Below are 265,153 nucleotides of genomic sequence, written 5' to 3' on the forward strand. Positions count from 1 at the left end.
GGGGCCGGCACTGTGGCATATGGGGTGAACATGGCACCTGTAGTGCCGGTGTCCCATATGGGCACCAGTTCAAGTCCAGGCTGCTCCACTTCCAATCTAGCTTTCTGCTATGGCCTGAGAAAGCAGTGGAAGATGGCCCAGTTATTGGGCTCCTGAATCTGCGTGGGAAACCCAGAAGAAGCTCCTGGCTCCTGGCTTTGGATCAGTGCAATTCCAGCCATCATGGCCATATAGGGAGTGAACCAGCAGATGGAAGATCTCTCTCTCTCTCTGTCTCTCTCTCTTTGCCTCTCCTTCTCTATCTGTGTAACTCTGACTTTCAAATAAATAAATAAATCTTTTTAAAAAATTAATGAGGCCGGCACCGTGGCTTAACAGGTTAATCCTCCGCCTTGTGGCGCCGGCACACTGGGTTCTAGTCCCGGTTGGGGCGCCGGATTCTAACCCGGTTGCCCCTCTTCCAGGCCAGCTCTCTGCTGTGGCCCGGGAAGGCAGTGGAGGATGGCCCAAGTCCTTGGGCCCTACACCCGCATGGGAGACCAGGAGACACACCTGGCTCCTGGCTTCGGATCAGCGAGATGCGCTGGCCACAGTGGCCATTGGAGGGTGAACCAATGGCAAAAAGGAAGACCTTTCTCTCTGTCTCTCTCTCTCTCTCACTGTCCACTCTTCCTGTCAAAAAAAAAAAAAAATTAATGAAAGAGGTGCCAGCACTGTGGCATAGTGGGTAATCCTACCGCCTGCAGTGCCAGCATCCCATATGGGTGCCGGTTCAAGTCCCAGCTGCTCCACTTCTGATCCAGCTCCCTGCTATTGCACGTTGGAAAGCAGTAGGTGGCCCGAGTGCTAGGGCCCCTGCACCCACGTGGGAGAACCAGAAAAGGCTCCTGGCTCCTGGCTTTGGCCTGGCCCAGCTCCAGCCATTGCGGCCATCTGGAGTGAACCAGCGGATAGAAGGTCTCTTTCTGTATCTCTGTTTTTCAAATAAATAGATCAATCAAAAAAAGAAAAGTTTTTTAGAGAAAAAGAGGAAAAAACCCAGATGCTCACAGTGCATCAGTTGCAAGAACTCTAAAATTCTCTTATCAGTAATCGCTTGCTGTTCCTTTTCAGCGATGCATTTGGGAGAGTTCAGAGCCACTTGACTTACAGAACATTTCCCATTCTGGATGCAGTTCTTTGCTTCCTTGTGACATATTTAGCTTCCTGCCTGGTTTCATGTTTCCTGTGCATCAATAAAGCCAGGGTCAAGGTCTTCTGGCCAGCATGCCTCAGGGGTGGGTGTGTGCCGTGAGCCTCCGTGCCCTCCCTCCAGGGGCCCACCATGTCTTGTTTGCCTCCAGTGACGCTAACATGGACAAGCAATGAATGACATCTTAAAAATATCTTTTTTGCAATACAACTTCTACACCATAAAATCCCATCCATTTTAAGCCCAAGTTCAATATACCATTCAATGGCTTTTAGTATATTTACGGAGTGGTACACCAACACCACAATCCAGCCTTGGGATACTTCCAACATACTAAAATGAAACTTTGTCCCAATGCACAATCAGTACCCAGCCTGCTCCCAGCCCGAGGCAACCAATAATCTTTTTTTTTTTTTCCACAGGCAGAATGTATAGTGAGAGAGAGAGACAGAGAGAAAGGTCTTCCTTTTTGCCGTTGGTTCACCCTCCAATGGCCACTGCGGCCGGCGCATCTCGCTGATCCGAAGGCAGGAGCCAGGTGCTTCTCCTGGTCTCCCATGCGGGTGCAGGGCCCAAGGACCTGGGCCATCCTCCACTGCACTCTGGCCACAGCAGAGAGCTGGCCTGGAAGAGGGGCAACCAGGACAGAATCCGGCACCCCGACTCGGACTAGAACCCGGTGTGCCGGCACCGCAAGGCAGAGGATTAGCCTGTTGAGCCACGGCGCCGGCCTCTAATCTATTTTCTTTTTTCTTTCTTTTTTTTTAATTTTTTTTTTATTTTTGACAGGCAGAGTGGACAGTGAGAGAGACAGAGAGAAAGGTCTTCCTTTTGCCGTTGGTTCACCCTCCAACGGCCGCCACGGTAGTGCACCACGCTGATCCGATGGCAGGAGCCAGGTGCTTATCCTGGTCTCCCATGGGGTGCAAGGCCCAAGCACTTGGGCCATCCTCCACTGCACTCCCTGGCCACAGCAGAGAGCTGGCCTGGAAGAGGGGCAACCGGGACAGGATCCGTGCCCCGACCGGGACTAGAACCCGGTGTGCCGGCGCCGCAAGGTGGAGGATTAGCCTAGTGAGCCGCGGCGCCGGCCTCTCTAATCTATTTTCTATCTCATTTTCCTTTCACAGAAGCGAGTCTTCTGCAGGCCTCACTGGTCTGGCTTCTCTGTTGGCCCTTGGTGCGCTCCTGCACTCCCTGCAGACGTGTTAGCTTCTCAGAGGCTTCCTGGGTTTTTTTTGCTCCCATTTCTCTCTCCTTCAGTTGTTAACTGTGATCCAGTTCTAAGAGCTGTGTCTGTCTTGTGCGTAGCCTTTCTTGCTTTGTGCATTCTGTGCAGTCTCGTATTTCTTTTTTTTTTTTTTAAAGATTTATTTATTTGAAAGTCAGAGTTAGAGAGAGAGAGAGAGAGAGAGAGATAGAGGTCTTCCATCCATTGGTTCACTCTCCAAATGGCTGCAACAGCCAGAGCGAAGCCAGAAGCCAGGAGCTTCTTCGGGATCTTCCCACGTGGGTGCAATGGCCCAAGGGCTTGGGCCATCTTCTACTGCTTTTCCAGGCCATAGTAGAGAGCTGGATCAGAAGAGGAGCATCTGGTGCTTATGTGGGATACGAGCACTGCAGGCGGTGGCTTTACCAACTATGTCACAGTGCTGGCCCCGGGCAGTTCTCTGCTACCTGGAGATGGATTATCAGGGTCCTGCTGGCCCATGGGAAATTTTTGTGAGACTCCTAATACAGCTGCCCTGAGGGCCAGCTGCGTGGCCATCCCTGTCTGAATTGGAAACGATGGCCCCGGGGCTCGCCTTGCGCCAAGAAGCAGGGGAAGCCACTGCCTGCGACAGTGCCATCTTGTATGGGTGCCGGCTCCTGTACGGGCCGTTCCACTTCCGATCCAGCTCACTGCTAAAGCACCTGGGAAAATGGCCCAAGTATTTGGGCCCCTGCACCCATGTGGGGGACCCAGAAGTAGCTCCTGGCTCCTGGCTTCGGCCTGGCCCAGCCCTGGCAAATGTGGCCATTTGGGGACTGAACCAGCAGATGGAAGATCTCTGTTTCTGTCTCGCCTTCTCTCTCTGTAACTCTGACTGTCAGATAAATACATATTTAAAAAGAGAAGAAACGGAAAGGAAAGGAAAGGAAAGGAAAGGAAAGGAGAGGAGAGGAGAGGAGAGGAGAGGGGAGGGGAGGGGAGGGGAGGGGAGGGGAGGGGAGGGGAGGGAGTGGCCTTTCAGGTAGACAAAGAGGGGGGCCAGGCCTGTGTCCTGGAGGAGAGAGTGCGAGTGAGACTTGAGCTCCTGAGAAGGGGACTGGGCTGCACGTGGCCCAGGAGCAGGACTGTCAGCGAGACTCGACGCCCAGCTCTCCTTCACAGCGGTCACTCCTGCGATGCTACCGATCCCAGCTCAAGGCAGGGACACAGTTTCTGCCCCCGGGCAGCTGCTCTCAGAGGCATTCCATTCACGTGCTCTCCTTGTCAGCCTGTCCCCACGGCCCAGGTCCACACGTGGGCCTTGATGGGGACTACGGCCATGCCTGCCCACGCCACAGCTTCACATGCAAGCAAAATCAAATGAAGGAAAACGATGAGTACTTGGGGACTGACTCATCCAACAAGGATCTTTCTCAGTAATCGGTGCTTCTTTACATGCTTTTAAAAAAAATACTTATTTATTTGCGAGGCAGAGAGACAAAGAGACACAGAGACAGAGCTCTTGCCCACTGGTTTACTCCTCAAATGCCCACAATGACAGAGGGACCAAAAATGGGCACTGGGCCCTGAACCCAGGTCTCCCTCAAGGTGACAGGAGCCCAGTTGCTCGAGCCATCTCCACTGCCTTCCAGGATGCTCAGCGCTAGGAAGCTGGAGTCAAAAGGTGGAGCCAGGAATTGAAACTAGGGACTCTGGGGCTGGCACCGTGGCTCAACAGGCTAATCCTCCACCTAGCGGCGCCGGCACACTGGGTTCTAGTCCCGGTCTGGGCGCCGGATTCTGTCCCAGTTGCCCCTCTTCCAGGCCAGCTCTCTGCTATGGCCCGGAAAGGCAGTGGAGGATGGCCCAAGTGCTTGGGTCCTGCACCCGCATGGGAGACCAGGAGAAGCACCTGGCTCCTGGCTTTGGATCAGCGAGATGCGCCGGCTGGGGCCGCAGTGGCCATTGGAGGGTGAACCAAAGGCAAAGGAAGACCTTTCTCTCTCTCTCTCTTTCTCTCTGTCCACTCTGCCTGTCAAAAATAAAATAAAAAAAAAAAAAAAAAAAAGAAACTAGGGACTCTGGTGTGGGACTTGACTGCCAGGCCAGCACCTGCCCTGACTGTCATACATTTTAGTGGTTCCTTTGAACACTATGGAGTATCGATGCAGATTGCCAGAATGGCCACGGTCTCTCAGTCTCCCTCGATCTAAATCCATTTGCAATATGTATCTGCAGCTCCTACCATCCAGAGATGGCATTCACTCCCTCACTCCCTGAATCCAGGCCACCCTTTCACTTCCTTTGATCAGTAGACTACAGTGCCATTTAATGTCCCAGGCCTAGGCCTTAAGAGGCCCTGTGTGATTCCACCTGCTCTCTTGGAATCCTGCCAATCACAAGAGCCAAGCTACACTGCTTGAGGATGGGAGACTACATGAAGCAGAAATAGAATATCCCAGCTTGTGGCCGGCGCTGTGGCATAGCAGGTAAAGCTGCTGCCTGCAGTGCCGATATTCCATATGGGCGCTGGTTCAAGTCCCGGCTGCTCCACTTCCGATCAAGCTCTCTGCCACGGCCTGGGAAAGCAGTAGAAGGCCCAAGTGCTTGGGCCTCTGCACCCATGTGGGAAGATTCCAAAGAAGCTCCTGGCTCCGGATCAGCACAGCTCTGGCCATTGCGGTCATTTGGGGAGTGAACCAGCAGATGGAAGACCTTTCTCCCTCCCTCTCCTTTTCTCTCTGTGTATCGCTGACTTTCAAGTAAATAAATAAAAAAAAAATCTCAGCTCAGGGTTATTCAAGACCAGCCACCTCCAGCCAGCTAACAGCTGACAAAGGCAGAAGAACCGCCTAACTGAAACCAATCCAATTTGCTGACCTGCAGAATAAGAGACAATTGTTATTTCAAGCCACTGAGGATTGGCATGGTTAATTCTGCAGAAAAATATAACTGATACAGTAACTCTCTGACGTCTTTAGGGTTATTACCACCCACCACTCCTACTTGGCTTTGGATGACCGCTAGCCCATCTAGCCTGTTTTTTTCATATTTTTGTTCAAAGTATATACCATGGCTCTTTCACCTTTGCTTCCAAGATGACAAAGAAGGAACAATGGACAGATGGAGTTCCAGGCTCCTGGCTTCAGCCTGGCCCAACCCTGGCTGTTGCGGACATTTGGGGAGTAAACCAGCAGATGGAAACTTGAGCTCTCTCTCTCTGTCTCTGTCTCTGTCTCTGTCTCTGTCTCTCTCTCTCTCTCTCTGTGTGTGTGAGTATAATTCTGCCTTTCAAATAATAATATTAATAATAAATCTTTAAAAACAAGAAATTTAGGGGCGGGCACTGTGGCGTAGTGTGTAAGGCTGCCACCTGCAGAGCTGGCATCCCACATGGGTGCCAGTTAGAGTTCTGGCTGCTCCGCTTCTGATCCAGCTCTCTGCTATGGCCTGGGAAAGCAGTAGAAGATGGCCCAAGTCCTTGGGCCCCTGCATCCATGTGGGAGACCCAGAAGAAGCTCCTGGCTCCTGGCTTCAGATCGGCGCAGCTCTGGCCGTTGCAGCCATCTGGGGAGTGAACCAGCAGATGGAAGACCTCTCTCTCTCTCTCTCTCTCTCTCTCTCTCTCTCTCTGCCTCTCTGTAACTCTGCCTTTCAAATAATAAATAAATAAACCTTAAAAAAAAAAAGCCAAAAACAAACAAGAAAAAAAAAAAAAAAAACAAGAAGTTTAGAGGCCAGAGCTGTGGCACAGCGGGTGAAGCTGTAGCCTGTGGCGCTGGCATCCCAGATGGATGTCAGTTCAGGTTCCAGCTGCCCACTTCTGATCCAGCTCTCTGCTAATGTGTCTGGGAGGACAACAGAGGGTGTCCCAAATGCTTGGTCCCTTGCACTCATGTGGGAGACCTGGAGGAAGCTCCTGGCTCCTGGCTTCGGCCTGGCCCAGCCCCAATCGCTATGGCCATTTGGGGAGTGTGACAGCAGATGGAGGATCCCCTCTTTATAACTCTGCCTTTCAAACAAAAAGCAAAAATGCAAACAGAAAGTTTGTCATTGGAAACGCAGTGGAAGCCGCAGCCGACAGGGACATCTCCAAGGCAAGCGTCTTCCACGCGCATGCTGTAGGTGAAGCTCTGTTATTCTGTGAGTTGTCCCACTCACAGCAAGGTCATCAGAAATGGATTTCATGAAGCCCGGAAGGACCCAGCACCACCATCCTGATCTTGACCTGCAGTGATGCCCCGTGGTCTCCACCAAGGCCCAGGCCCAGAGCTTAGCCTGTAAGGATGGAAGAAAAATTAACCACTGCAAAAATAAAACTGAAATTAATACTTAAAATTATATATATTATAATTATATATTAAATATATATTGAAATTATATATTATATATATATATCTCCCCTGGTATCTACTGTGCAGCACTCAGGGATGGGTGTTAGAAATACAACCATGGGGATGTGAGGGCAATCTGGCTGCGACATCTGTCACCCCATTGATCGCCAGGGTTGATTCGGCTGATCTGGCTGGCTAGGTGGGTGTCCCCTTCCTCCCTCACCGCTCCATGTGCGTCCCTCCCGAAGCTGCGCGCTCGGTCGAAGAGGACGACCTTCCCCGCTAGAGGAGGACCGGTCTTCGGTCAAGGGTATACGAGTAGCTGCGCTCCCCTGCTAGAACCTCCAAACAAGCTCTCAAGAAATACAACCATGGGGGCCAGCATTGTGGCACAGCCGGTTAACCTGCCACTTGGGAGGATGCTGGCATCCCACACCTGGAGCACGAATTGGACTTCTGGCTGCATTGCTTCTGATCCAGCTTGCTCCTAACATGCATGGGAAAACAATGAAGATGGCGCAAGTGCTCGGGCCCCTGCTCCCATGTGGGAGACCTGGATGGAGTTTTAGGCTCCTGGCTCCTCTGTCATTCTGTCTTTCAAATAATTGAATCAATTTTTTGAAAGATTTATTTATTTATTTGGAAGGCAGGGATACACAGAAAGGAGAGAGAGAGAGAGCGAGTGTGAGCCTTCCTTTGTCCCTTTCCTCCAGTGTTGGAGAAGGTTTGGATCTGGACAACCCTCAGCTGTTTCTCTGGGGTAGTTTACTGCCATGGACACCCCCCTCAGAGCGTCCACCACCCCAGAAGGAAGGCACACATGTCCTGCAGTCTTTTCAAAGCCTCAGGAGACATCAGGAAGTTGCTTTGGGAGGGGGCAATGGGCGTGGCTGTTAGAATGCTGCTTAGAGGCCAGCGCTGTGGCTCACTAGGCTAATCCTCCGCCTATGGCGCCGGCACACCGGGTTCTAGTCCCGGTCGGGGCGCCGGATTCTGTCCTGGTTACTCCTCTTCCAGGCCAGCTCTCTGTTGTGGCCCGGGAGTGCAGTGGAGGATGGCCCATGTCCTTGGGCCCTGCACCCGCATGGGAGACCAGGAGAAGCACCTGGCTCCAGGCTTCAGATTAGCGTGATGCACCGGCCAAAGTGGCCATTGGAGGGTGAACCAATGGCAAAGGAAGACCTTTCTCTCTGTCTCTCTCACTGTCCACTCTGCCTGTCAAAAAAAAAAAAAAAAAAAAGGAATGCTGCTTAGAGCACCCACATCCCACCTTGGGGTGCCACGGTTCTAACCTCACTACTCTGCTTTAGATCAGCTTCCTGCTAATGTGCTCCTGGGGATGCAACAGGTGCTGTCTCAAGTGTCTGTGCCCCTAAACTCACATGGGAGACACGGATGTAGTGCTGGGCTCCCGGCTTCGGCCTGGCTCAGCCCCGGGTGTTGCAGACATCTGGGGAGTGAACCAGCAGATGGAAAATCTCTCTGTTAGTCAGTCTGTCTGTCTCTCTCTTTCTGCCTTTTTTTTTTGTTAAGGTTTATTTTATTTATTTGAAGGGCAGAGAGAGAGAGAGCGAGCTTCCATCTGCTGGTTCACTCCCCAAATGGTTGCGATGGCCAGAGTTGGGCCAGGCTGAAGCTAGGAGCCAGAAGCTTCTTCAGGGTCTCCCACGTATATGCTTGGGCCACCTCCTGCTGCTTTCCCAGGCACATTAGCAGGGAGCTGAATTGGAAGTGGAGCAGCCGGGACTCAAACAAACCAATGCCAGTATGGTATGCCAGCATCATACGTTGCCACTTAACCATCAATGCCACAGTGCTGGCCCCCAAATTAATCAATTTTTGAAAGGGAAAGAAAGAGTGAGATAGAGAGGTTTCCCATCTGTGGTTCACTCCCCAAATGGCTGTGAACACCAGAGCTATGCCAGGCCAAAGCCAGGAGCCCTGAGCTTCTTCCGGGTCTCCCATGTGGCCATCTTTGCTGGCTTCCCAGGCACATTAACAGGGAGCTGGATTGGAAGTGGAGCAGCCAGGACTCAAGTTGGCACCCATATGGGATACTGGCTTTGCAGGTGACAGCTTTACATGCTACATCAGAAAGCTGGCCCCTAAATTTGTTTTGTCTTCTTTTTTAAAGATTTATTTATTTATTTGAAGGGCAGAGTTAAAGAGAGACAGAGACAGAGACAGAGAGATCTTCCATCCTCTGGTTCACTCTCCAAATGGCTGCAACGACCAGAGGGAAGCCAGGAGCCAGGACTTCTTCAGGATCTTCCCACTCAGGTGCAGGGACCCAAGCACTTGGATCATCTTCTACTGCTTTCCCAGGCCATAGCAGAGAGCTGAATTGGAGCCAGGACTCGAACTGGTGCCCACAGGGGACGCCGGCACTGCAGGCGGCGGCTTTGTCTGCTATGCCAGCGCGCCGACCCCTAAACTTGTTTTCTTGCTGATAAAGTTAGCCTCAGGTACTTCTTTTTAGTAACAAAAAGCAAATGCACTGCCTTCTCAGTGGCAGAAAAGCGGGCTGTGCACAGGTGGCGCAGCACACGGCAGGAGGCAGGGGCACAGGCTCTGATCATGTCTGTGCGGTTTGTCCCCGGCCTCAGAGAGCCCCCAGGACTCAATCACACGGGCCGCACCCCGAAGAGCTGGTGCAATCCCGTCTCCTTCCAAAGGCCTCACTTTGATTATTATTTATTTATTTTTATTTTATTAAAAAAAAAAAAAGCACAGAGGGGCCGGTGCTGTGGAGCAGCAGGTTAAACTGCTGTCTGGGATGCCAGCATCCCATATGGGCAGATTCGAGTCCCGGCTGTTCCACTCGTAGTCCAGCTCCCTGCTAATGCACCTGGGAAAGCAATGGAAGATGGCCACGTCCTTGGGCCCCTGCACCCACGTGGGAGACCCAGAACAGCTCCTGGCTTTGGATCAGCTCAGCTTCAGCCGTTGTGGCCATTTGGGGAGTGAACCAGCAGATGGACGATCTCTCGCCCTCCCTCTCTCTCTGTAACTCTACATTTCAAATAATAATCTTTTTTAAAAATGAAAAAAGCAGAGAAATAGAGAGAGCCCTTTCCTTCACTGTTGATCCCCAAAATGCCTAAAAGAGCCAGGGCTGGGCCACGCTGAATCCAGACACCCAGAACTCAGTGTGGATCCCCCATGGAGATGGCAGGGACACAAGTACTTGAGCCATTATGATCTGCTGCAGCCCATGATGCACATAAGCAGGAAACTGGATCAGTGGGGTGGGGGGAGCAGTACTGTGGCACAGCGGATAAAGCCGCTGTCTGTGATGCCCACGTCCCATGTATGCAGCTGGTTCATGTCCCGGCTGCTCCACTTCAGATCCCACCCCTTGCCAATGGCCTTGGAAAAGCAGCAGAAGATGGCGCAAGTGCTTGGTTCCCTGCCACCCATGTGAGAGACCTGGATGAAGCTCCTGCCTCCTGGCTTCAGCCTAGCTCCGTGCTGGCTGTTGTAGCCATCTGAGGAGTGAACCAGCGGATAGAAGACTGTGTGTGTGTGTCCCTCTCCCTATTTTAAATAATCTTTAAATAATTTTAAGGACTCATTTAGTTATTTATTTGAGAGATAGGGTTACAGAGCAGGGGAGAGACTGGGAGAAAGTCTCCTATCTGCTGGTTCACCCCCCAAACGGCCACAAAGGCCAATCCAAAGCAAGAAGCCAGGAGCTTCTTCTGGGTCTCTCATGTGGGTGCAAATGCCCAAGGACTTGGACCATCTTCCACTGCTTTCCTAAGCCACAGCAGAGAGCAGGATTGGAAGTGGAGCAGCCGGGACTCGAACCGGTATGCATATGCCGACAGTGCTGGAGGTGACTTCACCCACTATGCCACAGCGCCAGCCCCTGGAAAAAGCACCCGCGTGAGAAGACCTTTCTTTGTCTCTCCCTCTCACTGTAACTTTGTCAAATAAATAAAAATCTTTTTAAAATTACTTATTTATTTACTTGAGAGGTAGTTACAGAGAGAGGTCCTCTAGCTGCTGGTTCACTCCCCAAATGGAAGCAAAGGCTGGAGCTGGGCTGATCCGAAACCAGGAGCTACAAGCTTTTCCCAGGTCTTCCGCACAGGTGCAGGGGCCCAAGGACTTGGGCCATCCTCCACTGCTCTCCCAGGCCATAGCAGAGAGCTGGATTGGAAGAGGAGCAGCTGGGACTCGAACCGGTGCCCATATGGGATGCCGGCACTGCAGATGGTAACCTTACCCTCCACATCAGAGTGCTAGCTCCTAATTTTTTGTTTTTCACGTGGGAGTGGGAGTGGTGCCTTTATTGGGGGCTACTTGAGGGGGATGAAGCGGGAGGAGTGGGTGGCGCCAATGCCCGGCCGGCCGTGCTTCACGGGCTTGTAGGTGATGGAGAACTCACCCAGGTAGTGGCCCGATCATCTCGGGCTTGATAAAGATCATCAAGAGCTCTGCATGGCTTTGCAGGGAGTTTAGGTAGCTGCTGTGGAAAGAATCTAACCTAAAATTCTGAGCTGCAGAAAGCTCACAAGAGCTGCAAAGTGGAGGGTGGACTGGAGGGGCGAGAACTAGAGGCAAGGCCAGGTAGGCGGCTGCTGAGGTCCTCCAGATGCAAGATGCTGGCCGCGTGCACTGAGCTGACAGTGGGGGGTGGGGTGGGGTGGAGAAGTGCACTGATTATGGATGAGCAGGAGTCGGGACTTGATATGGTGACGAATGAGGGCAGTAAAAGGTGATACCCAGCTTTGAGAGCTGGCCAATTGATAAGCGACATTGAGATAAGGAACCTGGGTGAGGAACAGCCAGGAAAAGGGAAGGTGACAGCAGGCCTTGTGACGTGTGTGAAGCCCCCGCGTGGGACACATGAGTCCCACATTGAAGTGCCTGGGTCAGGGCCCAGCTTCCAACCCCACTTCCTGCTCATGTGCCTGGGCAGCCGTGGATGATGGCTCTAGTACTTGGGTTCCTGCCACACACGTGAGAGACCCTGATGGAGTTCCTGGCTCCTGGATTCAGCCTGGCCCAGCCCCTGCTATTAAGGTCATTTGGGGCATATACTAGCAGAAGGAACAATTCTGTCAATCTGACTTTCAAAATAATTTTTTTTAAAAAATTATTTTTTATGTATTTAAAAACCTGATTTACAGAGAGGAGAGAAAGAGATCTTCCACCTGCTGGTTCACTCTCCAAATAGCCTCACTGGCCAGAGCTGGACCAGGCCCAAGCCAGGACCCCAGAATTTTTTCCAGGTCTTCTGCGTAGTTGCAGTGGCCAAGCACTTGGGCCATCTTCTTCTGCTTTCCCGGGTGCATTAGCAGGGAGCTGGATTGGAGCCAGGTCTTGAAATGGTACCCACATGAGATGCCAGTGTTGTAAGCAGAGGATTAATCTGCTTTGCCACAACGCTGGTGCTAAATAATTTTTTTAAGGATCAGGTCAGGAATAGTTGCTAGATTTATCAAATAAAAACATGGGATATCCATGGGGCAGGCGTTTGGTGCAGCAGTTAAGATGTGCTGCAGCATTGCCACCCCAAATGGGTGCCCGCTCAGGTCCCGGCTGCATCTCTTCCAATCCAGCTCTCTGCTACGGTCTGAGAAAGCAGGAGATGATGACCCAGACTCTTGGGATCCTGAACCCATGTGGGAGACCCAGAGGAAACTCCTGGCTCCTGGCTTCAGATAGGCTCAGCTCTGGCCTAAGGAGTGAACCAGCAGATGGAAGACCTCTCTCTCTCTCTCTCTCTGTGTGTAACTCTTTCAAATATAAAATAAATCTTTAAAAAAATTTTTTATTTTTTTATTTGAGAGGTAGAGTTATAGACAGTAAAAGAGAGAGACAGAGAGAAAGGTCTTCCTTCCGCTGGTTCACTCCCCAATTGGCCGCAATGGCCGGCGCTGCCCAGATCGAAGCCACAAGCAGGTGCTTCTTCTGGTCTCCCACGTGGGCACAGGGGCCCAAGCACCTGGACCATCTTCTACTGCTTTCCCAGGCCATAGCAGAGAGCTGGATTGGAAGAGGGGCAGCCAGGACTAGAACCGGCACCCATATGGGATGCCAGTACCGCAGGCGGAGGATTAACTTACTGCGCCACAGAGCCGGCCCCACATATGTATATTAAAAAAAAAAAAAAAAAAGATGCTGCTTGGGATGCCCACTTTTCCTATCAGAATGCCTGCGTTCAAGTCTCAGCTCCACTTCCCATCCACCTTCCTGCCAAGGCGTAGCCTGTGGGCAGCAGGTGATAGCTTGAGAAACTGAGCCACTGCCATCTGTGTGGGAGACCCGGATGGAATTTCTAGATCCTGGCTTCAGCTTGGTCCAGTCTTGGACGTTGTGGGCATTTGGAGAGTGAATCACCAGATGGAAAATCTGTCTTTCAAATAAATTAGATTTTAAAAAACAAGACAAAACCCCAGGATAGCCAGTTAAATTTCAATTTCACGTACTGCGTGAGTCATGCTTACATACTTACACAGCATACTTACAACAGAATTATTCACTGGTTCCTTAAGGTGCCCAGACATCTCGCTGACTCCGCAAAGCTTTAGCCTCAGGTGGCCCTAACAACCTGCCGGCTGGTGAACTACTCAGCCACCCAGTTCACATCTCTTGTATCGGCCAGACTCTGCTTCATGCTGTAGCTACTAAACTTTAAAGCTTAGGGCCGGCACTGTGGCCCAGCGGGTTAAAGCCCCAGCCTGCAATGCCAGCATCCCTCCCAAATGGGTGCCGGTTCAAGTCCCTGTTAGGCTGTCACAAAACACACCAAATACCGGAGTAAGAGAAAGGGTTTATTGGGGGAAATGCAGCAGATTGGAGGGAAGGGGCGAAGAAGGAAGAGGAGAGAGGGGAGTGAGAGAGAAGAGGAGGCTAAAGAGAGCCACGTGTTCAGGAACAGGTCCTTTTAAAACTTTGCCAGAGGGTGGGCAGGGAAGCAGGAGCAGCGAATCCCATTAGGATGGGGGTGGAGCTTGACAACAGCGGTTGGGCCACGTGGCCACCTGGCTTTCAGCAATGGGGTGGGGGCTAGAGCCTAGGATGTAAATCAGGGTGTAGATGGCGCCACAGATAAAACTGCGCCAGTTTCCTAACAGTCCCAGCTGCTCCACTTCTGATCCAGCTCTCTGCTGTGGCCTGGGAAAGCAGTATAAGATGGCCCAAGTCCTTGGGCCCCTGCACCCACATGGGAGACCCGGAAGAAGCTCCTGGCTCCTGGCTTCAGGTGAGCACAGCTCTTGCTATTGCGGTCATTTGCAGCGTGAACCAGTGGATGGAAGAGCTCGCTCTCTCTCTCTCTCTCTCCCTCTCTCTACCTCTCTGTAACTCTTTCAAACAAATAAAAATAAATCTTAAAAAAATAAATTAAAAAAAAGACTTTTAAGCTTGCAACAGCTGTTTATTTCTTGCTACTAAACCAGTCCCTGTGCTGGAGAGGCCATGTGGTTTTTGAGGGCTGGAGAGGATGAAGGCTGCCCTAGGTGTCATCTCCCTTCCAGCCATAAAGAAGAAAAAGGCACGGAGAACCCTCGGGGGAATTTCTACCAGCCTGGTCCCAGTAGTGCCTGCACTTCTGCACACAGGCCTTCGGCTGCCACTCAGTCACATGGTTGTGTGCAAGAGCAAGGGATGCTGGGAAATGTAGTTGCGTGGTATGGACAGAAAGGAGAGATCAGGGGTTTGGGTAAGCACTCTCTGCCCCACCCACTCTGTCTGTCGAGGATGCCCTAGCGGTGAAAAGCTTCTGGATGAATAAGCTTTGTTGAAGAAAATCCTAATTGCTCCTGGAAATGTGATCAATAACAATTAAATAATATCACATTCATTCCTTTTTTTCTGGGAAAAACTGGAACTTACTAAAATTGGTCTCACCAGAAGGAAAAGTCCCTTCTGTTGTTCCAAATTCTAGCTGCTAGCCCAGCAAGCTGGTGTTTTATGTTTCCCCTATGATGAAATTTACCACAAGTCATTCCAAACAACAAATGTTTTCCCTCAGTTCTTGCTATGTAAATGCCAGTTACCATGACAACAAAAAAGACTGCCCTTGATCTTATGGCTTGCTAAGGAACAAGAAGCTAAAAGCTGGTCCAGACATAAACCTAATCCCACAGGCATGCCTAGCAAGGGAAGCGAGAAACCGGGACACATTTTTATCCAGAAGAAAAAGTGAAAGTAGAGAAAACATTTGATTCTAGAAGGAGGAAAAAATGTGGCTAAAGAAGATCTAGCTTTTTCCTTTGTGCGTGTTTTATCTTAAGGCTCTGGATGGGTATGGACCCCAGATTCAGGCCAACTCTACTGCAAACTCACTCTGACATGAGGACGCGTTCACGCCCTAACAGCTAGGCACAGAGACAACTTACGAGGCCCCTGTCTGGCGGCTGCTGCCTTGAGTAGCTGCCATTGGGGTATGTAATACCAAAAGGACTAAATGATAGCAAAGAAGTGATGACTGTGAATAGTGTTTGGCACACAGTAGGGTACTTCCATTACAATAGCATTCTAGAACAGAATAATTTGGACATTATCTTTTTTTTTTTTTTACAAGATTTATTTATTTGAAAGGCAGAGTTACAGAAACAGACAGAAGGAAAACCAGAGAGAGATCCTCCATCCACTAGCTTACTCCCCAAATGGCTGCAAAGGCCAGAGCTGGGCCAGTCCAGAGCCTGGAGCTTCCCCTGGGTCTCCCACATGGATGCAGGGGCCCAACCATTTGGGCCATCTTCCACTGCTCTCCCAGGCCCATTAGAAGGTAGCTGGATTGGAAGTAGAGCAGCCGGGACTTGAACTGGTACCCACATGGGATGCTGGTGTTGCAGGAGGTGGCTTTTCCCGCTATGCCACAATACTGGCCTCTGGATTTAAACGTGACATCTTTGATAATGGGTCTCATTCAGCCTGACAGTGTGGCTCAAGCTAAACACTCCGGGTGAGCATTTTGCACAGCAGTTGAGACACTGCTGGAGGGTCCGGTGCTGTGGCACAGTGGGTTAAGCTGCCACTTCAGAGGTCAGCATCCCTTACGTGAGTGCTGGTTCGAGTTCTGGCTGCTCTGTTCTGACCCAGCTTCCTGTCAATATGCATGTGAAGATGGCCCAAGTGCGTGGACGCCTGTCACTCAAGTGAAGGGAATTCCTGAATCCTGGCTGTTGTTGGCATTTGGGGAGTGGAACAGCAGATGGAAGATCCACGTCTGTTCTCTCACTCTGCCTTTCAAATAAATCTTAAAATAAAATAAAGGCCGGCGCCGTGGCTCAACAGGCTAATCCTCCGCCTTGCGGTGCCGGCACACCAGGTTCTAGTCCCGGTCGGGGCACCGATCCTGTCCCGGTTGCCCCTCTTCCAGGCCAGCTCTCTGCTGTGGCCAGGGAGTGCAGTGGAGGATGGCCCAAGTCCTTGGGCCCTGCACCCCATGGGAGACCAGGATAAGCACCTGGCTCCTGCCATCGGAACAGCGCGGTTTGCCGGCCGCAGCGCGCCAACCGCGGCGGCCATTGGAGGGTGACCCAACGGCAAAAGGAAGACCTTTCTCTCTGTCTCTCTCTCACTGTCCACTCTGCCTGTCAATAAATAAATAAATAAATAAAATAAAATAAAAGGATGCGACTTGCAATCCTGCATTCCATATGAGAGCTCCTGGGTTCAAGTCTTAGCTCCACCTCCCTACTGGTGCACATCCTGGGAGATGCCGGCACAAAGTACTAAGTTTCCTGCCACCCAAGGGCAGGACCTTGGCTTTGTCCTGGCCTAGCCCTGCCTAGTATGGGTATTTCAGGACTGAACCAGCAGATGGATCTCCTTTTTCAAATAAAAATGAATTAACTTTAATCTACAAACGCAAGTGGCTAGCGTTGTGGTGTAGTGGGTTAGGCTGCTGCTTGTAGTGGCTGAATCCCAGGAGAGCACCGATTCAAGTCCTGGCTGCTGCACTCCGACCCAGCTCCCCGTCAATGCACCTGGGAAAGCAGCAGCAGAGGTCTTAAGTCCTGGGGCCCCTCCTCCCCGTGGGAGACTCGGGTGAAGCTCCTGGCTTTGGCCTAGCCCAGCCCTGGCTGTTCTGGCCATTTGGGGGAGTGAACCAGAGAATGGAAGATCTCTGTCTTTCTCTCTTCTCTACTCTGCCTTTCAAATAAATAAACCTTTTTTAAAAAATTAAAGCTTGGGGGCTGGCAATGTGGCACAGCGGGTTAATGCCCTGGCCTGAAGCGCTGGCATTCCACATGGGCACCGGTTCGAGACCCAGCTGCTCCATTTCCAATCCAGCTCTCTGCTATGGCCTGGGAAAGCAGTGGAAGATGGCCCAAGTCCTTGGCCCCTGCACTCATGTGCGAGACCGGAAGAAGCTCCTGGCTCCTGGTTCCTGGCTTCGGATTGGCCAACTGGGGAGCGAACCATTGGATGAAGACCTCTCTCTCTCTCTCTGTAACTCTTCTTTCAAACAAGTAAATTTAAAAAATTTTTAAAAATTAAAGCTAAATACTAAAAACTAAGATCCAACTAGGGAATTACTTTGTGTGAACACAGCTTCCCTCTAGATCAGGTCACCTCTCTTTTTGTAGGGAAGGGAAAGGAACACAGTCCTGGGAAGCGCCCAGACTCCGCAGACTGGGCTTTGAAAAGCACGCCACGCTTCTGCGACAGCAAGACCTTCCTACACGGGCTTTACGCTGAGCAACACTACAATGAACCAGGTCTTCGAGCAGACACAAGACCAGGGATGCTGGGAAAAGCAGCGGAGTTAACTGGCTGGGTCCATATTCCCCAGCACCACATCTGCTGAGGAAAACATGATTCATTCAACAACCATTTCCTGTCCGCTGGGAGCCAGGCTCTGCGGATGCAGTGACAGGGTTCGGAGGCTGCTCCTGCCTCGCTGGAGTGGAATCCTAACTCAGTGGAGGAGCTGGGAGGAATCACACACATGCCATCTGAGAGGAGCACTGGGACTCAGGGGTTCAGGGAAGGCACCTCGGAGGGACACGTAAGCCACAATGAGCAAGATGAGCTGGTGGGGGAGAGCAGCAGAGGTCCTACCATGGGAGAAGCTTGCCAGAATCAGAGAACAAGACTGCTGAAGGGAGCCAGGGTAGCTGTGTCGGCCATGCTGCGGATGGACTGTACCCTAGGACCGCGCGAGGAAACTATGAAAGGCTTTTTAGCAGGGGAGCGCCCTGATCGAGCCCACCTTGGGGGAAGTGGATGACCAGGACTTAGTCCGTGGGTGACGTGCTGGCTGCCTGGATGGCAGTGGGAGGTACAAAAATGTGACACGGGTACAGCTACGGTGGTGCAGGTGTGCAGGGGTTAAGTCGTCACCTGGGGCACCTGCGTCTCCTAGGAGAGTGCCATTTCAAGTCCTCGCTGCTCGGCTCCCAATTCAGCTTCCTGATGGGAGGCAGCAGACGGCCCGCGTGGGCAACCTGGATGGAGATAGCTCCTGGCTTCGGTCTGCCTGCTGTTGCGGGCCTTTGGGGAATGAACCAATGGGTGCAAGATCTCTGTGTTGCTCTGCCTTTCGAGTAGATGAAAATCAACGTTAAAAGAATGTTTGCAGGTGGGGCTGACACGTTGTGGTGAGCTAGACATGGGGGAGGCGTGTAGAACCGGCGGCCAACCACGATGCCAGGCACAGCGGGTCTTCACTGCCATGTGCATGACACAGGAGAAATACAAACCACACTGGTTCCTGCCAGTGATGCTCCAAGCCTGCTCAAATGCTTACTCTGAAGTCATCAGAGGCCCAGTGGCGGTTAAAGATACGAGTTTTCTTTCTTTTTAAAACAGAGATTTTCCACTTGCTGAATAACTCCTTAACTAGGAACCCAAGTTCTTTGGGCCTGCTGCCTCCTTAGGGTACATTAGCAGGAAGCTGGAATTGGAAGCAGACAAAACTTGAACCCACGTACTCCAACATGGGCAGGTACACAAAGCTGAATCTTCGCCACTACCAACTGCCTGCCCCAGATAGAATCCTTGCCATTCTTTCTACAATTTTTTTATTTGGGGCAGGCACTGTGGTTAATCCTCTGGCTGTGGTGCTGGCATCCCACATGGGCACCGGTTCTGGTCCAGGCTGCTTCTCTTCCAATCCAGCTCTTTGCTTTTGGCCTGGGAAAGCAGAAGATGGCCCACGTGATTGGGCCCCTGCACCTGCATGGGAGACCAGGAAGGTGCTCTCAGCTCCTGGCCTCGTATCCACCCAGCTCTGGCCGTTGCGTCCATTTGGGGAGTGAACCAGTAGATCAAAGACCTTTCTGTCTGTCTCTCTCACTGAAACCCTGTCAAATAAATAAAAATCTTTAAAAAATATTTATTTACTTGAGAGGTAGTTACTGACAGAGAGAGGGAAAGACAACAAGAGAGGTCTTCTAGCCACTGGTTCACTCCCCAAGTGGAAGCAAAGGCCGGAGCTGGACTGATCCGAAGCCAGGAGCCAGGAGCTTCATCCAGATCTCCCGCACAGGTGCAGGGGCCCAAGGACTTGGGCCATCTTCTACTACTTTCCCAGGCCATAGCAGAGCTGGATTGGAAGTGGAGCAGCTGGGACTAGAACCGGTGCCTAAATGGGATGCTGGCACCACAGGCAGATGCTTAGCCCACTATGCCACAGGGCCGGGCCCCTCCTTCTACATTCTTAGCATGCTTAGATCTGTGATTTGGGCCAGGTGTTGTACAGAGGGTTAAGCCACTGCTTGGAACACTGGCATCCCACGTCAGAACACCTGTGACCGAGTCCTGTCTGCTTCTGACCCAGCTTCCTGCTCACGTGCGTCCTCAGAGAGAGCAGACAGTGGCTGCCCCTGCCGCTCACATGGGCATCTGGGGAAGGAAAGAGCATATGGAACACCCATCTCTTTTGCTTTGCCTTCCAAATAAATAAATAAAAATACCATAGTTTGTTTAAAATTCTTAAGCTGGGCTGGCGCACTGTGCCGGCCATAGTGGCCATTTGGGGCCATTTGGAACTCTACCTGTCAAAAATAAATAAAAAATCTTAAAAAAAAACTATTAAAAAATAAAATAAGGCCGGCGCCGTGGCTCAACAGGCTAATCCTCCGCCTTGCGGCGCCGGCACACCGGGTTCTTGTCCCGGTCGGGGCACCGATCCTGTCCCGGTTGCCCCTCTTCCAGGCCAGCTCTCTGCTGTGGCCAGGGAGTGCAGCGCGCTACCGCGGCGGCCATTGGAGGGTAAACCATCGGCAAAAGGAAGACCTTTCTCTCTGTCTCTCTCTCACTGTCCACTCTGCCTGTCAAAAATAAAAAAATAAATAAATAAATAATTAAAAATAAAATAAAATTCTTAAGCTGCTGAAGCACTCTTTCAGCCCCAACAGGTAAAGTGCCACAAAATACGGAGTTGAAATTTTTTTTTGACAGGCAGAGTTAGACAGTGAGAGCGAGCGAGCGAGACAGAAAGGTCTTCCTTCCGTTGGTTCACCCCCCAAATGGCCGCTACGGCCGGCGCTGTGCCAATCCGAAGCCAGGAGCCAGGTGCTTCCCCCCAGTCTCCCATGCAGGTGCAGGGCCCAAGCACTTGGGCCATCCTCCACTGCCTCCCCGGGCCACAGCAGAGAGCTGGACTGGAAGAGGAGCAACAGGGACAGAACTAGCATCCCGACCAGGACTAGAACCCAGAGTGCTGGTGCTGCAGGCAGAGGATTAGCCTAGTGAGCCGCGGCGCTGGCTGTAGAACTCTCTTTTGATGATGACAAAACACTTCATGTTTCAAGTAGCTTCTTTCTCTGGCACTGAGGTTTATCTTCCAATTCATGTGATACTATCTCAATACAACTGGTTCTAAATTGATGGAGTCCAGGTTGCTGTAAGCCCACTGTAGGGCAATGTCTGAACACTGTGTTAACATCTGCCCAGGCAGTCAAGGCTTGCACAGAGCGCCCAGCTGCGGGAGCTTGGGCACCAGTGGAGGCCTGGGAGAAGTGTAAAGCAGCACCCAGGCAGTAGAGACATGCGCACAAAGGCCAGAGCGACTCAAGCAGCTCAGCCTCGGCCACACACAACCCTAGGCTAGCCCAGAGGCGTCCAGCAGTATTACTGCACCCTACCTACACAGCACCACCTTCACTCTCCTCTCCGCAGGCGGCTCCCCAGCACCAAGGCGCCAGCTGCAGCCCATATGAGACTTCACTTCGGGGCTCTACTTTCCCAGCTCCTTTGCTGCTGGGCAGAACCTTGCAGTAGCCACGACCCCCTTGGAAGGAAGCTAGGGACTCCTTTTCCCAAAGAGGACATGGAGCGTCCTGAAGAAATGTACCTCCATGGGTTTAATACACTCAGGCAACTCTCCTTTTCCACCTAGAAAGCTACAATGTCTAAAACCCCCAGCCTGAAGCAGCACAGAAAAGCTCAACCCACCCCAGCTTGCCTGTCTAGTCAACACTGAAGTGCCCACTTTGCTAGGATTCAATACAGGTCTGAAATCCAAGTACATCAGGATGACCACAGACACAGAATGTCCCTTTGGACAATAGCCATCTGGGTGTGCACGCACCTTGCGTTCACTTCCCCCTACATCCCTGCAGCAGCTCCAGCATGGCTCTTACTGCCCTACCTCGTCTTCTGCACGAGAGTGGCAAGAGAGCGCCGCCTTCTTCGCTTCCCGCTCCTAACTATTTTCGTATTTTCTTTGGAGGCGCCCTCCACAGACACTTCATCTGAAGGTGAAGATCACAAAATCTCAGCTTGGAACATGGAATAACCACCTCAGACTTACACAGGAACCAACATTAAAATCTCGCTAGAACACGATTTTGGCAGTTTGCTTTCTAAAAGATTCATTTATTTGGCACACCGGGTTCTAGTCCCGGTCGCCCCTCTTCCAGGCCAGCTCTCTGCTGTGGCCAGGGAGTGCAGTGGAGGATGGCCCAAGCCCTTGGGCCCTACACCCCATGGGAGACCAGGATAAGCACCTGGCTCCTGCCATCGGAACAGCGCGGTGCGCCGGCCGCAGCGCGCTACCGCGGCGGCCATTGGAGGGTGAACCAACGGCAAAGGAAGACCTTTCTCTCTGTCTCTCTCTCTCTCTCACTGTCCACTCTGCCTGTCAAAAAAAAAAAAAAAAAAAAAAGATTCATTTATTTGAAAGGCAGGCAAGACAGAGAGAGGAGAGAGATCATCCATCTGCTGGTTCACTCCCCAAAAGGCTGCGACAGCCAGGGCTGGGCCAGGCCGGAGCCAGGAGCCAGGAGCTTCCTCCCAGTCTCCTACATGGACTCAGGGGCCCAAGTACCCAGACCATCCTCCACTGATTTCCCAGACGCATGAGCAGGGAGCTGGATGGGAAGTAGAGCAGCCAGGACGTGAACCAGTGCCTACACGGGATGGCAGTACCACAGGCAGAGGCCCAATCCCCTATGCCACAGCACTGGCAGTTTATTTTGACATTTCTGTCCATTTTAAGGTAGTTGAGAGAGAGAGAGAGAGAGACAGAGAGAATCATCCATCTCCTCACTGTTTCACTCCCCAAATGCCCACAACAGCTGCAGTTGGGCCAGGCTGAAGTGACAAGCCAGGAATGTAATCTGAGTCTCCCGTGGGGGCTGTAGGAACCCAAGTACTTGAGCCATCACCTGCTGCCTCCCAGGGCATCAGCTGTAAGCTGGACTGAAAGCAGAGGTGGGACCTGAACCCCAGCACTCTGAAATGAGACAGAAGCGTAACTCGATGCACCACAGCCACCCTAGCAGTTAATTCTTTATTGATAAATCCGTTGAGATGCACTTAAATCATCTTGTTGTTAAGCTTGCATATGGCAAAGTTGGATCCCTTAAGAGTAATTTCCTTCGTGTAACTCTGAATTGACATAGTGATGGCCAGAGAGTCCAAAGCAGAATACTGTGGAAGTAACTGGCAGAACTTGTTCCTTTCGGGAATACATATTCAAACACTAGTGTGTACGTCTCTCTATAAGCATTGGGCTAGCACAACGAGAACATACAGTGATGTTTAATCCATTTTTTATTTCACATTTCCTATGCTATCTATCTGAGCAAGTACTCCCTACATGAAAATGGAGAAATCACACTGGCTGCCTATGCTAGCATCTGAAGACCTGCTGTGTAACATGCCCCTACCTCGTCCTCCTTGTGTCAATACCACCTAGACCCACTTCTGCGTAAGTCTGATATTATCTGTCCCCACTACTCCAGCTTCCAGACCTTCAGGATTCTTCTTATGCTTCTCCCAAATCAGTGTTTCATGACGTCTGGAGACCCTATAAAATATTACCAACGATTAATCCCATCTTTTTTTTTTTTTTTTTGACAGGCAGAGTGGATAGTGAGAGAGAGAGACAGAGAGAAAGGTCTTCCTTTTGCCGTTGGTTCACCCTCCAATGGCCGCCACAGCAGCGCGCTGCGGCTGGCGCACCGTGCTGTTCCGATGGCAGGAGCCAGGTGCTTATCCTGGTCTCCCATGGGGTGCAGGGCCCAAGCACTTGGGCCATCCTCCACTGCACTCCCTAGCCACAGCAGAGAGCTGGCCTGGAAGAGGGGCAACGGGGACAGGATCGGTGCCCCAACCGGGACTAGAACCCGGTGTGCCGGCGCCGCAAGGCGGAGGATTAGCCTAGTGAGCCGCGGCGCCGGCCGATTAATCCCATCTTCAATGCGCATCCACAGGCTGTGTATAGTCGTTTCTCCATCTGATTATATGACTGCTCACAGGCTGTTGAGCGCACAAACCGTCTAGTCCCTAGGCATGAAGTGTCAGCTCTTTGGCGAAAAATATTCAAAGATTACTTTCTCCAAAAGATCACCAAGCCAAGCATTTGGCCATATTTTTATTTACTACATATACTATAAACATATACAATACATGCTACAAAAAAAAACTTTTTAAAATTTAACTGTCAAGAAAGTGTATAGTGTTATAATACAATGGCACATGTTCATATTTTATTTCAAATTGGTTTGCTTGTCACCCATTTCAAACCATTAATAGTGAAATATTACTTGTGGATAATTAAAAATTATCTATTTGCATTATTAACAATAAACAATCCCAACAAATTAATAAGAATTAACCATGTCAAATATTAGTATCCAAAAAAAAATGGGCTTTTGCAGAAATGATTATATAAAATATAGCAGCCAATTTCAGTTCACTTTGCTCTGTGGCAATGTACATATGCACTGGAACAGGAGTCTAGCATCTGCTTTTGGGGGAAGATACTAAGAAGAAGTCCTTTGATTTCTCGAGGTCCAATAACCACCACACACAGCCAAATCGAACCCAACAGTTCATGTAATGGCTCCGTACAACTGATCATTGAGAAAGTCTCATGATGTGGGTAGAGTTGCGTGTCCCACTAATATCACATACGATGAGAAGGATATTACAGGCCAATACCAAAGACAAAAGAAAATACAAACATTCAAATCAGTTGTGACAAAGTTTTTCTACACATATTTTAGATGCCATGTTTTCAGGAAAACAAGACAATGTGTGTTTAGATTTTACAGTATTTATGCTCTAAATGAAAATTTAACGCAGCAGTCAGATGGAATTACGTCTAGTGTTGCAAATCTGTTCCTTCGACATCACTGAGCACCCGCCGTGTGCACAGCACTGTGCTAACACTTTAACAGTCGAATATGAATGTCTTTATCAAGCATTACCTTAGTGTGAGGTAAAAATAAATTAGCGTCATCTCATTAGTTTCCTTGTGGTACTGTGTGTGATCCTGTGCCCGCTGGCTTCCCTGTGCCATGTAATGAGCTTCGCATCCCCTTCATGCACTCACACCAACATCTGACACTGGCTGTGTTCCAGACAATGTGCTGGCCACTGGGTCACCATCATTCTGTGTTTGTTCAAAAAATGCAAATTCATCATACTAACCTACACAGGACAATTAGAAAGGTACATGATTTTTCTAAAATGAGGTCCAAAGCAAAGTATAAGGTGTTTCTACTGGTCACATCACACCACAGACCAGGAAGTGCCTTTACAGACTGGGAACTAACTTTTAAAGTTTCATGTGGCAGTCTAAGTAGCCTAAATCATTTTTGGTCTCATAGTCTGTTCTTTGGAACATCTGACCCCATTAAACCATTCCATATTTAAAAGTCTATAAACCAAACCTGAACATAAACAAAAAGAATAGACAATGAAGGCAGTTTATAATGTGACGTATTTCAAGAAGTCTTCTGGCCATGTGAAATGAATAATACATAAGTAATTCATGATTGGTTCAAACATTTTTCAAAGCGCTAACCCTACCCCCAAATTCATGTAGCTCTAACTTCATGTTTATATAAGCTGCACATAATGCAGAGGGCAGAATTTGGCCCCCAAACTTTCCATGGAATATTCTAAGTAATTGGTCCTTCCACTCCAAGCAGAACTTGAGAGTTGCAATCTGAATAGAATACTGCCACTCAGGATGAACGGCCCTGCTTTCCACCAGCCGGGAGCCTATGTAGCTGCTGCAGCAGGGTGAGCACACCAGGAGCCCTTGGGGAAGGCAGAGGGCCAGGAGCCCGGCTGTGCGCTCGGTGAGTCCAATGCTGGCTTACAGCTATGCGCCGCATCGAGTGCTCTGCGCACCCTGCTTCTCCTTGGGAAGGAAAACGCACACTCATGTTGAGAATTAACCTATCTGTAGTTGGAGAAAAAGAATGACAGGAGTTGAAAGAATCCCAAGAAAAAGTATGAAGCATTGACTAGGAAGGAAGACAAATGCCTCCAGTAGTGTTCTCAGAGTTCTCAGGATCTGAAATGTCAGAATGAGTCACACATGGTCACGGTCCATGAATGAAAAAGCAATCCCACTGGGCACTATTCACACGGTGCGTGATTACTTCATGGGGGTGGAAGGCAACAGGCGCCTGCCGTTTGACAGTGTGGGTTCAGAATGAGCACAGGCTGCTGAGTAGACCAGGGTAAGCAGTGTGTAACACTCCTCTCTGTCCATCATGTTCCACAGGTTGATCTGCGCTGCCTGAGAGAAAGGAGGCGATACCCCTATCCCTTCCAACACACACAGGCATGGATGGCTGCTACCACCTACAATTGCCAATTCAGAAGTTAACACATGAGCCCTCCAGTTTCGTACCCTGAATATGGTAAATAGGCTAGGAATGGAGTAGTTCAATCTAAGAAAGATCACAGGTAATAACAGAATGCTTATATAAACTAGACTGCTTTTGACACCTGTAACAAAATTGTATAGATGGCAGTTGGAAAAAAAAAAGATTGTTCCCATCTGTCAGCAAAACTGTTGCGCTATACTCAGCTGAAGTCCTCATCAGGATTCTGTTGATCCAGCAGACGGACATGTGTGAATGGGAAGTGACCTCGTTTGCCATTACACTCCCCTTCCCACTGACCACTCACATTAATCTTCGTAACCTTTACCAGCTCACCGACCTGCAGGAGGAGAATAAGGAGAGCACTTTATTTCCAGTAAAGAAGCAAGCTAAACAACTCCATTCTCTGGCTAGGCACACCCTGCCCACACGAGTGCACCAGGGCTGCTGCTGCAGAAACAGCCACTCCCTACCTCCCAGCCCCCGCCCCCAGGCTGATTACTTGTGGTTAATGTAGGCAGAAGGAAGAGGTGTTTGAAGCAGTGCAGGAAAACACAGAGAATTACAGAAAGTAGACAGGATCCCAGAAAATTATACTCTTCAGAAATCTCAAGTGCCTCTGGATGAGCAATACCAGCGTAATGAGCTAACATTCCTTTTCTCTGTAGCCACTACCCTCAGCTTCTTAGAGCAGCTTTGTCCCCTCCCTGGCACGGAGCGGCAGCACCATCTGCCAGCCCACTCTCTCACGCCCAGCCTGGCCTGCTAGGGCTCCTTCAGTAGAAGGAGATCATGGCCAACCCACTTGACTTGGCCCCAGAAATGAAGTGTTCCTACTGTCCTCCAACCAAGACAAGTCCCTTCCCAATCCCATCAGAGCCCTACAGATCTCACTCCTCCTTATAAAAAAGCTACTTGATAGGCCACTGCCTCCTAACTCCTGCCCCATTCCACCATCCACTGGCAGGACTTGCTGCTCCCTCAAGGTCACCTGACATCTGCTCAGTATCCAATGAGAGGACAAAAAAACAAACACCAAAAAACAAATGAACAAAAAACCCAACTATTGTATTTTTGCCTCAGTTTATAAAAGGTCTCTTGTTGCCACATCAAATATAAAATATAAATATAGCTTCCTGCTAGGAAACTGAAAACATGGTTAGTCCCTTAGGGAAAACAATGAACCCTGATGAGATAAGGCCCAGCCATCACTGGCCTGAGAATGCCATGACCACTCCCTGATTATCAACCTGTTGAGCTGTGGGCACAGAAGTGCCTTCTAAGCATTAACTGCTCACATAATTAAATTAATAACTACTTGTCAAACTATTATTACATAGTACAACAGAAGACACTGGATATAAATTATTTTCTAATCCTCATCATAACCTTGAGAGAATCGTTTGAATTTTAGATGAGAAACACAGGCTCAGAGCACTAACATGATATACTGAGGCTACAGTCAGCGAGGGCTGGGATTGGAGCCCAAAACGATGGCTCCAAAGCCTACTCCCGTTCTTCTTACCATACCAGCAACTTTCCAATTATGATCAGAGGGCCCTGGTGGGTCTCTAAGCATGTCTCCAAGCCAACTACTAGCCAAAGCCAACTCAAGTCCGGGCCCAGGACCTCCTCTAGAACCAGTTTTTTGTTTTGTTTTGTTTTTTAAAAATTTATTTTATTTATTTCAAAGGCAGAGTTATGGGGCCAGTGTTGTGGCACAGCGAGTAAAGCTATCACCTGTGAGGTCGGCATCCCATATGGGTGCTGGTTTGGGTTCTGACTGTTCCACTTTCAATCCAGCTCCCTGCTTTTCAAATAAATAAATCGTTATAAAAATTAATTTTAAAAAGGGAGGGTTATAGATAGAGGGAGGGAGGGAGGGAAAGGGAGAGAGAGAGAGGGAGGGAGGGGGAGGGAGGGGGAGAGAGAGAGATCTTCCATCTGCTGGTTCATTCCCTAAATGGCTACAATGGCTGGGGGCTGGTCCAAGATGAAGCCATGAGCCAGGAGCTTCCTCCAGGTCTCCCACATAGGTGCAAGGACCCAAGCACTTGGGTCATCTTCCACTGTTTTCCCGGGCACACTATCAGGGAGCTGGATCAGAAGTGGAGCAGCTGGCACTTGAATGGGCACCCATATGGATGCCAGGCAATCGGGTCAGAGGCTCAACCTTCTATGCCACAGCACCAGCCACACAAACTTGTTTTTTGATTTAAGTAAACCAGTTGGAAAAACACGTTTGAGAGTCACATAAAATTAGACAGGGACTGAATATTAGATGATATTAAGAAATAAATGTTGGGGACTAGCTCTGTGGCACAGCAGGCTGAGCCACAGTCTGCAGTGCAGGCATCCCATTTGGGTGCCGGTTTGAGCTGGTTGCTCCACTTGCAGCACCCATGTGCGATGCCAAAGTTGCAGGCAGCAGCTTAACCTGTTAAGCCACAGTGCTGGCCCCAAGAACCAGTTTGATCTCACTCACAGAGGAAGCAGCCTACTGCTGGCTTGTCTGCAGTTTCCTAAAGAATGATCTGAAAACCACAGAGGCCTCAAGTGCTTACAGGACCACAGGGTGCTGAGAAAAGGGGTCTACCACACAGAAATAAGGGAAAATGGAGAAACAAGAAATAAAATAAGAGGATGAGATAGAGCAGCAGCTTGCAGAGAGGAGAGGGAAGGCTATGCGCATGCTCACTCTGGCAAGCAGGCCTCCAGCAGCAGGGTTCCATTCATTCCCAGCAAGTTTCCAAATCAAAGCTCCTGACACCCAAGCAGGGAAGTATGACAAAGACATCAAAGTAAAGTTTTGCTTATTAACAAAGATAATCTAAAAGATTTACTCCTTTACCTCCAACCCTTGTTTGCAGGCTTTATCTCACTAACTCCCTTTTAAAAAATCTTAGTGTTGCAAAAAGCTAGGTTTAATAACAGTCCCTGTAAGGATACTTTAGTGAGTTTCTTTGTTAAGGACCTCTGACACTCCATCCTTCTCTCTCGCACACACACCCATTGTGCATGATATCTGGTAACTGCATTCAAGTCTCCAACCTTCATTAGAGAAAAGGGGCTGGCGCTGCAGTGTAGCAGGTTAAGTGGGGCCCACAGTGCCAGCATCCCATATGGGCACTGGTTTGAGTCCCAGGCACTCCACCTCCAATCCAGTTTCCTGCTAATGTGCCTGGGAAAGCAGCAGCAGATGGCCCAAGTCCCTGGGCCTCTGTACCCATGTGGGAGACAATGAAGAAGCTCCTGGCTCCAGCCTGGCACAGCCCTTGGCCATTGCAGCCATTTGGGCGGTGAGCCAGTGGATGGTCAATCTCTCTCTATGTAACTCTTTCAAAAAACTAAATCAATTTTTTAAAAAAAGAGAGAGAAAAAAAAATATTTGAGAGCAACTGTTTGCTCCTATCAAAATCTAAACTGCCACTTAGGCTCCTTCTAGATTTCTCTGAAGTTCATCTGACAACTTCAGTCCTTAACATCCTCTGTGTCTGCCATACTTCAATTCCATTATTTCATCCATACGAAAATACACACAAGGGACATGAGGGAACATTCTGGAGTGCCAGAAATGTCCTATTCTCTCATCTGGATGGTTGTCACTGTGACAGGTATACATCCATATAAACTCACTGAACTGTATTTTTAATAATAGGACAGATGGGGGCCGGCACTGTGGCATAGCAGGTAAAGCTGCTGCCTGCAGTGCCAGCATTCCATATGGGCACTGGTTTGAGTCCCGGCTGCTCCACTTCCAATCCAGCTCTCTGCTATGGCCTGGGAAAGCAGTAGAAGATGGACCTAGTCCTTGGGTCTCTGCATCCACATGGGAGACCAGGAAGAAGCTCCTGGCTCCTGGCTTTGGATCAGCACAGCTCCGGCCGCCAGCGGAAGCTCTCTCTCTGCCTCTCCTTCTCACTCTGTGTAACTCTTTCAAAACAAAAACAAAAACTGTGGTGATAAATTCAGTGTTAAAAAAAATACTAGTATACTTTGCCAAAGGACTCTGTTCCTCAATTAAAAGGTGAAAAGGATGTCTGGCCTAGCAGTTAAGACACCCGTATCCCATATGATAGTACTGACTTTGATTCCTAGCCTTGGCTCTTGACTCCAGCTCCCTATTAACGCAGACCCTGGGAAGCAGCATGGATAGCTCAAGTGATTCGTGCCTGCCATTAACATGGGAGGTCTGGATTAAATCCCTGGCTTCCGGCTTCAGTCCTAGTCCAGTCTCAACTGTTGCAGGCATTTGGGGAGTGAACCTGTAGGTGGGAGCTTATTCTAAGTTGTTATTTTTTATTTTTTTAAAGATTTATTTATTTATTTGAAAGTCAGAGTTACACAGAGAAAGAAGAAGAGGCAGAGAGAGAGAGAGAGAAAGGTCTTCCATCCACTGGGTCACTCCCCAGTTGGCTGCAATGGCCGGAGCTGTGCTGATCTAGAGCCAGGAGCCTTTTCCGGGTCTCCCATGTGAGTGCAGGGGCCCAAGAACTGGGGCCATCTTCTACTGCTTTCCTAGGCCATAGCAGAGAGCCGGATCAGAAGTGGAGCAGCCGGGACTCGAACTGGCACCCATATGGTATGCTAGCACTACAGATGGTGGCTTTACCTGCTATGCCACAGTGCCGGTCCCATCTAAGTTTTTTAAAAAACTTATAAAAAAGGGGGAGAGGGATGGCACTGGCTCCAAGGCAGGCAAGGATGGGGAAGAGCCAGTCCCTAGTTATCAGGCCAACACCACAGGCTTGGGAATCATGTTTACTGAAAAAGTAAAAAGCATTACCAAAAAAAAAAAAAGAAAAGAAAAGAAAAGAAAAAGGAAGGAAGGGGCCAGCACTGTGGCCTAGCATGCAAAGTCGCCACCTGCAACATCAACATTCCATACAGGCGCCAGTTCAAGTCCTGGCTGCTCCACTTCTAATCCAGCTCTCTGTGAATGCACCATGGAAGGCAGCAGAAGCTCTTAATCAGCTCAGCTTCAACCATCGTGGGCGTCTGGGGGAGTGAATCAGCAGATAAAAGATCTGTTTCCCTCTCCCTTTGTAACTTTCAAATAAACAAATAAAATGTTTTTAAAAAATAAAGTGAAAAGGAAAGGATGTGTTTTTTTATTTTACTTAGCTTCTCTAAGTGTTCCATAGATGATTCCTTAGGACAAGTCTTTTATCTACCTGATTGCAAAATCAAACTTTATTTTTTAAAGATTCATTTTATTCATTTGAAGAGTTACAGAGAGAGAGGTAGAGACAGAGAGAGATCTTCCATATATGCCACAAATGGCTACAACAGCTGGGGCTGGGCCAGGCCTATGCCAGGAGCTTCTTCCAGGTCTCCCACATGGGTGCTGGGACCCAAGGACTTGGGCCATCTTCTACTGCTTTCCCAGGCCATAGCAGAGAGCTGGATCAGAAGTGGAGCAGCTGGGACAACAACCAGCATGCATGAGATGCCAGCTCCGGCCATTGCAGCCAACTGGCGAGTGACCCAGTGGATGGAAGACCTCTCTCTCTCTCTCTCTCTCTCTGCCTCTTCTTCTTTCTCTGTGTAACTCTGACTTTCAAATAAATAAATAAATCTTTAAAAAAATAAAAAAATAACAACTTAGAATAAGCTCCCACCTACAGGTTCACTCCCCAAATGCCTGCAACAGTTGAGACTGGACTAGGACTGAAGCCGGAAGCCAGGGATTTAATCCAGACCTCCCATGTTAATGGCAGGTGGCTTTACCTGCGATGCCACCATGCTGGCCCCAAAAATAAAATTTTAAACCTCTTTTGTCTCCATGTTATTTGTATTCTTGAGTAGTCACAGTGCAGTCTCCGACAGCACCCCCACAGAGCTGGAAGGGCAGGCTGCAATGTGGACCACCCAGCCTTTGTCCTTCCCAGCACCACAGAACCTCAGCTGCTTCTCAAGAAGCAAGAGAAACTGCTCATCCGCCCCCAGTCCTTCTCCCCTTCAGATTCTAAAGGAGAAATAGGCAGAGCTCAGATGGAAAGGAATTACAAGTAAATTAAAACACTGGACAACTTAGAGCTCAGCAGAACTATTTCACATTCTGAAATACAAAGCTTTTTTTTTTGAAAGGCAGTTATAGTGTTGGGGACAGAGAGAGTTCTTCCATTCATTGGTTCATTCCCTAAATGGCTGCAAAGGCTGGAGCCAAGAGCCAGGAGCTTCTTCTGGGTTTCCCTCATGGGTGCAGGGGCACAAGCACTTGTGCCATCTTTAGCTGCTTTCCCAGGCACATTATAGCTGTATCAGAAGTGGAGCTTGAACCAGCACCCTTATGGGATGCCGGTACAACAGGCAGCGGCTTTACCCACTACGCCACAGCACCAGCCCCAGCTTTTCTTTTTTTAAAAACTTTTAAAATAACTGTTTAGGTTCTTGGTAGAGAGGTCCAAAAGTCAGAAAGGCTATGCCACCAAAGTGTATTACATGAAAGACCTCTGTGGGTAGGACCCCAGTGGAAAGAAGTGGTCATTGAAGAAGGATGTACTTTTCTCTCAAGGGAGAACTTTCACTTTGCTTACGGCCTTGTCTAAATACTGAAGGAGTATGTGGATTCACAAGGCTTCTACAGCCTAGGCAGCTCATGTCAAGAGCCTTGGGTGACCACTGACGTCATACCTAAGAGTGTTAATTGTTAGATTAACAACAGGAGTCACTGTGCACTGAATTCCCCTGTCTTCAAAGAGTTGGATTATGAGAGTTAATAGTAAAACCTGTCCTCAAAGATTTACTTTGTTTTAGTGTATTAAGTGGAGGATATTCTTATATCTCATAAGCTATAGCTATGTCTAAGTGCTTGCAAAAGACATATCACTCTTGGGTTCTTCTTCAAAGTTAACTAAGTTTCTCCAAAACAAAAAATATATATATATATAAATTAAACCTCATATATATATATATATATATATATATATATATATATATATATATAAATATAGGGCCGGCGCCGCAGCTCACTAGGCTAATCCTCCGCTTTGCGGCGTCGGCACACCGGGTTCTAGTCCCGGTCAGGGCACCGATCCTGTCCCGGTTGCCCCTCTTCCAGGCCACCTCTCTGCTGTGGCCAGGGGGTGCAGTGGAGGATGGCCCAAGTCCTTGGGCCCTGCACCCCATGGGAGACCAGGAGAAGCACCTGGCTCCTGCCATCGGATCAGCGCGGTGCGCTGGCCGCAGCGCGCCTACCGCGGCGGCCATTGGAGGGTGAACCAACGGCAAAAGGAAGACCTTTCTCTCTGTCTCTCTCTCACTGTCCACTCTGCCTGTCAAAATGAAAAAAAAAAAAAATAAATAAAAAAAATATATATAAATTAAACCTCAAAAAGGTTTACTTTTATTTAATTAAAAAGTATGTTTTCTGGGGCCGGTGCTGTGGCATAGCGGGTAAAGCTGCCGCCTGTAGCACTGGAATCCCATATGGGCGCCAGTTCGAGACCTGGCTGCTCTACTTCTGATCCAGCTCTCTGCTATGGCCTGGGAAAGCAGTAGAAGATGGCCCAAGTCCTTGGGCCCCTGCACCTATGTGCGAGACCCGGAAGAAGCTCCTGGCTCCTGACTCAGGATTGGCACAGCTCTGGCCGCTGTGGCCAATTGGGGAGTGAACCAGCGGATGGAAGACCTCACTTTCTCTCTGCCTTTCCTTCTCTCTGTGTAACTCTTTCAAATAAATAAATAAATCTTTAAAAAAAAGCTCTAATTACTAAACTCGTATATACTTCTTTAAAAAAAGTATGTTTCCTTATTGCAAAAATAATAAATAAAAAAGAAATGGACATGACTATGATTGTTAAATGCATAAAATAAATAAGCAGACAATTGGGCTAACTACCCTGCTCAAGTGGCCTTGAAGTACAAATACTTCAAGGAAGGCTTTATTAAAATTAAACAATCCTCAGATAAGGTATTTAGTACAGAGATTACGATACTGCACGGGACACCCGCATCCCAGTTCAGAGTGCCTGGATCTGAGTCCCACATCTACTTCCAATTCCAGCTCCCTGCTATTATGCACACTGGGAGGCAGCAGGTAATGGCTCCAGGGCTTGGGCCACCCGTGTGGGAGACCCAGATTTTCCTCAGGGCTCCTGGCTTTAGACTGGTCTAGCTCTGACTGTTGCAAGCATTTAAGGAGTAAACCAGTGAATTGAAGATCTCTGCCTGCCTCTGTTTCTCTTCTTCTGCCTTTCATATAAACAAAAATAAATAAATAAATAATATTTCTAAATTAAATAAGCTAGGGCCAACATTGTGCTGTAGTGGGCTAAGCCTCCGCCTATGGCACCAGCATCCCATATGGGCGCCAGTTCGAGTCCCAGCTGCTCCTCTTCTGATCCAGCTCTCTGTTATGGCCTGGGAGAGCAGTGGAAGATGGTTCAAGTGCTTGGGCCCCTGCACCTGCATGGGACATCCTGAAGAGGCTCCTGGTTCCTGACTTCAGATCAGCTCAGCTCTGACCATTGCAGCCATCTGGTGAGTGAACCAGCAGATAGAAGATCTTTCTGTCTCTTCATCTCTCTGTAACTCTGCCTCTCAAATAAATAAAATCTTTCAAAAAAAATTAAATAATCCCATATAGTGAACCCCTATGGGTCTTTCTCCTGAAACGTTGAAAGCACACGGTGACTCCCGGAGTCAGGAACAAACATCTCCCAAAGGCTGCACGACCAGACGCGGGGACCGGGCTGATGCGGCAGGATGCTCGCTAGCCTTCACTGCCTGCAACAAAGGGTGGCTGTCAGCTCTTGGAGGAGGAGGAGTGGAAGAGAGCGGAGGAAACAGGGCAGTCTAAGAACAGCTTGCTCCACTAAGCAAAGTGCCGTTCTCGAATTTAGAAACAAAGACAGAATTAGTGCTCCTTCTCCTGCTAGGCAACAAGTAACTGCAGAGCAATCCTTAAGCCCAGACCGCAGAGGTAAGCAGGATCTATCTCGACGGGAAACCTGGTGTACTTCAACGACAGAAAAAGCAAAGCTGAATGCTTGCCCCAGAAAAGACAAGCTTTAGAGACAAGGGAGTGTACCAATTACAGAATGAGTGCCAATAGCAGTGCTCAACACCACTGATTTGAAAATCCACCTTGAAAGCAGGACAGGAAAATCCTCCTGTGCAGTGAACAACAAAGACTTCACAGAGGACTGACAGTACCACCAGGTGGTTAAGGTTCCTTTTATGAGGCAGACCTCACCACTACCCCGCAAAGAGACTGACGGGCAACTACTTTGGTGTCGCGTGTGGTCCTCGGCCTCCCACTCCAGTAACACACCCTTGGGAGCAAGGCTGCGCAGGAATCACGGAGTCACGGCGACTCAGTGAGGTTCCTCCGGCTTCTCTGCTCCCAGGAACTTAATGAGCACTGACTTATTCCCTCGCTCAGCGTAGTTCCAAGCTCAGTCATGACCCTGTACGGATGTAATCCAATCTAGAATTACTTCAGGAGCAAAACTTACCAGCTGATCTTCACCACTGACTTCCAAGGATATTGAGAAAGAAAGCGGAAGGCAAATGGCAGCAAGTTTTGGAATTCATGACACAAGCCCACGGGACGGTGGCACTCCTTTGCTGGTTAGCCCCGGGTGACTGCTCTTCTAGTGTCTGTCCCTTCTGACAGGAAAGACATCAGCCACTGCCAGCACTCCTGTGACCCAGCCTTGCTGCGGGATTCCAGCGGGCTCAGAGCGGGAGGCACACACCACTGCGTGCAAGTACAGCCAGGCCAAAGCAAGGCCGGAGAAGCAGTACAAGGGTTTTGTCTCTAAACATTTTCCAAACCACTTAGCAAATACTTCAGGATTTGCCTGCGGGAAGGAAAAGTGAAGGAAACAGCAGCAATCTAAGACAAGGGTCACCAGACCACGGCCCGTGAGCCAACCTAGCTTGCTGTTTTGGCAAATAGTTTTATTGGAACATAGCACACTCATTTGTTGTTTTGTCTCAAATGACCTTCTTGGTACCACAGCAGCGTTGAGTGACTGTGACAGACACCATATGGCCTTGAAAGGCCTTTACAAAGAAGTCTGCAGACCTCTGACCTAAGAAATGGGTAATATTTAGGTGCCATCTACATTTTGTTTTTAATTTATTTATTTGAAAGACAATTATAGAAAGAGATTTTTCCAGCTGCTGGGTCACTCCCCAAATGGTCCCAAGCCAGGAGCCTGGAACTCCATTAGGGTCTCCACTATGGGTGGCAAGGACCCAAGTACTCAGACTATCTTCTGCTTTCCCAGGCACATTAACAGGGAGCTGGATTGAAAGTGAAGCAGCAGGAACTTGACCTAATGTGTATATGAGATGCCAGTACTGCAAGTAGCGCCTGAACCTGCTATACCACAAAGCTGGCCCCCACCTACAGACTTTAAATGGTAACAAGAGAGAGTAATTCAGCCTTAGTGATTAATTTTAGAGACAGACTGAAATAGACACAGTTTGTAATGGTAAAATGCTACAGGGTGTGTGTGTATGTGTGTGAGTGGCCAGCACCGTGGCACAGCGGATTAAGCCTCCACTGCGGTGAAGGCATCCCATATGGGTGCCAGTTCTAGTCTCAGTTGCTCTTCTTCCTATCCAGCTCTCTGCTATGGCCTGGCAAGATGGGCCAAGTGCTTGGGCCCCTGCACCCGTGTGGGAGACCCAGAAGCAGCCCTGGCTCCTGGCTTTGGATCAGCTCAGCTCCGGCTGTTGTGGTCATTTGGGGAGTGAAACAGAGGATGGAGACCTTTCTCTCTGTCTCTGCCTCTCTCTCTCTCTCTATGTAACTCTACTTCTCAAATAAATAAATAAAATCGTAAAAAACAAAAAATGCTATGGGGGTAGGCTTGGGTAGTGGTTAAGACATCGCTTGGTATGCCCATATCCCATATCAAAGTGTCTAGGTTTGAGTCCTGGCTCCACCTCCAATCCCAGCTTCCTGCTAATGCAAACTCTGGGAAGCAGCAGGAGATGGCTCAAGTACTTGGGTCTCTGCCACCCAAAGGGGAGACCAGATGGAGTTCCTGGCTTCTGGTTTCACCTCAGCTCAGTCTGGGTACCACCAGCAGATGGGAAATTTCCTTTTCTGCCTTTCAAACAAATAAAATGAATTTTTAAAAATTAAAAGAAAAAAGAAAGCTATAGAAATTTGAGATTTAACTGGTAGGTTTTCGGGTGAACAGAAAAAGCATCCCACAGTATCCTGGAAAAGGGATGACATGGTGGTACAGAGTTAAGCTACTGCTTACAACATGAGCATCCCATAAAAGAGCACTGGTTTAAGTCCCACTGCTCTACTTCCAATATAGCTCCCTACTAACATGTTTGGGAAGGCACTGGAAATGGCCCAAGTATTTGGACCCCATCCACCATGACCAAGATGGAGTTTCTGGCTCCTGACTTGAGCCTGGTCCAGACCTGGCTGTTGCAGCCATCTGGAGAAACAACAGATGAAAGATCTCTGTCTCTCTGTTACTCTTAATTAATTAAATCTTTTTTTTTTTTTTCCCCACAGGCAGAGTGGATAGTGAGAGAGAGGGACAGAGAGAAAGGTCTTCCTTTGCCGTTGGTTCACCCTCCAATGGCCGCCGCGGCCGGCGCGCTGCAGCTGGCACACCACGCTGATCCGATGGCAGGAGCCAGGTGCTTCTCCTGGTCTCCCATGCAGGTGCAGGGCCCAAGGACTTGGACCATCCTCCACTGCCTTCCCGGGCCATAGCAGAGAGCTGGCCTGGAAGAGGGGCAACCGGGATAGAATCCGGCACCCCAACGGGGACTAGAACCCGGTGTGCCGGCGCTGCAAGGCGGAAGATTAGCCTGTTAAGCCACGGTGCCAGCCAATTAATTAAATCTTTAAAAAAAAAAAAAAGAAAATGAGTAGCAATGTTCAATACAATCCCAAGGTGTGAGAAACCAATAGTATCTAACAGAGGTACACATCTCATTAGTTATTACAATCATTAAACATTGAAGTAAATTACATTTATTGAAGTTATTAGGATATAGATACACAAATCGTACCATTTTAATAAATGGAATTGTTGGGGCCAGCGCTGTGGTGTAGCAGGTTAAGCCACCGCCTGCAATGCTGGCATTCCCTATGGGTGCCAGTTCAAGTCCTGGCTGCTCCACTTCCAATCCAGCTTCTTGATAATGCACCTGGAAAGGCAGCGGAAGATGGCCCAGGTCCTTGGGCCCTTGCACCCATGTGGGAGATCCAGAACAAACTCCTGGCTCCTGGTTTCAGTCTGGCCCAGCCCTACCCACTTGCAGCTATTTGGGAAGTGAACCAGAAGATTAAATCTCTCTTTCTTTCCCCCTCTCTAATTGTACCTTCCAAATTAAAAAATTCTTAAAATAAAATAAAAAATCACCTGTGGGAGCGGGCCTTGTGGAGTAGAGTTAGGCCATCACTTCGAACATCCACAGTTCATACTGGAGTGTAGTCTTGAGTCCTGGCTACTCTGCTTCTGATCCAGCTCTCTGCCAATATGCCTGTGAAGCAGCAGATGATGGCTAACGTACTTAAGTCCCTGCCACACATATGGAGGAACAGGATAGAATCCTGGCTCCTGGTTTCCTCTTGGCCCAGCCCTTACTGATGCAACTACTTGGAGCATGAACCAGCACAAAGAACGTCTCTCTCTCTCTCCCTTTCTTGGTCACTCTGCTTTTCAAGTAGATGAAAATAAATCAATAAACATACATTTAAACAACAAGTCATCTGTGAAGATGCCAAAGGGCTTTCCTTCAACATTTGAAAGCTAACTCTGTTTTTTTTTTTTTTTTAAGATTTTATTTTAGAGGTAGAGTTACAGACAGTGAGAGGGAGAGACAGAGAGAAAGGTCTTCCTTCCACTGGTTCACTCTCCAAAATGGCTACAATAGCTGGAGCTGCGCCAATCTGAAGCCAGGAACCAGGAGCTTCCTGGTCTTCCACGCGGGTGCAGGGGCCCAAGCACTTGAGCCATCTTCTACTGCTTTCCCAGGCCACAGCAGAGAGCTGGATTGGAAGAGGAGTGGCCGGGACTAGAACCGGCGCCCTGTTACTTCCACAGTTCCTCCCCACTGAGATTCATGCTGTGCAATGAAGATGTCCAAAGGGAACAGAACAAAGAGGGGAAGCAGTCAGCTGTCTCAATGAACGGTATAAAAATCTACAGCTACAATTCCAGAAAAAGATAAACAGGATATATCAAGGACTTGTGGCTCACATTCTCTTGTTTTTCAATCTCATTCTCCCCCCTCTTTAACAAAAGGCCAAACCGTTGGTGCTGTGGTGCAGAGGGTTAACGCCCTGGCCTGAAGCGCCAGCATACCATACGGGTGGCTCCACTTCTGATCTAGCTCTCTGCTGTGGCCTGGGAAAGCAGTGGAAGATGGCCCAACTGAGAGACCTAGAAGAAGCTCCTGGCTCCTGGCTTCGGATTGGCACAGCTCCAGCCGTTGCGTCCAAATGGGGAATGAACCATCGGATGGAAGACCTCTCTCTCTGTAACTCTGTCAAATAAATAATTTTTTTTTTTTTTAAAAAAGGCCAAACCTTAGATTTCAAAGAGTTCCACATGGTGAATGTGGAGTTGATGTCATCATTGTTGTGTATCACCAAGGACCCAAAGCAGGTTCACGTCATCCCTATGTGTAACATGAAGAACAGGCCTAGGCTCAAGAATATTCAAGATGTTCCCAGGTTACTCTCAACTCTTATCTATCAAAGGCAAAATGCCAGGATGAATTAGCACAACTAATGAAAAGGTGAATGGACAGTTTATAGAGGTATAAAATTAATTTAACACCTGCATATACAAGATTTATCCTGGGGCCAGAGCTGTGGAGCAGTGGTGGCCTAAGGCACCAGCATCCCATGAGCAATGGTTAGAGTCCTGGCTGCTCTTCTTCTGATCCAGCTCCCTGCTAATGCATCTGGAAAGCAGCAGAAGATGGCCCCATGACTCAGGCCTCTGCCACCCATGTGGGAGACCTGGATGGAGATCCTGGCCCCTGGCTTCAGCCAGATAAAGATCTCTCTCTCTCTCTCCCCCATCTCTGTAACTCTGCCTTTCAAATAAGTAAAATCAATCTATAAAACAATTTATGATGATACTCGCTCCTAAGGAGCCATAAAACAAATAGAATCTAAGATCAAACTATGAAAAATGCCTCTGCATCTTTAAAGATTTTTCCTTTGAAACACTAGACTATCTGCACTTATTTCACGTCTGTCTTCATCAGGAGACACCAGGATGGAACAGATGGTGTGTGTCCCATTCACTATTCTATCCCTCAGAATACGGCTGACCCATCATCAACCCTATGAACTACGGTGGCAGAGGAAGGCCCAGGCTTTGCTGGTTAAGTTAGTACCTTCTTTCCACATTCTTCAACTCTCTGGAGAAACCTAGTGCATGGGAAGAGAAAAATTATTTACTAACTTATATTCCAGGTGGCTGTTCTGGAACAGCGGGTTAGGCTGCAGCTCCGGACCCCACATCCCATAGTAGAGGTGCTGGTTTAGTCCTGTCTCTGCTTCCAACCCTAGCTTCCCAATAATGCACATCCTGGGAGCAGCAGGTGATGGCTCAAATAGTTAGGCTTCTGTCACCCAACATGGGATCCAGATGAAGCTCCTGGCTCTGGCCTTGCACGGCCCCAGCTGTTGGGATCATTTACAATGAACCTGTAGGAAGAAGTCTTTGTCTCGTTCTCTGTCTCTCTGCCTTTTGAATAACAAACACAACATGCAGGAAACACCTGTCTGTAAGATGAATGCAGGAAGCTCTTGAATACTATTTTAAAATTTTATTTAAAGTTTTTCTTCAAAGAAAAAACTTCTTTAAGAAACCTTTCTCATTTGAATTTTAAAAAAAGATTTATTTATTTATTTATTTGAAAGTCAGAGTTACAGAGAGGGAGAGACAGAAAGAGAGGTTTTCCATTCGCTGGTTTACTCCCAACATGGCTGCAATGGCCAGAGCTGGGCCGATCCGAAGCCAGGAGCCAAGAGCTTCTTCCAGGTCTCCCACGTGGATTCAGGGGGCTCAAGCACTTGGACCTTCTTCCTGCTTTCCCAGGCACATTAGCAGGGAGCTGGGTCAGAAGAGGAGCAACTTGGACTCGAACCGGCACTAATATGGGATGCCGGTGCCTGAGGTGGAGGCTTAACCTACCAAGCCACAGCAGCGGCCCCCCAATGAAAATCTTATCGAGACCCCAATACGTATCACAGTTAAAACAGAGTTGCTTCAGTTAAAGCAAGAGAGGATAACGCAGAGCCTCACATTTCGTGCTTCTTCCTTCCCTAGGTACCTCCTGGGAACTTGGAGGCTGGCCCGAATATAACACCAAATGACTTAAATTTATCAATTTAAAGTAGATCTTGCTTTATGGCAGGTCAAATGCTTCATATATATGAAACATATACATAGACTGATGGAGTGATTAATCTATTGATCAATCTCAATGCATGCATTTTGTATCACAAGGCTAAGGTCAGTCTTTTTCATCTTTTTTTTTTTTTTAAGATTTATTTTTTTATTTGAAAGTCAGAGTTGGAGAGAGAGACAGAGATCTTCTATCTGCTGGTTCATTTCCCAAGTGGGCTGCAATGGCCATGGGCGAGCTAGGCTGAAGCAAGGAGCCAGCAGCTTCATCCGGGTCTCCCATGTGGGTGACAGGGGCCAAGCACTTGGACCATCTTCCACGGCTTTTCCCAGGCTATCAGCAGGGAGCTGGATCAGAAACAGAGCAGCAGGGAATCAAACTGACGTCCATGTGGGATGCTGGCACCCCAGGCAGCAGCTGGGATGCCACAACACTGGTCCCCAGTGTCTTTAATCTTATCTCCCAATGTCATCACAATAAGGAATAGACATCTACTCCTATAAAAAACCAGAGATGGGAGAGAACCCTGTTTACTAGACACAGCTGAGGCTCCGCTGGCGCTGAAAGCACACAACACCTGCAGTGAGGAGGGCAGCAGCACTGTCATGAAGGAGAAGGAACAAACACTGGATCTGGGGACGCTAAACCGTGCCAGGGCAGATCTGGGCCTATCACATCGCCACCTCGACCAGCCTGAGCAACTTACTTGATTCATCTAAACATTAGTCAGTTTTCCTCAATTTCTAGCTCTAGAATTTTACAGTGCTAAACTAATACCATTTTTTTTCAAGTGCCCAAGAAAAGGTGTCTTAAGCTATTATTTGGACTATTACTTGAAAGAGGCTATCTTCAGGAATACACATATGCAGTTTAAAACCAATATCCAAATCAAAACAGAAAACTTACTGAAATCATACACTAGCCTTTTACTGTAGTCTTTAATTTTACAAGGTTTATGTTTCACAGCAGATAGAGTAGCTCAACCATTTAGCCTGTAATCAAGGCCAGCATCATTAACAGTAACTCCCTTTGAGAATGGAAATGCAAATGGAAGCAGCACCAGTGTGATAACCATTCTCTCCGGGCTACTGGCGGCCTGTTCCAGGAAGCTGCTTTCCAGCTCCAGGCAGTGCTAACAAGGTCTGTAATACAGGTGCTCTGCACAGCACTGTGATGGATGTTACCATCAGCTGAACTTCACTGAAAACACAAGGCTAGAAACTTGTTTCCATAGGCCCCAAACTCTTAAGTGGGAGTAAGAAGCAGGGTGACCCAGACAACACATGATTCATTGCACATCAAAGCAGAGACATGATACGTTGAAGCTGTAACATGATCTGAAAAAACCACAGACTTCAAAAAATACCCATGTCAGTCAAACCTAAAAAACGTAACTAATCCTTTGTATCTGCTGGATCAGGATCTAAACATTTCAGATTCACTAATGTCAGACTGGTTCAAATACATCCTAGCTCATTCTGTGGACTACTGCTTCCACTTAGAAGGCAGTGCCTACTCCTCAGTGTATGAAAGTGACCCAAAGAAAACAAACACACAGAGATTACAGTTTACAGTAATACACTTTTACCTTTCTCTGCTAATCTGTGCTCACATAACTGCAGCCTGAGTTTATGAAACGTAACTATCTGTTTAGAGTCACGTCATCGTATTAATAAGTTCTCAAAATGGAATAGCATGCCACCTCTGGACTAGTCTTTGTGCCCAACCACTAGCTCTGCATAACTCCGAAGAGGAGGGAAGAAAGGAGGAGGGAAGAGACAAAGCGGAGTGTTGAAGAAAGGAATAAAGAAATAAATTAACACAATGTAACAGTTAGTTAGAAAAATAAGGGCTACCAAGAATAACTATTCACCAGTAAAAGGCAAAAACTAGCCTCTCAGGAAGAACTGGCTTCTTGCCTGTAAAATGCATTGAACAGAACCCGTGCCCCTTAGAACTGACACTTCTTGGTACAGGTCTCTTCACAACTGTGCTGTGACTCTCTTCTCTAATTCCTACTCCATGCACACAGTTAATGGTAAGGAGCTTCCTGGCCCCTGAAGTAAAACATCATGTTTTAAATGCGTTGAGAGAGACCACTTATTACACTCAAACATGTGAACCCACCCTCTTTTAAAACAATAGTAAACAGAAAGCAAGAAACAGATTAGGACATGGATGAGAAAAACTAATTCAGGTTAATTCCTATGAATTCAGGTGGTGTTATTAAAGTAGTCAAAGTATGTTTAGTAGATCAATCAAAACATTCAGTTATACAGTTTTAAAGCTTACTCATTGCAAAACAGGTTTTCTACAAAAAAATAGAAAACCCAACATTAAACAGCAAAATCAGTACTTAATGTTCAACATCTACAACATTACAATGCTGGTTCTTGTATTCAGCATTCCTACAAAGCTCTAAGAGGTCTGAAAGGGAGACCCTGCAGCAGATCTCTTCTTTCTACATTTCGCACATTATGTACCTCCAAAGCCAAGGCTGTCTTGTCGTAGGCATTAGGGACTCGCTTCTGGATTACCCTGGCATAAATGGGCCCATTCTGGAGGTTAGGGAGCGGAGTGTTGACGCTGGGTTGGGCATAGGGCCCAGGCTCCGGCCCACCCAGTGGCTGTGGGTGGGAACCCTCCTGGTTACCTCCAATCAGAGCCGATACTGAGGCGGAGGCAGGTCTATACTTCTCGACGTAAGGGACTGGAATCATCCCCCTCTTGCCTTCGCTGTCCTCTGCATTCCACCACTGCTCTTCAGGCTTATCCCGGATTCTCAGGATGTCTCCTTTCTTAAAGGGGAGATCTTCTTCATCATTCCCATTAAAGTCAAAGAGGGCTCGCACATACTCTGCCTCCTCTTGCCTGAGAATCACTCCACTACCCTGCCTGGGTCTGGAAACTGGTTCTATCAATGTTGTAGTGTCCAAATAGTGTATTTTGTAGAATTCCAGTAAAGCAGGCAATGAATCAAACTCTTGATCTCCTATTCGGAGTCTGGAGGGGCTCACCCCTGGAAAAAACAGAGCAGGGTGTTAAAGACGTACTGTATTAAAAATGAAACAGATTTCAAGCAATTCCCACACATATTTAATATTTAACCAGCAAAAAATCTAGAGAAAAACACCCCTTCCCTTCTTAGCAAACCAACATCAAACTTTGAAGATGAAACATCCCCTAGGAAGAAAGATGCCCATAAATCACTATCAGCCTGTGAAGGAAAAGGCAGTGGCAAAACCAGGCCAGTCACCGCACGCTCTCACACTATACCAAAGCAGTACAACACAGGGGCTTTTTGGGTTTCTTTTCATTCATCGGCTCCGAATGTTGTTACTACCCATTCACAAAGTAGCATAAGATTTTAAGTTTGTTTGTTTTTTAAAGATTTATTTATTTGAAAGTCAGAGTTTCACAGAGAGAGGAGAGGCAGAGACAGAGAGATCTTCCATCCAATGGTTCACTCCACAATTGGCCTCAACGGCCATAGCTGGGCTGATCTGGAGCCAGGAGCCAGGAGCCAGGAGCTTCTTCTGGGTCTCCCACGTGGGTATAGGGGCCCAAGGACTTGGGCCATCTTCTACTGCTTTCCCAGGCCATAGCAGAGAGCTGGATTAGAAGTGGAGCAGCAGGGACTCAAATCGGCGACCATATGGGATGCTTGCACTGCAGGTGGCGGCTTAACCCGTTACACCACAGCACTGATCCCTTGGTTTTAAGTTTTTTTAATCTTTCTTTTTAAAGGTTTATTAATAATTTATTTGAATCACAGAGTCAGAGAGAGATCCATCCACTGGTTCAGTACCCAAATGCCCACAACAGCTAGGGGTTAGCCAGGCCAGACATGAGCCAGACACTCCATCTAGGTCCAGGCACTCAGAGGACTTCATCTCCTACTTTCCAGCTTCCCTTTCCTTTTCCCAGGCACATCAGCAGGGAGCTGAATTGAAAGCAGAGCAGCCTAGACTCGAACAAGACATTCCCATATGGGATGTGAACATCTCAATCAGTGGCTTAACCCACTGCACCACACCACCTGTCCCAGCAAGACCTCTTTAATACACAGGTCTCCATGACTGCTGGGGGACAGGGGGTGGAGTGGCAATTCACATTTAATTCATATGTCTATGTTCTTCATATCTAGAATGTATAGAATGTACAACTTCAAAGAAGAAAAACATTTTAAATTTTTTTTAATTACTTGAAAAGCAGAAAGAGAAAAACAAATCTTCCATCTGCTGGTTCCTTCCTCAAATGCCCACAATAGTCAGGGTGAGGTCAGGCTGAAGCCGTAAGCATGGAAATCAATCTGGGTATGCATGTGGGTAGCAGGGAACCAAATATTGCAGCCCTCACCTGCTGCTTCCCAGGCTGTGCATTAACAGGAAGCTCAAACAGAAGTGGAGCCAGGACTCAAACCCACGCACTACAATATAGGAAGCAGGTACCCCAAGCAATATTTTAACCACTGTGTTGGAGCTGGCACTGTGGCATAGTGGGTAAACTGCCACCTGCAGTACTGGCATCTCATATGGGCAATGGTTCAAGTCCTCGCTGCTCCACTTCGATGCAGCTCTCTGCTATAGCCTGGGAAAGCAGTAGAAGATGGCCCAAGTCCTTAGGCCCCTACCTCCATGTTGGAGTCCTGGAAGAATTTCCTGGCCCCTGGCTTCAGAATGGCACAGCTCCAGCCATTGTAGCCAACTGGGGAGTAAACCAGCGGATGGAAGACCTCTCTCTGCCTCTCCTCTCTCTGTTTAACTCTTCCAAATAAATAAATCTTTAAAAAATAAAAAGTGTCAAATGCCCAGCCCAGAAAAACATTTTAAAATTTTTATTTTTTCAAGAGACAGAAACAGACACACAAAGCTACTAGCCCTGCTAACTCCTTTCCCAAATGCCTGCAAGCACCTGTGCTAGGCCAGGCTAAAGCCTAGAATCCCATCAGGGTCTCCCACGGAGATGGCAAGGACCCAATCAAGGATCAGCACTGTAGTGCAGCCAGGTTAAGCTGCTGCTTGCAATGCTAGCATCCCGAACCGGAGTACCAGTGAGTCCCAGCTGCTCTGCTTCTACTCTGGCTCTCTGCTAATGCACCTGGCAAGGCAGCAGACAAGAGCCAAAGTACTTGGGCCCCTGCCACTCATATGGGAGACCAGGATGGAGTTCCTGTCTTTAGCCCGCCCCACCTGGGCAGTTGTGGCCATTTGGGGGACTGAACGAGCAAATGGAAGATCTCTGTTTTTGCTTTTCCTGCTGTCACTTTGCCTTTCAATAAATATATTTTAAAAAAGAAAAAAAGGGGGAGGGCAGAATTCAACCTTTTGAGCCATCACCTGCTAACTCCCAAGGTCGGCACCAGCACAAAACTGGAATCAGAAACCAGAACCAGGCATTGAACTCAGGTACTTCAATATGGGATGTGGTTTTCTCATGCTAACTGCTATGCTAAATGCCCACCCATCTATATTAATTAATTTTTTTATTTTTATTTTTTGACAGGCAGAGTGGACAGTGAGAGAGAGAGAGAAAGGTCTTCTTTTGCCGTTGGTTCACCCTCCAATGGCCGCTGCTGCTGGCGCGCTGCAGCCGGTGCACCATGCTGATCTGATGGCAGGAGCCAGGTGCTTCTCCTGGTCTCCCATGGGGTGCAGGGCCCAAGGACTTGGGCCATCCTCCACTGCACTCCCTGGCCACAGCAGAGAGCTGGCCTGGAAGAGGGGCAACCGGGACAGAATCTGGAGCCCCGACCGGGACTAGAACCTGGTGTGCCGGCGCCACAAGGCGGAGGATTAGCTTATTGAGCCGTGGCGCCGGCCAATTAATTAATTAATTTTTGAAAAGCAGAAGATGAGAGAGGTATCTTCAATCTGTTGGTCCCCTACGTGCAGGTATCTCAAGTATCATCTTTAAAAAAATTTTTTTTACTTTATCTGAAAGGCAAAGTTAGGGAAAGGAGAGCAAGCCAGTGAGATCTTCCATTTGCTGGTTCACTCCCCAAATGTCTGCAACAGCCAGGGCTGAGCCAGGCCAAACACAGGAGCTTCATCCAGGTCTCTCATATGGATTCAAGGGCGCAAAGACTTGCAACATCTTCCACTGCTTTCCCAGGTGGATTAGCAGGGAGCTGGATGGGAAGTGGATCAGCTGGGACTCAAACTGTTGCCCACATGGGATGTCAACATTGCAGGCAGCAAGTTAACCCATTACAACACATTGCCAGGCCCCCAAAGCAGCATCTTAACCTCTGCACCAGATGCCTGCTTCTACCTTTTCTACGACTGTCAATCTCAATTTCATCTGAAAAAGTTTTTCAACTGAAAAAGTTTAATCAGACAAATGAACAAAGGAGCCAAAAAAAGAGAAATGAAAAAGCAACTGCTTAAGAAACAATCCCTAAGGTCTTTACTTAAAACATGGAAACCAGGTTGTTCCCTATATAAAGCAAACCGGTCATTTAAAAAAAAAAAAAAAGGCTGGCGCCGCGGCTCACTAGGCTAATCCTCCACCTGTGGCGCTGGCACACCGGGTTCTAGTCCCGGCTGGGACACCGGATTCTGTCCCAGTTACTCCTCTTCCAGTCCAGCCCTCTGCTGTGGCCCAGGAAGGCAGTGGAGGATGGCCCAAGTGCTTGGGCCCTGCACCCGCATGGGAGACCAGGAGGAAGCACCTGGTTCCTGGCTTCGGATCAGCACAGCGAGCCGACCATGGCAGCCATTTGGGGGGTGAACCATCAGAAGGAAGACCTTTCTCTGTCTCTCTCTCACTAACTCTGCCTGTCAAAAAAAAATATATATATATAAACAAGATGCTTGGGAAAATAAAGCAGTGTTAAAATATTCAACCTCTGATAACACATTAAAGGACCCAAGAGAAAGGGCCTATTAGGAGTGCTTAAAATTTCTTAAGTCACAAATACACGGCATACTTCAGATTGTATTCCCTCTCTATCCCGAGATTCTAGAAGTCAAAATTAGTAATAAACATCAGTTGAAATAAGAAGCAATCTCCAATGAGGAGTGCAAATCCTTAACTTCTACTGAGCTAAGCACCCAAAATTCATCTTCCTTAGTGAGACTTTTGTTTCCCAAGTAAAGCAACAGCTCTGCAGAAAATGTGGGTTTTGGGGCCAGCAGAAATATTCACTGGGTTATTAAGTCGCCACCTCAATGCCCGGATCCTATACGGGTGCTGGTTAGAGTTGCAGTTGCTCTACTTCTGATTCAGCTCCCTGCTAATGCACTTGGGAAAGCAGATGGCCCAAGTCCTGGGTCCCCTGAACCCACACGGGAGACCCAGAAGTAGCTCCTGGCTCTGGCTTGGCCCAGCCCTGACTCTTGCAGCCATTTGGGAAGTGAACCAACAGATGGAAGATCTAGCTTTGCTTCCTAACTCTCTTTCAAACTGAATAAAATTTTTTAAAAAAGAAAATTGGTGTTTGTGGGAGTTTTATTAATCCATGTTAACCCTGCCACAGAACGCCTCTTACCATGCATCTTGGGTTATAATCTACCAGTTTTTGTCCTCTCATTTGCTTCCTTTTTGAGAGAACCCTTCCACACTGGTTTACTCCTCTAAATACCTGCAATGGCCTGGGCTGGGCTCTGGATGAGCCTGGAGCCAGGAATACTATCCACCTCTCTCCTATGGGTGGCAGGAACCCCAACTACTTGAGCCACCACCACTGTACCCCTGCATTAGCAAAGCCAGATATCACATCCAGGTACTGATTTGGAACATGGATCATCTTAAGCAGTGTCTAAACTCTAGGCTAAAAGCCCATTCCATGAGATTTCTACCAAAATACACATGTATCAGCTGGCACTGTGGTGCACTGGGATCCGAGCATCCCATACTGGTCAAGTCCTGGCTACTCTGTTTCCAATACAGCTCCCTGCTAATGCACCTGGGAAAGCAGTGGAAGATGGCCTAGGTACTTTGGCCCCAGCACCTCTGTGGGAAGACCCAGATGGACTTTCTAGCTCCTGACTTTGGCCAGTTCCAGCTTTGTAGCCATTTGGGGAGTGAACTAGTGGATCAAAAAAATCTGTCACTATGCCTTTCAAATAAATTATTTATTTACTTATTTATTTTTAACAGACAGTGAGAGAGAGAGACAGAGAAAAAGGTCTTCCTTCCGTTGGTTCACCCCCCAAATGGCCGCCATGGCCAGAACTACGCTGATCCGAAGGCAGGAGCCAGGTGCTTCCTCCTGGTCTCCCACGCGGGTGCAGGTGCCCCAAGCACTTGGGCCATCCTCCACTGCCTTCCCGGGCCACAGCAGAGAGCTGGACTGGAAGAGGTGCAACCGGGACCAGAACCCTGCACCCATATGGGATGCCAGCACTACAGGCGAAGGATGAACCAAGTGAACCACGGCGCCAGCCCCGAAAGATAGAGTTACAGAGAGAGGTAGAGACAGAGAGAGGTCTTCCATCCACTGATTCACTCCCTAGATGGCCGCAACAGCCGGAGCTGCACTGATCCGAAACCAGGAGCCAGTAGCTTCTTCTGGATCTCCCACGTGGGTGCAGGGACCCAAGGACTTGGGCCATCTTCTACTGCTATTCCAGGCCATAGCAGAGAGCTGGATCAGAAGAAGAGCAGCTGGGACTAGAACCGGAGCCCATGGGATGCCAGCGCTTCAGGTCAGGGCATTAACCTGATACTCCACAGTGCCAGCCCCAAGAATATAACTTTTAATGGCTATAAAGTAGTCCTACTTCTCATTATTACAAACAATGTTGCTATGAGTGCTTCAGTTCTCATGTTAATTTTTTTTTTTTTTTTATTTCACAGGTAGAGTTACAGACAGTGAAAGAGACAGAGAGAAAGGTCTTCCTTCCGTTGGTTCACTCCCCAAATGGCCGCTACAGCCAGTACACTGCGCCAGATCCGAAGCCAGGAGCCAGGTGCTTCCTCCTGGTCTCCCACGCGGGTGCAGGGCCCAAGCACTTGGGCCATCCTCCACTGCCTTCCCGGGCCACAGCAGAGAGCTGGACTGGAAGAGGAGCAACCGGGAATAGAACCCAGTGCCCACATGGGATCTCGGTGCCACAGGCAAAGGATTAACCAAGTGAGCCAAGGTGCCTTAGGATAAACTTGAAATACAATTATCAGATCAAGGTTTAAGGACCTTAAGGCTTATGTTGCAAAACTGTCCCCTAAAAAGTTTGTATAGGTTTTCACTCTGATCAGCGGCTTTTGAGTTATTAACCCTCATACACTTGCCAAAACTATTTTTATTGTTATTTATTTATTTAGCCAGGCAGAGTTAGACATAGAGACAGAGAGAGAGTTATAGACAGTGAGAGAGAGAGAGACAGAAAGAAAGGTCTTCCTTCCATTGGTTCACTTTCCCAGTGGCCGCCACGACTGGTGCTGGGCCGATCTGAAGTGAGGAGCCAGGTACTTACCCCCGGTCTCCCATGTGGGTGCAGGGGCCCAAGCACTTGGGCCATCCTCGTTACCGTCCTGGGCCACAGCACAGAGCTGGACTGAAAGAGGAGCAACCGGGACTAGAACCCAGGGTGCCAGCGCCGCAGGTGGAGGATTAGCCAAGTGAGCCACGGCGCCAGCCCCAAAACAATATTTTAAAAGCCATCGCCGGCCGGCGCCATGGCTCAACAGGCTAATCCTCTGCCTAGCGGTGCCGGCACACCGGTTCTAGTCCCGGTTGGGGCACCGGATTCTGTCCCGGTTGCCCCTCTTCCAGGCCAGCTCTCTGCTATGGCCCGGGAGTGCAGTGGAGGATGGCCCAAGTGCTTGGGCCCTGCACCCCATGGGAGACCAGAAGCAGCACCTGGCTCCTGCCTTGGGATCAGTGTAGTGCGCCGGCCGCGGCAGCCATTGGAGGGTGAACCAACAGCAAAGGAAGACCTTTCTCTCTGTCTCTCTCTGTCTACTCTGTCAAAAAAAAAAAAAAAAAAAAAAAAAAGCCATCGCCAACTTAAAAACATGACATGGTATCTCTTTAATTATCAGTTTTTATCATTTGGTGTTTTTCATATTTAATGATTTGTACTTCTTTGAAAGTTACTTGTTGACGTCCTCTGTTAAAGGAAAATGGCCAATATCCATTCCTAATAACTGTATTCCTATCAGCAAGATGACTTTGTTATACCCAGCTAAAGCCATGGCAATGAATGCTATTAAAAGGAACATGGCACTGTGGCGTAGTAGGCTAAGCCTCTGCCTGTGGTGCTGGCATCCCATACGGGCACCAGTTCGAGTTCCGCCTGCTCCTCTTCTGATCCAGCTCTGCTGTGTCCTGGAAAAGTAGCAGAAGATGGTTCAAGTGCTTGGTTCCCTGCACCCAGAGGAAGCTCCTGGCTCCTGACTTCAGATCAGCCCAGCTCCGGCCGTTGTGCCATTAGGACAGAGAACCAGCAGACGGAAGATCTTTCTGTCTCTCCCTCTCTAATTCTACCTCTCAAATAAATAAAATCTTCAATTAAAAAAAAAAAATACTGGAACACAAGGGTAGCCCAGTCTAACTTGGCACTCTGAGAAAAAACCAGAGAGACAATTATTCTATTCGTTACTGCATAAACAGCTCTTCCAGAATGATCAGAAAATGTATTTAAAGTCCAGACCACTGGGGCCAGCATTGTAGCAGAGTGGGATAAACGGCTGTCCACGAGGCCGGCATCCCACATGAGCACTGGTTTTAGTCCCAGCCGTTACACTCCCAATCCAACTCCCGGATAATGCTTCTGGGGATAAGGAGACCCAGGAGTTCCTGCTCCCTGGATTCAGTCTATCCCAGTCCTCAATGCAGAATGAGTCCTGACTGCCTTCTCTTTTCACCCCCCATCAAATAAATTGAGACTAAGACATAACTGAAGGACAAATATGTGTGTATGTACATATATAAAAGTATGTAATGCAAAAAGACCATCTGTGGAACTCAACGCTGTACACTGAAACAAGTTAACTGTCCAGACTCAGAAATGCTGATGGTCTCACAATTTAAGGCACTGAAAGAGCTGCCCAGACTCAGGGCTGTCCATCGATGGCAAATCCTGCATGGACACAGCACGACGTGACTGTAACAGTTCCAAGTGCAGGACTGCACTGGTGATTTGTTTATAACCGCACCAGAGCATGGCAGTGCAATATTCTAGCGTTCCTCTTCACTGAGAAGGATGGAGGATTATTCCTACTCAAGTCGATGGACAAGGAGACTTTTCTATCATAGCTAGGCTCATTCAAATTCAGGATGTTCCTGCAGGTTGTGGAGCAACTATGTAAAGAACAGGGTCAGTGGCAGCTGAGACCCACTTAGCCCTGTCTGGAAGAAAGCTGCTGGGAGGATGGTGGGATGACCAGCCCACACCAGCAGAGCACACAGGCTTAGAAAATGGCCCTGATCGCAACGAGGAGAAAAGCTCCCTTGCTTAGTCTGCCCAACTACATGCCAAGGTATAATAGCCAAAATGGTTTTTATTAATGGCCTTCTATGTGGTAGTGGCCAAATCATAGTAGTTGTACAGTGCTAGATACTCTTTTGAAAGAACATTCTTTAAAGATTAATCTATTTTGACAGAGGGAGAGGGAGAAACAGAGACCTTCCATGCACTGGCTCACTCCCCAGATAGCTGCAACAGCCAGCACTGAGCCAGACCAAAGCCAAGAGCTTCAGCCGGGTCTCCCACGTGGATGGCGGAAAACCAAACACTTAGGCCATCTTGCACTGCTTTTCCCAGACCATTAGCAGGGAGCTAGCTTGGAAGTGGAGCAGCTGAGACATTAACCAGTGTCCATATGAGATGCAGGTGGTGACTACCTGGCAGGCCACAATGCCAACAGCTCCCCCCTGCCAAATTATTATTATTATTTTTTTAAGATTTATTCATCTGAGGGGCCAGTGCTGTGGTGTAGTAAGCTAAGCCCCGGTCTACGGCACCAGGATCCCATATGGGCATTGGTGTGTGTCCTGGCTACTCCTCTTAAATTCAGCTCTCAGCTTAATGTCCTGGCTCCTGGCTTCAGATGGGCTCACCTCCAGCTGTTGTGGTCATCTGGGGAGTGAACCAGCAGATGGAAGACCTTTCTCTCTGTAACTGTACCTCTCAAATAAATAAAGTCTTTTTTAAAAAGTTTAATTATTTGAAAGGCAAAGGGAGAGACACAGAAATCCTCACTTGTTGCTTCCTCCCCAGATGTTCCCAATAACAACCCAAGTTCCTGTCTTATTACTGCTGCATCCCAGGGTGCACATTAACAAAAACTGGAATTCCAAGTGGAGCTGAGATTCCCACCTATGTGCTCTGATATGGGGTACACACATCCCAAGTGGCATGTTAACCTCTGCTCCAGATGCCTGCTCCTAGATATTATACTTAAAGAATATAAGCCTGAAGTGAGGCAAAGAAGCTACATGAAAATCTGTTCCCAGCTCTGAGAAGCTCACAGTACAGTTAGAGTCCGAGGCACCCAAGATGTGGCTGGTGAGCAAGGAGCAAACTGGCATGTCAGGCCAGCGCCGCGGCTCAATAGGCTAATCCTCCGCCTTGCGGCGCCAGCACACCGGGTTCTAGTTCCGGTTGCCCCTCTTCCAGGCCAGCTCTCTGCTATGGCCCGGGAGTGCAGTGGAGGATGGCCCAGGTGCTTGGGCCCTGCACCCCATGGGAGACCAGGATAAACACCTGGCTCCTGCCTTCGGATCAGCGCAGTGCGCCGGCCGCGGAGGCCATTGGAGGGTGAACCAACGGCAAAAGGAAGACCTTTCTCTCTGTCTCTCTCTTTCACTGTCCACTCTGTCAAAAAAAAACAAACAAACTAGCATGTCAGAAAGACATATGGACACATAAAGACACTGGAGGCATATTCCTACAAAAAACAGTAACTAAACTGTGTCTCGAGATACAAAAAATCATAGTAACAAAGCAATTCTGACTATCCCCCGGACCTTATTATTATTATTTTTTTGACAGGCAGAGTGGACAGTGAGAGTCAGAGAGAAAGGTCTTCCTTTGCTGTTGGTTCACCCTCCAATGGCCGCCGCGGCCGGTACGCTGTGGCCGTCGCACCGCGCTGATCCGAAGGCAGGAGCCAGGTGCTTCTCCTGGTCTCCCATGGGGTGCAGGGCCCAAGCACTTGGGCCATCCTCCACTGCACTCCCTGGCCACAGCAGAGAGCTGGCCTGGAAGAGGGGCAACCGGGACAGAACCCAGTGTGCCAGCGCCGCAGGCGGAGGATTAGCCTATTGAGCCGCGGCACTGGCCCGGACCTTATTTTTTTAAGATCTGTTTATTTTGAAAGTCAGAGATACAGAAAGAGGGAGAGACAGAAAGGTATCTCCATTCGCTGGTTCACTCCCAGATGGCCGCAATGGCCAGGACTGGGCCAGGCCAAGCCAGGAGCCAGAAGTTTCATCCGGGTCTTTCCCATACAGGACAGGGGCCCGAGCACTTGGGTCATCTTTTGCTGGTTTTCCCCAGCCATTAGGGAGCTGGGTGGGAAGTAGAGCAGCCTGGACTCAAACAGGCACCCACATAGGGTGCTGGTGTTGCAAGCTGCAGCTTTACTAGCTTTGCCAAAATGCCGGCCCCTGAACATATCCAAGGTACTCTTTTCCCTCTAAGAAGGAAAGCAACCACTCCCTGTCATCCATTGTTCTGGTTCCTTTATTACTGTGCTAGCCAAGTGAAGTGGTTTTTGTTTTTCTGTGGGGAGGGGGGAAGGGGCTAGAGGAACACGACTACTAACTTAGGTCACCTCCAAAGATCAGTGTAAGAAAACTGGCAGCTCATCTGGCACAAGGGTGGGCAGTGACTTAACCATTTCTTGTCCGAATGCCCATGATGTGAACTGGGCTATGACTCTTTGGGGGCGAGGGGGCGCCCGGCAATCCCCACAGACAACAGAACACAAGCAAAGCACTAAGAAAACCTCTAAGTTATTCTTCTATTCTACTGCCACTATAATAATTCCAGGGAAGAAATTTTTTTTTTTTTTTTTTTGGACAGGCAGAGTTAGACAGTGAGAGAGAGACAGAGAGAAAGGTCTTCCTTCCGTAGGTTCACCCCCCAAATGGCCACTACGGCCGGCACTGCACCGATCCAAAGCCAGGAGCCAGGCACTTCCTCCTGGTATCCCGTGCAGGTGCAAGGCCCAAGCACTTGGGCATCCTCCATTGCACTCCCGGGCCACAGCAGAGAGCTGGACTGGAAGAGGAGCAGCCAGGACAGAATCCGGTGTCCCAACCAGGACTAGAACCTGGGGTGCTGGCGCCGCAGGCAGAGGATTAGCCAAGTGAGCCATGGTGCTGGCCAGGGAAGAATCTTTTGATATGTACTGCTGGGCAGTTAGCTGCACGGGGCAACCAAGCTTCACTGAGCCAAACTCCAGAAGGCAAGAGAGGGGAACAGAACAGACATAAGTCCCAGATAAACCCAAACCTCACCATAGCTACATGTTCCTTTCCCTGCTTCGTCTCCTTCCAACCACAAACACCCAACGGCAGGAAACAGAAGGGCGGAAAGGAAGGAGATATAGTCATGCCATCCAGAGAACAGAACCAACAACAGAATTCTCACAGCCATCTGGAAGTTGGAAAAACTCAACTTGTTCCAACATCAAACCCGTGCTGGGTTCTGAATGGCAGTTTTGAATGAACACATTCAGAAATCAAAGTCAACAGCAGCGCTCGGCTACTCCTTTGGCTCTCTGGACCTGCTCAGCCCAGTTTCAGCCCGCAGGTTACATCAACTTTTGCATGCCACTCCGCGAAGATTTCATTAAGACACCTGAGGGCTTTGTGGGCTGAAACAGGCCAGGTCACTGCCGGCTCCATCATCGGTCTCTCCTTGATCTCACAGTACTTCCTCTTTCCCCCATCTGCATCCCGACCTTCTGTCTTCCTCTCCCTCTGCCGAAACTATTTACAGGGGTTGCTTAGGTAAACATCTGACTTGGCCAGTACAAAGGGCTCAGCAGGCCACGACTTCTACCTGAGAAGATAACCTAAGACAAGAGTCCTGTTCAGACTGAGCTCTAGCAGTCATTAATCGGCTGAAGGAGCTGTTACCCAATTCCTCTGGGCCTCAGCCCCTCACTCTGTAAAGTGGGGCCAAAGGCCCAACTAGTGAAGATCCTCAAAGTGGCTGGTACATCATAGTGTTCAATTAAAACACAAAAAGCCCTTCTCAACCATCTGAATTCCTTCAGACTTTTTTTATTTTTTTATTTATTTTTTTTTGGACAGGCAGAGTGGATAGTGAGAGAGAGAGAGGCAGAGAGAAAGGTCTTCCTTTTTGCTGTTGGTTCACCCTCCAATGGCCGCTGCGGCCGGCGCATCGCGCTGATCCGAAGCCAGGAGCCAGGTGCTTCTCCTGGTCTCCCATGTGGGTGCAGGGCCCAAACACTTGGGCCATCCTCCACTGCCTTCCCGGGCCATAGCAGAGAGCTGGCCTGGAAGAGGGGCAACCGGGATAGAATCCGGCGCCCTGACCGGGACTAGAACCTGGTATGCCGGCGCCGCAAGGTGGAGGATTAGCCTGTTAAGCCACGGCGCTGGCTCAGACATTTTAATTTATGCCAAAACCCAGATTCCACCGCACTGCTTGCAGCAGAGATCACACAGAAGCTCCAGAAGCTTCTCAAAAGTTCTGGAGTCAAACATGTCTGAAAACCCAGGGCCCTCACCTGGAAGGTTGTCATTCACATGACTATAAGAAAGGCCTGCAGGAAATAAGCCCACCTCCGTTTCCCAAGAGATTCTGATTTACTGACTTATTTTTGGTATAAAACCTCCAAGTAACTCACTGAAGATCTTCTCCTGAACCTGGGATGCAGAAGCACTCTAACACTGAACGAGATGAGAACCAGGTGCACGAACTGCAAAAGTGAAATAAGCACATCAAAGACAGAAACTACAGGTGAAGGGGCCGGCGCCGCAGCATGTAAAGCCGCTGCCTGCGGTGCCAGCATCCCATATGAGCACCGGTTCAAGTCCCAGCTGCTCCACTTCCTGTCCAGCTCTCTGCTATGGCCTGGGAAAGATGGAAGATGGCCCAAGTCATTGGGCCTCTGCACCCATGTGGGAGACCCAAAAGAGGCTCCTGTCTCCTGGCTTCAGACTGGCGCAGCTCCAACCACTGCAGCCATCTGGGGAATGAACCAGCGGATGGAAAATCTCTTTCTCTCTGCCTCTGCTCTTCTGTAGCTCTGCCTTTCAAATAAATGAATAAATCTTAAAATAAATAAATAAATAAACTACTACAGGTGAATTACTTGGCATGAACAATGATCAGCCCTACAGTATCTGAAGAAAAGGGGCTTAACCCAGCACTACCTCACAGAGGCGTCACGGGGGCTGGCAAGGTGGGCCCCTGCTCACATCACTGGCACCCTGCATGCCTTTGCTGGCCAACTACTCACTGCTCTGCTTGCGATCCAGCTCCCTGCTAACGTGCCTGGGAAGGCAGTGGGAAGACCGCCCAAGAGCTTGGGCCCTGCACCCACCCGCCGTGGGAGAGCAGGAGGAGGTTCCTCACTCCGGCTTCGGCCTACTCCAGCTCTGGGGAATGCAGCAGCAGATGAGCTCTCTTTGTCTCTCCTGTCACTTTTTTAAAGTTTAAAATTTTTTTTTAAAGAGAGGCATCACAATTACCACACTAGCTTCTATTCCCCACTTCCAAAACGAGGCAAGCTTTTATGCTTCCCTCATCTGCTAGGGCAACAGGTGGGAGGCTTTGGGTTGAGATTAGAGCTGACCACCCTACTGCCGTGTACTGACCCAAGGCCCTCACAGCTCCTGATGCACCCCAGCCCCTACTCCTCAGGACACACTGTCATCAGCGCTCCCCAGCCCACGCCACCCAGGCCTGCGGGCCTCTCAGAGCTGACAGTGAGTTCCCACTCTGCTTCAACTCCCCCACAGCTCGCAGTGTGGTCCACGAGACCAATGTATGTAATACTCGCTGGGCATTTATTCCTAAGTATCGCATACACTTAAACTCATTTCATCTTCCTTCTTTCACAGAGGAGGAAACTGATACAGAAGTTGCGTAAGTCTCCAAACCACACAAGCGGCAGGTAAGTAAGATTCCAACCCAGACTCCAGAGCCCAGGCCTGCGCGGGCTCCCCTCGCTGCCACGCACATGGCAAGGTCTGGCCGTCCCGCAGTGTTTCCAGAGGCAGGCTCCACTGCAGCCCAGCAGGCATGGCAGTCTTCCCAAGAGGGCCATCCTGAAACAGCCCTGACAGAGGTGACAAGTCCACTGACCAGCCCTTCCCTAGGGCCCCAGGGCACACCAGGGCATTCCTGGGCCATGACAGCACAGGAAGCCTGCGGGGACTGAACACCTAAGGGAAGTTAAAAATGGGCTCCCTGGAGAAGGCTGAGCATCCTGGCCAGGCTACGCCACCCACAGGGTACCCGTGTATCACACACACAACACACTGCGTGGTCCTAGGCAAAAAGCTGTCCACATCCGAGTGCACGGAAAGTCCTCGCCGGCCTCCTGCTCGTGGACCCACGCAGCAGTCTACCGCCTGAATGCTGAAGCCAGGCTTCTTCTTGTGCCCTTTCCTTCTGGTTTTTAAACAGAACTCAGGGCCCAGGGCAGACAGAACGGTGAGGCGGCGGGGATTCCAGAAGGAAGCTTAGACAGAAAGGGCCGTGTCAAGGGTCAGCTCTGAGCTGCAAAGCCTGCCTCAGCCATTCACCAGCTGAGTGACCTCAATCTAGTCACACTTTCCTCCTCCATAAAGTGGAGCTGTTTTTACAAACGGAGATCAGAGGCCGGCGCCGCGGCTCACTAGGCTAATCCTCCGCCTTGCGGCGCCGGCACACCGGGTTCTAGTCCCGGTCGGGGCACCGATCCTGTCCCGGTTGCCCCTCTTCCAGGCCAGCTCTCTGCTGTGGCCAGGGAGTGCAGTGGAGGGGTCCTGCACCCCATGGGAGACCAGGAGAAGCACCTGGCTCCTGCCATCGGATCAGCGCGGTGCGCCGGCCGCAGCGCGCTACCGCGGCGGCCATTGAAGGGTGAACCAACGGCAAAAGGAAGACCTTTCTCTCTGTCTCTCTCTCACTGTCCACTCTGCCTGTCAAAAATTAAAAAAAAAAGTAAAACAAACGGAGATCAGAATACTTATCTCCCTAGATTGTCAGACAGGAAATGAGAGAAAGCACATCAAGCGCTCAGCAAAGTACCTGGCAGCCAATAACCAGTCAATAAACATTAGCTAGTAATACCGTCGGGGCCACTCTAAATCCAAGAAACCCCTGAGTGGCTTCAAAAGAAAAAACAAGCCTGATGGAGAGGGAGAACAGAGATTCAGTCTTCCAAATCAGCACCTGACTCAACTGCCCTAAGCGGAAAATGGGATCTGAGGGGTGAGCACAACGCCCTTGAACTTCCACACCCCATTCACAAACGCTAGCAGTCTTCACCTTCTCTCCGGGCTCAAAGATCTCAACTCTTATCTGTTTGGAAAAGGTGGCGCTCTACAAGGTAAACGTAAAGATAGAACCAAGGCGTGAAGAAACACCAAACTAACCTGCCTGCTGCCATCTGCAAGTTCTGCAGCAGACAAAATGTATACAGAAGGAACAAGGGGGAGAAGGGAATTTCAATGACAATTTGCCATGTCACTGCATGTGTCACTGCACAACCCTAGGCACCAGGCAGACACCATGGGAGCAGACAGAGGGGCAAAGCCCTCCCACCAGTATTCCCGCACATGTTCTAAGGCTAGCAACCGCCAGATGGGGAAAGGATACTTTGTGCCCTCTTAGAGACACAGCCTCCTTTTTCTTTGGAACTGGTAGGTGTTAAGGACAAAAAGACTGCCTATCCATCTCCCCATTTCTGGTCACGGTGAGTCAATCCGAATGAGGATATCCTAAAACGGCAAGGCTCTGAGGGCTGCCTGGGAGCCTCCTCGTTCATCAGGCTGACCTGGGGAACTGGGAGAAGGTACGGGGACTCTCGGTGCTGCTACACACACACTGTCAGCCTCGGCATCTCCCTGGCCCTCACCGATCCCAGGTACAAGTGCCTACGTTGTCTTCCGCTCCCCGAACAATTCCAATGGAGTAAGGAAGACCATCACACCTCAATAGAAAGACTCCCTGCAAGTAACTTATGCTCTTGGAAGACCTGCCCCCAGTATCCGGAAGATGCCGGCCCATCCCAAACCACCGAGCAAGGGGAGGTCCTGACGCACAAGCCTGACAATATTTAGGTCCAAGAAAAATGCCTCACTTTCGGGGAGGCAATCGTCTACACTGCTTATTTCTGGTCTGCTTTTTGGGATGGGGGAAAAAGAAAAATCTTCCCTCCGCTACCGCTAAACACTTTGAAAACTAGAAGGCCCTAACTGCGGAGAAGCCCTCTACACACTGGACCTCCCGGTCAAGGCCAGCCAGGCACGGACTTATCCTGGGCTGGCCCTGGAAGGCTTGCTTCCCCACCTTCGTCCTCTGTAAGGGAAGAGGCCGGTAAAAGTATTTTGGAAAAATGCCCAAGAAAGGAAAAAGCTGGTCGGCTTCCTGAGGGTGTCTCCATCCCTCCCAGTCGGCGTGCGGTGACTTCCTACCAAAGGCCACCAGGGGAGTCCGGCCAAACCCCGCTCTGCAGCGCTGCAGGAAATGGCTCAAGCCGAAAAGCCACTTGTAGGATTATCGGATTCATTCTGGCCGCCGCTGCCAAGGGATGCCCCCGCAGTGCCAACAGCCCCCCTCAGCTCTTTGTCCCTGCCCTGCCCTTGCGCCTGGCCCGGGCGCCGGCCCCACCCTGGGGCCGCAGCAGTTCCCCTTCCCCTGGGCTGTCCTCCCACGGCACACCCAGAGGCCTCGCTCGCTCAGTCGCTCGCCTCCCCCACGCACTCCCGGCTCGCCGGCGGGAACGACCCCGGGGGCGGCAGGCTCTGCCCCCCCTGCCCTGATCACCCCGGCCCGCTGCCCACATCGCTTGTCCGGGGGCAGCCTGCGAGAGGGGCAGCCGGCCCTGCTGGGAGCCCCGCGGCCCTCACCCCCCGCCCGGGGCCTCCCCGTCCCGTCTGTCCCTCACCGGGCGGAGGCTGGGCGGGCGACGGTGGCACCGGCGGGCGCGGGCCGCTGCTGTTGATGATGTAGTGGGAGACGCGCGAGTTCTCGGAGACGCTGAGCACATAGTCCCCGGGGCTGGTGCTCGAGTCCCGCACCAGGAACACCCCGTGCCGCTGGCCCTGCAACAGCGTCACCGCCTCCTGCCGGCTCAGCCGCCCCCAGTACCAGCTACTCCGCTCCTCCGAGTCGAAGTTGCCTGCCATGGCCGCCTCCGCGCCTACACGCTGGGCCGCCGCCGCCGCGCGCGCCCCTCCAGCCCCGGCGCCCGCCGCCCAGCGGACCGGCTAAGGTCTCAGCCTCACAGCAGCGCCCGAAATGGCGGCGGCTGCCGCGGGCCTTCCCCACCGGAAATGACGCGCTCCAGCCCGAGGGAGGCTGCCGGGAAGGCGACAAGCGCCCGCCATTGGGAGAAGGGCAAGGGAGCCCACGCGCGCGCACTGCGCATGCGGCTTCTTGGGCGTCGCCGCCTGGCCCCGACCCCGACTGCGGAGGTTGGAGAGGCGGGGTCTAGGGCTGAGGGGCGGGGCGTCGCCCAGCGCTCCGCAGAGTTTTGAGTTTGCGCCGTGGACTCCGGGTTCCCGGCACCAGGCTTCAGGTTCTCGGAAGGCCCAGGACTTTGTAGACAGCGACTCGCATCCAGAACTGAAGCAGAGGGGCCCGGCGTTGTGGCGTAGCGGGTAGAGCCTGCGACACTGGAATAACGGCGCCGGTTCAAATCCCGGCTGCTCCATCTCTGATCCAGCTCCATGCTAAATGCCTAGGGAAATGAGCACCCACGTACCTGGGAGACCCGGATGAAGCTCTTGGCGTTGGCCTGGCCTAGCCCTGGAGTAGAAAAGATGGATGCGGTCCCTGACAAGACCCCCTACCTAACATGTTGGTCTTTTTCTGCGAGTTAGCCCAGCTTCCCCACAGGCCCACTAAATTCTCAGTTTTCACTGATTCATTCAACAACCTCTGATACCACACGAGGTGACCAGGCTGGGCCTTACTCTCACAGAATTCACAGGCCAAGTAGGAGGAACCAGGAGACGGCCCCTGGCAAAGGTGTGAGGAAAATGACAAAGACCCAGAGCAGTCTCCTTAGCCAGACTATGAGGGAATCCAAGAGGGCTTCCCAGAAGAGGGGACTTGGGCTAAAGGGTGAGCGCCCGGCAGGGGCACAGGGGTTAAAGCGCCCACATCTCATACCGTAGTGCTGGGTTCGAGTCCCGGCTCCACTCCTGATTCCAGCTCCCTGCTAACACCCACACCAGGAGGCAGCAGATGATGGTTCTAGTGCTTGGGTCCCTGGCACCCACATAAGAGATTCAGACTGAGTTCTGAGCTCCTGGCTTTGGCCTGACCCACACCCAGCTGTTTGGAGCATTTGGGGAGTGAAAAAACGCATGGAAGATCTGTCTGTCTGGGTCCCTCTGCTTTTCAGATAAATATTTTTTTTTAAAGAAGTATGGGGCTCTTCTCTCTATTGAGGCACCCAGGCCACCTGCTGGGGCTCCTCCCGACCCTCAGTCGCGGCCACTGCCTGTGTGGTGGCCTCTTGGCCGCGTCCCCGTGAGCAGCCTGTTCTCCCTCCAGCACTCCTGAGTCCAGCTGCCCCTCCCTGCACAGCTCCCAGCGTCCAGGGAGAGTTTGCTGTTGCTGCCCTCCAGTCTTCGGGTGGTAAAACGCTCAGTTTAGAGGCGGGCAGCGTAGACCACAGCTGTGTCCTTATTATTCCCATGACAGCGATTACTCGTTGTACTGTAATTTTTCCTTTAGGGCTCGTGCGGGAATTCCTCGAAGGTCAAACACCTAGTCCAGGAGGTACCCATTCGTGTCCCATGATAACAGCTCAGATAACCGAGGGATTACTGCTTGCCAGGCATGGTGCCAACCGCCTTTACATGGGCATCTCATTTCATCCCCTCAACAACCTTGTGGGCCGGTATTTCACAAGAGTCCCTTTTGTAGATAAGGAAACCGAAACTCAGAGGGTTTAAGAAACTTGTCTGGAGATACGCAGCTGCTGAATGAGGAAGAAGGATCCAAACCCTGGAATGAGAGAGGTGTGGTCATTCTGTCACAGACGCTGATTTCTGACTTGGGGTAGATGCATCCTGTAGCTCAGCATCTTCCCCCAAGTCCCCGCCCCACTGGCTCCCAATTCCAGTTCCTGCTGTTGCCCACCATGCATGCGGCAGCTGGAAACTCAAGGGGTTGGATCCCTGCCACCGTCATGGCAGACCCGAACTGATTCTGAGCGCCTGGCTTCTGCCTGACCAAGCCCTGGCTGATTCAGGCGTTTGGGGAGTGAACCAGTAGATGGGAAATATTGCTTTCTCTCCTCTCTCTCTCTCTCTCTCTCTCTCTCTGCCTTTCAAATAAAAATTAATTTAAATTTTTAAAGATTTATTTGGGGGCCCGCATTGTGGCATAGGCAATAAGGCCGCCACTTGCAGTGCTGGCATCTGCAGTGGGTCCTGGTTTGTGTCCCAGCTGCTGTACTTCTGATCCAGCTCCCTGCAAATGCCCTAGGGAAAGCAGCCGAAGATGGCCCAAGTGCTTGGGCTCCTGCTACCTTCTTGGGAGGCCTAGAAGAAGCTCTTGGCTCCTGCCTTTGATGTGGTCCAGTGCTGGCCGTTGCAATCATTTGGGGCGTGAACCAGCAGATTGAAGATAGCCCTCTGTCTCTCTCTGTAACTCTTTTAAATAAATTAATTAAAATATGTAAAGATTTATTTATTTGAAAAGCCAATTAGAGAGACAGAGAGAAAAATTTGCATCTCTTGGTTCACCCCCAAATGGCTGCAATGGCTAAGACTGGGCCAGACTGAAGCAAGGAGACAGGAGCTTCTTTCAAGTCTCTCATGTGGGTGCGGGAGCTCAAGGACTTGGGCCATCTTCCGCCGTTTTCCCAGGTGCAATCGCTGGGAGCTGGATAGGAAGTGGAGCAGCTGGGACACAAACTGGCACCCATACTGGATGCCTGGATCTCAGGGGGCAGATTAACTCGCTAAGCCACAACATTGGCCCTAATTACAATTTTTTACAAAGGCAATCAGCCCTGGATTGTGAAGGAGACAGGATCCACCTCACTTGCCCCAGGACTGTTCTGGGAGGAGTGGGACAAGGGCACCTTCCCGGCTAGGGGTGACTCACTGTGACCCTGGCTTAGTCACAGCATGTCACTGGGCGCCAGCAGCAGAAGCCATCCCAGTGAGTTCTGGCCCTGTGGGAGAGAGGAATGCCTGCTCTTCCTTAACCAGGGTGGCTGGGCTGACAGAGCCAGGATCGCACGCAGACACTGCCTGCAAGGGGCCACAGCTGGACCTCCATGCCCTCTTCCTGGGGTACATGGCTATGGGAAGGAAGTTTGCTTTATTTTGTTTTTAGGAATTATTTATTTGGGGGCCAGTGCTGTGGCAAAGTGGGCAAGCAGTGCTGGCATCTCATATGTGTGCTGGTTCAAGTCCCAGATGTTCCACTTCCTATCCAGCTCCCTGCTAATGGCCTGGGAAAGCAGCAAAAGATAGCTCAAGTGTTTGGGTCCCTACACCCATTTGGGAGACCTGGAGGAAGCTCCTGGCTTCTGGCTTTGGCCTGGCCCAGCCCCCACATTGCTGCTATTTGGGAAGTGAACGAGCAGATGGAAGATCTCTCTCTCTTTCCTTCTCTCTGTAACTCTGCCTTTCAAATGAACAAACTCCTTTTTAAAAAATTAGTGAAAAAGTAGCCAGTCCAGGGGCTGGCGTTGTGGCATAGCTGGTAAAGCTGCCTCCTGCAACACCAGCATTCCATGTGGGCACCGGTTGGAGTCCTGGCTGCTCTACTTCCAATCCAGCTCCCTGCTAATGGGCGTGGGAAAGCAGCCGAAGATGGCCCAAGTGCTTAGGTCGCTGCACCCACATGGGAGACCCGGAAGAAGCTTCTGTCTCCTGACTGGCCCAGCTTCAGCCATTGCGGCCATTTGGGGAGTGAACCAGCAGTTGGAAGCACTCTCTGTTTTCTCTCTCTCTCTCTTTCTGTCTCTATATATAACTCTGCCTTTCAATAAGAATTTGAAGATTTTTCCATCTGCTGGTTACTCCCCAAATGGCTGCAACAACTAGGGCTGAGCCAAGCCGAAGCCAGGAGCCAGAAACTCCATCTGAGTCTCCCACATGGGTGACAGGGGCCCAAGCACTTGGGTTATCTCCCGCTGCCTTCCTAGGTGCATTAGCTGGGAGCTGGATTGGGAGTGGAGCAGCCGGAACTCAAATTGGTACCCATACGGGATGCCGGCACTGCAGGCAGGCAACAACCTAACCCACTGTGCCACAACTCCGACCCCAAATAACACTTTTTTTTTCTTTTTCTTTTTCTTTTTCTTTTTCTTTTCCTTTTTCTTTCTTTCTTTCTTTCTTTATTTATTTATTTTTTTGACAGGCAGAGTGGACAGTGAGAGAGAGAGAGAGACAGAGAGAAAGGTCTTCCTTTACCGTTGGCTCACTCTCCAATGGCCGCTGCGGCCGGCGCGCTGCGGCCGGCGCACCGCGCTGATCCAAAGCCAGGAGCCAGGTGCTTCTCCTGGTCTCCCTTGCGTGTACAGGGCCCAAACACTTGGGCCATCCTCCACTGCCCTCCCGGGCTACAGCAGAGAGCTGGCCTGGAAGAGGGGCAACCGGGACAGAATCTGGCACCCCGACCGGGACTAGAACCCGGTGTGCCAGCGCCGCAAGGCAGAGGATTAGCCAAGTGAGCCACGGCGCTGGCCCCAAATAACACTTTTTAAAAATAGCAAATGGTCTCTCAGATCCTGGTGTGTGTAGGGGCGGGGGCAGGGAGGGAGTGGAGGGGGCTCCGTGAAGGAGAAGCAGCGTGGATGTGGAAGGCTGCCCCCGTCCGGAAGACAAACACACCACGGCCGCCACTCACCGCTCTCCCGGCCAAGGGCCAGCGGTGCTTATTTTAGCAGTGGGGGAGAAGCCGCAGCCAGCCACCTGCCCGCTCGCCTGGTCTGTCTCGTAAACTGACTGCGCTGCATGTTAGATGCAAATAGAATGCTCTGGAGTTGGGCTACTTATTCCTACTTACCCTTCTATTTATTGTAAAATTTACTTACTCTCATTTTACTTGAAAGGCAGAGAGAGAGAGAGATCTTCCAGCCCTAGTTCACTCCCCAAATGCCAGCAACAGCCAGGGCTCAGCCAGGCCAAAGCCAGGAGCCTGGCCTCCCACCTGGTGGCAGGGATCCAAGGACGTGAGCCATCAGCTGCTCCCTCCAGGGTGTGCCCTAGCAGGAAGCTGAAGCGGAATAGCCAGGACCCTTCACCACTGTGCCACACAACGTTCACTTTTCATTTCTATTTTAAACATTTATTTATTTGAAAGTCAGAGTTACAGAGAAAGAGAGAGAGAGAGAGAGGTCTTCCATCCGCTGGTTCACTCCCTAAATGGCTGCAATGGCCGGAGCTGGGCCACTGTGAAGCCAGGAGCCTGGAACTTCTTCCAGATCTCTCACAGGGGTGCAGGGGCCCAAGAACTTGGGCCATCTTCCACTTCTTTCCTAGGCCTACTAGCAGGGAGCTGAATTGGAAGTGGAGCAGCCGGGACTTGAACCGGTGCCCATACAGGACGCAGGCACCGCAGGCAGGAGTTTTGCCCACTACGCCACAGCATCTGCCCCAACCTTCACGTTTGAAAACAGAGCAGGCAGTGGGGCTGGTTTTGTGGTAAAGTGGGTTAAGTGCTGGCCTGTGACTCCTAGTTCTGAGTCCAAGCCACTCTGCTGAGGCCATTCTAACTCTGCCTTTCCAATAAATAAATAAATCTTTAGAAAAAAAGAAAAGTTTGGAGGCAGACACTCACTGGGGGTGAGCTCTGGAGGACATGTGAGGGGACTCCAAGGCCATCTTGAGGTGCAGAGAGGGTGGGGAGGGCAGTCAGGAGCCTGGGCCTTCCCAGGAGAGTCAGTGAGCTGTGCCCACAGTGGCGGGGCGGCTAACAATGGGGTGGTCACCTCGCTGCAGTGCAAAGCCCCCGTGCGGCCCCCTCCTGGGGGAAGCCACACGTGCCAGTTCCAATGCCTTCTCTCTCTCTCTCTCTCTTTTTTTTTTTTTTTTTTTTTTGGACAGGCAGAGCAGACAGTGAGAGAGAGAGAGACAGAAAGGTCTTCCTTTACCATTGGTTCACCCTCCAATGTCCACCGTGGCCGGCATGCTGTGGCCAGCGCACCACACTGATCCGAAGCCAGGAGCCAGGTGCTTCTCCTGGTCTCCCATGCGGGTGCAGGGCCCAAGCACTTGGGCCATCCTCCACTGCACTCCTGGGCCACAGCAGAGAGCTGGACTGGAAGAGGGGCAACCGGGACAGAATCCAGCGCCCCGACCTGGACTAGAACCCGGAGTGCCGGCACCACAGGTGGAGGATTAGCCTACTGAGCCGCAGCGCCGGCCGCCAATGCCTTCTAATCCCTTGCTCCCATCCTCACCGGAGCTGGAGACATCAGGAGCACCTGAAGCGGGGGCCCTCGCACCTCCCTTCCCTTTCCTCTGGCTCCACGACCTGACCTCCATGTCCTCCAAGCCCTCCCCCCACTCCTCAAAGGCTGTGCACGCGCTGTTCCTCTGCCTGTGCCGTTGGTGCTCCAGAGACCCCTGTGTGCCCTCTCCCGCTGCAGGTCACCTCCTCCCTGAGGCCTTCCTTGCCTAGCCTATTCAAACCCAAGCTCTATACCATTGCTCCCTCTCCCTTTCTCTGCTTTATTTTCCTAGTACTTAGCTCCTTCTAAAAACACTTTTTTAAAATTTTTATTTGAAAGGCAGTGAGACTGAGAGGGACAAGAGATATTGCCCATCTACTGGCTCACTCCCCAAATGCCTGCAACACCTAAGACTGGGCCAGGCTGAAGCTCAGGGCCAGGAACTCCATCCAAGTCTCTCCTGTGGGTGGCAGGACCCAAGCACTTGGGCCACCTTCTGCTGCTTTCCCAGGCACATCAGCAGGGAACTGGATCAGAAGCAGAGCAGCCGGGACTTCAACTGACGCTCATATGGGATGCCGGGATTGCAAGTGGCAGCTTAACCACTGGGCCACCACGCCAACCCCTGTGTCTCCCTCTGATACTTGCATATTATATCGTTTGTGGATTGATTTTATGTGTTGTCTCTGTTCTCCTATATGGTGTAAGCTCCAGGACAGCACAGCTTCTGGTCTTTTTTGCTCTTTCTGCCATACCCCACGTGCCTAGCAGAGAGCACACAGCAGCGAGCCGCGAGGGAATGAATGGATGGGAAAGCCTGGCAGGAGCTCTCCCCCACAGCCTGCAATCTGGGGTCTCCCCTGGAGACTGGGAGCCGAGGGTGCAAACCGTTCTTGGCCACCTCTCAGAGAGTCCTGGGCTAACGTGAGTTACAGCTGTGACGTTGGTATGGTTACAAAGCTGGTAATAGCACCTGACCCAGTGTCTATCTTATCTACCCGCTACTGATAGTGTGGAAAAAATGATTGTGGCGCTTTCATTGCCCTGATTACCGGCGGAGGGATGAGAACTGGGCCGTGCCCTCAGGCTGGGATCAAGCCCAGGGTGCTCATACACTGAGTGGCAATTGTGTCCCCAAGGTGACAGCTCTGGAGGCCTCGGAGGGTAGCCTGGCCAACTCTGAAACCCTGAGCGCCTGCTGGGGGGGCTCTGTGGCTGGTGCTTGCCCTGCTCCCCTCTTTGTTCTGGGGAAGATGCTCTGGCTTCCGGGGGAGGGGCTCGGTGCAGTGGCTGGGATGCCTGCAGTCCCAGGGTGTCTTGACTCTTCTCTCTTCTGTTTTTTTTTTATTTTTTTATTTTTAGATTTATTTATAAAGATTCATTTATTTGAAAGTCAGAGTTACATGCAGAGAGAAGGAGAGGCAGAAAGAGGTCTTCCATTTCACTGGTTCACTTTCCAATTGCTTGCAAAGGTCAGAGCTGCGCCGGAACAGAAGCCAGGAGCCAGGAGCCTCTTCCAGGTCTCCCACATGGGTGCAGGGGCCCAAGGACTTGGGCCATCTTCTACTGCTTTCCCAAGGCATAGCAGAGAGATGGATTGGAAGTGGAGCAGCCGGGACTCGAACCAGTGCCCCTGTGGGATGCCAGCACTACAGGCGGTGGCTTTACCCGCTATGCCACAGAGCCAGCCACTCTTTTGCTTCTGATTCCAGCCCCCTGCTAGATTCGAACCCTGGGGGGCAGCAGATGATGGCTTAAGTAGTTGGGTGGCTGCCGTCTAAATGGGAGACCCAGACCGAGTTCCTGGCTCTTGGCTCTGGCCTGGCCCAAATCCAGCTGTTGTGGGCATTTGGGGAACGGACTACTAGAGAGATCTTTCCCTGTCTTCCAAATTAAAAAAAAACAAAAAAACAAAAAAACAAAAAACAAAAAAAACATGAAAAATGACCACACTCTGCCTTTCTTTTGGGGGAAGAACCCATGGCTCCTGGCAAACGTGGTTCCATGGCTGCTGTCTGCAGGGCAGGCAGCCCGCCCAGGCCTAAGCGATCAGAACGTGCCGCTTCTCCCAGCTGCCAGGACCCAGTCAGGGCACAGCACCTCGCCCGGGCTGGGACACTGGGAGACACTCCGAGACTTTCAGATTACTGGGAAGGAGCATTTTCCAGAATGTGGGCCTGGAACTGCGGGCGGTTGTTGCTGTCACCTCCCCACAAGGGAAAAAACCCGTTTCTGAAAGAAACCACTGCAGTGAAGGCGGAGCCGAGGTGGTTCCAGCGTCCTCCCCCTGGCGCTATGGGCACTAAGTGCCCCTTCCCGCCCAAGCCATTCTGGAGCGGGTCCGTCCCTTACGAAGGGATCGCATTCGGACCGGGGAAGATCCTTTTGAGACCCACCTCGAATGTCAGCCTCTGCACCCTTGGCGCCTGCACACCCCACCCTGGGCAGAGAACTGCGAGGCAGGGGTGTGTGTGATGCTTCCTGGCCCCCAGTCCTCAGGCTGAGCACCCCCCCTGGGGGGGGGTTGGTCAGTGAAGGTGCAAGTCCCTAGTGCAGCTCCCAGCCACTCCTGCAGGGAGCCCTGGTGGGGACAAGGCAAAGATTATAGCGCAACTGCTCTCTGGAGCCCCTCTTCCTGTCCAAACATCGCAGAGACCGCACTGGCAAACACAGATCGCTTTATTTAGTGTTTCTCTGGACTGCAGATGTGTCAGCAGTGGGCTAAGGACCCCAGGAGCCGACAGAGGCAGCGAGGCGGCCCCCAGGCCCTCCAGGGTGGAGGGGAAGCGGCAGAAAAAGGTGAGGCCCCTGCAGCCCCTCCCCGTGTTCCCAGGCCAGCCAAGCTCAGAGAGCAGTAAGGGCCCCGCATCCTTGAACTGGGCCCCTGTGTGTAGGTGGGGTGTGTGTCATCCTAAGGCACAGACTCGGGCAGAAGTGCTGCTCCAGCGGTGGCCCCAGAGTGACTGCTGGTCGGGGAGCCAGGTGTGCTGGGGCTCCCCGTCTGGAAGCGGCAGTGTGGTTTCCTGAGGACAGGGCTGCAGGCCGGGCTTGGCCCCAGTGCTCACTGCGACTTTGGGCAGGTCCCTTCCTCTCCTGGTTCCCGCCCCCTGCTGTGTCACGCCAGGGCACCAGACCGCTCCCCGCATCCTCCACGGTCTCTGATCTGACATTCGCCCTCCGGCCGGGATGCTGATATTGGAAGGGAGGAGGCAGGAGAGGAAGGCCTCAGCCCCCAGGTGGTCAGAGTGGGCTAGAAAAGGTGTAGGTGCATGGGCGGGTGGGCAGACAGACAGACAGACAAGGTGCCAAGGGCATGTGGTGGAGAGGGTGGCCCGGCCAGGGAAGAGGGCCCCAGGGCCTGCCCACTGACCTCTCACCTACATTCCTTGCCCCGTTTGAGTCAGGGAAAACACATCCAGTGTGTCTTGGGGTGAGAAAATGGCTTTTTTAAAAAATAGTTTCCTATAAAGCATTAAAATATCTTAGAGAAAACCTCAGCAAAAATTCCCTTCTCTCAAATATTTGGCATCAGCAGTGGGGCTGGCACGGCACGCTCTGGCCCCGCTGTTCCTATTGCTGTGGCCCGGCCTGGCCCACTCCTGGGGTTGCTGCCTGGCTCCTGCTGCTCCCGCAAGCGAGGGCTGAGCGGGAGGCAGGAGTCTGCAGGTGGGCTCTGAGGTGTCCCTGGGTCCCTGCCTGGAAGCTCGAGTCTTTGGTAACTGGGAAGGGGAGGAGGGGGAAGCAAAGCGCTGGGAGTTAGGAGGGGTCCAGCGGGCACCTTCATCACCGGGAGTTCAGCCGTGGGGCTACCTGTGAGGTCAGGGGAGAAGCCCAGTGGTGAGTGGGGGGCAGACGCAAGGTGCTCCTCGGGTGGGTCAGGTACAGGCAGTTGCACACGAGGGGTCCAGCAGCCTCAGCCCTGGAGGCTCTGGCCTTCCTCCTCCTCCTCCCCCTGCAGGGTGCCTCCCACAACCCTGGCTCGTCCCATGGGCCCTGAGCACTGTGGGGCTCAAATGGCCCCGCTCACCACAGCCAGGTGGCCGTTCTTGGCCTTGGTGATGAGCAGCTCTGAGCCCGGTGTGAAGTCGATGATGCCGTCCCTGCCGGGGCCCCCGGCAAAGGTGATGCTGGAGGGAAGGGAGCGCGTGAGGCCCTCTTCCCGGGGCTAGCCCCCGGCATCCACCGCGGCCCACTCAGCAGCCCTCCCCGCCTCACCTGCCCTGGTTGATGTTGACATGGTTCACGCGGTCGGCGCTGAGGGCTGTCTTGGTCAGTGTCTCAATCACGTGGTCACTCTGCAGCACCACATCCCCCTGGGGGCCCACACGGCAGGGAGCTCAGGCCCCGCCCACAGCTAGAGGCCCCGCCCAGCGCCCAATCCCTGAGGGGCACCTTCTGCTTATTGTCTTCCCGCTGCACGTGGAGCACAAACAGGCTGTCACTCAGGCTGCTGACGGAGATGCCTGAGGGGGAGGGGCCGGGGTCAGGGAGCACAGGTCAGAGCAGGGGCCCTCCCCGCACAGCCCTGGACTCTGGCTGACCGGTCAGGTTGGCGTAATCAATCCTCTGCTTGACTTTGGCGTCTTCCACGATGACCACGGCACTGGGCGTGAGCAGCAGCTGCCTGGAGCGCGGCTTGTAGCCCTTGCGGTCGTATTTGATGACAGGCACGGCATACTGGGGGCAGAGGGCAGGGCGAGGGGCAGTGGGGGCGCTGAGGAGCTCCAGGGCTCACACCCTCAGCCTCTGCCATGCCCGGCCTCGCCCCCACCCAGCTCTGGGGACGCAGGCCGCCTCTCACCTGGATGGGCTCCGAGCCCAGGGCTTGCAGCACTTTGGGGCTGATCTCATCTGCACCTGCAACCCGGATGGGGAGAGGAGGTCAGAGCCGGGGAGAGGGCAACAGGAGGGCAGGGCTGGAGCACCACAAGCCAGGGGCTCACCCAGCCGCGTGCTGATGAAGAGCCTGGGGACGCTCTGAGGGTAATTGTCCTTCTTGCCCTTGAAGATCTCGCTGGCCACGGCCTTCTGCTGCAGCTGAGACAAGCAGGGCGAGTGTCCAAAGCGGGGTGACCACCAAGGGGAGCCGGCACTAGGCAGCCTCCCTCACCTACTCTCCGGTCCCAGCACCAGGAGGCTGAACCCTGCCACCATCGCTCCCATCAGCCCCTCCCCTTCATGCCCCTGTGGCCAAGACAGAGAGCTCCCCAGAGGTGCCAGCCCCGACTCTGGGAACATGATTCCCCATCCTGCTGGGCCCTGGGGACCCTGAGACACAGCATCAGCATGGGATCCTGTAGGCGGCTGTGCATCTGTGCTGGGAGAGCCCTGAGCACCATCCACCACAGATTTGGCAAAGAAAAGGCGCGTCAACCACCCGCGTCTGTGTCCGTGACCGTAGCAGACACGGCCAGCCGATGGGAGTGAAGCTGCAGCCTCTTAGCCTGGGGCTCCGGGGAGCCTCCACCAGCCAAGCAGAGAGGGCCAGCAGGGGCTGGGCTCCGTGAGGCTGCAGCCGGGGGGAGACGCTGCCCCAGGCCAGCACCGTTCCTGCCTGCTGAGCTCCGAACCTGCTGCTTCCACTCAGGGCTGATACTCCGGCAGTACTTCCACACCATGTTCTTCATGCACAGCTCCCGGAGCAGCTCTGAGGCCTGCAGGGAGAGCGGGGTTGGAGCACACGTGCACAACCCGGCTCCCTTCCCTCTGAAGCCCCAGCCCTGGCATACAGGCAACACGGCTCAGCCCGGAAGGCCCTTGCTCTGGTCGATGCCCACTGCTGGTCCCCCCGCCCCGCAAGCCCTCCCTGCCTGCTCACTGGGCTGTAAGACAATCAGACTGCTCTGCCAAGGGCTTTGAGGACCCTAACTCAGCAGAGAGAGCCCACAGACCTCACGCAGGGCAGGTGGGGGTGTGGGCCAGGAGGTGTCCAGGACATTCCGTGGCAGCTGCCGCCGCAGGTTAAGCAGAAAGGAGGTGCGCACGTGGTCCAGGAAGAAGGCGTTCTCGGGACAACGGGGGGCGTGGCGCAAGATGAAGCCACGGATGAGCCTGCGGGCAGGGTCGCGTAAGGCTGGAGGTGAGGAACCTGGCACTGGGCCTCTGCAGCCCTGCCAAGGCCCCCCGTGCTCACCGGCGGATGGTCTGTGCCGCCCACTTCCTCTTGGCCGCCTTCCTCCGGCCCAGCGTCCCACGCCACCACGACTGGATGCAGATGGCTGTGGGGATCACAGCTGGCTGATCTCTACCTCCACTCTTCGCTGCGCCCTCTAACCCCAGACACCGTCCCTCCTCAGGACCCTGGGCCCCCTGCCCACAGCCCCAGACCTGAACGCTTCACTCGGAGGAATTTCTGTCGCCAGTGAAAGCCCCGCCAGGCAGCCTGGATCTTCGTGGCTGTGGTCGGGAGGAAAGTCGGTCAGTCGGAGCTCGGGGGCCTGGCTCTCTCGGAGCAGGCTGAGGGGTGCGGACGAGGACACGGGAGCTAGGGCAGGGTGAATGGACAGGGCAGGTAGACAGAGGGCACGGGGGCCACAGCGGGCAGGAGGCTGTGGGTGGGGGGAGCTCCTGGAGAGGCAGCCCAAACGCAAGGACTCCCCAGAGCAGACCCCAGTGGGACAGAAGGGGCGGGTGTCACTCACCCAGGCTCTGCCGCCGGACCTCCAGGGCATCCTCTGTAGCAAAAAGGGTCTTGGGGAAGCGGATGAAGATCTTGGTCCTGGGAGGGCAGCAGCAATTAGCCCCTGACTGCCCCCACCGGGACAGGTAGAAGTTAGACATGAGCCTATGTGTGTGAGAAGGCTGCGGAACACAAACGGGAATTCTGGGAGGTGGGATGGGGGCAGAGGCTGGGAAGCAGACAGCACTTGCGCATGCAAAGTCTTGCTCCTTAGGTGGCTTTCAGCCCTCCCCCAGGAGGACCTCAGGGGGATCGTCTGTCCCTAGCCGGGGTTTAGGTCCAATAACACCTAGAAAGCTCTCTGCCCAGCAGTGTCCCAGAAGCGGGGGAGGGCGGCAGGAATGGTGGGTCCACGTCTACAAAACAGACCCCACTGTGCACACAGCCCAAGTTCTCAGTTCTTGGCTGAGATGTCCGCCTGGCCTCTTAGGGGTCATCTCTTCATTAAACTCTGCTACCTGGCTCGCTGCTGCGCTCTGTCTCCCGTCTGAAATTCTTTTCTGACGTCAAGACCAGACACCAGGCATGGACATCACTCACCTGCCCATCTTGTACTCTTCCGGCTTGTAGCCCAGGTGTCTGACCAGCACCGCCACCCCGTCCTGGGGCCGTCCTGCCCACATGGGCCACGTCTCTGGGCACAGTGACTTGTACCTGGTGGCAGGAGTGGCAGGATTGTACCCGGCCTCCACTTATCCAGCCCGCTCCGCTCTAGAGCCCCAACCTACTCTCTCTGCGCACCTGCCGGGCGCCCCAGCTGACTGGTTCGAAGCTCACAGAAGGCCCACGAAGTTGTCCTGTTACTGCCGTCACTTTAAAGACAATCTTATCTGCCTAAGCCCAGAGACTGGAGAGTGAGAGGCATGGAATTCACACGCTGCATGACTCACCAGGCCCCAACTCTGAATCCCCACACAGTTGCTCTGTCCTCCCTGAGCTCCTGGGAAGCCCTGTCCTCCTGCCTCCTGAGGGCCCGGCACCATCTGCCACTGGTGATGGGCAGGTGCATGCTCGCCTCTTGCATCCTAGCCCAGTGCTCCAGGAGGGCAGGACCTAGGAGCAGCCTGGGGTTCTTTCTACTAGGGCTGGCCTTAGGCCTGCAGCATGGTCAGGTCCCTAGTGTAGGCCCCATGGCAGCTCAGGGCCCAAGAACACCCGTTCTCCCTCCTCTGGTTTAAGAGGCTCCCGCCACACCACCCCTTCCTGGCAGTGAGCTGAGCCCCACCGCACCTCTGCAGGAAAACCTCGTATTTGCGACGGTAGGCAAAGCCGGCTCTGCGCACGCGCAGGTTCTCCATCAGCCCCAGGTACTTCACCTGGTGCCGGATCAGCACCTCGTCAAAGCGACCTGGGGGAGGGATAGCGGGGTGGTCACTGGGCTCGCGCTGACCGATGGCCAGTCCCCCAGGCCACAGGCTGGGAGGGGCCTACCGGGCTGTTTGGCATCATTGGGCTTGATGCAGCGGACGTAGGCAGGCTCCTTGGACTTCAGGATCTCCACCAGCTGCAGGAGGCTCAGCTTGAACTGGGTGGCGACCTGGGCAGCCAAGGGCCAGTGGAAGGTTGGCGGGGCTGAGGCCCCACGCTGCAGCGGCCCTTCCCTCCGCCCCCCGCTGCTCTGTGGCAACAGAGGAAGGTGCCAGTCTCTGCCCCTGCAACCCTCTGGCTTGGCCAGAGGTCTCAGCTTAGAAAAGCCTGAAAATCCTGCTCGGGGCTCCTGGAGCCTTGATCCTACAACTCCTTTAGCAATCACTCTTTCTCCAGGGCCATGGTCCTCAACACGGGCCCTGCACCTGTGCATCCAACCAAGCTCTCTGGGCACCGCCCTGCAGGGCTGCTGAGCATCTCTGTGGGAGAGGCGGATGCCTCAGCAACGGTCTGCAATCCCTCGGGGTCCATTACTAAGAGGGCTGCATGCCTGGAGGTCCGGGGTGCACGCAGAGGGGACGCGCATTAGGGTTGTCAGGACAGCGACCCCTGGGTGAGACTTGAAGATAAGAAGACAGCTGGACAGCAGAGAGGACAGGCTGAGGGACATCCTGAGCAAAGGCTTGATGTACTGATGTACACAGGGAGCTACAAGCAGTGCAAGGATCCAGGTTGGGGGGCTGTCAGAGAGGCAGCACCAAGGGACAGTCCCGCTAGGGAGACCGGGTGTCCTCTTCCAGTGAGGAATTTGGAGGGAGGGAGAGGGAGAGACTTGCACTTCGGAACACATCTGTGGCGCAAATGTGCAGGGTGGGGAGGTAGAGGCAGGTGGGAAGCCAGGAAACCAGGCAGGCAGCTGGCTCCGGGGAGAGTGAGTGGGCGGACCTGGGGCAGTGGCTCCGGGGACGGTGCTGGTGGGAGGGAATGGAGGAGTACTTGGGCAAGGTCCAGGGGACAGATGATGGAGACGGGGGAAAGTAAAAAGCCAGGGAGCAGACCCAGTCCTGGCTTGGGGGGGTGGTGGTGGAGGGTGATCCCTGCCCTGGATCAGGGATGCAGAAGGAGTGAGCTTGGAGAGCCAAGGGCCCACTCGTTAGGGACCGGCAGAGTCGGAGAGGGGTCTGGAAGCCAGGGGTAGGTGTACAGGTACCCTCGGCAGGAACATCTCAAGCCAGGGGGACGAGGGTTCTGTGGAACGGCTAGGGTAGATAGCAGGGGAAGCCGGGGCCCAGCAAAGCCAGACACTGGGCAACACAGTGCGACCGTGCCCTCCCTGGCAGGCATGTCCCAACCTGCAATGCTCTGGCTTCCACACCTTACTAACTGCCCACTGGCCAGGGGCCAGCCCGAGCCCCTTGGGAGAAGCCCGACAGCCACACCTCTGCCCACACCTCTGCCCCAGCTCGCCAGAGCTCTCCCTGCCCTGGCACCACACCCCTTTCCTAGCCGCTCTCCTCAACGACAGTGCTCTCCTACTGACCTCCTGGCCTGGTGGGCCCTCCTGCTGCCTACAGCACCCTCCCATAGGTCCAAGTTATGTCAAACACTTCCTCCTCCGGGGAGACCCTCTCACCCCTTCCACTCCCTGGCTCCTTCCTCTTTTAAGTCCCCAAAGCACACTGTGCCTTTTTCGATGAGAGCACCTGTTCCCTTTTGTATCCGCAGGGCTCAGCGATGTGGATTACCAACGGCTGCCGAGTGGGTGACCACACGCAAGTGCCGGCACACACAGTAGGGACGGGCACACGCAGCACACAGGCGGCCCCCTCGTGCTCACGGGCACTTGGCCACGCCCACGCCCACGCCCACGCCCACTGGGGTCCCACAGCCTCCACACCGTCTCTGGGCGCTTCTTGTCACTGAGCTCATTCCTGTCGAAGCACTGGCTCATGATGGGATTCTTCGAGCTGCACATGGTCTGTGAGGGCAGAGCAGGGGTCAGGGTGGCCGCTACCCGGGCAGAGGTGTGGATGGAGCCTCACACCTAAGCCCCGCTGCGTCCTTACCTCCTTCAGGTTCCGGAAGAGAAGGTCATTGTTTTTATCCAGAAACCCTGGCAGGCGAGGACAGACGTGAGGTGAGGGAGAGCCCCCCTCCCTGCCTCCTACGGGGACACAGTCTCAGGACCCTCACCGGTCACGCTGTAGGTCACCTCCCCGGCGTAGTGCAGCAGGCGGAACTCCCCGCGGCCCAGGGATTTCCTGGTCCGCTGGTCGGCCAGCTTGTGCCTGGGGGTGACAAAGAGAGCAAACCGTGGGTTCTCCTGCTGGAGAACAGGAGCCAGCCACTTGAAGCAGCACGTGTGGCCCAGGGCTGTCCCACAGCCCACAGACTGCGTGGCAGGCAGGGCTATCAGCTCCCCGTGCAGGGATCACACACCCAGGATCGCACAGGGCCGGCTCTGGTATGTGGGCAGGCACAGAGGACGGGGCTTCTTTCCCTGCCTTGGGAACTGCGGGGTTCTGCTGAGGCTGGTCACCACCCCACTACATTTTCAGAATGGATTCTTTGTCTGCTGTCATGGCGCAGTTAGGTAAAGCTGTGGCCTGCGACACCGGCATCCCCTATGGGCACTGGTTCAAGTCCCGGCTACTCCACTTTTGATCGAGCTCCCTGCTAATGTGCCTGGGAAAGCAGGGGAAGATGGCCCAAGTGCTGAGACCCCTGTACCCACATAGGAGACCCGGATGAAGCTCCTGGCTCCTGGCCTGCCCCAGCCCAGGCCATTGCAGCCATTTGGGGGAGTGAACCAGCAGATGGAAGACTGCTCTCTAACTATGCCTTTCAAGGGAAATAAATAAGTCCCCCCTCTTTAAAGAACAATGGAATCTGCCCTTAGAGACTGCTCAAGTGTGAAGCGTGTTTGAACGCTTTCTCCTGTTTTCTCTCTCTCTCTCTTTTTTTTTTTTTTTTTTGACAGGCAGAGTGGATAGTGAGAGAGAGGGACAGAGAGAAAGGTCTTCCTTTTTGCCATTGGTTCACCCTCCAATGGCCGCTGCAGCCGGCGCATTGTGCTGATCCGAAACCAGGAGCCAGGTGCTTCTCCTGGTCTCCCATGCGGGTGCAGGGCCCAAGCACTTGGGCCATCCTCCGCTGCCTTCCCGGGCCAGAGAAGAGAGCTGGCCTGGAAGAGGGGCAACCGGGATAGAATCTGGTGCCCCAACCGGGACTAGAACCCGGTGTGCCAGCGCCGCAAGGCGGAGGATTAGCCTGTTAAGCCACGGCGCCAGCCTCCTGTTTTCTCTTTTTGAGACCCATTCCCAGCACTACCCGGAGACACAGGCAGAGACTGGATCCCCGAGGTGCCTGGGGCAGCGTCGTCCCTCAGCAGGGACCTGGGAGCTGGCCACGGCCCCCCAGGCTAGGGGAGGGCAGTGGCCTATCTGTGGGTCAGATCCACTGCAGGAAGTGTTTTGAGGAAATTTTTCTGTTTGATGATACAGGAAAATACTCAGGATATAAGACCATCCCGAGCCTCATACACAATGAGTGCTCGACTGTGGGGAAAAAAAGGTATAGAAGAAGGCAGGAAGGAAATGCCTCAAATTGTTAACAGCAATGACCTCTGGGTTTCGGGCTTGTAAATGCCTTTTGCACAATTCCAGCCTTTCTCTAATGAGCAGAGTGACTTTTACGATCAGCAACAAGTTTTTAATGTACTATCAAGCTGAAAATGCCCAGGGCTTCGGTGTTCGGCAGCGCTGGGACCCGGTCCCCGCTTCGGCACCTGAAGTCGGAGGACCTTGGGCAACGGTTTCATGACGCCGAGTCTCAGGGCAACAGAGAAAACACCAAGAGGAGCTCTTTCAAGGGTCACCACAGGGCAGCACACGACCTGCCGCCAACACGCAGGACCCAGCTGGGCAGGAGGGGCTTGTTTCTGTATTGCCCCCCCCCACACCGCTTAGGGGAGTCCTTCAATAAAAAGCACTTTCCAAATAAGGAAGCTAGAGACGGTCTCTGCGAGTTTCATTCTCAGGGAAGAGTGGAGAGGAAGCCACGCCACTCGCGCCCGCCACTCCCGGTGCCCGCGAGCTGCGGCTCCAGGCTGCTATCCTCGGCGCAGCCCGCCCCGGCCACTGCGGGGCACAGGGACCCCAGCCCCCTCGCCCTGCTCACGTCAGGAAGTGTGGGTGTTGCTTGACCGTGTCCTCCAGCTTCTCCAGGAAGGTCAGGTCCGTGGCCTCCCCAGGGCGCAGACACTCCTCATCCTAGGGGGCGGGGGAGAGGCTGCGGCACTCAGAAGACTCCAGGGAGGCACAGCGCAAGGGAAAGGAACCTCACCGTGCACATGCAGCCCTGCCCGTCCCTGCCCAGCCCCCAACTCAGCCCTCAGCGGAGCTGCCTGCCCAGAACAGGGAAGGCGGAACGGGCTTTTGGTGTAGTGGTTAAGTTACTGCTTCGGATGACCGCACCCCATATCGGAACGCCCCCACTTGAGTCCTGGCTACTCTGCCTCTGCTCTAGCCTCCTGCTAATGTACTCGCCGGGAGGCGGCAGGTGACGGCAGGTTCCTGCCACTCACATGGGAGAGCCGAACTCAGTTTTGGACTCCTGGCTTTGGCCTGGCCCAGCCCTGGCTGTTGTGGGCATTTGGGGAGTGAAACAGAAGGTGGAAGATCTCTTTGCTTTTCAAATAAAAATGGGGGAAAAAAAAAAGGTGGGAGGGGAGGAAGGGGGCAACACCACCCCACCCAACCCCCAGGGTGAGGTCTGGGGGCACAAAGGACTCACTAGGATGGAGATGATGCCCTTGAACTTCTCCTCCACCAGGTCACAGATGATTTTGTTGTTGAAATACTGGACAGGCTCCCACTGAGGTGAAAGGGGAAGGGGAGCCTCATCGCGGGGCCCTGCGGCTTCCGGGGAGACCCCGCGGCCCGGCCCTCCGCGCCGCCCGGCCCCCTCGGTCGGCACGCACCGCGATGCCCTCCGCCTCGTACTCCTCCTGTTCCGACTTGAGCGTGAGCTCGATGAAGAGCTGCTGCAGCTTCTCGTTGCAGTAGTTGATGCAGAACTGCTCGAAGCTGGGAGGCAAACACAACCACCCGCAGAGGCTCAAGGGGGACAGAGGGCCAGGAGTCGGGCCCCGGGCAGCCGAGGGGAGGCAGAGCGGGACCGACGCTGGCCAGGGCAATCGCTGGGCAGGAGCGGGAGGGCCGAGGCGGGGACCGGCAGGGGTGTGGCTGGCGCTGACCTGTTGTGCTGAAACACTTCAAAGCCGTAGATGTCCAGGAGCCCGAGAACCGTGGTGCTCCGCCAGCTGGGGCTCTCGGCGTCCTAGGGCCCATCAGTCAACTGGGGCGTGGGTTCCACTGTGCGGGGCTGACCCTACTCCCAGCTCCCCCCCACCAACCCGCCCTGGGCCAGCGTGCATGGAGCCCTCACCTTGGAGGCCAGGGACCTGTTGATCTTTCCAACCAGCCAGGTAAAAGTGCGGCTGTACACAGCCTTGGCCAGAGCGTCCCGTGCGTATGCGGCCTGCTCCAGGTTCAGCGGACTCAGGAGCTGTCGGCGTGGGGACAGGCAAGGAGACCAATGCCCCACACACCTCTTCCATGCCCCCTCCCTTCGGGCTCGGGAAAAAGACCAGCAAACCCTGAGCACCCTGTCTTCCCTCTCAGCACCGGAAAGCCTGGGGCTGGGGAGGGAAGGCAGCATCAGGACACGTGGTGGGGGTGGCCACGCCACGGGGCAGCTGGTGGGGGCACAAGAGGCCTCATTCCTGGAGGTGGGAGTCTGGGTCTCAGCCTGACTGTCTCTTCCTGTGTGACCTGGGCCAGCTCACGGTATCTCTCTGAGCTATCTGCCCTAAGTCCCTTGAGCACTGGGCAGAAGACCACCGGAGCAGAGCAGAGCACCGGGCAGAAGACCACCAGGGCGAGAGCAAGGCTGAGCTGCACCGACCCTACACTCCGGGCAAAGGCTCCGCCTCACCTCTTCCCCCTTGGCGATGATCTTCCTGTGTGTCAGGGCTTCCCGCAACGTCGCGCCTTCCACACCGAGGAGCTGCGGGGGGTGTGTGAGGGGGTGCATGTGGCTGGGAACACACCCCCCCGCCCCCACGGGCCCCTCCCCTCGCCCTCTGCACACCCGGCTCACCCTGCTAAGATACTTGATCTGGTTCTCGGTGGTGACCTGGGCATTGCTCTCCTCATCGGCAGCGAAGTGGATGTTGCCCAAGTGCAGGACGCTGGCCACGATGCTCAGCAGCTCCTAGGGAAGCAGGGAGGGCACGTGAGGCTTGGGGAGGGCAGAGTGCCTGCGGGCAATCGCATGGCCGGCCGGAGGTGGGCAGGGGTGCAAAGTGTTGGAGAGCAAAAGGGGAAATGGTTTTTGAGAGTAGAAGGGAAAGAATAAAAGACACAAACAGAAATAATAAAGACAACACCACTCGCGCACACTCGCACACATGCACACACACACAAAGAAGAGCGGAAGGAGTGCAGTCCCCCAGGCAGCCTCACCTCCACCTCCTCCTCGGTGAAGTCGATGACTGTCAGTGCCTTCCTCACCACCTTCCAGTCGCTCTTGTCATTGATGGAGGACACCTTGGCACACTGGCCCTGGAGGAAGGGCACAGCTGGGTTGCCAGCCCTGGCACCACGGCCCCCTCCTGGGGCGGCCCCGCCCCCTGGCCAGCCACGCACCTTCACCAGGTACAGGTAGCTCTGGGGGTTGCGCTCCAGGCCCAGCCTCCTGAGTGTCTCCTCCTCGCCCCCCTCCAGCAGCTGGTAGAAGATGTGGAAGTTGCGCTCGCCGTGATTCTGGTGAACCACTCGGGACTTCTCCAGGAGGTAGCTGAGGATGTGGCCACCCACAGGGGCCCCCTGCGGGAATGGCAGGCACAGGGGACGGGTCACAGGGGCTGGGGAGTACACCCGTCTTCCCTCCCCTCCCCTGCACAGAGGCTTGAATTTCAGCTCCGCCACTCACTGTGTGGGCTCACACCCATCACCCCCTCTGGCCTCACCATCTTCACCTGCGAAATGGGGAGATTCAACCCCATCTGCTCGGCAGCTCCACTTGGATGCCTGGCAGGCCTGAACCCGAACTCCCGATCTCCCCCTCTTCACACCAGCTCCTGTTCTCGTCTTCCTGTCTTGGTTGAGGTCAGTCCTGCTCTTGTCTAGCAAGTGTTCGGCCAAGAAGTCTAGCCTATTTCTTCCAGAGCCTACATCCGATCAGACGGCCAACCCCGCCGCCTTCACCTCCAACACATCCGGAGTCCAACCACACACAGCGCCTCCACTGCCAGCACACTGCTCTGAGCCCTGTCGGCTGTCACCTGCATTATTACATCAGCCTCCCAACCGGTTCCTCGCCTGGCCTGGTTCCCCGGCCATCTACTCCCAACAGAAGAGCGATCTTTCTGAGAGGAAAGGTGAGCAAGACGCTTCTGTCCAGAATCTTCCGCCGAGCGTCTTTCCCCTCGGAGTTAAGAAAATGCCCTTGGGAAGAGCCTGCAGGCCCGCACCGCCACCTGCTCACCTGTCGCTGGGCCTTGGAACCTGCCAAGTCCCCTCCTGCCCAGGGCCTTGGCACCAGCTGTTCCAGTGCCTGGATTCTCCTCCAGGTCTCCACACAGCTGGCTGCAGTCTCCATCAACCCTCATTAAAATGCTACTTTAATAAGCTGCCTTATTAAAAATTCCAACTGCCCCCCCAATCCCTCCTGTTATTTTCTGGCACAATCTAAGATGTAACTGTTTCTGCTCTCTGTCTAGCACCCCAGAGGCAGGATTTTTGTCTGCTGGGTTCCATTGCTGCGTGTCTGGTACACAGTAGTTGCTCAACAAATACCACACCTCCCGCATGCGGCAGTCCCCCCATCGGCCCTGGCATGCCCATAGGTACCTTGAAGTCGAACTGCACGTCCATGTACTTCCCAAACCTGCTGGAGTTATCGTTCCGGAGGGTCTTGGCATTCCCAAAGGCCTAGGCGTGGACACGGGTGTGAGGGAGGCCCAGCGCCCTCTCGGCTTGGCTCTCCCCCTCTCCGTGCCACAGCCAGACCCCACCTCCAGCACAGGGTTGCTCTGCAGCAGCCGGTCCCGCACGGCGCCCCCTCGCTCGGGGGCGGGGCATGTCTCCGCATAGAACTGCAGCAGTCGCTTGGTGGCCTCGGTCTTGCCAGCCCCACTCTCCCCAGAGATCATCACTGCCTGGTCCCTGCGCTCCGTGCGCAGTGCCCGGTACACAGTGTCGGCCACGGCGAACCTGGGACAGGGGCTTGTCAGGGCGTTCCGGGGAGACGGGGTAGCCCTATGGGTAGGACTGTGGGGCCACTCCCACCCATAACAGCTGGGGTGCACGTGGGGGGTGGGTGTCTGGTACCCCCTGAAGATGCAGGTCACTTCCAGGGGGTGGCCCCTCCCAGCTGAGGGTCACTAAGGCTGGAGGCCACGCCCAGGTCGAGCTGGGTGGGCCTGGAGCCCCTCACAGGTGTGCACAGTGGGGGCGGGTGGGGTCACTCACAGGTGGGGTGGCACCTCATAGAAGCTGACACCCCGGTACCGCTCCATGTGCTGCCGGCTGTAAATCTGCAGGTCCCGGTAGGGGTTGACAGAGACCAGGACCGGGCCGATGTAGGTCTGGGGGTTGGGAGAGCAAGGTCAGAGGTTTGCCCCGGGGGGACCCCAGCACCCACCCCATGCCCCGCTCGGGCCTCACATAAATGAGGTTCTCCCGGAAGCGCCGCCGCAGGTTCTCCATAAAAGCCGCCTCGCTGGTGAAGTTCTCCAGGAGCACGAAGTCCTGCACCCCCACCCGGTCCCGGGCGGTCAGCGCGCTCTCCATGGTCACCCGCACCCCGTCACTGCCCAGGGCCTGCAGGGAAGCAGCCACGGGAGAGCTCAGAGCCGGCAGGGCAAGGCCACCTCTCCTCCCCCACCTGCAGGGCTCCGGGAGGCTGAACACAGGACACAGCACAGAGACCACAGGGCCCAGCGGACACGGGAAAGAGGCCACGGACTCCAAGGAGGCACCAGCTTAGCGAGGGAAAGGAGGGTCCTGAGAAACGAGCGACACTTTCAGATGTCGCAAAGAATGCTCTGCTGACCTTGGACAAATCCCCTCCCCTCGGGGCTGCTTCCTCCTTGAGGAGGAGGAGTTGAGTTAGACCAGGTGACCTCAGGTCCCTTAGCTCTGGGCCACGTGTGACAGGTGCTTGGGAGGACAAACAGCTCAGTGTGAATTCTGTGGCCAGGGCGGGGCCGCCTCCCCCACCCCCACCCCCGGATCCTCCAAGGTGGAGAGTCTAGGGAGCAGGCCAGAACCCCTCCTCGGTGAGGATTCCCCCAGAGGGCCTCCCGGCCCAGCTGGGCACGGCACCCACTCCAGCAGGGGGGCCGCCCTCTCCGGAGAGCTGGGGCCGCTCCCTCCCCTGCAGCTGCTGCCAGCCCCTGCCACCTCCTCCCCCGGCCGTCCTGCCTCTGGAGTGGGGCTTTCCCCAGAAAAAGCCCAGCAGCCCCGGGGGTCCCGTGGGAGAGTGGGAGCCTGACAGCCTCAGAGAGCCCCTCACCACAGCCCGCTCAGTGTCCCCTAGGAAACTGACACCAACAGTGACAAGGGGCCGAAAAGGGCAAGGTGGTGGACAGGTGGGTGCTGAGCCCAGGGCCCCCCAGGTCTCCTCCAACCACAGGCGCGCAGGAACTGGGGGCCCCCGGGGCCCAGCCGGGCGTGCCAATCCCAGACTGGCCCTCACCCCTGCTCCTGGCCTGCCCCAAGCCGCTGCCAAATCGGGCCGCAGTCTCCGCCCCCTTGCCCTCGGGAGAAGGGTCTCGGCGTTCTCAGCGGTCCCCAGAAGCGGCCTGTCCGGCCCTGGGTCCGAACGTCCCGCGGCCTTCCCGGCCTCGGCCTCACCGCCCACCCCCGCACCACCCCCACCCCGCCCAGCGCCTGCAACTTTCCGGGACGCTTTTCCATCCGAAATTCCTGGGCCGCGCCCGCTTCCCGGCGGGGCCGGGGCGGCGCCACGAGGCGGGGAGGGGCTCCTGGGACCCCCGCCCCACCGCCACCCCCGCTCACCGACGCTCGGTAGCGCATCCTGCCCGGCCGGCCTGGCGCCCTCTCCGCTGCCCGCGCTCTCGCTCCGGGGCTCGGCGGCGGCGGCGGCGGCGTCAGCGAGGGAGGGGCCGGCCCGCCCCCCGCACCGCCCCCTCCACTGGCCCCCGCAGCACGGGACCCCGCGCCCAGCCACGGCCCCGCGGCGCCCGCACTTCGGGGTCCCTCTGACGCTGGGGGTGGGCGAGGCGGGGGCGCAGGGGGGCGCAGGGGCGGGGGCGGGGTGGGCGGGGGCGAGCGGGGCGGGGCCGGCGGGCCGGGCTCCGCCTGAGTCAGGTTTTCCAGGAGGGACTTCGTCGGTTCCAGGGTGGGGCCCGGAACCCGCGCGGCCGCCGCGTCCACACCGACCCGGAACTCACTTCCGGGCCCGTGTCTACACTGCGCGGCCGGCCAGCCGGGGACAACGGCTAAGACCGCAGGTCCCGGAGGAAGCGGCATTTCCCTCCCCCACTCCGACCCCAACCTCGAGTCCCGGGAAAGTTAAAAATAGAACGAAATGTCCAAATACGGCCGGCGCGCCCGGGCGGGCGGAGCCTGGGCGCGGGGCCCGGTCCCCGCCGTCCACACTCTGGGAGGCGGGCCCCGAGTCTGCGTCCCCAGGAAATCCCTGACGGGTCCCTGGGCAGCACGGAGGGCGCGCTCGAGGGGCTGGGACTGCCCCCCGGGGCGCCCCGGCCAAGTGCAGGGCCTACCGCGCCTGTTCCGGTCTCATTTGGGAAGTCGCTGCCCACAGCCAGCGTTTGGGGCCCCCACCCTCCGCCTCCAACCCGCGCCAAGCGCTCGGACCTTTGCGTCCCAGAGCCCCTGCCCTCTCGCGCTTCTTGGGGTCCTCAGCCCCGGGAGTCCCCCGTCTCGGCCGCCCACGCCCCCCTCGCCGGGCCCTTTGCTTGCCCGCGGGGCGAGTTCTCGCTGGAGTGGGTGTGGACGGGGACGGCCGGCAGGAGCTCGAGCATGGCCCCTTCTCGGAACCTGCCCTGGGTCCCTACGGTGAGGCCGGTACCTGCCAGCGGGGCTGCTAGGTGGCCCGCGACAGAGGCTAAGGCACCGGCCGGGACCTTCCAAACCCAGGCCCCCTCTTTGCGGGGCACTCGCGGCACACATGCTTGGGGCGGGCCTTGCGGCTGCCAGTTACAAACAGCTCTCAAGTCCTCTACCTGCCCCCGACCTGGCGGGGAAGGAGCCCGAGGCGCAAACGACTGCGCAGACTGGCTAGCCCGGGAGGGCAGAGGTAGAGCCGGGTCCCGAAGCTCCGGCGTGCCCCCCGCCCCCACCCCCGGACCCGGGCTCTCTGGAGAGGGCTGGGGCTGCGGCAGGTGCGGGCTGCAGCCTCTCGGGAAAGGCTCATTACCTCGAGAACAACAGCCCCGCCCGCCCGCCCGCGGCCCGGGGGCCCCGCGGGGGGCGGCAGCTGGGCAACCGGGCCCTTCGGAGGGGGCGGAGGGGGCGAAAGGACCGGGTGCCGCCGGGCGCAGCAGGCAGGTGGGAGTGCGGGAGGTTACACGCCTCCTGGCATAGGCAGGCTCAGGGCAGAGGGGCACCCTCTGCAGTGTCCCCAGGTTTAAAATCTAGAAGGGGCAGGGAGTGCCCTAGAGGCTTTGGGGGACAGGGCCGCGAGGGCCCCCAGCCAGGAGCCCGGCCCTCCGCGGTGGAAGAGCCGGCGCTGGGCTCTGCAGGTCGGGGGCGGGAGGGGAGGCGGAGCCTCGGCACCGCAGTGCCCGCCCCGCCCGCCGCCGCGTCAGGCTCCTGGAATGAGGGGAATCCGCGTGCGGAGGGGTCGGGCCGGCTTCCCCCCGTCTCGAGCCGCGCCGCCGCATTCCCGGGATGCCCGCTGGCGCCCCCGCGGCCACCGCCCGGCTGCGGAAGGAGGGGGCGTCTCCGCTGCCCCGGGCGGCCTCGGCCCTCTGCCCCCCGCCGGCCGGCTCCGCGGCTCTGGACCGAAGCGCGTGTCTGGGGCGGGGGGCAGCGAGGCCGGGAGCCCCGGGTGCGAAGGGCGCCGCGACCCAGGCTGCAGCTCCGGCACCCGGTGCGTTCTTAGCGCTCTCTAAGGTTTCTGCGGACAGTGCCCCCGGCCAAGCCAGGAGGTCTGTATTATTGACTACGTCTTAGGAGCGGGAACTGGGGCTGGGGAGAGGAAATGAATTGTTCAAGGTCTAAAGGCTTGTAAATGGAGGAGTGGTGCTGGGACCCCGGGTCTCCAAGGCGCACTGTCCAGTCGGCGTTGTGAGACTTAGCCCTGGGGGTAGGGTCTAAGGGCTGGCTGCGTGCTGGGGCGCAGCTGTGGTCCCTGAGTGATCCGGGACTTCCTTCCCTAGGCTGCCTCAGGTCTCTCGGCCCCTGCCTTGGGGGGGCTGTTTGCTGTGAGCGCAGGGGATGGAGAGGACCCAGCCGACCTGGGCCGTCCATTGCCCTTTAGCTATTGTGGGTCAGGTGTCTGCGGGCTGGGCCTGGGGGAGGGGCAGAGGGCTGCCCGGACTGCTGCTCCCCGCTCTGAGCAGAGGGCCTCCTGGGGCAGGGGAGACACAGCAGGCCTCACTGGTGGCGCAGTGCTACGCACAGTGCAGGTACTCAACTTATGTATATTTCTCAAACAAATCTTAGGCCTGGGACCAGGCTGCCCCACCAAGCACTGTTCTAGGCTTCACGGACCCTTGAGGGGTAGAGGGGAGAAGATGGGGACTTGGGGCTCTACCCTGATGGCTCACGGGGCTCAGTCAAGGGCTGTGCCCTCACTCCAGAACCAGGGGCCTTTGGCCAGCTAGACGTCTCTGCCTGGGGGCCAGCAAAAGCAAAAGAGCACTTGGCCTCCTACCCTGTTCTCCTGGCTCAGCGTCCTCTATGTAGAGGAGGCGGCACCTCCAGCTGGTCATCACGTGGGCACGGAGAGGCCTGCCCTTCCCCCTCCCCGCCCCACACCAAGCAGTCACCACCTGCTAGACCTCTTTCTGCTTCTCCACCACTTCTCTCCCGGACCAGCACGGCAGCCCCTCACTCGGCACCCTGCCTCCCTCCTACCAGTCCACTCTCCACAGCAGGCTGTGCTGTTTACAAATGCAGCGCCGCCCAGGAACATCTCCCATGTGGAGGGTGAAGGTTGACAGGGCAGCCTGTATGCACCAGGCCTGTGGTTCACACCCACTGCTGCTCTACAGGCCCCACTGGTCTCAGTTTAACTCACTGCTCCTGCATTCCAGTCCTTACTCTCCCCAGGCCTCTACTAAGCCACACACAGCCAGGCAGAGCCGCGGTGCCTCTGCCAGCAGCCACACGTGGCTCTCTAAGCCTCTGCGCCTTTGCACCTGCAGCTGCCCTGGCCCACTCCCTGACTCTCAGTGGTCCTGAGAGACTCGGCTCAGGTATCAAGTTCTGCAGAACCCCTCCCTGCCTATCCCCAACACACAGCCCCCAGCTTATCGCTGGTCAGACTGTCCCAGGCGCACACCCTGCTAGGTACAGTGGGGGCTCCCAGACTCCCTCCTAGACGCCCGCATGAATCAATGAATGAACGTGTGAATGAATGACTCTCAGAGCCAGGGAGTGTGAGCCGGCGGCCCGAGCTTGCCGCAGAGCTGAATAAGGCGGGGAGCACCGTTCCCCGTCTCATTCATCTCGGAACCCCCACCCACCTCACGCGCGCGCAGAGGCACGCAAGGGGCCAACAGCGCGGCCGGGCCCTGGGGGCGGAGAACGGAAAGGGGCGGGTCTCCGGCGGCATCTCCGGAACCCAGAGGCAGAGCAGGGCTGCGGGAGGGGCCCGAAAGAGCGCGCTAGGTGCCCAGACCCCAGTCGCTCTTCCCCGCCTTCAGGTTCCCCGCAAGTAATCCAAGTCCCACCAGGCCTGGTCCCCGCGCCTCCGGGACCTGGGGGGAATCCCACACGGGCCAGGTCGAGCTGATCCTGGTCCCAGCGTTCCCCCGCCGGCGACCCCCGCCTCCTGTACGGTATCCCCGAGCTGGCCGCCTGCCTTTTCCCGTAACCCGCCTGCCAGCAGAGGCCTCCCGGAGCTACGCGGCCGCTTCCCGCCCTGCCCAGCGTACCCACCGGCTCGGCTGTTGGGGTGCGCTGGCGGGGGCCGGGCTGGGCGGCGTGACCAGCTCGGGAGTCCGCGGCCCCGGCACGCTCTCCCCGCCCAGGGCCCGCCGGGGGCCGGGCCGCCGCCTGTCGTCATCCCGGGCGAGGCCCAGACTCCGGCGCGCGCGCGCGCCCTCCGGCCCCGCCCCGCCCCAGCCGGCCCAGGCTCCGGCCCCGGCCAGGGGAGACTTGTGCCCAGCGCGCTCCTTCACCGGCTCCCGGGACAAGGCGCGTCGCAGTCACGCGCGCGCGCACACACACGCATCCGCCTCCCGCCTAGGAAGCGGTCCACTCTGCAGGGTGGGTGGGTGGGCGCGCCTGTTGGGGGTTCTCCCTCCTCACCCCCAGAGTGAACCGGACTCTCCCTCCCTCGCCCGCCAGGCAAGAGCAGTTCTTCCCCAGATCTGACTATCTCTCCCTTCACCCGCCTCTCCGCCCATGCTACTGCTCTGAGCCGGGAGACCTCAGTTCCTTGGCCAACGAGAAGGGAGGGGCATTAGCTGAGCCTGTACTATGCGCCTGGTGCTCTACGTGCACTAGTCCCTCGCCCTGAGTAGCTTGTCATGCCCAGGTCCCCGACCAGCAAGCCGGAGAAGCGACTGAAACCCTGATCTCCATTTTAGAAAGAGCTTCTACTGGCCCTTAATCCCGCACACTCTGTCCCTTCCTTTCCCCTTACGCCTTCTTGCCCCTTTGGTTTCTACACCAGGACCCAAACCCTCGCAGCGCTCACCTCTTTCCTGAGGGGCTGCCAGGCCCTGGCTGGACAGTGCCACCCTTCCTCCCAGCCCAGAGCGCCCCACTTACAAGCTTGCAGGGCCTGTGCGGATGAACCACGCGGATGATCTCCCCTGTGGGGATCAGCTCCACTTGCAGCGCCATTCCGCCCTGTGGACAGCCAGAGCGCTGAGCCCCTGGGCTGAAGCTGCTTGCCCTGGCCGCTCCCGGAGCCAGGAATCTGTGGTTTCAGGCTGGGATGGCCACTTGGTTCTGCTTCAATTCCAGCCCCAGGGGATGTGGCTGGTCCAGCTCCTCAGGACACAGCTGGAGCAGCCCAGGTCTGATTGGAAGGCCTCTTGGCCCGCCAGGCTGGGGCAGGAAGAGGAGGAGCTGGGGGGTGGAGGAAATGCCTCTTGTCCCAGGTAGCCAGGGCAGCTGAGGCAGTCACCCATGGGGGACCCTGGGCTCCAGGCTGTAGGTAAGAAGGCAGCTCCATGGCTGGACTTCTCCCCGCTGCCCACTCTCTGGTATTGGCAGAGGGCACAGTGGCCACTCCCCAAAGCAGAGGGCACAGCCTCCCCTGAGCAAAGAGGATCTTTCAAAAGGCGCTGTCCCTCTTGATTGTCCCTGTAGCTTGGCTGCCTCTGAGGGCAGCAGGTGGCCCCTTGCATTTGAGGAGCCAGGGCTGCTGATGGATGGCCGTACTGGGCAGAGGGATCCTTAGGAGAGGCAGGGGGCACTGTGGGGAGGTCCCAACCCTCCCCACCTTTGGAGCCGCAAACGCCTGGAAGACTCGCTGCCGAGTTCCTTAGGTGTGCACCATCTGGCACCCTGTTCTTGCCTCACTTTTCAGCGGCCCCCTCAGGTACCCCCACCCCCGCAGTGTTCCTGTTTTTCCATCTTTATTGTTGCTAAATCATAGCTGACACTTTCCTGGCCTGGGCCTGAGCCCTCCAGTCTCCAGCCATTCCTCATAGGAAGTGAGAACGGGGAAGTGGTTGGGGAAACAGGCTGGCATGGGAGGGGCTGCCGCCCAGGGGGCCTGTGCAGCCACCCAGGGGCCCTCTCCTCCCTCCTCAGTGTCTCCCGCCCAGGAAAGGCCAGCAAGGCTTCCTTCCTTCCTCCGGGAAGCACATCTATCCAGGGCAGCTCATCCCTGGCGGCCACACAATGGCTTCTTATCTGCCGTGGAGCCAGGCGCAGAGACCCAGCGCACACCAAGTCTCACATATTTCCTGTTTCCACCCAGCGGGTCAGGGGTGGGCCCAGAGCGGCCATATCCTGACTGGGGCCAAGAGGAGGGAGAGTGTTCCCCTTCCCCTTTCCGCCTCTCAATCTCTGCTGAACTCACCCCTCCCAGGCAAGGAGGGGGCCCTGCAGCAGGCAGCGGGGGAAGGAGTGTGTGGAGACGTCCACGTGGGGAGAGGTGAGCTGGAGAAAACCGGGGACCCCTGGAGTCAGGAGGCCCCAGATCCAGCCCCAGGGTCACTTTAACAAAAACGGAGAGGGGAGAGGTGGGTGCAGTGTCTGTTTCCGACTGGCAGCTGCCTACTCATGGGGATCCTGTGAATGGCATGTGGTTTGTTTTTTATAGACAACTGGGCTGCCCACGGGGGTCCTGTATTGCTGGTCTGCCATGAAGCCACGAGGGCTGCGTGGGAAGCCGGGGAGGGATCCACCTCTCTGAGCCCCAGGATCCCTGTCTGCCAGATGAAGAGTGCTAGGTGGCAGCACCCATGATGGCTGTGGCTGGGAGAAGAAACGGGGGACAGAGGGGTGCTGGGTGTGTGCGGGGGGAGGGGATAAACTCAGCAGGAAGGCTTTGGAGAACGATGGGGCAGAGAAAAGGTGGTACTGTTTTGGATGGCTTAAACCAGGAACAAGGCTCAAGAGCTGAGTGTGCAAAGTGGGGGGTGGGAGCACAGACAGCGCCTTTTCAGAGCTGTCAGTCACAAGACGCCCACTCCCCTCAGCAGTGTGTAAACCAAGTGCCCAGGAGCACCGACGGCACACCGCACTCAGGCCAGCACCTCAACCTGGCTGCACCTGCTGACCTCAGACCCAGGAAGTCTAGTCTGGATCCACAGGGCCCTCGACCCCAGGCCCAGTGCCACCTGCCCTTTGCCCTCCCTCCCATCATCAAGGAGTCACACACAAGTGTCAAAGCCACAGTTCTAATTACCCCCCAATGTAACAGACAGAACACAGCCAGTCAGCGTCAAGCAGCCAGGGGACAGTTCTTGATACATATGGTTCCCAGGAGCACAGGCTGCATGGCAACTGGGGGGACCTTGTCTCAGGTGGCCCGATGGGCGTGGCAGGCAGAGCAGGCTCCCTGAGGCGTCTTCTTCTGGGAGGAGGGCAGCTGAGTCACCACTGGCGCCAGCGGCAGGAGTGTTCACGCAGCACCTGGAATATATTCTCCGAAGGGTCCCAGGACCAGCTCCTCTGAAGTGTTTCAATCCCGGCTCTCCCTTCTGCCTGCCCCACGTTGGGTTTCCAGAGGGGCCGAGAGAGGAGCATCTTCTGGTCTCCTGACAGGGCCGAGGGCAGAGGAGGCTGACGTGGCGGTGATCACCCTGGGAGTGTGTGTGGTGGCTGCTCCTCCACCACCTGTCAACCCTTCCTAAGAGAGCAGGCTGGAAGCAGGGGGCCTGAGTCACCAGCACCAGCTGACTGGGGTCCTTCCCAGTTCTCTCTGCTCAGGCTCTGAACTTACAGGATCCACAGGGGCAGGGGCAGGGGCAGGGCTGTGCTGGCAGGAGAATCTTCAAGTAGCAGCCTGGGTAGGGGCCCCTCCATTCTAGCTCCGCAGGCAGGCCGTTTCTGTTGGAAGCGGGGATCCCAGATCCTTTGCTCATCCCTCATGCGCACAGGCCACAGGATGCCAAGACTTCTGGAATCCAGAGCTGCTGTGCGCCAGCCGGCCCCTGGAGCCCGCACAAATGTGAGCATCTCCCCCTCCCAGGCAGCCCGAGGCCCAGCAGGGCGTGACAAGAATGCAGGCCTGTGCCAGATGGGGCATGTGCCTGGCAGGACTGCTTGGGCAGCACTGCAAGTGTGTGTGGGGAAACGAGGGCAGGAAGGTCCTTGCACAGATGGTGGGCTATCCCCTCGTCTGCACTGAGACAAACCAGCTGGTTTCACTCACAGCTCGCAACAAAAACCTGTTATTTAAGTGGCCAGTTCCAGAGATCTGGACCAGAGAAAGCAAAGGAGTCTGCTAGAGCTCATTTGGGACGTGGGTGAGTGGAGGATGCCTGGCTGCCTCCTCTGGGGCCGGCCTGGCCCCAGCACTCCAGGCAGAAGGCAGGGCTGGCTGCAGCTCTGCCGACACCCTGGACTCACTCTCCTGTGTGCTCAGGGATCTGTGGCTCGTCTTCACTCAGTGGGTCCTCCTTCAAGAAGAAGCGCAGCGGGATCTGCAGGACAACACGGGCGGCAGGATGGGAACAGCAGGTCTCTCCAGCACCCAGTTCCCAAGGCTTGCAGCCTCCAGGCCCCGGGGCTGGCCTGCCCCACCCCAGCAGCAGCATTTACCTTGAAGGGGGTGCTAATCCCCGCTATGGAATTCAGAATGCTGCTGTAGTAACAGAGGAGAAAGTAGTCCTCCGTGTCCGGGATCTCGCTGATGTTCATGTACACCTGGAAGGACAGCAAGAGGCCGGCTCTGGGCACTGGGCTCTCAGTGACATTATCCAGAGCACTGGTCCTGCCAGACGCAGGAGCCTTCGGGCCAGCCCACCTTCTGGAGATGTACCTGGTGGAGGTTGTTGCTGAAGGAGACCTGGTTGTCCCCGACCCACACATAGGACACGTAGTCATTAATGTGGCGCATCCCCAACTGTGGGAGGGGAAGCAGGCAGTGAGTGAGGACACAGGACCTAGAGCAAGTCCCAGAGAGAGGCTGCCCCACCCAATTTCTCTGCCAGCCCCTCGGGAGGCGAGGCCCCCTCCCCCCACAGGTGGCTGAGGGTGAGCTCCTGGGTACCTCTGCCCAGATCCCGTGACCCTCCAGGGAACGGGCCGGAGGCGGTGGCTGGCAGGCTCCCTGCCTTGCCCGCCACGTCACCTTGTACAGTCCGATCCAGTCCCAGGGGCTGCTGAGGAAGTCCGGCTCTGAGGAGTAGCTGACCAGCATGTCGTTCTCGATGGTCCACAGGCTCTCAGGCATCAGCGTGATCATTGGGGCAGACACCAATGGCTTCAGCTACACACAGGGGCGGGCAGAGGAGGTTGAAACCCCACAGCCCCAATTCCTCCAACAGGGTATGGGGGCGGGGGCAGGGGTGCAGCTCTGCCTATGCCCTGGACTGGCCAGTGGGGAAGAGAAAGGGTCAAAGGCTGGTCGGGGGCCTGCCAGGGAGAGTGGGGCTGACAGCCAGGTGGGTGACACCAGGAGGGGCTACAGGTTTAAGGAGACAGGCAGCTGCTGTCAGACCTCTAGGGCTTCTGACTCAGGGGCCCAAATCCAGTTTTGTGGGGGATGCTCTGTGGGAACAGCTGTGAGAGCACAGAAGGGCACATGGCGGAGGGATGAAGACAACAGGATTAGGACACGCAGGCCAAGGGGGCCGCTGTCACCACCCAGGTCATTAGAGGACAAGACACGGGGATGGAGGGAGCTTCCCCTGCAACCGGATCCACAGAGGGTTGGGAAAAATAAAAGGAAGTCCTGCTTCACACAGTAGGTAATAAGCGTAATGGAAGTCACCGGCCCCCAGGGACAGTACCAAGGGGAAATGGAAACCTGTTCACAAAGGGCCTGCACACGTCTGAGACAGAGCCATCAACAGCTCCTAGGAGAGCTGGGATACCTGACCTGGGAGGAACGGCAATCATGTCCTCCTACAGCTCTCCCCTGGGGATTGGCTGACATCAGAATCCAGGCCTGGGGTTGGGGAAATGGCCCGGCATGAGCTGCTCCTCTGCCAAGTTCACCTCCAAGTCAAAGGTGCCAGTGACAGGCTTGTGGTCACTGATGTAGTACATCATGTGGCTGCCATAGTGCTTCAGGGTCAGGAAGAAGTAGGTCGGCGGATTGGACATGTAGGAGGTGGCCTGCGGCTGCCGCTTCAGCCGCCATAGTATTCGGTCGGTCCAGGCAGGCTTCCGCCTTTTCTCACTGAGGGTAGAAGAAGAGGAATGAGCAAAAAAGGTTGGGCATGAAAGCAGGAATGCACGCTTCTCGGTGAGCCAGACCCCAACTCCAGGGTCTGTCCGACGTAGTGTTGCCACCTGAGCGGCAGTGCAGGGTCCCAGTGAGCGAGGAGAATGCCATCGCGGTGGTACACTGAGACACTGGAACCAGAGACCGGGTGGGGGCAGGTTCTGTCCTGGTCATTAGGAGCAAGTGACCTCGCCCCTCTATGCCTCAGTGTCCTCAACCGTGAGAAGGAATGATAACAGCACTTGCTTCAAAGAACCACTGTGAGGATGAAAGAAACCAGGTGTGTCAGGGGGTGGTGGAGGGGTAGGAACCAGCTACAGCACGGTCTGCTCGCTGGCTCCTTGCATTGTTTAAAACCTTGCCCTCTCCCGAGGAGCGTGCGTGCCCATCTATAGAGACTGCAGACAGGGGACCCCTGAACCCACCGTGGTGGACATCAAGTCCTAGCAACCCTACACTAACACACCCTCTTTTTTTCTTTTTCCAAAGCACCCTCCCTTCCCAATTCCCCTATGATGATTAAGAGTCCAGACTTGCTGTCACATCAAGACCTTCCCTTTGTCCTGACTATGGCCTGTCTTTCCTTCTTCAGCACCTTTCAGTCTGTCTGCCTTAATTTTTTTAAAAAGATTTTATTTGGGAGGTAGTTACAGATAGAGTGAGAGACAAAGAGAAGGGTCTTCCATCCGCTGGTTCACTGCCCAAGTGGTTGCAGTGGCCGGAGCTGAGCTGATCCAAAGCCAGGAGCTTCTTCTGGGTCTCCCATGCAGGTGCAGGGGCCCGAGCACTTGGGCCATCTTCTACTGTTTTCTCAGGCCACAGCAGAGCTGGATCAGAAGTGGAGCAGCCGGGACTGGAACTGGTGCTCACATGGAATGCCAGTGCCGCAGGCAGAGGCTTAGCCTAATAGGCCCTGTCCTCAACTTTCAAAAACTTTTTGAGACACAGATAGAGAGCTTCTATTTGTGGATTTATTTCTCAAATGCCCACAATGCCTGGGGTTGGGCCAGGACAAATCAGGAACTCAATCCAGGTCTCCCATGTGGGTGGCAGGACCCCAAACACTTAAGTCCTCACTACTGCCTCCAAGGATCCACACTGGCAGGAAACAAATCAGGAGCACATCCAGGAACTGAACCCATGCACTCTGATGTAGAATGCAGGCATCTTGGCCGGCACCGCGGCTCACTAGGCTAATCCTCTGCCTGCGGCGCCGGCACACCGGGTTCTAGTCCTGGTTGCTCCTCTTCCAGTCCAGCTCTCTGCTGTGGCCCGGGAAGGCAGTGGAGGATAGCCCAAATCCTTGAGCCCTGCACCCGAATGGGAGACCAGGAGGAAGCACTTGGCTCCTGGCTTCAGATCAGTGCAGCACACTGGTCATGGCGGCCATTTGGGGGGGTGAACCAATGGAAAAAGGAAGACCTTTCTCTCTCTCTCTCACTGTCTAACTCTGCCTGTCAAAAAAAAAAAAAAAAAAAAAAAAAAAAGAATGCAGGCATCTTAACCACCAGGCCAAATGCCCACCTCCCCTTTTCTCAGTTCCACGGCCTGCTCTGGTTTCATCACTAGGGGCCTGTATTGCTCACTTTCCATCAAGACTTTCTTCTTTACGTGCCAGGCAGTTAGGGAGACAGTCACGGGCTGACAAGGTTCCTGAGGAGTGTTTGACTGAAGAAATGAACAGCAAAACAAACATACAAATGCTACCTGTATACTTTCCAAGCTCTCTCCCTGCTAATAACAATTAAACTGAGGTCCTTCTGGGTGCTAGGTGCTGTGATAGGTGTCTCCTGGGCTGTTGTGATCTTCACAATGAGCTTGTGTTACAGATCACCTTTCTCCTTCTAAGGCAAGGCACTCAAGTTCAGAGAGGGTGCACTGCCCAGTGGAAGCCCGGTGCTCACACCAGGAACACTTAAGTCCAAGTTCCCTCCACAGTGCTCTGTGTCTCCTCCAACCAGCACGCAGCACCAGAGCGCGAGTGACTAATGCTTTCTGGCCGAATGGTTGTGATTATAACAACTGTTTGGGGCCGGCGCCGTGGCTCAACAGGTTAATCCTCCGCCTAGCGGCACCCGCACACCAGGTTCTAGTCCCAGTCGGGGCACCAGATTCTGTCCCGGTTGCCCCTCTTCCAGGCCAGCTCTCTGCTGTGGCCCGGGAGGGCAGTGGAGGATGGCCCAAGTGCTTGGGCCCGGCACCCCGTGGGCGACCAGGAGAAGCACCTGGATTCTGCCTTCGGATCAGCGCGGTGCGCCGGCCGTAGAGTGCCGGCCGCGGCGGCCATTGGCGGGTGAACCAACGGCAAAGGAAGACCTTTCTCTCTGTCTCTCTCTCTCTCACTGTCCACTCTGCCTGTCAAAAAAATAAATAAAAATTTTAAGAAATGTTTAAAAAACTCTTTGGAAGACACCACAGCTCTTGAAAAACTAAAACCACATAGTTCTGTAAGATTCTCTTGAAAGTCCAAAAAATCGAGCCGAGGAGGCATGGGGTCCGGTGGTTGAATTGCTGCCTGGGATGCTTGCACCCCACACTGGAGTGAATGGTTTAAGTCCAGACTCTGCCTCTCATCCGGCTTTCCTGCTAACACAGACCCGGGGAGACAGCAAATCAGATGATGGTTCAAGTACTTGGGTCTCTGCCACATGAGACCCAGATGGAGTTCCAGGCTCCTGCTTTTGGCCTGGCCCAGGTCCAGCTGTTGCAGGCATTTGGGGAGTGAACCAGCAGATGGAAGACAGTTTTCTCTTTGTCTATTGGTCTGTGTCTCTCTGCCTTTCAAATAAATAAATAAAACAGACAATTCACTGACCCCGAAGCAGTGATGTGCTAAACTTCTGGGTCCAAAAGCATTTTTCCCTTTAGCTCCCTGTAGACACTAAGTGTCTCATTGCACTCTGGACAGAGTTAACCACCAGGTGCTGTGTTTCTGGGACAGAAGTCCTGACCACATTTGACGGTAATATCATGTGCTCACTGCCTACAGAGAGGCTGCCTGGGCTCACTACGGGGTTGTAGTAATCCCCAACTCTAACAGGTTTCCTGCCCTGCCCTGGGCCCTTCCACCCTCTCCCATAATGGAGAGGATCCTGGTGCTCCTTGCAGCGTGGCTGGGGGATAGAGCAGTCAGAGCACACCAACCCCCGCTGATGGCCCTGTTACTTGGCACAGCTGGGGCAGGCTCGGCTCACGTGGTCTCACCGTGCTGCTGTGGGACGGGAACGCCTGCCCTTCTCTGCGCTAAGCTCTACTGCTTCCTCTGATATTTCCCTTGACAGCAAGCCTCACTGAGCTCCCCGGCTTCAGTGCTCACCTCCTCGCTCTGCTCCAACCTCCTGGCTAACGCAGGGGCTCGACAGTGTTCATTTGGAGCTGCCCATGGGTGGGCCCCTCTGCTAGACTGGCTGCTGCGTAAACACCACGTCTTTCCCTTTTGCCCTCAGGCTCCCATTTCACACATATGCCAGGCTCCGTGCTACAGCCCAGCAAAGGTCATGAATGAGCTCCGTCTCTGCTCCCCAGGCATTCACAGTACAGCAGGCAGACACTCTGTGTCCTAACAGCACCACTGCGTGCGTGGTATGTATGAGATGTGGCGGCAGCACAGGGAAGGAGGGACCAGGAGAGAGGATGTGTGAACTGAGCTGCAGGACAAGCAAGAGTCTGATGAGATGGGCTGGTGCCGTGGCTTAACAGGCTAATCCTCCACCTTGCGGCGCCGACACACCGGGTTCTAGTCCCGGTTGGGGCGCCCGATTCTATCCCGGTTGCCCCTCTTCCAGGCCAGCTCTCTGCTATGGCCCGGGAAGGCAGTGGAGGATGGCCCAAGTGCTTGGGCCCTGCACCATGGGAGACCAGGAGAAACACCTGGCTCCTGGCTTCGGATCAGCGAGATGCGCCAGCCACAGCGGCTATTGGAGGGTGAACCAACGGCAAAAAGGAAGACCTTTCTTTCTGTCTCTCACACTATCCACTCTGCCTGTCAAAAAAAAAAAGAGTCTGATGAGACGGCAATGTCTGTTCCCAGGTGGGCTCAGGCCCCACCATCCACCTGCAGAAATGGCCAGCTCTGGGCCTAGGCATCAGCCAGGAATATCTGTACGACGTTCCCTGTCATGCCCTCTGTCCCTTTAGTTCTTGGGCAAGGGGAAGGAGGACTGGAAGCTCAGGAGTCTGAGTTCAAAGTTTCGCTTGATCGCTAAGTCTGTTGCCATCTGGCTTAGATATTCTCTGAGACTCGGTCTCTTCATTTCTAAGAAACCAACTAACAGCAGTGTCTACCGCATGAGGACATGAAGTGAGTGAGATGCAGCAGAGCCCTCTGCATGCCCGGCACACGGTAGGTGCTCCAACATGTCAACCACAGTGAGCTCTTCGTCCTCCATGGTAAGCACCTGCTAGGCTGCCCTGCCCTCCTTTTGGCTGCTGCTGGCCAGGCTGGCTGCAGATTCCTGGGCACTGTGGGCTAGAAGCAAGCACCGCGGAACGCAGAGAAGCAGGTCCGAGCCCAGCCCCATCACTAGCTGAGCCTCGGCGCCCTGTGGACCCTGCCAGCTCCAGCCCAGTCGCAGCAGTCTGTAGTGACTTCCAGCCTCCTGGGGGGCTCTCTCGTCCCCAAGGGGAAAGGACACTCAGCCACATGGCCTGTCAGCAACTCTCTTCCTGCCGGCAAGGGAGGCTTTGAAGTGAGTTGATAGAGGTGTCAGCCCCAAGGCCCCAGCCTGTCCTGCTGAAGCCATGCAGCTGTTATGACCACTCGCTTGCGCCGTGGACTGGGGCCAGCTGGCCAGCCAGGGCCCGCCCTCTTACCCCCTTTCCCACATTGCCAGGCCGGGCCCTGTCAGCAGCGTTCGCGGTCTCTCCTTGTGTGGACTGCCCAGGCCGCGGCCCCACGTCTTGCTCCATACTCACCTTCTCCCCCTTGCCTTGGCCGCCACATTTCGGCCGTCACCTCACTCGCAGCACTGAGCCTGCGGTTCCACCTCCTGCCCTGGCCTGGCTATGGAAGCTCCTGTTCACCCCTCAGTTCCCAGGGGCTGGGCGGCCCCAGCCCCTCCAGCTCCCTCCCGACAGTCCTGAGAGGAGGGAAGAACTTCTGCTTCACCTGAAACAAAATGCTGTGGAAGGCTCTTCTTCACAGAGGGTCTGCATCCTAAACGGCGCCCGCGACCTGCTGCCGGAGCCCCGGATGTGGGTGGGGACGGGACTTCCCAGCCTCTGAGAACACTACTGCCTCAAGGCACGAGTCTAAAACCACTCACCAGACCGGCGCCAGGCCCTGGGCTAAGGACAGTCTGGTTCACTCTCAGCTCCTTAGGGAGTGATTATCACCCCCTTTTCACAGATGAGAAAACTGAGGCCTAAACACCTTGCCTAAGCTCACAGAGCTGACGAGAGGCAGCACTAGTATTGTGACCACTAGCTGCACTGTCTGTATTGTTCCCCGTGGACTGCTCCACTGGCTACTACCTCCCCTCACACAGGACTCCACTTACTCAGGGACCATGGCAGGGGCACAGCATACCAACAACTGCTGAGCCAAGCCTTCTCCCACCAGTCCGGAAACCAGAAGGTCCAAGAAGGTGGGAGCAAGAGTTTCTAGGGGCCAGCGCTGTGGCATAGCGGGTGAAGCCACCGCCTGCAGTGCCAGCATCCCATATGGGTGCCGATTTGAGTCCTAGCTGCCCCACTTCCCATCCAGCTCTCTGCTATGGCCTGGCAAAACAGTGGAAGATGGCCCAGGTTCTTGGGCCCCTGCACCCACATGGGAGACCCGGAGGAAGCTCCTGGCTTCAGATCAGCCCAGCTCTGGCTGTTGTGGCCACTTGGGGAATGAAGCAGTGGATGGAAGACTTCTCTCTCTTTCTCTTTCTGCCTCTCTCTGTAACTCTGCCTTTCAAATAAATAAATTAAAAAAAAAAGCGCTTCTGAACACAGAAATGCAGTCTCTTCTTAGTCAGGCCTAGCTGCCCCATCCTCTCCTCTGACCCTCCCTCCACCCTCCTCCCCACTGCTAACACCCCTTTCCCTCCCACTCTGAGGACAGCTGGGATAGCCCCCATCGTCAGCACCTCAGGAGGCAACAGGAGGTGCCGCTCCCAAGAGGGGATGGCTGGATCTTCCAAATTCCCTCACACTGCTATTCTGAGGTGGCCCCCTCTGCCCCCAGGGCGACAGAACCTGGCTTCCTGGGCCCACTTCACCTGGTGGCCCTTCTCACCTGGTGTCATAGTTGTTGGAGTTCCTGTCAAACTTGTAGGTGGGCGGGAAGAGCAGGGGCCCCTCTCGGAACTCCCGGAGTAGCAGGTCCTGTTTCTTGGCAATTCTGAGCTGCAGATGAAGACGGAGCTCCGATCTCCCCACAGCACCAGCCACGGGCCCTGCCCCACACTCTATCAGGGGATCAGCACGTGCTACCTCGAGTGGGCCGGAGTCAAAGAGTGCCCTTCACCCCCTCTCCCCCCCAGCACAGCATCTCAATCCTTCTGGAAATAGCACCCCACACGCCAGCCACGTCCCAGGCCTGGACTACAAAGACTAGGCTTGGAGTGCCAACTCTCTGGGACTCACTAGCAGACAGGTGTCAGAGGGGAACCTGGGGTAGCCAGGGTTCCCCAAAGGGGTGGGGTCTCATCCTCCAGGAGGGAGCAATGCTGGGGATGGGCAAGATGACAAGGACACACACAGGTTGGTGCATGGTATGTGGTCCAGGCAGGTTAAAACCCTGCAGGTTCCTATTCCAGCCCGCATCCCGCTGTGGTGGCACAGTTCCTCCCAGGGAAGATCAGGCTCTGATGCATGGAGCCCTCCAGACTGTCCCCACCCCCACAGCTGAGAGGGAAGGTGTGGGCCACACCCTGAGCTCAGCACACTTCACTGAGGCACCACAGCGGGCTCCCATCACCCCAGGGACCCCCCATCACTTAATACCTGATCCTTCTCCCACAGGGCACTGTAGTACTGATTTGCTATGCATTCCCGGACGAAGTGCAGTCCCAAATCCTCGATCCGAAAGTTCATGTCTCCGAACCAGAGAATGAGGCTTCAGAAAGAAAGGAGGGCTGCCTGAGGGTTTGTGATGTGTTCAGAGAAGGGAGGAGCTCCGGGGGGCTCCAGCCTGCTCAACCCAAGGGCTGCTGGAGGGGGCAGTGAGAAGCCAGGTGCTAGGAGAGAACCAGGTGAAGACCAGGGCAGGCACGGGTCCAGCAGGACTGTGCTCAGGGCTCCCGCACCTCCACTCAAGAGGCCGACAGCAACCCACAGGGCCTATGGCAAAGGCAGAGCAGGCCCGAGCCTTCCCCTCCTTTCCCTCAACTGGCCACAAGCTAAGGCTGAGAAGCAGCCCTTCCGGTGATCTCATGGCTCCCTTCCGGAGCCATAAGCTTCTTGACTAGGGATGCTTAAAAGTGTCAAGGGTTTCTGGACAGGACAGGAGGGCTGGAGGAAGCAGGTGCCAGGGAGGCCAAGCCGGGTGGGACAGCAGATGGGGTAGGAGGGAGGAGCAGTGACTGCGCAGACAAGGAGAGGCAGGGTGGGCACAGGGGGGAGAGGAGGGGGTACAGTTGCAGCTCCAGGCTCACTCGTGGTCCAAGATGTTGGGGATATCATATCCCTCGAAATTCTGCATCTCCAGGATCCGGTCAAAGTGCTCCAGCCGCTTGTCATTGTTGGCTATGTGGGGAGGCAGGTGACAGTTGATGACACTGACGTAGTATCCGTAAAGCCTCAGGCAGATGTTCACGCCCCCTTTGTTGCCCTGGTGGGACAGGTGTGCAGAAGGGTGGAAAGCTACTCTGGATTGGACAGACCCCTCTTTTTCCATCTTGGGCCTGAGGACAAAGTCTCCCCTCCCCCGTGATGTCTCAGGGACAGCCACCCGGCTTCCCAGGTCACCTCTCCATGTACTCAGACCAGCTTCCCCGGCCCAGCGTCTCAGTTCCCAAGTCCATCTGAGGCAGGAGACTGAGTGTGCAGGACTCGGCTGCACAGAGTCCCGAGATTCCTCTCAGTTCCTTTTTCTTTCATCCAGTTCTAAAGCTCCCAGTCCTCCCCAGCCCTCGACTTAGATGGCGGCTCAGTCCTTACCCAGTACCCGTACAGGCCAGTGGGGGTGGATTTCGTAGAGAGGATCTGGATAAAGGGTAAATGATGATACTTGACAAAGATCAGTAAGAGAAGCCCCTGCATGCGGACATGGGAGACCTGAAGGAGAGTGAGGGCAAAGGTCATTCAGTACATGAGTAAGTGCGTCCCATCCCTGCCAGACTGCGCTGGGGCTCTGGAGGGCCCTGGGGTCACATGTAGCGCCTTGTCTCAGGGCCTGGGAGATCCTGGTTTGAGTCTGGAGTTTCGCTCCTTCCCCTCCCTTCAGCTGCCAAACGAGACGTTCTGGGAACGGAGGTTTCAGTGCGCGAGGCTGCCAGGGCACCTTGCCATCAGTCCAAGCTCAGGCAGGCCTACTGTTCCTTTCAGGACAGGACAGTGGCTAAATTAGTTCCTTACAGGACAGTGGCTAAATTAGCCAGCTCTGGGTCCAATTCCTGGTTCTCTTTCTTGGTATCTGATATCAGGCAAGAGTTTCACCCTATTTTCACTTGGATAAATCAGGTATAATACTGTTGAACAGATGCTGTGAGGACTAACAGCTATTAATTTTTGGCTTAAGGATTTTTTTTTTTTTTTTTAATTTTAAAGAGTTACAGATAGAGAGGGAGAGACACAAAGAGAGACATGTTACCACCTGCTGGTTCATTTTGCAGACGGCTGCAACAGCCAGGGCTGGGCCAGGCCAAAGCCAGGAACCAGAAGCTTCTTTTAGGTCTCCCATATGGGCTGCAGGGGCCCAAGCACTTTGGCCATCTTCTGCTGCTTTTCTCAGACCACTAGCAGGAGCTGGATCAGAAGTGGAGCAGCCGGGACATGAATCGGTACCCATGTGCAGTGCCAGGATTGCAGGTGGCGCTCTACACCACAACGCCAGTCCCCTTCCTCCATTTCAAAGATTTATTTATTTATTTGAAAGTCAAGTTACAGAGAGAGAGAGGGCGAGACATCTTCCAACCACTGCTTCACTCCCCAGATGGCCATAATGGCCAGGGCTGGGCCAGGACAAAGCCAGGAGCTTCATCCAGATCTGCCATGTGGGTGACAGGGGCCCAAGCACTTGGGCCTTCTTCCACTGCTTTTCCACGCCATTAGCAGGGAACTGGATTGGAAGTGGGCCAGCTAGGACTTGAACTGGTGCCCAAATGGGATGGCTGGTGTCGCAAGCAACAGCTTTACCCACCACGCCACAATGCTGGCCCCAACTTATGAATTCTTTAAAAAAAAAAAAGAAAGAAATTCAAGGAAGGAATATGAGAGAGGCTTCTATTCTAGGGTACCAGGAATATTCTGTGTCTTGATTTGGCTGATGGTAATGTGGATGTGTAGAAATGTATTAAAATCCACCAAACTGGGTGGGCATTTGGCACAGTGGTTAAGATGCTGCTTGGGATGCCCCTGTCCAGTATCAAGGTGCCTGAGTTTGAGTCCTGCATCCCTGCTGCATTCCAGCTTTCTGCCAGTGCGCACCCTGGGAGGCAGCAGGGGACGGCTCAAGGACACAGGAGAGCTGGATTGCTTTCTGGGCCCCTGGTTTTGCCCTAACCCAGCTTTGGCTGTTGTGGGCATCTGCACTGAGTGAAAGACCTCTCTGTCTTTCAACTAAAATGAAAATAGATAACAAATTTATTTGTTTATTTTAATATTTACTCATTTATCTGAAAGAGAGAGGGAGAGAGGAGGGAGGGAGGGAGAGGGAGAGGGAGAGAGAAAGAGAAAGGGATCTTCCATCTGCTGATGCACTCGCCAAATGGTTGCAAGGCTGGAGCTGGCCAGTCCGAAGCCAGGAGCTAGGAACTTCATCCTGGTTTCCCACATGAGTGTAGGGGCCCAAGCATTTGGGCCACCTTCTGCTGCTTCCCCAGGCACATTAGCAGGGAGCTGGGCTGGAAGTAGAGCAGCCGGGACTCGAACCAGTGCCCATATGGGATGCTGGCGCCACACAGGTGGTGGCTTTACCTGCTACGCCACAGCATTAGCCCCAAATAATAAATTTTAAATGTAACAAACCCCAGGTTTCTGGCCTACTGGTTAAGGTATTTGTGTCTCACATTAGCATGTTTGTGCTTAACACCCAGATCCAGCTTCCTGCTGCTGTGAGTCTGGGGGGCGGCAGTGATGGCTTTAGTAGTCGGATTCCTGCCACCCATGGGGGAAAGCTGGACTGAGTTCCTAGCTCCCAGCTCGGGCCTCAGCTCAGCCCCAGTTGTGTGCATCTGAGGAGTGAACATATTTGAGCTCCATCTATTCCTCTATCAAATAAATATAAATTGTTTTAATCACCAAATCAACCACTTGATTTGTGCACATTTTTCTGTACATATTATCAGTGAAAAAAAGCAAGCAAGTGTTCCCAAAAACTCACCATGGATTGTGTGCAGCTGATGTCCACAGAGACAAGGTGCAGGGAGAATACTGAGGGTGGAGGACACACTCGGGGGTCAGGGATGACAGCCAAGCCCTCCTGGGAGCACTTCCTGTTTCATTTTTCTCTTCATGCCCTGCTGTGCAGACTCAGGGAGGCTAAGGACGGCCTGGGACTAGGACTCCCACATGCCTACCCTCTGCGGCTGCAGGGGTGGGGTGGGAATGGGCCACAGCCAGTGACCTCTCTCTCAAGATCTGGCTGTCTACACCCACCACTCGAGGAGCTGTTTCCGGAGCGTGAGGTGTAGAGGCCAAGGAGGAAATCCCCGGGTGGGGAGCATGTACTAGGGCCTTCCAGGAATTATGAAACTGGATCCCACAGGCCAGGAGCTCCAGCACAGTGGAGGAGTCAGTCACAGCACAGGGAACCACAGCCCAGGATTGAACAGAGGAGGTGTTAGGACCTGAGACTGGCCCCACCTACCCTCCCCTCCAGTCTCCCATCTCTCAAGCATATATGACAACAGATGCAGCCAGGGGACTGATAACGACTCAGCAACAGTTTCAAGTGCAATCCTAACTCACAGAGCAGGTTTAGGCCAGGAGGCTCAACCATAAAGACCACAGTACACTTCATGAAGCAGCAGTAGGAAGCAGGGGAGGAATGGGTGGGGACCAGATAGAGTCAGACTAGGAGAAAGGGGGGGGGGGGCGTGGTGAACAGCAGGAGACTTTAAAGGGAAATGTCAGTTGGAGGAAATAAAACAGAAGGAGCTGGGAGCTGAGCAGGCAAAAAGGGTCAGCCCCAGGTTTCTCAGCCTATGACTGGTGTCTTCTTACCCATAGCACAGGCTGAAACAGGGTGTGCCTCTCGCCTCAGTTCTCGGGTCAGGGAACAAGGGGTGTCTGCTTTGGGTGCCAGGCTTCCAGACTGGTTGCCTGACCCCAGGAGGCCACAAGGGTGGAATGAGTTGTGTCCTTGCCACAGGCTGAGCTAATTTCCTTGGCTCAATTCCATCCTACCAACCCTGTACCACTCAGCCAAGGTGCAAGGAGGCCTGCAGACTTGGGAAGGGAGTAGGTGGTTAAAACAAAACAAAACAAAACAAAAAAAAACCCACAGTGGTTCCGCCCTCCAAGGGCTGTTCTCCAAGGCTGCAGAAGAGGCCTCTGGGTCTAATTTGGAGGGAACCAAAGGCTCAGGGGTTAGCATACACAACTTTTTATCCCGGGGACCAGTGTTGTGGTACAATGGGTTAAGCCACCGTCTGCAGCACCAACATCCCAAATGGGCACAAGTTCAAACATCTGTTTTACTTCCCAGCTGCTTCACTTCCGATCCAACTCCCTGGTAATGCTCCTAAGAAAGCAGTAAAAGATGGCCCTAGTACTTACACCCCTGCCACCCAAGTGGGAGAACTGGATGGAGTTCCAGGTTCCAGTTTTGGCCTGGCCCAGAACTGGCTGTTGCAGCAATTTGGGGAGTGAACAGTGGATTGAAGATCACTCTCTATCTTTCTCCCTCTCTTTCTGTATCTCTGCCTTTCAAATAAATAAAATAAATCTTAAAAACAAAACATAACTTAGATCCCTCCTATCCATTCTACCTTCTTCAGAAGGATATAGCTCTTGCCCCTGCATCCCCAGGCAAATTAGAGTAATAGAATTAATCCTAAACATCAGGAAGAGAATAGAGAAGTCTGGTATTTCCAAGAAGCTATGCACTAGGTACTTTAAATGGGAACATGTTTTATCACTCAGATGTGCAGGGAAGAAACAAGGTGGAGATCCAGCAACCTTGAGCTGCCCTAAGGATTCCCCTATGGTCTGAAGTGGGGTGGAGGGGCTGGCACTGTGGTATGGAAGGTTAAGCTTCCACCTGCAGTGCTGGCATCCCATATGGGCATTGGTTCGAGTCCTGGCTGCTCCACTTTGATTCAGCTCCTTGCTATTAAACCTTGGAAAGCAGCAGAAGGTGGCCCAAGTCCTTGGGCCCTTGCACCCCTGTGGGAGACCTGGAAAAAGCTCCTGGCTTCGGCCTGTCCCAGCCCTGGTCGTTGAGGCCATTTGGAGAGCCAAGCAGCAGATGAAAGATCTATCTCTCTCCTTCTTTCCATCTCTGATTTTCAAATACGTAAATATATCTTCATAATTACAAAAATAAAGTGGGGGTAGAGAACATCTGGCCAATGGGCTGTATCAGGCCTGAGAAATTATTTAGTCTGGCCTTGCCAAAGTAACTTCAGACAGGACTCGAAACTCAATAAATCCACTGCAGGCTAATTTTTATTCATTCATTTATTTTTTAAAGATTCCTCTTATTTACCTGAAAGGCAGAGTTACAGAGAAGGAAAGACACAGAGAGAGAGGTCTTCCATCCACTGGTTCACTCCCCAAACGGCTGCAATGGCCAAGGCTGAGCCAGGCCAAAGCTAGGAGCCTCGAACTCCTTCTGGTCTCCCATTTGGATTGCAGGGGCCCAATTACTTGGGCCATCTTCTTATCAAGGAGTTGGATTGGAAGCAGAGCAGCTGGGACTTGAACTGGTATTCATATGGGATACCAGCATAGTAGTTGGCATCTTAACCTGTTACACCACAATACTGGCCACAGTGGAGCAGGCTAATTTTTAAGATGATAATTATGTGGCTTGCGAATGACTTTATAAAATCTCCAAAGGGCCCCTGGCAGAAAAATGACTCCCCATCCCTGTTCTAAAGGGCCCCCCAAAGTATACTGGTCCCTCAATGAGATCCACACCTATCTCCCTCTCCTAACCTCTGTAATGTGACGTGCATGTCCCCTGTGATTGGAGAACACACTCCAATACCAGCAGGGTAGCTGTCAGACACCCCTGAAGCCTTCGAGCCCACCAGCACAGCACTACGTCCAGTCATGTAGAACATGGGTTACCAGGTTTGAAAGACTTGGAATCTAGATAGCCCACATGACTTCTGAGCCTTGGCTTCATCTGTTATCCCTTATTTCAAAATTTTTAAAATAATGTACATAAAGAGCTTATTTATGATGCATGACACTAAGTAGTTGATTAACGACAAGAATTATTATGACACTCTGAGATTTCAGGCTGAGAGTATGAGTAGAGATTGGAGGCTAACAGATATCTAGGTGCTAAACTAAGTCCTAGGGCCCAGCTCAGCTCTTGCTACTGTGAAAAGACACAAAGCAAGCAGAAGATCAAGGGAACCAGGTGTAAGTGACACAGAGGCCAGCATCGTGGCGCAGCAGATTAAGTCACTGCTTGTGACATTGGCATCCATATTTGAATGCTGGTTAGAGTCCCAGATGCTCTGCTTTGGATTCAGCTTCATGCTAAGGAGTATGGGAAGGCAGCCTCTGGTGGCCTGAGTATCTGGGTTCCTGCTATCCACGTGGGAAAGCCAGATGGAGTTCCTGGCCCCTGGTGAATCAATGGATAGAAGGCCCCTCTAACTCTGCCTTTCAAATAAACAAATCTTAAAAATATAAACTTTTAGGGGGCCATCAAAGAAGGAGGTAACTTTCTCTGAAGGGAGGAGAGAACTTCCACTTTGATTATGGCCTTGTCTAAATAATGTCAGAGTTTGTGGACTCAAGAGGCTTCCAACGCCTTGGCAGCTCATGAAGAGCCTCGGGTGATTATTGATGTCATAAATAAGAGTGCCAATTGTTAAATCAACAACGGGAGTCACTGTACACTTGCTCCCCATGTAGGACCTCTGTCCTTAATGTGTTGTACTATGAGAATTAACAGTAAAACTAGTCTTCAAACAGTACTTTATACTTTGTGTGTCTGTGTGGGTACAAACTGTTGAAATCTTTACTTAGCATAGAGTTGATCTTCTGTATATAAAGATAATTAAGCCGGTGCTCTGGGGCAGCAGGTTAACACCCTGGCCTGAAGCGCCGGCATCCCATATGGGTGCCGGTTCTAGTCCCGGCTGCTCCTCTTCTGATCTAACAATCTGTTATGGCCTGGGAAAGCAGTAGAAGATGGCCCAAGTCCTTGGGCCCCTGCATCAAAGTGGGAGACCTGGAAGAAGCTCCTGGCTCCTGGCTCCGGATCGGCACAGCTCTGGCCATTGAGGCCATCTGGGGAGTGAACTAGTGGATGGAAGACCTCTCTCTGTCTCTACCTCTCTCTGTAACTCTGTCCTTCAAATAAATAAAATAAAGATAACTAAAAATGAATCTTAATGAAGAATGGGATGGGAGAGGGAGTAGTAGGTGGGATGGTTTGGGGGTGGGAGGGCGGGTATGGGGGGAAGAACTGCTATAATCCAAAAATTGTACTTATGAAATTTATATTTATTAAATAAAAACTTTCTATTATATATATATATATATATATATATATATATATATATATATAAAGTTTTGGGGCCAGCGCTGTGGCATAGCAGGCAAAGCCTCTGCCTGTGGCGCCAGCATCCCATATGGGTGTGGGTTTGAGTCCCAGCTGCTCCACTTCTGATCCAGCTCCCTGCTAATGCGCCTGGGAGAGCAGTGGAATATTGCCGAAGTGCTTGGGGCCCTGCACCCATGTGGGAGACCCAGAAGAAGCTCCTGGCTCCCGGCTCTGGCCTGGCCCAACTCTAGCCATTGTGGGCATTTGTGGAGTGAACCAGCAGATGGAAGATATCTCTCTGCCTCTTTCTCTCTAACTCTGCCTTTCAAATAAATAAGTAAATCTTAAAAAAAAAAATGTCAGTTGGAACACCTGCATAAAAAATAAATGATCTTTTAATAGATGGGACACATCACAAAAGGCTGATGGGGAGTAAGAGGAATATAACGCCTGGGGCTCGGTGGAGGTGAGACACATCTTTCACTTCTCTGTTCTCCGTGAACTTGCACGTTACCTTGACGAAGCTCAGAGGGGCAAGCACATCCATGAAGAAACTGCTCCAAGGGTCTTCAAAGGCAGTATCGGAAAGGAAGCTTACAATCCCAGAGTTCATTTCCTGCAAACTGACCACTCCAGGTCAGAGGCTTGTCCCCGGCCGAGGGCAGAGCCTCCGCCGCAGACATTCAGCACTGCCCTCAGCAGACCTGAAGCCTCAGTCGGTGACCACGCTTCCTCCCTCCCTGGCTGCCTGGCTACCGGCCTCCAGGTCCCTGCCACTGCTGCCCTAGGACAGGAGGCATAGCACCGACCCCACTCGGGCTGACAGCTCCCTGTCTGCAGCCTCCACAGCAGGGGTGGACAGGTTACTGCAGCTCCCCGTGGGCACAGCTTGAGACCGGTCAGGCTGATCTCAGACACAGGGCGGGCAGAAGGGGCCCTGCGGACACCTACCCAATAACATACATGTCCAGGTCCAGGTCCTGGTTGTTCAGCTGAAGCAGGTCACTGAGGTCTTTGGGGGGTGCTGCGGAGGCTACATTCCAGGTCACGACATGCATACTGTGGAAGGGGCGCAGAAAGCGTCATGGAGGAAGGAGGACAACAGACACAGCTGCCCCCACACCGCTGCAGTCACACGGAAAACGCGCGTTTCTGCATCTGGTGGGGGAAGCAGGAGCACTGGACTACAAGCCTGGGTCTTCACCTGTGTCCCCCAGAGCGGGACGTCTGCGCCCCAGACTGGCTGCTCTGTGCACTTGCTGCTCACACTAGCAGAGCTGCCAAACGGAGCCCAGAGCTTGTGGGCTGGGCAAGAGGAGGGACAGGGGCTGGGCAGCCAGGGTTTCGCGAAATGCACCAGCTGCTCCAGCCATCCACACCTCACCTCAGCCAGCATCTATGGCTGACAGCGACTTCCGGCCCCCACGTCTCAACCCTGGGAGTTCTGAAGCCACCAGGAAGACTGGGACGGAGGAGAGCTCAGACTGCACCTTGTGAAGGCCTCAGACTACAGCACCGCGAGAGAGACTCCACGCTCCTTTCCTCCACGTGCTCCTAGCAGATCCCTGCAGCACAACCCATTCTGGGAAGCACTTAGGGAGCCCAAGGAGAACTTCTAAGTGTTTCTCAACATATCTCTCCAGAGTCTCCCCCTCCCCTGGGAAAGTCGTCTTTGGGTACCATTCTCCACCTCTGCTCCACACAGATTCTAGGGGAGCAAGAACCAAAGCGGTGGCTCTCAGAGCCTCGGCGCGAGGAGGGACTTGCACACAGAACAGTTACAGCCATCTGCCAAAGCAGCCCCAGGAGCTGCAGATCCCGCAGAGCTCAGCCAGCAGGCTGCACCAGTCCCAGGTGCACCGGGAGGAGGAAGACCCGCTGCTGTGGAAGGTCCAGACCAGGAGGAGATGGGGGCTCCCATACGCCTCTGCTCCACCAGAAGGAAATTCTTGGCCGGCTTAAAGCAATTTCCTGCCCCTCCCCATGAACATAAACAATTCCAAGCCCACCTCCCCAGGCACCCGGTGGATAAAGTATTTCATTTGTTTACGATCTCCCCCTGCTGTCCGACAGAGGATTAAGAAAGAAAGCCCTTTCACTCAAAGGCTCCTTGTTTTCCCAGGCACCTGCTCTAAGTGCGTGGGGACCAGAAGTTGGGATTTCTTGTCCCCACTCTCAGGTCGGACGCTTAGGCGCAAATCCACGCTCGTGATTCGCACCAAGTGGGTGATTAGCCCCGTTCCTCCTGAAAGAGCAGGCATGAGACCAGGCGACACCACTTCCCTGAAGGTTCTTATCTTAATCCGATTTCGGATTTCCGGAGGTCATAACGGGATCAGGCAGACCCCATGATGCATGTGCCGATCACAAACAGGAATGAGATTTCACCGCGACAGCCCAACACAACTGTCTGCTGCAGACACCTGCTAACCGGGCCACCCCTGCCCTGCTTGGAGTGTTCCAGCAGGGACGCGCTCGGCGGCCCAAGTTCAGAGGGGGCGCGAGGCTCAGGTCCAGTAAACCCCACTAGACCCTGGCCTGGGAGAATGGGGGAGGGCAGCCTCAGAAGCCTGTTCCCTTCCCTTCCAGTCTGGTCAGTCCGCAGCCCCGGTGCGGCTGCAGGCAGCGACCGGCCCGAGCAGGCGTCTTCCTCACCTGAGTTTCCAGACGTTCGGCTCGCTGGCCTTCCGCTCGCTCACGGCGGCCATCACGCTCCCGGGGTGGTCCGGCAGGCTCACGTCTGACTGCTCCGGCTCCTCGCTGCTGGTCTCCTCCTGGTCCAGCTCCATGGCTCGGCCGCCTCACGCTCGCCGACTGTTTTGCTTCCGGATTCTGGTCGTCCGCCTCGGCTCCCGTAAGGGGCGGGTCTTGAGCAAACCCAGGGCTCTGAGTGGTGCGGCTCGGCGAAGGAGGCGGGACCCTCCAGCGAGCGCGCGCCGCCAGAGGCTGAGAGAAAAGGGGCCCAGGGCCCCGGGCGGCAGGAGGCGTGGCCTGCCTGTCAGGACTCGACGTAACACTGCCCCGCCGGCCGGCGCCCGGGCCCGCCTCGCGCGAGCGGCGGGAGGGCCGTCTTCCGGCGGAAGTGGCCGCGGGTGCCCCGCTCGGGGCCTGTCTGCCGGCCTGGGTTTTGTGCTGTCCTCCAGCTTCCCGCCACGCGGAGCCCTGCCTGGCCATGTAGCCACTGTCCCGCCTATGACCCGGGCCCCCCAACCGCAGGTCACCCCCGGCTCCACGGCGCGCTCGCACGGTCACTCCTGGTTCTAATCTATGCCACCTTCAAGTGGCCTTCGCTTTTCAAACTCATTGGTTTGCCTGTTACACGCGGGACGCCTCCGGGTTCCTGGGGAGTCAGTCAGCTTGTTTGGTCTGCACCTTAGACCAGGCGCCACGGAGCTGCCCGCGCTCAGCATTCGCCGCGATGGCACTCCCGGCTCAGTCTGAGGGGCGGGGACGGGGTGCGCGCAGGGGTCCTGAGCGCCGCGCCTTTCCTCACGACGGTGGGCACAGCCTAAGAGACGGGCTGCATCGGGTCCGCAGGCCCCGGAGCCAGGCTAAGAGCTGCCTGAACCGCTGTGCTGGGCAGAGTGGACGGGGAGGGGGGAGGAGCGGGAAGCGCCGAGGAAACGGGCGGAAGATGGCTAAATCACTTTCAGCTGAGCTGTGTCAAGTGCGTTGACGAAGGACGTCTTAATTTATGGAAATTCACACGGACAATTTAAGAGACATCATTGAACCTCTTCCTTATCCTGCCCCGGTAAAATGGGGGACATCAGTAAGAGTTCGAGACTAAGTTGTAAAATGGGCATCAAAACATCACCAATAATTAGCTGGACTCCAGACAGCTCTGTCTAGGATTTTATTAGACTGCTGTTTTTTCCCAATATACCTGTATTGGAAGATTGAGACAAAAAGGCACAAACCCACATTAAATAAACAAGGTAATCTAATCAGTTCTACAAAGTGTAGTTTGTAAAAGAAGGAGCACTAGGAACCAACCAAAATGTCAGGGCGTCCCAGTAGGGACTGTAAAAGGAGGACTTGGGAAGGTAACACAGGGGCCCACAATACTGACCTCATCTCCAACCTCGGTGAGAGGACCAGAGCCCAGCACCCCTCCTGCAGAGGCAGCTGCTCCGAGGGGTGTGGCACCTTCTGGGGTGCTCTCCTGGAGCTGAGCCCCTTTGAGTGCTAGTCAGTTTCCGGGCTGGGAGCGGGGTATTTAAAAGTAGCCAAGGCTGTTGCCCAGCAGCAACACTGTCCACGAGGGCAGAGCAGACCAGTGACGTTCTTCCTTGATGCTCATGTGGGCAGGCGCCCCATAGCCAAGCTGACCCCAGGAATGCTAGCTCAGCTCAGTGGGATGCTTTCAAACTGGGGCAACAGGGAGCAGTGGGAGTAGTCAGAGACACAAGCCCCACCCCACCCCACCACCCCAAGCACTGACATGGTATGTGGGGATCTCAAACAGCTGAAGGAAGGAGAGGGCCCTGCTGACCCTCAGGCCCCGTAAGCCACCGCGGCCTAGAATATGTTTGTGTTTTCCAGGATGACCCACATCTGGACTTCACCTAGTTGATGAATGAAGAAGGAACATCTTTAAGCACAAGTATAATTAATAGCTAATACAGAGCTTGTAGGAAAACATTTACATTTCTCTCCAGTAGGAATGCCTCTTCTCCAACTTTCCCAGTCAGATAAATGCTACCAGCATTGAGATGCTAATAACCAACTGAAATGCCCCACGTCATTAAACACCCACAAGGTGAGGAGACTAATATGGAGGTGTCTGTAACAGGGCATCTCCTGGTCCCAGAGGGACCTCAGTGAAGGTCAGAGCTAACCATGCTGAGGGGTCTAAGTCTGTCCACCTTTGCCCAGGAGACCCACAGGGAAGCAGCCACCAGGATGGCACAGGTGCAGTCCTGTGAGACACTCCCTTATTGCACTTAGAAATGAGTAAGGCAAACATAAGGATAAATTATCCCATCCCACATCTCACTCCCCAGCAGATCTGGTCTGATATGGGCCCAGGCCAGGCTGGGCTTGGATCGCACACTCAAGCTGACATACTTCACAAGGTCTGGGAAATGTCAGGTGAGACCACAGCTGGCTCAGATTCCCCCACCAGCGAGGCATACGCAAATTCTGCCAAGTCGTAGGAGACGGAAGCAGCTTTTACTCCTCTGGAGCCTGCACTCTTCACCAGCCTACTTCGGCAGAGGTCTATACTATGGTCACTATTTGCTTTTGATTGTCCAGGACAGAACTCAGCATGGGAGCAGGACGAGCTGAGTTCTCGATTCCCAAATTCCTTTCCAGCAACTGGAGGCAAGACGGAACATGTTCTGGAAAAAAGCTTTTTGCATGCTCATTTTGTGCAGCATGGAAAGATCAGGACTCTTGCATCCTAACCAACCTCAAAGACAGAGGACAGGGATCTAAGAAAGCACAGAGAAAAGAGGATTATTGCTGAGTGGCAGCACCAGCCCGAAAGGGAAGAGGAGCGTGGACATACAGAGCTCCTCCGGGTCAGACTGATCGATATATATGGGGCAGACTCACGTCTAGGGGCCGCACTGGACAGTTCCCTCCAGGTGGAGAGCTGACCGGGGTGCTCTGTAGGCTCTACAGAGAGAGTCCTACAGAGTGGGCAACAGGGGGGCCTGGAAGCCACAGCTGTTCCTAAGAGTAGTAATCAGAGATGCAATGCCTGGGGCTGGGGGTTTTGTGTTACATTTTCTACAGCAGAGATGCTGGCCTTGGGTCCTTCCTTGGTGCTTAGAGCACTCTATAAACAGTGGGTTACTGGGAGCAGAAGTCAGAGTTAGCAAGCCACATTGCTCTTTTGTGGAACTAGGGGAAAACTGTATTTCTAACTCATCCTCTCTCCCCAGGTGAGCACTCAAAATTGCAAAGACCTGCCCAGGAAGCAAAATACCTCAGTTTATCCCAAGGTCGAAAACAAATGAACTTCAATCACCACATCACAAAAGGCAGCTATTTTGAAAGACTAAAAATGTCACTTGGAAATAAAGGGGGGGGGGGGGCACACAGAGAACCGGGTCAGAACACAATGGAGAGAGAGGGAGGAGCTGTAAATACAGCACCTACACGTCACATATCTCAGAGGAGCAGGCTCCCGCACACACGGGCTTTGTAATACCAGGCGGTCTATTTGTTCACAATATTAAAGGACATCTAGAATTAGCTACAGAAGGGGTCGAAAGTTGCCTGAAGAATGGGCACAGAAAGGCTGCGTCCGAAGATGGCCGGTCACTCGGGAGGGTGGAGCTGCTGGGCCTTCCTGTTGACCACTGTCTTGCAAAACTAGAAGAGAAAGAGGATCATTAAGGAAGCAGCAGGGAAAACAGAAACACACAGGAAATCATCTTGAATGGGGATTTCAAAGGGAGGAGGGATGCCAGCTGGTGTGGAAGGGGGTGTGACTAAGGCCCCAGGGTGACTGGGAAGCTGGCCTCACAATCCACCTAGTCCCACCCTTCTGTCCCCCAGACGCTGTTCTAAGAGCATGATGCAGAGAGCAGAGCTTGGCATCACTGCTGGGGAGACCTCAGGCCTCATCAGCCTTAGTGCGAGCACAGTCGGTTTTTATTTGATAAAAACAAGGCTAATGGGGAGCAGGGCCAGGCTTCTTTACATGATTAAGAGCATTCAGCTGCTGGAATGATGGTGGAGGTGACAGGGCACCGGGTACAGGAACATCCTGGTCCTAAGACCTGGGCAGAAACGCTTCCTGCTGGGGACAGCTACTACACAGGACCAAGGAGGAAAAAGAGCACCAGACACAACAATGAGTGCCAAGAGAAGGTGTGTGGCCAGCAAGTCTTCCAAGGGAAGAACAGGGAACACCGGTGTTTGGGAGCCTGGCTCTGGTGTGGAGGTCACAGGTGGTACCCCAGCCTGCCAGCTTCAGTGTGACACAGCTCGGGCTGCTGGTGAACTTTGCTTCTGCATCAACCCTCCTCTCCCCGCCCCTGCCCCCAGGTTTTTACCACCCTGTCCGCGTGTCTACCCAGACAGATCTTTATAAACATGTCCCTGGATGTCCTAATCCTCATAATGTCTTTTACGTAGTGTGGCAGTCATTACTAGAGGAATGAAGTTATGTTCTCAGACTCCATGGTGAGCTGCTGGGGCCTTGAGGACTCAGGCTGGTTTTAGCTCCTATGACATGCGCAGTGAGAAATTCGGTACATACAGTGCAGAAGGGGGAGAGGTGCCTCTAGTCATCCGCTGTCATTCCTTTCACTGGGTCCTTTTGTCTCATCTGGAACAGAAAAAGCAGGAAAAATGGAAGGTTCTTGGTCCGCCATAAATAAAGCTGCCTTCTCATCCAGCCAAAACAGGATGGGGCATTTTTCTGTGCACAAAGCAGGAAATCAGGATAGAATTCTCCCCTCCTAAAGCAAAGCCATGCCATCTATGGCTGTTACTGACCCCCCATCCATCATGTCTACATCACTGTTGGGGTCAATTCTCGGGCCACTCTTTCATTCGTATATACAGCAGACATTTATGAAGCAAGCCTTCTGTGCTGGGAACTTCTACAAGGCTGGAGGGTGCCCTCCCTTGTCATCAGCAAGACCAAGGTAAGGGGCTTGGGTGGGGCAGGGGATTGTCCTTGTCCTCCCAGAGGCCCTGACCACATCACTCTTCCTGAGTGATATGATGATAATTATACCCAGTGTCTTGGTCTTTCTGGACAGTTTTCTCAAAGCTGATCACAATGATTGCCTGAGGCATTTGTGGACTCATGGGAATTAGAATCTACGTGAGCTGGACCGTAGGTGAGTCATAAAATTTGTATCTGGCAGGGCAGAGGACACATACATCACTGTGTGTCTGATGGGACAGGATGACTAAGGGGAAGCGCTTCTTTGTCTTCCCGCTAATCTCGATTTCTGTAATAATAAAGTAGAGACAGTAACATAGATCATGATTCATGATGTTGTAAAGATTAGAAAAGATAGCATGTAGGGTACTTGGAGCAGAGTACTGGTCGTGGTAGACACTCAGGACATGTTACCTATGATCTCTCTTTGTTCCAAACACTGTTCTATAGCACAGGAGATGTGAACACGGGCCCTGAAGAACCCGCAGTGGTAATCTACAGTGCCTTTCAGAGTTACGTTCTGGTCACTGAAACTTGAACACTGCTGTACTTCACACAGGGGACATTTTCAAAATACACTTTCTGCCACATTTCAAACCAATTTCTATTGCTCCCCTCACCCCCATAATAGTAAGGCCATGCAGAAGCTGGTGGTTCTCTCCTGAGGTTCTAATAGTCATTGTTCCTGACAGTGATGATCATAATTATACGAAATGGCCGAGGTTTTCTCAAACTTGATCAATATAAAGCCTGGGAGCACTGGTGGATCCTTGGGCCCCAGACCTGATGAACTAGAATCTACGAGAGATGGACCATAGGTGAGTCCTAACATATCTCACTTTCCATTGTCCCCAGCAGAGATCCTCCACTCCAAGCAGAAGAGTTTTTCTGAAAGCAAGGCAGCGAGTGTGGCTGGCACTGCAGCTCACTAGGCTAATCCTCTGCCTGCGGCGCCAGCACCCTCGGTTCTAGTCCCAGTTGGGGTGCCGGATTCTGTCCTGGTCACTCCTCTTCTAGTCCAGCTCTCTGCTGTGGCCCGGGAGTGCAGTGAAGGATGGCCCAAGTGCTTGGGCCCTGCACCCGCATGGGAGACCAGGAGGAAGCACCTGGCTCCTGGCTGCGGATCAGCGCAGTGCGCCGGCCATAGTGGCTGTTTGGGGGGTGTGAACCAACAGAAAAAGGAAGACATTTCTTTCTGTGTCTAACTCTGCCCATAAAAAAAAAAAAAAAAAAAAAAAAAAAAAAAAAAAGGCAGCAAGTGTGCGCTTACTCCCAGTCCCAACCTTTGAGCAGGTTCTTAGCTGAACGTGGGAAGCCCATCTCCTATAGCTTCTGTGGAATCACACTTTTCTGAATATCTCTAAAAGTATAGATGTAAAAGTTTCCTAGATCTTGGTTTCCAAACACCACTGTCTATTAGCGTTCCCTGAGATAACAGCCAGTCCCAAGCCCAGGTCATGGACAAAACAAGACAAGCCTGGAAAACGTGCCGCACGTGAACAACAGCTGTAACACCACCAGGCATGACAGAATACCAGAACACTGAATCTGTAAAAGTCTGGCCTAAAGTACATCAGCTGGGTCTAATCACGCAGAAACATCACACAAACCCAAATGCAGAGACTTTCCACACAATGACCAGCCTATAACTTGAAAAATGTTGCAGGCTGGAAGTCCAGCAGACCCTGAGGGCTGCTCCAGACTGAGAGCTGTGTGGCCCGGCACAGCGTGACCCAGGGCCTGTCCTGCTCTAGGGAGTGCAGTCCACAGGCCAAGAGGGTGTGCGGGTTCTCAGCAGTCTTCTTGCCGATTTTCTGTATTTGAAACTCTTCTAGAATAAAAATTTTTTAAACGAAAAAAACCTGCTCACTGAATGTCTGCTGACTAGTGACCATTCACATACATTTTCAATACATTTCAAATGCATTTGCAGATGTACTATCTCGAGAACAAACCGTGGGCCTCGCCTGGCTCCTGGGGGGTTCACTGCCACTTTCATTACTGATGAACGCAAAGCTAGGTTCTGTTTCCTCACTCTGAAACAGTTCCAACGCCCCAGCAAAGAGCATGTTAGCCTCCCCTCGGCCTCCTCCAGAGGCCGTCACTGAAATACACCTCATTATTTCACTCTCATAATGGACTGCTCAAGAATGTCTAGTCCCTGTTTCCTGGGGACATGAAACATGGGACATGAGGGGTTTATCTGATGTTTGTGGTGCTCCTTGGATCTAGTCAAGGTAAGCTTCAACTACAGTTGAAGAACATGAAAACAAACTCCAATCCTCATTTTCTTTAATTAATTTTTTTTTTTCATTTTATTTGAAAGGTAGAGAGTTCTTAACACCTGCTGGTTCATTTTCCCAAATACTTGCAACAGTCAAAGCCAGGTCTCCCACATGAGTAGCAGAAACCCAAGTATCAGAGCCATCATCTGCAGCCTCCCAGGCACATTACCAGGGAGCTGGATCAGAAGTGGAGTGGCCAGTGCGCACTGGTGCCCTTATGGGATGCCAGCATTGAAGGCTGCGACTTAACCAGGTACACCACAATGTCAGCCACAAGCCTTAAATTCTTTCATTTCATTTGTGGGAATTTATTCTAAGGAAATCATCTTGATTACCAGCTTAAAAGAACAAAGATTTTCATCATAATGAAAACCTAGAAACATCAATGAAAATCTAACATCGGGAAATGATAGTGTACACAAGTCCCGAGTCCAGGATACAGGCAAACAGATTTTCTTTCTTTTTTTTTTTTTTTTTGGACAGGCAGAGTGGACAGTGAGAGAGAGAGAGAGAGAAGAAAGGTCTTCCTTTACCGTTGGTTCACCCTCCAATGGCCATTATGGCCGGCATACCGCGCTGATCCGAAGCCAGGAGCCAGGTGCTTCTCCTGGTCTCCCATGCGGGTGCAGGGCCCAAGGACTTGGGCCACGGCAGAGAGCTGGACAGGAAGAGGGGCAACCAGGACAGAATCCGGCGCCCCAACCGGGACTAGAACCCGGGGTGCCGGCACCTCAGGCGGAGGATTAGCCTAGTGAGCCACGGCGCCGGCCAACAGATTTTCTTAAACACGTAACACATTTAAAATGTGAATTTCCTTTTCCCTGGCTTACTGTCTACACAGTTAACAAAGGCCCAGGGTTTTTGTTTTATTTTTTAAAAAAAGATATATTTTTTAAAAATGTTATTTGAAAGGCAGAGACAGGTGCACAAAGGAAACAGACATACTGATCTTCCATTGCTGGTTCCCTCCCCAAATGCCTGCAACAGCTGGGGTTGGTCCAGAACTGAACCTGGGTCTCCTATGTGGGTGGCAGGGACCCACTTGCTAATGTACTCCCATGGGTGCACATTAACTGGAATTGGGAGCAGAGCTGGGATTGGAATCCAGAATCGCCAATATAGGATGTAGGTATGTAGGTATCCTGAACAATGTTAACTGCTGTGCCAAACACCCACCCCCTGCTAGGGGTGGGACTCTGTTACTATTATTATTTTTAAACTTTTTTTTTTTTTTTGGACAGGCAGAGTGGACAGTAGAGGGAGACAGAGAGAAAGGTCTTCCTTTTTGCCGTTGGTTCACCCTCCAATGGCCACCGCGGTAGGCGCGCTGCGGCCGGTGCACCGTGCTGATCCGATGGCAGGAGCCAGGTGCTTATCCTGGTCTCCCATGGGGTGCAGGGCCCAAGCACTTGGGCCATCCTCTACTGCACTCCCTGGCCACAGCAGAGAGCTGGCCTGGAAGAGGGGCAACCGGGACAGGATTGGTGCCCCGACCGGGACTAGAACCCAGTGTGCCGGCGCCGCAAGGCGGAGGATTAGCCTGTTAAGCCACGGCGCCGGCCACTATTATTATTTTTAGAGATTTATTTATTTGAAAGGCAGAGTTACAGAGAGAAAGAGGAAGACAGACTACTATGCATTGGTTTCAAGAACAAGAGTCCTGTGGCAGTGCAATGGCGTAATGGGTAAAGCTGCTGCCTGAAGTGCTCGTATCCCATATGGGCGCCAGTTCAAGTCCAGGGTGTTCCACTTCTGATCCAGCTCCCTGCTATGGCCTGGGAAAGCAGCGGAAGATGGCCCAAGTTCTTAGGCCCCTGCATCCATGTGGGAGATCCGGAAGAAGCTCCTGATTCCTGGTTCTCAGATTGGCACAGCTCCAGTCGTTGTAGCCATTTAGGGAGTGAACCAACAGATGGAATATCTCTCTCTCTTTCTCTCTCTGCCTCTCTAATTCTGCCTTCAAAATAAATAAATAAATAAATCTTGCAAAAAAAAAAAAAAGAATTGTAATTCCTACTGCAAAGTTGTAGCTAATCTTGACAGGTTGAATACATGCACTTGTCTAATTCCCAAATCCTACTAAAATGATATTAAAGGAATTTTTTTCAAAAAAGATATAAAACCATAAAAACAAGAGAGGAAATGGCAGCAGGGCCGAGATGGAACATTCTGGAAGACGGAAAGAGGAACTGAGCAGCAGACAGTTAAGCAGCCGAACAATCTGTGCTGCAGTTTCTCCAGAGGCTCAGGAACTGGAAGCCCCGAGCGCCTCTGAAGGTGGGAGCGCAGGTGGGCAGAAAACAGGAGATTGCTTCAAAGTCCAGAAAGAACAGTTAGGCCCTGGTGTTCCCTCCCTCTGCTCTGGAAGTCAATCAGCAGCCCTGCTTGCAGCCACAACAAAAGCCAGCAGGTTCATTCTCTGGAGGCACCGAGGGAAGCCTCAGCTTGTGACTCCGGCTCAGCTATGGGAGAGGTGGGCATGTGCAGAGTGAGAGGACCGGATTAAAACAGTTGATGGCATGGGAACCTGCCAAGGCCCCTCCAGCTTGGTGCCCAGAATGCTGGCTGCCTATCTTGTTCCTAGAGCAAGACACTGGGAAGTTCTCTCTAGGCCAAGTAAGCAGCCGCCTCCAAAAGCCCCGGCAACCTGAAGCAAGGGCTGCCTACCACCTGAGTACCCTGCCATGGAGCCCACCTACTGACCTGCAGAGAGCCACCCCTACAAACCACAGGTCCAACACATGCTGGACAAAGGAGTTCAGAGGAAACAAACACAATTCACGGAACAGACAAAGCTCAAAAAGCAAACTACCTTCACACTGGAAGAAAGATGTATTTAAAAAAGAACAGAGGCCAGCACCATGGCTCACTTGGCTAATCCTCCGCCTGCTGCGCCAGCACCCCGGGTTCTAGTCCCAGTCAGGGCGCCGGATTCTGTCCCGGTTGCCCCTCTTCCAGGCCAGCTGTCTGCTGTGGCCAGGGAGTGCAGTGGAGGATGGCCCAAGTGCTTGCACCCGCAAGGGAGACCAGGAGAAGCACCTGGCTCCTGGTTTCGGATCGGTGCAGTGCCGGCCTTAGCGGTCATTATGGGAGTGAACCAATGGAGGGAAGACCTTCTCTCTGTCTCTGTCTATAACTCTCTCTGTATTTCTCTCTCTCTAACTCTACCTGTCAAAAAAAAAAAAAAAAAAAAAAAAAAAAAAAGAACAGAGAACAAGAAATGCTTTAAACATTTTTTTACTCAACATAAGAGAAAGAAATAATTAACACTAGAAGAGTGTTAATTAGCTGTGGTGCAGCGGTTAAGCTGCTGCTTGCAACCCTGGCTTTGGAGCTCTGATTCAAGTTCCAGCTGCTCTGCTTCTAATCCAGCTCCCTGCTAACGTGCCTAGGAAGGCAGCAGCAGAAGCCACGAATACCTGGGCCCCTGCCACAGTCTTAAGAGACCCAGATGAAATTTCAGGCTCCTGGCTTTGACATGGCCCAGCCAAGGCTGTCGCAGCCATTTAGGGAGTGAATGGAAGATAGATTCCTTTTCCTTCTTTCTCTGTAATTTTTTCAAATAAATCTTAAAATTTTTTTTTCCTAGGGGGCTGGCATGGTGGTGTAGCGGGTAAAGCCACCACTTGATGTCAGCATCCCATATGGGCACTGGCTTGTGTCTCAGCTGCTCCACTTCCAATCCAGTTCCCTGCTAATGGCCTGGGAAAAGCAATGGAAGACGGCGCAAGTGCTTGGGCCCTGCACCCATGTAAATGACCTGGATGGAGTTCTAGGAACTCCATCTGTTTGGCTCAGCCAACAATGGCTGCTGCAGCCATCTGGGGGAATGAACCAGTGGATGGAAGATCTCTTTCTTTTTCCCTCTCCTCTTTGTCACTCTGCCTTTCAATTAAATAAATAAATCTCTTTTAAAAAATTTGACAGAGTTAGACAGTGAGAGAGAGAGAGAGAGAGAGACAGAGAGAAAGGTCTTCCTTCCTTTGGCTCACCCCCAAATGGCTGCTACAGCCAGCGCTGTGCCGATCCAAAGCCAGGAGCCAGGTGCTTCTTCCTAGTCTCCCATGTGGGTGCAGGGCCCAAGCACTTGGGCCATCCTCCACTGCCCTCCTGGGCCACAGCAGAGAGCTGGCCTGGAAGAGGAGCAACCGGGACTAGAACCCGGCACCCATATGGGATGCTGGCGCCGCAGGCAGAGGATTAACCTAGTGAGCCACAGCGCCAGCCCTAAATAAATAAATCTTTAAAAAATAATTTAAAAAAAAGACTAGAAAAAACAAGTGTGTGTTTTGTATGATGTGCATATATGTATATGTATACTTACATACATATATGTACTATATATATACATATATGTATATATGTTTGTTTTTGTAAAGATTTATTTGAAAGGCAGAGTAACAAAGAGAGAGAGAGAGGGAAGGACAGAGTGAGACATGTTCCATCCATTGGTTCACTCCCCAAATGACTACCATCGGCAGAACTGGGCCAAGCTGAAGCCAGGGGCTATGAACTCCAACTTGGTCTCCCACATAAGTTCAGGGGTCCAAGCACTTGCTGCTCTCCCAGGTACACCAGCAGAGAGCTGCATCAGAAGCAAAGCAACTAGGATTCAAATATGGGGTGTAGGGATTGTAAACAGCAGCTTCTCCAGCTGCAGCACCATGCCAGCCCCACTTACTTATTTACTTGTAAGGCACTCAGAGACAGAGTTCCCATTACTGGTTCATTCCCCTAAACGTCAACAACAGCCAGGGCTGGGCCAGGCGGAAGCCAGGAGGCTGGAACTCAATCCAGGTCTCCCACATGGGTGGCAGGGACCCAACTACTTGAGCCACCACTTGCTGCCTCCCAGGGAGCAGGAAGCTAGTTTATTTGTTTTAATTTATTTGAAAGGCAGAGAGACAGACAGAAATATATTTTTGGAAAGAGAAAAGAAAAAACAAAAAGACTTCCAACAAGCCTAGGGTACAGTTAGCAACATTAGGTTGTCTATAGTTGCTAAAGAGGTCAAAACAGGTCTGACTATGACATAGGCCTGGTTTTGCCTTTTCTTCTACTGAAAATAAGTTTTAGAATCCCAATTTCAAAGAGTTTTCTGCGTCAGCAGCAATCCTGGAGGACAGGGATGGTCTCAGGACTTGGCCCGTTCCTCCACAAAGTGGAGAGAGCAAACAGGGTGGGGCGTGAGGACGAATTCCCTTCCCTGAGGGCTCTCAAAACTGGGACCTGAGGAAGGCAGATCCAGTAGATCCTCTGGTGAGTTCTCCCTGCCAGCAGATGCTGCTTTGATGGCGGGCGGCGGGGGCAGCGGAACCGGGCTCCACACTGCACTCCAGTGCAAGTCTGCGTTCCTCCACTTGTTAACTCTTTTTCTTCTCTTTTAGAACAGGGTGATCAAAAGACTCAAGCCTCTCTTACACAGTCAGAACTGCCGGAGCCCTGGACACTGAACTCTGTCACGTCCTAAGAATCAGGAATTGTGCCCCAAATCCCGCCACTTACTGCCCAACGCAGCTGAGTAATAACAAAACATCCGCCTTCAACAGGAACTCACTCGGCCCAGTGCTCGGCGGTGAGTCAGCCGGGGAAGTATTGTCCCAGATGGCCAAGAGAGAGCCCTGTGGGGCCGGTTTCCTGGACTCTGACCAGCACCTCAATGCAGGGAACATGTGTGCAGCAACCAAGCCTGGCTCTCCCTTGGGGCACTCCTAGAGTTGGGCAGGGCTGCTGCAAAGTGAGGCCTGGGCTGGACTCTCAGGCTCCATGCCAAGCCCTAGCCAGGGCAAGGAGTGAGAAATGGATAGCAGCTCTTATGAAACAGAGCTTCCTGCCCTGTTTTTAGCTCCGAGAGAGCAGGAGGGCCCCAAACAGTGTTCAGAGGGAGGAGCAGATGCAAGTGAGGGAGAGCTGTGGTCTGGGGCCGGGCAGCCCCGGGCTGTTACCCTGACCACATCCCAGCAAGCAGTGCAGCGCTGGCGCTCAGGGCCCCGTCCCTCATCTGAGGGGGGCATCACTGCCACACCCTTCCTGCAGCGTGCTGGTGGGTTACTCACTGAGTCTCCCCTTGGGGGCCTCTTGGTGAAGCAGCCTCAAGTGAGTCAGCAGTGTGTGGTCTTCAGGGTCTTCTGGGATCTATGCCCAGGCCCCCAAAGCCAAAAGCTCCAAACTCTCAGAATAGCTCAAAGCTACCTTCTAGAGCGTCCGCTTCTGCCTGGGCTGCTGCTGTCCTCTGTGGGCAGCGAGTGTGGGGTTCACGGACCAGCCCAGCCCGCCTCTGTCCAGGGTCACCTGCCACCTGGGCTTTGAAGAATCCGTGCTGGCGGCTGGCTCACTCACTGGGCACGCAGCACCTGGCGCCATATGTGCCTCTGTGGACATGACACGACCTCAGCCACAATGTCCACTCACGGCACAGGCTGTTCTCCTGAGAGTGGCCATTCTACCTGGCATTGTATCTTCCCCACGGCAGACGCGGACATGGTCCTACAACTAAAGGGCAGTGCACCCAGAAGAGTGTCCCAGCATGGCAATCTCCTTAACATCCGTGGGTCCATCTGCACTCACTTCATCCAGCTGTCTCTTTGTCTCTTCTTCCATCCTTCGAATGTCATCCATGGTCAGGTCAACCCACTTATCAAGCCAACAGAACAGCTGCCTGTGGAAGTTTGTAAACAGACGCCTCTCTTGCTATAAAAAGGAAAAGCAAGTTAGGGCACAGAAGGTGAAGGCCACTCAACAACCCTCCTTCCCAGATCTCGGGCGACTCCCAGACTTCGCTGGGGGAGTAGGAGGAGTGCCGCCTGGCTAGCTTCTCGGGATCAGCCGCAGGTCAGTGACTTTTGCCTTCACACACCCAACAGGTGGAGCTTCCTGTGGGAGGGAGCCCCCAGGAAAGGACACAGTCTATCTCCCAGCGGGGCCCGTTTTAGGCAAGAGCTGGCTAAAGGTTAACAGGGGGAACTGAGAAAAGCAAATTCCAAAACTCATCATAGTTTCTTTCTTTCTCTCCCTCTCTGCCTCCCTGATCCGAGACCTTGAAGCAAGTGACAAAAAAGGGCTGACAGGGGAAGCTGAGAACTACACGGGCGCAAGCTCTAAGTAGATAGGAAACAGCCAGAGACCTCCACACCAGGGCTTTTCAAAGCCACACCTGGGCCCCTCCCCCATACAAAGATACCGCCTTTGTCACATGTGGGGCCTGGAGCCTCAGCGGCAGTCCAGCTGTGAGTCTCGGCCTGCTGCTGCTCTCTCTTCTCCTGTAATAAGCCTCTGCTGCTGTTGTCTGTGTGAGGGCCATTCAATTCACGGCCTGAAGCTCAAAAGAACCTGGACCAGGTCCTTGCCTTCCTACTCTCCATTCCCACAACGCATTGTCCAAAGTACTACCCAGACAGGCAGTACAAGAGCTCCCAGCCAAGCCAAGCCAATTTCCTTCTTGTCTCCAGTGCCTAACACCAGGTTACAACTGGCCAGGAGCTACGCGATGTGGCCCAAGAGTGAGGCGCTAACAATCAGAGAGTGAAAAGGCCATGAAATGCTTTAGGTCTGGCCAACCGAGCCATCAGGGCACTGGGGCATTTGGCATTTTGGCTCCCAGAAAAGAGACATTGGGTTTTGTTTATACTTCTATCTTCACAAGTCCCTTCCTATTGCCTTCTCTTGCCTCAGTTTCCCTCCCTGTCACACGTGGTGCCCCTGCATGGACACGAGAGCGAGGAAATCAGGGTTTAGGAAATCAAACTAGGAAACGTTCTAAGGTCGGCAACCCTAGGGCCCAGGTTATGTGGGTTGTATGATTTTCTCATGTTGGCCACCCCCCCGCCCCACATACATACACAAGGAGGCCACTGGGAAGGCCTTACCTCGGTCACTTACCTTATGTATAAAGTTTTCCACTTTGTTCTGCAGGCCCCACCACTTGAATTTGACAGTAACCAGTTTGTATGCACACATATATGGGCAGTCTTTCTGATTTACAAGTTCTTGCTGCATTAGAAACATACCCACAGGCAGGCCTGTGACTAAGAGGGCAGACCTCAGGGTGTCCCTTAGCCCAGCCCCAGCCACTCCCCTCCTCCATAGGGAGCAGCCCACCCACACCATGTGGAGTCCCCTGGTGGTGAGGGTGTGAACTGCACCTTCCAATTTGGGCCCAAGGGTCCTCGGCCTGTTTTGATAGATTTAAATTTTGCGGGGTCTTCCTCTGCCTTGTAATCCTGGGAAAAATTGCAGAGTTGGGGTTGGAGGAGAGAGAGGGAGAGAAGGAAAGAGAGGAAGGGAGGAATAAGGGGAGATCAGATTTCTCATTAGCGTACACTGCCCACCAGTTCTGAGGCTGCTGGTGCACAGCACATATGGGAAAACGTCACAAACAAGAGGTAGAACTGTTTACGTTGGCCTCAGAAAAAAGCTCTGTGATTTCCCCTGCCAGGGCTGGTTTTCAGTTTCGCCAGGATGACAGTGCTGCAGACTGCCAGAGCCCGGACACATTTTCAGGCTCAGACGGACATTTCCAACTCGAGCATTCAAACACCTGGCACGGGTTTTTCAAAATACAGATTTCTAGGCCACCCCCTCTGGAACCCAGTGATAAAGAGTATCTGCATGTGAAGACAGCAAGGATTTTTACATTTTTTAAAAAATCTCTACAGATGGTTGTAAAACACAGCTAGGGAGGTGAGAACAACTGGCACCTCTGAAGTCGTCCAGTACCCTCTCCCTCTGGCTGGTTAAATAAAATCATTATTAGAAATGTTCCATGTATAGAACCTACCCTCTTGTCAGTCTCGTGTCACTGATGTATAACGCACTTGATTCTCTGTGTTAATTAACTACAACAACAGGTTAATTTTCGGCTGCAGGTGGGCTAAGCAAAAGCAAACTCAGTACAGCATCTACTTAACAGAAATAATGAAGACAGGCGCCAGTGCTAGAGCAGCAGTTAAGATACCGCTTGGGTCGTCAGCACCCTCTATCATATCCCGAATCAGAGTGATGGGTTTGAGTCCCAGCTCTGCTCCCATTTCCAGCCTCTTGCTAATGCACAACCTGGGAGACAGCAGTGACGGCTCCAATACTTGGGTCCCTGCCACCCACGTGGGAGACCCAAACTGAGTTTTGGGCTTCATGGCTTTGGCCTAGTCCACAGTGGCTGTTGCAAGCATTCAGGGAATGAACCAGCATATGGGAAATATCTGTCTTACTCTTTGATACTCACTCTCTCTTTCAAATAATTAAGGAAAAAAAACCCCAAGACCATAAATCACTCTTTCCTTATTTCCCAAAGCTAAGACATCAGTGTGTGCTTTTAAAAAACACACCTTCCCTACCACGGCCTCCCTCCACTCACACAGAACCACCAGAGCTGACACCGTAGCAGAGAATCACTTTGCGCTGGTACTCAGGCTGGGAAGCCAAGTCGCTCACTTCTGAGGCTTTCACTTCACTGAGAATGCTGTGCTTCAGCAACAACGGTTTTTGAAAACCACCAGTGAAGCAACACTTCCTGGGACCAGCAAGAAGGCTGGCAGTGGATGACTTGGTTTCCGTGGCACACGCTCTCTCTCTCCCAGCAGTCTTCCGGCAATAATCCAGATTCCGACATGGCTTGGGCCAGGAGAGCAATGCAGCATGCTTCAGTGTACCACAAGCTCATTCCATCAGTTGACCCCCAGTACCTGAAACTCACCAAAACGGTTGACCAAATCTGCTCAAGTTCCGAAAAATTTGAGAAACTCAAGATAGAAGTATTGGACCCAGAACAACTCCAGTCAGAATCGGCAGGAGAGAAGTTGAGAGCATTCTCCTTGAAGTTGGAAGGGACTGTGGAAGACTTGACTATGGTCCTCTGCTGCAACTAGATAGTTCTCAGGGTTACACTGAGGAAAACACCAGCTTTACCCCCAGAATACTTTTTGGCTACTGGAGTCGCTCAGAACCGGGAAGGTTGTAACAAGGAAGTTTAGTCGGTGTTCAGCACAAAGAATGAGAGAAAGCAGGGGTCAGTGGAGGACAGCAAGAGAACGCCGAGAAACAAGGAGAGAAAGGAGCCAACAGTGGAGGAGAAGTGGAGGGAGCTGCTGGAGAAGGAGAAAAAGAGAAAGAAGCGACAAAGAAATCTGAAGTGGGAAACGGCTATGTCCGGTGAACAGGAAACAGTGCTTCAGAGGCTTTGACAGCTGAGCCAAATGCCACCATGCTGTTTGCACACAGCCCTCTGGTTATAAATGTGTATCCTTGTGCAACTGAAGGGTGATCAGAGAGACCTCGCTCTAGCCTAAGAGTCAGGAGCTGCTCTAGTTGTTTTATGAACTGGCTTAAAGACTATTAGTGAGGCTTTAGTTGACTGTTGGTATATTGTTTCTCGACTCTCACTGCTGCTCAAGTAAGAAATTTTGTAAATAATGTCTTTCAGTTCTTAAAAAAAAACAACAAAAAAACCCCTACCAACCTTTTAAGAGTGGAGGTGGGGATATTGGACACAGAGGCCAAAGACAGTTTCATTTATTTTTGGAAATGCACAAACCAAGACTATTTTAAGTGTGCAGAGCTATCAGAGGAATAAGTACCACACCCCTGGGATACAACAGATGCTTCTGCCCTATCAGTGCATCAATGGGCAGAGTTAAACTCCTGTTTCCTAACTCCAACAAAGCCTCTGTAAACAAGAACAGCAATGACTGAGGAGGAACAAACCCCTTCACTTCCTGAACACACCCTTCCTGGGAGCACCAGAGTGAGCGGGCAGGACAGGCCTGGCACCGGTTCTCACCACGCCGTGCTCTGACAGTGGAGGTCCTTCTCCAGGCTCCTGCCGCAGTGTCTGTTACTCTGAAAAGTCCCCACCTCCTCGAGGGCAGGGCACTTGTCACACAGCCTGTACCCTCACCCAGAGATCAGAGAACCTAAGAGAGTGTTCCAAACACAATGAAGATTATTCATTTTCATTTTAGTTGAAAAGCAGAGAGAGAGAGACAGAACTTTCATCTGCTGGTACACTCCCCAAACGCCTACAACCCAAGGCTGGGCTAGGGCTAAGCCAGGAGTCCAGAATTCAGTTCAGCATCAGGGACCCAAGTACTCGAGTCATCGCCTGCTGCCTCTCAGAGTGTACATTAGCAGGAAGCTGGACTGGAAGCAGAGTGGCTGGGACTCGAATCAGGCACTCTAATATGGGATGCTGCATCTCAAGTGGTGTCTTAACCACTGTGCCGAACACCAGCCCCAGGAAATGTTTTTTAACTACTAGGTTGGAAAAATCAATTTGAGAACTCGTGCTCTGTTTTGTTTTTGTTTTGTTTTTTGACAGGCAGAGTGGACAGTGAGAGAGAGAGAGACAGAGAGAAAGGTCTTCCTTTTGCTGTTGGTTCACCCTCCAATGGCCGCCGCGGTAGACGTGCTGCAGCCGGCGCACCACGCTGATCCGATGGCAGGAGCCAGGTGCTTATCCTGGTCTCCCATGGGGTGCAGGGCCCAAGGACTTTGGGCCATCCTCCACTGCACTCCCTGGCCACAGCAGAGAGCTGGCCTGGAAGAGGGGCAACCGGGACAGGATCCGTGCCCCGACCGGGACTGGAACCTGGTGTGCCGGCGCCGCAAGGCGGAGGATTAGCCTAGTGAGCCGCGGCGCCGGCCGCTCTGGTTTTCTGGGCTAAGCGTTATTTCAGCAGGTGAAACACCCTGCCTACAGCACCTACACTGTCAGGCCAGAGGCCAAACAGGACACATCAATTTGGGTCACTATTTTCCTTATGGTATCTCTAAGACAAGACAAAGAAATTCTAATACTAATTGTAAAAAATATATATAAACAATATTCACCAGAGACAACTTCCTTTCCAGCCCAGCTGGGTTTGGTTCCCTGGTTTCTCTAACATTTAAAGTCATTTCTGCATCGCAAGGCCACTCACATCTTTAGAGTTCCTACCTTGCTAAGTACTTGGCTTCGATCTGCAATGTCTATATATACGACTTCCACATGTTTCCATGTCTCGGGCTCCAGTTTATGTACCTGCAGGAAGAAGTAAGACCACTGTGCAGTTTTGTCTCAGTCCCCAGAATAGTCGGCTAGGAAGAGCTGTTCCCACAGCCACAGGTGTAAGATTGTTACTGGTAAAGAATTAGATAAAGGCTTAACATTCCCAATAAATCTGAAATGCTCCCAAATTCAAAATATTTTGCAGACCATCATGATGGCACAAGTGGAAAACTCCACATCTGACCTCCCATAACAGGTTACAGTCAAAACACAGGTGTGAGAAGAAACATGTGTATAAAATTACCTTTGGGCTATATGTATAAGAAACACAAATGAACTGTGTTTAGACCTGGGGCCTATCTTCAAGCCATGTTATTGTGTCTATGCATATATTCCAGAATCTGAAACACCGCTGGTCCCAAGTATCTGTACAAAATGCTCCACAGGCATGGGAGAACGGATTTTAAGCAGCCACAACTCGGAGAACAGATGTGCTGACTCTGCAGGTTCAGCACCACTTCAGCAGGTCCAGATATCCTCAGGGCCCGACAGCACTTACATTGTGTCCTTGTGGCTATTTCCTCTTTGTAAACACTGGAAACACTCCTGGGCATGTTGCCTGCTCAACCACATACTCCTTACTGTGGTCAGGTTGTACACAGCATAATACAAAATTCAGGAAACAAATTCCAAATGTCCAAAAGGATATAACTGTGTGTGGCTCTTGCTTTTTTTTTTTTTTTTTTTTTTTCCACAGGCAGAGTGAGAACAGTGAGAGAGAGAGACAGAGAGAAAGGTCTTCCTTTGCTGTTGGTTCACCCCTCAGTGGCTGCTGTGGCTGGTGCACCACACTGATCCGAAGGTAGGCGCCAGGTGCTTCTCCTGGTCTCCCATGGGGTGCAGGGCCCAAGCACCTGGGCCATCCTCCACTGCCTTCCTGGGCCATAGCAGAGAGCTGGCCTGGAAGAGGGGCAACCGGGACAGCATCCGGCGCCCCAACCGGGACTAGAACCTGGTATGCCAGTGCCACAGGCGGAGGGCTAACCTATTGAGCCGCGGCGCCGGCCGGCTCTTGCTTGTCTCCCAGTCCCTACTGCCCCCAGATTCTACCCACACCGAATCCAAGCACATGAAAACGAGTTCCCACTGAGCAGTGTATCATCGCTCCTTCCAGATGAGTGCACAGTGTGCCACTACTTGGCTGCACTGCAGTTTCTCTGCTGTGTCATCTTTGGCTACACAAAGAACGCTGCAGTGGATCCTCCTGGATGTGTGTGACCTCACACACGTGAGAAAGGAACCGCCTGACAAACTCGCAGGGGAGGAACGGGTCGGGTAAAGGAGAAGTATTTTAAATTTGGGGAATTACTGCAGACTGTGCTCTAAAGAAGCTGTAATTTGGATGTTTTCAAAACACAGCTCCGCTGTGCATTTTAGGCCAACCTGAGCACTACATGAAGGCTTCTAAGGCATCTTGGAGACGACATTTTGCAAATCAGACTGGCAGGACAAGTCTAAGCAGAGGCCATTACCCTCCTGGCCAGGCAAAAGAGGGCCGGAGAGAGGACCCCATAGCCAGGTAAATCAGGCACCGCCTTAACACCCTGCTCTTGGGCCCAGAAGTCCCGGGGCTCTTGGAAGTACTACTTACATTCTCCTGGGTGCCAAGATCTGGTTTGTGCCAGGTTTCAATTTTAATCAGAAAGTCTTCTTTCATGTACTCATTCTGGAAGAGAAGAGAAAAAAATACCCCACAGTCAGTCACCAGGCACACAGCTGGAGAGGAACCATCTCCCATTACTGGATCACGGGCAGCCGGGAGACGCCTGCCTCTGCCTGACTGGACTGGGGGCCCACGATGTGCTAGGCCTGCTCTCTCCCACTCCAACCCTCCTCACAGCCTGTGAGGTCTGTAGCATCACCCTCACTTTACAGATGAGGAGAGTGGAGTGCAAAACAGGCTAGAGAGCCCCTCACGGAGCAGGCCTCAGAAACAGGTTGGACTGACTTTGGAGCAGCCCCGCTTAGCATTTGATGCACAAGGTGCTAACGGCTGCGAGCCGGTGGAGAGAGCTCCGGGAGACTTCCTCACCAAGCAGCCCGACACCAGCCCTGCTGTAGGTCTTTTCCTTAGCAACTCGACCTTCACGCCTATCTTTTCCCCGAACTGTTCCCTACCTGAGAATTTGCTTACCCCCTCCCTCCCCTAGTGCTTCTTCAAACATTGAAACGACTCCAATGAGGAGCACCTTAGCCCACGAACTTCTCAGCAGGAGCCGAGTTTCCCAGGAACTGACTGCGCTTACCAACAGGGACAAGGCACTTGGATGAACATGCCCACTGGTGCAGAGAGGGGACAAGTGTGGTGGGACGGCCGTGGAAGAGAAATCCAGAATTTTGCCAAGGGTCAGTGCCCCCGGCGGGTCAACAGATGCCCAGCCTGGGAAGGGATGTCACAATCAGCTCAGCTGAGCTGAGAGCTCTGTACAACCCCGGCCAGGCATGACCTGCCGATAGCCAAATGCATTATGCTGAGGGCTGACATGTCTCACATGAAGCCACGTGCCGACACAGCTCGAGGCTGAAGGCCACCACACCCAGCAAGTGCCTTTGTTGGACTGAGCGTCAACAGCTCCAAATCACTTGAGAGAGGGGACCACTCAGCATCTCTAGTGCAGTCACAGTTTCATGCTTCCCTTTCTTATAAACCATCTGCAACCCCGACAATACTTACTGTAATAACTGCTCCAAGGCAGGGACATGGAAAGAAGAGAGAAAAAGATTAATGAGGATGGATAAATACCTGCGCCCACCCCCAGGGACCACGAATAGCCAAGAATTCTCCATTCCCCACAGCTCACGCCATCATCACCTCCGAGCCCCAGTGAGTAAGGAATACGTCAACGTGCCAACCCTCAAGTGTCACTCACACTGGAGTCCCAAAAGACCAACCTGCAATTTAATTAAAGTGACACCACTGTGGACTTCCTGGGATTCTTTCCAGCTGGGCGAGGAAAGGGGCTGGCTCTGATCACACTGTCCTCAGAGCGTCCCTGGGCGCCCCACACCTCCACCTGCGCCCTCCTGGGGCACAGAGCAGGCGGCTCTGGCCCAGGCGCTGTCCTCTGCCCCTGTATGCTTCCTCTCACTGTAACCAGACCTGGCACACCCCACACTCCTGCTCATTGTAACAGGACCATCTCGAGAGCACAGCTCAATTATTGATCAGAGAAAATGCCTGCAGCTCCCCTATCGCTGGGAACAGACAAGCGCCCGGCTCATTCAGCACCTTCTGAGTTCAGGAGCTATCTCAATTTCTGGTGGGTGCGCCTTTGCCACGTTTGGAAGGTTAACGGGAATAGCAACCTCCCTATATCCAAAACTGAAACCAAGGTGAGCTCCGAGGCTGAAACCTAAGGGATGCGACTGCGATCCGTCATGTCCTAAAACCACCTACAGACCGTAACTCCCCCGCCCAGTGCGAGCCACCTGGAGGGAGCTCGCACCAAGATGGTAGCTGAGATGCCTATCCTGGGGGTCGGCATCCCACAAGTGCCTGGGCCCCTGCACCCACGTGGGAAACCCGGCACCACTCCAGCCATCGTGACCGTTTTGTTTGGGGACTGAACTGGCGGAGGGTGGACTCTCCATAACTCTGTCTTTCAAGTAAATAAATAGATATTTAAAAAAAAAAAAGGCTTATACTGCAGTTAGTACCCTGTTACCAACCTGAAGAAAAATCCCATTTTTAAAAATGTAAAGGGGCTGGTACTGTGGCACAGTGGTGGACTAAGACTATGCCTGTGGCGCCAGTATCCAATATGGGCACCAGTTCGAGCCCTGGCTGCTCCACTTCCAATCCAGCTCTCCATTATGGCCTGGGAAAGCAGTAGAAGATGGCCCAAGTACTTGGGCTCTGGAACCCAGTAGGGAGACCCAGAAGAAGCTCCTGGCTCCTGGCTTCAGATCGGCACAGCTCCAACTGTTATGGCCATTAGGGAGTGAATCAGCAGATAGAAGACCTTTCTCTCTGCCTCTTCCTCTCTCTGTCAGTAACTCTACCCCTCAAGTAAATAAATAAAATCTTTAAAAAAAATAGTAAAATAGGGGCTGGTGCTGTGGCACAGTAGGTTAATCCTTCACCTGCGCCGCCAGCATCCCATATGGCCGCCGGTTCTAGTCCCGGCTGCTCCTCTTCCAATCCAGCTCTATGCTATGGCCTGGGATAGCAGTAAAAGATGGCTCAAGTGCCCGGGCCCCTGCAACCACATGGGAGACCAGGAAGAAGCACCTGGCTCCTGGCTTCGGATCGGCGCAGTTCCGGCCGTTGCGGCCATTTGGGGAGTGAACCAGCAGATACAAGACCTCTCTATCTCTGTGTCTCTTCCTCTCACTTTCTGTAACTCTACCTCTCAAATAAATAAATAAAATATTAAAAAAATAAAATAAATTTCTGAAAATATAATAATAATAAAAATAAATGATGGGGGCCGGCGCTGTGGTGCAGTGGGTTAAAGCCACAGTCTGCAGTACCGGTATCCCATAAGGGCCATTTGTTGTCCCAGCTGCTCCATTCCCAATCCAGCTCCCTGTTAATGCACCTGGGAAAGCAGCAGAGGATGGCCCATGTGCTTGAGTTCCTGCACCCACGTGGGAGAACTGGAAGAAGTTCCTGACTTCTGGCTTGGGCCTGGCCCAGCCCTGGTCATTGTGGCCATTTGGGGAGTGAGCAAGCAAATGGAAGACCTCTGTCTGTCTCTCTCTCTCTGTTTCTCCTTCTCTTTCTCTGTAACTCTGCCTTTCAAATAAGTAAATGAATAAATATTAAAAAAAAAAAAAAAGAAAGGAAATGGAGGGCATAATATCCATCAAAGGGGAAGTCCAGGGAGGCCAGCTTGGCAGAAATCCCCCAGCACTGGGATAGCAGCAGGAGCCCCAGCCTGGGCACGTGGCCCCTGCAGCAGACCAGTCCCTGGAGGACAGCTATATCAGCCTGACTGATGACACTGGCGTTAAGATTCTCCAGCTGGGGCTGACGTTGTGGCATAGCAGATAAAGTCGCTGCATGCAGTGCCGGCATCCCACATGGGCACCGGTTGGAGACCTGGCTGCTCCACTTCCGATCCAGCTCTCTGCTATGGCCTGGAAAAGCAGTAGAAGATGACCCAAGTCCTTGGGCCCGTGCACCTGCGTGGGAGACCTAGAAGAAGCTCCTGGCTCCTGGCTTTGGATCGGCACAGCTCTGGCCATTGTGGCCAATTGGGGAGTGAATCAGTGGATGGAGGCCCGCCCTCCCTCTCTCTCTCTCTCTCTCTCTCTGTAACTCTTTCAATTAAATAAATAAAAAAAATTTTTTAAAAGAGATTCTCCAGCCAACCACCTTATTCTCAATCCCCTGTTCTCTACAAGACCCTCTCCTAGTTTGGCCTCTCTAGGGACAGAATGAGCTACTTAATGGATATACAATCTAATCCCTTAAGCAGATGACTACTTGAATATTTTTCACTATACATTACTAGCCATTCTTTTTTTAAAAATTTATTTATTTGAAAGACAGAATTAAGAGACAGAGTTATCTTCCATCCACTGATTCACTCCCCAAATGGCTATAATGGCCAGGTCAGGTCTAAGCCAGGAGCAAGGAACTCCATCTGGGTCTCCCACATGGGTGGCAGGGGGCTAAGCATATGGGCTATCTTCCACTGCATTCCCAGGCACACTAGCAGGGGGATGGATAGGAAGTGGAACAGTGGGAACTCAAACTGCTGTTCATATGGGATGCTGGGACTGCAGGCAGCAACTTTACCTGCTGCACCACAATGCTGGCCCCTATACACTGTCATTCTGATTTTCTGTGGTTTCCTGTGTAGAAGAATCCACATGGAAAGAATGCCCTGATCAGCAAATGGGAATATCTGGTGTCACCAGTAATGTTGGATTTCTTTCTTTCTTTCTTTCTTTTTTTTTTTTTTTTTTTTTGACAGGCAGAGTGGGCAGTGAGAGAGAGACAGAGAGAAAGGTCTTCCTTTGCCATTGGTTTACCCTCCAATGGCCGCCGCGGCCGGCACGCAGCAGCCAGCGCACCGCGCTGATCTGAAGCCAGGAGCCAGGTGCTTCTCCTGGTCTCCCATGCGGGTGCAGGGCCCAAGCACTTGGGCCATCCTCCACTGCCTTCCCGGGCCATAGCACAGAGCTGGCCTGGAAGAGGGGCAACCGGGACAGAATCTGGCGCCCCGACCTGGACTAGAACCTGGTGTGCAGGCGCTGCAGGTGGAGGACTAGCCTATTGAGCCATGGCACCGGCCATGTTGGATTTCTTAAAGATTCATTTATTTGAAAGGCAGCAATACATACAGAGAAGGACAACAGCGAGAGAGCAAGATTCTTCACTGGCTGGTTCACTCCTCAAATGGCAGCAGTGGACAGAGCTGGGCCAATCCACAGCCAAGAGCCAGGAGCTTCTTCTGAGTCTCCCACGTGGGTATTGGGATCCAAGGATGTGGGCCATCCTCTGCTGCTTTCCCAGGAATATTAGCAGAGAGCTGGATTGAAAATGGAGCAGGGGCCAGCACTGTGGCACAGCAGGTAAAGCCACTGTCTGCTGTGTCAACATCCCATATGGATCCCGGTTCGAGTCCCAGCTGCTCCACTTCCAATCCAGCTCTCTGCTATGCAGTGGAAGATGGCCCGGATCTTTGGGTGCTTGCACCCATGTGGGAGAATGGGAAGAAAGTGGAGCAGCCAGGACTCGAACCAGCACCCATATGGGATGTCGGTACTGAAGGCAGAGGCCTAGATCTCTATGCCACACTGCCAGCCTTAAAGTGTTGTATTTCTTTTTTTTTTTTTTTTAGATTTTCATTTATTTATTTGACAGGTAGAATTACAGACAGTGAGAGAGAGACAGAGAGAAAGGTTTTCCTTCTGTTGGTTCACTCCCCAAATGCCTGCTATGGCCGGCGCTGTACCGATCCGAAGCCAGGAGCCAGGTGCCTAGTGAGCCGCGGCGCCGGCCCAGAGTGTTGTATTTCAATATAACTTCACAGACTGGCATTCTGGGGCTTATTAGTTTTTGTGAGACCCTTAGAAACAGATCCACTGTGTTTTCTATAACTAGGTGTCTAAGGTGATGAAGGTGATAAACTGCCTGGCCTTTAATACTGGCTTGGTTGGCTGGAGCCACGGTTCACTAGGCTAATCCTCCGCCTGTGGCGCTGGCACCCCGGGTTCTAGTCCAGGTTGGGGAGCCGGATTCTGTCTCAGTTGCTCCTCTTCCAGTCCAGCTAGCTCTCTGCTATGGCCCGGGAGTGCAGTGGAGGATGGCCCAGGTGCTTGGGCCCTGCACCCACATGGGAGACCAAGAGGAAGCACCTGGCTCCTGGCTTCGGATCAACACGGTGCACCGGCCACAGCGGCCATTGGGGGGTGAACCAACGGCAAAGGAAGTCCTTTCTCTCTGTCTCTCTCTCTCACTGTCCACTCTGCCTGTCCAAAAAAAAAAAAAAAAAAAAAAAAAAAGAAAAGAAAAAAAAGAAACCGGCTTGGGCGACTGATCTCCCCCAAACGCTAGCTCTCCCTGCCCCTCCAAACACCTGTGTATGCACAGCAGCACCTTTTCTTTATGTTGTAACCCCAGACACACAAGGAAAGTCTCAGGAAACCCTTTACAGGCCTGGAAAACTTAAGACTGAAAAAGTACTCTGAAAGCATGGCTTTCGTGATACTGTATCCAGTTAAGGGTCAAGGTTAGAGGCAGAGATAGAAGAAGAAACCAAGACATTCCCTTTTTTCTTCCCCCTTTCATTCCCAGACCAACTCCCATCTTATCCCATCCTCACATCACAACTCATCAGCTGCAGGGGATAGACAGAGAGAAATAAAGGAATAGCATAGAAAATGCTGATAATGAGTAAGATTTCCCAAATCTATTTCCATCCCGCTCAGAGTAAGGTTAGAGCCTTCCAACAGGCATGGGGAATGTATTCCATGCTCCTTCTCCCACTTTACTTCAAACTTGGATCTACTTAGGCCAAGCTCAGATGTTTGAACCAATACTCTTCCTCCCCCGACCCCCATGGGGAACTGGAAAGTAGCCCTTCTTGCTTGCTTCTGTCTCCTACTCTAAAAGAACAGATGCCTAACAGAACAGGTCTAAGATTCAACAGATCATTCTGCACGACTGTGGACTCTATGAGGTTAGCACTCACTGATGACATCAACCTCCCCCCCTTTATTCTTCATCGAATATTTAAATTCTATTTTTACTTTCTTTTCCTTGTGGTCAAGGACCAATGTATGGATTAACATTCGCTGTGTTTAAAAAAAAAAAAAAAACATGACAGCTGCAGCAGTATCTCCCTAGTATTGGAGAGGACAGCAACAACTCTCAGTTGGCACAAGCTTTGCACCCAGAACACTCCAGGGCATGGAGAAGTCCACACTATCTGTTTGCCTTCTTTATGCCAAGTTGGCCAAGGCTCTGACAACACATGCCCACTGCAGCTCTCTCAGATATCAAGAGAATTCACCTTTGACCCTAGCCCAGCCACACCCACCCACACTGCACCTTGTCTTTAAAGAACATGTGTGTGGGGCAGGTGCTGTGGTGCAGCGGGTTAAAGCCCTGGCCTGAAGCACTGGCATCCCATATGGGCACTGGTTCTAGTCCCAGCTGCTCCTCTTCCATTCCAGCTCTCTGCTGTGGCCTGGGAAAGCAGTAGAAGATGGCCCAAGTCCTTGGGCCACTGCACCCACGTAGGAGACCCAGAAGAAGCTCCTGGGTCCTGGGTCCTGGGTCCTGGGTCCTGGCTTCGGATTGGCTCAGCTCCAGCCATCTGGGGAGTGAAACAGCGGATGGAAGACCTCTCTCTCTGTCTCTACCTCTCTCTGTAACTGTCTTTCAAATAAATAAAATAAATCTTTAAAAAATAAATAAAAAAAAAAAAAGAACATGTGTGCATGCCTTGTTTCCAATAATGTAACAGCTTCCTGCCCAAGGTTTCAGGAATAGTGAGGTTTGCATTTTTAGCTAAAGCAATAAAACCCTACGTGTTACACATTCCAGGTCCTACCAATGATTGTACATCTCCTGACAGAAACAAGGTCCCTGAACTTGTCTGCACAGGGTCACGAGGGATTACAAAGAGCAATGACCCTGTGTTGCGACCTTCAGTGCTTCCCAAAGTCCCAAGCTAGTGAGTGCCGGGCTCGACACCTGAAACAAGCCAAGCAACAAGGAGAGCAGAGGCTGGCGGGACGAGAGCCAACGAACGGAGGCTGGCGGGGAGGAGGGTCGCCCACCTCGCACTCAAGTTCCAGGGGACCCCGGGGGCTCTCTGGGACATGAATCAGTGCCAGCTTGGGCTCCAGAGGTCTACTCCCAGATGGCCTTCGAGACCTAAGGATCTTGGACAGCTGAGTCTGAATCACTCAATTAGAAATCCCAGGATGTCTAGGCCAGGACAGAGTTTTCTATTTGAGCTCAAATCTTTCCTTTCCTTTTCAGACACCACACAGAGAGTGGCAGGATTAGGGAAGTAAGTCCACACCCACCCCCAGCTCCAGCACATGCTGGCTCTGTGTCCGCCATCAATTCAGAGCTGGGCAGGAGCAGGGACCGCCCGCCCAGCCCCGCCGCAGTCTGCCGTGCAAGCCCTAGGTAACCACAACATCCTTCAGGGACAGCTGTTTTTATGTCCTTTATCATCAAAAGTTAGACTTGTTTAAACTTTTCCCCAACAACCACAGCGTTTCCTTTGCTAACTGCTCGGTGTTGTGTCCGGGGCAGGGAGGTCACTCTATGGGCCTTTCATGTGACTGCCTCACTCAAGAGGTCCTGGGCTCAACGCTGCTTTTCAAGCCAAATGCAAATCTATCACGTGAAAACTAGGAAGGCCAGTATCTAATAATAAGGGAGTTTAAAGAGATCATAGTGCATTCATACGATGAAATACTATGCAGCCATTATAAGTTTTTAAAAACAGTAGACAACCTGGGGCCGACGCTGAGGCGCAGTGGGCTAATGCCCTGGCCTGAAGTGCCGGCACCCCATATGGGTGCCAGTTCGAGACACGGCTGCTCCACTTCCTGTCCAGCTCTCTGCTATGGCCCAGGATAGCAGTAGAGGATGGCCCAGGTCCTTGGGCCCCTACACCCACATGGGAGACCAGGAAGAAGCTCCTGGCTCCTGGCTTCAGATCGGCACAGCTCTGGCTGTTGCTGCCATCTGGGGAGTGAACCATCGGATGGAAGACCTCTCTTTCTGCCTCTCTGTAACTCTTTCAAATAAATAAATAAATCTTTAAAAAAAAAAAAAAAAAGAGTAGACAACCTAACACAGGGACACTATTCTCTGTTTACCAGAGGAAAATAGGCAATTAAAAATTAGTAATGATATAATCTAAAACTTGTCTACAAAATGTGCCTGGAGACTTTATGTGCATGTGTAGGAAAAAACAGACTAGAAAAATTACATTAAAATTTTAACTAAGGATCAAAGAATCATGGATAAACATTTTTTCTGTTTTTACATATTTCTTTTTTTATGTGTTTTCCAAAATATATACAGAGAACATTACTTTTATAATCAGCAGATACAATCGTAATTTTCATACCATCCCTAAAGAGGAGGAGCTGGGAGCTGGCACTGTGGCATAGCGGGTAAAGGCTCTGCCTGCAATGCCAGCATCCCATATGGGCGGTGGTTCGAGACCCAGCTGTTCCACTTCTGAGCCAGCTCTCTGCTTATGGCCTGGAGAAGCAGCAGAAGATGGCCCAAGGAGTTGGGAGACTGGGAAGAAACAGGATCAGCACAGCTCCGGCCATTGCAGCCAATTGGGGAGTGAACCAGCAGATAGAATACCTCTCTCTCTCTCTTTTTTTTTCTCTCTCTCTGCCTCAGTCTCTCTGTAACTCTGCCTTTCAAATAAAATAAATAAATCTTTAAAAAAAAAAAAAAAAGAAGAGCCGGCGCCGTGGATTAACAGGCTAATCCTCCGCCTTGCAGCGCCAGCACACCGCGTTCTAGTCCCGGTTGGGGCGCCAGATTTTATCCCGGTTGCCCCTCTTCCAGGCCAGCTCTCTGCTATGGCCCAGGAAGGCAGTGGAGGATGGCCCAAGTGCTTGGGCCCTGCACCCCATGGGAGACCAGGAGAGGCACCTGGCTCCTGGCTTCGGATCAGCGAGATGCACCAGCTGCAGCAGCCATTGGAGGGTGAACCAACAGCAAAAAGGAAGACCTTTCTCTCTGTCTGTCTCTCTCACTATCCACTCTGCTTGTCAAAAAAAAGAAGAAGAAGAAGAAGAAGGGCTGGCCCTGAGCTATCTGGGGCCATGACTACTTGGTGGCTCTCACCCAGGTGGCTGCCAAGTTGTGCTGGACAACACTGACACCACGAGCCTACAGAGAGCCCAAACTCATCCTTGCATTGCCTAATCCGGAAAATGAAGGTAGAGCACAATCCCTAGGCCGGGCCTCCTCAACTGCACTGGGTACACCGTGGGGCCCAAACCTCCGCTGCCGGCCACGCCCGCACTCACCAGTTCTGCAGTAAGGGTAGGCGTTCCAGGCTTTCTCGTGTATGTTCAGCGCTCCTTCTGGCGCCAGCATTCGAACAAACGTGGGGACTTTGCTACAGTGAAACAAGAAAGGGTTATGAAGACACACGGAGGAGAGAAGAGGACAGCAGGCTCTGGCGAGGCTCCCACGTCCCTGGGCCTAGCCCCAGCTTCTTCAGCAGGCAGCTCGCATGCAAGTTTCCGTGAGATAAGCAGGTTACTCTTGCACGTGAGAAGCCACCTGCCAGAGCCAGCCACGTCGGCCTGCCCGGTCACAACCATCCACCCACACTTGCCCTACCACCCACCAGGAACAGAGACCCTGGGCCCCCTGCCGGGCCCCTCGTTGTTATCATTACACAGTTTTCCAGAGCTCTCTGGGGTCAGGGCATTACACTGCCCAGTGCAAGGGTAAGATGCTAAGGAGAAACCCGCAAGCACATATCAGGCTGGCTTACGGCCGGCAGACTGGCCAACTAACTCGCAATATGGGGTCCAAGAGGATGTGGTCTATTTTCATCAGTTCTGAGAGGCCGGGACGGCCTCAGGGCCAACTGCCTCCCAAAACAAAATACATTCTACTCAATTCTTATCTCAGGTCACAGAACAACAGGTACAGAACAACAGGTACAGAACAAGCCCAATTTTTTGAATGTTTATCTTCTTCTTCCTTGTTCTCTTTTTTAAAGAAATTACTTGAGAGGGAGACAGAAAGACAAATACAGACAGACAGAGTTCCCATCTACCAGTCCACTTCCCAAATGCCTATAGTGGCCAGGGCTGGGCTGGGCTGAATCTGGCAACCAGGAACTCAACCCAGGTCTCCCATGTGGGTGGCAAGGACCCAGCGCCTTGAAGCATCACCTGCTGGCCCCGAGGGTCTGCGTGAGCAGGAAGCTGGAGTTAAATTTCAAACCCAGGTACTCCAATATGGGATGCGGAGATCTTAACTGTTAGGCCAAAGGCTCGTCCCCTGGGTTTTTAACCATAACCTCCACAGTGTTTAGCAGGCTCCAGCAACCTCATAAGCTTTCGTGCCCGGGGCCTGAGAACAAAGAGCTAACCTCAGTGGAGAGCTAACTCAGAGCATTCCCGTGAGACTCACTCGCTCACGGGAGGATCCCTGTGTAAAGGCCCCAGGAGACACAGGCCCCAGCCAGACACGGCTCCTGGCCTGGAGGAGTTTGCAGTCCAGTGGGGCATATAAGTAAGCAGGCAGAGGCGATGCCAGCGCTGGAAGGACGCGTCCCAGCTGGGAGGGCGCGGGCTCGGGGCAGAGCAGTGCGGGAGCCCAGCCAGGGAAGTGCAGCATGTGGGGGCTCCTCAGGCAACGTCAGGCTGAGGCGAACACCCCGAGGAAAGTGTGAGTGTCTCTCCGCTACACAAAAGGATGGCAGCGAAGGCGGAAAAGCTAAGCCAAAGAAAGAAGGGTCGGTGAGGCTGGCACGAGGCACGAGGCGGGGAACACAGAGAACACAGAGGCCGGGTCCTAAAGACCTGGTACACGGCAGAGGGAATGGACTTCATCCCCAGGGCAGAGGGAAGCCCCAAGTAGCTTTAAAGCTGGGAAAAAGGGATCTTACGGACAGAACGGTAGGAGCTGTGCGCAGGACCGGAAGGGAGACCAGCTAGGAGCTGCCAGAGAGGATGGAATGAAAGGGACTCCTTAGAGGTGCTAAGGAGGTGGGATCAGCATCCTGGATTTCATAGAAGGGGTGAGGAAGTGTCGCGGTGAGTTCACATCTCTGATCCAGACAGCCGCCGGAACAGCAAGGCTTGGGTTTGTTTGTTTGTTTGAATTTATTTATTTGAATGTCAGAATTACAGAGAGCCTGCGGTGCTGGCATCCCATATAGGCACTGGGTTCTAGTCCCAGCTGCTCCTCTTCCATTTCTGTGGCCCGGGAAGGTAGTGGAGGATGGCCCAAGTGCTTGGGCACCTGCACCCGCATGGGAGACCAGGAAGAAGCACCTGGCTCCTGGCTTCGGATCGGCACAGTTCCAGCCATAGCAGCCATCTGGGGGGTGAACCAATGGAAGGAAGACCTTTCTCTCTGTCTCTGTCTCTCTCTCTCACTGTGTAACTCTACCTGTCCAAAAAAAAAAAAAAAAAAAAAATTACAGAGAGAAGGAGATACAGAGAAAAAGAGAGAGATCTTCCATCTACTGGTTCACTCCCCAAATGACTGTAATGGCCAGAACTGGGCCAAGACAAAGCCAGGAGCGAGAAGCTTCATCCAGGTCTCCCAAGTGGGTATACGGGTCTAAGCAATTGGGCCATCTTCCACTGCTTTCCCAGCGTGCATTAGCAGGGAGCTGGATCAGAAGTGGAGCAGCTGGGACTTGAACTGGTGCTCATATGGGATGCTAGTGCTGCAGACAGTGGCTTTACCTGCTACACAACAGTGCTGGCCACACAGAAAGGCCTTGTCCTCACGAGAAAAAGCGATGGCAGTCACAGTGGATTTTTTTTTCTCACAGTTGGATGATTTGGTGTTAAAGAAAGGGTAGTGGCAGCAGCTCAAAATTTATATTGTCTTTATTTACTTATTTATTTGAAAGGCAGAACAGGGGGTGGAGGGAGAGTCTTCCATCTTTTGGCTTACTTCTCAAATGCCTGCAACACTGGGCTGGGCCAGGCCAAAGCCAGGAGGTGAGACTCAATCCAGGATACTCTGATATGGGATGTACGTATCCCACACAGTAGTTTTATTTTTAATTTTTTTTTTTTTTTTTTTTTGACAGGCAGAGTGGATAGTAAGAGAGACAGAGAGAAAGGTCTTCCTTTTTGCCGTTGGTTCACCCTCCAATGGACGCTGCGGCCGGCACATCGCGCTGATCCGAAGCCAGGAGCCAGGTGCTTCTCCTGGTCTCCCATGCGGGTGCAGGGCCCAAGGACTTGGGCCATCCTCCACTGCCTTCCTGGGCCATAGCAGAGAGCTGGCCTGGAAGAGGGGCAACCGGGATAGAATCCGGCGCCCCAACCGGGACTAGAACCCGGTGTGCCGGCGCTGCAAGGCGGAGGATTAGCCTGTTAAGCCACGGCGCCAGCCCTAATTTTTCTTTTTCTCTTTTTTTTTTTTTTTGACAGACAGAGTGGACAGTGAGAGAGAGAGAGAGAGAGAGAGAAAGGTCTTCCTTTGCTGTTGGTTCACCCTCCAATGGCCGCCGCGGTAGGTGCGCTGCGGCCGGCGCACCGCGCTGATCCGATGGCAGGAGCCAGGTGCTTATCCTGGTCTCCCATGGGGTGCAGGGCCCAAGGACTTGGGCCATCCTCCACTGCACTCCCTGGCCACAGCAGAGAGCTGGACTGGAAGAGGGGCAACCGGGACAGGATCGGTGCCCCGACTGGGACTAGAACCCGGTGTGCCAGTGCCGCAAGGCAGAGGATTAGCCTAGTGAGCCGCGGCACCGGCCCTAATTTTTATTTTTCTAAAGATTTATTTTTATTTATTTTAAAGACAGTTACAGAGAGAGGTAGAGACAGACAGAGAGAGAGAGGTCTTCCCTCTGCTGGTTTGTTTCCCAAATGGTTGCAATGGCTGGAGCTGAGCTGATTGAAGCCAGGGGCCAGGAGCCTCTTCCAGGTCTACCATGCAGGTACAGAGGCCCAAGAACTTGAGCATCCTCTGCTACTTTCCCAGGCGCATTAGCAGAGCTGGACCAGAAGTGGAGCAACCAGGACTCAAACCAGCACCCATATGGGATGCTGGCGCTGCAGGCCAGGGCTTTAATCCACTGAACCACAGCGCCGGCCCCATCCCCATGCAGCAGTTTAACCAGCTAAGCCACAACTCACCCCCACGCTCTCTCTGGCAAGGAAAGCCTCACCCACTGTGTGTACAGACCACCACTCTGCCACTGGGGTTGGACAAAGTGAGTTTTGAGGAAACAACTGGCCCTCCCTGCCTGAAACACCACCCTTACCATCTCTTTTTAAAGTTCTCTGTCAAGGCCGGCGCCACGGCTCACTTGGCTAATCTTCCACCTGTGGCGTCGGCACCCCAGGTTCTAGTCCTGGTTGGAGCGCCGGATTCTGTCCCGGTTGCCCCTCTTCCAGGCCAGCTCTCTGCTGTGGCCTGGGAGTGCAGTGGAGGATGGCCCAAGTGCTTGGGCCCTGCACCCCATGGGAGACCAGGAGAAGCACCTGGCTCCTGGCTTCGGATCAGTACAGTGCCGGCTATAGCGGCCATTTGGGGAGTGAACCAACGGAAGGAAGACCTTTCTCTCTGTCTCTCTCTCTACCTGCCTGGCAAAAAAAAAAAAATTCTCTGTCAAAATAAATAGGAGTTGGGGCTGGTGCTGTGGCACAGTGGGTGCCTACAGTGCCGGATCTCATATGGCCACTGGTTCAAGTCTTGGCTTCTCCACTTCCAATCCAGCTCTCTGCTATGGCCTGGGAAAGCAGTAGAAGATGGTTCCAGTCCTTGGGTCCCTGCACTGGTGTGGGAGACCCAAAGGAGGCTCCTGGCTCCTGGCTTCAGATCAGCCCAGCTCTGGCTGTTGTGGTCATTTGGGGAGTGAACCAGCAGGTGGAAGACATTTCTCTGTCTCTCTGTAACTCTGCTTTTTCAAATAAATAAATAAATCTTTAAAAATAAATAATAAATAGGAGCAAGCACCTGGTACAGCAATTAAGCTGCATCTTGGGACGCCCGCATGGTGGAGCGGAGTTCAGGTCTCCGTGTGCTCTCCTCCAGCTTCCTTGGGAGGCAGCAGGTAATGACTCCAGTACTCGTGTCCCTGGCATCTACATGGGAGACCTGGATGGAGCTCTGGGCTCCTGGCTTTGGCCTGGCCCAACCCCAGCTGTTGTAGACATCTGGGGAATGAATTATTAAGATAGGGGTTATCTATCTCTTTTTCAAATAAAATAGGAAAAAAGTAAATAAATACACCAAAGGGTTGGGGCAAAAGGATATTTTGAGCCTTTTTTAATCCCTGCGAATTCCCCAGTAAGGAGCAGTTAACACTCAACTAAGGAGGGATGTGCCAGAGGCAAGAGGGAGCCAGGAGGAAAGAGCACTGACAAGGAAATGGGGTTCTGGGGAGGGTCTCCCCGCTCAGTGCGGCTTCCTTCCTGGCTCTAGCCCTGCAAAACCCTGGCTCCCTCTCAGTGGTCACTTCTCCATCACCAGGGTGGCAGATGACAGTAAATCAGGGATTTTACCAAACGCAAATGAAACTGTTTTTAGTGCAGTTTTAGTGAGCAAGGAATTTTACAACTCCAGTTTCAGTCGCACAGTGATGGGAACGTGCACAACGACATGATTGTATGTACACTTACAACTGGTTAGAAGGCCAAATTTTATGTGAGGTATTTTTATCACAAAGGGAAAAAAAAAAAAAAAAAGCTCCTGGTGTTGTTTTTCCAGTTTTGGGTAGTTGGGCTTTTTGTTTTGTTTTTTAAAGAAATATCAGAACATTGACTGCCAGGATAATATTGGCTCAGAGAGAGAGAGAGGGAGGGACAGAGAGAGATCTCCCATCTACTGGTTCTACTGGTTCACTCCCCAGATGGCTGTAATGGCTAGCACTGGGCCAGGGTTTCCTGAGGGTCTCCAACATGGGTAGCAGAGGCCCAAGCACCTGAGCAATTTTCCACTGCTTTTCCCAGGTCATTAGAGTTGGATTGGAAGTAGAGCAGCTGGGACATGAACTGACATCCATATGGGATGAGAGTGTCACAGGCAGCGGTATTACCTGCTACGCCACAACGCTGGCCCCTTCTGGGTAGTTTCTTATTCTTATTAAGATTTATCATTTACTTGAAAGTCAGAGTTGGCCGGCGCCGTGGCTCAACAGGCTAATCCTCCGCCTAGCGGCGCCGGCACACCAGGTTCTAGTCCCAGTCGGGGTGCCGGATTCTGTCCCGGTTGCCCCTCTTCCAGGCCAGCTCTCTGCTATGGGCCCAGGAGTGCAGTGGAGGATGGTCCAGGTGCTTGGGCCCTACACCCCATGGGAGACCAGGATAAGCACCTGGCTCTTGCCTTCGGATCAGCACGGTGTGCTGGCCGCAGCGGCCATTGGAGGGTGAACCAACGGCAAAGGAAGACCTTTCTCTCTGTCTCTCTCTCTCACTGTCCACTCTGCCTGTCAAAAAAAAAAAAAAAAGAGTTACACAGAGAGAAGGAGAGGCAGAGAGAAAGAGAGAGAGAGAGGTCTTCTTTTTTGTTTTTGTTTTTTGACAGGCAGAGTAGACAGTGAGAGAGAGAGAGAGAGAGAAAGGTCTTCCTTTTGCCATTGGTTCACCCTCCAATGGCCGCTGCGGCTGGCACGCTGCGGCCAGCACACCATGCTGATCCAAAGGCAGGAGCCAGGTGCTTCTCCTGGTCTCCCATGGGGTGCAGGGCCCAAGCACTTGGACCATCCTCCACTGCACTCCCGGGCCATAGCAGAGAGCTGGCCTGGAAGAGGGGCAACCGGGACAGAATCCGGCGCCCTGACCGGGACTAGAACCCGGTGTGCCGGCGCTGCTAGGTGGAGGATTAGCCTAGTGAGCCGCGGCGCCGGCCGATAGACAGGTCTTCTATCCGCTGGTTCACTCCCCAATTGGCCATAATGGCCAGAATTGTGCCAATCCGAAGCTAGGAGCCAGGAGATTCTTTTTTTTTTTTTTTTTTTTTTTTTTTTAAATTTTTGACAGGCAGAGTGGACAGTGAGAGAGAGAGAGAGACAGAGAGAAAGGTCTTCCTTTGCCGTTGGTTCACCCTCTAATGGCCGCCGCGGTAGCGCGCTGCGGCCGGCGCACCGCGCTGTTCCGATGGCAGGAGCCAGGTGCTTCTCCTGGTCTCCCATGGGGTGCAGAGCCCAAATACTTGGGCCATCCTCCACTGCACTCCCTGGCCACAGCAGAGAGCTGGCCTGGAAGAGGGGCAACCGGGACAGGATCGGTGCCCTGACCGGGACTAGAACCCGGTGTGCCGGCGCCGCAAGGCGGAGGATTAGCCTGTTGAGCCACGGCGCCGGCCAGGAGCCAGGAGATTCTTCCACGTCTCCCACACAGGTGCAGGGGCCCAAGAACTTGGGCCATCTTCCACTACTTTCCCAGGCCATAGCAGAGAGCTGGATCGGAAGTGAAGCAGCCGAGACTTGAACCGGCGCCCATGTGGGATGCCACCACCACAGGCAGCAGCTTTGCCTGCTAGGCCACAGCGTTTCTAATGGTAGCTTAGAGTGACTTCCATTCTTGCTGCTTTATGTTGACTCCACCTTCAGCCAGCTCACAGTTTATATTATTTGGGTTAGAGACTCAGTAAATGTATGTGGTTTGCTATGGATTTTGGTACACATATCAATTCATGCTTCATTTAAAAATATTCAGCACTTTGGTCCAAACAGAGGTAAAAAACCTCACTGGCAGCTTATTTCATAATATCAGAATTTAAAATTCACCTAACCCAGCAATTCTTTTAGAAATATTTACTATAGATTTATGCACACAAGTATATGAACGGATTTATATAGACAGAGTTTTACTGGAAGATGTAGACATCTGGAAATGACTATAAATATACATCAAGAAAGTTAAACAACTTGCAACCTATCTGCACCTCATAATACTGTGAATACTGGGACTGGCACTGAGGTAGTAGGTAAAGCTATGCCAGCATCCTCTATGGACGCCTGTTTAATTCCTGGCTGCTCAGTTTCTGATCCAGCTCTCTGCAGCCTGGGAAAGCAGTAGAAGATGGCCCAAGTGCTTGGGCCCCTGCCATCCATGTGGGAGACCTGGAAGAAGCCCCTGGCTCCTGGCTTCAGACTGGCCTAGTTCCAGTCATTGCAGCCATCTGGGGAGTGAATCAGTGGATGGAAGCTCTCTCTGTCTTTTCCTCTCCCTCTGTAACTACCTTTCAAATAAATAAAACTTTAAAAAGTAAAAAGAATGAGGCAGAATATGCTGACTATATAAGTGTCAAAAGAGCAAAGTGGTGGACATTTGGTGCAGCAGTTAAGACACCGTTTGGGATGCCCTTGTCCCATACTGAAGTACCTTGGTTTTGTTTTTTGTTTTCAGATTTATTTATTTATTTGAAAATCAGAATGACAGAGAGGGAGAGACAGAGAGAGCTCCTCCATCCATTGGTTCACTCCCCAAATGGCCACAATAGCCAGGTCTGGGTCAGGCCAAAGCCAAGAGCCAGAAACTCCACCTGGGTCTCCCACATGGGTGGCAGAGGCCCAAATACTTTACCATCTTCTACTGCCTTCCCAGGCACATTAGCAGGAAGCGAGGTCAGAAGTGGAGCAGCTGACGCTCTGCTATGGGGTGGCCGCGCTGCAAGCAGCAGCTGAGCAACTGCTGTGCCAACAGTGTCGACTCCAAAGTGCCTGGCTCTGCTCCCATTTCCAGCTTCCTGCTAATACGCTCCCGGAGAGGCAGCAGGTGTTGGCTCAAACAGTTGGGTCCTTGCCACCCATGTGGGGAGACCCAGATTGAGTTCCTGTCTCCTGGCTTCAGCCTGGCTGGCCCAGCTCCAGCCATTGCAGGCATCTGGGGAGTGAGCCTTTTGTCTGTCTCTGCCTCTCAGATAAGTAACATGTTCTAGATAATCAAAGAAGTAGCACCTACGCCCACTCTCACAGATGAAGCGACTTGAGCAACAGGCTAACAACCTGGCAACACGCACACTTGACCGCCGTCCTCACAGCACATACCTCTGCAGGTGGTAGATCTTGTGTGTGTACTGGCCTCGCTCACCATCCTTCTCATAAGGCTCGTTCACCAGCACCTCCACGCCTTCACCGCCACCTGTCTCATTTTTGCTGGCCTCAGCCACAGAATACAGCTGCCCTACTTGGTACTACAGGAACAGAGAGACAGGCATTATTCTTCACAGTTGCATGCAGTGCAGCTGCCACAAACTGTCCCATCAGATCACCCTGAGGTCCCCCGCCCACGAGCGTGTGCTGTAGTTTCACAGCTGGCGTTGTCCATCTCAACACAGAGCACCTGAGAATGCTGTGCCATGGCCTCTCTGTAGCCATCAGATGTGTTTTATTGTACCCTCCCCATTTCCACATCATCCACTGGGGGTTAAAGAGGCAGGGGAGGGGCCGGTGGTGTGGCGCAATGGGTTAACGCCCTGGCCTGAAGCACCGGCATCCCATATGGACGCTGGTTCAAGACCTGGCTGCTCCTCTTCCATTCCAGCTCTCTGCTATGGCCTGGGAAAGCAGTGGAAGATGGCTCAAGTCCTGCACCCGCCTGGGAGACCCGGAAGAAGCTCCTGGCTCCTGGCTTTGGATCTGCACAGCTCTGGACACTGCAGCCAATTGGGGAGTGAACCAGCGGATGGAAGACCTCTCTCTCTCTGCCTCTCCTCTGTGTAACTCTTTCAAATAAATAAATCTTTAAAAAAAAAAAAAAAAAGAGGCAGGGGAATACATTCAAACTCACACTGCCATCCAGAAAACAGATTATGGACTCCAAGGTAAACCTTGCCCCAGACCTGTCTCTGGTATTAAGAACCGAAAACACAGGCCAGCGATGTGGCATAGCGGGTCAAGCCACTGCCTGCAGTGCTGGAATCCCATATGGGCACCGGTTCAAGTCCTGGCTGCTCCACTTCCGATCCAGCTCCCTACTATGGCCTAGAAAAGCAATAGAAGATGGCCCAAGTCCTTAGGCTCCTGCACCCACATGGGAGATCTGGAAGAAGCTCCTGGCTCCTAGCTTTAGATCAACCCAGCTCTGGCTGTTGTGGCCATTTGGGGATTGAAATAGCAGATGGAAGACCCCCCCACCTCTCTTCTCTGCCTCTCTATAACACTGCCTTTCAAATAAATAAATACATCTTAAAAAAAAAAAAAAAAGACTTGAAAACAGAGGCCAGTGTTGTGGCATTGCAGGTTAAGCTGCTGCCTGCAGTGCCAGCAACCCATATGGGTGCCAGTTCAATTCCCAGATGTTCCACTTCCTATCCAGCTCCCTGCTAATGTGCCTGGGAAAGCAGCAGAGGATGGCCCAAGGGCTTGGGCCCCTGCCACCCACGTGAGAAACCCAGAAAAAGCTCCTGGCTTCAGCCTGGCCCAGCCCCAGTTGCTGTGGCCATTTAGGGAGTGAAACAGCAGATGGAAGACCTGTCTTTCTCTGTCTCTCACTCTGCCATTCAAATAAATAAAATAAATCTTAAAAAAAAAAAAAGAAAGAAAAAAGAAAAAAAGGAGGATCTGAGTTGGTTGCTAGAAAATCTCTTTATCCCATTCATGTAAATAGGTCCTAAGGCTTGACTCATTATCCAAAAAAACTGACCCATTGCACTGTGAAATCCACAACCCTCTGCTGCAAAACGGGTTCATCTACTTGCTTTTCTCCAGCGCTGGACCCCTCCTCAATCCAGAAGCAGCTAAGGGTGTTTCGGGCACCTGAACCTCCTAATGGCTTCCAGACTCTCAGTGGGGCTGAAGCAAGAGTTCCTGCTTCCCATAAGGGATAGCAAAGTCCGGGGACACCCTCTGTGCAGGCAGTTACTAGATGGCAAAAGCCTGGACCCCTTTACTTGGGTCACGGGCCACCCTACGGAGTCACGGGTCAAGATCACCAGTCTCCTCCAACCCCTGCAGGACAGTTCAGAGTTGGGGTCGATGACCTGGGCATCGTCCAGGCCTGGCCCTCCTGCCCCTTCTCGCAGGGAAAAATAAACAAACAGCAGGTCAATGCAGGGAGTTAAGCCTGTGCTGCAGGACATCTCTCTCCTATCACTGCTGGGGCCATGCAGGCACTACAGTTCAGGAAAGATGAGATAAAGAAAGCAGGTACTTGGTTCCTGGACAAGTCAGGACTGGTTTTTCTCATCTTCTACCACCACCCCACAAACTCCTCGTGCACCCAGAGGTGAAAGCCCAGTCTGTCTCTCATGGTAAAACAGAGAGGCTGCAGCGCTGGGCCTCTGCCACTTCAGCCACGGTCTGCCACAGCAAGAGCAGAGGCAGCTTCCTGAGCACCGCAGGGACATTTCTGGGCAGAGTCTGGAAGGCAAAGCAGCAGACCAGGACAAGTCCCTCTTCACCACAAAGCTGAAAGACTCTAATTTCCAAAGCACACGCTTAGCACACAACGCCAGGGCCTAGTCAAGCAATCAAGGCTCAGTAAAACTGCATAAAGAGGAACATCTGGGTAACAGCCAGGCACCTTGACCTTGCAAATCCTGAGTAACATCAGTGGTGCCTCAGTGCCCCCTGCCTGGACCCCCAAACTGCCCCTGGGCCTTTCCAAATCCAGCACCTTGCGAGGCACACACGAACATCCCTATCAAGTGGGTCAGGGTTTGGCTGGGCCAGGGGTTCCTAAGGAGGAGGAGGAATTCCGTGCAGAGAGCAGCCAGAAGCACATCGACCACTGACTCAGCAATCCTAAAGGGCAGGCTAGGGAGAGGGCCAGGGCAGGGGCCTGGGCTGCTGGGCGAGAGGCCCCCAGCAGAGGCTAATCGCCTTCATTTGGTTGCTCTTCGGAGGCAGGAATCAGGGGGCAGGCTCTAAGAGGATCAGTCTGTTGGCTGGCATCTTCCACCTTAATCTCTCTTGATATTCTGATCCTTTAATCCCAATGAGAAAGTGAAGGCAGTTTTGTTAATCCAAGGGGGTAAGACTGGCCCGCACAAGCCACAAGTGAGGGACACTTTCTACGCCACAAGAGTTCCCTTCGGTATAGTTGCTCTGCATCCTAGGAAAGCAGCCACCAGACTTAGGGCAGGGGTGGGGTCACCATCCAACAAGAACCCCCCAGGACGATCACTGCTGGGGCCATGCAGGCTCCCTTGTCCTAAAGAACTAAGACACTTCGGCAGTCTTGGGGTAGGGACCCAGGAAGACGGAGTGGAGGGGCCTGAAAGACGGACATGAAAACCAGTACCGCTGTTGGTCCCCATGCCCCTTGTGTGACCCTGTCAGGCCAGGCACCATGGGCGATGGGGCCACGGATCTGGAAAGAAGTGAAATGGCCCTGCCCCCCGTAGAGGCCTGGCTGACTAGAGCCAGGAACCATTGGTGGACACAGCCACGCCAGGCAGCCAGGGTGCTGCAGAATACCTAGAAACCCTGTGCAGCATTAGGCCAAAGGCACTGGCCAGCCAGAGCTAATTCTGCCTGAAAATATTGATTCAGGCCATCCAGGTGATTCTAAAACCATGACCTGCTCCTTTCTCTTTCTTCTCTCCACCCCCCAAATCAGAAAGCTCCAAGGGCCTCAAGTCATCGCCTCCAATTTAGGAAGTGAAGCCACCAGTCACATGATGCCGGCTGTTCCCATGGGAACCGGGAGTCGGGATGGGCTTATCGACAAAGACTCTGAGAAGGTCGATTGTTCCTTGCTTCTCCTTTGGCCTCCCCATTCAGGATTTTTCTGCTCTTCTGGAACTAAGGTCCCAGCCATGAAAAGAGCAGCTTCTGCTTCAACCCTGCCCAGGCCAGGCACAGCTTTCTCGTTCGTGGTTTCCTGCTGAGAATGGGCTGACTACAACTAGACAAACAGACATCCTCACCAGAGCTTACCCTGACAGCTACCCCGCCCCACTTGCCACTTCCTCAGCGCTACCAAAAAAAAAAAAAAAAAAAAAATCACAAGCTAAAAACTGCCAACTGCAGGCACTCCCAAGGTGGGAGTTCCCCTCCTGCCCTTTCTTGGCCACCCCATAGGCAGCCAGCGTCCTGGCCCCTACGGCCTTCCTGCAGAGCGGCCCCAGGGAACTCTAGCACAGGTCTGGGCCTCCTTGGCTCCTGGGACCCCAGCGCTACTCACGTTCCCACCCTTCCTTCCATCAACAGTTTCCCTCTAAAATGATTCCCTTTATCCCTATGGAATAATCCCTATGAAATCATTCATTTTATCTCTAAATAGCACACCCAGGAAACCCTGAGTTCCCGGGGGTCATGCGGGGCATGGGAACTCATCCTGGACAGCAGAGAAGTCACTGGATCCCAGGAGCTAAGCCCCCAGGCAATGGGGACGCTGGGCCTTCCCGCTAGGCTGTCTGGCTTGGAAAAACATCAGAAAACCAAGTCTTGCTATTCTTATTAAACACAGCAAAGCCCTCAAAGGTGGTGAGTAAACAGAACACCACCCCCTAAACCAACACCTGTCAGCCCAGGTACCTGGTTCCCTGGCCCCAGGTACACCTCAGGTGCCTCCAAGTATCACAACTTCTACCCAGCCATCCCTTCTTTTCTCCAGGTTCCCCAGGCTCATTTCTCTCATCCGTTCTTCCCAGAACCCCCAGATCATGTGCAAGGCCCATCTCTGTCCCCCTCCCCCAGGTTCCCACAGTTCTTATCAGACACATGGCCCAACCCTGGAGACAGTCCTGCAGGGAGCCAATGCCTGCCCACCCCTCTTGGGGGCCAAGAAGCTTGGACATCTGTCTCAGCTAAGGGTGCTGTGGGCTCTGCTGGCCTGATTTCACTTTTCAAAGGTCCAGTCCATATTTGGAACAGAGTGGAAGTTATCCCAGGAGCTTCATGCTGGCGTTGCAGGAAAGAGAGGCAAAGCTCTGTGACTGAGGGTGCTATTCTGGCTAAGGAGCCTCACCCAAACTCCACTTGACCTGGAAGCCGGGAGAAGCCTGCGGATTCAGAAGGAGGCAAGGAGTAAGGCTACACCAGGGAAGGAGTGGAGGAAGTTTAGGCGAGGAAGGGCTCAGTGACAGTTTTTGCTGTCTAAGAGAGCAACTCTGAGTCAGCACGGCCTTTGAACCCTCTTGTGGCAAACACTGCTGCCAGATCCCAGACAAAGGACGTCAGGCTCAGGGACCATAAAAGGCCAGGGGACCAGCCAACCCATGTGTTATCCCTGCCCTCCGTAAAAGGAGGAGTCTGCGTCTGGGCCTTGCCAGCAGTCACCCGGCACGGCCAGGGAGGGCCTCCGAGATTTCCTGCCCTGCTGGTTTGTTGCACAACCGGAGAGCCATGCACACTTCCCAGGCAAGTCATGGAGGTGTCAGCGGTGCACACACTTAATCCCATCAATGACATGCCCCAGACAGGCACAGCACAGCAGGTAGAAGGGGCTGGTCTATTCTCTATTCAAAGCACCCAGCATGCCAAGAGCTTGGGCCGGGCTGCACACAGTCGCTCAGATACACAAATAAGTGCCTTCCTTCAACTGACAGTGACACAAGAACATGCGCACTGAGCCCTGTTCTCTCTCAGAACAAACATGAAAACTGCACAGCAAATGTGGTCACTTGGAGTCCCAAGCACCCGCATCCAGCGAAGGGTGAGAAAGGAGGACTTACCTCGTCTACAGACACAGGCAGGATGACTCGACTGCAAGAGAGGGGAAAGACAGTGTCAACTCCAGGCTCTGAAACCTGTCAAGGCTCCCGGGGAGCAGCTCGGTCAATATCCACACTTTTGCCTCATGTGCCACTCCACTTACTAGAAAATCCCCGCAGAGAACAGCCCTCTGAGGGCGTTGAGGTCAGGAGCCTCTCGTGCCCTCTGGCCTTCCATTGACGACCTCCCAAATCAGCGCAAACCTGTCCCCGCATCAGTCCACTCCCATGTCCAGGACTCACACTTGCCCCCACCCCCGTCTTCCCCAGTAAGACTTGCCAATGAGTAGCAAACCTGACACAAGAGAACCACCATGACTCAGAGCCAAAGAATCAGGGCCTGGGAAGTCACATCTCTGTGAACCCACCCTCCCAATAACCACTCCCAAGGTGAAAGGCGAGGACGGGGCCCCTTGCACACTTAATCACCCTAAGAGCAGTTACCGGGCACCTCTGCTCTGGGGCAGGACCTGACAACACAAAGTATGACCGTGAAGCCACCCTGGAAGATACTGATTGTGTTCTGACCTCCAGAAGCTGTCCAAGAGCACCTAACACTAACCACTTTCTTTCCTCCTTCTCCATCTCAAAGACCACCAATTGTTTGAGGTACCACCAAAACCTTATGGAGAAGCCACAGGCAATGTGAAGTCCCCACAAAGCTCAGAACTCCACAGAGGTGGAAGAGCCAAGAGCTGGTTGAGGCACTGCTCGAGGAGGCTGTGAGGTCAAAGGGCCACCGCCTGTGACCCATATGGGTTCTGGTTCAAGTCCCGGCTGCTCCTCTTCCAATCCGGCTCCCTGCCAATGGCCTGGGAAAGCAGCAGAAGATGGCCTAAGTGCTTGAGTCCCTGGACCCACCTGGGAAACCTGGATAAAGCTCTTAGGTTCTGGCTTCACTCTAGCTATTGTGGCCATCTGGGGAATGAACCAGTGGATGGAATATCTCTCTGTCTCTCCCTCTCTCTCTCTCTCTAACTCTGCCTTTCAAATTAAAAAATAAATAAGCAAGCAAGCAAGCAAGCCTTGGTTATCTTCATTCAAGTCAAGCCAGTTCCCAAGCTTAGACGCTCAGTGCTCAGAGCCCTGCTGGCACCTGCCGGGCCCTTTTGTGTGGGGAGTGCTTGGTGAAGCAGGAGCCCCAGGCAATGGGTTCAGCAGCCCGGCTCCTGTTCCAGGCTGGTCAACAGCTCACTATACTCTGGCTGCACATGGTCCCCCCAGGAAGCAGGAACCATACAACGGGACCTGAAAGAAGAGCACCAAGGCAAGGCACCACAGAAAAGGAGCAGGAAAAACAAAATGGGCTCCCGTCTCCTGTCTGCTAACCCCTTCCTCCAGAGGACTCACATAACGTAAATCCTGCCGCGAATGCAATCCTCTCTTAGAGAAAGCCAGCAGAGCAGAAAAATGCTCCCAAGTTGGAGGCCAGAATTCCTGCACCCTCAGAGGAAACTTCCTAGAAAACAATCAACCTTTTGTCTTCAAGAGCACAGCAAAAATCACATCCAGGAATTTGCAGAAATCAAATCAAGGAGAATCTTGTTGGAGGAAGTGTCAGGAAAATAAACAGCGACAACTTTAGCCGCTGGGTGGGCACTGAGACTCCCAGCAGCCGGCTCCTCACAGCACATGCTAAGGCTGTGCACCCTAACGTGTCTGCCTTGCTCTGTGGGAACTAAGCCACTTGAGCAGTAGGAAGGTACAGCTCCGGAGGCGGAGGCTGGAAGCACTGCTGGGCCCAGGCTGGAGCCAGGCTCGCTGCGGGGTGACCTTCACTCGCACCCTTCCCAGAGCGGCAGTCCTGCAGCCACAGCCAGGGGCCTCGGATGCCCCCTGCCCAGGGATGCACACCCAGAGGCCAAGCAGCCTCTGCATCCCTGGCACCTTCATGGGGGGGGAGGGGGGGAAGCACGGGAGAGGAGCACCTCCTGCAAGACTCGCTCAGATCTCCTCCGAGGCCCCTTCCTTGCCTTACCCAACCTCCTTCTCAAAACTACAGATTCCTGCAGTCCTAGGAGTCATCTGGGGACAGGGAGAAGGATCGGAAGGATGGGAAACGCCTGTCAGTTGGGACACTCAAGATTAAAATGCAAAGCGCACCAGGTTCTCCTGCGAGCCTCCCGGGGTTCTTCCTCCTGGCCCCAGAAAGCTCTGAGTTCTGGCCCGACTGACACCAGACTGGCCGTCCAGACAGGTGGCAGCTTCCAGATCACGCTCTGCAGAGGAGCGGTCCAGCTGGGATGACAGCTGGGTCTCTGCTCCCTTTGTTATCCGAGCTCCACACTATGTCCTGGACAGCCCAGACACCTCCAGGGAGCACGCCTGCTGCAGGGGGGCAGAGTGCCTTCTGCACACCTGCCCGGCTACCCAGAGAGTTCCACAAACTCCTCCACTCACACATCTCCCGCTGCCGGATTCTGGGGCCGCCGGCCCAGTGCAGCCCCCTTGCCCCAGCTTCAGGGAAGCCAGTTTCATTGCAAATTCAGCAACACAAATCTAATCTCTCCCCTCCTAGGGGGGCCGGAGTAGGTGGGTGGGAGGAAGTCCTGTGATGTTTGCTTGGAAGCAGGAGCTTTAGGATGGGTCACCTTGTATTTGAAAGATTTAGCAATCCAAACATGCCCTCCTACCATCCAATCCCCTGGATTTCAGGCACAAACCCATCTGCCTGCAACTCCTCCCAGAAGGCCCCAGGCTCTCACCCCCCAGGAACTTTGCCACGGTTCACACGGTGGCTTTACCAAAACCTCAATTCCTCAAAGCAGTCGCCCCATCTCTTCGCACCAAGACTGAAAATCCCCTACAGACAGGCTGCCCCTAAACCAGCCCCCCAGCCAGGTGTATTCATTCACAAACACACTCTTCCTGCAGGGCCTCTCAAGTCACCAGGGTAACTTCCTGGCCCTCTCCATCACCACTACTCATTCAAGAGCCTGCCCAATATTCTCTGGACCCCTCACCCAAGTGTCCCTAAGCAGGCACCCCCAGCTTTGCTCCAAATGCTTCTTCCTCTGCATTCACCACAGGGCACCCTGGCTCCCCAGCCATCCCCCGGGGGTTTAGCCCCCTCTGCTTGACCTCCTGAGGCCAGCCCCCGTCATCCAAGCCTGGCCCTGGCTCCCTAGCCCTTTTCCCGGGGCCACCTGTCCCAGGCCTCCCCTCTGTGCCCAAGGCGGCCCCTCCTACTCAGGTGTCCTCACCACTCCTGCCCATCATCTCCACTCCACTCCGGAGCTGCCTTATCTGATCGTCCCAGCCCCTTCCATCGGTTCAGCCTCAAGCCCCTCCCCACCACGGCCAGCTCACCGGCCCTGCCTGTCCTTGTGCGACTGTCCCTTGCCCCTCAGACAAGTCCGCCGCTGCCCGCGGGTCCGCGGGCCCCTACTGCAGGTCTGATCTTGCCCCTTCGCCCCCTCGGCCCCGCCAGGGGCCACCACACATCTCATCCAGTGCTCTCCGTCCCCTCGGCCCCTCCTCCTGCCCTGTCCAGCTATCCCTGTCCCCTTGACCCCACCTCGGGCCCTGTCCGGCCCTCGCTGGCCCCTTGGCCTCTCCTCAGGCCTATTGGGCCCTCACTACCCCCTTGGGCGCCACCTCAGGTGCTGTCCGGCCCTCAAGGTCCCCTCCGCCCCTGCTGGCCCGCCCAACAGCCCATCGGGCGCTCTCCATCCGCTCCGCCGGGCCATCAGCCTCCTCGGTCGTCATCCCCGACCCCCCCTTCCTTCTCGCTTCCGCACGGCCGACCGGACACTCACTACTCCTTGAGCAGCACCATGTCGCTTCGCGGCTCGGCGGCTGCCCGCTGCCCGCCCGGCCTCCTGCCCGCTTCCCGGCGGCCGCTCTCCCCGTGGCCCGGCCCAGCCCGGCTGCCTGTGGTCCTTCGTCGTGGTCTGCTCCGTCCCCGCCGCTCCCGCTGCGGTCACCGCGCCGGCTCCTGCTGCCCGGCCTCGCCGCCTCCCGCGCCGCTGCCGACGCCGCCCGGAGCTCCGGTTCCGCAGCGCCGCGCGGGGGCGGGGCGTCTCTGCGGCAACCAGAGCGTCACACGCAGCCGTGCGCGCTGACCTCAGCAAGGAGGCGGAGCCTCCCCGGGCCCGCCCCCTGCCCTCCTTAAATGGGCCGTGGCGTCGCCTTCGACTTCCAAGGTGGGCCCCGGGTGTTGTGCGCCCGACCCGTGTAGTGGGCGGAGCGGACACCGAGATGTCCTGCTCTTCCATCAGGGACGGATGCAGCTGTGAGTTAGGGCCTCCGCGGTGGGGGGGAACCAGGAAAAGATTATGTCCAAAAAAATTAATAGCTGAGTTGTGCAAATGCTCCTCCCTGCGCTTGGCTGCTCGCGGCTCCACTGCAGAGACAGGGGGAAGGCAGAGGTTAAGAGACTCGCCCGAGTCCACAGCTAGTGTGTGAAGGAGCTGAGGTTTTCACCCGGCAATCTTCGTGCAATGTCATTCATCCAATAAATGTTTGCCAGCTGTCTGCCTTTGTACCCAGCCTGTGCTGGGCTGCAGTTGTGCTAGGGGTTAAGACCCGGAGATGCCGGCATTCCATGGGCATATGGGTTTGAGTTCCGGCTGCTCCACTTCCCGTTCAGTGCCCTGCCTATGCGCCTGGGAAACCAGCTGAGGATGACCCAAGTGTTTGAGCTCCCCACCTGTACCCACATGAGAGACCCAGATGAAGCTCCAGTCTCCTGGCTTTGAACTGACCCAGCCTGGCTGTTGAGCTCATTTGGGGAGTGGTCCAGTGGATGGAAGATCTCTGTCTTTTTCTCTGTAACTCTGCCTTTCAAATAAATAACTAAATACAATTTTTTAAAAAGATGTATTTGTGGGGCTGGCGCACGTAAAGCCATTGCCTGCAGTGCTGGCATCCCATATGGGTGGCAGTTTGGGTCCTGGCTGCTCCACTTCCAATCTATCTCTTGCTATGGCCTGGGAAAGCAGTAAAAGATGGTCCAAGTCCTTGGTCCCCTGCACCTGTGTGGAAGAGCTGCGAGAAGCTCCTGGCTCCTGTCTTTGGGATCAGCGCAGCTCCGGCCATTGTAGCCATTTGGGGAGTAAACTAGCAGATGGAAGACCTCTCTCTCTTTCTATCTCTCTCTCTCTATGCCTCTCCTCTATCTGTGTATCTCTGGCTCTTAAATAAACAAATAAATCTTTTAAAAAATTATTTATTTGAAAGGCAGAGTTATAGAGAGGCAGAGAGATAGAGGAGTCTAACCTCTACACCATAAGCTGGCCTCTCCAATTTTTTATAAAAGATTTATTTACTCATTTCTTTTTTTTTTTTAAAGATTTATTTTTTATTTATTTGAAAGATAGAGTTACACAGAGACATAAAGAGAGGTCTTCCATCCGCTGTTTCACTCCCCAGATGACCGCAATGGCCGGATCTATACAAATCTGAAGCCAGGAGCTTCTTCCGGGTCTTCCACGCGGGTGCAGGGCGCCAAGGACTTTGGGCTGTCTTCTACTGCTTTCCCAGGCCATAGCAGAGTTGGATCAGAAGAGGAGCAGCTGGGACTAGAACTAGCCCCCGTATGGGATGCTGGCACTTTAGGCCAGGGCGTTAACCTGCTGCGCCACAGCGCCGGCCCCTATTCATTTCTTTTAAAAAAAAATTTTTTTTTAAATTTTATTTATTTGAAAGAGTTGGCCGGCGCCGTGGCTCAACAGGCTAATCCTCCACCTTGCGGCACCGGCACACCAGGTTCTAGTCCCGGTCGGGGCACCGGATTCTATCCCAGTTGCCCCTCTTCCAGGCCAGCTCTCTGCTGTGGCCCGGGAGTGCTTGGGCCCTGCACCCCATGGGATACCAGGAGAGGCACCTGACTCCTGCCTTCGGATCAGCGCGGTGCACCAGCCACAGCGTGCCGGCTGCAGCGGCCATTGGAGGGTGAACCAACTGCAAAAGGAAGACCTTTCTCTCTGTCTCTCTCTCTCTCTCACTGTCCACTCTGCCTGTCAAAAAAAAAAAAAAAAGAGTTACACAGAGAGAGAAGGAGAGGCAGAGAGAGAGGTATTCCATCTGCTGGTTCACTCCCCAAATGGCCGCAACAGCTGGAGCTGCACAGATCCAAAGCCAGGAGCCAGGAGCTTCTTCAAGGTCTCTCACGTGGGTACAGGGGCCCAGGGACCTGGGCCATCTTCCACTGCCTTCCCAGTCCATAGCAGAGAGCTGGATTGGAAGTGGAGCAGCCGGGACTCGAACTGGCACCCATATGGGATGCCTGAACTGCAGGCGGCGGCTTTACCTGCTGTGCCACAGTGCTGGCTCCCATATATTCATTTGAAAGTCAGAATTACACTGAGGAAGAGACAGAGAGAGAGGTCTTCCATCCGCTGGTTCACTCCCCAGATGGCTGCAATGGCCAGGGCTGAACCAGGCCAAAGCCAGGAGCCAGGAGCTTTTTCCCTGGATAGGAAGTGGAGTGGGTTAACCAGCACCTGCAGTGCCAGCATCCCATATGCGTGCAGGTTCAAGACCTGGCTGCTCCACTTCTGATTTTTTTATTTAAGACTTTTTTTTTTTTTTTTTGAGAGGTTGAGTTACAGACAGTGAGAGGGAGAGAACAGAGAAAAAGGTCTTCCTTCCATTGGTTCACTCCCCAAATGGCCACAATGGCTGGAGATGTGCCGATCCGAAGCCAGGAGCCAGGAGTTTCTTCTGGGTCTCCCACGCAGGTGCAGGGGCCCAAGGACTTGGGCCATCTTCTACTGCTTTCCCAGGCCATAGCAGAGAGCTGGATAGGAAGAGGAGCAGCCGGAATTAGAACCGGCGCCCATATGGGATGCTGGCACCGCAGGCTGAGGATTAATATGCTGCACCACGGCACTGACCCCTGCTCCACTTCTGATCCAGCTCCCTGTTAATGTGCCCGGGAAAGCCGTGGAAGATGGCCCAAGTGTTTGAGCCCCTGCACCCACATGAGAGACCTGGAAGAAGCTCTTGATTCCTGGCTTCAGACTGGCCCAGCTCCAGCCATCGCAGCCATTTGGGGAGTGAACTAGCAGATGTCTCTCACTCTCTGTAACTCCACCTTTCAAATAAATAAATAAATCTTTTTAAAAAGAAAGCAGACATGAAGAGAACCTGCAATTCAAGATGAAGCAGGGGGTTGGCGCTGTGGCATAGTGGGTAAAGCCGCCACCTGCACTGTCGACATTTCATATGGCACCTCTTGGAGACCCGGCTGCTCCACTTCTGATCCAGCTCTCTGCTATGGCCTGGGAAAGCAACTGAAGATGACCCAAGTGTTTGGACCCCTGCGCCCACATGGGAGACTCAGAAGAGGTTCCTGGTTCCTGGCTTTGGATCAGCCCAGCTCTGGCCCCTTGTGGCCATTTGAGGAATGAACCAGCAGATGGAAGATCTGTCTCTGCCTCTGCCTCTGTGTCTTTGTAACTCTGCCTTTCAAATAAATAAATAAATAAATAATAAATCATTTCTTTCAAAATAAAAATACTGGGTTCTAGTCCCGGTCGGGGCGCCTGGTCCTGGTTGCTCCTCTTCCAGTCCAGCTCTCTACTGTGGCCCAGGAGTGCAGTGGAGGATGGCCCAAGTGCTTGGGCCCTGCACCCACATGGGAGACCAGGAGAAGCACCTGGCTCCTGCCTTCGGATCAGCGCAGTGCGCCGGCCGCAGGGCGCTGGCTGCGGTGGCCATTGGAGGGTGAACCAATGGCAAAGGAAGACCTTTCTCTCTGTCTCTCTCTCTCTCACTGTCCACTCTGCCTGTCAAAAATAAATAAATAAAAATAAATAAATAAATAAAAATACCCCATAACCAGCTTCTGCTGTCCAGGAGCTCCTATATGCAGAGGCGACATCACACTTCTAGAAAACTGTAGGTAGCACATAAGTAGCTTGTGATAGAGGGAAATGTATGTGATACAGAGAACGGTGCTGGAGAAGGTTCCAGGAGGTGTGGGAGGCTTGAGTCAGATGCAGAAGGAAGAAAGAATGGCATTGCCACAGGCCTTTGGAGATCTTCTTGTGTGGGCTTTCCAGGGAGCAGGAGGCCAGGCAGAGCCTGCTGGTTAGAGCACGAGTAGAGATTGTGTGGGAAGAGAGAGAGAGAGAGAGAGACAGAGAGAGGTCTTCCATCTACTGGTTCACTCCCAAAATGGCTGCAACAACTGGAGCTGGGCCAGTCTGAAGCCAGGAGCTAGAAACCTCCTCCAGTCTCCCACTTGGGTGCAGGGGCCCAAGGATTTGGGCCATCCTCCACTGCCATCCCAGGCCATAGCAGAGAGCTGGATTGGAAGAGGAGCAGCCGGGACTAGAACCGGCGCCCATATGGGATGCCGGCCCTTCAGGCCTGGGTCTTAACCCGCTGCACCACAGCGCCGGCCCCTGAAGCATTTTAAAGTTGGTCTCAGGGGCCAACATTGGGACCCAGTGGGTTAAGCTGCCACTTGAGATGCTGGCATTATATTGCAGTGCCTGTTTGAGTCCCAGCTGCTCTGCTTCTGATCCAGTTCCCTACCAATGCACCTGAGAAAGCAGCAGAAGATGGCCAAGCACTTGCACTTGGACCCCTGCCCCCAATTGAGAGACCTGGATGGAGTTCCAGGATCCTGGCTTCAGCCTTGTCCAGTCCTGGCCCTTGAAGCCATTTGGGGAGTGAACCAGCAGATGGTAGATATCTCTCTCTTTCTGTCTCTCTCTGTAATATTGCTTCTCAAATACATAAATAAATCTTTAAAAAAAAGGGTGGGTCTCAGACATCAGCCCTCAGGTTTCAGCACTCACTCTGAAATGTGGATACTATTTAACAACTCCACAGTGCCTTAGTAGTAACAAAATTGAGGGGGTGTTGTGGAGCTATCTCTTCCCCAATCCACAAAGTTCCCTGGTGATACACAAATCATTACATTGTTGTTTACTTTCAGAGTAGTTCTGTAGCCAAACAACCTTTCATGTTGAGTTGTTTCTTGCTTGTCTTCTACTCTGGCAGGTTTGCCTTGTGCATGGGGTCAGCCTTCCCAAGCCAGGGTCACGTTCCTCTGCGGCCAAGGGTGGGGCGCTGGGAACAGACCCCCCAGGAGCCCGAGGCTTTGGAGTCAGCCCCAGCCCTCTGACCTGTGTGACCTTGTGCGAGTTACATAACCCTTCACCTGCAGAAGGAGGGCACTGGTGGTGTGGGCTCTCGGGATAATGCGATGCACACGAGCAAGTGTGTGCGCAGCCCAGCGACCTCTACCGTGTTGGACTCAGGCGGGGCGGGGGTGTTGGGAGGGAGGAGGCCGGTCACTCCTGCCCTTGGAACCTACTTGACCCCAGCTTAGCAGATGGAGGAGAGAAAGCAAACCCCCGGGTACCTTTCTGTCTCTGTGTCTGCCTGTCTGTTGCCTCCCTCCCTCTTGTTTCTCTGTCTCTGTCGCTTCACCTGCTCGGACTCCCCTGTCTCTTGTCTCACCCTCTCCTTTCTCTGTGTGCCTCTGGTTATGTCTGTCTCTGCACATCTCTCTCCCCTGTGGCTCAGGGTGCCAGCCCCTGCAGCTTCTCCTGTAACCCATCTCTGGGTATCTCGGGGAGACTGTGTTTCACTGTTTCCATCTTCTGCCCTGCGCGGTCCTGGCTGCTGAGACCAGGCTCCTCTCCCAGCCTGTCTGGTTCAGTCTCATCTCTGTGTATTATTTCCGTCTGCCTCCCTCTCTTTAAATTCCAACACCCCTAAATAGTCACTGAGCTGCTATTCCCTGCCAGGCCCCCTTCTAGTTATGGAAGGGGCAAGTGGTGGCCGGGGCAGAGCGTGCGGCGGCTTTCAAGGAACGCTGTTTGAACAGGGAGACAGACACCAGAGGAAAGAACAGCCACACCTGCGACCTGGCTGCCCGGCACGCCCCCTGGGCACAGGCACATCCAGGAGCGTGAGCTGACTCCTTCCTGGCAGTTCTCATCCCCTAGCCCTGAGCAGGTAACTAGAGGAGGGCGTTTAACCCCTTCACACCCTCAGCAGCATGCATCAGGAGCCAGGCTCAGGGAGACCAAAGCCCACAGGAGACAGGTCCCAGGTTAGGTGAAAGCCCGACCTGAAGCAGGAGGGAGGCAGTGGAAAGCAGGGGCAGAGGCATCGGGTGCCAGGCGCCAGGAGGCCCTCCCCTCCCCTCCCCACCTCTGACAGCGTTGCCCTATGTAGGGTTAAAATCTATTAGAGCAGCTGTGACCTTTTTCTGAAAAAAATTATTTTTAGTGAGCATTAGAAAATGGAGGTCTTTTATACAAAATTCAGGATTTCCAGCTTGAAAAAAAAAAAAAAATCAGAAGCCCGGGCTCTTTTCAACATGACAATAGTTAGTTGGAGCATTGTCACGGCTACCCCTTAGATGAGGGCTCCAGCTGCCAGGCCAAGTGCCCGCCAAGTCCTCCTGTGTCCCTGGCCCGAAGGTCAGGGTCTGCTGCCCCCGTGTCACTGCAGATCTTACACAGCAGCGCTCTCTATACTGGAGAAATAGGTCTCTGTGTCTCTGTGCTGTCTCCATCAAAAGTGAAGGAATGAAAGCTCATAGCTGAGGGATGCGGCGAAGCTGAGCTTGTGTGGCCCCAGCTGTCACACGCCTCCTGCTGGCAGCTTCTCATCCCTTCCCAAGGTGGCCTGCCCCTGGACCCAGGTCGCCCCTCCCCCACATGGCCAGTAGGACTCCTCCGGGGACATCCAGTGGCTCTCTCCCAACCATCGCCACTGTCCTGTGCTCTGGTGGGAAGGTGGCTGGCTTACTGGGAAACCTGTAGAAGGGACAGTCAGGCCCATGACCACTGCTTCGGGACAAAAGAAGAGGGGGCTCCCTTCAGGACAAAAGCTCTGGGGCCAGCATTGTAGTGCAAAGGGTTAAACTGTTGCCTGTGATGCCAACATCCCATGTGAGCTCTGGTTCAAGTCCTGGCTGCTCTACCCCCAATCCAGCTTCCTGCTGATGTGCCTGGGAAGGCAGTGGAAAATGGTCTAGCTGCCTGGGCTCCTGCCACTCACGTGGGAGACCCACATGGCCCAAATGGCACAGGCCTGGCTCTTGTGGCCATTTGGGGGTTGGACCAGGGGATGGAAGATCTGTCTGTCCCTCCTTCTCTCTGCTGCTTTGCTTTTCAAATAAATAAATCTTACATAAAAAAGAAGGGCTGGAATTTTGGTGCAGCGGGTTAAGTCAAAGCTTGCATTCCAAGTTCAAGTCCTGGCTGCTCTGCTTCTGACCCAGCTTTCTGCTAATATGCCTGAGAATGCAGTGGAGGATGGCACCAGTACTTGGGACCCTGCCACCCACATGGAGGCCCAGATGGAGTTGCAGGCTCCTGGCTTCAGACTGGCCCAGATCTGGTTTTGCAAACATTTAGGGAGTAAACCAACAGATGCAAGATCTCTCTCACTCTCTCTGTCTCTGTACTTTTGCCTTTCAAATAAAATAAATAAGCAAATATTGGGTTAAAAAAAAAAAACAGAATTCCCAGTATAGCCCTGGTCTTCCCACGGAGGCCACTTACTCTCACCCTCCCCCACTCCCTGCACCTGCAGATGCAGGCTGGGGGAGGGTGGGGTCGGGGAACCTGGATCCGGGCAGGAACCCAGAGGCAAGGGCACATGTGACCGAGCGAGAGGCCCAGGAGCCACGGAGACCACTGTTCGTAGTCATTCTCAGCGTACATTTATTGCGTGCTTCCTGTGTGCCAGGGAGTAAGCCAGGTGCTAGAAATAGCAAAAGGGCGGGGGAGAGTCAGGGTCATCGGCTGAGCTGTCAGTGACCCTGTACTGGCCTGATGGACACGGGACAGACGGAAACTTCAGGCACCACTCTGAGGGCCCGGCTGTTCTTTCTAGAACAGAAAGGGATTCAATGAGGCAGGATGGTTTCCTCCTTCTCCCTCCGGGCAAACAGGCACAGACGAGCCCCTGGACCCTCCTGCACACATGCACACACACACAGGGAGCGGCACCCCCAAGCATTTCCACAAGCGGGAGGCATGGAGACTGACTGAAGCCGCCCCACTCAATAGAAACCTGGCTATACCACTCATACGTTCTCTTGAGACACTTTTTGGCCAAGTATCTTATGAAAATATGAATAAAACATCAAAGAAATATGAACAAAGGAGCAACACCTTAAGGCTTTGCTTAAAGAGGCATTCTGTGAGGACAGGGCAGGGGCTACAAGCCTCACTTGACCTGGTCGTGTTGCGTGGGCTGTCTGCACTCGCCTGGGGTGTTAGGTGCCAAGCCCGGCACAGCGCAGATGCATCGCCTACTTGTGCTCTTGGCTGCACTGGGAGGGTATTGCTGCCTCCACTTTACAGCTGAGAAAACCAAGGCTCCAGACTGGCTTCAGGTCGAGAGAGCATGCGGGGGGCCTCTGACTTCCTCCTCGGCATGTGGAGACGCAGCCTCCCTCTGGGAAGGTGGCCACCTGGGAGCTGCCAGTGGCTCCATGCTGGTAGGGCAATGCCACAGCTCCTCAGGACACTCGGGAGCCCTGTGCTAAGCCCAGGGTGTGAGCGTGGGTGGAAGAGGGGCCCGAGCCCACCTGCCTGCCCTGACCTCGCACCATGGGGGACGGCTGCAGCCCGTGTATAACGAATCCCCTTACTTTGGGGGACCTGACCTCTGAACCCCATGGCCACCACCCTCGAGGTGGGCTCCCGGTCTGGCACAGATAGGGCACCTCACTGCCCCAGGAGCCATGAGATCCATCCCATTACACTTCGGGAGAAGGCAGCTGCGGCTCAAAGGGCCCCTGGAGCCGAATCTCCTGGGGAGAGTTGCCAGAGCTCCGTGGCGGGAGCCCCCTCTTGGTGCCTGGCCTACAGCTTCTCCCCGCCCCACTTACACAGGCTGGCGTGCATCAACACCCCTCTGTGTGAATATGCCTGTGTCCCGGTCTGGGATGGACACACATATGATGTCGATACTGGGAGCCCCCGCCTGTAGTGCCCTCGGGGCCTGGGATCTTATGATGCCCTCCTCACCCTGCACAGCCCAGACCACTATAAGGAGGGGCCGAGGAGCTCCAGCAGTTCTGAGCAGGATGCTGCTGGGTGCGAGAGGGGCAGAGATGGAGGTTAGGAGATCCGTGACCCAGCCTGCGGCTTTATCTCTGGTCCTTGGGAGACCTGGGCTGTGGCCAAAGCCCAGAGGGTTTGGAGGAAGCCAAGCACCAAGGAATGTCGAGACTCTCATGGTGAAAGACTGAAGTGGCCTCCTGGTGGTGTCCCCGAGGCCAGCCCAGCCCCCACACCCTGCTCAGAACCATGGGACCCACAGTGCTTCCTGCGCCTTCCCATCAGGAGCCTGCACGACGGAGGGTGAGGGTGGGGGGTAGGCAGTGGCCACTGTGTCCAGCGCCCACCACCAGCCGTGGTCACTTCTCCTTCCAGGAATCGCTCTTCCAAGGGCCCATCAGGCCTGATTCTACCCAGCAGAGCTCGCCTCATTCCTGAGGATGCTCTTGGCTCCTGGGGCTGGGGCCACCCTGACCCAGAGGCCGGCAGCCTGAGTGCACCTGGTCTGGAGGGTCCTGCGTGCTTCAGTGGAAGACCCCCACGTGGGTCCTGCCCCTAGCCGTGAGCAAGCTGCTCCACCTCTCTGGGCCTCAAGCTTGCCGACTGCAGAATAGGCAGGACAGTGTCTACTGGAGTATTGTCACAACTCCACGTAACAGGACCTGTCAACTCTACACAGGGCAGAAGCCCCGGCCCCGACCGGGGGTGCTGGTAGCAGCAGCCTCCCCACCTGCTGGCCCCAGCCTCTGTACCTGCTTCCATTTGGTGCTTCTGATCCCACGCACCGCTGGCCTGGCCTGTGTTCCGCCCTCAATTCTAGTTCCTCAGTGCCTGTGCCTTCCCACAGAGGGCGACACCTGGCAGCTCCCACTCTGGCCTGGCCTGGGCACTGCTGGGCACGCACAGGCCACACCTGCCCAACCTTGACACTTGTTTCAACTTAGAAGGAACCCTGTCCTCTTCTTCCTCCCAGTGGGTTTCAAGCCCTGGGAAGAGGGAATCACGGCCGGAGGCAAGGCAGGACTCCACACGGTCAGCCAGCATCCTGGGAGCTTCGGCAGCACCCAGAGCCTCAAAGTTGGCGAGCGTGGGCACAGCGCTGCAAGTGCTTACTGTGAGAACAGGCTTGATGGAACTCAGCATCTCCCAGACCCGAGGACAGAACCTGTTTCCTCCCCACCCCCCAGAATAACCATCACCATATCACAGAACTAGCGGGAGATGCGCATCTCGCTCTTCCCGGTTTTGACTGTTAACATGTGAGCAGCCTGAAGCCTCGGAGGTTCTGTGGGCAAAAGGTGCTTAACTGTTCCCGCAGAGCTGTGTGGGCCGCCCCTCGCACTCTGTCGACCCTGCCGCATCCACACTGCTCTGCTCCCTAGCCCGCGGCTCTCCTGGTGTCGCCCTCCGTCCTGAGCTCAGGGTTGTGGGACGGCCACAGGTCACATGTGCAGGAGATGGAAGGGGCTGGGGTAAATGGTGGTGGTGGTGGGGGGGGCGCACTTCTGGAGCCTGCACGGGTCCACTGCATTCGGCGGTATGAGAGCGAGGCCTCTCCCCAGGTGGCTGCCACCCCGAGACGTGAGCAGCTGTTTGGGCTGGGGCTTGGCAGCGGCAGCCCATCTCATCCTGCCTTCCTTCTCCACCTCCAAACAGGCTCATGGGGCCGTGTACTGACGCGCTAGGAGGGGCATCCCTCACTAGGAGCAAAATGGGTTTATTGCTTTATAAAAAAAAAAAAAGGTGATAAAACCCAGAGAAAAACAACTAAAAACCTGAAAACCAACCCAGCCCTCTCAGCGCCCCAAGAGGTCTGGGACATTTCTGGGGCAGGCAAAGGGGGTGGGTTGCTGAGAGCCTGGCAGGCCTCGCCTCTCCCATGGAAACAGCTCCTGGTGCTGGCGCCATCTACCAGCAGGGGGCGCTGTGACCCTGAATGAGTCCAGGCCTTGAGCAAGGCTTGGCTCCCCAAGTGGGCCTGCTGCAGGCCTGGCTGGCTCCTGTCTGGGAGATACCCAGAGCCCACCCCTTTTACCCCATCCCCGTCTCACGCACACCACATACATACACACATGCACACACTCCCCTCTGCCCCTCCCAAACCTGCTCACCCACATCTCTGCATCTGGGAGCCACAGCCTTACTCCCATCCCACCAAAATAGCTGTGGGGAGGGGGCTAAGGCACAGCCTTTATCTCACGTACGCTGCAGACTGGACTGGGGGTGGCAGTGGAAACGTCTTCCCCTCCCCAGGACACGAGGGGGAGCTTAGGGAAAACCAGGAGGTTCTGTCCCCAGCTGCTGAGGCTCTGTGTGATCTCCCGCCCTCCGCCCCCTCCCCAGCCTGTGTGCTGGGGGCTGCCCCGCTGGCCTTGAATGGGAGGCCAGGCCCTGTGTGTCCAGGCCACAGGGGCCTGGAATCACAATGGAGTTAGCACCAACAACAGGAAGCGGGTCCTTCCTTCCTTAGGCAGCTTCAGACTGGCCAGGGGAGGAGGAGAGGGCCAGGCAAGGGGGTGCAGACAGAGCAAGCTTTGTCCTCTGCGGGTGTGGCTGGTGGGCATGCGGCCGAGGAGCAGGTGGCGGGCAGTGGATGGCGGACTCCTCTGCTTTGGCAGGAGGCAGAGTCCAGACTCTGGAGGGCGAACACCTGCCCACAGACAGCACGCGAGCCCCAAGGCCTCAGCCCCCGGGGGCCCCTCCGGCAGTGGAGGACCGCAGTCCTGAGCACTCTCAGGCTCCTCACTGCAGGCCCAGGGCCTGGGCGGGAGCGTGGGTGCCGCCATGGTGAGGGAGAGCATCCTGGGTCGTGGGCCGGCAGCAGGGAGGGCCAAGGGCGGCTCTGTCTGACGGCGGCGGTGGCTACACGAAGGCCTCTCGGTTGGAGGAGCCGTTGATCTTGAGGAAGAGCTTGTCATCCTCCTGCTTCTGCCGCAGCTGCCGCTCCAGCTGGCGCCGGTAGTAGACCAGGTAGAGGGGCAGGCAGAAGCCCAGCATGCTCACCACCAGCAGCCCCACATTCACCTGCGAGGGAGGCAGGGCCGTCACGCCACAGCCAGCTCCATCACGCCACGGCCGGCTCCAGGCCTCCCTCGCCCCAGCTTAGGGAATGTGATCAAAGTCACAGCGGAGGTCAAACAACGAAACACTGAGTTCCCCAGCTCTCCTGCCCCCGCCTCAGCCTGGCTCCATCTCCCGGGCCAGTGGGGCCAGGGTGTGGCTGGGACAGGAACTCTGATCTACTTATCAGGTCCTCCATTCACAAGGGGCCCTTGCCTGGTTCTAACTGAAGCTCCCAAACTGCCTGTCCTCAGGGCTCCGAAGACCCCTGGGTGAGGCCTCCCAGCCCACGCCCCCGACCCTTCTTACCCACAGAGGGTCTCCCTGCAGGGGACCCATCATGGCCAAAAACAGCGGCTGCTGCAGGAGGGCAAAGAGCGCGCTGATCAGAGACTGCAGGCCCGTGAGGCTGCCGAACTGAGTGGAGGGGTACCTGTGGGGACGGTGGAGACCCGTCAGTGCCCTCCTCGGCTTTCCGACACCCTTGCCTCCGCCTGGCTGCAGGTGCGCCAGTGCCCCACGCCGCAGCTTTGGGGCCAGAGAAGGGAGATGCCAGCCCCTGGCTTGCTTCTGATGAGCAGGTCTGCCAAGGGCTTCTCTTCAGACTGGCCCGAGGCCCCAGACTCTGGGGAGGGCTCGCCCCACCCAGATGCGCCCCAGGCCCTTGGGTGTCTGGCTGGGCTGAGTGGAAAGCGTAGTGCCAGCCAGAGTCTGCGGCTTGGGAAACAGGCCCAGGGAGCAGACGGGAGGCCGGGCCCAGCTCCACAGTGCCCTTATCCAGAGGAGCGTTGTGTAATCACGGAAACTCAGCATCACAGTTCTTGCCTGGCTCCCTCAGGCCTGGCCAGGGCAGCCGCAACTTCCTCCAGGCCTGTGGGAGCGAGGCAGGGGACAGCAGACCTGGAATGACCCCGTGGGATGCTGCTGGGAGAGGGAGAGCTCTGGGCTCCATCTCAGCCGACAGCTCTCGGCAAGGAACGAGCTGCTCTCACAGAGACGGAGACAGGGGGCTGACAGTGTTTGGGTTCTAGTTTTGGGGCCATGCCCTGGGCCAATGGAGGGACAACGATGTAGCCTCTCAGAAAAAGAGGGGGTTGCATTTTAGCCAAGGCCTGAGAAGCCTGCAGCAGACCAGGGCCCCCGTGGCCAGGTCTGGGCTCAGGTATGCATGACCCTGCCCCTGCCGAGAGCCACCTGGACTGTGACACCTCGCCCCAGGCAGCCAGAACCCTCCCATCCTTCCCAGGGGGCAGCCAGGGATGGCCCAGGACATGGCTGAGCAGTGGCCCTTGAGGCCATCACGCACTGCCCAGGGGCACTGACCCTGGCTGGGGAGCTGACTTCGTGCTAAATGCCGAGGCTGGTGAGCACCCAACTGTCTCCAGGCGTGGCCTTCCCTGAGCCATCCAGCAGAAGCCCCTGTCCCCTGATTCAAGAAGACAAAGCCTGCTGGGCCCGGGGCCTTGCTACCACCTGCAGCCTCGGCCTGATCTCCTTGTCCCCGGCAGCCCGCAGGACTCACACGGCAGCATACAGGCCCCCGACGGCAGAGTGGATGAAGCCTCGCACGATCGTGTGCAGGATGAAGGAGAAGATCTGAGGGAGAGCAGAGCATGAGCAGGAGACCAGGGGGCCGCATCTTGTCCCCCGCCCTCCCACCTGCGGTCCTGAGCAACAGGAGCGATAAGAACCCGGAGCTGCCTGAGCCAGCTCTCCAGAGCCAACCGGGGAATTTTCAGGACTTTCGTGAGCCAGATGTTAAACATCATCTTTTCTTTTTTAAAAAAAGATTCACTTATTTACTTGAAAGGTAGAGTTAAAGAGAAAGTCAGGGAGAGGTCTTCCATCTGCTGATTCACTCCCCAAATGGTGGCAACTGCCGGGGCTGTGCCAGGCGGAAACCAGGGGCCCACATGGGTGGTAGGGCCCAAATACTTGGGCCATCTTCTGCAGCTTTCCCAGGAGCATTAGCAGGGAACTGGGTTGGAAGTGGAACAGCTAGGACTTGAACTGGGATCCATTTGGGATGCTGGCATCCCAAGTGACAGTTTAACCCACTATGCCACAATGCCAGCCCCATAGTCATTATTAAAAACTAAATTATACAGGGGCCGGCACTGTGGCACAGCGGGTTAAGCGGCCATCTGGGATGCCAGCATCCCACGTCAGAGCGCTAGTTCGAGTCCTTGGCTGCTCCACTTCCAATCCAGCTCCCTGCTGTGCCTGAGAAAGCAGTGGATGGTGGCCCAAGCACTTGGGCTCTTGTTACCCACATGTAAGACATGGATGGAGTTTCCCAGCCTTGGAACCATTTGGGGAGTGAAGAAACAGCAGATGGAAGATCTCTTTGTTGCTCTCTCTGTTTTTCCCTGTTTATCTGACTCTGCCTTTCAAATAAAATAAAATCTTTAAGAAAACTAAATTATACAAACTTACAAAGAAATAAGTAATATTAGAATGAAGGTTGGGACTGGCAGTGTGGACAGCAAGGAAAGCCATGGCCTGGGATGCCAGCATCCCATAGGGGCGCTGGTTCAAATCCCAGCTGCTCCACTTCTGATCCAACTCCCTTGCTAATGTGCCTGGGAAAGCAGCAGAAGATGGCCGAGTCTTTGGACCCCTGCCACCTTTGTGGAGACCTGGATGGCTCCTGGCTTCAACCTGGCAAAGCCCTGGATATTGTGGCCACATGGGGAGTGAACCAGTAGATGAAATCTTTCAAATAAACAATAACTCTAAAGGAAAAAAAAACAAAAAAGGTGCCAAATACTCAAAACTCCTCAGTTCCCAAAATGCTTTGCTGTGGCCTTGTCCTGTGGGGGTCCCGCAGGCTGGACGCGACTGCGGCCCTCTTTCCACCCCATTCTTGCTGGCATCGTGTTGGAGGCTTGACGTCAGCGTCCGTGGCTGGGAGAGATGTAAGGGCCATGTGTGCCACCCCAACCTCCACCCCCACGGGACTGTGGATAAGTACACGTCAGCAGAACGCTGGGCAGCAGCGTGGGAATCCTGACCTCTGCCTGCCTGAGCGCCTGCCCAGAGACCCCCCTGCCTGGTGGCCCAGCCCTGCCGACTGGTAGCCACCATCACCCTGAGCAGTCTTTCCAGGAAGGCCACTGCGGGCAGGCTCAGCGTGCCTTGGGAAGCCCTTGAGAGGCACAAGAGCAGTCCACGGGGCCCCCAGGCCCCTGCATTTGTCCTTTGTACACAGCTCTGCCATCTTGCTCAGCAGCCAGCATCTGCTCCCAGGAGTGAGGGAGCTGCAGGAGGCTGGGGCTGCTCTTGGCAGGGCAGAAAGAGGACCTGCTCAGATGTGCGCACCCCGCCACACACGCACACACGCGCACGCACACACACACACACACACTTGGACAGGCTCCCTCTCCCCACTTCCAGTGCTTTGTTCTCTTCTCTCAGCTTTGCCTTCGACGAGAACTGAGTCAGACAAACAGGGGACAAGCCTGGACAAGGTGGTCAGGCAGCTCAGCAGGCCAGCGAGGCCACCGGGGACGTGACGGCGCTGCCACCTGGCACTGGTGTAGGTCTCAGATGGCTTGTGGCAGCAGTTGGCACAGAGGCGACAGTGGCCGTGGGTGTGCACACCTGGGTGTTTAACATACCTCAACACCCAGCCACATGTAAAGAGGCGGGGCCTGCTGAGATACCATCTACACTTGGGTTACACCCGTCTGGAAGCAGCGCCATCACTCCAGTCCCTCTTAGGTTTACACATTTGGAGAACAGTCCGAAACCTACGGCCAGACACTTTCAGGCAGGCGAGAGTCTGCATTGCTCTCGATCTTGCCAAAATGTGGGTTTCAAAATCACCAGAAATCCTTGCAAAGGGAGTGAGCTTTGAAGCCCCAGGGAGCAGAGACCCCATCGGCACGCGTGAACCACTGCACCAGGTGGGTCAGCCCCTGTCAGGCGACCCCACACAGCTCCTGGCACCAGTAGCGTGGTGCAATTCACAGTATACAAGATGCCCAAAGGACCCAGAACAATGGGCCTCCACAGAGGGAAGCCTTCGGTGAGAGCCACCCAGGGCCCCTTCCGGTCACCTCCACCACAAGCACAGAGCCCAGCCGCCCGATGGCGTGGAAAAGCTGTGTGCTTGGTGGACGGCTTCCTCTCAGTCTGCACCTGCGCCCCTGGCCGGCCCCTCCCTGCCCGACACCCACCTGCAGCGGCAGGTTGGGGATGAGGCAGGTCACCCCGAAGCCCACGAGCAGCAGGTTGGTGAAGGCAAAGGCCCGCGTGGCATTGGTGATCTTCTGGATCTGCCGGTCCCGCTTCTTCTTCTTCTTCTCACCTCTGCGGAGAGACGGGGCATAGAGGGGCTGGGGGGCTCCCTGGAGGAGGGCGGCAGGACCCACACACGACTCCAAGGCCGCCTGAGCACGTTTCAGCGGCCCTGGGGATGCCACCCGCAGCGCCAGCGGAGAGAGGCATGCGCCCGGCTGGGAGGTGCCGTGCCTGCCTTCACCACTGCCTTCAGGCTCACCCCCACCGTGCAGGAAGTGGATAATGGGCCTGACTGGGAAGCCAAATGAGGGAGTGCGTAGATTTCCCCTGGGGGGCGGGAGGGGGTGAAGGAGAGATATCTGCAGATGGACCCTGAATGGACACAGGTAAGCTCCTGGCTGCAGAACCTGAACTAGATAACACAGCACGCTAATTATGTCCTTGTGACTAGCGACCACTGATCCCAGCCTCAGTACCCACACAGACACCCCAGGGACCACCCCGAGGCTTCCAAGAAGGAATGACAAGGGCTGGAGGATGAGCAGGCAGACCCAGGCCTATCACTTCTGGTGTGACCCAGCTCCAGCTCTTAACCTGTAAAATGGGTACAGCACGAGCACACCCTCATCACAATGTCGTGAAGCTTAACTGAGGCTGCGCACAGGGCTGGATGTAATCCACAGCAGCGTGCCATGTTAAGGTGGAGGCCAACAGATGGCATTTAGCTCAACCTCTGACCCGAGAGCACAGCCCATGCACACAGTAGGGCTCCAGGCCCTCATTTCAGCCTCCCGATCCTCAGCAAATCAATGAACACCCGCGTGGTGGCCAGCGCAATGCTGCTCGCACTCCGGCTGTGAGGGCTTGCCATCCCGGCCCCGCCATCCCTCCCCCATCCACATGGAGAGAGCAGGACCCCACGTGCGTGCAGGGCTGGCAGAGCGAGAAGTGCCTTCAAGGACTTGCACCAGCAGCGTGGGCACATGGCTCTTGCCTCCCCCCCCCGCCGACTATGAAGTGCCAGCACCCGGCTTCCGCGAGGCCGGCCGGGCCTACGCACTGGTTGGCGTCCTTCTCCTCGGGCTCCTCGGAGCCGTCCTCACACTCCTTCAGCCTCCAGTCCATGATGTAGCCAATGACCGGGGCAGTGACCAGGCAGAGCAGCTGCAGCACGCCGAAGATGGATGTGTAGAGGGCCACTGCGGGGAGACAGCCACGTCACGGGGGCTGTGGCACAGGGCCGGGCGCTGGCACTGGGTGCGCCACATGAGGCGCCCAGAAACCACAACCTCGGAAATCAAAGCCAGAGCAAGGGGCAGGTCACTGGATCCCTGTTCCAATACCTGCTCGTGTCTGACAAGCAGCTAATGAGATCTGGGGCCACACAACCTCCCAAGAAGCTCCAGGAAGTCTCCACGACTCGGGAGCCACAGAATTACCAATGCTCATTGCCGGGACTCGTGCCCAGGGATCTGTGCGCGACTGGCCGCCAGCATCCGCCTCTCAAAACAGGGCAGGCAGGCAGCACTCACACCTCTGACGCGGGGGCCTCTCCTCAGACTCAACACTGTGCGGCCAGCTTGCTGGGACGTCAGAGCTGGATGCTGACCACCCACCCCACCCCACCCCACCCCTCTCACCCAGAGCGGGGGTTTCTGGTTGAACAGAGACTGGTTGGGAGGGCCTGTTGCCACATTCGCTGACAATGCCCCTGCTTACCTGTGGCCATCACTGCATCTAGAAAGCAAGGGCAAAAAAACAGAAAGGAGAGAGCTAAGTAGCAGAGACTGCAACGCTGTTATAAACGCACGGGGAGGGGAGCAGTGGGCTCAGGGCCGGCACCCCCCACCCCAGACCCCACTCCAGGAGTGCTCAGAGGAGCCTGAGCTCAGGCCAGGCTGCGGGGAGGGGGCTTAGAGGAGGCCCTGCTCACACCTTCCCGTCTGCTGGCGCCTTGGTCATGTGCAGCTGTGACTCAGCACATGACGCTGGCCAGGCGCTGGACGGGGAAGTGGCGTCTGCGTGCGGAAGGCCTGGCAGTCAGAGCCCCGGCTCTGGCACAGCTGCCCCCGCTGTGCGCACACTCAGCACATCCCTTCCATCAGCAATCTCCCTGCTGCATGAGGGGAAGAAACCCGCCCTGGACACCCGGGCCAGGCATCTGACAACACAGGTCTCCCCCAGACAGCCAGAGCTGGCTTCCCTCCGTGCCCCCGGCTCCCTGCAGAGCCACAGCAGGGGGTGCTGGTGGCACAGGCCTCAAGAGCAGGATGGGGAAAACCGATGCCCTGTGTACCACAGCACAAACTTCCTGGCCTGACTTCCTCTACCTCTTGAAACTGAGTCTGAATATAGGAAGTAGCTGAACAAATTCCTCTTGGACAGCAAACGATTTCTCAGAGACTTTCAGTAAAAGACCACAGCAGGAGCCCAGCAGGAGGGCGGCCTTCGGGGGCGGGGGCACTCTCTGCACATCCGGGGTCTCCAGCCTTGTAGCCTGAGGGTGTTTACACAGGGTAGCCCAACTCTCCAGAGTATGCCCCACAGATCTGAATGTTACCACAGAAGGGAGTTCTCTCTTAGAAACCGGGGTGGGGAACCCTGTTGGTCTACACAAAGTCAACAGGGGTTGGGCATCCGGCACAGTGCTCAGGCTGCCACTTGGAACACCAGCATCCCACAGAGTGCCTGAGCTCAAGTCCTCCCTCCACTTCTGATCCCAGCTTCCTGCTAATGCACACCCTGGAAGGCAGCAGGTGCTGGCTCAGGACTTGGGAGGCCTGGACTGAGTCCTGGCTCCTGGCTTTCCCCTGGTCCAACCCCAGCTGTTGTGGGCATTTGGGGACTGAACCAGTGGATGGGAGATCTGTGTGTGTACGTGTGTGTGTGTGTCTGCTTTTCAATAAAAGTACATAAATAAAATACAAAAATAAAGTACATAAATAAATACATTAAAAAAAAACTTGGGGCTAGCACTGTGGTGTAGTGGGTAAAGCCTCCACCTGCAGTGCCAGCACCCTATATTGGTGCCGGTTCGAGTCCTGGCTGTTCCACTTCCGATCCAGCTCCCTGCTAATGTGCCTGGGAAAGCAGTGGAAGATGGTCCAAGTGCTTGGGTCCTGCACACATGTGGGATAGCCAGATGAACCTCCTGGCTCCTGGCTTTGCATTGGCCCAGCTCTAGCCATTGAGGCCACTGGGGGCAGTGAACCGCAGATGGAAGACTTCTCTGTCTCTGCCCCTCTCTAAGTCAGCTTTTAAATAAAGAAGTAAAATTAAAAAAACAAAAAACAAACAAACAAAAAAACCAACAAAAAACCCAAAGCTAAGCAGTGGTTTCTCCCTTTGCAAGCCCTGCTCGCTAGGCTCTGCCGGGACACCCGCGACACTGGGCATCTCCACTCTACTCCACCGCCAGCCCCATATCCACGGGGAGCCCGGGCTCTCTTGTCCCATGGTGAAAACTGGAGTTCTTGTCCCCTGTAACAACCAACATTTGATTCCTTACAGGGCCTGGGATGTCTTCCTCCAGGGAAAAACAAGTAAGCAAACAGAAAAGCCGCACACGGCGAAACCACCCGCGGGACGCAGCTGCGAGTGTTTGTCGGGCTTGGGGCTGGCGCTGAGTCAGCTCGCCCTGGGAAGGGCTGGCTTCCTCTGTAGGTGCAAACCGGCTGGGCAGCTGACAGCCTTCTGCATTGTTTGGAAAAGCATGTGGGTTATCAGCTCCACTTCCCGGAGTTAACAAGCCTCAACCAGCTTGGGCACTCCCCTCGGCCTGCTTCAGTGCAGGGTGCCCTGGGGGCGGGCCTCCGGCGCTGGGCGTCACTGGCCGGCTCTGAGCCAGCTTGGTCGGGGACTCTGCAGGGCTCTCGCCCACAGCCCTGCATGTCACCCCCTCCAGCCCTGGAAAACACACGCCACACACACCACACCCCAAGCACACGCAGCTATTTCAGTCCTTGCCTGCCTCCTACACTGGGAAACCCTGATGGGGACATGAAGGAACTGTCGGGGCTGGTGGTGACGAAATCTCCCCAATGAGTAAACTGTCTGGGATGTCGCCAGCACAGCCTCACACACTCCAGCCGGCCACCTAGACTCCGGCCGGTGGGAGCGAGCCCCACGCCCGCAGGGCTGTGCGCCAGGGCCCAGGGCCCACCTACCTGTCTTCTGATTGCTGCTGACCAGGAACTCGAGGATGCTGTTCATGGCACCCATGTAGAAGATGAGCCGTAGCTGAGTGACGCACATGGTGACCAGGCTGAGCAGCAGGATGGGGCTGAACACGCTGTGCATGAACGAGGGGGCCGCTGCGGGGAGAAGGTGCGGGGGCTCAGGGCCAGGGGCATGGCCCACCCGGGCTGGGCGCGGGAGGTCAGATCTGCCAAAAAGCCTTTCTCATCCATGCTGGAGGTGAGGGGTGGGGAACTTAGTGACAGGTCTAGGGGAGGCTCATGGGCTGGTGCTGGAGTGGGCAGACCTCCTAGCCCCCTTCCGGGATAAGGTGGGAATTCAGGGATATGTCCCCACAGAGCCTCAGCAAGCACGTCCAGGTCCAGGTTGGCCGGCCTGCCCTCCTGCCCAGGAAGGAGAGGACCGTGAAGCGGGTACCTGCGGCGTCCGGCTTGCACTTCACCTCCAGGTCCACGGTGGACAGGCACAGCTGGTGGCCCTCCTGCAGTGCTGCCTGCTCCTTGGCGCTCCTCATGGAGCTGCCCACGCTCAGCCGGCGCCCCACCGTGGTCACCTGCTTGTAGAACTGTTTCCCTGTGATCTTGTGGTCGAAGCCCAGCCAGCTGAACTTGATCTTCACCCTGGAGGCCGAAGGAGAGTGTGTGTTGGCACTGCCCAGGACCCTGGCAGGAGCGAGAGCATGGGGGCAGACGGCACGGCTACTTACGTGTAGTCCATGTCCTCCGGGCCCGGGAAGGGCTCCAGAGGCCAGTTAAAGAAGCAGTTGAGGAAAACCAGCCCGGAGCAGCCAGCCCAGACCACGAGGATGATGATGAAGGAAGCTCCGGAGTCGTAGATGAGCTGACCGCGATGGGGGGGAGGGGGCAGAGGGACAGAGTTAGCAGAAGAAAGCCGCAGTGGGCAGCAGGCCGGGGCGTCTGGCAGCCCCTGCCCTCCCCGTGCAGGACTGCGCGAGGAGGCACAGCCCGGTGAGCCTGGCTGTCTGCTCATCAGTCGCCCCGTGAGCCAACAATCCCCGCTCCTCTGCACGTGCTGGTAACCTGCCGGGCGTGCTTCCCACTTGGACCGTCTGCCACCGCCTGGCAGACCTTTGTGGGCCATCCCACCACTGCACAATCTGGTTACTGGGCCCAACGACCAGTCTGGGCGGACCCTGGTTACTTGTCTGTGGTTATTCTAGCGCCCGGAGGACAGGCACCTGCTAGCTTTGCCCACCTAGAACACCCAGGGTCTTCAAAAAGTTCGTGGAAAATGCATAAGATAACAAAAACTGCATGGGCTTCCAGATCATTTTGCACCAAAATAAACTTGTCATTCCGCTTTCCCACACACTGTTGGAGGCACCCCTACATCTGGTAGGTGCCAAAAGCACATCCAAGGGACGCACAGACGGACGTGTCTCCCTTTGCTCCCGTGTGACACACGCCAGCCCTGGGACGTGCACTCGCCTGGTGTGGCGGGGTTACGCCGTGTGGCCTGGCGGCGTGCTCGGCACGGGAGCACGCTGCATGCCACAGCCTGACTACCATTTACTTCCAGCACCTCCACGGGCGGCTCCAGGAAGGACAGCAGCAGGGAGACCCTGAGAAGGGGAGGACACACTGGCCGGCTCCTCCACACCACGAGCAGAGAATTTCTGAAGGTCCCCACCTCCTCCTCCTCCATTCCCAGGTGAGCAGCCTGCCCGGGCCTCCCTGTCCACACACGCCTGAGGGGACAGGCCCGTGCTGAAGCCCCGGCAGGAGTGGGGCAGACCACGGAGGAGTCTGCCACACCACGACCACACCACACACGGCCTCGTGTGATTGCCAGTGCTGCCCGCAAGGGAAACAGCTGAACAGACTTGGCCACAGGCGGAGCTTTCACAGGTGGGGAGCAGCAGCCCGACAACAGGCGTGGGGGCGGGGGTGACTGGAGTAGGAGCCAGAGCCAACCACTCCTCCCCCCACCCCAGCCCGCAGGCGGTAACACCTGCAGCAAAGAGCAGGTTCCTGGCCCCGACGGCCCACAGTGCTCCATGCTGAGGCCCGTGGCGCCCAGGTGCATCCTGTCCAGGTGGGCTTGGGGCAGCGGGGCCACTCCCGGCTCCCACAGTGACTTCTCTGTCCAGAGAGGGCCGAGAGAGCTGCTAATGCAGAGGGAACGTGCTGGAAACCTGCCATCCGCATTCTCACCTTGATTCCCGGGAAGGTGACGGCCGAGGAGGCATAGGAGCCTATCATCAAGGCGATAAACGTGGAACGAAGGTCGCCGAACATGTTGGGCAGCTGAAGGAGAAGGGGCAGATTTCAGCGGAGAGGGCAGGGGTGCAACAGAGGACCGCCACTGCTCACCTCCCGCCTGCCTGTGTGAGTCACAGGGCACTAGTCTCCAGGTAATTACTGCCGATTGAAAGTTCTCCCTGGGGCCTGTGCTGTGGCGCAGTAGGTTAAGCCTTCGCTTGCAGCACCAGCATCCCATAAGGGCACCAGTTCGCGTCCCGGCAGCTCCACTTCCAATCCAACGCCCTGCTGATGGCCCAGGAAAGCAGCAGAGGATGACCCAAGTGCTTGTGCCCCTGCACCCACATGGGAGACCCGGAAGAAGCTTCTGGCTCCGGATAGCCCCAGTTCCAGCTATTGCAGCCATTTAGGGAGTGAACCAGGAGACGCAAGACCTCTCTCTCTCTCTCTCTCTCTCTCTCTCTGTAACTCTACCTCTTAAATAAATAAATCTTTAAAATCTTCCTAAAAAAGAAAGTTCTTCCTCCTGGACGGAGGGTGAGGAGGAGGGTGAGGGTGGGCAGTGAAGAAGCCAGCCTCGGGCCAGCCAGTGCCCCCCTCTGCTCTGCGCACAGGCCAGGGCCTTCCCCTCTTTGCAAGGTTGCCCTGAGAAGCCAGACAGCAGCGTTAGGAGCCTCAGGCAGGGAAGCCTGGGACAACTCATCTATTTGGGGATGAGCACGTCACTTCATAAATAAAAATAACAGTGTTCCAGGAGGACCAGATGTCAGCAAAGCTGCTTGGGCTCTGAGAGAGTAGGTTTCTAGGAGGTGCCAATCAGAATTCTGCAGCTCCCTCAGGAAGGCGGAGGGGCCTGGCTCAGGATTCCTGCAGGCAAGGAGGGAGGGGGTTCCCATCCTGCCTGAGAGGGACTCAGGCTCTGTTCCCAAAGGGGCCCCTCTCAGAGTCTCACATCAGCCGACCCCGGGTGCAGAGCGACAGGGGCCACGGAGACACGGCTTCAAGGTGGAGCCCTCCGTGGTCATGTAGAAATCCAGGCACGGTCACATCTGACAACATGGGGCAAGGCACAGCCTCGCAGCCGGCCAGCCAGCCAGCCAGCCGTCCATGGCTCCTCTGCTCTCCCCTCCAGAGAGCCTTGTGGTTGCCCAGCGCCCAGGGAGAGGGTGCTGGCAGTGAACACAACGGGATGCTAATGGGTACAGGGTTTCTAACTGGGGTGATATAACCGATGGCCATGATGGCTGCACTATTCTGCAAAGACACCAAAAACTGCTGAACTGAAAACCTGAGGTGTTAAACAGTAGGTATGTGAACTAGATCTCAATGCTGCTTAAAAAACAAACAAACAAAACCAAGCCGTGAACAAAGGATTTAAGATAAGATGTTGTGGAACCTCGCATTAGAAAGGAGCGTGGGGTGGGTGTTTGGCGCAGTGGTTAGGTTGCCTCTTGGACGCCCATATCCCATATCCGAGTCCTGTCTCCTCGGCTCCCTACCCAGATTTCTGCTAATACTTGTCCTGAGAGCAGCAGGTCATAGCCCCAGTATGTAGAGCTGTGCCACTCGCGTGGGACACCTGGCTTCACCCTGGCCCAGCCCCAGCCTTTGTGAGCATCTGGGGAATCAATCAGTAGATGGGAGATTTCTCTCTGTCTCTGTGTCTCTCTGCTCCTCAAACAAAACAATTAGTTTAAAAGGAACATGAACAAACCTATGGTGTGTGGTCCACTAGGCCAGGGTGGGCGCACAAAGTCCCAGCACACAGAGAGCTCTTCTCCCAGCAGGAGGAGGCCTCTGGCCTTCTAGACTTCTCAGGGAGGGCCAAGCGGGACAAGGGCCATTCAGAAACTCCTTCCAGCAGAAGACAAAGGAAATCCAATGTGCTCATGTGTGCCTGGCACTGCCAGGTGAGCCCGGAAGGTGCCAGCTGTGCTCTGTGCACCTGCCTCCCAGGTATGCCGCAGCTCAAAGGACATGCTTCAGTCCCCATGCTCAACTACTGGGGCTGCTCCATGCTGGTCACTCTAGCAAAGCCAACTGATTATGGGGGAGACCTCTCTCGGGCCATATCTACCCCAAGGAGAACCTAAAGATTAGCTCTGCCTAAGAGGGAGAAGCGAACCTAACCAGGGTAGGTAAAGAAAGCAAGGGGTTAAAGACAGCCTGTTAGAGCCCAGGCTGCAGAGCGGATGGAGGCCAAGATGGCCCCCGTGGTGCAATCTCAAGCCAAGGAAACGTTCAGGTCGCTGCAGTCTAGGCACAAGGAGGGTCTCACACTTCTCACCAGGGTAAGGGTGCTCCGGAAGAGGACAGTTTGCAAGCGAGCCCTTTTCTTCTCCTTCTCCATCTCAGGCCTGCCTAACCCTGACCCGGGCCAGAGGCCAAAGCAACAGGGCCTTGAGGTGAGCACCCAGAGGCCTCCCTGACCTCCCAGCACCACGGCAAGGACAAGGAAGGTCAGGAACTAGGACGCTCCTGCTCCCTCTGCCCATGAATGAGACCCCTACCCTCAGGCGTGGACAAGCGCAGTGGCCTTCCAGCTGGCCTGGGGGCCTGCCGCTCCCTGCCTGGAACATTCTTATCAACACAAAGAAAATGCTTCTCCCCAGCAGGCTATTCTGGTCATCAGGGCTGCTCCTAGGGAGGCACAGAGCCTCAGAATGAGCAACACCAGAGTCTTCCCGCCAGCACCTTCACTGTCTCTCCAATTACTTTCCCTCCCCAGAAAAGCAACATACGTCTGTTGTAAAATATATGGGACAAAATATACACAGAAGAGATAAAGTGAACATCACCCTGACAGCCATTTCAATGTTTTAAAGGGAGCTTTAATTCTCATTGAAAGTTTATTTGAAGGGTAGAGAGAGATTGATCTTCCATCTCTTGGTTCACTCCCCAAATGCCTGCAACAGATGGGGCTGGGCTGGGCTGAAACAGGAACAGGTCTCCCACATAGGTGGCCGGGGCCCAAGCACTTGGGCCATCCTCTGCTTTTCCCAGGCCATGAGCAGGGAGTTGGATCAGAAGTGGAGCATCCAGGATGCAAACAGCCGCCCTTATGGAATGCGGGCATCACAGGTGGTGCTGCAATGCCAGGTGCCCCGCGGACGTTTGTAAATAGGCAGTCGAAAGCGTGTTCCAGCTTTTTGGGACTACCCAGCATCTGTGTCAGATGAACTTTGAAAAGAACATTAAGGGTGACCTTGACCAGTGAAACCAAAGCATAAACTTCCTGACAACAGTCAGTGTGTGATCACAAAACAGGGACAGGAGAGGATGGGGCTTCCTAGTGGACACCAGTGAGTTGTTTTAATGGTAATACTGGCTTTATCCTTTAGCTAATCTGCTTCCTTCTCTTCCTCCCAAAGTTGGCGTGGCTGCCAGGAGCTTCCCGCACTGCCTGTGTCCAGCAGCGGCCTGAGCAGCCTCTCCTCATTGTGGAATACTACACACAATACAGCAGCTGTGTAACACCTACTCTATAGATTATCTTTTAAATTGTTAGTATTTCTCTAAAAGGCAGAGAGAGCATGCAAGAGAGACAGAGGTTCCCCACCTGCTGTTTGCTCTCCAAATACCTGCAACAGCTGGACTGGGTCAGGCTGAAGCCAGGAGGCAGAACCTCAGTCCGCCATCACCTGCTGCCTCCCAGGGTGTACACTAGCAGGAAGCTGGAATTGGGAGGAGACCTGGGACTCGAACCAGGCACTCTGATATGCAATGCAAGTGTCCCAAGTGGCGTCAATCCCTACATATTATCTTTAAAATCCTCAAAGCAACCGTATGAGACAGATGTCTCTGATTCTTATATAGCGAATCCGCTAAGCTGGGAGTCCAGTGAAGGTGACACGCATGGTCCCCAGGCCACACTGCCTCGAAGGACCCCCTGGGCAGCCCATCTCTCTCCCTGACCTGAGATGCCTTACATACCCCCATCAGAGGCTTCTTTTCCACTCTCCTGCCCCCTGCCCTCACCTGCCCTGGGCTGACCTCCCCACAGAGCAAGGTCACACCCCCCAGGTGGGTCTGTGTTCCCCCGTAGCTCCTCCCCCAGGGTCTGGCTGCCCCTCCTGGCTCACTCTGCCTCTCCCCCACACCCTCCGCCTGCCTCGCTGCCTCAGAGGCCACGCTGATGGATGCTGGCCTCGTGCAGAGCGCAGGGCCCTGCTCAGGAAGCAGGAACCAGCGCTGCTGCCAAGAAGGAAGCTGGCGCCGCGCTGCAGCGGCTGCTGCCAGGGGGCACACGGGCCGAGGCCGCTGCCTGACTCATGACGGCACTGGCAGGTGGGGCGCGCACGCCCCTCTCCCGGTTCCTGGGTGCTTCCCACGGCCACCTGCTGCCTGGAGTGGGCTGTACGGGGCAAAACCCGCCCTCCTGGCCTGGCCTCCACGGCTCCCATGATGACTCACTCTCAGCCCCTCCGCTACACCATAAACAGGCCAGGCTGTGTGACCTTCCCAGAGGCGAAAACAGCAGCTGCAGGCAGCTCCTCCCCTGCAGCCTGGCCACAGAGTGTGGCTGCCTGCCGGACAAGAGTGCCCTGAGGCTCAGGCCCCGGGACAGTGAGGCTGGGACCCCCCTTCTAAGATGTCCAAGGGTGCGTGCCTGTGCCAGGGCAGGCGGTGAGGTAGACACAGGCAGGATCAGAGGCCTACCACACAGCGCTCCTGGCAATGACTTTTCTTATGCCCCTCGGGGCATACCCTGGCCTTGGGGAGATTCCACACACAGCCTGGGTAAGCTTAGGAGCCAGGCAGTGGCAGGGGACCGGCACGGTGGCCCTCAGGTCCCTTGCAGAAGTGGCTGGCATAACACACCTGCGTTCTGAATGCCCTGTATAGCCCAGGATCCAGGTACCAGTCTGGACAAGCGGACTCAGCAAAGCCAGGCAAACAATCCAAACAACCAGGCAGCTGCAGGCACAGCACACGTCACCAGGAGAAGGTCCCTGCGGTCACCTTTCCGCCTCACTGCTGAAGGAGTGGGGAGGGGACACCCGGCCTGGCCCTGCCGACGCCCCCAGTGCACTTTCTGCTGCCTCTGGAGATTGATGGGGCGGAACCTTCTATTGGGCAGTCAGCTGACTGCCCTGGGCTCCCAAGGGATACGCAGAGGTGGGGCCGGCTGCAGGCACCTGCAGGCCCCAGGAGACCCTCCGCTGGCTGGGCGCTGGGCTGGGGCGGGGGCTGCTGAGCTGGCACTGAAGCTCCCCTGGGCATTTGCTTCCCTGCCCTCCCACAGGTTTACAGCCAGGCTTCAAGGAGTCACCCAGGAAAAGCCCAGCGAGAAAGTCTCACTGGGCAGCATTCTGCGACCCCCCTTTCCATGGGGGTGACAGCTCATGTGACAGGGGTCAGAATAATGAAGTGGAAAGGACAGTAGGCTGGCACCGCAGCTCACTTGGCTAATCCTCCGCCTGCGGCGCCGGCACACCGGGTTCTAGTCCTGGTCTGGGCGCAGGATTCTGTCCCGGTTGCTCCTCTTCCGGTCCAGCTCTCTGCTGTGGCCCGGGAAGGCAGTGCTTGGGCCCTGTACCCGTATGGGAGACCAGGAGGAAGCACTTGGCTCCTGGCTTTGGATCGGCGCAGTGCACTGGCTGTAGCGGCCATTTGGGGGGTGAACCAATGGAAAGGAGGACCTTTCTCTCTCACTGTCTAACTCTGCCTGTCAAAAAAAAAAAAAAGGAAAGGACAGCTTTGTGGTTTTGGCCACAGTTGCTCCCCGCTCTAAGCAACCCAGGCCCTGGATTGCGGGGTGGCAGCCCAGAGACGCCGGCTCAGCCGCCGCCCGGTGTTTGCACTGCGGCTGATGGAGCGAGTTAAAGGGTTGGACAAACACAGGGCACTGAGCAAACAGACTAGAATGTGCCGACCAGATGTCAGGGGAGGCTGCGGCTCCATGCCACAGGAGCGCTCTGCACCTAGGCACTGGCCTGGCACCCTCCCTGCACACTGCTACCTGCTGGTCCTGGGACAGCTCACCTGGCATGGGACCCACTTTGTCCCAGGGCAAGTTATCAATTTGGGCCCCCTGCTCTGCTAAGGGGGTGACAGCTCCCAGCCCTGGCTGCTTTTACTTAGACTACAGCCCCTGCAACATCAAGATCCTTTGGAACTTAGAAAGTGCCCCCCCCCCCGGATTATGATTTCCATGGCAACACATTCGCCTAGGGTCCCAGGTCACCACAGAATGACTTGATTTAGGAAGCTCCTAAAGGCGACCCTGATGATCCCTTTGTCGCCCGAATCAAAACACAGGTGGGAGACACAGACTGAAAACGCCACTGTGCTGCTAGCCCAGCGTCTCCAGGAGCTGATCCCGACAGTTCTGCTTTTTAAAGACTGAGGCTGCGTCAGGACCTGATTCAGCCCTGCTCAGCAGAAGCCCCGGGCAGCCCCAGGCCATTGCCCAAGAGCTCAGGGCCTGTCCCTGCTGACCTGCTTCCCACTCCCCTTGCAGGGTCTGCTCTCAGCGGAGCCCTCACTGGAGGCCTCGCGGGAGGAGGGAACGGGCAAGGAGGTCCCTCCGGGCTGAGGGCTGGATGCGGGTGGGAAGGCGTGACTCTGCAGGTGCTCACTGGGAATGTGGAGTGAGCGGGTGGACGTCAGCCCCTGTCCTCGCCCGGGGCACGGGGAACAGTGAGCAGCAGCTTCTTGGAGCCTGCAGACTGAAGGCTGGCCAGCATTCTCCACAAAGGGCCAGGAGGCCAGACAGTCAATCCTGCAGGCTCGTGAAGCCACGAGGTCTCTCGTCACAGCTTCCACAAACAACACGTAAGCAGTAGGCACGGCTGTGTTCCGGTGACACTTTGTTTACAAGAACAGACAGTGGTCTGGGTCTGGCCATTTGCCGACCCCTGAGCCACATCCCACGGCTTGAAGAACAAGCCACCGGCCTCCCTGAAATAGATCCCTAGCAACCAAGTGTGCTACATGATCAGAGGGTGTTCTGCCCAGTCCCATCTGGCCTCTGTAACTTTTCAGCTCGCAGCAGGACAGCCAGGAGCTAACACAAATGCACCTGCTGCCAGCTCTCAGTCTTGACACAGACCTGGGGGAGGCTGCTGGAGACAATGACCCCTCCCTCCAGAAAAACGCACCTGAGCAGCACATTCCAGGGGACTTTGGAAAGCTCACACAAACAGGTCATTAAGATGTTTGTTTTAGTGCAAAAACGTTGTGAAATCCATGCATGGTTTTTCCACAATAGGTATTTTCTAAGAAGATTTTGAAGTACCCTTGCATACATTTTTTTACAATGTCTGTTATTTTAAACATTTTTAAAAATTATTATTTTACAATTCTCCTCAACATTTTGTCAAATTCACTTCATTTCAAGGGGGTACACAGCCCTCATGAAGCCTGATCATGGACCACAAAGTGGCTTAAAAATGCTAGGGTAAGACCCCTTGCTCACTCAGAAAGACAGCTAGTTTCTTTACACTTAACAGAACTCTTAGAAATCATAAAAAAGGACTCTAAAAACATAGACAAATGATAAAAAGAAGCAATTCACAGAAGAAATACAAATGACCAGGAAGGAAATGAAAAGATGCTCCATGTTGCTAATAATTGAAGGATTGTTAAAAAATAATGGGGCCTGGCCGGCGCCGTGGCTCAACAGGCTAATCCTCTGCCTTGCGGCGCCGGCACACTGGGTTCTAGTCCCAGTTGGGGCACCGATCCTGTCCCGGTTGCCCCTCTTCCAGGCCAGCTCTCTGCTGTGGCCAGGGAGTGCAGTGGAGGATGGCCCAAGTGTTTGGGCTCTGCACCCCATGGGAGACCAGGATAAGCACCTGGCTCCTGCCATTGGAACAGCGCGGTGCGCCGGCCGCAGCGCGCTACCGCGGCGGCCATTAGAGGGTGAACCAACGGCAAAGGAAGACCTTTCTCTCTGTCTCTCTCTCTCTCTCACTGTCCACTCTGCCTGTCAAAAAAAAAAAATAATAAAAATAATGGGGCCTGAACTGTGGCATGGCGGGTAAAGCCACCGCCTCCCATATGGGCACCGGTTCAAGTACCAGCTGCTCCACTTCCAATCCAGCTCCCTGCTAATGAGCCTGAGAAATACAGTGGGGGATGGTCCAAGTGCTTGGGCCCCTGCATCCACATGGGATACATGGAAGAAGCTCCTGGCTCCTGGCTTTGGTCTGGCTCAGCCCTGGCCATTATGGCCATCTGATGAGAGTGAACCAGGAGACGGAAGATTCTCTGTCTCTCTTTGTGTGTAGTTCTTTCTTTCTTTTTTTTTTTTACAAGCAGAGTTGGACAGTGAGAGAGAGAGACAGAGAGAAAGGTCTTCCTTCTGTTGGTTCACTCCCCAAATGGCCGCTATGGCTGGTGCGCTGTGGCCGGTGCGCTGCGGCCGGCACATCTCACTGATCCGAAGCCAGGAGCCAGGTGCTTCTCCTGGTCTCCCATGCAGGTGCAGGGCCCAAACACTTGGGCCATCCTCCACTGCCCTCCCGGGCCACAGCAGAGAGCTGGCCTGGAAGAGGAGCAACCAGGACAGAATCTGATGCCCCAACCGGGACTAGAACCCGGGGTGCCGGTGCCGCAGGCAGAAGATTAGCCAAGTGAGCCATGGCACCGGCTGTCTGACTTTCAAATAAACACATGTTTAAAAAAAAAAAAAAAAAAGGCATCTCATTTTCCACCAGATCAAATGGGTTAATGTTCAAAAGATGAAAGGTCTGGTTCCAGGGGGCTCTTGAGAAAACCCTCTCTTGGGGTCGGCACTGTGAGCAGTGGGTAAAGCCGCCGCCTACAACACTGGCATCCCGTATGGGTGTCAGTTTGGGTCTGTGCTGCTCCACTTCTGACTGGAGGATGGCCCAAGTACTTGAGCCCCTGCACCCACATGGGAGACCCAGAAGAAGCTCCTAGCACCTGGCTTTGGCAAGCCCCAGACCTAGCCGTTGCAGCCATTATGGGAGTGAACCAGCAGATGGAAGATATCTCTGTCTCTCTCTGTGTGACTCTGCCTTTCTAATAAATAAAATAAATCTTTTTTTTTTTTTTTTTGACAGGCAGAGTGGACAGTGAGAGAGAGATACAGAGAGGAAGGTCTTCCTTTTCCATTGGTTCACCCTCCAATGGCCGCCACGGCCGGCGCACCACGCTGATCTGAAGCCAGGAGCCAGGTGCCGCTCCTGGTCTCCCATGTGGGTACAGGGCCCAAGCACTTGGGCCACCCTCCACTGCACTCCCGGGCCATAGCAGAGAGCTGACCTGGAAGAGAGGCAACCGGGACAGAATCTGGTGTGCCGGTGCCGCAAGGTGGAGGATTAGCCTGTTAAGCCACGGCGCCGGCTCTAAAATAAATCTTAACAGAAAAACAAAGCCCTCTCCTGCATGCTGGTTGGCCTGGATCAGCGCACAGCCTGTGCAGAAGACCGTCCGTGTGACAGCACATGCTACGTCCGAAGCTGAGCCTGTGGCCCCAGTTCCACCTCCAGGAATTTATTTTACAAAAATGCACAGACAGGGAGACCCACCTCAGCAGCGCTCCTAAACGGGGGAAGCTGGAAAACAACCCCAGCATCCATGAGGAGGAACTAGTTGAATAGATGGTGGTGCATCAGCCTTCTAGAATAACGTGCAATGCTTAACAATGGGGCCGCTCTCTAGAGTCTTTGCAAACAAGGAGAGTCTCTACGTACTGGCAGCAAAAGATGTAAAAGATACAGTAAATGAAAAAGCAAGTTATAACAGTTCAACAAAGAAAAATGATTTTTAAAAAATGCTGATGGGGGGCCGGCGCTGTGGTGCAGCGGGTAAAACCGCCGCCTGCAGTGCCGGCATCCCATATGGGCGCCAGTTCAAGTCCCAGCTGCTCCATTTCCGATCCAGCTCTCTGCTGTGGCCTGGGAAAGCAGTAGAAGATGGCCCAAGTCCTTGGGCCCCTGCACCTGCGTGGGAGACCTGGAGGAAGCTCCTGGCTCCTTGCTTCGGATTGGCGCAGTTCCGGCCATTGCGGCCAATTGGGGAGTGAACCAACGGATGAAGACCTCTCTCTCTGTCTCTGCCTCTCTGCCTCTCTCTCTCTCTCTCTTGCTTTCTCGCTCTCTCCCTCTCACCCTCTCCCTCTCCCTCTGTAACTCTGACTTTCAAATACATAAATAAATCTTTTAAAAAAAATGCTAATGGGATATACCCCAAACTGATTAAGGTAGGTTTACATAATTTCACAGTCCATACTTGATATTTATGAAATTCTGGATTTCTCAAATTAAGTCATTTTTATTTCATAATCATAAAAAGTGAAAAGAGGCAAAGAATCCCTAGGGGCCTACTAGTCGCTCCTAAAAGTTTCTTGGGCGACCTTCAGAGTTCACGTTAGTGGCTTTCTTCAGTGGGTCGTGGATGCTGGTTTTTCTCACTTGATCATGACAAAGCACCTTTCCACACTTCAGAGCACAAGCAAGTCCACAGGAGCAGCTGCCACAGCACAGCGGGTCAGGCTGCTGGCTGAGGCTCCAGCATCGCCCACAGGAGTGCTGGTGCCAGTCCTGGCCCCTCCACCTCTGACCCAGCTCCCTGCCAATGTGCATGCTGGGAGGGAGCACTGATGGCCCAGTGCTTGGGCCTCTGCCATTGCTGTGGGAGACTGGACTGAGTTTTGGGATCCTGGCATCAGCCTGATCCAGCCCTGGCTGTTGTGGGCATCTGGGGGAATGAACCAGCAGGTGGAAGATCTTTCTCTCTCTGCTTTTCAAATAAATAAATAAAGTAAATCTTTGGGGGAAAAAAAAAAAAAAAACCGCCAAGGACCATCTCATTTCTTTATCCCTGACGAGGCATCGCATGACCAACACGACAGGGAGACGCCAGCCCCGCACTCTTCCTCCTGATGGAAGATTGCGTGGTTTTCGTTGCCCAAGAATAAGCAGAACCACGACTCCTGTTTCACAACTCTCACGCTTATTGGAATTTGTGCATTTTTGACGGTTTGAACGGAGCTCTCGGTTTCAACATCTGCCTTCTTCTGGGAACTTGAGAGAGGAGGAACATACCCATCTTTCTTTTCCATCGACCTGGCTAAAAACCTAAGGCTCAGAGTGCCCCAGATGGCAGGAAAGAACTGGACGGCAGCACCAGCGCAGCACAGTGACGGAGCTCGGATTCGGGGTCACGCACACCTTGAGGAGCCACCCGGCCGCCCTGCACGCAGTCTCTCACCCACGCACACGGCACCCAACTGTCCACGTCCATGGATCCAGACCCAGACAGCCAATTCTTCCCGCCAGGACTAAGGCAACAAGGCAAGGCACAGGGACGCGAGCCCGAAGACACTGGGCCTGGGCTGGCCTCTGGCTTGCAGCCAGCCGGATCACACAGGAGCCAGCACCTCTCCAGTGCCCTTCGAGAAAAGGGCCAAAGTCCCCAGGGCCCCATAAAGTAAAACAAGGGTCCCTCAGCTGTGAGACAAGGAATCGAGCGGCCACAGCACACTGTGGATCTGACGCCGGGTGCTGCCTTAGCTGCAGGCAAGATCTCCCCGCTGGATGCACGTGCACTCGTCTTCCTTCTTTCCCGGCAGCCGACTCGGAGCAGCAGCCTTGCCCTGCTGGGCAAGCCCGCAGACGCCGCCTTCCTCCCTCGGGAAGCCGTTCTGCTCCTCCTTTGACCTGCCTGCTTCCCAGCTGTGCCCTCCTCAGCCTCCGTCATCGCAAAAAGCAGCGCATTTTGGGGTCCACGTTGTGGCACTGCGGGCTAAACCTCAACCTGGGACACCAGCATCCCATGTCACAGCACCACCTCAAGGCCCAGCTGCTCTGCTTCCCCCCTGGCTCCCTGCTAATGCACATGGGAAAGCAGAGGAGGGTGGCTCATGTACTTGAGCCCCTGACACCCATGTGGGAGACCCAGATGGAGTTCCAGGCTCCTGGCTTCAGTCTGGCCCAGCCCCAACTGTAGTAGCCATTTGGAGAGTGAACCAGTAAATGAAAAATCTCTCTCTATGCCTTTAAAATAAATATATATATTTTTTTAAGAAGGCAACACATTTCCCGGCATCCCAGATCTCCGGAGAAGGCAGTGCTCAGCAGCCCAAGGAGACGCCGCCATCCCAGCAGCTGTCTGTGCCCCACACGTGGCAACCAAGAACAGGCAGCCCAGGGGTCTCCCTGCAGGCAGGCACAGGTGGGCTGCGGCGGTCTCCCGGGAGCCCAGTGTTCAGGTTGCTGTGTGGCAGAGCTCCCGGAAAAGAGAAAGTGAGTGGCAGCCTTTGCCCCCCTGCTCCTCTCCCAAGGGTGGGGACCCAAGCCACGCCCAGGAGGCCCCTGCCCCGGAGTCTGCGACCAGCTTTGCTGCCAGGCCACTTCACCATGGCCCTGGTGCTGCCTGGGATGTCTGGGCACACACAGCAAATGGAACCCGCTGAAGGCTGCCTGAAATCCACAAGCAGCTCACAGAACTAGAGAGCTTAGGACAATCGCTCCTTACCGTCAGCGAGGTGAAGGTCATGCACATCCCACCGAAGCCGTTCAGAGCCAGGGCGATGAAGATGAGCACAGAGAGAGCTGGGGGGAAACACAGACAGCTCAGAAGCCAGGCGCCACAGCTGAGCTTCCACGAAGGAGGCCAGGGTCCAGCCCGGCGCCCACACGGAGCAGGCCCCCAGGAAACGCAGCCCGAATGAATGACAAGCCCGTGAGCACCAGTGCCTGCCACCTGGGGGCCTCTCCTCACGCTCCCCTCCTGCATCCTGCAGGAGCCCAGGCTCAGGCAAAGGTGCACACTCGTGCCCTCTTCCCACCACCCACTGAAACCGAAATAGAGTCCCAAAAGTCTGGAGAGGAGCTGGCCTTTGAGTGACGGGCCTGGTGACATGGGGAGGCCTAGCCCAGGGGCCTGGCCCAGCCCCGCCTTCAGCTTACGTGGCTGTCTCCCTCCCTTGTGGGGTGAGGGAGAGCCAGTGATGGGAAGGGAGGGTTGGTGAGAGTACCCTCCTGGCGGTTCCTGTCCCAGCCACTTCATTCCTGAGCATCCCTCCCACCATAAACCCTGCCTGACCTGCCTTTTAATGACAATCACACTGCATTATATGTTTGTATTTGCACTAAAAAAAACAAACCCTCAGTGGACGGGCCTGGCGGAGACGTTGGTGAGACACTGGAGTCTGTTCTCCAAGTCCCTGAAGCCACAGCCGCACCTGAGCAGGGCCGAGGACCAGCGGCTTCCCAGCCACCCTTGTAGTTCCGGCCTGGGCAGGACCACCCTCGGTTGGCATTGTGGAAGCTGCCAGGGCCCGGCTGGGCCTGGCAGGGGGGTGGGAGCCTCATATACTCTGGGAGCTCTCGGCAGACTTGTCTGGGGCCACGGCCCTCTGACCCGGCCACTTGCCTGAGGTGGGCAACTGAGCAAAGGCCTGCCAGGTCCCCCCAGTGTGAGCAGTGAGCACTGGGTTCAGTACGGCATCCGAGAGCAGCTGGGCCTGCAGCCCCTCTGGCCACCCTCTCGCCAGTCCCTGCTGGGGGGAGGAGGGAGCACACTTACAGTCGGGGTTACTGGCTCCATAGGCAATCAGCAAGCAGGAGACAGCAAAGCAGGCGCTAAAACCAAGCAGGAACAAAATATCATTATATCACTAGGTGTTGACTATGTATCAGATGTTTTCAAAACAATTACAGTTCAATAAGTCTAAGAAGAGTAATTGGCTCCTTTTACTGATGAGGAAATAAATCTCATTTTAAAAAAGCAAATACAAAAAGCTGGTGTTGTGGTACAGTGGGTTAAGCTGCTACCTGCAGCACCAGCAGCCCATACCGGCACCAGTTAGAGTTCCGGCTGCTTCACTTCTGATCCAGCTCCCTGCTTATGCACCTGGGAAAGCAGTGGAGGATGACCCAAGTGCTTGGGCCCCCGTACCCACATAGGAGGCCAGGATGGACTTCTGACCCCTAGCTTCAGCCTGGCCCAGCCCAGGCAACTGTGGCCTTTTGGGGAGTGAACCAGCAGATAAAATCTGTCTCTCTCTCTCTCTCTCTGTCTTTCTCCATCTCTGTCACTTTGCTTTTCAAATAAATAAATAAACCTTGAATCCTGTGCCCACTCCACCAGGTGTGAGCAGAGCCCCATGGGCAGGGGAAGATGAGAAGCTGCTCCCCGAACCCTGCCCTCCACTTGGTTCTGCCCCAGGAAACCAAAGCCTCTTCAACTTCCAAGAGCAAATGCAGCGGATCCGCCACCAGCTCCCTTCAGGCCTCAACCTGCCCTGCAAGGGTGTCATCCCCAGGGGGGCAGGGCTGCTGGGCCCTCGGCCTGGGAGGGCCTGCTGCTTGGCGAGCTGACCCCGCGCCTGGCAGCCTAGAGCTGCACAGACCAGTGGCACCCATGTACCCCAGGGGCTGCACACAGTGAGCCACAGTGATGTAACAGAACTTCCACTGTATAATGTTTGTATCTCACCCATTTTAATTTGTGTTTGTGTATATGCATGAGGGGTCTTCCGAACCCTCCCGGAAAACGCATACTGTGAAAACACGATGCCTGGATCTCAGAATCTGCACCGAAACAAACTTATCCTTTAATTCCATTTCCCACTAACTTTGTCAAGTGCCCTCATATGAAGCACACAAAACATTAACAATGGCACACTTGGGGGTGGGTGGTTGCCCAGCAGGTGAGACATGGGTTCAGATGGGTAAATGCTCAGTTCTGCCTCCTGATTCCAGGTTCCTGCGAATGCAGACCCCAAGCAGCAGCAGGAAGTGGCTCAAGTGCTTGGGTTCCTGCCACCCACATGGAAGACCTGGACTGAATTCCTGGCTCCTGGCTTCAGCTCTGACCCAGTCCCGGCCCCAGTCCCAGCCACTGCAGACAACCGGGAAGTGAACCAGCACGTGGGAGCTCTCTTGTCTGTCTCTGTGTCTCTCTGCTTCTCAAATAGTTTTTTTTTTTTTTTAAGACTTATTTATTTATTTGAAAGGCAGAGTTAGAGAGAGAGAAAAGGAGAGGCAGAGAAAAAGAATCTTCCATCCTCTGGCTCACTCCCCCAAATGACCGTAATGGCCAGATCTTCTTCCAGGTCTCCCACGCAGGTGCAGGGGCTCCAAGCACTCAGGTTATATTCCACTGCTTTCCCAGGCCATAACAGAGAGCTGGATCAGAAGTGGAGAAGCCAGTACTTGAACTGGCACCCATATGGGATGCCAGTGCTGCAGGTGGTGGCCCTACCCCCTATGCCACAGCGCAGGCCCCTCAATAGATTTCTTAAAAATTAACTTAAGAAAGCCGGCACTGCGGCTCACTAGGCTAATTCTCCGCCTGCGGCACCGGCACACCAGGTTCTAGTCCCAGTTGGGGTTCCAGATTCTATCCCAGTTGTTCCTCTTCCAGTCCAGCTCTCTGCTGTGGCCCGGGAAGGCAGTGGAGGATGGCCCAAGTGCTTGGGCTCTGCACCTGCATGGGGGACCAGGGGGAGGCACCGGGCTCCTGGCTTCGGATTGGCACAGCGTGCCGGCCGCAGCAGCCATTTGGGAGGTGAACCAACAGAAAAGGAAGACCTTTCTCTCTGTCTCTAACTCTGCCTGTCAAAAAAAATTAACTTAATAAAAGAATGGCATAAGTATACATCATTTAAAACTTCATGTGCTTATCCTAGAGATACACATTCAAAATCCTTTGTTCTGGTTGGGGTGTAAGCCCAGACTTGAAGCCCAGGACCCTCAATGACCAGCAACTCCAGGTGCCCCAAGGTGGCCAAGGTGAGCCTGGCGTCCTGTGCTTTTTTATGCAGTGCTGGCACACTGAGAGGGTCACAGTACCTACCACTTAGGTGGCAGATGGGGTAAAGACCCCAGCTTCCTGGTAAAGCAGACTACACTCTGAGTGGGCATGTAGGGAGCGCCACAGTGTACCTGGGGGGTGGGTACTAGGATTCCCAACAGGAAGAACTTAGCTCAGGGTTAGCCCCTGTCCACCCACCGCCCACATCCAAGGAACCCCCACTGACCTGCCCAGCAGCCTGAGCTTCCTTGGGCCATACTTGTCCATGACGATGCCCAGGGGCAGCGTGATGGCACTGAGCAGGAAGGAGCCCACGGTGAAGGCCAAGTTTAGAATCTCATCCTGGGCCTTGCAGCTGAGCCAGCCATTCATCCAGCTGACCTCCTCGTGCTCAGGCACTGCGGTGCCCCCAGTCGTGGCATTGGAGATGTTCTCTGGGTGGAAAGGGAGCGAAACCAAACCACAGGGTCAAGGCAGGGACCTCCAGAGGTCAGTAGAACAGGTGCACAGTCACCGTCCTCTCACGGGGCGTGCAAGCAGCCCTGCAGCAGGCTTTGGCCCAAGCCCTGGGGTCACAACATGAGCCTCTGGAGAATCCCAGGAAGAGAGCTGCACTCCTGCTGGACCACACCGTCCCTTGAAGCACCGCAGAGCCTGGGTTGGGATCCCCCTTCTGGAGAACCCACACCCTGGAGCCGTGGACCTCGACTGAGGGGGCCCAGACCGGCCAGAACCTTCTTGGCAGCTCTGTCCATGGAAACTGAGGCAGACTCCAGACCACGAGGGACGCACATGCTGCTGGTCTCCCCGGCCGGTGTGTGGAGACTGCGTGTGCCTCCTTGCCTCCTCCCAACACAGAACACCCCACTGGCCGCCGTGGCCCCCACCTGGGCATTCCCGTGGTAGCAACCCCCGGACGTGCCACACTCTAGAACCCTTTGGGAGGGTGTGTTAACAAGCTTCCCCTTTGAGGTGTACCTCTCCTAGTTTTCTCGCTGGGGTCCTTGCGGTGCTATCCCTGTGACCAGGCCCAGAACCTGCGGGCTGCTGAGCTTCCATGCCTGGTAGTGTAGGCCCCACTGTGCCGCGATTCCAGCCCCAAAGGCCCCTTCCGAAGTTGACCCAGCACCGAAACAACTCGACAAGGAGGGAAAAGTGCTGTGGCAGCTGCGGGCGGGCGGGCGGCTCGGAACGCGGGGAGGCCTCTCGCCCGGCTGGGGCTGCTAGTTAAGAGGTGCTGACTAACCCTGTAGCAACCGAGACTTTGATTAGAAGCCAGTTGCACTGGGAGAGGCCAGGAAGTGCTTCTCTTCTGATAACTGCCTGCCTCGCGAATGCAGCCCTCTGGCGCCAGGGCTGTAAAGCTGAGGTCTGCAAAGGCTTGCCTAGGCTTCGCGACAGCCCCTAGGTCACCAAAAAGAATGCCCCTGGGGTGATCATGCCACACGCCAACCTCTGCCCAACAAGCCCTGCCGGAGGCACGCTGCCAGGACCTGGCCTCTGGTTCCAGTGTTGGTTCTTCCACTTCCTCTTTGTGTAACCCTGCAAGAGTGCCTTCATCTTGCTCTATTTCAGTCTCTTTATCTGTAAAATGGGCACAGCAATGTCCACCTCCTAGAGTTCAGGGGAAGATCAATGAGAAAATGCAATAACACTCTAGAGCTCACACAGGCATAGAAAGTGCCCAAAAATAATAGCTAAAAGCTGTTCCTATTATTATTACTGCTCTGGGAGTCTCAGGACGGGGATGGTGCAACTCTCTGGCAGCAGAGCCAGACGCAGTGGCTGGACAAACTACTTTACAACTGTGTGGTGGATGTTTCTGGTCTCCCACAGGGCTGCAGGGGTGGCAGGGCAAGGACTGGGTTCCTCTGTGTCCCCACACCTCACCCAGGCCCTGGCCCACAGTGGCTAATTACGAATGAGAACAATGAAACCAGATCACAACGGCCAAATGGCTCAAGAGAGAAGAAAGGAAACAGGACGAACAGAGCTATGTGGAGGATGGAGGGGACTGAACGGGCATTAGAACCACAGTAAACTGCCTGAAGCCACAGAAACAAAACCTAACAGGCCTGATTCCTGTCCCCACCACTTTCTCTTTCCTAGAGAGGCCCCGCCACACTGAGATTCAAGGCCTGCGGACCTCTGCACCCATCAGGACACAGTGCAGAACATCACGTGCAATGCCGCGGCGAGCAGGCCCAGGCCGCCTGCTTTCCCCCAGCACGGCAGTTTCTAGAAAGGGAGAGCCCTTTCACAGGTGGGGCTGCAGCACCAGAATTTGGATCCGGAGTGGGGATGGGGTCTCCGCACAGCCATGGCCATTTCCAGGTGAGTGTGGAGATGTGAGCAAAACCAGCACAGAGGCGACAGAGCGGACGTGGAAAGGGTGCTCCAGGGCCCAGGGTGGCTGGCTGGAGGGTCCTCATTGTGGGCAGGCAGGTCTGGAGCCAGTTATTGCATCAGCCAGCCCGGCTACTGCCAGCAGGGAGCTGTGGGGGGCGAGGCAGCATGGGCTGAGTGAGCACCGGGACCCCGACCACACTCCTAAATCCACAGTGTCTCACGAGGAGGCGGAAGATGAAACTCGAAGGCAGCATACCCAGGGCGGTCTCCCTGACGTGCCCAAGGCAGACACAGGGGTGGTGGGGCTTATGCCGCCGAGCCATCTGGTCGCCCCCGCCACCGGACGGGGGCCTCCGGAAGAGCAGTCACTGTGGGTGACCTGCCCTCTCCTTTTTCATCCTGGAGCCACTCCACACAGGAGCAGGGACTGCTCTAGGCCACACACCTTCTCCTTAAACAACTCGCTGGGGTGGCCAACTGGCCCTCTGCCTCCTGCCTCCAGGCATTCATTCATTCCTAGCCACAGATGAGCCTGGGGCCGGGGGGACCCAGAGCATCACTTGCCCCTGGAGGAAGCTCAACCTTTGCTGAGCCCAGAGCTGTGTTGGCAGTAAACAGCCCTAACAGATGCCGAAACACTGTGACACCAGGCCGCTCCTCCCCCTCTGCCTCCACCTGGCCATCCTGGCCCAGGAGACAAACAGATAAGCACCCAGGAAGTGCCAAGCCTCAGGGTACCCTCTGTTCCTGGCTTCGTGCTCGCCCCCGCCCCAGCCTGGCCTGCTCAGCTCCTTACCTACACCTGTTTATTAAACAGATGCTTCCGCAGTGGGCGGCCAGAGCAGCCCAGCCGCCCAGCCCAGCCCAGCCCAGCCCAGCGGGGCAGACTGAGAAGTGGAGCGGCCAGAGGGTGCTGAGAACAGGAGCACGCCGCCGGGGAGAGAGAACAATGCTTCGTACTGTTCGCCCCGCTCCCAGGAGACTCACAAACAAGAACTTCACAGAGAAAGGGGGAGAAAAGAGGGTGCTGTGAGCCCACTCTGGCTCCCCTCTGCGTCAAAGAGGGCTTCCTCGGCCTGGGGAAGCAAAGAGGGTGGGGAGCCTCCAGGACGGCCGGCTGGTGCGGCCCCGAGTCCCGAGCAGCCCCCTTCTCTGGCTGTTCTCCGAGTGTCCTCCCGCCTGGGTCAGGCGCCCCTGGCCTGCCCCGCCGATGGCACCTGCCCCTGTCTCTCTCAAGTCCTCGGTCTATCCGGCAACAGGAAGCGGCATCTCAGGCCGGCAAGGGGGATGTAGGTGAGAGGTCGGCTCAAACACAGAGCAGGCGCTGGGAGCGCCCGGGCCCTCACCGTGGGCTTGGTGGCAGCGGCTACCGCTGGCAGGATGCCAGAGGGAACTTGTTGCCCATGTCACTTAGTGCCCTCCCGCCCCTGCCCCGAGATCCACATGGGGCTACAGGTGTGGCACAGGTGAGCTGCTAGCGGATAGCAGCTGGGGGAAGCTGGCTTGAATGCCCAGCCCAAAAAGGCCCTGCTCTTGACCTCTGGGCTGTGCAGACACGGTGGGTGGCAGAGAGCATGCAGCCAGGAAAGGCCGCCCCTGGGTGTCATGGCTTTAGTATCGTCTACTGAGGGCGGGACTGATTGTGGCCTCCCATGAGGGCCCCAAAAGCCAACCCAAGCCAGACAGATGCCAACAAGTCAGAGAGGCCGAGCGATGGGGGGAGGGGAATGAGGCCATGAAAGCAAAAAGGAAGAAGGCGGGCAGGTGGGGGAGCTGAGGCTGAGGGCACCAGCTGAGACCCTCTGGTTCACAGCAATAAACCGGGGGGAAGAAGTAAACACTCTCACAGAAATCCAGATGAAAGGTGGGATTTTTTTCAAAAGCTGCCGCCCACCGGCTGAGGGTAGGGAAGACGGCCTGGCTGCGGCAGGAACTGTCCACGACACAGCCCGGCCCGCCCGCAGGCCCTCCACCCCACTTCCTGCCTGGTGTCAGGCTGAGAGGTGTGCTCCCCACCGCCAGAAGTCCAGTGACTGCAGTGGCTGAGGCTAGACGGGGACTTCCTCTGACGGGGCCGTGACAATGCCACCTTCAGAGCGCAGCCCCCCGAAGCCAGCTCGTGGCAAGTCCCCCACAGTGCATGAATCTCCTCCAGGTTCCTTCCTGCCCTGAGAATAAAATCCCAACTCCCAGCTCCAGGTGCCCTCCCCTGCCTCCCCAGCGCCGTCCTCTCCCTGGGCATCCCCCAGGCTTCTATCTAAGCACCAGGGGCCCTCCCACCTCCAGGCATGCAGACCCCAACTCAGGCTCAGCGAGTCTGTGTGTGAGGCCTTATTTGCGCTGCACAGTTCCTCAGCACGCGTTTCTAGAACGTGTGGGCTCCTGGGAAGAGGAGAGGGCACAGCCTCAGGTAGCCCCATCCCTCTGAGCTGATGCCCAAGTGGCCCACTGGACAGCAAAGAAAACGAAGAGGTCAGGCATGGGTGGTTTCAGTGGCTGTCCCAGGGGTCCAAAGACACTGCCGTGGGAAAGTTGCGCCCCTCTAGGCCAGGGGCCTCCCGTCCATCTCCTCTGCAGAGCGAGGTGGCGGGGGGGTGGGGAACGGGCAGATGGCAGCAGCCAGCATCTGGTGGGCACCACCCCTGCTCCCCAGCAGAGCCCCCACCCCATTCCCAACTGTCTGGTGGGCAAAGGCAAGGCAAGCCATGGGGCCACAGGAATGAGGGCCCTCACCAGGTCTGCAACCCAATGGAGTTGGCGGCCAGATTCTGGCTGGAGCCTCCAGAAAAGAATTGCGAGAACCTTTCAACAGGTTCCCGGGAATGTTCTTTATTGAACAAACTCAAGCATCCGTCCTAAAAGCAGGCAAGAGCTGAGCATTTGCATCCCAATCAGCTGTGTGCTACCGGGCTGGCCACAAGCCTAATTCAATCAGCTCAATAAATGGCCTGGCTGCTTCTCTGCCACGCACCGAGCTTGAACCCTGACTGCCAGGCGCTCCGGGTAGGCCAGAGCTTGGGGATTTCTGGCCCTGAAAGACAACAGGTTCCACGGACTCCAAGAAGCAGGGAGCAGGAGGCCAGAGAGATAAGCTGTGTGGACTCAGCAGGTCTTCCCGCTGGGAGGCTGGCTCAGCGCCTTTGCCAGGTAATCAGGAAAACCAAAATCAGAGGCCGGGGCAAAGGCACGGGATAAGGAGTTGATGTTCAACCCGCACTCCCGACCCTTCGTCTTCACTTTGGCTCAGAAGTGGCCCGCCAGCCTCCCGCTGGCACTGCTCCCACTCAGGGAGGAGCAAGCCTAGATGGCCATGGCAGGCAAGTGCCCACCGCAGCCCATAGCACAGTCAACCAAGCCGGTGGCCCAAGGGGGAGAGTTCACCTTCCCAACACCACGCTGGCTTGTAAGGAAAAACCAGACCTCCGACCACAACAACCCTCTGGTCTGCTGAGGTACAGAGGCCCTGAGTGGGGGCAGAGGCACTCTGCTGAGTGCTACGCCTTCGGTGCAGCCTGGAGAAGGGAACAACTAAACACTCCAACCTGTTCCTTCCGAAGAGTCATTAATCTCCCAACATCTCTGGAGCGAAACAGAAAGCCGGTTCAGGGAACAAGGTCTGACTATCCCATCGCCCGGCGTTTCTTGCTGATGTGGGGGAAGGCCTGCCAAGAACCCTTGGGCTATTAGGAAATGTTTTTGAGTGGCTAAAGGCTAAAGGTTGGTTATAAACCATATACGTTCTGCCCTCTCCCGGGCGGCCTCTGCATTCCTGCCCTCTCTCTGGCCCTTCACCTCTCCTGCTAGGCCTGCTGGAAGCCACCAGGCAGGAGCCCCCTGGGCACCTCCAGCAGGAGGGGCCCACAGCTCTCTCTGCCCATGGGATGAAAACTCTAGAAAGAAAAGGCAAGCAGCTGGTGATTCAGGGGGTCCCACCTGGGCTGCGCCCATCTCAGGGGGCTCATGTGCGGGAAGGGGGTTGAGTGAGGTCAACGACGGGGCAGCCCCTGTGGGGGTAGGGAGAGGCTGTAGGGTGGGGGTGCCGCCTCAGTCCTCCGGCCAAATGGGGGGGGTGAAGACTAGGGGTGGGGGCAGATTTTCCACGGCATTCTGAGCCTGCTTCCAGCAACACCAGTGGTGTGGCAAAGACAAGGGACCCTCCCCAATCATCGTCCCCCTCCCTATCCTCCCTACCAGGCCTGAGGGCCCCCGAGGTGCTGCCACGGCCGGAAGGAGGAGACAGCCTTTGGAGAATCATAAAGCAGCAAAAACAGATGAGCGAGCATCCGGCAAGGCCTCAGCAGGCTGCATGATGGCCTGCCCGAAAAAGGCCCCCTCCTTGCGGTGGAGGCAAAGCCACTTCCTGTCGGCTGCACCCCAGCCCCTGAATCAGGGTTCCTCTTTCTTACAGTCACCCTGCAAGGGGAGGATGTCACAGGCACGGGAGGAGAGGAGAGGAAGCCAGCCCAGCTCCCGGGGGACAGAAAGAGCCCTGGGCTGGGGGTTCTGGGTCCAGCACAGGACTCCCTCCCCCCTCCCCCGCCTGGGCCTCAGCCTCTGCGTTCACCAGACAAGGACAGGGCTGGGTGGGGATCCGATGGGCCTCTGATACCTGCAGCCCTGCGGTCTCCGCCACCACCCAGCCCCCACCCCCACCCCGCCCGAGGCGCTGGTCTTACCTGGCTCAGTACACAGGTAGGAGTAAAAGCCCTCCGACTTGAGCATGATCAGCAGCGAGCCCCAGCCCAGGAGAACTGCCGAGAAGAGGAGGTTTTCCAACACGGCGGTGCAGGCCATCCACCAGCGGCGCCGATGGGCAGTGGCCAGGGTGGGCGCCATGGTGCAGCGCGGTGCGGCGGCCCGGCCCCGGCCCCGGCTCTGGCTCCCACTCCCGCTTCGGCTCCGCAGCCACCTGCTCACAGACCTCAGCGTCAGCGCCGCCCTGCGCAGCCCTCGCGGCCGCCCCAGGCCGCCGCCGCCGCCGCCGCCGCCGGGCGCGGGTTGTCACCCCTCCGCAGCCCCGGCTGGAGGTGCGCGCAGCCACGGAAACAACCCGCAGCCCTTCCCGGCACCTGCACCGCCCCCACACCGCCGCCGGCTCGTACCTCTGCCCTCCGCCTCGCTTGCACCGCCCTGGCCCGGCAGGGAGACTCCTCTCTCAGCTCCCCCCAGGTAAACTGAGGCACCAACGGAGGAAGGGATTAAGGCACACTCAGTGACGCGCAACGAGTCCTGGCCCCTAGCAGAACTGACATCGCCCGGGTGCCGGAAGGGGAGGCAGCTAGAGGTCCGGACACCTGGGCGGGAGCACACCTGCGGGCTGCCACTCCCAGGGACCCAGACCGGCTCCCTCCCGCCCGCACTGGAGACCCTTCCCCAGCGCTGGTTCCTTCAACCACAGGATCAGCGCCCGCAGCGCCGGGAGGGCCCGCCCAGGGCCCGCTCATTGGCCTAACGGCACAGGAACTGTCTTGCCATTGGCTGCCGCCTAGGTCGCTAGGCGCTGCGGCCACGCGAACCCCGCATGGGTGAGGCAAAGCCGGTTCAAACCGGCGGCGCGAGCCAGCCGCGGAGCCCCCGTGCCGCTCGGGTACCTCTGCGGTTAGCCCGTTTCCTGGACGCGGACCCCCGTGCCTCTCCCCCCCAGCTCCCTCCCTTTTCTCCTCTCTTCCCCGGCGGCTCCTTAGCCGTCCGCTCCCTTTCCTTTCGTATCCACGCATTTCCCAGCGCCCCTCTGGGACGGTTCCCGCCCGCCCGCTGGGCCCCGCGCCCCGGCGTTCGGCTCACCCGGCTCCCTCTGGGGTGTATCGGGCCCGCCCGAAGCCTTTTCTGCCCTCTTTTATTCCAGCCCTTTTATTCCGACCCCAAGATGAAAACACTGCCGCCCGCTGATTGGCTGGATGCGGGCTGGAAACAGGCATTGACCAATCAGCAGCCGCCCGCCCGCCCGGCCGAGAGCAGAAGCCGGTTCCGGCCGGACTAGGAGACAAACAAGAGAGATGGGGGGGCCCCGGGGGCAGCTGTGGGCAGCGCCTCAGTTCAGCCGTCCCGAGCCGAAGCCAGCTGGGCCGGGAGCCCCGGAGCGCCTTGCCCCATCGCCTCGCCGCGGCCCCACCCGGAGCCCTGACCTTGGGCTGGGTCTCGGGCCGGCTCCGGAGTCCCCACCTTCGCCCGCGCCTGGACTCTCCGGTCCGATCCCCGGATCTGGCTTCCTGGCCCGCAGACCCCTTCCCTCCTCTCTCCAAGGAGCCGCCCGCCCGGTTCCTGGCCGGTGTCCCTTGGGGGACTGGCGGTGGAAGTTTGGAGCTTGCCTGTCCCGTGCTGGACGGTGGCCCCTCGGGTCCCCTCTGCAGACTCCGATCCTGGGCCCCAGGGACCCCCGCCCAGCCCGGTCGTCCTCGTGCTCCTCGCCGGGGTCGGCCATCCCTTACCCTCGGTCCTGGTCGCGAACGCCGCTCTCGGGCGAGGGCCGCCTCCGCAGGGGCCGCCGTGGGCAGCCCCAAGCTGCTGGCCCGAGCCGGGTCTCCGGGGAAGCGCGAGAGGTCCAGAGGGCTCCAGGGCCGCAGTGTGAGGAGCCGAGCAGCCGCTCCCGGGCAGGGGATGGAGCCCGGACTCCGGGGGTTCCGCCGCCTGCGCTGCATCGCCCCGATCCGAGGCACTAAAACGCCCTCCGAAGACCCTGGGTCTCCCCAGATTCGCAGGCTCCCGGGGTGGCCAGCAACCTCCCGCGCTGCGGGCCCCGGGCCGTGTGCGCCCCCTACCGCCGTGAACCCGCCCTGCCAGCCAGACCGGTCCCCGTACGACCGGGAGCCTGGCTGCTTAGGGCCCCCCCACTGCAGACTCTCCCCGCCGCCTGCCATCTGAAGTCCTTGAGGCACCTGTGCGAAGCCCGTCCCCAGGCCTCAGAGATATTCCCATGTTCCTCACGTCTCTAACGTGCTTGCTTTCTTCCCCAAAACTAAGTTCCCTGTTCTCAGAATAGCACTGAAGCTATATGTGACGTCATATGTCCTTCTAACCCGTATTCCACAGGCACCTGCAGTGGTCCTCCCTCTCCCTCCCCCTCCTCCCCCATGTCAGTCCAGTCCTATCTCCTAAGCGCAATCTAATCTGTCCATCTCTGTCCCTAAGGCTGGGAGCATGCCTCCCACCCCATCCCAGTGAGCTGTGGGCAATGTGAGTCTGACCTTGGTAAAGCTGACCTCTGTGAAAATCCTTCCGAAATTCTCTGCCACTTGTGCAGGGTACAATGGAAGTTTCCCCACATGAACCCACAGAAGCTCCTCCCCACAGCCTCTCCCTTCCTGTGGCACCTGCCTGCTCTTGGTCCCTGCACCTGCTGCCCCCCCCCCGACCCCGCCCTGCGCATAGCCCCTTCTCGGAGAGCACCTTCTCTGAGAACCTTCCCTAGCCACTCCCCCAGAGCCCCGCACTGCCCTTGTGCACTGATTCTTGTTCTGTGATTATCCATTCAGCTGTTTGTCCCCCTCTTTCGCATTGCCTGCAACCCTCCCTCAGCTTTGCGGAGCAGCCTTTATGATGGAACAAGCGCAAGGCAGGTGTGCGATGCGGGTCCCTGGGAGGAAAACCTGAGCACGTGCGAGGAGGTGCTGGGTTCTAGGACACAGGGCTGAAGGCCCACGGAAGACTCGCCCCTTATGGAGGGTTCACACTGACCGGGTGCTTTACATCCTTGGCGTCATTTAATCCCCACACGAGCCCTGGGGAACGGGCATTGCCCCCACTTTTCCAACGAGAAAGAGAAACTGAGGCTTCAAGTAACTTTTTCAAAGGCACAAAACAAGATGTTAGAGCTGATCTGGTCCCAGGTCTGTTTGAATGAAGCAGTGTTTTCAGATTTTTGTTTTCAGTCATTTGTCAGTCAGCTTTGCTGGCAAATCATGAAACACTGAAATGCTCCAGAATAAATGGAGGTGATTTCCCTCACTTCAGGGTAGAGACCGCCCTGCAAGACCACTTGAAACCCAGGCATCATAAAAACAAGCAGCGTCTAAATTAGACTTTTAACCGTCTATAGAGAAAAAGATGAAACGGTAAATGTCAGTAAAATGGCAATTACAAGCTGGGCAAAAGAATTAATATCCTTGATATGTGCAAGGCACTTACAAATCAATGAGAACAAAGAACACCTCAGTGGGAAACTGAATATAACCAGGTAATCTACAGGAAAAATACAAATTGCTATTAAGGACAGGAAAAGAAGGGCAGGCGTTGTAACAATGGGTTGTGATAACTCCCAAACACATCTGGGCATTCACCTGCTCTGCTTTCAATCTGGCTTCCTGCCAATGCACCTGGGAGCCAGCAGATGCTGGCCCAGGTTACTTGGGTCTCTGACATCCATGTAGGAGACTCAGATGGAATTCCAGGCTCCTGACCAAGGCCTGATTCAGCTTTGGTTGAGGTGGGCATTTGGGAAGTGAGCCAGTATATAGAAGATTCTCTTTTTCTCTCTCTGTGTTGCTCTGCCTTTCAAATAGATGAAAAAACTTTTTTAAATATACAAAAAAAAAAAAAACTTAGGCTAATCACAGAAATTCAAATTGCAATATTTTAATGAATTTTTAAAAGATTTATTTATTTGAACACAGAGGAGATGCAGAGAGAGAGAGAGAGAGAGGTCTTCCATCCGCTGGTTCACTCCCCAATTGGCCGCAACAGCCGGAGCTGCACCAATCCGAAGCCAGGAGCCAGGAGCTTCCTTCAGGTCTCAAGGGCTTGGACCATCCTCTGCTTTCCCAGGCCATAGCAGAGAGCTGGATCAGAAGTGGAGCAGCCGGGACTTGAACGGGTGCCCATATGGGATGCTGGCGCTTCAGGTCAGGGCGTCAACCCACTGCACCAAGCGCCAGCCCCTGAATTTTTGGTCATTTAAAAACATAATTCTTACTTGTACAATGATTTTAACTTAAAAAATTATTTATTGGGGCTGGTGCTGTGGTGTGGCAGGTTAAAGCCCCAGCCTGCAGTGCCCGCATCTCATATGGGTGCCTGTTCAAGTCCCGGCTGCTCTATTTCCAATCTAGCTCTCTGCTATGGCCTGGGAAAGCAGTAGAAAATGGCCCAACTCCTTGGGCTTCTGCACCCATGTGGGAGACCTGGAAGAAGCTCCTGGCTTCTGGCTTCGGATCAGCTCAACTCTGGCCATTGTGGCCATTTGGGAAGTGAATCAACAGATGGAAGACTTTTCTCTCTCTGGCTCTACCTCTCTCTGTAACTTTGTCTTTCAAATAAAATAAATCTTTAAAAAATTATTTATTTGAAAAGGCAGAGTGACAGAGGGAGAGATAGAGACAGATTTTTCCACTGGTTCACTCCACAAATACCTACAAGAGCCAGGCTGGGCCAGGCCAAAGTCAGGAGCCTGGAACTCCATCTGGGTCTCCCACGTGGATGGCAGGAACTCAAGTACTTGGGCCATCATCCGCTGCCTGCCTGATACCTTAGCAGGAATGCAGGATTGGAAACGGAGTAGCCAGTACTCAAACCAGCACTCTGCTATGGGATGTGGGCACCCTAATGAGTAGCTTAACCCACTGCGGCATAACACCTGCCCCATATTTTAACTTTAAAAAAAAGAAAAAGATTGGGGCCAGCATTGTGGCTTAGCAGACAAAGCCACAGCCTGGGGCAGTGGTTCAAGTCCCAGCTGCTCCACTTCTGATCCAGCCTAACGTGCCTGGGAAAGCAGCAGCAGATGACCGAAATGCTTGGGCCCCTGCACCCACAAGGAAGACCTGGAAGAAACTCCTGGCTTCTGGCTTTGGATCTGCCCATCTCCAGTCACTGAGGCCATTTGGGAAGTGAACCAGTGGATGGAGGATTCTTTCTCTGTCTCTCTCTTCCTTTCTCTTTCTGTAACTGTGTTTTAAAATAAATAAATATTTAAACAAACAAACAAAAAGATTGAGGGGTGGCCAGCATTGTGGCGCCCTGTAACTTCAGCTTTCCATAGACATATAGGTTCAAGTTCTAGCTGCTTTAATTCCATCCAGCTCCCTGCTAATGGGCCTGTGAAAGCAGAGGATGATGGCTAAGAACTTGAGCCTCTGCCACTGATATGAGACCTGGATGGAGTTCCTGGCTCTTGGCTTCAGCCTGGCCCAACTGGGGCTGTTGCAGTCAGTTGGGGAATGAACCAGCAAATATGGTTGGTTGATCGATTTGAAAGGCCAAGGGGCCTGTGCTGTGGCGTAGCAGGTAAAGCCACTGCCTGCAGTGCCAGCAGCCCATATGGGTGCCAGTTTGGATCCTGGCTGCTCCACTTCTGATCCAGCTCTCTGCTATGGCCTGGGAAAGCAGTAGAAGATGGCCCAAGTCCTTGGGCCCCTGCACTCGCATAGGAAACCTGGAAGGAGCTCCTGGCTCCTGGCTTCAGATTGGTGCAGTTTCAGCTGTTGGTGGCCAATTGGGGAGTGAACCAGTGGATGGAAGACCTCTGTCTCTCTCTCTCTCTCTTTGCTTCTCCTTCTCTCTCTGTGTAACTCTGACTTTCAAGTAAAATAAATAAATCTTAGAAAAAAGGCCAATCAAGAGAGAGAGAGAGAGAGAGAGAGATCTTCCATTCATTGGTTCATTTTCCAAATGGCCACAAGAGCCAGGGCTGGACCAGGCTAAATCCAGGAGCCAGAAACTCTATCCCGGCCATCACCTGGGTGGCAGGATCCAAGTTCTTAGGTCATTATCCCCTGCCTTCACAGGTGCATTACCAGGAAGCTGGATCAGAAGTGGAACAGCCAGGACCAGAACCCATGCTCCCATATGGGATGCCAGTGTCACAAGTGAAGGCTTAGCCCACGCACTACAATGTTGGCTCCAGATTTTTACTTTTTAAGAAGTTTTGACACATTTTTATTGTCTAAAATAATATCATTTTATAAGTGGTATTTGCAGAAATTACATTTAAAAAATAATTTTCTTATTTGAAAGAAAAGCAGATCTCTCATACACAGGTTCACTCTCCAAGTGCATGTAACACTGGGGGTTGGGCCAGGCTACGTCAGCAGCCAGGACTCAGGTGGTAGGGAGGCCCCCACCACTGGACTCATCACCCCCACTGCAACAGGAGAGTGGAATCAGGGGCAGAGCCAGGATCTGAACCCAGGCACTCCCATGTAGGATGCAGTGTTCCAAGTGGTGTCTTAACAACCATGCCAAACACCATCCCAAGATACCAAGGGAAAGGGATAACCCCATGATTTGTGAGTACAAAGTTATACAACCTTTTTGGAGGGCAACTTAAAGTAAGTACAGGAGTATCTACTATTCAGGCCGGCGCCGCGGCTCACTAGGCTAATCCTCCGCCTTGCGGTGCCGGCACACCGGGTTCTAGTCCCGGTCGGGGCACCGATCCTGTCCCAGTTGCCCCTCTTCCAGGCCAGCTCTCTGCTGTGGCCAGGGAGTGCAGTGAAGGATGGCCCAAGTACTTGGGCCCTGCACCCCATGGGAGACCAGGAGAAGCACCTGGCTCCTGCCATCGGATCAGCGCGGTGCGCCGGCCGCAGCGTGCGCTACCGCGGCGGCCATTGGAGGGTGAACCAACGGCAAAAGGAAGACCTTTCTCTCTGTCTCTCTCTCACTGTCCACTCTACCTGTCAAAAAAAAAAAATTAAAAGAAAGAAATATCTACTATTCCTAGCCCATAGCTTCACAATCCAAGTTCTAGGAATCTATTCTATAGAAGAAAAAAACCAAACTTACATAAGTACAAAAATATGGACAAAGTTATATACTCTACCATTGTTTATTAGAGCAAATGGTTAGAAATAACCCAACTTTCTAAATCACCTGTGTTAGCACCACAAGATGAAGTCCCAAGTAGTTACATTGCTATCAAAGAGGTAGCATGGAGAGCTCTCCAGGTTACCTCGTTAAGAACAAGAGCAAGCCGAGGAGGGTATGTTCCCCTATTTTTGTCTGAAGCACGTGCCTACCTGTGCACAGAAAACCCTGCAAGGCAGCCACCTGCACTGCTCTCCCGGCCTCGGAGGCCTGTGCAGGAAACACGTGACCCAGCGTGTGCGCCAACAACTCAACCAGCACCAGAAGACACTTGCTAAGTCTCCCCTCTCACTCCCCAGACTGCCTCTAGGGCAAAGACAGATCCCAGCCTTACTTTAGGCAAGTTTGTAATGCTACCAGTTTTTATTTTTAACAAAGAATATTGCTGTTTGTAACTTTAAAAAAAAATTCAATTTAATGAGAAAAGCTAAAAAAAAAAAAAGCGGTCACTTTAGAAATTTGCAAATTATACAAAAGCTCAAGAAAATAAATAACATCCCAGTCTCACCTACATATGAGTTGATGCACTTGAATCTTTTTTTTGTTAAAGATTTATTTTATTTATTTGAAAGAGAGTTACGGGGTGCGGGGGAGGTCTTCTATCCGCTGGTTCACTCCGCAGATGGCCACAACGGCCGGAGCTGAGCTGATCCAAAGCCAGGACTCGAGCCAGCACACATATGGGAGGCTGGTGATGCAGGCTGAGGCTTTAACCCACTGCACCACAGCACCAGCACCCAACCCTTGCATCTTTTTTATGCACATGTATCCTTTTAAAACAGAGTTCATAAAACAACCTCAAAATATAACAAAAAAGGAACATTCTAACCACGTAGGCTAAGAACTAAAGACACAAAGTTTATGGCAAGGAATCGCTGGAACTGAATTGCATTCACTTTTATTACTTTTCACACCCTTAACGGCTTGAGTTCCCACCCTCCCACTTCTCCAATATTAAATATTCTCACACAACAACTGTGGAGTGACCTATCCTGAGCCCTGGTTGTTACCTGATCTTTGCTCATCAGACATTTAGGCTGTCTTCCATTTCAGAAAAAAAAAAAAAAAAAAGTTTTGCAAATGAAGGAACGAACAGTCCTTTGCGGGCAGAGCCCAAGCCAAGAGCCCAAAACCCCAGAGCTGGAGACTCTCCCGCCTCCCGGCCCGGGCCTTCAAGCCATCTGCGCAGGCGTCGTCCGGGAACCTGGCTGGCCCGGAGCCCGCTGGCCTCTCACCCTGGCCTTTCCCAGCGCACATGCTCTGGCCTGGGCCTCGGATTATTGTTCATCACGAAGCACTGATGCGTGGGCAGTTCTGATTGCCCCTGCGCATGCAAAATCCTCTCATACTGCCGATTTGAGGTCCTCAGGGCTCTGGTGGCCCAGAAATGGGTGCAACATTCTCATACTGGGGCTCACCCTGCCCTTCCTCTCCGGCCTGCATCTGGGGATCTTGTTCTGGGGGCCCAGCCCTGGACCCCAGCTCCTGGGCCCTCCCTGAGCTCTCGGGGCCACCTGCCAGCCCCCTGGCCACTTCCTCTGGCCCGACTCCTGCCCCAGCGTGCCCGCTCTTGGGGCCGAAGCCAGGGATCTGGCTAGCAGGAGTAGAGGTGGGTCCAGGTCCAGGGCTGCCCTTGTTCCGACTCAGGGCTCGCCGTGGAGGCTTAGGGATGGCACTCTTGACCTTGGGCTCTGCCTGGCCTCTCTGGAAGCTACCAAAACGGCGGAGGACAGACCGGACGGGGCCCTCGGCCCCCCGGGGTGTCCCTGCCAGCATGTAGATGGTGGTCACAGGGCCCGAGTTCTCCTGCACGCTGCCTTCAATGGCTTCCACACGCTCAGCCACTGTCCGGCCACCAAGTGGGGGGCGGCGGCGGCCGGCGGCTGCCTCTCTCGGGGTGGCGGCAGCGGGAGGGGTCTCGTCGGCTTCTGCTTGCCCTGGGCCTGTGCACTCCTCGGCCTCCTGGCCCTCGGGACCTGCTTGGGCCCCTCGAGAGAGCCTCTTGGGCTTTCGAAGGGGGCTGGGAAGCTCCCCTGAGCTTCGGCGACTCTGACATGTAAACTTAGTGCCTTCAGCAAAGGAGACGGATGGCCGCTTGGCCCGCGCTAGGCTGGAGGTGCGTGGGATGGCGAACGGCGTGGAGGTGTCCTCGGGGGGCGGGAAGGGGCCCCCAGCCAGCTCTGATGACTCTGATGGGTCCACTGGGACCACCCCTGGCAGAGGAGACAACAGACTGGCTGGAGCTGGCCGGTCACCCCAGCTCACCCTACCTGTACCTTGGCATTTTCAAGAAGCAAAATGGGGCAGGGAAGAGAGTGAGGATGTGGAAGGCAGTGGAGGGAGGCCCGGATCAGGGCACCGCTGCTGCTCCTGCCCTCTGCTCTGCCCTCCTGGCTCTGAACTGCTGCGCTCCAGCCACAGCAACTCCAATGCCACACAGCCATTGCCTCTCTGAAACACCATTGCTACTTCTCCCAACTTGCCCTTGGCTAACTCCCACTGATTGGCCAGATACAGCTCTGACAGCCCCAACCCAGCCATCGTCCCCACCCCATCACCCCTGACCTGGCTGGAGATGAGCCCCTGCTTGTACGGCTCCGACTGTTGCCAACCTGTACCACCACTGCCTACTGCACTTGTCTGCTTGGGTCTGAAGCCGTGCCTGGCACAGGATGGGGCGCTCGGCGACAATTTGCTAAAGGAACCAAGGACAGGTTGGGGAGGGCAGGGCTGCTCAAGGGGCTACCTTCTTGGGGTGGTACGCAGTAGGCAGGACCCTCATCCTCCTCGCCAGACTCAGAATCAGAAGAGAAGGAGTCGTCGGAGGCCCAGCCGGCAGAGGGTGGCTCGATGAAGCTGTGGTTGAAGGGGGTCTCCGGGTCGTGGTGCGAGACTGTCAGAGCTCTAGGTCAGGCACACAGCCTGATGGGAAGCCTTGTCCCACCCCGGGCCCCGCCTCAGTGCCCACTCACCTGTCACCCAGGGTAGCTTATGACTGCTGAAAGAGCCACAAGGCAGCATGGAGCCCAGGCTGGTCAGTGCCTCCCAGACCTGCAGCTTCATCCGAGACAGGGCAGCTCCGTCTTGTACTGGCCTGAGGGGGCAGGGTGGGGAGGCAGACAGGCCATAAGACCTGTGTTGCTGGGCTGGTGCTGTGCTACAGCGGGTTAAGCTGCCACCTGCAGCACCAGCATCCCGTAGAGGCACCGGTTCAAGACCTGGCTGCTCCACTTGCAATCTAGCTCCCTGCTAATGGCCTGGGAAAGCAACAGAAGATGGCCCAAGTCCTTGGGCCCCTGCACCCAAGGGGAGATTGGAAGATGCTCCTGGCTCCTGGCTTTGGACTGGCCCTCTCTCTCTCTCTCTCTCTCTCTGTAACTCCATCTTTCAAGTGAATAAATAAATAAATTTTTTTTTTTAAAAAGACCTGTATCTCCTTGGTGGGGTGCGACAGGGCCCCCACAGGCCTATGAATGGCTCCCTGTGGAGCACAGAATAAAATCCTAACTATTGGTTCAAGATGTGAATCACGGAGAGTGATGTGGCTCTAAAACTCTAGCTCAGGCCGAGCGTCAGCTTCCTCACCTGTAAAATGGGGGCCATGGTCTTGTCCATCAGAGCTTTTTGTGGGACCCCGTTCAGTACCAGGCACCTCATGGGGTTCCCCAAAATGTAGCTTTGTGGTTATCATCACAGTGAGCCCAAGCTCTCCTGTGGAGCAACACTTCCTCCAGGAAGCCTGCCCGGGTCCCTCCCCACTCCTCTCCACTCCTCACCATCCCTGTGCCCTCAGGAGGGCGTCTCCCCCACCCCTAGGCTCTAGGCAGCGGTAGGGAGGGCTCATCTGTGAGTACTGTGCTCAAGGGCAAGTGCAGAAACCAACAGGAGAGCACTGGACAGAGAGCCCAGAAAGCCGGGCAGGGGCTTCGTTTTTCATTTTTTTAAGACTTATTTATTTGACAGGCAGAGTTTCAGAGAGGGAAGGAAGGAGGGAGGGAGGGAAGGAAAGAGAGAGAAAGAGAGAGAGATCTTCCATCTGCTAGTTCACTCCCTGGATGACTGCAATGGCCAGAGCTGGGCCAGGCCAAGGCCAGGAGCTTCATCCAGGCCTCCCACATGGTGCAGGGGCCCTAGGACTTGGGCCATCTGCTGCTGCTTTCCCAGGGAGCTGGATCGGAAATGGGGCTGCCGGGACTTAAACTAGTGCCCATATGGCTTAACCCGGAGCCGCAGGGTGTGAAGAGGGTCCACAAGGGACGAAGCTCTGCTTGTGAGGAATTTCCCAGGCGGACCCCCAGTTCACTAGGTATTTTTTAATATCTACTTGAAAGGTGGAGAGAGAGAGAGAGAGAGAGAAATCTTGCATCCTCCTGAGCCGGGGGCTGGGGCAGGGCCAGGCCAGTACTCACCTGTCCTTGGGGTCCCCCCGGGCAGCCCAGCAGCAGCAGGCACAGCAAGCGATGCCCAGGAGGAGCAGCAGCAGGGGCACGAGGATGCCGGCGATGAGGGCTGCATCCTGACCGGAAGGGCCTGGGGAGCGGGAGACAGAGCCACGCGGCTCATCTGCAGCTCTGAGTAGCTGCCCCCCGGAACCACCACCCCCAGCCTCCAGGCAGCCTCTCTGGTGCCCTGTCCCCTCCTACTGGTCCACAAGCTCTTGTCCCCCATTCTCATGTCACACCAGTGTCCACCCTGCCTGCTCATTTCCCGGCTCTAGTCACGTCTTCCGGGGACCCCAAAGCATCCAGATGTCAGGCACAGGGACCGTCTCTGAAATGGGCAGAGCCTCCCCAGTGAGGGACGGCTCCCGGGGCCCAAGGAAAGGACCAGATCGTCCCTGATCACCGTGTCCTGCACCTGCTCTCGGCCTTACCTGGCTGGCAGGCCCCAGAAACAGGGTGGCAGGGTCCCTCTGGGCATTCGCAGAGAAGGGAACAGTTGTTTCCATGGAAGCCAGATGGGCAGGAAGTGTTGCAGCTGCAGGGGAACAAGGAGGCCTGCTGAAGGCTGGGGGAGGATGGAGCTGGGTGGGGAGAGGGCAAGGTGCATTCCGGCACAGCCCCGGGTGGACTTCCCTAGACAATGCCTGAGACCGCTCTGACCTCGGAGCCACGTGCTGAGAACTCTCAGTCCCCCATCCAGCGCCCAGTGAGGCCCTGGCCACCCCTGACTGCCCGCATCGCCACGCCTGCTGGGAGTAATGGGAGGTTGACAAGATGCCAGTGGCACCCCCAGGAGACGCCCTCATGGTCTGGAGGGCTGAGCCAGGTTCAGTCCTGTCTGTAAAGTGAGGTCCCTTCCCTCTGACACTGTCCTGTAGGTAGAAAATCTTCCAGAGACACTGGTGGCCCCCACCCCAGGACCTTAGGGACAGGACAGGGGGTTTGACGCCCGCCCTGCCTCTCATCAGCTCCCACGCAGGGAGGGAGCCCAGGCTTTGCAGCCCCCACGCAGCAGGAACAGCTCTCACTGAGGAGGTGGACACTGGGAGGGCACTGGGGAGGTGGAGCAGCCCTGGGACGTCTGGGAGATGCGGGACTCTCCTGAACCCAGGGCCCAGGCCTCACCTGGGCCCCCAGAAGCCAGCACTGCAGACACACTCCCCTGTGACAGCGTCACAGGTTCCCTGGACACAGCTGGGACAGACGGAGCTGCAGCCCTTCCCAAAGGTGCCAGCCGGGCAGGGGTCTTCACACCTGGCGGGGAGGCAAGACTCAGCACAGCAGGGCAGGGCGGCCAGGCTGCCTTAGGGAAGTGACCAGTGGTCACTCTGCAGCAACGACACTTAGGTACCAACAGGGCCTTGAGCCTGGGGCTGACCCCAGGAGGTGCCAGGACACAGGCTCCCGGAGGAGCAGGGGCAGCTGGGAGGGAATCTTGCCCAGGGTGCCCCAGCTTCCATCTCTCTCTCCTCAACCCCAGTGGCCTGGGTGAATGTGCCAGGGGAGGAGCCCCTCTCCCAGAGGCCACAGCTGAGGCGCACGCCCCCCGCCCAACCCCATGAGGCAGCCTCTCACCTGGGCCCCAGCCAGCCGGGCTCACAGTGTGTGCAGTGTCCGTTGTCTGGCTGACAGGCCTCCCCACGCCGGCAGCGGGGACACTGCTGCCTGCAGCCCTCCCCAAAGGTGCCCGGGGGGCAGGGCTGGCGGCACTGGGTCCCGTTCCAGCCCGGCTCGCAGGACTCGCAGCTGCCCGTGTCTGGAGAGCAGGGCTTGTTCTGCTTGCAGTGGCCACAACTGGGGAGAGAAGGCGTTCACAGGAGCCCCGTGGGGGGCTGGGCGGAGCGCCGCACACCCAGGTCTCCCCTGCTACAGGACCAGGAACGCCGGGTGGGGGGGTGCGGCACCCTCAGGATTGCGGGGGCGAGGGGGAGCAGGGCCCTCAGGATCTGAGAGGGGGGCAGGCCCCTCCGGATCTTGGATTGCGTTGCTCTCCTTCCAGCCCCTCCCCTGTGCCGGCCTCCTGCATGCTGCCCTGTGCTCCTCCCTCCCAGCCTCCCCCCGCCCTCCCCCCCACTGTGCTGTCCCTGACACGCTGCAGTGTTCATCTTCTAGCCCACAACACGAAAATGCGTGAACATAACATGTCAGCTGTGTGTTTTCACCACTGACATTTCAAGTTTACCTTAATTTCCCATTGACTTTTTTTTTTAAAAGATGTCTTTATTTATTTGAAAGGCAGAGTTACAGAGAGGCAGAGGCAGAGAGAGAGATCTTCCATCTCTGTCTCTCCTCCTCTGTTACTCTTTTTCAAATAAATAAATCTTTCTTTAAAAATTGCACCTGTACTGGACGTGTACAGGTTATTTTTTCCCTGTCACTATTCCCCTAAACAACACAGAGTAATAACTATTTCCATAGCCTTCCCTTGTGTTAGCTCTATCAGTAATCTAGAGGTGGTTTATGGTATGCACAGATTATATACCACACCATTTTATACAAGGATTGGCAGACGTACAGGGAGGCCTCCATACGTGTCCACGGTAAGGCACGTATGTACTGTCTGGCTAGACTTTTCAGTCGTGTGAAATAAATGTGTGGCGTGTACCAAGGGCTCCAAGCAGTTCACTGCGAACTCGCAACTCGCATCGTCTTTTTGTTCCATTTTCCGCGGGCTTTTGGGAGCCCCAGGTACCTTCAGGCTGAAAGCCGCTGAGTCGTAAGGGGACAGCGCCATCCTCTGGCCACATGTGATTCCTTCCAATTCTGGCTTGCTAGTACGGTACTAGCGTTTTGTTTGACCACAACCAGATGGAAGGGGCGAGTGGGCTGGACTGAGGGGCCTCGGGGAATTCATCCCTCTTTCATCCATGCCTTGCGTGTCCTCTGGAGAGCACTGTGCCCCTGCGCCTTCTCCGGCCCTTCCTACGCATTCTTGGCTGTCTCTTCCCTTCCCACCACCTCTCTCGAACTCCTCCTCAACCTCCCCCTCCCTCTCCCCGTTCCTTCGCCCGCTCGCCTTCCCCGGCACCCTTCCCGGCCCACTCACCTGTCACGGCACTGAGCCCCATAGCTGCCGGCGGGACAGGGCAATTCACAGCGCACACCTCGGAAGCCGGGTGGGCAGGTGCACCTGCCAGAGGCGGCGCTGCAGCGGCCGCGCACGCAGTCGCACCGCTGCCGGCACTCGGGGCCCCACCAACCTGACCGGCAGGTGCAGCGACCAGTCTCCTGCGCGCAGGGCGAGTCGTGACACGCGCAGCGGAAGCTGCAGCGGTGGCCCCACCAGCCCGGTTCACACAGGCAGGCGCCCGTGGCTGCCTCGCAGCGCGCCGCCGCCAGGTTGCACTGGCACGGGCGGCGGCATGTGGATGACCACCAGCCGGGATCGCAGCGGCACTCGCCTGTGGCGGGGTCGCAGTGCCCGTGGGCACCGCAGGTGCACGGGAACTCACAGCGGGCACCCCAGCGGTCAGCTTGGCACTGGCACACACCGGTGGCTGGCTCGCACTGGCCGTGTGGATGGCAGGGACAGCTCTCACGGCAGTCGGGGCCCCAGTACTGGCCTGGGCAGCCTGCGGGAGGCGGGGACAGATGAGTCAGTGGGCTCAGGCCGGGCAGGACCTTATCTAAGGCAGAGGGGAGCCAGGCTCGCCCTCTAACCATTGGGAACAGGCCCTTGGAACTTGTAGCAGCAGATGCTTCTGGGGCACAGTTCATTTCCTGCCCCAGGCTCTGAACTACAAAAACCCCCAGTGGCCCAGCCTCCCAGTTCACATTCCAGAACACTTGAGTCCTAGGTACACCCAGAAGTAGCTAGGGCTTCATTCATTTCCCCTCCTCGCTCCCTGCCGAGAGTCCCCTGGGCTGCAGGTGAATGAGGCTGTCATTCTGAGCGCAGGCCTGGCTATGGCCCACCAGGATGACAGAGGAAGCCCCATTGCCCACTGGGTCCCCTTCTAACTCAGACGTCCCTGGTGCAGGTGCTGGGGCTGTCCTGCTCAGGAACCCCGTTCTCATCCCCTCTTTCTGCCAGAGAGGGGCGGGGCGGCAGCCCGGGGCTGGGGTGCTGAGGTAGTGGGGCTGGGAAGGCATCCACTTTGCAAGGCAAGATCACAGACCGTGAAGGGCCCAGGTGGGCGGGGCTTCAGAGACCACGCAGGGCGTCTCCCAGGAGCATGTCACTTCCTATCCCTGGCCTCAATTTTCTCAGGGGAGCTCTTCATGGCTGTGTTTCTGCCTGCTTTGCTGCCCCAGGCCCCGCCCCAGCTCTGCCCCGCAGCTTCACCACGCAGTTGAGACTCACGGGAGCTGCACTGGGCCCCGAAGAATCCCGGCGGGCAGCGACACAGGCCTGGCTTCACGCATACCTCGCCTTCCCTGCAGGCATCCGGCCCCTCGCAGATGGCTGAAAAATACCCCACCCAGGGCACTCACCACCAGGGGACCCCCGCCCGCCCCTCTCGCTGGCTCCCAGCGCCCTGTGCCCCCCAAGAGTCACCCTGGTAGGGCCAGGGGCGCACGTCCCAAGACGGACCCCGGTTCTAGGGCTCAGGTGTGGAAAGCGGCCCCAGGAGGGCAGGAAGGGAGCTCCCTCCTCTTGCTACTCACGGATGGTGCATTCGTGATCCTTCTGCCTCCAGCCTGGGCAACACTGGAGCTCAGAGGGGCTGTGGAGCAGAGAGGGGTCAGCAGGGGCAGCCTGGCCCCACAAAGATCACTGTCCCTGGCCGAGGTGTGGCAGGCGGCCCCAGCCCCCAAGGGCAGCCTAGCTGAACGTCACCGCACCCATGTCCCCCACCTCCTCCCTTGTTTTTCCTGGGGCTTCCTGCCAACATCAGGCTGCCCCCCAACCCTCTCTCGTCAGCCCCTAACCTCCTCCCCATCTCTTTCTCCAACACCAGTTCAGCCACCTCCCCCCTCCTATCCCGTCACACCCACCTGCTGCCCACACAGACGTGCTGCCCACCGGGGTCCAGCGGGGAGCCCTGGGGTCCCCAGGGCCAGAGCAGCAGCAGTAGGAACAGCAGCCCGAGCCCCATGGCGGCCAGTGGAGTGGGAGGACTCGGGTTAATCTGGCCCCCACAGCTCCCAACCCCCCCCACCCCTGCTTCCTCCCAAGGCTTTTCCTGAGGAAACCAGGCCGGCTGGGCGGGCTGCCACGAGGCACCTCCCAGGGAGGGCGGCCGGGCGCCTGGGGAAAGCCCCACACTCAGCCCTGAAAGGAAGGCGGGCCACCCCCCAGGGGGCTTCTGGGGCTGGTCTCCATCTAGAGGGGGCCAGAAGCCATGGGTCCCGGGGCATGGGGCAAAGGCAAAAGGGTAGGGCTGCAGTGGGAGCCAGGGCTTCCCATTAGGCCACGCTCCCCAGGCAAGGCCCCCACCCAGGCACTGGCCAAAGAGCCTCTGGGCGGAATGTCGGCCTGCCTCTGCTGCCTGCGGCTGGGAGGGCGGCGGGCCGCTGACACACAGACAGGAGCCATTTCCGGATGGTAGGGCTTTATTCCATTGGCTCAGGCCATCTGCGAAACTCCCTGGGAGGTAGGAAGACAGTTCCCTATTGTAGGGGTGGCCGAGCAGGCACCGGAGAGGAAGCACTTTTTTCCATGGCTCTGGAAGTTCGGTGCAGAGGTGGAGGGGTGCAGGCAGGTGGAGAACCCCTGGTGCAGGCCGGGATCAGGGACGAGTTCCAGACAGGCTGCGAAGGAGGAAGCCGTCTCACGGGCCGTCACACATCCGCCCCCAGCCAGGCCCCAAAGCCAGGCCTCCAGGTGGGCTGAGGCCCAGGTCAGAGCGGCTGCCGGAGAACAGAGCAGGGCTGGTCGGGGAGTGGGGGCTGAGGGCCCCCCAGAGGCTCCACGTGGGGTTGCTGAGGGACCCCTTCTTCTCCAGTGCTGCTGGGCTCAGGTGTGGGGGTCTCAGCTTTACCCCGGTACCACAGGCCAAAGCTGAGGGAGAGCCAAGAGGTTCTTTGAGCCGGGAGGCCAGAGAGTCAAGGATTGGGGCTGAGAGCAAGGAGCGAAGAGAAAAGGACTTCAGATGGATGCCAGGCGGCACAGACAGTGGGGCAGCAGGGGAGAGCATGCGGGGCAGGGAGGGGCACAGAGAACCCACAGCCCCTCCTTCACTCCCCAACATACAAACTCTGGACTCTGGACTCAGGGGGTGCGGGCTGCTCTTCCTTATCGCCGGAGAGCAGGAGCCAGGAGCCATCCTCGTCCTCACTGACACAGGGGAGAGAGAGGAGAGGGCCATGTATCAAAGGCCCGGGCAGCAGCGGGCCAGCACTGAGTGACCACAGCGCCCCCAGGGCTGGTGATCTGGTGACGCTGGGGAGACACAAGGCCTCTCTTTTTTATTTTTATTTGAAAGGTCGAGAGACAAAGAGACAGAGAGATCTGCCTTCTATTAGCTGACTCGCAGCAGGCCAAAGCTGGGAGCCCAGAACTTAATCCAGGTCTCCCACCTGGGTGGCGGGGACCCAATCGCTTGAACTGTCACCTGCTGCCTCCCAGTGCAGTAGCGGGAAGCTGGGTCAGAGAGCAGAGGCGCAGGGACTGACAGCCAGGCACTCCCAACAAGGGATGAGGGTGTCCACAAGATGCGGACACACGGTGGGGCCCTGATAAAGCAGCAGCGAGAGTCTCACTGCTGTAAGAACAAACAGACCCAGAGGCCAGCGCTGTGGCATGGTGGGTAAAACCCCCACCTGCAGCACCAGCATCCCCTATGGGCTCCGGTTTGAAGCCCGGCTGCTCCATTTCAGATCCAGCTCCCTGCTAGTGGGGCTGGGAAAGTAGTGGAGGATGGCACAAGTGCTTGGGCTCCTGCATCCACAAAGGAGACCAGAGGAAGCTCCTGGCTTTGGACCAGCCCGGCTCTGGTGGTTGTAGACAACTGGAGAGTGAACCAGCAGATGGAAGACCTCTCTCTCTCTCTCTCTCTCTCTCTGGCTCTACCTCTCTCTGTTACTCTGACTTTCAAATCAATCAATCAATCAATCAATCAATCTATCTATCTATCTATCTATCTTTAAAAACAGACAGACAGACCCGGCCAAAGCAGTGTGCAGGTGCCTTCTGCAAGGCGTACAGGCAGCACTGGTGGAGTCCAGAGAGAAGGGTGCAGGCTGGAGGGCATGCTCGGGGGGCGGCCAGGCCAGGTCAGTAGACCGGGTCTGCTAGGTCAGCAGGCTGGGTCGCGGGGACACACCTGCTCTCTGCCTCCTCTGGTGTCCCCAACATCTTGGCTTTGATCTTCTTCCGCTGCTTCCTGACAGCCACCTTCATGGCTTCAAGCAGCAGCCCGGGGACCCGGTGGTCTGCGAGCAGCTCCCTACAGGACGGGGGCAGGCAGAACGTGGTGGGGCGGCCAGCAGCGGGCCTCGCCCCGAGGGCCCGTGCGAGCTGCCTGTCCCCTGGGGGAGCCCACAACGCCCTGCTCAGCTAACACCCCCCAGGCCTTAGCCTGCATGGCACCCCTCCTGGCACAGCGGCTGTGACCTTGGTACCGCCCCTTCCTCTGCTCGGATGGAGTCCCCAGCGGGCAGGGGCTGTGTGGGCACAGGGCCTGGCCAGGCTGCTGGGCTTTATCAGTGAACACGGGAATGAGGTGGGGGTGCTCTGAGGCCAGGAGCAGACACGGCAGGGCCCTCACCGCTGGAAGTAGGCCAGCTCCTCCTTGAGCAGGAACACCTTGGCTTTGAGCTCATTGCGCTCCTGAAGGATCTGCTCCAGCTCCTGCCTGCTGAAGCCACACTGCCCTGCCTCCGGGGGGCGCTCTGGCTGCCGTGGGGCAGCGGCCTGTGGAAGAACAAGAGTGGGCTGGTGGCCCTGCTAGCTCTCCCATGGGCCCAGGGCCATCGCAGGGATGCCAAAGGAAGGGACAGGCAAGGAGTTCTGGGGGACAACGGTGCTACAGTAGGTGACAGCAGCTCTCAGGCTGAGAGTGGGGCCAGGCCCGGCTGCAGGTGCAAGCCCCTGTGTGCCACAGTCCGGCTTCTCGGCCGACCTGCGCAGCTCAGCAAAGCTTGCCAGTGCGCCCACGCGGGCCAGATGCTCTGAGTGCCGGCTTGGGTTGCTGGCTTCCTCCGGCACTCACCGGACTGTCCGGGCTCGCCCGCTCGGGTTCCAGCCTCTGCTCACACCCGGGCTCTCCGGTCTGGCCCTGTTCCCGCTCCTTTGCCAGTTCCGGGGCGTCTCGGCGCGGCACCTCACGCTCCCTCTCCCGGTCCTGCGCGGCCCGAAGCTGGGTCTGCACCGCGGCCAGCTTGTGCCGCAACTCGGCGTTCACCAGCAGGAGGCGTTGCAGCTGCTCCTGCAACTGGGGGCGGAGCCAGAGGCGGGGCCGGTGAGCGGGCGCGCGGAGGGGGGGCGCGCGAGCCCCGCCCCCACCCGCCGCCCGGTCCCTACCGCCTCAGTCTCCTGGCTGCGCTGCCGCAGGTCGCGGTGGTGCGCCCGGAGCTCGTCCCGCTGTCTGTCCGTCACCTCCTGGAGCTGCTGCAGCAGCGCGCGCTCCTCTGAGGAAGGAGCCTCCTGAGCGGTGGTCGGCAGCAGGGGCGCCCGATCCCGCCCGCCGCCCGCCCGAGCCTGCACTCACCCTGTGGCCCAGAGCGCAGCTCCCGGCGGAGCAGCGCGTTCTCCTCCCGCAGCCGCCGCAGCTCCAGCTCGGCCTGCTGCGCGGACACCTGCAGCTGGGAGGCCCGGGACTCGGGGTTAGGGCCCCGCCAGCCGCACTGGCGGCGAGGGGCGGGGGCAGGGGCTCACCGAGTCCGGCGCAGGCCCCACGGCAGCCTTTTCCAGGAGTTCCAGCGCTCGCACTACGAGTGGTACCAGTCCGGCCGCCGCCTCCGGCCCAAAGCGGCGCGCCAGCTCTTGCAGCTCAGTGCCCAGAGCCCCCGCTAGATGGTACACGAGCTCCGCGGCCGTCCCCGACCCCGCCGCCGCTCGAGGGCCCCAGCCTTGTGGCCCTGGCGCCGCCCTCCTGGGCTCCATGTCCCCCGAAGGCCCAGGTGGCTATTCGCTCTCCCCCACCCGCCCCCAAGCTGGGAAAAGGAAAAAGCCAAACAGTTGCGGCCCAAGAAGCAGTTTAGGGTAGAAAGGGGCGGGGTAGAAGAGAGAAGGGAGGGGCGATTCAGGGGAAAAGGCTGGGGAAGACCGTGCTAGGGCCCCTGGGCCCTCTCCCGTTCAACCTTCAAGGTCACAGGAAACAGGACAGCCAACTTCCAGCCAGGCGTCCAGGAGCTGAGGCCCAGGGCTCTAAGTGGCCACTCCAGTCAACCCTCCCCACAGCGCCCAGTCCAAGCTCCACCCCTGGCCGCAGTCATGGGGCAGATTTGGCCTCCAGGCAAGAGGTGAGAGGCCAGTCACTGGACCCCACTCAACAAACAGCCCTCTGCCAGCCGGCAGGGCCCGTGTGCTCATTCCCCAACCAGGACTGGCAAACAGTTTAGGAGGGGGCTAGGCTGGGCACTACAGCTGCAGAGAACAGCTCCTAACCCGACACGGCTCCAAGAGACGTTGAGAAGGGGGGATGGCTTGCAAGCACCATGGAGGGAAACAAGCTAATTCAGCAGATGCAGTGGGGACGTGGAAGCTCAACCCCACTTCAGGTCCAGTTTAGGGGTAGCCTAGCCCCAGTGCCAGAACCAGGCATTTAACAACGTCCCCAGGGCAGCATCCAGCCCTAACCACACCCACAACTGGAGCTCTGGGGCAGGGAAAAAAAGTTCCAAACTCCTATTTATACAAAATTTATTATTATTTTGTTCAGGGTTACAAGCCATCAGGAGGCCAACACCACAATCAAGCACAAAGTACAGGGAAAGGGGGCCAAGCTGCTGAATATCACCAGCTTGTCTGGGGCAGAGAGGCTCCACTGAGCCTCTGCGGAGTCCAAAGCAGGAGCAGCTGACAACTAGGCGTAGAGGTCCTCGCGGTCGGCAGAGTAGACCTCGCCCTCCTGCAGGAGGGCAAAGTTGAGGAAGTGTGAGGGCCGGTGCACCTCGTGGTAGAACTCTTTGGGGTTTGCCAGCTGCAGCTCGTACTTCATGTTGGGGTCATGCCGAACACCTTAGGGGAGAGGAAAACATCCTGTTAACACAGCTCACCTGCCTCACCCAGCTGGGCCTCCGGACCACCGCCAGGCCAGGTGAAGGCCCGAGTGTGACGGGCGAGGGCCTAACCTTATCCTCAGCCCCATCCCGGCTTCCTGGTGCCCCCTGTACTTCCACACACAGACCACGTACCCATAAAGTTGTAGTTCCACGAGGACTGAGCAGGGACCATAAAGAAGCCGAGGAAGCGGTCTGACAGCAGCATCTGGACCCTCTCGTAGTGCGAGGGTAGGTAACCCTTGGGGTTGTTGCCCTTGTCTGTGTTCTGGCGGCCCCACTCGTACCCACTGGGGGTCAGCTTGTAGGCTGTCAGCGTGCAGGAGCCTGGTGTGAAGCTGGGGTGGGGGGGGTGAGGACAGAGTGAGAGCTCAGGCCACTCTTGTGGGCCCCATCTACAAAGCCCGCCCCGCCTTCAGGGGGCCCAAGCACACCTGCAGGTGATGATAATAGTCTTCTCACCATCCCAGGATGGGTTGTCAGCCATGATCTTAGCATGGGTGGTGACATCCTGGGGTGACAGCTGGGGGGACTCATTGGGCTGAGTGTGGATCCACCCTAAGGGTTCCATCTCCTACAGGTGAAGAGCAGTGCAGGCAGATCTGTTGAGAATCCCATCGCAGAAAGAACCCCAGCCCTGGGAGGACCATGCTTGCCCCACCTCCACCTCGCTAACACAAAGCCCCAGTTCTCCCAGTCCCAAGCTCTGTCCCCACCACGCACCTTGAGGTACTCGTGCTGGGGCAGCTGGCCAGGCAGGTGTACAGTCTGGTGGGTGCCCCACTGCGGTACCATCACGATGCAGCGGATCTCCTTCACCTGGGGGTTATCTGGTGGGCTCACCCCATACAGGTATCCTGCAATCTGGAGATAAGGGAGTCAGGAACCAAAACTATTCTCAGTCCCATTTCAGGTTCCGGAATGGCAGCCCGCATCCTCCTCCCTTTCCACAAGAACGAGCAGTTTCTCAACATGTGGGCAGAACCTCCTGCTTCAGAATGACCTCGTGCTCTGTTTCCGTAAGTGAAGGAGCACGTGCACGCAGCTCTGGGCGTTCTCACAGCACACCTGGAGAGCCAGCACCAGGTGGTACTCTGCACTGTACATGGCCCTCAACAAGGGAAGAGGACTTATTTCCTAAAATTCACCCACAAATGTGCCAACCTGCTGGCTACAAAACTGAGTTTTATATAAATGTTCCTGATATATGAGAGGGGGTCTTCAAAAAGTTCATGGAAAATGTATGTTATGAAAAAACTATGGACAGATTTCAAATTTTCTTGCACCAAAATTAATTTTTTTTTTTTAAAAATATTTATCTGAAAGGCAGAGTTACAGAGAGGGAAAGATATTCCAATCGTTGGTTCATTCCCCAGATGGCCAGGGTTGGGCCAGGCCAAAGCCAAGAGCCAGGAGCTTCCTCTGGGTCTCCCAAGTGGGTGCAGGGGCCCAAGCACTTGGGTCATTCTGCTGCTTTCCCAAGTGCATTAGCAGGCAGCTGGAATGGAAGTGGAGCAGCCAGCACACAAACTGGCAGCCATACAGGATGCCGGTGTTGCAGGTGGTGGCTTTACCCACTACACCACAATGTCAGCGCCAAAATGAACTTATTTTTAATTCAATTTTCCACAAACTTTTTGAAATATCTTTGTATTTATCATCTGCAATTCCTTTTCTGAACTACCTTTTCATATTCTTTGCACATCTTCTAGTTATCTTCTTAAAAATCAACCTCTAACAACTCCCTATTCTAGTCATTAATCCACTGTCTCTCAGAGAAACAAATAATTTCTTCTCATTTTTAATATATCACTTTTTTAAAAAAAGTATTTATTTATTTGAAAAGGCAGAGTGACAGAAAAAGGGAAAGACAGAGAAGGAAGATCCATCTGTTGGTTCATTCCCCAAACGGCTGTGTTGGCTGGGGCTGGGACAGGCCAAAGCAGCAGCCTGGAACTCCTTCTGGGTCTCCCCCTGTGGATGGCCCAAGAACCTGGACCATCTTCTGCTGTTTTCCCAAGCACATCAGCAGTGAGCTGGAACTGAAGCAGAGCATTCAGGACTCAAACCGGCACTGTGATACGGGAGGCTGCACTTACTTAACCTGTGTGTCACAACACTGGCCCCAACATATTATCCTCCAACACAAACAAGCTGTAAATTGTAGTTTTGTGAGTTTTCTTTTCTTTCTTTTTTTTTTAAAAGAGATTTATTTATCTATTTACTTGAAATTCAGAGCAATTGAGAGAAGGGGTGCGGAGCAGGGAGAGAAATTTATTGATTTTCCATCCATTGGTTCAATGTCTGCAAATGCCAATTCTGGGTTAGACAAAACCAGGAACCAAGAACTTCATTTCCTACATGGGTGGCAGGGACCCAAGTACTTGGGCCAGCCATCTTCTGCTGCCGTCCCAGGCACATTAGCAGGAAGCTGCATCAGAAGCAGAGTAGCTGGGGCTGGTGCTGTGGTGTAGTGGGTTAAGCTGCTGCCTGCAGTGCTGGTATCCTATATGGGCGCTGGTTCGAGTCCTGGCTGCTCCACTTCTGATCCAGCTCTCTGCTATGGCCTATGAAAGCACTAGAAGATGGCCCAAGTCCTTGGGCCCCTGCACCCACGTGGGAGACTGGAAGGAGCTCCTGGCTCTGGATCGGCGCAGCTCTGGCTGTTGCAGCCAATTGGGAAGTGAACCAGTGGATGGAAGATTCTCTCTCTCTCTGCACCTCTCCTTCTTGCTCTGTGTAACTCTAACTTTCAAATAAATAAATCTTAAAAAAAAAAAAAAAAAGAAAAGAAAAAGAAAAAGAAATCAGGGTAGCCCAGATTTGAACCAGCACTCTGATATGGGATGCCTGGTTTTGGACTGGCCCAGCTCCAGCCGTTGTGCCCATTTGGGGAGTGAACCAGCAGATGGAAGATCTCTCTGTAACTTTGTCTTTCAAATAAATAACATGAATCTTTTTTTAAAAAAAAAGTGCTATAACACCATTAAGGTGATACTATTTTCTTCTAATACTCCATGGTTTAATACTTTACATTCATACTTTTACTTTACCTGGATACTACTTGCTGTTTCCTATATTTGATATACCATATTTATTATATTCATATGGGCCAATCTGTCACTTTGTGCTATTCTTTTCAATCACTTCTAAGCCAATGCTACATCCTCTTGTTTTATCTCTTGGTATTCTGTGGAGGCCAAAACCCTCCTCATTGTTTTGTCTCCCTTCTGTAGTTAACTGTCCATGAAATCTTGAAACAGCATCTCAAATTCCAGGAAATCTGAGGTCCCTGAGTTTCAGGCACATAACATGGTGAACACACAGCACGGCCTCACTGGGCACATCTACTTACCTGGGCCCGGAGGTCAGATATGCAGATGAACTTCTTCAGCACATTCTTGGGAAGGATGTAGGTGTACCCAGTCTCCTTGATGTCATCAGACGAGACATAGATGTGATTGGTCCTAAGGTGCAGGTTGGCAGCGGAGATGGCCCTACAAACAGCAAGTGTCAGCGTCTCAGCCCCCAGGCAGTGCCGAGCCCTCCCCCCGTCTCTGTCCTTCACGGTACCTGACCCTCCACTCCGTCTTGGATGAGAAGGTCTGGGTCTCGTAGTTGCTGGTGGTGGAGGTGATGATCTCATCGCCATGCTTGTTGACCGTGCGAGTCTGCGTTGCAGTCAGCTGTGACTGCTCCTTAGTCTGCTTCTCAATCTCCGCTATCTGCTGCCGCTGCTGGGACGGAGCGGAGATCTCCATCCCCAGGATGATGTCGCGAATTTCTGACTGCGTCAGCGATGCCACGTTCACACTGTGGGGACGGCGTGGGTTAAACAAGGATCCCTGCTTCAACGGCAAGAGTGTCACCTGGGCACAACACGGAGGTGCCTGTTTTCACCCCAGACTCCTCACGTGCCCCTTCGAGAGGAGGCCTGAGATGGAGATGCACTCATCCTTCTGTGTGTCACATCCCAAGTAGAAATGCGCCCTGCAAGTGTACCTTTCAGCACTCAACATCCAGAACCCCACTTTTCCTCAGCACCCCTGAAACACTGGTTCTTCCTCAGAGGTGGTAATGCCAGTCACCCTAGGGAGCACTGGAAATCTACAGACATTTTTGATCGTCAAAATGACAGGGAGAGGTGGGACAGGTATGTGCTATTAGTGACGGTACTCAAGGTCTGGAAGTTACAATTTCCTGTAGTTTATTACAATAAAGATGAGCCCTCCTCAAAATGGCAAGAGTTCTTCCACTGAGAAACAAAGGCCAACAGAATGACTTAGGGTCAGAAGCAAAGTTACAGAACTTATTCTCCCATCTTTAATTCTGACTTGTGCTGGGATTGCTACTCCTCTTTATTCAGTTTCCCATGTGTAAAAGAGGGAGATTACACTTATAATCCAAGATTCCATGGCTGGAAAGTGGAATTGTAAATAAGAACATCAGATAAAACCTGAGAAAAACTTTTGTTTCTTAATTATTCCAGTTCATCTAGTCTCTGTTCTACAAAACATACCAGTTTCTGCTTCACAACAGAGGAGTTAGTATACCACATCTTTCAATCCTATGGAAACTATTAAGGAACACCAGGGGCCAGCGCTGTGGTGTAGCGGGTAAAGCTACCGCCTGCAGTGCTGGCATCCCATATAGGCGCCAGTTTGAGTCCCAACTCCCTGCTATGGCCTGGGAAAGCAATATTAGATGGCCCAAGTCCTTGGGCCCCTGTACTTGCATGGGAGACCCGGAAGAAGCTCCTGGCTTTGGATCGGCCCACTTCTGGCCTTTGTGGCCATCTGGGGAGTGAACCAATGAATGGAAGACCTTTCTCTCTGCCTCTCCTTCTCTCTCTGTGTAACTTGGACTTTGAAATAAATAAATAAATCTAAAAAAAAAAAAAAAAAAAAAAAGGAACATCTATTATATAAGTTAACTGACTGCTACATCAGATAATTTCTTTCCAATAGCAGTCAGAAAGGAATCATGAATATACTATAAATTGATCCATATATTTTTTTAAAGATTTATTTGAAAAGCAAAGTCACAGAGAGAGAGAGAGAGAAATATATCTTCCATCCACTAGTTCACTCCCCAAATGGCCACAACAGCCATAGCTGGGTTGATCCAGAGTCAGGAGCCAGGAGTTCCTTCCAGGTCCCCCATGCAGGTGCAGGGGCCCGAGGACTGGGCCATCTTCCACTGCTTTCCCAGAGAGCAGAGAGCTGGAGTGGAAGCAGAGCAGCCAGGACTTGAACCGGCACATATGGGAGGCCAGTGCTACAGACAGCAGCTTTACCCACTATACCACAGCACTGGCCCCAATCCATTTTTTTTTTTAGCACAGCACATGCAATTTGTAGCAAGAACCAAAAAATGTATTTATTACTCTTTGAGCCATTAATTATATTGCTGGGAAGTGACCAAGCGGAGATTTAGTATATTGTGAAAAAGAAAGGGGTTGGGGCAGGCATTTGGTGCCACAGTTAAGGCGCTGCTGGGGAGGCGTGCATTCCATACTGAAGTGCCTGAACTCGAGTCCGTGCTCCACTTGCAAGTCTGGTCCCTGCCAATGCGCACTCTGGGAGACCAGGGTGATGACTCAAGCAGTGGGTCCCTGCCGCCGCGGGGAGACCTGATCGAGCTTCTGGCTTCAGCCTGGCCCAAACCAGGCTATTTGGGTGGGGAGTTAACCAGTAAGTGGGTGGTATGTGTATGTGTGTGTGTGTGTGTGTGTGAGCGTATGTGAGTGTGTTCCTCTTTCTGTAACTTGAACTTTCAAAAAAAAATTGCAATCATCAAAACAAACAAACAAAAATGCAAAAACCATGTGGTTATACACTGTTGAAAAGAATTCAAAAGCAGCACGAATACCTGGTTTACACTGATGTGGTGTTTGAGTACAAAGCTTTTCTGGGTAGTCTTTGAAAGAGTAAAAATGTTGCTAGGATCAACTCATCATCAACATTTGCTCTCATGTTTGTTATGGCCTGTAAAGGTGACTTGAATTGTCATTGCCTATGTGCTTCTTTCTGATGTCCCGAAGGAAATTTTTGCTCTGATAAACATTATGAATGCTAATTCCATAACTGAATTGAAATCATTAAAGATCCAGTTACTCCAAAAACACAACAGCCACAATCAGAGGAAGCCCTGAGACATGCAGACTTCCTGTACTATTCGAAGACACTGCTTGCTTCTCCTCTATGAGTATCTCTAAGACAATTTCTTGAGAAACTTATGAGCCAAGTGTTCCAAAGCCACAGAACCCCAATTCTGAGCCCCCCACTTCACCTTTGTGGACACCCATCGGCCTCCCCATCGTAAGTGCTCACTTGTTCTTCTTGCCGTAGTCAGCCAGGATGAGATCCTTGAGCTGCACCTCCACCTTGATCCACTCCTCGTCAGTCAGAGTAGGCCAGATGTGGTGCGGCTCTGTAATTGTAGTCTTATCTGGCTTCAGGATCACCTTGGCCCGGTCATTGTTCACATGCAGAGCACGCAGAATCAGGATGAGACGGGAGAAAGCCTGGGAAGAAATCAGGAAGAGTGTTTGCGAGTGGGCGGGGATGGCGGAGGTCAGCTAACTGAGGTTCTCCCCTTTTCTCAATGTCTCCATCCCGTGCTTGCAGGAAACCCAAGAACTGACTTCAAACTCAAGTTCCAAGCCCTCATAAGGCAGGAGAGTTCCTGCTCCATCCACAGACTGAAACTATGAGAATGGCCCAAATAAGCGGCCTGGGAGGAAACTATCAGGCAGAGAGTATTTTCCTGACCACAAACCCACTCGCAGCGTGGCCGTCCTCCTACCGTGTAAGATGAGATAGTCTTGAGCCAGTCATCATAGAGGTTGAAGAGAACCATCTGTGGCTCAGTGGCTTTAAGGATGAGATCCCCAAACTTCTCCACCTTGAGACAAGCCTGGAAGGGGAGCTGCAGCTCTGATCCTTTGATCACAATATTGGGGAAGTCCAGCAAGTGCACCTACGACCAGATCAAGACAAGATTAGAAACAATCTGCGGCCTCAGGCCTGCCTTCGTCTAGCCTGCCGCCCCGTTTACCTCCAATGGGTCCAGCATGCCCTTCCTGGTGACGATGATCTGCTTGGGCTGCTCCTCCACAGGCAGAGATCGGATCAGGGCAGCCACTTCCTCAGCAGTCTTCCACTTAGCCAACTGAAAACCAAGAGAAAAGGCAATGGAGGTTGAGTCTCCACCCTCCCGATCAACTAGAACAGAAAGCCTACTCTCGAAATAAAGTATGTCTGGACGTTCATGTTGAATGTTAAGCTCTTAGAAGATAAGCTGTCAAAAGGCCTTGTCCAAAGGGGGTTTTCAAGCTATACAAGATAATACTCAAAACCAGTATATGATCATGCTAAACAGTATCACACAGTTCAGGAATAAAAGAAGTTAAGGCTACCAGAGTCATAAAAAGCTATACAAAGAAATGAGTCTTAATGCGTAAGAATGACAAACAGGGCTGGTGTTCTGGCCTAACAGCTTAAGCCACTGCCTACAATGCCAGCTTCCCATATGAGCACTGGTTCAAGTTCCAGCTGCTCCACTTTCAATCCAGCTTCCTGCTAATGAGTTTTGGAAACTGGGGGAAGATGGTCAGCATCTTTGGGCCCCTGCACTCATGTGGGAGACCTGGATGAAGCTTTTGGCTTCTGGCTTCTGCCTGGCCCAGGCCCTGGCTGTTGTGGTCATATAAGTGAACCAGCAGATAAAGATCTCTCTTTCTCTCTCTCTCCCCTTCTCTCTCTGTAACTCTGCCTTTCAAATAAAATAAATCTTTGGGGAAAAAAAAAAAAAAAGATAAAAATACTGATATACAAAGGAAGTCCAAAGTGAGGAAACTATGAGTAAAGCCACAAAGACAGATGAACATCAGGGTCCTGGATATTAGTATCCTGGAACTACAGGTGGAAACAGGCTGGAAATATAAAGGAAGAGAAACTATGGCTGGACAGGTACAGCCCAGTCAGACAGCAAACATCTAGGAAGCCAAAGAAGAGTTACCTCAGCAAGAAGGAGGACGTGCCAGACTTTAGGACAGTGAAGAAAAATGGTGAAAATGATGCTTTAATTATCTTTAGAAAGATAATTTTTGGTAGCAATGTTCAAGATAGATTAGAGATTTGGGGAGCAGAGAGACAAACTAGAAAGTAATAAAGGACATTGCCCAGTCTTGGACTTCCCATAGAACATCCCCCAAGTTAAGTAATTGGCGGGGAGGCTAATACTGTGCCACAGCACGTTAAGCCACAGCCTGCAATGCCTGTATCCACATAGCTGCCCATTCTCCAGTCCTGGCTGCTCCACTTCGAATCCAGTTCCCTGCTAATGTGCATGAGAAGGCAGCAGATGATGGCCCAAGTGTTTGGAACTCTGCCACCTATGTGGGAGGCCCAGATGGAGTTCCTGGCTCCTGGTTCAGCCTGGCCTAGCCCTGGCCATTGCAGCCACTTGGGGAGTGAACCAGCAGATGGGAGCTCTCTCTGCAACTCTTTCAAATAAATGAATGAATAAATCATATGTTATCCGTCTTTCAATAGAGAAAAGCAGTATACAACTCTCCTGTCCCCCACCTAGAATAAGAGGCAGCCAAGTTCTAGTCTCTCCATCCTTTAACCTGCTCACCTGCCCCAGACGTTTCTGTCCGGCCCACACGGATGTGTGGATTATCTTGAGGAACAGCTGCCCTGTACGTGGGTTGAAGATGAAGATGGCCCCATTGATGGGTTTGGTTGTCAAGTTCCCCTCAAATGTCTAAAGAAAGAATACATTAGTTAGCATGGCCATCCGCTTGCCTTCATCCCACTTACTCTGTTACCCTGCCATGGGCAGCAGCAAAGTCCCACACCCTTTCAGTGCATCTGATACTCACCTTGTGGATTGTCACTCTGTAGACATTAGTGTCATCCACAAACCAGATAATCTGGTTGGAGAAGAGCTCACCATAATTCTGAGAGGACAGATAAGGCTCAGTGGGCTCAGATGAATAGAGCTGCAATCCCTTGCGGATTCGTTCACGTAACACATACAAGGCTGGGTTGGCCTTCATGATCTTGGCCATGGCCTGCTGTATGAGGGGCTTGCTGCCTGGGAACCAGTTTCCATAGGCACTGTGAGGGTGCACAGGGTAAGAAAAGTTAAGCTCAGGCTGAAAGCCCAAGACAAGGCAAATGCAACTTTATAGAAGGAGAAAGACTGCTAGTTGGGCTGCCAGTAATCTCAGTGGGGGCCGGTGCTGTGACACAGCAGGTTAAGCTGCTGCCCACTGGGTGCCAGCATCCTATGTGGGCACCAGTTCAAATTCCAGATGTTCCACTTCTGATCCACCTCTGTGCCAATGCACCTGGGACAGCAGTGGAAGATGGCGCAAGTAGCTGGGCCCCTGTCTGGGAGACCCGGATGAAACTCCTGGCTTCTGTCTGGCCCAGCCCTGGCTGTTGAGGCCATTTGGGGAGTAAATCAGTATATGGTAGAGATCTCTATATCTCCCTCTCTCTGTAATGGTGCCTTTCAAATAAATAAATCTTTCAAACAAATAAACAAACAAAAAAACTCTGCTCATGTAAACTTATCCCAAAAGAAGAGTCAGTGACCCAGAGGAAATGGCCAACCTCATCTCCTTGGAGCAAACTGAAAAAGCACATCTACACTAAAGTATGGGGCTGATGGAAAACAGATGTGTCTGAGCCCCAACTCACCTGTGCAGGTTATAGGCCAGGTCAATGGCAATGAGCACACCTGTGGGTGAAGGGTAAATACTCATGTTGTCTGTGGTGTAGTCCAGAAACTTGGCCCGTGCATAGCGCTCAATGTCATGGGAATCGTAGTCCCCCCAGCGCAACTGGATGTCAATCCAATACTTCTGAGTGGTGGTGCTGTCCATCACATCCCTGAGGGTAGAGAGGGATCAGGTTCTCAGGAAGCCACAGGCGTAACCCATGTTCCCAGAACCACTCGAACTCCCAACCACTACCCCTATATCCTAAAACCATCCTTGCTGTCTATTCCAGATCAGCAAACTTCCCAGAGAATGGGCAGATCTGATGGAAGGTGCTGACAGGGGCAAAGACCATCACTGACTCCGAGTTTGGAAGAAGGACAGCCAAGGGGTAATTTCTAGAGCAGTATTACTAAAGGAACAGTGAAATGAAGGTTCCTGGATGCCTAGGGTTGGGCCATGAGGCACCTACTTGGAGTCTGCCAGCAACGAAGGCCGGGAGACATTCCACTTATACGAGGCAAAGAGGAGTATATCTGCACAGGAAGAGTTCATCTTATAGGACTTTCGAGGATGAATCGTCTCCTTCTGTACTGTCTCAATTTCCAGCGCATCCAGTTCTTGGTCAAACACCTGAAGGCAAAAGCGGAAAGGTTGTGATGCATTTTGGAAGCCCCTCAGAAAGAAGCTCTGTAGAATCTAAGACAACCAAGTAACGAGACTCTCATCCCCAGAGCAGCCTCAGCAGATTTCCCATATACAAGAGAGCAAGCTGCCCCACCTGACACAAGTCCATGACAATGCTTTCATGGATCTTCTGCCACAAGTGAGCTCGGAATATCTGGATGAGGGAGATCTTCAGGGTGGGGATCTTGCCATGCATGAAGATACCTGTCAGGTCCAGCTGCACCTGGAAGCCTACGTACACCTGCCAGGACAACGAACGTGACACTAGAGCTCGAGCCTTTGGCTCTCAGGACATAATTAAGGCAGTGGAAACACTTGTAACTTCCCTTGTCTACCGGTCCTACTCACATTAGCTCGGTTAATGGTTGGAGACCACCAGAGGGTGAATCTGCGGTTGGGAATCTGGTTCAATCCTGACCGCTGGGCATTAGTGAGCTTCTTCCATTTCATAGATTCCTCAAAGCCGCTGGCCTTCTCCCTGCGGGGCAGAAGCAGGTGAGGTGATGTCATGCCCTGTCCCAGAGCACTACTGGCCTCCTGGGGGTGGCTGTCTGGGAAACACCACGACAGACCACAAGGCACACAAGGGAGGAGCTAGAGGATGGTGGTGGGTCCCTGTGCGAGAAGAGAAGCCTTACCAGAAAAGACCCTCCCAGGTCGGGAAGTAAGTGCCCTTGAAGAGTGTATGCTCCAGAATGCCTTCCACACCACCCAGGGCCTGGATCATGTCTGTGCGGTAGTTGTTCAGGTTCCAGAGCTTCCCGTCATGCCGCTGGTGCGTCCACCAGAAAGGGTTCTGCTTCAAAACCTAGATGGCAAGGCGGGCACCATCAAGTTTCTGCCCAGGTTCCGATAGCCAGGGATTCTAACTGATTCAGGCAAAATCTCTCCACTACCCTCTTCACGCACCTGGTACTGCTTAAAGTCAGTTCGGACGCGCCAGCCCTTATCATAGGCCAAAGTGTGCCGGTCCTTCTGGAAGAGGGTGTTGATCCGAGGAATGCCACGATCCCATGAGTCTTCTAGATCTTCTAAAGTGAGCCGTCTGCAAAAGAAAAAACAATTTAAGTCAACAGGCAGAGCTCTGCACTTCTTCCTGGCCAAGGACAGTCAGGGTCAGGAGTAGAATGTGCCTTCTTGCCTCCATAAAAGTATGCTCTGTCCCCTGGTGCTACGCAGGACTCACTAAGCTCACTCCCCTCTCTATCCTGAGACTGCTCTGCCTCCCAGATGGTCACCTGTTTTGAGCAATGGCCTCTTGTCTCTTGAGTGCATACTCAGCCCAGACCCGCTGAGAATCAATGAACTCGCTCTCCCAGGGCTGTATGTAACGGTACAAATTGGGAATCAGCTGGTCTTCTTCATGGCTCATTCCGGAACGGAAGTGTGTGATACCCACGTCTGTCTGCTTAGACCACCTGTTTTGGGCACAACCAAGATTAAGAAAAAAAAATCATGTCTGAAGGTAAAGAAGGCAAAAGAAACACTGCATTCCCTCAGGGTTTCAGTCACAGAATCTAGCAAGCCCTACCTGAGGTCCGACTGGGGGATGAGCACATGGCCCATTGAGAGCATGCCGAGTCCACCCAACTCCTTGGGGGTATAGAACACAACGGGGGGGAACCGACTTGGCATCTTGGAGTTCAGTCCAATCTTGATTCGTGTCTGGATCTTATTCTCACACTTTACCAGCAAGTCCAGGAGTTCTTGGGTGTTCACCACAGCCTCCCGGAAGTATGTCATCAGGCCAATAAGAGCTGTATTCCACTTATTCACAATCTAAAGACAGTGGGAAGGATGGAAATTCCAGATGATCTTTGGGGTGCTGTGGACTGCTAGATGCAGTTAGTTACATTCCTAGTACTCAAGAGAGGTTTAAGCTAAACCATCAGTCATTAGGGAAATATAAACAAGAACCATGGTGATGTATCTTTTACACTCTGCAATAAAAATCAAGAGAGGTGACAAGTGCCAGAGAAGTTACAGTGAAAGTGGAACTCTTCTACACCACTGGTAGGAATGTAAAATGGTGCCGCCACTCGGGAAGACAGTCTGGCAGCTCCTCATGAAGTTAAACAGAGCTACTGGATGACTGAGCAAGTCCATGCCTAGGCATACAGCCAAGAGAAATGAACACAACGTGTGTCCACACAAAAGCCTGTACACAGTTTCACAGCAGCATTCTTCTGAACAGCCCAAAGTGGAAACACTCCCAATTCCACCAACGTACAACTGGATGAACAGAATGTGCTCAACAAATCTATACAATGGAATGATAATTTAATCCATGCAAAGAACTAACATACCAACGTGCTGCAATGCTAAGTGAACAGAAGCCAGCCAAAAAAGGCCGTAAGTTGTCTAGAAGACACAAACCGATAAAGACAGAAAGCAGACTAATGGCTACCAGGAAACTGGGGCAGGGTTGCAGGAGAGATGAGGAAGGAGGGACTGCTAATGGAAATTGGAGTTTCTTTTGGGGTGATGAAAATGTTCAGGAATTAGATAATGGTGATAGTTTCACAATTTGTGAATATACTAAAAGTCAATGAATTGTACAATTTAAAATTATTTGAAGTTTATGGTTTGTTAATTACATCTTAAAAAAAAAAAAAAAAAAAGAACTGAGACAATATAAACACTGTTAAAATGAGACCAAATAGAGTAAGTAATCCAGGATGGGTAGGAGAGAAACTGGAAGGAGAAAATCTACTAAAAACTAAAGGGGGCCGGCGCCGTGGCTCACTATGCTAATCTTCTGCCTGCAGCGCCGGCACCCTGAGTTCTAGTCTGGTTGGGGCGCTGGATTCTGTCCTGGTTGCTCCTCTTCCAGTCCAGCTCTCTGCTGTGGCCCAGGAAGGCAGTGGAGGATGGCCCAAATCCTTGGGCCCTGCACCCACATGGGAGACCAGGAGGAAGCACCTGGCTCCTGGCTTTGGATTGGCACAGCGCGCTGGCCGTAGCAGCTATTTGGGGGGTGAACCAACAGAAGGAAGACCTTTCTGTCTCTTGCTCTCACTGTCTAACTCTGCCTGTCAAAAAAACAAAAACAAAAAACACTAAAGGGGGGAATAAAATCTAACAGGGCCAGAGAAAAATTGCCTCCTCCCTTAAAAACTAAATGAGAGGGCCGGCGCCGTGGCTTAACAGGCTAATCCTCCACCTTGCGGCACCAGCACACAAGGTTCTAGTCCCGGTTGGGGTGCCGGATTCTATCCCGGTTGCCTCTCTTCCAGGCCAGCTCTCTGCTATGGCCCGGGAAGGCAGTGGAGGATGGCCCAAGTCCTTGGGCCCTGCACCTGCATGGGAGACTGGGAGAAGCACCTGGCTCCTGGCTTCGGATCAGCGAGATGCGCCGGCCGCAGCAGCCATTGGAGGGTGAACCAACGGCAAAAAGGAAGACCTTTCTCTCTGTCTCTCTCTCTCTCACTATCCACTCTGCCTGTCAAAAAAAAAAAAAAACAAAAACAAAAAACAAACAAACAACAACAAAAAAAACCTAAATGAGACACTTAAAACAATGCTTTCAGACAACTGACAACAGGTAGCACAGAGGAAAGAGAAACAAATACAGCAGCCCTATAACTGCCCCACTATATTGCCTCCTGCCAGTTTCCAAGCTGTAGCACAAACACGGAAGAGTAATAGAAACAGAGCCGATAGTCTCATTGAACTGAAAAGACAGAGGTAGGCTCGGGAGGCCAAGGCTGCTAGAATTTGTGGGGTAGAAGTCCTAAGAAATGTGCCCAAAAAGAGATCTCTGGAGATTCATGGAGGGGGAGCTCTTCAAATTTCCGGCAAATGCCAATCTGTACGCAGTTAAATTTCCACAGAAAAAAATCACAGGAAAGCAATAGGCTGAACAAGTCCTGTCACTCAAACATGGCTGGCAACAGTTTGTGTTCCCAGACTAGAGACCTGGTAACACATGAGAATTTGCTAGTCTCCAGGAAGGTAGTAACTTAGTGGTAGAGGTAAGTCAGCAGCCACCACCTGAGATGCCGGCATCCAGTATTACAGTACTCGAATTTGAATGCCAGCTCTACTGGGAGGCAGCAGGTGATGGCTCAAGCACTGGGCCCCTGTCGCCCACATGGGAGACCCAGATGGAGTTCTGCACTCCTGGCTTTGGGCTGGCACAACCAACTGTGGCAGGTATTTGGAGAGTAAACCAGTGCATGGAAGATCTTGCTCTCTGTCACTCTGCATTTCAAGTAGAAGAAAAAACAAACAGATGGGGCAGGTGGCTACTGAGATGCCCACATCCCACACTGGAGTACTTGGGTTCAATACCAACCTCCAGTTCGACTTCAGCTTCCCACCATGCAGACCCTGAGAGACAGTGGGTAATGGCTAAGGTAATGCGGCTCTTGCTACCCACAGGGGAAACCAGGTTTGGGTTCCTAGCTCCTGACCTCAGTCCAGCCGTAGCCATGTGGGCATGTGTAGTGAACTAGTAGATAGGAGTACACATTCTTTTCCTTGGAAATAATTTTTTTTTTTTCTTTTTGACAGGCAGAGTGGATAGTGAGAGAGAGAGAGACAGAGAGAAAGGTCTTCCTTTTTGCCGTTGGTTCACCCTCCAATGGCCGCCGCGGCTGGCGCATCTCGCTGATCCGAAGCCAGGAGCCAGGTGCTTCTCCTGGTCTCCCATGCAGGTGCAGGGCCCAAGGACTTGGGCCATCCTCCACTGCCTTCCCGGGCCATAGCAGAGAGCTGGCCTGGAAGAGAGGCAACCGGGATAGAATCCGGCGCCCCAACCGGGACTAGAACCCGGTGTGCCGGCGCCGCAAGGCGGAGGATTAGCCTGTTAAGCCACGGTGCCGGCCGGAAATAAATTTTTAAAAATCTACAAAACAAAACAATGCTTTTAGTTATTTAGTTGAATGCTAAAGAGACAAAGAGGGAGAGACAGATCTCCCATCCACTGGGTCACTCTCCAAATGCCACAACAGTGAGGGCTGGGGCTAAGCTAAAATCAGGACCTGGGAACTTGGGCCTCTCAGGTGCCTGTCAGAGACTAGTTGAGCCACCACCTGCTGCCACCTAGGGTGTGCATTAGTAGCAAGATGGAAACAGGAGCAGTGTGGGGACTCAAACCCAGGTACTCTGATGTGGAATGTGCAGTTCTAAGTAGAGTCATAACTGCTAGGCCAAACACCCCCACAAGATAAACTTTACTTTGGTGTAAAATATCTTGAAATTTCTGCATACAAGGGGGTCTTCAAAAAGTTCATGGAGGAGCTGGCATTGTGGTACAGTGGGTTAAGCTGCCACCTGTGATCCTGGCATCTCATATGAGCATTCTGGGTGTGTTTTTCATTTTGTTAGTATGTAATTTATTTTTACTGTAAATTAAAAAAATAAATGTTTTAAAAAAATCAACTTTTATTATATCTTTCTGAGCTTTGGCATATTACACTATACATATACACACATATATGTATATACATATTTTATTTTAAAGTAGGTATACAGGCAGGCATTTGGTATAGCAGTTAAGATGCTGCTTGGAATACCTGCAGCCCTCATCACAGTGTCTAGGTCTGAGTGCCAACTCTGCTCCAAATTCCCACTTCCTGGGGTTGGCATTGTGCCACAGTGGGCTAAGCCCTGATAGTAGCATCCTACATCAGAACACAGGTTCAGGTCCAGTAACTCCACTTCTGATCTCACTCCTTGTTAATGCGCCTGGGACAGCAGCAGATGGTCCAGGTACTTGGGCCCCTACCACTCAAATGGGAGACCCAGATGGAGTTCCAAGCTCCTGGTTTTGTCTGACCCAGCCTCAGCCATTGTGGCCATTTTGGGGAGAGAACCAGGGATGGAAGATCTCCCCCACCCCACCCCATCACTCAACCTTTCAAATAAATAAGCAAATCTTTAAAGAAATCCCAGCTTCCTGTTAATGTGCATGCTGGGAGGCAAGAGGTGATGGCTCAATAGTTAGGTCCCTGCCACCCATATGGGAGGCCCAGATTGAGTTCCTGGCTCCTGGTTTTGGCATGGCCCACCCTGGCTGTTGAGGGCATTTGGGAAGTAAACCAATTTATGGGAGATCAATGTGTATGTATTTCTCATAAATTTTAAAATAAGTGTAAAGGGGCTGGTGCTGTTGTATAGCGGGTAAAGCTGATACGTGCAGTGCCAGTATCCTATATGGTCACCGGTTCGAGTCCCGGCTGCTCCATTTCCGATTCGGCTCTCTTCTATGGCCTGGGAAAGCAGAAGATAGCCCAAGTCCTTGGGACCCTGTACCTAGATGGGGGACCCAGAAGAAGCTCCTGGCTCCTGGCTTCAGACTGGCACAGCTCCGGTCGTTACGACCATCTGGGGAGTGAACCAGCAGATGAAAGACCCTCCACCCCTCTGCCTCTCTGTAACTCTGCCTTTCAAATAAATAAATTTTAAAAAGTGTAAAGTAAATGCCAAAGAGGAAGAAAGGGAAATGTATTTACTGCCATGCAAAGATGTTTTCTTCAAGCTTCTCCCTCTTAGCTTTAGATTTCAGAGGTATAAACAGGCTCTGTCACTCTTACCATTTGTTAGTAAGGGGGACACAGACTTAGCTGTTTGCAAAAAAGAAGGGAAGTTCGCAAGAAGGCAGCCTTAGGGTTCCTCATGAAGTAAAGGTCAGTGGACTGAAGGCGCCTTGTAAGCCAGATTACCTAACTCCATGCATCTCTGTTTCCTTGTTAGTGCTGGCCCTTGTCAAAGTTTGGTTTAAATGTTCCAGCCAGAACAGGCGTTGTGGCGCAGCCACTGCCTGGGACGCCCACATCCCATACTGCAGGAGCCTGGTTTGAGTTCCATCTACTTCACTTCTGACCCAGCTTCTTGCTAGTGTGCACTCTGGGAAGGCGGCAGATGATGGCTCGAGTATTTGGGTCCCTGCCACCCGTGTAACAGATCTGGAATGAGTTTCAGGCTTCTGGCTTTGGCCTGACCTATCCCCTGGATGATGAGGCATTTGGAGGGTGAACCAGGTGATGGAAGACCTCTCTCAGTCTTGCTCGATCTTTCAAATAAGACGGAAATAACAGTTTCCACTTATTTCACAGCTACTACCAGAACTGAAGAGAGGGTTCCTGTCTCCAGCCTAAGGCTGACATGTTGCACATACTAAGGCAAGAGAGACAGCAGCACCTGAGGTGGTAGTGGTTTCTTATAGGAGACTCCAAAGGGAAAGACCCTGAGGTCCAACCACCAGAGATCTTTCTTCTATAATCAACCTTGTAAGACCAAAGTATGTTATTTCAAGAATTACTATACTGGGGGCCAGCGCTGTGGCACAGTAAGTAAAACCACTGCCTGCATCACTGGACATCCCCCTATGGGCACTGTTTCAAGTCCCAGCTTCTCAACTGGTTCAAGCCAGCTCCCTGCTAAACGCACCTGGGAAAGCAGCAATAGATGGCCCCTGATTATAATTCCTGATCCTTATAATTAATGGGAATAAACATTTATTAAATAATCAGCAACTAATGTGACTCACTATATAAATTATCTCATTTCATTCTCACAAAAGCGCTGAGCGAGGTAACATCAGCATCTTCATTATACAGATAAAGAAACTGAGGCCCAGGGTGGGCACGCAGCCACAGCCATGGTTCCAAATACTAATAGGATAAGGCTGTGACATGAACTCAGTTTGACACTAGATCCTGTGCTTCTAACCACATTCTCAGCTGTCTCCCTAGTGCTTACCTTTCACCCATCTAATCCCCTGACCACTACGTTTTCCCCCAAGGCCACTGCCTTTTACAGTCTCTAACTCGTCTCATCATCCAGGATCCTAATGGCCTCTAGCCCCCTTGACTCCTTTGCACCCAACCCCTTAACATCCCACAACGGCCTTCTGACAAAACTCTCGAATCTATGTGCTTTCTCCATCCCGTCACTGAGAACTTCAGTGCTTCTGTGAGAACACTCGCTCAGAACCGTCCTTGTTTTCTCAAAACCTACCCAGACCTTCAATGCACCTGTTGGTCCCTCAGCTTCAACAATCCTCCCACTACTTCCTCAAGTCCACTATGCTCCCTGCAGGCCCAATTCCAGCCGAAGCAAAGCTGAAACATTCAAGATCCGATTTTGATTTCCAACTAAATACTCATGTCTATGCAGACCGCTCTCCTGCCAGGCCCAGATGTTTTCCTCTGCTTGCCCTTTACCCCTAAAACTGCCCTGCACATTCTGCTCCATGAATTCTCACACCTCTCTGCTGTCTTCAGCTGTCACTGGCCCCTTCTTCATTTATACATACTCAAGCCACTCTCTTTCAAAAATCCCTGCCTTGACTATGGCTCCCTCTAGGTGGCACCTAATGTTCTTAATCCAACCTGGCTGACTCTTCCTGCCATCCACACTCACTCACTTCTCATCAGGCCTCACCAGTGCCATCTGGCTTCCATCCCCACTATTTCTGTAACAGCTCTTGCTAAGGTCACCAATGACGTCCTAACCGCCAAGTCCAATGGATACATCTCAGCCCTTATCTAACCAAAAAGCTCCTAGGCAACTGACACTGCTAAGCACCTACTCCAATTCCGGACATTCATTCCTGACAGCTGTGGCTCCAGTAACCCGGCACTCTCCTGGCAGTTCTGGCCACATTGCCCCTTGGCATTCCCCAGGGTTCCAAATACGTCCATCAGCCTTCCTCACTCCACACTCATCCACTCTTGAGCTTTCAATCTTCAACCTCACTGACTCCTAAATCTACATCTTCAGCCCAAACCTCTCCTCCAAGCTTCACGTTCCCACTTGTGCCTCCTGTAAGAATGTCCTTCAAGTTACCCAGTCGACTACTCTTCCTCACTTTGTTTCTCTCCCTTGCAGATTCAAACTCAGGCTTTTCATCAAATCTAAGAATCACCACTAAGAGGGTGGTGGAAAGATACAAGGGGCTTCAAAAAGTTTGTGGAATATTGCATTACCTTTTAAAAAGATTTTTCCATTTAGTCTTTATTAATTTGAATGGCACACACAGAGAGACCTGCCACGTACTAATGCCTCAACAGCCAAAGCTGAAACAGGCTGAAGCCAGGAACTCGGATCTCGGTCTGGGACTCCAAGGTGGGTGACAAGAACTCAAGCACTTGAGCCATCACCGCTGCCTCCCAGGGAGCACATCAGCAGAAGCTGGAGTCAGAAGCAGAGCCGGGACTTGAACCCGGCACTCAGATATGAGATAGTGGTGTGTTAACCACCGTGTGAAATGTCCATCCCTGCACTGCTTTAATTTCATTGTTCTACGAGCTTTATGAAGCTCCCTCATTTATTTGTGTGTGTGTGTGTGTACAACGTACATACATGTGTGTCTATCTTGCAATTGGAAGACTATACAAATAAATGCCTGCTAGGTATGTCCATCTCAACGTTCTCAGGAACCTCAAATCTTACACATCCTGAACTAAATTATCTTCCCTCCCAGACCTGCTTTTCTTCCTGTTATCTTCCAAGCGGTGCACCAACCTCCACCTAGTCAGTCACTCACACCAAATATGTCACTTCTTCCCCAACATCCCATAAAAGCAAATGTCTGCTGATTTTTCCTGCTCCTTACTTACCAAACCTGTTCCCCCTCCTCACCTCTACTTTCACTGCTTTCACTTTCATCTGGCCTTCTGTAGAAGTCCCAAACCTGGCCCACCACTCCATCCATCTGGTTCCACCTGCCATACAGCTGTAAGAATGAACAACCTGGCCACTGCTCTCTAATACCAGCTCTGCCTCTTGCGTCCGAGCTCCAGCCAAAGAAGGAGAGTAAGTAAGGAGGTATTTATACCATGGCTCCTACAAAGCAGACTGCCCACAAATCGACTGGTGGTGAAACACCCAGGAAGCAACTGGCTATAAAAGACACTCATGGGGCTGGCGCTGTGGCTCAGCGGGTTAACGCCCTGGCCTCAAGCGCTGGCATCCCATATGGGCACCGGCTGCTCCACTTTCGATCCAGCTCTCTGCTGTGGCCTGGGAAAGCAGTAAAAGATGGCCCAAGTCCTTGGGCCCCTGCACCCATGTGGGAAACTCAGAGGAAGCTCCTGGCTCCTGGCTTCAGATCTGCACAGCTATGGCCGTTGAGGCCAATTGGGGAGTGAACCATCGGATGGAAGACCTCTCTCTCTTTGCCTCTCCTCCTCTCTCTGTGTAACTCTGACTTTCAAATAAATAAATAAATCTTAAAAAAAAAAATAGCCACTTGCAGGAGTGCACTCTCTACTGGAAGGATGAAGCCTCATTGCTAAAGGCCTGGTACTACGGCACTCCATGAAATTAGACGTTATCAGAAATCCACTGAGCTGCTGATTCACAAACTCCCCTTCCAGTGTCTGCTGTGAGAAACTGCTCAGTACGTCACAAGATCTGCTTCTAGAGCACAGCTATTGGTGTTTTGCAGGAAGCAAGTGAGGCCTATCTGGTTGGCCTTTTTGGAGACACCAACCTGTGTGCTATCCATGCCAAACATTTAACAATTATGTCAAGAGACATCCAGCTAACACACCACATACATGGAGAATGTGTTTAAGAATCCACTATGGGGGCCGGCGCCGTGGCTCAACAGGCTAATCCTCCACCTAGCAGTGCCGGCACACCGGGTTCTAGTCCCGGTCGGGCGCCAGATTCTGTCCCGGTTGCCCCTCTTCCAGGCCAGCTCTCTGCTATGGCCCAGGAGTGCAGTGGAGGATGGCCCAAGTCCTTGGGCCCTGCACCCGCATGGGAGACCAGGAGAAGCACCTGGCTCCTGGCTTCGGATCAGTGCGGTGCGCCGGCCGTGGCGGCCATTGGAGGGTGAACCAATGGCAAAGGAAGATTTTTCTCTCTGTCTCTCACTATCCACTCTGCCTGTCAAAAAAAAAAAAAAAAAAAATCCACTATGGGCTGGTGCCGCAGCTCACTAGGCTAATCCTCCGCCTGTGGCGCCGGCACCCCGGGTTCTAGTCCCGGTTGGGGCACCAGATTCTGTCCCGGTTGCCTCTCTTCCAGCCCAGCTCTCTGCTGTGGCCTGAGAATGCAGTGGAGGATGGCCCAAGTGCTTGGGCCCTGCACCCCATGGGAGACCAGAAGGAGGCAACCGGTTCCTGGCTTCGGCTCGGCGCAGCGCGCCAGCCGCAGCAGCCACTTGGGGGATGAACTAACGGAAGAAAGAAGACCTTTTTCTCGGTCTCTCTAACTCTACCTGTCCAAAAAAAAAAAAAAAAATCCACTATGATGAGAAACATTTCATTCTCAAAAATTTTTTTTCTCTTTGTCTTGCTATTGGTAGTTCTTTACAGTCGATATTTTTTTCCATGGGGCCAAAAGGTACTTAAGTATATGAATGTGAGTGGAAAAATAGGATACAGGGGCTAGCACTGTGGTGTAGAAGGTTAAGCCTCTGCCTGCAGTGCCGGCATCCCATACGGGCATTGGTTCAAGTCCTGGCTGCTCCACTTCCAATCCAGCTCCCTGTTAATGCGCCTGGGAAAGCAGTGAAGATGGCCCAAGTCCTCAGGCCCCTGCACTCACGTGGGAGACCCAGAGGGAGCTCCTGGTTCCTGGCTTCAGCCTGGCTCAGCCCTGGCTGTTGTGGCCATTTGGGAGATAGAAGATCTCTTTCTCTCTTTCCTTCTATTTCTAACTTTCAAATAAATTTTTAAAAAAATATTAGGGGACAGAAATTGGGTACTGGCAGTTTTTCCATTTACATTTGTGTGTAGATATTTAATAAATGACAGGATTTAAAGCATTAATGCAAGTCAAAATGTTTTCAGTGAACAAATTTCAGCAGTTCAACTTTATTACAATTATAAATAAACCTGTTAAATTTTTCTGTACAATGCAGATTTTTAAAAAAACACATTTCATATTGATATTAACTAAATGTGTTTGTAGCATTTTTATCATACAGTAGATTCCATCCATTCTCTATACGTTTCTGAGTTGTCCTACATGCAAGTACGTGTTTTAAATGTTGTCTGCTGTGCCATCCAAGTTTACAATTAAACTATCAAAAAAACCAATCTAACACAGAAATCTGACAAAGTGATTCCCAAGCCTAAGACCCTCACAGGATTCAACGAGAGGTCTAACTCTTCATGGTCTAGCTCATGCCTATTTCTCCAGTCTTACCTCCTCACAGTCACAACTGCACCCTGATCCCAGCAGAGCGGAACTCTGTAGTCACAAACATTTCCACACGTGCAGCTAAAGCTGAAGCCTCCCTTCTCGCTTCATCACCCATTCCTTCTTTCAGTAAGCCCAGCGATCACACAGCTTCCCCAGTAACACACAGCTCTAACACCACCGCACCTTACTACAGTTCTCTACCTGTCTCACCAACTAGACAGTGAGTTCAGAGTGTGGGGCCTTACCTAGTTTATACATGATGCCTGAAACACGGCAGCTATGGACAAATGCTCTGTGAGTTAGGTAATTCCTGTTGTCTAACTTGGAAGGGTGGGAGCTACAGACAACTTAAAAAGACAAACTTTTTCATTACATCACACTCCAAAAAATGTGTCATGAGGATTTTAGGGAAGAAATGCTAAGATAATAGATGCAGACTTAACAGAAGACTTACTAAAACATACAAAGCACTCTATATATACACATGCTATTTTAAAAGATATAGAGATCAGAAGTGTTACAGCTAAGAGTTATTCTAGAGGTCGGCATTGTGACACAACAGGTACAGTTCAAGTCCTGGCTGCTGTGCCTGGGAAAGCAGCAGCAGAAGGCCCAAGTCCCTGCACCCACACGGGAGACCTAGAAGCAGTTCCTGGCTCCTGGTTTTGGCCTGGGCCATTGTGGCCCTCTGGGAAGTAAACAAGCAGATGGGAAGATCTCTCTTGTTCTCTTTCTGTAACTCTTTCAAATAAAATAAACAAACAAACAAAAACAAAAAAACTGAGTTCTTCAGAGGGAAACTAGACTTTAAGCCTCTGTAAAAACTCAGGCCTACTAGTGAGCAAATCCCCAGACTATTCTCTGAAGAAGCCCCTGCTCTCCACTGGAAGCAAATGAAGTAACCTGAGATATCTGGTTAGAACTGCTTCTTCACAGGTGTTCTGTTACTGGCCAGAGGAGGAGCTCTATGACTTGGACACAAGATGCTGGGAAAATGCAAAAATGGCGCTTTTTGGTTTAAATTAAACAATTCAAGTCTTAATATAGAATCATCACAAGTGCACAGAATTCTCAGGAAGTACCTGAACTGACCTGACACCCTAAGCCGACATCCCAAAGAACACAGAGGCTAGCACACTGGACAAGCACTAGGAGGGAGAGTCAGTCCGTGAGGGAACTGAAAGGCATTCAAGATCAGCAGAGGACACGAGGGGACCTGGGCTGGGGACCTGAATATACCTTGGTGAAGGTGGTGGAGCCAGAGGCCATCAGGATCTGACGCACACGGTTGTGGAAGCGCTGCATTGACTCATCATCCACACGGAGGAAACACTGAGCTGTCCGCTCCTTAGTAACCTAAACCACAAGGTCAAGGTTAACTTTTCTCTGGCAATGCCAGAGGAGCAAGGACCTACTCTGACCCCTAAGTCCTACCCACCCATACCTATGAAGCAAGGCTCACGGGACTAATCATGAAAAGCTAGGCCTGTGTTCCTCAGCCCCATTTACCTTGGAGACTCAGGGGACAATGCAATGTCACTCCTAGCCCCCTCCCCATGCAGTACCTCATTCTGTAGGTTCCAGACTCCGTCCTTGTGGGTGAATTCCTCATAGCTGGTGCGACATTTAGGCAGGATGCGACACTCAAAGCCACACATGTTGAACAGCAGGTTGGGGTTGTCCTTACTGTACACGGACACGAAGCTGTTCTCCCACTGCACCGTAGTCACTGACCGTGGCAGACGGTTCTTGATGTCCCAGAACACTGCCCGACCCCTGCCGGCAGGAACACATGGTCATCTCAGTTGGCTGGAAGAACTTCCCTTAGAAGCCCAGACAGATAATACCTCCACAAGGTGACACTCTTCCCACCTAGGACACCTCACCACCACCCTCCAACTGCTCTGTGTGTCCCTCAGGCTGTCCCCCCAGCTCCCATGGTCCCAATGTAAGACTCACAAGTTGACATCATGTTTCATGAGACGCATACGGGCATCTCGAGGCCAGCACTTCTTGTTATTATAGCCAACGATGTTTTCATTATTAGGGTCAGGGTGCTCTGTCAGGTAACGCTGGATCAGGTCCCGAGCCTCATCTGCTGTGAACCTACACCAGGCAGTACACTGTTGAGTTCCAAACACTGGGACCCCCTGAGACCTTCAGCTCCACACATGGAGAGAGACCCCCATCCCAGACTTCATTCTATTTTAAGACCCCAACCCAGCACCAAGTCAACCAAGGTACAACAGCCACTTTCAAGAGGCAGGGCACGTGCCTCAGTGCTCTGTGGGACTCAGAATCCAGGCAAGCCCTCACCTGAAGAAAATATGGATACGATCAATGTATCTGCAGAAGAGACGGATGGGGTGGGCAGCCTCAGTAGCGATGTCCTGGAAACTGAGAAAGTCATTTGGCATCTGAGGGGGCCCAGCCATCTCACTGGCTCGGTGCAAACCCAAAACAAGCAAATCCATGACCAAGCCATAGTACTGCACGATGAATGAGGCAAACTGCAGGCCTCTGATGATTCCATATGAATTTGTATGGTTCATGTCCTGCAAAGAAAGAATTGCAACACTTAACAGCCCATCACTGTGTCCTATCGTATCCAAAATCCAAGCTCTTTTGTTCTCCCATCAGCACATACTAGCTCTGTGGGCCAGACAACTCCCACCACGCACACACTTCCTTGCCACTCTCCCCCAACACACCTTATAGTTGATGACAACGTTGTTCTTAGCTGTCATGTAGTCAGCTATGTTGTGGTCCACAATGAGTCGCAGAAGCCTATTAAGCAGTGTCAAGTCGATCTTCTCATACATCTTCTCGAAGCGCGACTCCAGCATGACGTTGCACTCGCCTTCACTGGTCTCCCAAACGTCCTGCAGGTTATTGATGCCTGAGGAGCAGAAGGACCAGTTTCCAGTAGGTTAGAAACTCCCTGTCAGGTCTGCTGACCCAAGCAGCTACCACCACAACCTACAACCAATCCCACCACCACTCCATTCATTCATCTAGATTGCCAGGACAGTAGGACAGTCAGCTCGGCTCAGTTTCCTCACTACCACGCAGCAATGGACTAAGCCCTTGCTCAGATGGTGTTCTGAAACAGAGTTCACACACACACACACACACACACTCTTCCTCAGGAGAAACCCCAGATGTTTTACCTTGGCACCACTTGTAAACAAGCAGTGGAGGTGGTTCTGTGTCAGCAGGTTTGATCCAGGGTGGGAAGAGGCGGCGCTTGTCAGCTTCGTACCACAGGTACTGGTCCAGGTAGGCATCAGTGATCTTCTCCAGTGGCTCCACGTCATACACGGGCACCAGGTGGCTATAGAGATCCATGAACTCAATGCCCACCTGTGGGACAAGGAAGCTGGCTCACACCAATCCACCCCTCGGACAACCTGCCACCTTGGGCGCCAAGGATGAGCAGCACAGCCCACAACAAAACTTGGGAGGCATCTCACTCACTTCCTTAAAGGCTCTCTGGGTGAGGAGGTGACGCTTGATGCGGGACAATGCCTCATGGGGGTTGTCGTAGGCTTGCTCAATCAAACCTAGCTCCTCCCTCTGAGATTGATTTAATCGAGACTTCACACTGAGAAAGCAACAAGAAGGGTGAGTGGGGAAACAAGAGAAAATCAAACCCAAAAAGCAGTGAGGCCAATCCTTTCTTTGGACTGCCAATGAAGCTGTTCCCCTCCATCACCCTCTCAGCAGGAACCTACCTACCCCACTCACCTGTAGGCTTCCTTGAGACGCTCCAAGGCCAAGATGAGCAACTTGGTGTCATGCTTGTAGGAAAGTGGGGGGAATGGGATGGGCGAGAACCTCCGGCTTTCTAACCAATGCACGGTGGTGGTATACACTGCTACTGCTTCCTCTGCTGTGATGTAAGGCCCGTCCTGCGAGGCAGACAGGAAATTACCCTCCCACTGTAGCCCAATCCCTACAGGACAGGGAATGGTCCCAGCTCGGCAATCTGTCTTCCCACTCGCCCCCTCCCCCGGCCCAACAGACTCTGCCCCACCTTCAGGTAGTTGTGCTGCCGCTCCTGTTCTGCCTTCAAGTAGAGTCGAGTGAGGCGGCCCAGGTTCTTTTTGCACACAGTCTTGTCCACAGTGGCCCCACGGCGGATCCGTTCTCGATTATAGTGGGCAGTGTTGGTCCACCAGTCAGCCTTGGCCTTCACATACCGAAGGATCATATTCTCTATGGGTGTTGGCAGCCCTGGCACCTGAAAAGTGCAAAGGGCACCAAATAATGGGAGCAAGAGGGCCTCCCAAGAGCACCTGGGAGTAAAAATCTCAACTCCGTGAAACAGATATGCACAGCTCCTTGTGGGTGAAGACACCCACCTTCCAGGGAATGTTGGCCTTCCAGCAGCGCCAGGCCTCACTGAGGTGCTGCAGGATCGTCCGGGCCTTGTTCTGCTTGATCCCCTCAGGCATCATGTCCAGGATGTCATGCATCACGGCTGCCCGAAGCTCCAGGTCGAAGTGTGACTCCACCCGTTGCTTTGTTACTGTCTTTGCCACCCCCTTTGAGTGTCGGCCTAGAAGTGAAGGAGTGCCCCAAAGTGAGGAAATCAGTTAAATAAGAAAGCTTCCACATGCCCAGCACATGCAAAAAAGACAAGTTACCTCAGAGTAATTCCCACTCCTATCAACGCATGATAGCCTCAAGGCCCCAGAGAGCAGCTCAACAAGCAGAACATTAGAGTTCAGAATACTCGTGAGAAAGTGACTTAGGAGCAAGCCAGAAGCAGGTGGGAAGGGCTTCTCGTACAAGGACAAAGGATGCGAAGAAACACACGCTAGTGCCCCCTGAAGCAGGACACAGACAAAACCACTCACCTTCAAACTGTCGGGCCAGGAGGTTGCCCAGCCATCGCTCCAGCAAAGGGGTAATGCCTCGCATGAAAAACAGCCACACCCGCCAGCCAGCAGCCCAGAAGCCACAGCCAGGGCCCTTCCCCACAGGGCCCTGCGATTCCAAGTAGAAGACAAGAACATTAAGTTAGCAAGTCATTTATTCAGACAAGACAAATATGGGCAGGGGTGGGGCAGGAGAGGCACACGCATGGCAGTGGAGGGGGGAAAAACACCTAAAATACAGGGTTCATGAGAGATTTTGAGGATTATTTGGGATCAGGTAGGTTTTCAGGAGAGGAAGTACTGAGATTCACAAGGTGAGGGCAACAATGACACACTCATAGTCTCTCAAAGAGGACCCTGGGAAGGGCTGTTGACCAGCTGCACACATGAAGAAGGATGTGAAGCAGTCACTAAGGACAGGGCCTCACCGTGTTGAAGCGGTAATAGATGAGATGCTTTAGGTCCTTGCACATGCGAATCTGTCGCATCAGCTTGTATTTGTAGCGATACATGCCTGTCAGCTGCCCCACGTGTGCAAATATGTACTGCAGTCCATCTGCCAGCTGCAACATGATTGCCCATTAGACTGAGCTCAAGCCAGCTCCATGGTCAGCGCAGGCTTCCCCAGCCTCCCCACCTGAGTAGGGGTCAGGGACACCGAAGGCTCACCTGGAAGGCATCCACATTGCCCAATCGATACTGCACATGACTGTCCACAACCAGCTTAGTTAAACGCAGAACTTCGCGACACAAATGGAAAGCGTTCCCAAAACGAGATTTCTTTCTTTCCTAAGGATGCCAAGAACAGAAAGGACATCAACGGGGCCTGAAAATATGTCCTGCGAAAGGGCCAGGGCAAAACGAGCAGTGCAGCCCTCAAGCCCAATGCACGCACCTTGGTCGTGAGCGTCTTGACAGGTTTGAGGTTGAAGTTGTAGTCCAGGTGCAGGTAGTTGAGGTTTTTACGGTGGATGAGAAGGTTGAGCATGTTGTAGCCCTGGCGGCAAACCTGTAGCCCCACCTCCACCCAGTCCAGTTTCGTGGACTGAAAGAATTTGGTAGCTTTGAAGGAACGGAACAAATACCTGGGAGTGGGAATTAAGGAGCGAGAGTGAGAGTTGGCCGACTGATTACCTCTGGAGTAGAAATCAGGAGGGACCCGTAGGAAACTCACCTCTTCTTTTGGGCCTTCGGGGGCCGATGCTTCAGGGCATTTAGGACATAGTACTTCAGCAGCTTCTGGTAGGAGACCCGCACTTTCACAGGCTGCCCAGCAGGACAGTGCTCCCGATACCTGGGAAAACAAACCCACCCAAGTCTGCGCCACCTCTCCTGCCAGCCATTTGGAAAAGGCTATATATGCCCACCTAATTGAATTCTTCTCTCATATGAGGGGGTCATCAAAAAGTTTATGGAAAAATATCTATGTTCGCATCAATATCAACATTTGTCTTAGAAAATTTTATTTGAAAGGCAATTACAGAGAGAGGTAGAGACATAGAAAGAGGGTCTTCCATTGGCTAGTTCACTCCCCAGATGGCCACAACAGCCAGGGCTGGGCCAGGCTGAAGCAAGGAGCTTCCTCTGGGTTCTCCACATGAGTGCAGGGGCCCAAACACTTGGGTCATCTTCCGCTGCTTTCTCAGGTGCATTAATAGGGACTGGATTGGAAGTGGAGCAGCCAGACTTGAACCAGCGCCCACAAGGGATGCTGGCTCTGCAAGGCTTTAACTTTAACCTGCTGAACCACAGCACTGGCCCCCGATATCAACATTTTATGCAGCAAAATAAGTATATTTCTAAATTCCATTATTCCACATATCTTTTTTTCCCAATACTTAATTTATTTGAAAGGCAGGGTGACAGACACAGGGAGAGATAGAGAGAAAGAGATCTTCCATCTGCTGGTTCTCTACCCAACTGGGAGTTGGATAGGAAGTGGAGCAGCTGGGACTCAAACTGGCACCCATATGGGATGGTGGCATTACAGGCCACAGCTTAACCCACTGCACCACAACACTGGCTTTACACAAACTTTCTGAGGTACCCTCATACATCCACTATCATCACCCTCACTCCACACAGAGCCTTACCAATTCTTGACAAGGGGTATATCCAGGGCTCGGCGGGTGCGACCAGAGCGTAGGTTGAAGGGCCGTGGGGCCCAGAGCAGGGCAATGCCATTGGCTGTATTGTCTGTGTAGAGGGGTGTGTCTTTCAGGAAGGGCTCCACAAATTCTGGGAGCTCAAATTCTTCATCATCGTCTGGCAATGGTTCCTGGCTCTGAAAAAGCAACAGGAGTTCAGCTCTCACTACAGTGGGCACAGACTTGAGATGAGGGAAACTCCCTGGGGTGAAGCACAGTAGCCACATCTGCCATGGAAACTGGGCTGCCTGACAAGAAAGGTCCTAAAGGACCAGAGCAAAGGGGGCCAAGGGAGCAGAGAACAAGCCAAGGCCAAGCAGGCAAGCGATACTTCTCACTCCCATCTGGCTCACCACCAAAAGCCTCCCAGAGGAGCCCAACACCACAGGAGGTAAATACTGCAATCACTTCCTGCCCAAGCTCCAAAAAGTGCGCTTGGGGAAGGACTGTTCAGGTTAAGAACACAATGGAGGGGCCGACGCTGTGACATAGCAGGTAAAGCCACCACCTGCAGTGCTAGCATCCCATACAGGTGCTGGTTCGAGTCCTGGCTGCTCCACTTCCGACCCAGCTCTCTGCTATTGCCTGGGAAAGCAGGAGACGGCCCAAGTGCTTAGGCCCCTGCACCCATATGGGAGACCAGGAAGAAGCTCCTGGCTTCAGATCGGCACAGCTCCAGCCATTGCGGCCAATTGGGGAGTGAATCAAAAAATGAAAGATCTCGAGCTGGCGCCGCGGCTCACTAGGCTAATCCTCCGCCTTGCGGTGCCAGCACAACGGGTTCTAGTCCCGGTTGGGGCACCGATCCTGTCCCGGTTGCCCCTCTTCCAGGCCAGCTCTCTGCTGTGGCCCAGGAGTGCAGTGGAGGATGGCCCAAGTGCTTGGGCCCTGCACCCCATGGGAGACCAGGAGAAGCACCTGGCTCCTGCCATCAGATCAGTGCGGTGCGCCGGCCGCAGCGTGCCTACCGCGGCGGCCATTGGAGGGTGAACCAACGGCAAAGGGGAAGACCTTTCTCTCTGTCTCTCTCTCTTACTGTCCACTCTGCCTGTCAAAAAAATTAAAAAATAAAAAAATAAAAAAATAAAAACCTTAAAAAAAAAATGAAAGATCTCTCAATCTCTCTCTCTGCCTAACTTTTTCAAATAACAAATAAATCTTAAAAAAAAAAAAAAAATCAGAACAATAGAATACAGATCAACACTGAAAACACTGAGCCAAGTATACAAAGGCAACCGTCTATGAGTCAATGCATATAAAATGTCCAGGACAGGCAAATCTATACACTCAGTAAATAGACGAGTAGTTGCCAAGGGCAAGGGCAGTTGGGGGAATGGAAAGGAAACATTTCCTGGGGTGATAAAAATGTCCTAAGACTGCCTGTGGTGATAGACGTACAACTCTAAGAATAAACTAGACACCATTGAACTGAACACTTTGAATGAGGGACCAGCATGTCACTCACACTAAGAAGATTTACAATAATAAAAACACACTGGAATTATATAGAGAGACCAAAAGAATAATGACTACCTACATGGATAATCAGAGAAACCAAGATTATATCAATAAGATATTTTGGGTCTAATGTTGAGTTCTCAAATTAGCCTATAGCTCAATAGGATCAATTAATGATAGAGAGCATGCCTCTTTTGAGTTTTTTTTTTTTTTTTTTCTTTTTTACACTTATTTATTTATTTGAAAGGCAGAGTGACAGAGAGGGAGAGTTAGAGATCTCCCATCCTCAAATGCCTAACATAGCCAGGCCTAGGCCAGGTTGAAGTCAGGGGCCAGGAACTTTATGTGGGTCTCCCACATGGGTGACAGGCCACCCACCATTCACTGCCTTCCAGATTAACAGGAAACTGAATCAGAAGAGTAGGTAGAACTGGAATCAGGCACTTCAATATGGGATAAATGGGCACACCAAGTGGTAGCTTAACCTGCTGCACACAATGCCAGCTCCTCTAGCTGAGATTATACTGAGTAACAATTCACTCCCGTCCCCAAGAAAGAAAAAACACACAATTCACCCAAGCTCAGGAAACTTCTCTGGGAAGAACTGAAGTCAGGTAACCCTTCTCACCTTGACCGAGTGTCTATGGGAGATTGGGTTGATCAAAGGATCAAAGTAGAAAGCTGGCAAATCAGGATCTTCCGTTTTGATGAATACAACATTAGGAGTGTGATACCTAAAAAGACAGCAAGTCAGCCAAAGTTCTCCTGTCTGTGCCAACCTAAATACCAGCTTTCTCCTTCCCCGCTGTGTCCCAGCTCTCACCAGGTAAGGTGGACATGATGTGGAAGATTGTTATACAAATAGGGAAAAGCAATCTTGTATTCAGTGCGAATCGGCTGCCGGATGATGATCTTGTTAATATCATTGAACTCATTCCAGTCCTCGTCCCTAGGGCACAGAAATCAAAGATGAGCAGACCAGCCTGGAAATCACATTTATTCTTCAGGATCAACATTAAATTTCACTCAACCCAAGATGCTTAGTATCCCTAGTCTCTCCAACTTACTGTAGATTGATGTCTCGAACAAGAGGTTCAAATTTGGGGCCTCCAGGAATGGCCATATTAAGTGCTTTGGAGGTAAAGAAGGCCTTCAAATCAAACAGATAGAAATAGTTGTCATCCACCAAGTCTGTGAGGAGCTGATTGGCCAGGCGGTAGAGAGTGGACATCATGGGCAGTGTGAACTGCCAGCGCTGGTAGGTTGAGCCGTTCACGTACCTAAGGAAAAGATAGAGGCCACAGCAAGTAAACAGCCAGCCAAACTAGACCACTACAGTTCTCCCAGGACTCCTGTGTTTCTAGAATCGTCCCAGGAGTGGTAACTCCACCATCACTCACTTCCTACTATCCCTCAAAGGCTGGTGGTCATAGAACCAGTCCAACACAGGCGCATCCTCTTCAGGGTCCAGCTCTAGCTGAATAGCTTCCAGTGGCTCAACATCCAGAATGTTGTCAGCATAATCCAACGGCGGCTCCTCGTCATCAAAAGGGGGGAAACGCATCCTCTTGAAATGCCTCCTGTCTCTTTTTTCCCGACGCATCATGATCCACATTGACCTGGCAGACCAGAGTACCACAGTACATCAAGTTCTACTCACTGCCGCCCGACCAGCATCACCACACGCACCGTATGCCAGCCTCGCTTACCCCCACTGGGAGATGTAGACAGGCTCAATGACCCAGGGAATTTCATTGACGAAGGAAATGGCTCCAGTGATGTGGTACAGCACAGGCACATCCCGAATCTGCTCCCAAGGCATGGGCATGTTCTCCAGGAGCTTGAGGACGGCATGGGGCATGTACTTGAGGGCCCTGCCACATTGGGAAGTGAGAGCATTAGAAACGACAAGGTATTCTGCTCCCTGTCCCATGTAGAGAACCATGCTATCTCAGTATCATGTTCCACAGGCAATCTTCCCTGACAGTCCAGACTCCTGTCAGCACACAGCCCTCCTCGACCAGGAACCCTGCCTCTCCCTCTCCTACTTCACCGGGTGCCTATTTTCCTCCTCAACTTCACAGTCCCCCAATTTAGGGGCATCAATCCCTTGAAATCAACAGCTACCCCTCTGCGGACAGCTCTGAAGCTCCCTCACAACCTATCTTCTCTCTACCTTCCTACAAACTATCAAATATTCACCATATTTTATTGTAACTGGTAGTCTCATGCTGGCCACACCACCAGACTACAATGCTCCAGCAAAGTAGGAATCATTAGTACCTGTTCACTGCTATACCCCTAGCACCTAGCACAATTCACACACACCAAAATATTTTTGAAATAAATGAAACTTCCACAGTTAACATCTTTGTGTTCAAATGGAACAAAGATTAGCTGTGACTTTTCTATCTGTATTCACTCAGCTCAGGGACACAGAAATATGAGGACAGAGGACTCAGGAGTTAACCACCCCAAACACAACAAGTCTGGTCACTGAAAAGTTACAGGCAGCCAGATTGTCCCACTCTGGACTTCAACTCTTTCAATAAAAGAAGCACCTTTTAATAGCACCAATAAGACAAATTAAGGGGTCAGCACTGTGGCACAAAGAGGTTAAGCCGCAGACTGGATGCAGGCAGCCCATGTCAGAGTGCCAGTTTAATCCCTGGTTGCTGTTTCCAACTCAGCTCCTTGCTAACGATCCTGGGAAAGCAATGGAAGATGGTCCAGGTACATGGGGAACTGAACCCACACAGGAGACCTGGATAGAGGATCAAGCACCAGCTGTTGCAGCCAGATGGAAAATCTCTCACCAGCTGATGCTCTGCCTTTTAAATAAATAAATAAACAAACCTTTTTAAAAACGACAAATTAAAGCACCAGTCTCAGATCAGCACACTAAACTGCATTAACCGGAATATCTGAAAATTACCAGTAAATCCTAGAAATGTTCTCCTGTCTCTCATAACCACCAAAGTGGAGTCAACCAAGAAGACTCCCACCCCCAAATGTCAGAGCATCTCTCGAGGAGAGCAACCTACGCAGAGAGAAGAGAAGGCCAAACTCCTAATGAAATGATTTCAGGATAATCCTTACCCCAAGTAGACCCTTTTGTCATGGCGGAACTTCCTGTTGGTCATGTCCCCGTGGTCTCGGATGATCTTCCTGACATGTTCTGGGGGCATGTCTTCCTTCTGAGCGTCCACAAATCCAAACTTCCGCTTTTCTGCATAGCGCTTGGCCTGCAACTGCTGCCATTTTCGGGCTACAAAAGCACCCCGGTTGAAAGGGCTGAATGCACACTCTTAGCCTGATTATACCCCCTTTTTGCCCTAGGATAAGCTCCTGTTAGAGAGGGCAAGTCTGGGACCAGCAGGGCACCCAGCGGGAAAGGGCGCCTCCCTTGGCACCTTCATCACCACATTTAACACTGCTTGACATCTTTGTCACAGGTGTTCCAGGCTTTTATTGTCAAGCTCCCTCATTGCAATTCAAATCCCATAATGGCAGACGTGCGTCTTCATTACTACTGTATTCCACCGGATCAGCGCCAGCTGATCCAGACGCTGCAAACTACCTCATTCCATTAATAATTAAAAAAAAAAAAACTAAGTGTCACTAATAAGGGAACTGACACCTAACGAACTGCCAAAATGGGAGGGGGGGGGATGGCAAACCCACTCGTGCGCACGCGCACACTCCGCCCGGCCACACACGCAGGCTCGCAGCCCGAGCCGTCTCCAGGCCAGCGCGCGCCGCCCACCCGTTCCTCACCTTTCTCCTGCAGCTTCTCCTCCGACATGTAATCCGGCAGCGGGGCTAGAGGGCCGGGCACCGGGTTACCCGGCCCTCGGTAAGGAAATACTCCGGCCATGCCCGGAGACTCTGAGCAGCAGCGGGATGGAACAATTAATGAGCGACCAGGCCCGGACCCACAACAAGCGCAGCACGAACGTTTCTGGGGACCCCGGCCTGTACCGCCACCTTGCTAAGGCTGCATCTAGCGCGGCCCGGCCCAGCCCCTCCGGCCGCTCAGCCCCACGCCACCACGCCTCCCGCTGGAGCCAGGCCCTGAACGCCCGCCACGCACCCCACAGCCCCTCACACGGACAACCGCTTTTGCAGTAGAGCAATGGCGGCAAGCATACGTCCGCTCCGCGTTCCTAACGCCGGGAAGTGCGCAACCCCATCTAGCAGTTGATCCAATGGGCGCTCAGTTTCTCAGATAGACTGACGAGCTCACCAATTACAGGTGGACATTGAGCCGGAGTAGGCGGGCCCGTAGGCGGAAGGGATGCGAACGTGAAGGGGTGTGGTCGGGCTAGGTTCAAGTCCCGCCTCCCTGATCGCGAGGCGGCCTCGGGGCGTCGGGCGGATTTACCGTCTGAGCTGTAGGCGTCGCGGCGGAGAGACCGAATCCGTCCAGGTTTTAATAAATCTGCCAAAACTGCACCCTTGTGATTTTTCTCATAAATAGAGACCTTTGTCGATGCAGCCATTCATTGAGTCGTCAGAGGGCCCGCTGTGTAACGAGGCTTGAGGCTATAGCAGGGAAAGACAGCCTTGCGCAGGTGACAGGTAGCAGGAAGACGACCCAGCCTGGGGCCGGAGGACGCCAGTGTCCCGTATCTAAGAGCTGGATGCTCCAAACTCCAGCTTGCTGCCAATGGAGACCCTGGGA

General features: G+C 53.8%; 8 protein-coding genes and 1 pseudogene across 21 annotated transcripts; 1 reads left to right on the forward strand and 8 right to left on the reverse strand.

Moving 5' to 3' along the window:
- Nucleotides 1–23,495: 23,495 nt before the first annotated feature.
- CRK (CRK proto-oncogene, adaptor protein) lies at nucleotides 23,496–61,512 on the reverse strand. 4 transcript variants are annotated; one of them, XM_062175634.1, is made up of 3 exons: nucleotides 61,153–61,503; nucleotides 43,608–44,143; nucleotides 23,496–26,101 (listed from the first exon to the last, which is right to left on the reverse strand). In XM_062175634.1, the coding sequence occupies exons 1-3, from the start codon at nucleotides 61,391–61,393 to the stop codon at nucleotides 25,964–25,966; spliced, it is 915 nt and encodes a 304-aa protein (XP_062031618.1). In that variant the 5' UTR covers nucleotides 61,394–61,503; the 3' UTR covers nucleotides 23,496–25,963. The 4 variants fall into 4 exon arrangements, with proteins under 4 accessions (XP_062031618.1, XP_062031620.1, XP_062031616.1 ...); XM_062175636.1 differs by having other exon boundaries at nucleotides 26,008–26,101; nucleotides 43,778–44,143; nucleotides 61,153–61,506; XM_062175632.1 differs by lacking the exon at nucleotides 23,496–26,101 and adding an exon at nucleotides 37,604–41,471 and having other exon boundaries at nucleotides 61,153–61,512.
- Nucleotides 61,513–70,275: 8,763 nt separating this feature from the next.
- Nucleotides 70,276–90,889, reverse strand: MYO1C (myosin IC). Of its 3 annotated transcripts, none has more exons than XM_062175439.1 (32): nucleotides 90,679–90,889; nucleotides 84,412–84,567; nucleotides 84,217–84,332; nucleotides 83,760–83,958; nucleotides 83,596–83,676; nucleotides 82,390–82,569; nucleotides 82,207–82,305; nucleotides 81,842–81,955; nucleotides 81,677–81,748; nucleotides 81,128–81,247; nucleotides 80,937–81,019; nucleotides 80,661–80,766; nucleotides 80,474–80,554; nucleotides 79,859–79,950; nucleotides 77,873–77,967; nucleotides 77,746–77,792; nucleotides 77,577–77,657; nucleotides 75,743–75,848; nucleotides 75,542–75,659; nucleotides 74,852–74,965; nucleotides 74,274–74,350; nucleotides 73,960–74,028; nucleotides 73,766–73,850; nucleotides 73,524–73,683; nucleotides 73,203–73,286; nucleotides 72,576–72,669; nucleotides 72,434–72,489; nucleotides 72,174–72,309; nucleotides 72,025–72,095; nucleotides 71,848–71,945; nucleotides 71,660–71,759; nucleotides 70,276–71,442 (listed from the first exon to the last, which is right to left on the reverse strand). In XM_062175439.1, the coding sequence occupies exons 1-32, from the start codon at nucleotides 90,751–90,753 to the stop codon at nucleotides 71,416–71,418; spliced, it is 3,192 nt and encodes a 1,063-aa protein (XP_062031423.1). In that variant the 5' UTR covers nucleotides 90,754–90,889; the 3' UTR covers nucleotides 70,276–71,415. The 3 variants fall into 3 exon arrangements, with proteins under 3 accessions (XP_062031423.1, XP_062031425.1, XP_062031424.1); XM_062175441.1 differs by lacking the exon at nucleotides 90,679–90,889 and adding an exon at nucleotides 89,842–89,922 and having other exon boundaries at nucleotides 70,277–71,442; XM_062175440.1 differs by lacking the exon at nucleotides 90,679–90,889 and adding an exon at nucleotides 85,768–85,837 and having other exon boundaries at nucleotides 70,277–71,442.
- Nucleotides 90,890–92,751: 1,862 nt separating this feature from the next.
- On the reverse strand, nucleotides 92,752–113,410 carry INPP5K (inositol polyphosphate-5-phosphatase K). Of its 3 annotated transcripts, none has more exons than XM_062215717.1 (12): nucleotides 113,238–113,410; nucleotides 111,534–111,641; nucleotides 111,097–111,205; nucleotides 103,850–103,966; nucleotides 103,345–103,520; nucleotides 102,695–102,806; nucleotides 101,985–102,094; nucleotides 95,533–95,716; nucleotides 94,583–94,801; nucleotides 94,352–94,435; nucleotides 94,132–94,236; nucleotides 92,752–94,013 (listed from the first exon to the last, which is right to left on the reverse strand). In XM_062215717.1, exons 1-12 carry the CDS (start codon nucleotides 113,369–113,371, stop codon nucleotides 93,936–93,938), a joined length of 1,536 nt encoding a protein of 511 aa, XP_062071701.1. In that variant the 5' UTR covers nucleotides 113,372–113,410; the 3' UTR covers nucleotides 92,752–93,935. The 3 variants fall into 3 exon arrangements, with proteins under 3 accessions (XP_062071701.1, XP_062071702.1, XP_062071703.1); XM_062215718.1 differs by having other exon boundaries at nucleotides 94,664–94,801; nucleotides 113,238–113,409; XM_062215719.1 differs by lacking the exon at nucleotides 113,238–113,410 and having other exon boundaries at nucleotides 111,097–111,198; nucleotides 111,534–111,613.
- Nucleotides 113,411–116,582: 3,172 nt separating this feature from the next.
- On the reverse strand, nucleotides 116,583–162,274 carry PITPNA (phosphatidylinositol transfer protein alpha). The gene is made up of 12 exons (XM_062215459.1): nucleotides 162,064–162,274; nucleotides 158,267–158,297; nucleotides 152,694–152,839; nucleotides 144,019–144,110; nucleotides 135,215–135,222; nucleotides 134,132–134,206; nucleotides 132,430–132,513; nucleotides 128,642–128,719; nucleotides 128,379–128,489; nucleotides 127,068–127,190; nucleotides 117,802–117,870; nucleotides 116,583–116,909 (listed from the first exon to the last, which is right to left on the reverse strand). The coding sequence occupies exons 1-11, from the start codon at nucleotides 162,081–162,083 to the stop codon at nucleotides 117,826–117,828; spliced, it is 813 nt and encodes a 270-aa protein (XP_062071443.1). The 5' UTR covers nucleotides 162,084–162,274; the 3' UTR covers nucleotides 116,583–116,909; nucleotides 117,802–117,825.
- Nucleotides 128,958–130,650, forward strand: LOC133776789 (protein PBDC1-like; annotated as a pseudogene).
- A 7,658-nt stretch (nucleotides 162,275–169,932) lies between the features above and the next one.
- Nucleotides 169,933–208,943, reverse strand: SLC43A2 (solute carrier family 43 member 2). 3 transcript variants are annotated; one of them, XM_062216176.1, is made up of 16 exons: nucleotides 208,887–208,915; nucleotides 208,205–208,276; nucleotides 207,779–208,011; nucleotides 200,980–201,187; nucleotides 198,522–198,577; nucleotides 197,469–197,545; nucleotides 184,971–185,063; nucleotides 183,503–183,636; nucleotides 183,214–183,416; nucleotides 182,766–182,912; nucleotides 180,319–180,336; nucleotides 179,660–179,798; nucleotides 178,536–178,668; nucleotides 175,877–175,950; nucleotides 174,664–174,787; nucleotides 169,933–174,318 (listed from the first exon to the last, which is right to left on the reverse strand). In XM_062216176.1, the coding sequence occupies exons 3-16, from the start codon at nucleotides 207,936–207,938 to the stop codon at nucleotides 174,157–174,159; spliced, it is 1,728 nt and encodes a 575-aa protein (XP_062072160.1). In that variant the 5' UTR covers nucleotides 207,939–208,011; nucleotides 208,205–208,276; nucleotides 208,887–208,915; the 3' UTR covers nucleotides 169,933–174,156. The 3 variants fall into 3 exon arrangements, with proteins under 3 accessions (XP_062072160.1, XP_062072161.1, XP_062072159.1); XM_062216177.1 differs by lacking the exon at nucleotides 208,205–208,276 and having other exon boundaries at nucleotides 208,887–208,943; XM_062216175.1 differs by lacking the exon at nucleotides 208,887–208,915 and having other exon boundaries at nucleotides 208,205–208,484.
- A 5,905-nt stretch (nucleotides 208,944–214,848) lies between these two features.
- On the reverse strand, nucleotides 214,849–224,435 carry SCARF1 (scavenger receptor class F member 1). Of its 2 annotated transcripts, none has more exons than XM_062216120.1 (11): nucleotides 224,282–224,435; nucleotides 223,952–224,010; nucleotides 223,647–223,748; nucleotides 222,390–222,915; nucleotides 220,919–221,137; nucleotides 220,469–220,597; nucleotides 219,775–219,878; nucleotides 219,311–219,431; nucleotides 217,874–217,995; nucleotides 217,648–217,794; nucleotides 214,849–217,114 (listed from the first exon to the last, which is right to left on the reverse strand). In XM_062216120.1, exons 1-11 carry the CDS (start codon nucleotides 224,380–224,382, stop codon nucleotides 216,267–216,269), a joined length of 2,478 nt encoding a protein of 825 aa, XP_062072104.1. In that variant the 5' UTR covers nucleotides 224,383–224,435; the 3' UTR covers nucleotides 214,849–216,266. The 2 variants fall into 2 exon arrangements, with proteins under 2 accessions (XP_062072104.1, XP_062072105.1); XM_062216121.1 differs by having other exon boundaries at nucleotides 216,912–217,114; nucleotides 217,648–217,757.
- A 9-nt stretch (nucleotides 224,436–224,444) lies between these two features.
- On the reverse strand, nucleotides 224,445–228,605 carry RILP (Rab interacting lysosomal protein). 4 transcript variants are annotated; one of them, XM_062216124.1, is made up of 8 exons: nucleotides 228,105–228,605; nucleotides 227,938–228,031; nucleotides 227,751–227,857; nucleotides 227,440–227,661; nucleotides 226,996–227,141; nucleotides 226,552–226,674; nucleotides 225,480–225,563; nucleotides 224,445–225,037 (listed from the first exon to the last, which is right to left on the reverse strand). In XM_062216124.1, exons 1-8 carry the CDS (start codon nucleotides 228,330–228,332, stop codon nucleotides 225,016–225,018), a joined length of 1,026 nt encoding a protein of 341 aa, XP_062072108.1. In that variant the 5' UTR covers nucleotides 228,333–228,605; the 3' UTR covers nucleotides 224,445–225,015. The 4 variants fall into 4 exon arrangements, with proteins under 4 accessions (XP_062072108.1, XP_062072107.1, XP_062072106.1 ...); XM_062216123.1 differs by having other exon boundaries at nucleotides 224,445–225,136; XM_062216122.1 differs by having other exon boundaries at nucleotides 224,445–225,287.
- A 469-nt stretch (nucleotides 228,606–229,074) lies between these two features.
- Nucleotides 229,075–264,638, reverse strand: PRPF8 (pre-mRNA processing factor 8). Its single transcript, XM_062175265.1, has 42 exons — nucleotides 264,247–264,638; nucleotides 263,569–263,737; nucleotides 262,179–262,343; nucleotides 261,870–262,088; nucleotides 261,537–261,749; nucleotides 261,293–261,418; nucleotides 261,098–261,203; nucleotides 258,958–259,148; nucleotides 258,039–258,158; nucleotides 257,760–257,949; nucleotides 257,534–257,653; nucleotides 257,293–257,427; nucleotides 256,844–256,973; nucleotides 256,346–256,542; nucleotides 256,018–256,224; nucleotides 255,729–255,892; nucleotides 255,459–255,585; nucleotides 255,152–255,344; nucleotides 254,693–254,880; nucleotides 254,298–254,536; nucleotides 253,941–254,087; nucleotides 253,547–253,757; nucleotides 253,221–253,337; nucleotides 241,405–241,652; nucleotides 241,112–241,291; nucleotides 240,783–240,918; nucleotides 240,512–240,681; nucleotides 240,222–240,351; nucleotides 239,968–240,114; nucleotides 239,659–239,819; nucleotides 239,167–239,358; nucleotides 238,341–238,578; nucleotides 238,094–238,222; nucleotides 236,510–236,623; nucleotides 236,258–236,431; nucleotides 235,783–235,976; nucleotides 233,024–233,263; nucleotides 232,806–232,947; nucleotides 230,174–230,314; nucleotides 229,885–230,024; nucleotides 229,586–229,788; nucleotides 229,075–229,409 (listed from the first exon to the last, which is right to left on the reverse strand). Exons 1-42 carry the CDS (start codon nucleotides 264,344–264,346, stop codon nucleotides 229,255–229,257), a joined length of 7,008 nt encoding a protein of 2,335 aa, XP_062031249.1. The 5' UTR covers nucleotides 264,347–264,638; the 3' UTR covers nucleotides 229,075–229,254.
- Nucleotides 264,639–265,153: the final 515 nt, after the last annotated feature.

Source organism: Lepus europaeus, chromosome 18 (assembly GCF_033115175.1).
Source record: "Lepus europaeus isolate LE1 chromosome 18, mLepTim1.pri, whole genome shotgun sequence".
In the NCBI taxonomy this organism is placed as follows: domain Eukaryota; kingdom Metazoa; phylum Chordata; class Mammalia; order Lagomorpha; family Leporidae; genus Lepus; species Lepus europaeus.

Coding starts and splice junctions, on each gene's coding strand:
- CRK (XM_062175632.1), bottom strand. CDS start 61,393: ATGGCAGGCAACTTCGACTCGGAGGAGCGGAGTAGCTGGTACTGGGGG. Junction 44,144..61,152: donor GCCCGCCCAGCCTCCGCCCG/GTGAGGGACAGA, acceptor TGTTTTTTCCAG/GGGTGAGCCCCTCCAGACTC. Junction 41,472..43,607: donor AGACAGCCTTGGCTTTGGAG/GTACATAATGTG, acceptor TTTCTGATCCAG/CTCCCTGCTGATAGCCTGGG.
- MYO1C (XM_062175439.1), bottom strand. CDS start 90,753: ATGGCGCTGCAAGTGGAGCTGATCCCCACAGGGGAGATCATCCGCGTG. Junction 81,248..81,676: donor TCATCGCCAAGGGGGAAGAG/GTGAGGCGGAGC, acceptor CCACGCCGACAG/CTCCTGAGTCCGCTGAACCT. Junction 73,684..73,765: donor GCGGCACAGACCATCCGCCG/GTGAGCACGGGG, acceptor CCCTGCCCGCAG/GCTCATCCGTGGCTTCATCT.
- INPP5K (XM_062215717.1), bottom strand. CDS start 113,371: ATGGAGCTGGACCAGGAGGAGACCAGCAGCGAGGAGCCGGAGCAGTCA. Junction 94,237..94,351: donor TCAGCAACAACCTCCACCAG/GTACATCTCCAG, acceptor CTGTCCTTCCAG/GTGTACATGAACATCAGCGA. Junction 94,014..94,131: donor GGATTAGCACCCCCTTCAAG/GTAAATGCTGCT, acceptor GTTGTCCTGCAG/ATCCCGCTGCGCTTCTTCTT.
- PITPNA (XM_062215459.1), bottom strand. CDS start 162,083: ATGGTGCTGCTCAAGGAGTA. Junction 144,111..152,693: donor AAGATCTACCACCTGCAGAG/GTATGTGCTGTG, acceptor GTTTCACTGTAG/CAAAGTCCCCACGTTTGTTC. Junction 128,490..128,641: donor CCTTGGGCCCAAATTGGAAG/GTGCAGTTCACA, acceptor TTTCTAATGCAG/CAAGAACTTGTAAATCAGAA.
- SLC43A2 (XM_062216177.1), bottom strand. CDS start 207,938: ATGGCGCCCACCCTGGCCACTGCCCATCGGCGCCGCTGGTGGATGGCC. Junction 183,637..184,970: donor TCACCTTCCCGGGAATCAAG/GTGAGAATGCGG, acceptor CATCGCGGTCAG/CTCATCTACGACTCCGGAGC. Junction 174,788..175,876: donor GGGGGCCTGTATGCTGCCGT/GTGAGTCCTGCG, acceptor CCGTCCCCACAG/GTACCCCTCCACTCAGTTCG.
- SCARF1 (XM_062216120.1), bottom strand. CDS start 224,382: ATGGGGCTCGGGCTGCTGTTCCTACTGCTGCTGCTCTGGCCCTGGGGA. Junction 222,916..223,646: donor CGGGGCCCAGTGCAGCTCCC/GTGAGTCTCAAC, acceptor CGCCTCCCGCAG/GCTGCCCAGGCCAGTACTGG. Junction 221,138..222,389: donor GGGGCTCAGTGCCGTGACAG/GTGAGTGGGCCG, acceptor TTCTCTCCCCAG/TTGTGGCCACTGCAAGCAGA.
- RILP (XM_062216122.1), bottom strand. CDS start 228,332: ATGGAGCCCAGGAGGGCGGCGCCAGGGCCACAAGGCTGGGGCCCTCGA. Junction 226,675..226,995: donor GAGCTGGCCTACTTCCAGCG/GTGAGGGCCCTG, acceptor CCCGTCCTGTAG/GGAGCTGCTCGCAGACCACC. Junction 225,288..225,479: donor GAGTCCAGAGTCCAGAGTTT/GTATGTTGGGGA, acceptor GCTCTCCCTCAG/CTTTGGCCTGTGGTACCGGG.
- PRPF8 (XM_062175265.1), bottom strand. CDS start 264,346: ATGGCCGGAGTATTTCCTTACCGAGGGCCGGGTAACCCGGTGCCCGGC. Junction 262,089..262,178: donor GTCTACATCTCCCAGTGGGG/GTAAGCGAGGCT, acceptor CTGGTCTGCCAG/GTCAATGTGGATCATGATGC. Junction 238,223..238,340: donor ACAGAGTGACAATCCACAAG/GTGAGTATCAGA, acceptor TTCTTTCTTTAG/ACATTTGAGGGGAACTTGAC.